This window comes from Nyctibius grandis, chromosome Z (assembly GCF_013368605.1).
Source record: "Nyctibius grandis isolate bNycGra1 chromosome Z, bNycGra1.pri, whole genome shotgun sequence".
In the NCBI taxonomy this organism is placed as follows: Eukaryota; Metazoa; Chordata; class Aves; order Nyctibiiformes; family Nyctibiidae; genus Nyctibius; species Nyctibius grandis.
Genome location: NC_090695.1, coordinates 10,546,024 through 10,834,381, shown reverse-complemented (window position 1 = coordinate 10,834,381; position 288,358 = coordinate 10,546,024). Strand labels below are relative to the sequence as shown.

The window sequence follows — 288,358 nt, the reverse complement described above, 5'->3', positions numbered from 1 at the left end:
GTCCATGTTTCCTTTCTCAGATTATCAAAGGCACACAAAATAAAAAACGTGAATTAGGTATGCCAGAGCTAAGGCACAAATAAATGGCTCATGGGCAAGGTGACAGAAACAGTTCATAAAAACAAAGGCTTATCAATCTGTTGTACTAGCAATGAAGGAGAAAATGTCTTCAATGAATGCAGTGGACAACACTATGCAGCAGGAATGGCTTGCTGGAAATAAGTTCGGTCAGGATCGCCAAGCAGTATTACGTCTGATGCCCAGCACAGAGCTGAAGCTCAGTATCTAGGCAAACAAAATCTGGGAATAACCCTGGTCTAGAGTTTCCAGTCCCTACAAGAGTGGTTAATAATAAACTTGCAGAAAAATATTTATTTTCTACTGATTAGCCAATATAAAGATTAGCTATATAAAGCTACTTGCCAGTCTCTTCACCTAAATCATGAAAGCACAGTAATACCATAAGCTATGACTCAAAGGAAATAAAAGATAAGTATTTTGTTTCAGGTACAAGGGTTAAGGTCCAAAGTACAGAAATCACGGTCACAGGCATCAGTAATTTGTTCTCCTACTTTAACAGAGTATCAGGGAGCAAATTTCTGACACTGTGAAAGTTAATGGCAAAGCTTGTTCACTGCAGCAAGGCCAGATCGTCACCCCAATGACTGACTGGAATAAACAATTCACAAACAGTTTTTCTAGGATATGTCAATCTTAATGAAGTAGCACAAGGCAGCTTATACAATTACTTTCTGTGGGTGAGACTGAGCTTTTGCTTCTAAGTCTATAATTCATAATCTCAGACAGACTGAGCCAGATTCTCAAGCAGCACAGATTCACAGCTACTTTAGAGGGATGTATCAATCTCGGCATAGATTCACTTTGGGGCTTTTTGGTGGTGTGTGGTGGGATGTACACTTAAGAGAGCGAGCAATACTGTGCGAATCCACACTCACACAGAAGCAGAGAAACACAGAAAGGCGAAGAGACGCTCCAAGCTGAAGAACCTATTGAAATTGCAGAGATTAAGGTGCTGCATTTGAGAAGTGCATTGTAGGAGGGACAGTGTGTCACAACAGCATGCAATATGAGGTCAGAAATGGCAAGGTATAAACACAGGCTTTGGGATAAAGCACCCATGCTTGAAAGCTTTGATAAACTTGGGAAACAAAAATAAATTTCATGAGAATCTTTAAAGTTCTTAATTTCAGATTAATGCATGTATGTTTGAATTGACTAGAGAAGTTTCACCCTAAGTAGTGACTTACTACTTGCATTTTTAGGCAATTATAATTACCAAGATTTGAAATACTATAACAGATGTGAGCAATTCTTGCTTTTTCATTTAATAAAACCAATCTGGTTTTGGTTTACTGGTGTTACTGACACCAGTATCTCTTTAACCATTTATTACGACAGACTAAATTGTAAACAATATACATGTGAAAAGGGAGAATGGAGGTTTTGTGTACAGCTGTAACTTTACATTCCTGCCTTGGTATTTTTCCAAAGGACTGGAAAGTAAGAGTAATTGTAAATAACAAATCTGATACAAACTGTGAAAGTCTGGCATGCAGTGTAGCCAGCCTGTATCACAGAAGTGCCTGTTCCTCTGCAAGAAATTATGATATAACACACAGTATATATAATTTAAATTTTTAACACTGACTGTGGAATACACTAATTTCAGTATAGAATTATGTACATTTCACAGGATGACACCGATAGCAACTCACTGACATAATTCAATAAATCTTACAAAAGCAGTCTGACAAGGTGTGAAACTTGTCCTGGCGTGTCCTGCCACCCACACTGGGGTTTTAATCTCAAAACAATATCCTTTCCTACGCCCATTGCCTCTGCAGTGCTGCATTCACACAGCCACCTACTTGCTGCTACATATCAATGATGCATATTAAATGGTATCGCATAGATAAGCACTGCACTGTTTTTACTGCAAGCCCATGTTAGGTGATGGCTCCTTGTTTTTAACACATATTTTCTGTTAGCCAAATTGATGCTTCAGAAGAGTTTGCTGGATTCAGATCATCAGCCTCATATCTTGGTTAATTAGAATATCTGTTTCTCTCTCATGCTTGTTTATTACTAAGTTTGTTAAATTTGTTAATGCTCATGAAATGATGCCCTCACCTCCCTGAAACAGAAATAATTTAATAAGGTCCTGACAGGAATATTTCTGGCACGGAGTACCCATTGTAATGGCGGATCACAACAAAAAAAGCAGGTGCAAAGGGCTGCTCAGTTAAACCGTAGCAAAATCCAGACATTAACCAATGTGTGATTGTGGTGTTATTTGGACGTGATAAACTAAAAAGCATCAGGTGAAATGAAAGAAGGTGACACAACAGAAATTGCTTGTTCTTAGTCAACACAAACTCCAAGACATGCAGGTGAGAGGGGACAAATGAAACTGAAAATAATTTAAAGAAATGCAGTGTCCCAGTAACATGATGACGGCTGTGGAAACAGAATCACAGAATCACACAGAATCAATCAGGTTGGAAGAGACCTCTGGGATCATCGAGTCCAACCATTGCCCTGACACCACCATGTCAACTAGATCATGGCACTAAGTGCCATGTCCAGTCTTTTCTTAAACACATCCAGAGATGGTGACTCCACCACCTCCCTGGGCAGCCCATTCCAATGTCTAATGACCCTTTCTGAGAAGAAATTCTTCCTGATGTCCAACCTGAACCTCCCCTGGCGAAGCTTGAGGCTATGTCCTCTTGTCCTATCCCTAGTTGCCTGGGAGAAGAGGCCGACTCCCACTTCACTACAACCTCCCTTCAGGTAGTTGTAGACTGCAATAAGGTCACCTCTGAGCCTCCTCTTCTCCAGGCTAAACAACCCCAGCTCCCTCAGCCTTTCCTCATAGGTCCTCCAGACCCTTCACCAGCTTGGTCGCCCTCCTCTGGACTCGCTCCAACACCTCAACATCTTTCTTGAAGTGTGGGACCCAGAACTGGACACAGTATTCAAGGTGCGGCCTCACCAGTGCCGAGTACAGAGGGACGATCACTTCCCTAGACCGGCTGGCAAACCTTTGTATGGTATAGTGTCTCTAAGGGAGATGGATAATAAACAAAACAAGCCAGCTTTATTTGAATGAAAATGCATGTATTTTTCTCTCTGCCATTTCTTGTGGATGGCAGCATAGCAGTGGATACAATCAGTGCCTGCATTACAGGACCAGGTGTCTACCTGGAAAATAAAGGGTATTCTGGCAATAGACTTCCTCTGTTTGTTATTGCAGAGTTAGAACAAATACTGCAATCATATCTGCAGCCTTTACACATTTTTGTAGTCCAACTAATTTAAAGAAATAAATAAAATTATCACGGAATTGATTTTAAGGGCCTCTTCACCCTGTCTTCTACCTGGTAACCTGAAATACTGGCAGCAGGACATAAGTTTGAAAAGTTGTGTTAATGCCATGCCTGTTTCATCACCTCTCCTGGCTGGATGTTCATGCCTGTGAGCAGCCTAAACAAAAACAAAAAAAACATGGCCTCCAGTCAAACGTGGCTGCTTTTCTGGCAGACTGCATTAAAAGAGCAACTGCATGAATGCGGTCTTTATTAAACCTGGTCTGATTTAACCAAACACCAGCTCCTGTGCTCTCTGCAGGGGAAACGGTGAAAGCGTCAAGAAGAGAGGAGACATTTCTGGCTGAAGCTCCATGAGGCTCCTGGCTGGCAGAAGGCTCCTAGGCTGATGGCCTCCATGGTGACAGTCTTCCCTTTGTGGCACGGCTGAGCTAATGGCTCCGCACTGGTGAACATCAAGGTTTTGATCAAAATTGGGTTATTTATTTAAAATCCCGGTGGTGTACTTTCCACAAGCAGCTGTGCCAGCCCTGTCCTGACCAGATGGAGCAGGGACCGCGTAAGATGTCACTACCCCAGCTGTGGGCTCTGCCCCTCTAGGAGAAGCTACAGCTGCTGTAGCAGAAGGACCACACAGCACAGTTTAAAGGCACATCTGGTAAAAAAAAAACACTTTTTATCAGCTCTTCCGCCAATATCCTGAAGTGTGACCCAGGGAGGCTGAGGTGTGTGTGGGTTCGGACCATCCACGGCAGGCCCAGGATGGGGTGGAGGACTGGCATCGCTGTTCGCTGCTCCGTGAAACACGACGAGGGTTTTCCAAACACCGGGTGTTGATTTTCACACTCTGCCCGGCCCCAGCAGCGAGGGAATGCCCAATGCCCGTCTCCTGACTAAAACCCAACTGCGGAGGGCAGACGGGGCGACCGTCGGTGTGACACGGGGAAGGTGGCTGCTCGGCACACACAGCCGCGGGGGATCGGGAGGAAACACAGGCCGTTTCCACCGGCGAGGGGCCACGCAAAGCAAAGCCAGGTGAAAGGAGCCAGGCGTGCGCGGCACAGCCCGCTCCTCCCGGGACACCTCCGGGAGCGGGGGGCGCTGAGCCCGCCACCGGAACGCGGGCGGCCGTGACCGCGGCAGCAGCGATCGATGTCTCGGCGCTCGGCAAGCGGCGACCGCCATGGCGCTGAGCGGGGTGCGGGTGCTGGAGCTGGCCGGCCTGGCGCCGGCGCCGCTCTGCGGCATGATCCTCGCCGACTTCGGGGCCCGCGTGGTGCGGGTGGACCGGACGCCCCGCTCCGCCGTGTCCACCGACGTGCAGGGCCGCGGCAAGCGCTCCTTGGCGCTTAACATCAAGCGACCCCCGGGCGCGGCGGCGCTGAAGCGGCTGTGCAGCGCGGCGGACGTGCTCATCGAGCCCTTCCGCCACGGTGAGGGGGGGGCGGCCGTGGGGAGCACCGAGGCGGGCTGGGGGAGCACCGGGGGCGGCCGTGGGGAGCGCCGGGGCGGGCTGGGGGGAGCACCGGGGGCGGGCTGGGGGAGCACCGGGGGCGGCCGTGGGGAGCGCCGGGGCGGGCTGGGGGAGCACCGGGGACGGCCGTGGGGAGCACCGGGGGCGGGATGGGGGAGCACCGGGGACGGCCGTGGGGAGCATCGGGGGCGGGATGGGGGAGCACCGGGGGCGGCGTAGGGAGCACCGGGAGCGGGCTGGGGGAGCACCGGGGGCGGCAGGGGGAGCACCGGGGGTGGCAGGGGGAGCACCGGGGCGGGCTGGGGGAGCGCCCGAGCGGGCTGGGGGAGCACCGGGGGCGGCCGTGGGGAGCACCGGGGGCGGGCTGGGGGAGCACCGGGGGCGGGCTGGGGGCGCCGTGCGGTCGGGCATGGGGCAGCCTCACGGAGGCAGTGTGTGTAAGCGGGAGGTCGGGTGCGTGGCTGGTAAGGGGCCGTGGGGCGCGGTGCTGAGGGGACTCCCGTCAGTCTGTGACCGCTTGAAATGCATAGCGGCAAGGGAGCAGCTTCTGGGGGTTATTTCGTGTGACTGGGTGGAAGAATGCTGTGGGACGGACGGGGATTTGTGAAGTGCCACAGCCCTGCGACAGCGCAGGGCAGAAGCTGTGGAAGGTGCTCAGCCAGGGCCTTGCCCCACTGACTGAGGCACCGAACAAATAGTTCTGGACAGCACCAGAGTGCATGAGCTTGGGCATCATGCACCCATGCATGAGCTTGGGCATCAGGCCTGCAGCGAGTTTCTGGCCTACTGATACAATTGAACTCACATTTGTAAGGTTAATCTGTGGGTAAGATGTAGGAGATCATAGAATCATAGAATGTTAGGGGTTGGAAGGGACCTCTGGAGATCATCGAGTCCAACCCCCTGCCAAAGCAGGACCAATCTAGGGCAGGTTACACAAGAACGCATCCAGACAGGTCTTGAAAGTCTCCAGGGAAGGAGACTCCACAACCTCTCTGGGGAGCCTGTTCCAGTGCTCTGTAACCCTTACAGTAGAGAAGTTCTTCCTCATGTTGAGATTGAACTTCCTGTGCTCTAGCTGGCATCCATTGCCCCTTGTCCTGTCGCAGGGCACAAGTGGAAAGAGGTTGCCCCTTTCCTCTTGACACCCAGCCCTCATATATTTATACACATTAATCAGATCCCCTCTCAGTCTTCTCTTCTCCAGACTAAAAAGCCCCAGGTCTCTCAACCTTTCCTTGTAAAGCAGGTGTTCCAGTCCCTTAATCATCCTCGTAGCCCTCCGTTGGACTCTCTCCAGTAGATCTCTGTCCCTCTTGAACTGGGGAGCCCAGAACTGAACACAATACTCCAGGTGAGGTCTCATCAGGGTAGAGTAGTAGATAGCAGTCTAAGTCTCAGAGCTTGTGATTCCTCTGAAGACAACAGATCTAACATGCTCTCTTCCTTCATAAACTATACACAGGCACTCATCTGATGCTCACGCATGGCTATTTTAGTATCCCTGCTGTTCCTTGAGGATGCTGTTCTGTTACGAAGGGTATCCTCAAGGTCAGGTTGGACAGGGCTTTGAGCAACCTGTTCTAGTTGAAGATGTCCCTGCTTGTTGCGGGCGGGGTTGGACTAGATGACCTTTAAAGGTCCCTTCCAACCCAAACCATTCTAGATTCTATGATCATGCTTCAGTGAGGAGGTAACTGAAGTAAACTGCAGTCAGTTTAGAAATAGAAGGCTGTATCAGTTGAACAGGCTTACGTATCCTGTGTCACGGATAATGCTTTTAATTCTGAAAACGAGTTTATGATTGTGATATTTTTTACCTTAAGAATTTTTTGTTTTGTTCCTGAGAAGCTGTGCAAACAAAAATTAAGACATTAAATTCTGTTTTTCATTGTAGCTAGTTTCCTATTTTCTAGTGGGGTATTTCTTTTTCTTGTCATGGAAATTTCTGTTTTCTTTGGTTTTATATGCACTTGCTTTTTTTTTTTTTTTTTTTTTTTAAATCTGGAAATGCAGGTAATTTTTTAACTAGGTTTTATGGGCCTGTAACTGAACTAGGCAAATGTGTGCACCAGCACGAAGCTGGTGTGAACCAATGAGAAGATGAGGGCCCAAGTGGCAGGAGAGTTTCTTTAAATGCGCATGTACCATTGAACTTCCGACACTGACTTTGTGACACCAGGGGTTATTTGGCACCTAGTTCCCACTTGTGCTTTTGAAAATCTTGCTCTTTACCAAATTTCACTGCTTTCTCCTTGGCATCAGTCACTTGCCACTGCCCAGAAGTAATACAATAGAAATAGATCTTAAGGAATTTTAAGATTTAGTACTATTATGGACTAGTCTGTGAAGCAAGTTGCAGTAATAGATTCTGGGGCAGAATAGGCATTGAAGTTATGTTATCACGTCCCCTCCAAAGTGTGTCTCCCTGCAGTGCCAGTATAGATTATAGGGCATAGTCTGACCAAACTGCACTGAGCCAATAAAAATCTGTCATTTATTTGCAACTTGAATTTACTTCTTTTAAAACCATTATTTTAGAAATGCAAGGTCAAAATTTTAGCCTTCATTACTGTAAACCCATGCTGACCAAACCTACACTTCATTGATTTTTAAAAGTTCCTTATTCTCTACAAAAGAACACATTTTCTTTTGTGCAGTTGTTGCAAATCATTTGTAGAATAGTGGCAAGGTCTATTCGCATCAGTGACTTAAAAGGTACAGGAACATGTGGAGTACTGAGAGGCTTCTACAGTGAGGAAAGCGTACTCCAGTGAAAGATGGAACCAATTTCAGGTCATTTTAATGTGGAAAACATAAGAGTTTGCTCTTTCTCTTTTTTTTTTTTTTTTTAAAGCAAGCCTTTGGTAGCTTTCTCTCTCATTCAACAGTGCATGGATTACAGCAAGCTGTCTGGCAATCTTTTGGGAAAATAAAACAGGAAAAAAAAAGCGGAAAAAAAAAGAAGGGATCCTAAAGCTTAATTTCCACTTAATTGCCTTGTATTCAAAATGTATGCAGTATGTTGGTGATTTATAGCATTCTGGCTGTTCACATTGTAATACAGATACTGAATTGGAATGTATTACTTCATAAATTGCAATTCAATTCTGTTGTATAGAGTAACTTTGAACCATATGTATTCTGAGTCTTATTAAAAATAAATGTGAATTAGCATTCCATGCCTTTGTCTTTTTAAGGTGTCATGGAAAAACTTGGGCTTGGTCCAGAGGTCCTTCTAAAGGAAAATCCCAGACTCATCTATGCCAGACTTAGTGGATATGGCCAGACAGGAAAATACGCCAAGTCTGCAGGTCATGACATCAATTTTTTGGCTTTATCAGGTAGGCTGTAAAATTTCCTGTCAAATAAGGCTTTTTCCCCCCTTAAATCAAGACCTGAGAATTTATTGAGAGATTATTTGCAGATAGCTCAAATTACCTGAGGTGCAGTCGGGTGAAACGGCTGAGCAGATCTGAAGCATGTCTGTCTGTGAAAGGAGGGTTTTCTTCTCTTCCCCTGTGCTTCTCCCTGTTCTTTTCTCTCCAGTTAAGCTCTGGTGCTTGCTTAACCCCTCTGTAAGCTCCCTCACAAGTCAAAAACTGGCCAGGAGAAATGAGGATGTTTTTCTGCCAGGTTATTGAGGTGAAGCAGTTCACTAGGGATCCAACAAACATAAAAAGTCAGCACAAGAAAGGAGGAAGCACGGGCTGGATGGGCTGTTCATTTTGGCAGTAGCAGTGAGCTGTTAGGCTGGATCAGTGTGTCTTCTCAGGCTGTACAGTATTTTCCTTCCTTTGTGCTATTTTATCTGAACAAAACTTTTCTCTTTGAAGAGAGGACTGAAGTTTTTATGCATTTTTGTCTTTCTTCAGGGCCTATCTCCTAAAAAATCTGTGTGTTTATAATCCCGAAAGGGCTGCAGATTATTTTGTGTCTTGGTGAGCAGCTTTTTTTGAGCAAAGGAAAACTAGGCAGGCTAAGCCATCTGAGCTCTTGTGCTTTTCTGCTCTAAGTATCTCTCCATTGATACCAACAGAAAGGAAAGGAGGTTTAAAATAAAGGGGCAATGCTATGTTTCCTTAAAGTGTTGTAGACAGTATGCTGTTTTTAAATGTCATGTTTCTACAGGTATGCAGTAACAAATGATAACAAAATTGCCCAACTGGTGGTAGCGGTGAGTGCCTCATGCATGGCCCCACCTACTGCTGTTCACACTGCTGCTCTCTGTGCTGCTTCTCCAAGCAGGGAGGGAGGGAGGAGGGAGAAAGTGGCTCACAACTTCTTGGCTTCCCACTGGATAAAGCATTTCTTTTAGCCCCAGCGAAGAGCCTGAGCAGAGGCAGTGCAAATGTGGTGATCCGGTATCACCTACTATGGGAAGTCATTGTGTCATGGAATTAAGTTTCTTCAGGGATGGGTTGAGTCTTCTCTCGTTATGTAAGATTGTCAGAGAATAAAAAAGAGTAAAGAAAGGATGCCTTGTTTGAAACACTTTTGACTTCATGTCAAAATGTCATGACTATGAGCCAGCAGTGTGCCCAGGTGGCCAAGAAGGCCAACAGCATCCTGGCTTGTATCAGAAACAGTGTGGCCAGCAGGACCAGGGAAGTGATGGTTCCCCTGTACTCGGCACTGGTGAGGCTGCACCTCAAATACTGTGTGCAGTTTTGGGCCCCTCACTACAAGAAGGACACCGAGGTGCTGGAGCAAGTCCAGAGAAGGGCAACAAAACTGGTGAAGGGTCTAGAGCACAAGTCTTATGAGGACCGGCTGAGGGAACTGGGGGTGTTTAGTTTGGAGAAAAGGAGGCTGAGGGGAAACCTTATTGCTCTCTACAGCTACCTGAAAGAAGGTTGTAGTGGGATGGGAGTCCGTCTCTTCTCCCAGGTAACAAGTGACAGGACAAGAGGAAACAGCCTCAAGTTATGCCAGGGGAGGTTTAGATTGGATATCAGGAAAAATTTGTTCACTGAAAAGGTTGTCAAGCATTGGAACAGGCTGCCCAGAGAAGTGGTGGAGTCACCATCCCTGGAGGGATTTAAAAGGCGAGTAGATGTGGTGCTTAGGGACGTGGTTTAGTGGTGGACATGGCAGTGTTAAGTGTTGGACTCGATGGTCTTAAAGGTCCGTTCCAACCAAAAGGATTCTATGATTCTATGATTCTCTGTCCAGATGATTTTGAAGTATTATGATATTTTTATTTGTTAGTAGCATAGGAAAAGAATCAGTACAGAAACAGTATAGTCCATTGCTCCCTTAGATTGCAGTACATTCTGTTTACAAAAGGAAGTGTTTTTGTCTCTGGGGCTGATTTAATCAGTAGTATTTTTATATTAGTGCTGTCTCCCTAAAATTAGGTAATTTTGCTTGAAATTTCACAGGTCAGGTTTTCCTGCCTATTTAAAGGAAATAGGACAAGGTGTTTGGGAGATGTAATTCCTCAAAAATTAGATCTCATATCCTGAGTATTTTCCTGATTTTGGTTTTCTTTAACTAAAAAATAGCTTGCATTAGAAGCTCCAGCTCTAAGCTAATATGTTAATCTGCTGTTGCCTGTGACAACCTTTAGACTGTTAGAAGTGAGGTTTTAGTCAGCGACAGGGCTTTATGCTTGCACGACAGACTTTGGAAACTTCATTAAACTGTCCACTCAGTTGCTTGCCCTTAGGAAGTGCATTAGATCATTAGCTAACTGAGGAGTGCACCAGAATCATGGCGTTCTCAGGGAATTTTGGCCATGAATGCTGCAAGTCTCAGACCTTAGGCTACAGGCATAGGGGAGACGTGATCATGCTGCAGATTTTCTTGCTTGCCCAAGGGGGATCGCTACGAGCGAACTACAAAGAGTAAGGTGACAGTAAAGAGGTTGTTCAGGATGGCAGAGAAGTGCCACCAGATTCAAAGTTCTGTCTGAAGTAAACTGGCTTAGCCTTTGCTCTATTCCCTTTCATTTCTGCATAATTTCTGGCATAAACATAGGTTCCCTGTGTCTATCTTGTGTGTGATCAGAGGTAACCTTTCTGTGTTATTCACCCTTTCCTCTTATACACAACCTTTTTTTTCCAGAAGTAGCTGAAGAGGGAGGATAGCACTGAAGTGCAGTTGTCAGTGTGAAATCCTTTTTTATGATTATTAATTCATGGCTTATGTGCACAGAAGACTGTACATTTGCCTTTACTTTAGAAGATTCAAAGAAGAACCAAAGCTGCTTTGAGACATGTTCATAATGCCTATTGAATTCTTATGGGGGAGGTTCTATTCATGTACAAAGTACTAATATAGAATTATTGCACACAAGTTTTTTTGGATGAAATTTTGTCCCTATATAGCCAAATTATCAATGGTTTATCTGTGAGACTTTTATTAATCTCTTTAATTAAATTCATCTTTACTAACATGATTTCATATATTCTATTCTTTTGTGAATTAAAGAGTAACTATTTGCTAAGACACAGACAAGTAGAGACAGAAAACTTGATAGAAGTTTGCTTTATCCCTTGTTTACTTGCATAGATTGAAAAGTTTGAAACTTTTGTTGTAGAAATTTAGAAATAAATGTTTATAATTAATTTTATATTTATATTTACTTTGTTTTACAATCAGGTGTGCTGTCAAAGCTGGGTAGAAAAGATGAAAATCCTTGTGCACCCATAAATCTTCTGGCTGATTTTGCTGGTGGAGGTGTCATGTGCGCACTGGGCATTGTTGTAGCCCTTTATGAACGTACCAAATCTGGCAAAGGGCAGGTCATTGATGCAAGTATGGTAAGTTTGGTCTCAAGGAAGGTGGGGTTTCTTAGGCTTACTCGTTTGTGTTTTTTCCTACTCTGAAGTCTGTAAAAGGGAGGAAATTTGAGCTATTCGTAAGGTTTAAAATTGAGAACTTGGGAAAGGGGAAGTAAGTAAGCTCATAAAATGGTTATTCCTTCACCTGCAAGCAGTTTTCACGTATCACTGTTGGCATAACATCCTTATGACATGGGACACATACTGTGGCTTTCCCCCGGTGCCGTTCCCTATCTTTCCTTTTACCAGGCTGCCTTCTTTACAAAATATTAGCTGTGTATGTTTGATGAGTAAGTTTGGTGTATGGAAATAGGGTGTATAATAAACAATTAACATTATGCGTAACAGCAAAAATGATGATCCTAATAAAGTAAAGAATTACATTAGGTTTATCCAAGATACATCTGCTTATGACTTTGTGACAGGTTATGTCTTATTAGAAGCACTGTTCCCTTGAGTAATTACATTGCCATGTGTTATTGCCAAGAAGCCAATTTCAAACACTTTGCATTAATGTGCCATAAAATACATGAGAGGCTAAATTAGCTTAATAGTGAATACTATGGATTTTTTCACTTCAAGGCCACCCACTTAGACACAGAGGAAAAATATGTATTTACGTTTATCCCTGAAACCTATATTATCTGCAAGTGATTTTTCTCTCTCGGTCTCTCTGGTTTTTTTGTTTTTCTTTTTAAAGAGCATTGCAATTAAAATTTGACCTCCCTTCAGGATATTGTGATACAGTGAAGGCTATGATTTGGACTTAAATATAAATCGAAATAAATTATATTAATTGAAAGAATCCCTTTGTTGAAGAGGTCTTGAAGGTAGGAGAATAGCAAGAGATGTTAGCTATCTTGACTTGAGTAAGTTTTTGACAAATTCACATGACATTCTCAGAAGCAGACCGTGGCATTATGGTCTAAATGAAAATTCTATGGGATCAATGCAAAACTGCTCTAATGTTTTTACCCCAACAATAGTTATTAGTAGTTGATTGTCAAGATGAAAAACTTACCAACTGGAGTTCTACAGATGTCTGTTGTTTTGTTTTTTTTTTTAATTGTTTTCTCCAATAAGCTGAATGCTGGATGAATGATTGCGTTTAGTAAATTTACAGATGATATGTATGTGGGAAGAACTACAAGTATGTTGGACGCTTGGATTAGAATTGAAAATGACCTTTTGAGATTGGAGAACTGACCTGAAAAAAATTGGCTGAAATTCATGGAGACCACTGCTCTGTAGTTCTCTTAGGCAGAAACAATTAGCTGCACAAATGCAGAATGAGAACAATTGGCTAAAGTACAATCCTGGGGGTTTGTAGTAGTCACAAGCTGAACATGAGTCAACAATATCATGCTGTTGTAAAACACACACACACTGTATTAGGATGTATAAACAGGAAATAGAGCCAGTAAAGATTCTGAAGTAATTCTTATCTATTTAACATTTAAAAGGCCTCAGGAAAATACTGTTTCTGATGCTGGCCATCACCTTTGCAAAAAAAAAATGACCTTTTTTCAGGTCAGTTTCTCAGACTTTTAGGAAGTCTGAGAAACACAACAAAAATGATCATGAGTCTAAAAACGACCTACAAAGGAAAATTGAAGGCGTTTATGTATTTGTGAAGCAAAAACTGTGGAGAATTGTTGCAAGTCTTCAAATATTTAAAAAGATATTACTTGTAGTTTGGAGTATTACCTTATTTTCACTATTGGTACTTTAAGTCATTAAAAGAATTTGTTAACAAGAAGAATCAATTTTTAAGTCTGCTAATGTCCTAATGAGATCTCTGGCTCACTGGGAATGGAATGTATAGTGGTTTTTTGTGGGGTTTTTTTAGGCACTCAAAAACTTCTCTCTTTCAATTTTTTCTTGTCTCATAGTTGTGGAATTTACAGTTCCCTACTGATGTTCCTGGTGTCCTGTGAAATGGATGGAATATTGTCCGGTATCACTGGATGTACTTTACCTGGCATTTTGTTATGTTTCTTTCACTCGAACAGACTTCCAGTGAGACAGATGACATACATACAAGCATCATCAACAGCAAAGACAGTTAAATAGACTGGGCTGATGAGCCTGTTTTTATATCTAAGTTTGTTTCATGGAAGTAGATATTTTTAAAATCACAATACCGTAGCATTGCAGCTGTCATTTCATTTTAACATTCTTTTTTATTTAATAGGCCCATTACTTAAGTTGCTGTACAGTTTAGGTAGTCTGAGTATGGTAATGACTCTGACACATGGTGGAATTTTCTACAGTAGAAGAGGGAAAATTAATTTCTTTTTTGGCAGCTTTGTGTCCTCAGGATTACTTTTATTAAGTTTTCATCGTACTTTATTGATTGTTTTCCTGATCCCTTGTTTTTTTTTTCTTTTTATTGCAATGTCTATTTTTCTGAAGTGATCTAAAAAAAAATAATTATTTCTTGTCTTTGAGGTTAGTGATTCTAGATTGACATCCAAATTTTCGTGGTAGAAGAATTTGTTACTTATCTTTTGTTTCTAGTTAGTATGCTGAAAGCTGAAAAATGGCTTGGGAGCATTCTTATGATCAGTAATATACACATGAAGAACTCTTCTGGTTAGTGAAACTAAACTGAAACAAAAAAAGGGTAGTGAGGATCAGGCCAAGGACTAGATTTGCATCACCTCTTCACAGCATCCAGTGATATTGTTGCTCTGCTTAAAAAGTAGACACTGGGTCCTGCGTTTCAGCTGCCTACCTCAGAAGAATTAAATGCCTGGTTTGAATTGATTCATGTTAGTTGCTGTCTTTTCTCATTGACTCTGTAGGGATCATAGGTATCTTATAGTGAGCCTGATAGTTCCCATGTGCTGAGTAGGATGTGGAGTGGACACTGCGATGTGATACGGTAGGCACAATTCTACATCTGCAGTCTTGCAGCACACTGCAATAGAGGCATGTGAGTCACTTTAAGTTCACTCCAAATTCAGACACAGAGCCTTCTGCTGATGGTAGGCATCTGACCAAGCGTGACTCACTCTTTGTGAAAAGACAGCCACAGGAGAGGATGGTGGTAATGATCAATTGCATAATAGTCTCATGGCATGAGCATATAGCTGTCCAACAGAAGACAGAGGTTCCAGGTTTTCCTCAGCCTGGAGGTATTCAAAACCAAAATTCCCACATCCTAGAGGCCTTCATCAGTCACGAGGATAAAGATTAGGTTGGTGGGGATTCATTCTCATTTTTGTTTGAACTGTTTCACTCTGGAGAAGGAACGGAAGACTTGTGGAGCAGACAGGTCACCCAGCGGGGTGGTGCCTCTGGATTCTTGTCCCTGCTTCAGAGACTGCTGATGCTTTTAGCATGAGGGAGCTGTTGAGTGAAACACATAACTGTTACTGTAATCATTCTGCAATTAGGCTTAAGTGAAGTCTCCCTTTGTTGTGCTTTTCATGTTTTAAAAGAAAGCGACCACATTAGCATGTGTGTGGTGTTATTTGAGCATGCCTTTGGAGGTTTGGTGCAGATGTTAGACACCTTTTTACTTGTGTCTGAATTGCAGTGGGCCTCAGGGAGAAGCTAGCTGTCCAGATGCCCAGCCAGGGATATTTCTAAAGTCCCTATACCAGTCCAAAACAGATGTGCTATTTTATTTTAAATGTTTCCAGCATATGTAGTACTGTACGTAGTAAGTATTGTAAGTAGTTCCGCCAGTACCAAAATCTCATTTGCAGTTAGAGCTTATTCTGATCTTATCCCCATCTATTATTATCCTTACTTCCTATGTTTTTTGTGTATTTTTTTGTTAATATGGGCAGTGCAAGATCAGATCATTAGTAAAGCAAACATTATTTTGATACCCTTGCAGTCATTTTGCAAACATGTAGATGAAGGTATACAGTATTTTCTCGTGTGAAAGTACTTTAATTGCCTTTAACATACGACAAGTAGGGCAGAAGTGTTCCTGTCGTTGTGGCAGGTACTTGAGAAAGAGGCCAAGTAATACACATTAAATGAAGAAGCCTTCATGACTGCATACTTCAAAGATTTGCATGTTTTAAATTCTTGCTTAGAAAGGCAGAAACTAGTAGATTTTCTACATGAAAATTCAGTAGCTTTTTATTTTGGTACAATCTCTGTTCTTTTCTCTATAGACAGGTTAATTTTACACAGCTGGAAATGCATGAATCAAAATGATACTCAAAACAATACAGCTCAGGTTTTCCTCTGTTCCACTGGGATGTGTCTGGCCATATACTGTTACTGCCTCATCTTCTCTTAGTTTCTTCTCTCTTAGTTTCTTCTCTCTAGAACACAGTCTCTTAGTTCTCTTAGAAGAACTTGTCATTAGTGTTTCTAATGCAGTTGGAAGAAAAGGGATCCTGCTGGTGAGCAAAACTGTAGGATGTGATTTTGTTTGGAAAGACTGGTACAACGTTGATGATTATTGAAAGGCTGAACAAACTGAATTTTCGTTTGTTTGTACTCCACATAGCCAAAAATTTCAGGAGCAAGTTGGAACAGGATTAATCATGTTTTCTAGTGCTGTATTCATCAGACACTTGTCTATTTAGAGATTACCTTGCTATGTCTATGTACCTGCCAGTGATGAGAGTGGGAGAACAATTTTTGTTTTAACTTAGTGATGAGCTCCCCAGTTCCAATGGTGTAAGAGAGCTTTAACCTTTGATTTCTTTCCAGTTTTCTTCTGAAAATACCAGTCCTATTATAATCAGTAAATTCAAAGAAGTTAATGTTGAGATAAAAATTTGATACTTACAGGACTGGTATAGATATCTTGATTTCCAGACAATTAGAAGGCTTGATGCTGTCAGATACTTAATGTTCTGTAGAGCCAAGAAGCCTGTCCCATGACCTAAAACTACTTACATTCTCGGTGTGAATTTCTTATTATTACAAACTTGCTAAACTAGGAGACTGTGTGTGTTGAAAGTGTGTTATCCATCTGAAGTTGCATTGTTACATTTATGCTCCTTCTTATTCTCTAATTCTAGATCATTTCACATATGCAATATAAACAGTAATTGAAAATTTTAAGAAATTAAAATGCTTACCAGAGATTTTGTTATTAAAAATCTTAACAAAGGACAGAACTGGTAATAGTTTTTCGCTGTTTTGTTTTACATAGAATTAAGGTAACATGCTAACTAATTTACTGAAGCTGTTACTTTTTCCCGTAAATCTTCAAGGTAGAAGGAGTAGCATATCTAAGTTCTTTCCTGTGGAAATCGCAAAATTTGGGACTTTGGAACAGACCTCGAGGTGAGAACCTGCTAGATAGTGGTGCACCTTTTTATGAAACCTACAAGACCTCCGATGGAAAATTCATGGCCGTTGGTGCCATTGAGCCTCAGTTCTATAGTCAGTTAATAAAGGGTAAGTAACTCGGAGCAGTTGTTTCACATCAGAAAAGCGTGGTTGAATGAATTCTTTGATACTTGATTTTGATTATTACATTGGTTATGTTGATTTCTTTGTAAAAGCCAAACACTTCTTGAAACTACTTGGGTAGTTTAGTTGACTTTCTTCTTCTAGCAATTGATTTCTTTCTTTTTCATCCCTTCTTCACCTTACCCTCAGAAACTGCACTTAAATGACAAGTTTTCTTCTGGAGTTATGGTAATAGTAGTCTGTGACGTGGCTGGACCACTAAACAACTAATTTTGGAAAACAGTTTTTTCAAGGGATTGTGAATATACTTGAAAAAGGAAACCTAATTCTTTGATATTGCAAATAACATTTCAAGAAATTTCAGTAATTTGTGCTATAATTTTTTTAAAATATAAACTATTTAAATCTTCGTTGGAAGTAGTTCGTAATACTTCTTGATAGAACGGAATTTTTCTAGAAGCAAAGTCAGCTTTATAAATTTATTTCCACCACACAATTTCAGAGTGCTTTTAGTGTCCAGCTATGGATATAATTTTTATATTTGACTGAAAACTCTTTAAATATGACTAGAAAATATGATTTATCTGTTTGAGAAATTAGAATGGGTCATGCAGAATAATTGTGTGAAGTTAAAACAGAAATTTGCAGGTGCCTTTTTACCTTTGAACTGTTTCTGTGCTTCAGGCTTTGGATCAGATGTGCTCTTAGCTTCTTACTGGTTATTTAATTTAGAAATACTTTCTTCTGTTGTGCTCCTTTGGTAGATTTCTATGCTTTCCGTACAGAATTTATGAAAATATAAAAAATTCACAAAAGAATTTGGTATTTATTCTCTTTGCATTATTCTGAACATGAAGGATATAAAAAGTTCTCAATGCAATTTTAGTTTTGCTTAATGAGTAGAAGGAATACCAACAAAGGATATACCTAAAGTAGATGTACCCAGTGTGATGTGAACCAGTTTTAGATGTGCATGACTTACATGTGATAAATCTTTGGTGAGTGAGGGTGGCAGTGGAGTATCTCCTTACTCTTGCTTGGTCTGTCCCTGCTGATTGTTCCTAGAATTGTAGCATGGATACCTGAACTGCTTTTGGCTCGGATAGAGTTACATTTCTTCATAGTAGCTTGTATGAGGTTGTGTTTTGGATTTGTACTGGAAATAGTGTTGATAACACACGGATGTTTTAGTTACTGATGAGCAGTGCGTACATAGCATCAAGGCCTTTTCTGCTCCTCACACTGCCCTGCCAGCGAGTAGGTTGGAGGTGCACAAGAAGCTGGGAGGCGACACAGCTGAGACAGCTGACCCCAGCTGACCAAAGGGATCTTCCATACCAAAGGACGTCATTCTCGGCAATAGAACTGGGGGGATGGGGGGATGGTTGGCAGGGGCCAACATCGGAATGGGCTGCCCAGGGATGTGGTGAAGTCACCATCTCTGGATGTGTTTGAAAAAAGACTGGACATGGCACTTAGTGCCATGGTCTAGTTGACAGGGTGGTGTCAGGGCCATAGTTGGACTCAATGATCCCACAGGTCTCTTCCAACCTGATCGATTCTGTGTGATTCTGTGGGCGCCACTGCTCAGGGACTGTTTGGTCAGTTGATGGTGAGCAATTGTTTTCATTTGCATCACTTGTCTGTCTTGGATTTTATTTTCCTCCCTCTGTTATTATTTTTTTCCCCTCTTCTCCTTACAATTTTTATTATTATTATTATTATTATTAGTTTGTAATTATTAAAATGTTTCTATCTCAAGACACAAGTTTCTTTCTCACTTTTACCCTTCCAGTTCTCCGCCCATCCCACCCAGGGGAAGGAGAGCGAGTAAGCAGCTGTGTGGTGCTTAGTTGCTGGCTGGTGTTAAACTGTGGCAGTTCCTCTCACAGGCATTTCCTCTCGCAGCTCAACCCCAATCAACTGCATTGCACTAAGTAGTCAGTGCCAGGGCCTGCACTTTCAGGAGTTTTTGAAGTTCAGGAGCATGGTAAGATGAAGTGAAGGTATGGGGTTGTAAGGTGGGGTATGCTTTTGGTGAGCAGGATCCCAAAGAGAGATCTTGTTCTGTACACTTTGGCTTTGTTTTCTTGCAACCTGTGATGCTCCCAAATAAAGTTCTTACACGTCTGTGGCTGTAAATGGCTGCTTCTCTGGGTAGCTTAAAAAGGGCTGTGCAATTGCTAGAATATCCAAATGGGTACATGCTGATACATGAAACACATAGGGCAGGCTCCTGGAGTGACTCAGGGACTTGTCCAGCTTTATGTACTGCCCCCAGATCAGATGTCAAGTTTGGAAGAGCCATGTTCTTGGCTGAAGAAGCTGGTACTTTGTCCCTTATTGTCCTGAGAATAACTTGTTTGCAAACTCCAGTTCTAAGCTACTTGATCTTGAAAAAGAAAGTATAGTTGATTATTCAACACTTTGCAGTTATTTGAAATGTTATTCTCATCCAGTCCCTCGAGATTTTTTTGCTTGCCAGAAATGGAGTTGGGGAACAAAAAGAAATATGAAAGTGTATCAAAGTAAAATGTAAGCCCTTGCTCTGAAAGTTAGGGAATTTGGAATTCCAGTGTATGTCTTCAGGGAGAATGCCTGTATTGAATACAAAGGAAGAAAGAAAAGAATAAAGCTGCTTACTCAAATACCCATATGTTTGGCTTAAAGTGATCAAACACTGGCCTGCAGTATTTGTGACTGCACTATTTTATTCTTCTCTAGAGAGTAAGTTGGATAGCACTTACTTTTAACATACAGGAGTGGGCTGGAATCTATATTTGTTCAAAACCAAAACAAATTCTATAATGGAGTCTGGTCTTGTTTGTCACCCTTCTTCTCAGGGAACCTTTGCTGGACACTCCAACCTTCTTCTGTTGATCTTTGCTACAGGGCAAGACTCAGGCTTTTCTCTCTCAACCAGCCAGACAGCTTATCTAGACAGAAGCCTGTGATGGATGAATCCAGTGGTCAGGCAATATAACATGCTCAGTGGCCAGTCTCTGTCTTATTTAGATAACTCTTTACTGAGGAAAATGCTAAAATTCTGTTTTCCTCTTAGTTGTTTCTCAGAAATGTAGGGCTTAAAGTTGGAGCAGCAACTATGAATTCATCTGCCTGCACTGGGGCACCCACATTGGACAACTTTATTTTCATGTTTGAAAGTATTCCTTATGCTTATAATACACAGAAATGGCTTGATTTTAACAGCTGAAGTTTCAAAAATAGTTGTCCCAGCAATAAAGAATTGGTGTATCTGTTTGTAAGCAGACAAGTGCAATCACAGCTGTGCCTGTGTTTCAGTCTGTTTCTGTTGTGTTTAAAAAATCCAACATAGAGACTATGGTCTTCTAAAGAAATTTTGCTTTTTGTCTTTAGTTGTATCACACTCTTTGCTTGTTCACAGTCAATAATTTTTCTTTGTTTATTTTGTAAAAGTATGTTGTTTAAAGTATCAGGCCAAACTCAAAATTTTTTCACAATATTGCTTTTAAAATAAGTGGTCTTTCTTCATTGTATTTTAGGTATGTATTATGAATTGTTCAGATTTTCACAGAGTAAATATTTATCACCTTCAGTAGTTATGGGTGCAAGCTTTCTGAAGCAACAGCATACTAAATTAGAACAGCAGATCCTTCTTGTGGCTTAGGGATTTTTTTCTTTCTGGGATATCTATTGCAGAAATTCAGTTCAGAATTTAAGCCTTTGAATGTTATGGAGAAGAAAAAGCTGCTTGTGAGAATTGTCTTGCTCTTTCCTTAACCCGAGGAGCTTTGACTTAGGCTGAATTGTCTGTTCAAGGCATTAATTCCCTACTTTGAAGTAGTGTTAAAATAGTATGTTCCAGTTGCAATTTCCATATTGTACGTATTCATATATTTCTGTATATACTAAAAAAGTATTTCATACTTTTTTCCCATAATTCTGGTCAGTTCTACTGATGAACAATTTGGTACTGTTCCAGATAAAATATATTCAAAAGCCACTTTATGTCTCTCTGTCCATATTCTGAGAGTAGGTTATTTTTGCCTCTCCTATATAATGAGAACACAAGGATATGGGTGTTGCAGATGTAAGAGTTGGAGATTTAAAGATGGTGGAATTGAGGACCGAACATGATTTCTGAACCATTTGTCACTGCTCACAGAGTTCTGGTTAGCAGAAGTGAAACTAATTTCCTTTTGGTTTTGGTTCACTTCAGTGTTTCCCTCCAGAATTAGGAACCCACTGCTGGGCCCGAGTGCAGTTAATGACATGGCGAGGAAAGTTCTTAAGGGGTCTGCAGAGGGAAACTAAGTAAGTTTAAGAAAATACAGCATCTTAGTTTGAGAAGATTGTTGGCTTTGTAGATCGTGCTTGGCAGGGAAAATTAAATTTCTGCTTACCACAGATTTATGAATTTAAAAAAAAAAAGGTTATATGAGAAACTGAAGCTATATAAAATAGATACGGTACATAATTGCTGTAGCAGCTGTAATATTAGGATTTGTATTCTGGGCTCACTGCAGACTACTTGCTGTTAACAAACATGCTGTAATCCTTTTGCTTATATTAATTTTATTACTACGAAAGTCAGCCAATAAGTAACTAAAATACCTTTGCATCTTACGAAAAATCTGATCTAAGAAACATGTGCTACTAAGGTTAGGTCTCAGTGTTTTGATAAAAAGAGACAGAATGTCTTCCAGCTGACCTCTAAATTGCTTCTGCAGGTTTCTCTTGATTTTTAGCAATATGTGCTTAGTGTTGCTGTAGCCAGGCTACAGTGGGCCTGCAGAACACAGTAAATTTTGTCTATCAGGTGAGAAGCAAAGGTTTGGTTCAGTGTTATGTGGTGTGAACTCGGTTACATAAGGTGACAGTTTCCTTGTTGCATTTTAGACACCCTCAGTTACACATAATGTTAAGTTTTATTTTAATTAATTTATCATGGTATTGTAGAGGGCCAGGTTCTTGTTGCACCAAAATGTTCGCAGTTGTGGTAATTAAATACATAAACTTGGGTACAGATATGGATACATTTGCAGCGATGCTCTGGTAGTACTCTGGGCCTGATCGACCCTGGGCCTGATCGACCTTTTGCTGAACTGTCACTTTCTAAAAAATGAATTAGGTTCAGCAACTTTGAGCAGAGAAAAAACTTTACATAGTTACTTTAATGAAAATTCACTACTACCTTGGAATATTCTAAAGTTCAATTCCCTCTCAGAGTGGGAATGACTTATATTTAGAGAGAGAGAGCAATAATGAATTATATTCAGAGAGAGAGAGCAATGACATACACCTTATGGCTGTGGTTTGGGCCAAAATTGAGGATTCCCATACTAGATGGTTCTATGCAGTCATGTTGTGGCAACATAATTTCAAAATTACTGCGCTATGAGCATACAATTTTGAAAAGAAAATGAGCAAGTTGAACCAAGAAAATCCAGAGCGAAGCTCTGCTAGGTATCCTAAATGATCTTTTAAAATAGTATGGCTGAAACACTGTAAGAAACTGTTTATTTCCAACATACCAAAACAACTTTGCTGATTTTCTAATGAATTTTACTGTTTTCTCTCTCTTAAAATAAGTGCCTAATTTTACTGCAGTTTGTCCAAGTACTATAGAAATAGAGATTTCAGTTTGTTGCATTAATAAATTAAGTGCAGATATATGTCAGTGAACCTATAGCATTTAAAGAAGACTTAAAGCTATAGCATTATAAGGAGACTTATTTTTTCATTTTTCAAAAATCATTATTTGAAAGCTGTTCTAGGGTAGGTTACTGGGCTTTTCTAAACAAAAATCCCCAGATGAAAATTTAAACAAAAAACTTTGGAGACAAGTTGTGATTGCTTTACCAGATATTCTGTGTAAAAGATACTTTGCTTTTGATTGTGTTGGGTGAAATCTGTCATCCTGTGGTATCCCAGACAATTCTGTCTGTGTAATTGTTTCCTTGTTGACTCAGTTGCTCCTGCTGTGATTCAGTTTGTCTGCACCACAAATGGTTAGCACAAGCTGGAAAATGAGAAGCTGTAGTGCTTAAACGCTGTTGGTTCATGCTGTTTAAATTTGAAGTCTTCAGTGGTCAACGGAAAGTGAGCATGTAATATTAAATTCCAGGTTCTGCATATTGTTCTGTTTTGCTAGAGCATATATGGTTAGGTTCAGCCAATTTTCCATCTGGCATGATCTTCAAATATAATTGTGTAATGGGATAATGGTAGAGCTCTGTTCATGTTGGACTGGCTGCTAGAACCCAAACCATAATTAATAAGCAAATAAATACTTATGAAGCAATGTTTCCAATTGACAAGATTTCATGCGTTGAGACAGAATCTCAGACAGTGTGTTGTTACTTAGATTTACTTATTGTGGAAGGTAAATTTGCCTCACCTCCTAGTTCTTAAGTAAACTTTATAGCATTGTTCATCTTTAGTATTGTAATTTGAAGATGAATAATCAAATTAATTTTGAAAGCATTGTTATCTTATATTTAATTATGAATGCTCAACCAGTATGAGTAATCTTCAGCAGATCTTTTTTTAGGATGATATGAATGGTTATGAACACTAGAGTGTAAGTTTAGTGATTTAAGGTGCATGTGACTTGGTAACTTGGTAGGGACTGATGTTTACCTTGTAGTAATACTTATCTTGATAACCGTAGGAATCTCTAATAAGATGTGAAAATACTTATTCTATCTTTTACTGTGTTGGTTTTCTTCTAAACATGAACAACCGCAAGGCTGTATTTCTGAGTCTGGAGACTGGCAGTCTCTGTGTTTTCCTTTGCAGTACCAAGTAAGATTTCAGAGCATGTATTCATTTTCAAAGCTACTATTTAAGATTCTTGTGATCAGCATTGAAATTCTTACACATTATCATAATTTGGGGGAGCCTATCACCCCAAGAAGTGCATGTAGTAGAGATTATGAGCAGAAAGAAAGAAATTAAAGAGCAGAAGAATGGATATTATCTTCCTTTCTTCTCCCTTGTATGTTTCAGTAGCTATATGTCTACCCCTCTCAGTGATAAGGAACCTGTAGAAATAGAAGATATGAAAAGTTTTTTCTGCCTGAAGTTTTATTATGCCTAAAGATTAGAGGAGCTCCCTGGAAATTCTACCTGCAAACAGGCATCTAGTAGCCAAGCCTGGTAACAGTTGCAAGTCAAATCATCAATCTGATACCAGATATCCAAAGATATAAGAAAGAACGCTCAAAATTAAATGTTTGCAGAACTCCACATCTTCTCTATCTTTTACACAGAGCTGCTGTTTTCTAAGCAGCTCCCTTTTTTGTTGTTTGTGAAGCACTATGATGATAGTTGTACTCTAGCCTTTCTGATTTCTCAAATTAACTTCTTTCTTATCCCTGCTTTTTCTGAGTTTTTCCTGCTATGTTCATGCTCCTGAATTTCAAGATGCCACTGCTTGGACAGCCTTCAATATACCACTTCTGATTTTTATTTGATATCGTAGACTCTGTACCTCTGTTTGTACTATCTCCATTTTGAAAGTGGGGTTTAATTGCCTTTTCTCTTGTTTCTTACCTCCTTTTTGAGATAAAGTCTACAAGAAGTAGTAACAATTCTTGGATCTCCTTGAAGTAGGAGAATCGAAGGGTAGAGAGTGCAGAGAGCAGAATCCATGAGAACAGAAACAGAGATGGGAAACTGGCTGCACAGGGGAGATGTAAACTCCCCAATGAGAGCGAAGGTGGTGCTTAGTTAAGAGAAGGACCTAGAACTTGCCTAGTTCAGGAAATTTTCAGTACAAAGCCTGTGTGTCCATCTTCTGCTCCTGTGTCTCAGAAGGGATGTTCGTATTGCATATCTAGGTGGTCCACGCGACTGATCTTCTGGGAAGCAGAGTTCTTAAGCAGTTAGTGCGTGTAAGGGCTATGGGTTTCAGTGTGCTGAAGAGGGGAGAGCAGCAAAGACTGCTGGAGTCCATTTGGACTGAGGGAGTCGAGAAGCAGGTGAGTTAGCCTGCAGGCACCTGCAGATGAGCTACCCTCATGCACATTGAGCCTGGGTATATCCATCCACACCATCTTCTCATCTCTGGCGTAGAAATAAGCCGATTGTGTTGGACACGCTGTAGGCTGCTGAATGTCCAGCTCTGGCAGATGTACTGGCTTCTGTGAGATAGGTATAGTGCTGCTGTAGTCCAAGAACCATTCAGCAGACTTCTGTGTTGCTCCTGCCACGTAAAGAATACAATACCTATTATAGAAAATGTTCTCAGAACAAAATGTTATCTCTAGGCAGCTACTGCTCTTATGAAGTGTTTATACAAATGAGTGTTTATTATATGTACTTAGTTAAAAGGCTGTAGCTGATGCGGTTTAGTCTAATTGCAAGTAATGGAACATTTTATTCTGCTGCTCTCTCCCCCTCAATCACAGATACCATAATAAAGTTTGAAGCGACTTTTAGTTAGTATGCTCTGCTTTGTTGGACTGCCTGCAAAATATTAGCTTCTTGAGTAACATACTTAGTTGTGGGCAGCACTTTAATTTATTTAAGCTATACTACAGTTAAACTTTGCTTTTCTCCTTTCAGGTCTTGGGCTGGATCCAGATAAACTTCCCAGTCAGTTGAGTTTCTCTGACTGGCCCAAAATGAAGAAAAAGTTTGCATCCATATTTGCACAGAAGACACAAGCTGAGTGGTGCAGCATATTTGATGGTACTGATGCCTGTGTGACCCCGGTTTTATCCTTTGATGATGTTGCCTCACATCAGCATAACAAAGAAAGACGTTCTTTCATCAAAAATGATCAGGAAGAGATAAGTCCTAGACCTGCTCCTCTTCTATCAAGGACCCCTTCTGTTTCATCATTTAAAAGAGATCCTTTTATAGGAGAACACACAGAAGAGATACTTCTAGAATATGGATTTAATAAGCAAGAGATTGCTAAACTTTATTCTGATAAAGTAATAGAATTCAGTAAACCAAAAGCTAATTTATAATCTCTAACTATGCAGATCAGACAAATTTCAGGCTGATACAGTGTGTTTCTATGCATTAAAACTGAATTATATGACAAATAAATGTTTGCATGGTATACCTTTTAAAAACATTTTTTTTACTATTAAAATTTTAAATTTAATTGAAAACAGTGGAAGTTATGTACTTGTGTACCTGGGTGGTCTGCAGTCTAGAATGATACCAAAATTGTGTCCTGAAGATCTACACAGTTTGCTTAGTAAGCAGCTGTAAATCCTCAAAATTTTTCTTTACATATCATATCCTGTGAAATGTTTGTTTCTTTTAATTCTTAGTTACACCGTTGCTTTGTAATGTATGTTGTAATTACATGAAGGCAATACTTTTCATAAAATATAGTTATATTCTCCGTAAACAAGTGATTGTGTTGTTTACTCATAGATCAGAAGGGATTTTTTTTTCTCTGGCTTATCATATTAATTCATTTGCCTTAACATGCCAAAGCAATGATAGAAATTATGCTGTTTTCTTATGTGCTGCTGTAGAGTTATTATCATAAAGTAATTCTATTTAATAGCCTGACTACATTTTCCTAATGCAGTCTTCTGATTATATTACATTTGGAATTTCAGTTTGCCTAGAAAATCACTTCAGAACAAAATTTGTTATTTTAAGATAGTTGCGAAGTATTAATCCTTTCCTCTCTTTTTGGAAAAATGGTAGGCAACTTAGCTGCACAGGTTTTAAACAATGGTTATTCCATAGTGGTTTTCATTTCCTTCAAAATTAAACCGACACTTGAAATAGTCTCCTTCAAGGCAAAAAAACCCCCTGCTTTTAAAAATAATTAATTATATGGCCTTAATACAGTTTTCTTTAGTCTGACGTGTCAGGAATTATGATACGAAGGGTTGTTTTTTTTGATAATTTTGTCAGAGTGTTTACCTTGAGGAAGATTAGTTTGTTGCTTAGAAAGACTTCCAAAGCTAAGATATACTTTAGCTCATTTTACATGTATCATGCCAAAATGTCACTGTTATTACTATAAAAAAACCTTTTACATTCTAATAAACACCTGCCTGGAAGGAAGAATTATCTAGTAAGTCCTGACAAATTAGATAAACAATCAGCAAAAGCATCTTAAGTTTCCAGCTGATAATCACTCTAATGTAAATTACTGAATATTATACACCTTTACAGTAAGATTTGACAGTTTGCTGTAGTCCCAGATGTATCTGATCGTGTCGGAGAACAATAAATGTTGTCACATGTAATCCCCAGTGCACCTAAGCTTTGACCCCAAAATTGCTGAAGTCAATTTGAAAACTCATGTTAACTTCCGGGGTTAACCTCAGGGGTCCCTATTGGGACCGGTTCTCTTTAATACCTTCATCAATGACATAGTAGGATCGAGTGCACCCTCAGCAAGTTTACAGACAACACCAAGCTGTGTGGTGCAGTCGACGTGCTGGAGGGAAGGGATGGCATCCAGAGGGACCTGGACAAACTCAAGAAGTGGGCCAGTGTGAACCTCATGAGGTTCAACAAGGCCAAGTGCAAGGTGCTGCACATGGGCTGGGGCAAACCCCAGTACCAATACAGGCTGGGGGATGAAAGGGTTGAGAGCAGCCCTGCCAAGAAGGACTTGGGGTACTGGTGGATGAAAAGCTGGACATGAGCCGGCAATGTGCACTCATAGCCCAGAAAGGCAACTGTATCCTGGGCTGCATCAAAAGCAGTGTGGCCAGCAGGTCGAGGCCCCTCTACTCCACTCTGGTGAGACCCCACCTGCAGTACTTCATCCAGCTCTGGGGGCCCCAACAGAAGAAGGACATGGACCTGTTGGAGCGGGTCCAGAGGAGGGCCACAAAGATGATCAGAGGGCTGGAGCACCTCTCCTGTGAAGACAGGCTGAGAGAATTGGGGCTCTTCAGCCTGGAGAAGAGAAGGCTCCAGAGAGACCTTCCAGCTGCCTTCCAGTACCTGAAGGGGCCTACAGGAAAGCGGGAGAGGGACTTTTCAAGGGCATGTAGTGATAGGACGAGGGGGAATGGTTTTAAACTGAAAGAGGGTAGATTCAGACTAGATGTAAGACATTTTTTACGATGAGTGTGGTGACACACTGGAACAGGTTTCCCAGAGAGGTGGTAGATGCCCCATCCCTGGATACATTCAAGGTCAGGTTGGATGGGGCTGTGAGAAACCTGATCTAGTTGAAGATGTCCGTGCCTGCAGCAGGGGGGTTGGAACTAGATGACCTTTAAAGGTTCCTTCCAACCCAAACCATTCTAGGATTCTGTGATTCGCAGCGTAGGTTGGATCAGCTGCGTCACTCAGGTGGCTAACCTCAAAGGTACGGTTTTGCTATGTCACTACAGATTTCTTCTAAGGCCGCCTTTTGGCAGATACGACTTTAAAAGAACCCCAAAGTGTTTTTTTTAAAGCCCTTTGCTTTTCAGAAACCAAGAAAATAATCAGTTGTATTGAGGGTGGCACACAGCAGATACAAAAAAATGTTCACCAGTTGCTGTTTGACAGACTTCTGTCAAGCTTTTTATCTGCCACTAACACTTTAGGGCAATAGGTAGGTTCACTTACTTGGGTTCATGAAGTGCATGGAAATCTTTTTCTGGTTATATATTACAGATTCTTTTCCCCTCGTTCAATCAACAAGAAATCAGCACTGTGGTGCTCACGTTGTTTGCTGAATGGGAAGATGAGGGCTCTAGTTTCTTGGTATCACTGCTGTCTTAACAGCAACAAGAGGAATAGCTTTGTGTCAGGCTAATCCTGCGCCTTGCCCATGTGATGTATGTTCCCGTTACGAGTGTTTCATGCTTAAACAGTAGTTCTTCAGTTGTGGATAGTTGGGAGCTTTGCAGACGCCCAAGAGCTCAGATCTGCTAATTTGAACACGGACTTCCCCGCCCCCTTCCTTTCATAACTTGTGATCGCAGAGCCATGAAAGTATGTGAGTCCCTCCCCCAGCACAGACCGATCCCACCCGGCATATGATCTGGGCTCCATGTCAGCCAGGGCAGGCAGCACTGACTTGCTGGAGCGCTGCGCGTAGCCAGAGTGATGACCTTAATGAAAGAGAGTTTCTACGGGGATCTTCCACCCCCTTCTGAGGTGGCCAAGACCAACATGGACAGCACCAGAGAGAAGCAGGAGGCTCTGCTGCAATCTGTGACGAGGACTGGAGCAGTGGTGCCAAGGAAGCGAGCGGTGGGAAGGCTGGTCATGCACAGCATGGCGATGTTCGGACGGGAGTTCTGCTATGCCGTGGAGGCCGCCTTTGTCACGCCGGTGCTGCTCAGTGTAGGGCTGCCCAAGAGCCTCTACAGCCTGGTGTGGCTCATCAGCCCCATCCTGGGCTTCGTGCTGCAGCCCGTGGTAGGTTCAGCCAGCGATCACTGCACCTGTAGCTGGGGCAGGAGGCGACCTTACATTCTGGGTCTGGGCATCATAATGCTGTTAGGCATGGCTTTGTACCTCAATGGGGACGTGATGATCTCAGGTGAGTGAGGGGCATACGCTGTGCTGACAAGACAAAACTCATCCTTGCCTTTTGAATCGGAAAGAAAAGAGGGGTTCCTTTGTTCCCTGATCAAATGGGGTGTTAAAATTGGGTATCATGTTGCTCAGCTGCGTTGAAGGAGCTGAGGAATGCTGCAGTCTTCATACAGGTTCAATCCTAACACTGCATGTTATGTACCCTGTACATAGTGTTCCGTAGTTCGTGCATGTGATTGCAGAATGTTGTATGTTGGTGTGGTTGCCTCAATCAGTTCATACAAGTAGAGCGCTGCTTAGAGCCAGAGAAGTTTTTAAGAACTAAAATCTAACTTGCTAAGTTAAAAGATAATATTGTGTGATGTAATATACATCCAAACTGAGTATTCATTAATCCCTATTTTAGATGGATTAGTGTTCAAAATACATATATTTAATTACTGCAGCACTGCCTTCTCTCAGGAATGTGTTATGCTGGTGAATAATAGAAATCAGCAAGTCCTTGGAAACGTGTTGCACCCAGAATGTCCAAAATCAGTTAGGAGTGACATCCTTAGATACTGTTATATTTCAGCTTGAGATGTAACTTCTCAAAGTCTTGATGGAGAGTTGCTGTCAGTATGACTTGGCAGAGGGGGGAGGCATGTGTTTTTATGGACTGATTTATTCATTCTTCCTGGATATCATTGGTGTTGAATATACTTGTATTCATTTGCCCAAAAAGATGTTACAGTCAACTGTTGATTATCTAAAACAATGGAAGGGTGGGACAAATAGAATAACACAAAGAAATACTACAAAATGCATGTGTGTTAGGCTACCAGAGCATGACATGGAGGTGGAATGGAGTAGATTAAGTGATGCTCTAGTGATGCTCTTGATTGTGGAGCTTGAAGTACCCTGAGCTTGTGCCGACTCAAGGCAGTCACTCAACCTGGCACGGCTCAGTGCTACACAGACTCAGTTATCCTACTTCTCTGATGGAACTCTGGTATCACTGCTCTCTCTTGCATAACTAAGCGTTGTTTAGATTTGGAGGTGTCAGGAAATATAAAATGTGGTTTTGCAGAACATGGCACTGTAGCTGTCAGAATGAGGGTGTTTTTCTTTTTGTAGCTTTCATCGATGAGACAGACGAGCAGCGGACGTGGGCAATAGTCATTACCATGCTGGGAGTAGTGCTTTTTGATTTTGCAGCTGATTTTATTGATGGCCCCATCAAAGCGTATTTATTTGATGTCTGCTCTCATCAGGATAAAGAGAAGGGTCTGCATTACCACGCCCTCTTTACAGGTACTCAGATCCCTTTTTTTCCTCCCTGCCTCTCGAAGGAGGGGAAGGTAATTGCATGGATTTTATTCTCACTGTGCTTCTAATCTTGAATGAACTGATCATCTGATCCTGCACTTCAGTCACGAGTCCTTTGTTGCTGGGTTTTCTCTGCTCCAGAGAACAGCAACTTGTGATTGCTGCTACAAGAATTCTGCTGCAGAAGGCTGCAGGCGTAAACATTTACAGCAACAAAGTCATGATTTAAGTAAGAGCAATTAATTATTTAAAAAAGTGAAGTAGTGTTCATTCAGCTTTTCTGATTTTTTTCAAGTTTTTTGTGAAGCAAAAATTAAGGGATGTAACTTGTTTCCTTGCCATGGCACATAAAAATAACATTTTTGAATCAGCATGTGACATAGAGCAAGAGCTGCACAAACCAGTATGTTGATTTTCATTCTTCAGCAGTGCTCCAATATGTGCTGCCTTCCTGTATGGAAATAGGAGTTCTGTGTAAAATTCAGAGCTTCACAACTTCCACAGAATAAGTCCAAGTGGTTCAGTCCAGGTTTTGCAAGTGAAGTAAGAGCTTCTTTGCCTTTATACACATTTGAAGTGTTGCTGAGTTACAGAAGGAAGCCTTCTGTACAGAAGGAAACCTGTACTACCTGAGCCCTGTGTTGAGAAAATGCACAGGAAAGACACATAAGGCTGTGTACCTGTAATGTGAATGGGGAGGAGCTTCCAGCCCGTGTCTGGGAGCAGTCACTGTGAAAGGATTAGACAAAAGGCAGACTAGATGGGAAGTCACGGAATCTGTGTGAATGCAGATTTGTGGTGGCTACTGAGCCATGCTAAGAGCAGACACATGTAGGTTCAGTGGCAGATACTCTAGTCGAGGAGGGGGGTGTAGCAGCTATCGACAACGGGTCGATTTTGGACATACGAAATAACTGTGTCCAGGAATACAGATGATAAGGGAAACTTAAAGCCACATGGGAATGAAATCAGTATTATCCATTAGAAACTGTCAGATAAAATTTTTAACAACCGCTTCTTTGGACAGAGAGGGGAGTGAGTCTCTATGTATTTTTTTGCCTTCAGCAGAACTCTGGCTGCAGTTTTTCCTTGGATGATACTAAAAAGGCTTGAGTTCCAAATTTGGAGCTACAGGTTTAGCTGATGCATTTGTGTACTGAGCTGTGAAAAGGAATGTGGGACAAATCACATCAAATAAGACTGGAACAGATTTCTCTGCATTATTTGGTGCAGCACCCTGTGCCCTCTATAGGAGATCATTGTTACCTTAACCCTTCCTGATGGCTAATTACCTAGCCTGTTCTTGAAATCCTCCCTTGATAGGGGTTCTGCAGCCCTCCCAAGGCAGTCTGTTCCAGCACTTCACTGGCCTTGTTAGGTGTTTTTCTGGAAAATCTGATCTTAATGTCCATTTCCTACAATTTACATTTATTGTTCCGTGTTCCATCCCTATTAGACACAGACAGCAATCTTCCAATTTCTTTTCTAGCTTCTGTTTTAGATATTGAGTTATTTTATTTCCCCCATTTAGTTCCTTCTTTTTAGTTCCTTCTTTTTGTACTAAATATCTCTGAGATTTTGCTCTCCAATTTGTCTTCAGTTTAAGGTTTGAACATGAATCTTGATAGCTTTGCAGTTATGAAACTTATGACCACTGAGACAAGTAGAAGGGAGAGTGCACATACCCAACACGCAACACTCAGCCTGCATTCCAATAGCATGATTACTTCTTGTCAAAACAGTGTGCAAAGACGACCTCAGACGTCAGACATTCACTCTGTGCAAACATTTAGTGTAGGTTTTCTTCAAAAAGTTATTAACAGCTTGTTTTTAATGAGAACAAGCAAGGATACAGTCCCCTGTAAAATGCAGCAGGACACAATGAAGAAGGGCTATAATCAGACCCAAGAGGAAAAAAAGCACAGAAAGCCCAGAATGAAATAAAATTCCTGTGTTTTGTAGGTGAAGCAAATGTAGGTCCTGTTGCCTCTGTTATTTTTTGTTAGACAGAATGGCTCTGCCATACATTGTCTTCAATTCTCCTAAGCAGAAGAGTAGAAACACTTCGAAGTCCTTCAAATGCCCTGTCCTGCTTGACTCCCACGTCCTGCAGAGCCACCTGATTAACAAGGTGGCAGGACTCTGCACAGCTGCTTCTTCTACCAGGTCCCTGTACTGTATGTAACAGCCTGCACTTTCTTGTGCTTCTGGAACTGTGTGCACTAATAACAAAAAGAAGAGATTGTAAAAAAGTCAGACTGAACGCTGGTTTTATGAACTTCAAGACACAAGGTAGCATTCTCATTTTACCTTTTATTCTAACTCTTCTGAGAAATCAGTAAATGGAATTACACATTTGTATTTGATCCTTTCTGTTTTCTTTTCCAAGTGGTGAGGTACTTGGATTTTTGATAACTACAAAACAATGCTTTTGGTTTTATTTCCTTTTTTTTAAAATTTCACATGGAGGCAGTATTTCTGTTTAGGTTCAGCTATATAAAATACATTTTACAAAGTGTAAACTATAGATTGTCTCAATATAATTTTAAAAATGTTTGTTTATTCTGTGAAGTTTTAAAAAAACCATAAATTTCAGTAGAATTTTTTTTGTATTACTCACTGTTTCAAAGAAAATAAAGCTTCAAAGAGTCAAGAAAAGCAGTTGAAGCCCATGTTGCTGTATGTTCAGGCATTTTTTGGAGAGCTCAGTCCACCAGAGCTCAGGATATTTTTCAAGAGATGTTTTGGTAACTGCTCATGTATGTGATTAGCTCAGTCTTCCTGTTTCTTGTGATTAAGATTTGCAGAGTGATTATTCAGTCATTTCTAGAGGGGATCACATGTTGAGGGTATTGTGTACTGTTTGTTTGTTTTATCAATGCCAGTAGATCTTTTTTCTCCTTTTTTCCCACCCTCGTAGGTTTGGGAGGAGCCCTGGGTTACCTGACAGGTGCTATGGACTGGGGTCAAACTGTACTAGGATATTCCTTGGCATCGGAATTCCAGGTGATTTTCTTCTTCGCAGCCTTGGTTTTCCTAATCTGCCTTACCGTACATCTGCACAGTATTCCTGAAGTCCCACTCAGTTACGGAAATGAAGAGACAAAGTTGTTGTTGGAAGTGACTGAATCCTATAGATATAGCTCCATAGAGGAGGAAATCAAGAATGGTTACTTAAAATCGACATGTACTGAAATAAAGGCTGCAGCTAAACCAGGGAAATGCGCCCTTACGTCATGTCCAGAGGTAAGTGCAGAGATGATTCTGTAACCCATATCGTTCCATCCTTGGAGACCCTTTGGCTAGCTAATGCTGACTGTTTGGAATGTAGCCCTTTCACATACACAGAGAAAGAATCCTCCACTGGGATACAGGGTCAGTAGAAAGCCTGCTTGCTTTTCTCTTTTTCTATTTATAAAGTATTTCCAGCAAGAGGGATGAGACGGACTAGTCCTGATGCTTTGAACAATTGGCAGGGATGAGGGAGAAACAGGTTCAGGTTTCTGCTCTGTGTCGGTCTCCTGATGTCCTCCTCATGTGGATTTTATCACGGGGATATACTTTGTCCTTTAGGCCTGACAGAATTAACATCACGTTGCAGACAAGGACTACAGACCATTGATCTTGGATATAAATCTGTAGCTCCCATTGACCTCCACACACTTACATACATATGAGGTGTTTGTTCCTGGTCTGGTAAACATTCCAGTTATGCTGCTGCTCAACATTTCATTGAAGATTTATTGACAGTACTGGTGTGTTTAAAATTGCTGCTTCTACAACAATGCTACCTTGCTTCTGGTGTTTAGTTTTATTTTGAAGTGATGTTGTAGCTGTGTCTGGCAGAACTTTTAAGTGGGAGAGAATAGCAAGTACTTTCAAATCATCGCTGTTATTTTGTTTCTGCTGCGTTTTTATGAGAGATTACTTCAACCTAAGGCAACTAGAAAAAGGTGAATCTACCTGAAAAATATCTGGAAAGCACATCTCTAGAATGGTCTTGGGAACACGTAATAGTTTTTACTGTTTTGTTGGTATCTTTTAGTGCTAGGAATCCTCACTGCACTCTCATGGTACCCTAGGTAAGCAACAGCTAATGTGTATGTTTGGCTCCTAGTATAACAATAAGTGATGAAACAGTTGCTTGTTGTTGCTTTTAATCTCACTTCTGATCTCATAGAGTTATATATATCTATCCCTGATACAGGTCTTGATAAATCAGGTAAAAAATACAGAGAATGTGCAGATGGTTATAGTTAGAAACCTAAACTCATGTTTAAACTACAAGTAAAAGGGATTTATTATCTTTCACTACTTTTCATTTGTATTATATTAGCACTTGGCATTCCTAACCCGAAGGAAAATATTATTATACCAGATACAGCACAAAGGTAGAATAAAAGATGAACACTACCTGAGGAGAATGCCAGGCAAACACAGAGGGACAGCAAGCAGTAGTTTGTCAGGAGAACATGACTGGCACACTGCGATGCTGTCCCTGTTTCCCAACCATAGGCCAACTTGAGCAGCCAGCATCCTTCACCAGCACTGTTCACCCTGAGCGTCCTCCAAATTGTCAGAGATGCTGAGTGTCATTGACTGCTTGGCCCATGTGGGCTCTAAAGAGAGGAAGGTAAATGAAGAAGAGAGAGCAGATGCAGTGAAAGCAAGGGGAGCAGCCTACAGATTGGGGTAACATCTACCTTGGCAAGAACTAATTCCACTGAATCAGTAATGTCTGACACCCGAAGTAAAGCTCTGGCATCCACTGCGGGCCAGCTTGTGCCATTGCTCTCCTCTCTGTATTTGTAGCTGGACAGCCTATCAGAGGCTCACAGTTCTTTGATCTGTCTCATGTTTCTTTAATATGCCCGGGGAATGTATAAATTCTAGACACTCACTGCCTTAATAGTCTGTCTCTTGTGGCACATGTTTTCTGAGTTCATTCATTACTGTAATTGCTTCCTTGAAGAAATGCTTTGGCTTCCTGTTTTTCTGTGTCTCTTTTTTTTGCTGCAGGCATGATGGCCCTGTATCTTCTAAATTAAGGGCTGTGCTCTTACATGCTAATAGCTACCATGATTATTAATGAGATTTGACCTGTTACAGTATGAACAAACATCCAAAGCAGTTCGTCTTTTGTTCTTTAGTTTGGTGCCAAATTACTCAGGACCTACTGCTGTAAAACCCAGGTCATATTGATTCCTCTGCAACCTTATGAATCATCTAAGGCCTTGTATTATAGTGATTTTATAGAGAAAATGATTGGGTATTGTGAGCTTTTGAAGGATAGGGCACTTAAACAGAGGCAAACTTCAGCACGTCGTTTAAATTAGTGTGGGGTTTGTGTGTTGGTATGTATTGAATGTGTGCATTAAACATTTCAGTTTCCATTACAACTCTCTAAAATATCTAAATAGAAAGCAAGCATTTCTGTCTAGCTGTCAAATTATTGTTTGTAATTACAGAAACGTCCTTTGTACTTCCCTGTCCTCATGTTAACACTGATTGGAAAGACTGTTTTAAAGAACTGTGTGGAACAAATTAAATACGCCAAGTCAAATGATAGTAATTATCCTTGAAATAACACTAATGAGACAATGTGGAATTTCTTTTGGTTGTGTTTTTTTATAACTGTAGAAAAATAGAAAGCTTACCCTGTTTAAAAGAGACAGTGATGCCAAGAGAAATTCCAAGGGATTTGGACAATATGCAGTTCAAGGTGAAAGTCAGCAACTTGAATTTTGGCATTCCTATGAGGATTAAAAACCTCCCACTAGAGCCAAGTATTTTTCAACTTTATATGTGGTGGTTATTCATAGAGTAGCTTGCAGCATAACCTAGTTCAAAGGAAAGCAGAGTTGTGAAAAGTAAGTAGAACATTGAAGGAAGTAAAAAATGCCATTGTCTTACAGCAAATTGAAGACAAAATTCAGCTTTCCAGTAATGAACATAACTTTTACAGTTCTTCCACATTTCATGACCATACAGCTTCCCTTACCATCTCTCCCAACACTGTTGCCTCCAAACATGACTAGAGAAAACTGGAAGTGTTCCATCATGCACAGATAAAATAGTAAGTTTTTTTCTTTAAAAGCAAAGAACCATGCAGGAGCTTTAAAGCAGTAAGAATTATGTGTTGCAAATGCCTGGCATCAAGCACACCTATAGTACTAAAACAAATTCAAGTGATACAAGTGATCTGATGAATGTGACTGGAAAAGAAACTGAGAGAGAGTTTTGGGGCACAGGGCTCAAGCAAGGAGGAGGGAGATAAGGTGGGGCATTGAAGGTGGTGAGAAATTTGGTTTTTCTCCATCAGTGAGATTTGTTAACCAGCACCAATAACGTTTTGATTTTGAAATCAGTTATTTCTCCCATGGGATGAGGTGTTCAGGTGCTGGAGCTCACGTTCTCTGGGTGCTAGGATTTTGAGTGGTGCTGCATCTCCTGTGATGTATCACAGTCTTTCCCTGCTTCATGGAGGAGAGGACAGTACGTAGTGGAAATCTTACGATACGACAGAAGAGGTGAAGTTTTCTAGGGAATTTAGCACACAGAAAGGAATGGCAATGAGGTCTCAGAAGTGCCATATTCCACAACACTTTTTAATTCTATGGAAGCATTTTGAGTTTCATTTTTTCCATGGCAGCTTTAAATTTTCAATGTAATGCTGATTGTCTCCATAAAGAAATTTTTTTTTTTTCTGTTTCGTGTTTTTTTGAAACTCCAGTGAATCTGTTTTGGCAGAAAATTTTCACTTGGTTCTACAAGTAAACAATAGTAATCCTACTGATTATAACAGCAAGAAATGTTACATCCTTGCTGATATACCCCAGCTCTCCCAGAGTCTCTGAATCTTTCAGGTGACTTTATTAGGCAGTGGCTCTACAAATCAAATATATATTGAAGGACATTCAGTACCCAAGCACTTGTAGAAAAAAATAAAAAACTTCGGAATTTTATCAATAAAAAGATGCTGAGGCCTTCTTAATTTGCTGTCACTTATTTTATTAGCCTTCAGGGCAATAATACAGTATTATTGTTAAATACTTTCATTTAGGATCAAAGGCAGATGACCCTTAAATCACTCTTGAAGACACTTGCAAGCATGCCGTCCCACTATCGCTGTCTGTGTGTGAGCCACCTCTTTGGATGGATGGCTTTCCTGTCCAACATGCTCTTCTTCACGGATTTCATGGGACAGGTAAAAGCGTAAAATCCTCTCACTTCTCCCTCCTTGTAGCCTCTCCTCCTCCACCAAAAATAAATGAGACAGTGTTATGATCCTGATGAAATGACAGTGGTGGCAGAGCCAGTTGTATCTGGATGGCTCAACGAGAGTTTTGTAAAACAGCTGACTGATCTCAGGCCCTTGGTCTGAGCCAGTCTGTTGGATCTTTGGGGAAAAGCTTTTAGTATTTTTAAGGCTATTTGTGCCTATTTAACTGTTCCAAATGAAGCTCTCAGAGCTGTTCCAAACACATCCATTCTGTGATTTGGCTTTGGAGCCACTCTGAGATGGGCAGGTTTCCTAACTGAAGTCACGCTGATGTTGCTTGGAGGCAGCTGCCCTTACCCTGGTGCGTGGGCAATGTCAGCACAGGGCTGTTTACCTCAGGCTCTGCAGCTCTTTGCGCACAGTGAACTACTTGGTACCTGAAAGCTCTTGTCTCCTTGAATTTGTCTGTCCCCGCCATACCTCTTTAAAACTTCCCCTCAGTCCCTTCTGCCAACCTTAGTTGCCTTTGTGATACCCAGTGCTCCGTTTTCCACACCATTCCCAGACAGTGAGACTATGTCCCTCACAGTGATTCTTGCCTATACAATCCTGTCTGCCTCCTTTCTTCCAGGGTACAAATATGCTCCTGGCACAGATCCTCTCATTGCCACTTCCTTTTTCCTGTAGTTTCCACGAAGTATTCCCATTTCCTTGCCTTTTTTTTTTTTTGTCTCTGTAGGCGAGAGGGAGGGGTTTTTCCCCACAGTGTATATGAACAACTGAAAGAAAAGTTTTGCTTGCTTAGATGAGGAACTGAATAAAACAATTCCTAGGTGGGAAAATGAGTGTGTTGGTGTAAGCCTGAAAGAGAAAACAAAAAAAATCAATTGTAGATAAATTAGAGAAAGAAAGGCTAAGGCAAGAAGGCAGAAGTGGAAAGAGGAGAGTGGGAAATGAGACACTCAAAGGAAAAACAGCAAACAAGTCAGTGTAGAGTGGACAGTCCAGGAAAAGGCAGAGGGTAATAAATGAGGAGGAGCCTGGGAGAATCTGGGAGAAATGAGTGTGAAACCTGGAGAAATGTGAAGGGACGATTAGGGCACTGCTTAACAGATTTCTTGGGTGCTAGTTAACTCCCCTACCAGGGACGAGGCCCTGTATTGGGTACCCTGTTCCTGTAAGAAGGAGGTGTTATATACATGCAGTCCATCCTTGCCTTGTGTCATCTTTGTGGTCTCTTTCAGGTTGTATACCAGGGTAGTCCTTATGCACCTCATAACTCCACGCTTTACCTTACCTACAAAACAGGAGTAGAGATGGGATGCTGGGGGCTGTGCATCAATGCAATTTCTTCATCAGCCTATTCTTGTAAGTACCCAGGAATGTACTCCAACATTGTGTTTTGAAACAGTGTTTAAACTGTTTGCTATTTGCCATTGTTTAAAAAAATAAAGCGATGCCAAATTAACTGGGTTTTTTTTTTCCACATTAAAACTTAAGAAATGTTACATTCTCAGAATTGTTAGAAACTCGTATCTTAACATGAACAGTTCCTGACCACATGATGAGAGGTCACTTTGGGACTGAGACATTGTTCTGGATGTGAACTGACTCTGAACACTGAAAATCATCCTGAAGTTAAATGCCAGACTAAAATGGATGCCGTGGGCATAGCTCTGAGATGCTTTTTCACGTAGCAGTGCTGCAGCTGTAGATTCTCGAAGGTCCCTCTGATGGTCTCTCCCCATCTGCATTCCTCATAAAATAACTCTTTCACAATGCAGTAGAAGTTCTTGCCAGAACCATGAACTTTGCTCTCTGAAATTACCTGTAAATATGCTAGCTCAGTTCCCCAGATAGATTTCACTGTAGCTCTTACCAAGGATTAAAAAAACTACTTGCGATCCGAAAACTCAAATGAGTAGCATTTTGGGGTCTGAATTGAGCATCTAAAAGAGACTTGAGGGAAATCTTTTCCCCTTTGGAGCTTAACTACAGGCATTTCTGTAGCGCCTTTCTCAGCTCAGACAGAGGTTGATGCCAAACCTTCGCATTATAATCAAACAACGGAAATGTCTGAGGTTGTCAATGAGAACAGTTCTTCCAGAATGGTTTTAACTACTTCTTCTCTGGAGCTGGCTATGCCAGGATAAGACTATCGCCAGAGAGAGCAAGTATTCTTTGGCAAGTTTATACCTACAATAATTTGAGGCAACTTCCAAAATCAGTAAGATTGTCTCCTTCATTGCATTTTACAAAATAAAACCCCTTAAAGGAACTCCCTGATGAAATATGACCTGTTTTCTTTTAGTCTTATCAGCATTTTCACTTTCTTTTCACAGACCTGCAGAAAATCCTTATGCCATACATAGGATTAAAGGGACTTTATTTCATTGGATACCTACTTTTTGGATTGGGTACTGGATTAATTGGCTTGTTTCCCAATGTCTATTCCACTCTGGCTCTGTGTTCCCTCTTTGGTGTCATGTCCAGCACACTGTACACAGTGCCATTCCACCTCATTGCAGAGTATCACAGGGAAGAAGAGGTGAGTTCAATGTCTAAGGAAGTGTAAGTTTATATATGTCTGGGTCTGTTTAGTCTGTTTTGTGAGAAAACTGGATAGAACTGTTGAGCAGCTTTTGATTTCAAACTATTTATGATGACACATGTTATGAATGGAAAGTTTCTGACAGAGAGAGTTAAGGTCCCAGCTCCAAACTCTCCAAACAGTCCTGCAGTGAGACGAATAATTCTTTATCATCACAACTGAAACAAAGCCAATCCCAGTACGTGTCCAGGCAGTAAGCAGATAACAGGGCTCCACTTTGTGTTGCCTTCAAGTGCTACCTTCCAGCTGTATTAGCTGAGGACTTGACTTCTGAGTTCCCAAGGTTAATAACCACACTGTAAAGGCTGGCAGAATTTTTAGTTAATTGCAAAGTGTTACAAAAACTGTTTGCTAATAAAGATATAAAATTCAGGTACAAACAGTTTTATGTAGTTCACTATTAAATTATATACCACGTTCTCATAATGTCTCTAAATGTCTGGGGTTGGTTTTTGGTCCTTCACAGCATGAAATCCTTTTTCCAAGGAAAATCTGGAAAAGCTTGCATTCCTTATATCATGTTACTGGATACAGCAGGATCATCCTGTCCAGTAAAGTGTTGAGCTCTTTAATGGAAGAGTTCTCTCAAGTCTCTTAAGTTAGTGAGAGAGCTGGAAACAATAAGGATTAAGGAGAGTTGGGAGGACTTAGGAAAAGTTCTCATTATATCTGCAGATATTTGAAAAAAATAATGAAGGAAATGTTGAACCATTGGAAAACAACATAGAAACATAGCTGGGACCAGCACAGGGCTAGATCAAGTGTTGAGAATATGTCCTACTGTTCTGAAAAACTTTTAAGCATCACCATCTGAATGATGAATACAAGAAAACTCTTAATTATTCTATTGAATCCTAGGAGGATGTCTCAATGTGGTTAAATATTTCATAGATCTGATTCCTAATTTTTCAGTTAATTTCTCTGTTCCTTCCAACAGAGAATGATCATGATGAAGAGTTTTAGAAAGATATAACAAAGGACAGGGAATGAACACAGTTTAGGGTGCGATCATGATCCTAACCTTAGGCCAGCCAACTCAGAGAAAGTGAGTAAAGGCAAAATTGTAGTCTAGCTCTGATTCAGAGCTGTTCCAAGAGAGAAGTGAAATAAAATATGCTGAAGTGTGCATGGACTTTGTATTTAATAGGCTAATATATTAAGATGTTACTGATTGATTGTTTCTTGTTTGGCGTATGGTACTTGCTATGCCAGATGTTAAATGATATATAATTCTATATTAGATCTGATATTAACAGAATTAAGTTTATCTCAAATCTTATCTCTACAAGATAGAAAAAATAAAGAGGAAACATCAAGTCTAAGATTGCATTCATTTGCACATTCCTATAATTGTGGTCAGAACACATAGGAACACTGGGCACAGCCCAGCAAGATAGATATAATTAAAAAAAAATTGTGTCTAAAATTGGAAATACTTCAGGCGAAAGGACTGTATCATTCCAGAAAAAAAGAGCAGACATTTTCCCTCACTATATTCTGCCAAAATAATGTGCTGGGTTTTAAAATGCTGCCATTTCAACTCCAGTTCTGTGCTGCTGTTCCCTAGGATCCAAATTCAATTTTGTCTACTGGATTAGGAAGAGACTGTTTGTCTCCAGTACTTTAGAGCTTTGTGTGGTAACAGTTCAAACGCAATGTAATAGGTCTTGCGAAAAGCAAAAAGCATCTTAATGGCCGAGAGTGTTTGGATACCAGAAGACAGCAGCACAGCTAGCCTACAGCATGGAAATCTCTTGTTTGTTACAATACAACCTTCTCCATTCAACAGCCTATGCAAGAAGAACAATAAATATGCAAACTATCATGTCATTTCACAACGAAACAAAATAGTTCCTTCCTGGAGGGAATCACAGAACAGCCAAAGTTAGAAAAAACCTCCAGCGATCATATAGTCCAACCCGCCTGCTCAAACAAGGCCACCTGGAGCAGGTTGCCCAGGGTCATGTCAAGTCTGGTTTGAATAATTCCAAGGATGGAGACTCCATGACACCTCTGGTCAACCTGTTCCAGCGATCAACCACCCTCACAGGGTGCTTATATATGAGATGCTTGTATATGAGGGGTGGCTGAGGCAACAGGGGTTGTTTAGCCTGGAGAAAAGGAGGCTCAGGGGAGACCTTATCGCTGTCTACAACTACCTGAAAGGAGGTTGTAGCAAGGAGGGTGTTAGTCTCTTCTCCCAGGTAACAAGTGATAGGATGAGAGGAAACGGCCTCAAGTTACGCCAGGGGAGGTTTAGATTGGGTATCAGGAAAAATTTCTTCACTGAAAGAGTTGTCAAGCATTGGAACAGGCTGCCCAGAGAAGTGGTGGAGTCACCATCCCTGGAGGGATTTAAAAGGCGAGTAGATGTGGTGCTTAGGGACGTGGTTTAGTGGTGGACATGGTAGCGTTAGGTTAATGGTTGGACTCGATGATCTTAAAGGTCCTTTCCAAGCAAAACGATTCTATGATGCCATGTAACAAATTAAGCCTTTTGTCCTGCTGTGTATATCATAGCAGATATACAAATAATCAGTAGTTAATAATGGTCATGTGTAATGTAGAAGAATCCTAGCCTGGACATCTGTTTTCAGATTCTTTTTTTTCCCCAGCAATAAAAACATTATATTTAGATTTTAGTACTGAACTCCTTTATGTGCTTTGAGGCATAACTTTAGAGCACAGTGCTCCATTATAACGAATTATGATCTGTGTGTGTGGGGGACATAGTATGACTCATCTTAGCGTCCCTTTGAGGTTCTCGTTCAACTGTGAGAGCTGGAGCTAAATTATCCATGACGGGTTGTCCTGTACTGTGAAATGTCATTTTCCCGGAGCTCAAATAGACCTGAACTTCAAGAAAATGGCTAATTTTTCTTATCAAGTTTCACTTCTTTCCTTGAGAGGAGGGATAGAGGGGAAAAATGCAGATGGGAGAAACAGGACAATTTGGGGGGAGCTTGGAAAACTCATTATCACTTGTAACATCTCTGAATTCCATAGCCTGTGTGGGACAAGCAGAAAAAACAGAAAGGAAGCAGAGAGCTATTGGTCTGTCTTGCTGTACCTGGGGGTCACGGTGGTGCATTGGCTGAGAGTTGCAAGTTATTGGCACTGCCTCAGTTCACTGGGTTTTGTTTTGTGCTTATCTGCAGAGCCTGAAGCCACAGGATGGGGAACAAGCTGGAGAGCACGGGCGAGGGAAGGGCATTGACTGTGCCGCTCTCACCTGCATGGTCCAGCTGGCCCAGATCATCCTTGGTGTGGGCCTGGGGCTCTTGGTTAGTGTTGCTGGCAGCGCAGTCACTGTGATTTCGGCATCTATGGTGGCACTGATCGGCTGCTGCTTTGTTGCTTTTTCTGTTCGATATGTGGAGTAGGACTGTGTGAAGCAATTGGAAGAAATCTCCCCAGGGGAGCATCTTCTTTCTGGGTCAGCAGCCCTGGTGCTGTTTTGCCATGCTGATACTGCTGGCTCGTCCTCCTCTCTTGCCTCCTTGGAGCGGTTGCGATTCCAGAGCTTTACAAAATGGGGATTTGATAAAACTGATTGCCTAATGCCTCACATTGAAAGCTTCTGTATTTTGACTGCTTTATTACTTCATTCCTGCTGACCTCAGTGCATTAACATGCTATTACACGTGACAGTGTGTATGCCCATGGTATCTCAATGCCTTACATGAGAAGTCATCACAAACCTCCTCATTACCGATTTGTAGAAGTTAATAGATGAAGTACGTGATAAATTGAAGAAGTAGTAAAAATGAAGAGAGTTAGGAAGAAAGTTGTTATTTATCTATCTTATTTTTCAAGTATCTTAACTTTGGGGATATTCCTTCTGGTAGTCAAAAGCTGCAGGGGGATCAAACAGGTGTCAGAGGCCACGCAGGGTGCAACTGTGTTATGGTTAGTAGTACTGTTAAATGGGATCAGTTAATTTCCAGCTACTGTCAAAAGCAGATTTAGGTGTGAAAGATGACTGGAATATATAAAAGATTGAAGCCTATTGTTTAAAAGCATAACTGTAAAGTAACTATGTTATACTGGATCCTGCTGCTTCCGTATAAATGAAATGAAAGTACTGACTGAGCTTGTCATGAAAGTCTGCCTAAGGCTGCTCTGCAAATCCATGTGTAGGCACTTAAACAATCCATCTATAAGAAAGAGCTGCTATTTTTTTCCTTCTTAAAAAACTGGCCTCTTGACTTTGATACCGTGATTGAAAAAATAAACTTGGCCAAAATAAGAATTTTATGAATGGTTGTAAGCCACTTAAATCTTGACATTGGATATGACAGTATTTACCTTAAAGTAGCATCTCTGTTTTCTCTGTTTTCCTTCATGCATCTAGCTTTGAGTGAAACGGTGTTTGCTCTTTACAGAATATTGTAAATAAATTCAGTTCTGCAAAGCACTATCAGGAATTATTGTACAGTAAATACTTAAGTCCAGTTATTTGTATTTAATTCCATATGAAGTTTCATTCTTAATTTTATAATGTTACCAGGGTTTTCAAAATCCTGTGTTTGTGAAAGCGATACTCTGTATCTATGCTGTGCTTCCTCTGTCCTAAAAACTGTCATCTTGATTTGCTATGTTATATGCTAAGCCACGTGAAGCCATCTGCTAATGCAATATTGTTAATGAACAGTGACACAGAGAGACTGTTGCCAGGGATGCTGTTTGTTTTTTTTTTTTTTTAAATGATGCACATGTCCAATCAACACTGTTCAGTCAAATGCACTGTTGAGCTGATCAGCTCTTAGAAGCTCTGCATGATACAGACTGACAACGCCACAAATAAATGGCTAGATTTGTGCATAAGATGCTTCTGCAGAGACGCACCAACTTAATCCTTTTGGATGTTTTCAAGAGTAGAGCGAGTCATCTATTCTTAGGAAAAAACATTTTCCCTTAGGCAAACGCTTATTAATTATAACAAGCCCATAGCAGCCTCAGCTACCTTTTCTTGATGGTGATTGTGCCTCCACTGTAGGCCCAAAATGGTGCTCAGTGCACGGCAAACCTTATGTTTCTTCACAGCTCCTTCATCCTGCCTTATGAAAAAGACACGTTCTATGGTTTCTTTCATTTTGTGGCTCTTCATGAATCCCCCTCATGTCACACCCATGGAAGAGAAAAGCTTGGAAGACTGACCCCTTGGACTGTGCTTGAGGTGCTTTGATGGCTGGAGCAGAAGGGTCTCACCCTTTGTAGGTGCTGAGATGGCTGGAGCAGAAGGGTCTCAACTGGGACAAACAGAAGGTCAAAAAATGAAGGATGGTTGTCTTCTCAGTTTGCCTTATGCCATCGTTAACTCACTAACTTTCATTAACTCAATGTCTTCTGGAAGGAGGAATTTTTAAGTGGAGTGAGGCTTCTGTGAGGCCATAAAAATAGAGAAAGGAGGAGGTGATCTGGTTTTGTAGGACTGCAGGACTTGAAGCACCAGGTAAACCTGTGCTCCAAGAGCTGAGAACGTAAAGCTCCCATTCCAGTGTGAGGCTGGGAAAGGAACTTTGCAATGTTTGCCTATGTCTTTGTCAATATTTTCTTTGAGGTTTAACGCCATCAGAACATTAAAATTTGAATGGTCAGTGCTATCTCTGCTCTCTTACATAAAAACAAAGCTGGCATTGATTCACACCCACAGAGTGTCTGTAGATCTGTAGCAACATAACAAGAATTGTGAACCTGCAGAGAGAAGAGAGATGTGACCATCATGTATATCAATGCTTTTATTTACAAATTTATTCAGAGAAAACTGTTTCAGAAACTCACATGATCTTTCTCATGATCTTTCCTTTTAAAATTCACTGCATGCTACAGAACACACAACAGATTACAGTCAGTTTTTCTTTGGAAATCTCTCCATAAAAACATCCTGTGCTTGTTTCCAAGACTTCAAAATAATATCTTTCTTAATGGGTCTTCGTCAAAAACAGCAAGCAGACAAAAAGCTATGTACAATTTGAAAAACAGTGTTTAAAACAGGAAAATTATGATGGTGCTCATTCTGAAGTCAAAAATATATTTCAGGTGTTACTGAAAACAATCTAAAATGTTACTAATTCATGAGAAGGGATAAAATAAGTATTTCTTTCAGCAATAGAAATGCTAAAATATTAAAAATCTTAAAGGCATTGAAGAACTGTACTGTGGTGCTACTAATTTAGGAAGTTCCACATTTTCTGTACTTTTACATTAGCTCAGGACTTGAGTTATCAATATGATCAGTTATTGTACTTAATATCAGCTTTTATTGCAATGATGTGAGTTTCAAAGTTAGAAGTACCCTGGGTCTGACCTTTCTCATCTGGTTTTATTTCCATATATAAAAAATCAAATAAATAAAGATCTTCTCTACATCATGTTTATGCAAATGTTACGTTTAGATGAAGACGAGATGTCTTGAGATAACCAACTCATCCTCCCTCCCACTTTAAGAGAACTAGTCATGGCTGAATGAAACAAAGCAGGAAACAAGTCTTCCATCTTATCTTCGTGACTCTTTCCTTTTTCTTTCTCTTAGGAATGTCCGCCACTTATTCCCACTTAAGAAGCAGCTATGTCATGCAAGCAAACCCTTCAAGGAAGTTTTGGTTCCCTTGTTTAGAGGACTTGCAGTATTAGTAACGTCACAACTGGTTTTTTTTCCAATATTCATTTTGTCTTTCACAGTGATCTCATTAAATTTCTTTGACATCCTTGAAAACAAGCAACTCAGGTGGTTTGTGGGAGACACTGTTCTTCCAGATAAACTACACAAGTCAGGATGAATCATAAATGTCTTTGCCTTGGCAGAACTCACAGCTTTAGCATTGGTGCCCGTGACTCAGTACTAGTCTCTGCAGCATGTCAAAAGATAGGGAGAATGGTGTAAGTAGGAGATGTGGCAATGATGACATTTGATGTTTCTGAACTGTAGAGGGATTGCTTCATGGAGAAAAAGGGTGGAAGTATCTGCTGTAAAATATCTTCAAATGATTTTTGGCATGATAAAGCTATAAAAAATTATCTATAAAACAAAACTTTTCCCTCTACGTTTCCAGCGTTCATTTCTCGTTCCCTAACTGCTCCTTCTTTTTTTTATTTCAGCAGTAAATGTTCAGGGCCACTTGTCCAAGACTGAGTTGTGAAAAGCACTTGTAATTCTGTTGCCTTCTACGGTGTATTCTGTTTTATACATTACTCCTTTAGGTATGCAAGGTGTCTTAATCAGTTGTATTTCCTAAAGTTTCTTCTTGGAAATTACCTTTTTACCACTCCATGTATTAATATTTTTCCTGTGTATTAAAGATAATGACTTCATATCATGCAGAGACATCAAACCAGAGAGTATTGCCTTGTGTTGCCCCAAGTAAGTACTTGCAGTAGTGGGGAAAAAAAAAAAACAACACAGTGCTTTCCACTCTGGATTGCACAGTTGACTGAGATAAGCAGATCCTGCCTGTTATTTTCAAGGAGAAAGATTTGTGACCTTTTCTAAAAAATGAACGGCTTTTTGAAAGAATAATTATCAAAGGCTATGTCTGCTCCAAGCAGGAGAGAGAATGGGGCTGCTGTCGTTCTAAGGATTGTTTTCCTCCGCGAAGGCTGGATGCTTGGTTGCCCCCCGGTGTTCAATGACATTATAGCACTTCTCCAGAGCGTAGGAGCTGCTTTTCCTTGCATCGCTTCATAACCCAGTCCCGACCCTCTCTGTTTCATCTTACTCTGAAGTTTCCTTATAGTGATGCACTGCTGCAGTCCAGTTCTCTTTCTTCGTGCATAGACAACAAAGGAAAGTTACCTGTTACTACGTGTAACCCAGCTGCGTAATGCCAATGAAGACACTGCCATATGGACGTCTGGTGGTAAGAGTCCACCAAGAACATGCTTAGCATCAGGCTCACGGCCTTCAAAACCTTCAGTGCTAATGCCAATAGTCAGTCCTGTAGTGCAGCCTTCCCCTGTTTGTTTGGCAGATGAATTTTTGTTGCATTGATTCCTAACAGGTAAGATGCATCAGGAGGCAGGGACAGTGGGCACAGCACATAGGTGCTTTGACACCTCTGTTTTCAGGGCCCCTCTGCTCATTAGGTGCTGAGAAGGAGAGGGAAAAAATAGCAGAATGGTAGGGTCTAAGGAGTAGCATGATGGAAAGGAAAAGGTTCTGGCAGAGGTGCCTTTTCTTAGAGGCTGGGAGCACTACCCTGGAGTTGCATGGCTGGCAGATCACCATATAACTGCAGATCTGTCTCACATGATTTGTTCTGCTTTTCAACATTCAGATCTGTTGGGGTTTATTTTTGGTAAAATAAATGCCATCTTGCAATACAATTTGCAAGTTATCAGATTCCAGGGATTTTAAGGGCTAAAGTACTTGCTTCTTCAATAAGTTCTGAAATTCCAATGTAACACCCAATCCCAGTAAGTAGACCTTCAAGAAATATATCCCAAATATTGTTAGATTGCCATAGCATTGCAAAACATGGCAATAAAGCAGTTGTTAAAACTATGGTTATCTCTGAGAGAGAGATGGAATCTTATTAAAGGGTGTTGTACTTTTCAGAACAGGAATTTTGGGTTTTGGAATGTTTTACTTGGAATGACTTTATATCAAGTATGCTCAAAAATTCAAGATTTCAGTCTATGTCTCTGAAAATGTAATCCCAAATGAAATTCAGACTAGATTCTTCTTTTTACTATTTATGATCGGCTGTACAGGTTGAGCAGTTATTTAATACAGTGCTGTAGGATTCCTGTTACCTTCAGTTCAGGAGCTCATAGGTAGCTCTCTACCTCTATATGCTTCACTGGATTTGCCTATGAATAAGGGACTGGAGTTCAGCAGAAAATGCCTTTTGATGGACAAAAAGAAGAGTATATTTCCTCTGAGCCCTCTCAGCTGTTTCAGCAGAAATAAAACACAGTAAAAACATTTTTGAAATCTGTTTATGACCTTAAACATATAATAGATGATTTGAAATATACAGTAGGAGACGATTTGAGGGCATAAAATTTTTAGAGGTTTTTCAGAATAAATGTCAAGCAAGACAGACATGTGCCAATTCTACTGTACTGGAACAAAGATGAATACATAACAATTTATTTGCCATCACAGAATCATACAGAAGCACAGAATAGCTGGGTTGCCACTGGAGATGACCTAGTCTAATCCCCCCACTCAGTGCAACTGAGTTGCTAAAGCAGGCTGGTCAGGATGTGTCTGCTCAAATTCTGAGTATCTCCAGAGATAGAGACTCCACAACCTGTTCCAGTGCTTGATCACACTTAACATAAAAAAAGTCTTTTTTTCTTCCATTTAAATGCAATTTATTGAATTTCAATTTGTGACTATTGCCTCTTGTCCATTCCTTGAACAACACTGAAAAGAGTCTGGTTCCATCTTCTTTAACCCCCACACCTATCAGGTTTTTACACACATTGATAAGATCCCCCTGAGCCTGTTCAGCTCCAGCTCTGTCAGCCTCTCCTCACATGGCAGATGCTCCAAGCCCTATATCATACTGCAGCCTCTCCAGTAAGTTCATCTCTCTCTTGTACTGGGGAGCCCAACGCTGGACCCAGCACTCCAGATGTGTCTCACCAGGCTGAGCAGAGGGGAAGGATCATCTCCCTCGATCTGCTAGCAATGCTCTGCCTGATGGAGCCCAGGATGCTGTTGGCCTTCTTTGCTGCCAGAGCATATTGCTGGCTCATGTGCACATTGTGCACCAGGATCCCCAGATCCTTCTCTGCAAAGCAGCTTTCCAGTCAATCAGCCCCCAGCCTGTACTGGTGCTGGGGGTTATCTGCCTCCAAGTACAGGACTTTGCATTTCCCTTTGTTGAACTGCCTGGGGTTCCTGTCAGCCCATTTCTCCAGCCCATTGAGGACCCCCTGAATGGTAGCACAACCCTCTGGTGTATCAGCCACTCCTCCCAGTGCAGATCTGCTGATGGTGCACCTGTCCCATCATCCAGATCATTAATGAAGATGTTGAACAGGACCGGCCTCAGTATTGATCTCTGGGGAACACTGCCAGTCACTGCCCTCCAGCCAGACTTTGTGCTGTTAATCACAAACCTTTAAGCCTGGCAGTTCAGCCAGTTTCAATCCAGCTCACTTTCCAGTTATCTAGTCCATTCTTTACTGGTTTGTCTAGGGGGGTGTCATGGGAAAGAGCATCGAAACCTTATTTAAGTCAAGATAAACAACATCCACTGCTCTCCCCTAACCCAGTAAGCCAGCTGTCTCATCATAGAAGGTTACCAGCTTGATCAGGCATGATTTCCCTGCCACCTTAACTCTGGGCTAATTGTTGGTAGCTATGAATTGATAACAACTTTATTATCTCAGATTTAGTATTTGGCCTGAAAAGGCAATTGAATGTATTTGTTTTTCAGATTTCTTGTCTAAGCTGATCAGAGACTTTTTAACAAATACAGAGACAAGTAATTTTCCCACAAGATTCTAGTTTTGTCTAGTATGAGATTAGATGTGACTTCTGATTGAAAGTGGAAAGGTTCATTGAACAATGATGGTAGAAGTCAGTGTTGAATAGTTAAGTTGATCATTGTGCCATGAGCATACTCATTCAGTTGGTCTGTGCAAGGAAAAGCACAGGTCCTTGGAGACTTAGTACCTTATTGTCCCAAGGAATGGACGAGTGAGGGAGAGAGTTGATATCTGAGTGAGCTCCCTTTATTTTGTTATTTCCCACACTGAATAGTCTGCAGTCCTCCACAAGCAGGTAGGTAAAGGTTTAAAACAACTTGCACAACTAAATAACTGTTTCTGTGTCCAGCTGTTTTTTTGCCCCAATTTGCTCAGCCATCCTGCGAGTTTTTATCACATAGTTAAGATTTTGGGAAGGACTCTGAGGCTATGCACAAACATAGGCTGAGAAACCTGCACATATGTGGAAATTCATATGGATTTGAAAGAGACACTTCTAAGGAAAACAACTCCCTTCAACTAGGGAACACATCTAAGGCATGTTACCAGCTACACGTTAACAAAGGAACGAGTTAACTGGGTGCCCAGCATTTTCTTGCACACTTTGTCTCAACCACCATTGCACTGACTGATGCTGAGAATGTACCCAGAGGAGATTCTTATAACTGCTTAATCATGATTAAAAGATATTTTCAGTAAACCCCTCTGAATGGATTAATCAGAATTCTCTTTTGAAGCAGGAGAGAAATAAGCCTCACCAAAAAACGGAGATCCAAGCTCCTGATCTAATATCCTTGAGCTGCACCGCACCCATACCTATGCTTGCTCAAGCTCAGGGATACCAATTAGATCAGAGCTGCTGCGCAAGCACTCAATTGAATAATCAAGTTTTAAAGCAGACAGTCATGAATGGGAATGAAGGGGACTGTGTTTTTTTTTACTGCTAACTTGAGTGCCAGAATAACTCAAAGAGAAAGTGAAGCAGTATTTCTACTGAAGAGGCATTTCAAAGGGAAACCTGGAAATGCAGTTGGAGGTTGTTATTACATTAAGAGCTTGGTTAGTTATTTAAGGAGAGGAGATATTTAAAAGTCCTTAGGCAATCAAAGTCAGTGCCTAATGAGAATATCTGGGCTTTAAAGGTTCTTTCAGTTTGTCACTAGATGTCAGCCTGCACCTTCGGGTCCCCATCATTCTGTAGCAATTCTACCAGCACCCGGCCAGGAATCTGTAACAGGAGGAGACGGGTCACAAAAATGTTTTAAAGAACTCTGTAAGTATTGTTTTGCATCCTTCAGCTGTGTTTATTTTAGACCATGAAAAGGTGATTGTTACAAACGAAGACATGAACATTTGGAGGAAACAGGAGTGTTTCTGAAGCATGTTGTACTGATCACTTAGGAAATCCCCAGATACCCACTAGGATTTGTTGCTAATGTGTAGCCTCAAAGCTGGAGCTGGAAAGACCCTCTACTCAGGCCACACACCTGACGCTGAGTGCACACTCAGAGCAACTGCCCCTTCCTTGCAACACCCAGGCTGGTGCTCCTGCCCATGCAACACAGAGCCCAGATTTCATGCACTGATAGCTGGGATTCGCAGCACATGTGAAGCAACATTTCTCTCTGCTCACACACAGCCAGAGCAGTGCTCTTTGGCCATGCTGGGCACACACTGACCCGCATGGCCTGAACCGCCGGTCTGGCCTAAACCAATATTTGGCCAGTTGTGGATGGGTTGTGCCTCTTGTGCCTCTTTCGAACAGCAGATGCATTACATACACCTGGTGGATCAGTGGCTGAAGAGAGAGCTGCCCTCTAAGTCCATAGTCCAATCCCTACACACTCAAGGTATTTTCCTATTTGGGTGATTTGCCAAATGTAAGGGGTTTATGTCCTCTGTGATGAGATAGATACCTGGTGCTTCCTCTGAGCACAGTATCTTGCTAGTATTCTGGGCTAACTACGGGTTGCTCTGAACATCATCTATTTTACTATGTTGTTTTGCTGGCATAAAGTTATGTCTACATTGACATCCACAAAAGCACATGGGTTTTGTCATGCTGAGCACTGCAGAGGATGTCTTTTAGGCAATCTGCTATCTACTGAAATTCACAGTTATGCTTTAACACCTGGATAGTTGTTTATGTAATGCACAAGAACTTTTAAGCATCAGGATAGGGATTAAAATTCCAGCAAGCCAAGCAAGAAACTACACTGTTCAAAAGCAAACACTAAGAAAAGAGTCTGTCTTTGAGATTCATCCCCTCTTCTTAATTTAGGTACTTTCTCCTGGGCTATAGAGACATGGTTAAATCTCTCTGAACTCTGGGGTTAAGTGTTTGTGGTGTCCTTTTCTCACACAACAATGTAGCTTTCTTCATCTGCTAGCACAAGCATTAGGGCTTTCTCCCAGAACATGTGAGACCGAAATGCATTTCTTCCAAATCCTTTGACACATTAGGCTGCTAGACTTACAGGTCTAGAAAGCTCTCAGGCTCTTGCATGGCATACTGAAACTTTAATTGAACTAGGACCTGGGAGCAAGTTAATAATTGTTCTTGGTAAAGGGAGACCTAGAATCCAGACCTGGATCCAATTTCTCTTCTGTGTTTACAAGGAAAAAAATCTTGGCACTTCCTCTTTGGGGCTCACGCCCTAACCACTATGCTGCAAAGTAGTGTTGAAGGGCTTGCTTTCCCTTTATGATCCAGCAGTTGCGAGCAACTCATGCAACAGGGAACTGTTTCAAGCCAGAGGGTTTCAGCACATTCACTGAGTAGCCCAGAGATTCAGTCATTCTCCAGGGATGTGGAAAGGGGGAAGCCAAGTCTCCTAGGCTGTGGGTGAAAGCTCTGCCCACTTATTTAGTGTTTCAAAAGGGAAGAGGAAGGAGCATAATCTGCACATGCATTGAAGGTGGGACAGGAGAAGCATATCTAGACATAGATGCAAAGGGATGGGGGAATGACTTAAGTTTACAGCCCCTGCTAACTTGGTGTGGCCTGGCCCAGGGTATTGTGTGTCGGGATGCAGAGCTGCCTCCCTCGCTTAGGATACACACCGCAGCCAGTCCTGACCGAGAGATCCCCATGAAGCAGAGATAAATGCTACAGACTTAAGCAGATTTAGGCATGCTCAGGAGCAGACTTGTAGGCACAAAAAAAATTTCTAGAAAAAAACTTTAAGTACCTACAGACTTCAACTGGCAGCCAAGTCAGGATTTAGGAACTTAGAGGGGCAGTTGTACAGTACTTTTAGATGCTCAAGTTCTTCTGTGGATATATCCGATTTCTTCAGAGTCTTTGCAGCTGCAGAAGTACGTCCATCAGCTGCCAGCTCACTTCTGCTGTTCTTCTCCAGGCAGCTGTTTCTCCCCAGCTAGCAAGCGCCCAAGGCTCTAGTAGAAGTCTCTTCTGCCTTGAAAAAACAGAACAACAGCTTCTCCTTGCAAGTAGCAGAACCAGCTGCTTCCAGACCAAACCCAAATGTTACAATAGGAGTTACAAACATTACAGTAAACCTAACAGAGTCTGCAAAGCATAATTGCCTCTAACGGCACTGCAATTTTCTCTGGACAGAAATAGCAAGTTTGCTCCACGTCAGTACTTACAAAACAACCCTCTGCAGAAATGCTTTTTTTAGAGGAGTCGGGCAGACGTTGGAGTTAGGCTGCAGGGGAAGGGGCTGGAAATAAGAGGCGTTTTGAATATTGTATTTATATATTCATCCCCTATGTAGTACTGGGGATTAATGAACTTGTGTTTCGACAACAAAACCAGAACTGTTCTATTTTTCCATCTTTTAAAATAAATATTTTGACCTTTCCATTTCAAATTATTTTTCACTCACAATTAAAAAAAAATTAAAAAGTAAATATCTAACCTTACCATAAAAAGTTTCACAGCTTAAAATTACACTTTTTTTATCCCCTTAGAAGTTCATTTCAGATCAACCTCAAATTATTTCCCAGATGTTTCTCTGGAACACAGGCTGGGACAGCCATTGTCCCTGCCCTTCTCCAGGGTGTGAGAGCACTGAACTGCAGGCTCTAGGGCTGCTCACACCAGAGGAATTGAGCTGGAGTTAATTGAAACACTGTCAAGTATCAGTGCAGACCCTTAAAAAACACTTTACCAGAATAAACCCCTTTGTGCCTGGTTTTAGCTGAACCCAGAAGTATCCCAGAGCAAGAAGCTTGAAGTGGCTATGATCTGTTTCCTTTTCCCTTTTTTTTATTTACAGTTGTGCTGATTTCCTGGAGTGAAATACAAACAGTCTAAAGTGCAGCAAGAACAAAGCCTGCAGCCTCAGTGCCCTGGGAGAGACACCTGCCTTGCCCACACATGGTTTGGGGCTTTGGGTTTCCCCCCCAGCAGCCTGGAGAGAGGCCAGGGAACATGATGTCAGGGTGTTCACACCCTCCCCTCCAAACCCAGGCAAAGCAACACCTCTCCATGAAGTTGCAAGTCCTATCCTTGGGTTTCTCCTTGGCTGTCTGGGTTTCTCTGTATCCTGTCAGCAGCAGAGGGTATGGGGGGAGCTGGAAAAGCAGATCCTGCACAGATCTGGAGGGCAGCACAGTGCTCCTTGTCCTCTCTCTTTCCCGAGTCCCTAAGAGAGGGGAAAGGGGCCAAGCCTGAAGAAACAAGAGCCTTGTACCCACTTGTCCTAGCTGTTTCCATCAGGGCAGGTATGAAATAGGACATAGGCTGCCTGATCCCTGTGCTCTCACTGGAGCCCAGGGAGCAGTGACCACAGCCAGGCTGGCATCATTTACAATGCCATGCAGCAGTGAGAAAGCAGCCCGGCTCCCGCCCCCGCCACAAACACACACGCAGGGGTGGGAGGGCTGCTGGCCCCTTGCTGCTTGCACCTCCAGGCTGGGGGGACACAGCTGAGGCCTCCCAGCCTCACTCCACTCCCTCCAGCCCCTCTCTTCCCTATGATGCCCTGAACATCCTGCATCCTCACTGGAGTCCTGTTACCCTCCCCAGTTTCTCTTCCCCAGAACAGGTACAGGCACTAAAAAACATCTCCTAGAGACACCCCAACTCACCACTGCCTCCTCCTACTCCTGTTCTCCAGTTTAGGTGACATTTTCAAGACAACAATTTCCATCAACAAGCTTCTGAGAGCAGACACAACCCCAAAAGAGCATCTCTCACACAGAAGCCCTCCTTTACCCATCCCTCCTACTCTTGTCCCTACCAGGCATTCAATATCCCAGGGCCACATCTTGCACAGACCCCACAGTCCCACCCCCCAGAGCCCCCTGCCCATCTCAGCAGCGCTGCTCCATGGAGCTAGCAGGCAGCAGGTCATAGCGGCTGCTGTACATCACCACCCCAGGGGGGTAGTAGGCCACCTCCGGCTGGACGGTTGCAGCAGGGGAAGAAGCAGTGACAGGGTGGAGAGGCACCAAAGCATGCAGGGCCTGCTCCTCCTGCTCAGGCTTGGTGGTGTCGGTGAAAGGGCGCATGGTGGTGAGGGAAGGTGAGGTGATCCTCCAGAGGAGGCTCTTCAGTGCCTTGCGAAACTCCCTGCGCATGAGGCAGTAGAGGATGGGATTGAGGCAGCTGTTGGAGTGTGCCAGGCACACACTGATGGGGAAGAGGTACACTTGGGAGAGGAAGTACGAAGTACTGAAGTGCACCACATTGAGTTTGATGAGGATGCCCCACGTTGTAAGTGCTTGGTTAGGCAGCCAGCACAAGAAGAAAGACAGCACCACGATGGACACTGACTTAGTCACTTTGGAGCGGCGCTTGGTGCTGGAGCTGCTGCAGGTGCTGCCAACATGCTTGTCACTGATGAAGCGTACCAGGAGCAAGTAGCAGAGGCTGATGATGGCCAGCGGCACCACAAAGCCCAGCAGCACCTTCTGGATGTGGTACAGACCCAGCCAGAACTGGGTGTTGCTGCCTCGGCCCTCGGGGAACTTGACAAGGCAGAGCACATCATCAAAGACCGTGGCAGTGGTTGAAAAAATGGCATGGGGCAGGGAAGCCACAATAGCCGACAGCCAGATGAGCGCACAAAGCCACTTGGCGGAGCAGCAGCCACCTAGTGGGTCACCTCGCTGCTGATTCTTCAAGGCTGAAGCCACAGAGCGGTATCGAGCCACACTCATGGCAGTGAGAAAGAAGACACTGGCATACATATTCATGGCTGTCACATAAGAGACAATCTTACACATTGCCTTGCCGAAAAGCCAGTTGAAGTCCAGTGCATTCTCCACTGCCCAGAACGGCAAGGTCAGCACAAACTGGAAGTCAGTCACTGCCAGGCTGGTCACAAAGATGTTGATGGAGGACTTTCTCCAGCCTTGTTTGCTTTTCATCAGGTAGAGCACCAGCAGGTTGCCCACCAGCCCCAGGGCGCACACCACAGAGTACACCAGCGAGATGACAATCCGCACCACGTCGGAGCTGTCCCCCTGCATCCCGTCGGCTCGTTCCAGGTTGATGTTTTTGAAGAGCTGCAGGAAGGACACGTTGCTCCTGTTGCCCATCTGGGCGCCCTCCAGGAAACTCAGCGGCGCGTCCCAGGACTCCCAGTCCTCTCCTTCCTTCATGCCGACGGCTGGCGAGCAGGCACCGCGCTCGCAGGGCTCGTCCATCCCATGCTAGGGAGGGCGACGGCTCCGCGGGCGCCTTTCCGCAGACCCCCGAGCCGGCGGCAGCGGCAGGCAGCCTCTTCAGCGGGCGGGCTGCCGGAGCGGCGACCGGGACAGCGTCTCTCCGCCGCGGCGGCTGGCGCCGAGCCCGCCCCGCGCCGCGGTTATATCCGCGCCGGTGGGGGGGCCGGGGCATGCGCGGCGCGGCGCGGCGGCGGAGCTCTCCCGGGTGCTGAGCGCGGGCGGCCGCGCCCCCGGCCTCCCCCGACCTCCCCCCGCCCGCCCCCCCGGCCCCGCGGAACGCGCTCACGGCAGCTTCATCCCTGCCGCTCGCCTCCACCCCGTTCCGCCGGCCCGGCTGGGAACCGGGCGTTAAACCAACCGGGCGGAGCGTTTGGCGCGTGCCCGACCCGAGGCGATGCGCTCTCCCAAACAGTCCGCCCCGAGGGCCAGCTCCTAGAGAAAACCCCCCGCCTGCCCTCCTGCGCTGGGGAATTGCCGGGGGCCTCTCGCCGCTGCTCAGCTGCAGGGCGAGCCCGAAACATCCTGCCTGAGAAACCGCGGCACCAGCCCTGGACGTGCTTCTCCGTCCCCAAAACGACCACACTCGGGACAGGGACCGGCAAACACCTTCCCCGCTTTCGGGACCTCGGAAAAGGGTGCCTGTCCGCGATGTTAACGTGAACGGCACGGACAAGGAAGCTGTGAAGTGCGGCTGCCGGTAGCACGCAGCGCTCGGGCGAAGGCAAAAGCGGGCAAGACCCGCTGTGGGCAGAAGCCACTTCCCCGGGAGGCAGCGGGGCGGCCGCGGGCTCCCGGCAGCCGCCCGCCCGCAGGGGGCCCCGGCGCGCCGGGAAGCAGCGGCGGCCGGCCCCGGCCCGGGGAGCTCGGCGGCTGCCGCCGGCCCCATCCCTGCCTCGCGCGGTGCCCGAAACTCGCTTTGCCACCAAGTTTACAGCAGAACAAGAAAGCAACCGATGGGAATAGGAACGCAGGCCTTCCTTCTCCCATCTGCTTTTAAATAAATCGAAATAAGTACACAGTTTGAAAACGAAATAGAGTCTAAATATACCTAAATAAAGCACCGTAAATCAGCCATCAGGGGGAGATTAAGAAAAGATTTAACAAGTAAATTACTTCTCCATAGTCTTTAAACTGATTTATCTTGTTGAAATCCCTGCAAAGACATCGCTGCGTGTGCCGTTTGTTGCCAGCAGCCCACTCATCACTCTGGTTTATATCTACAGTGACTCTGTAAAGCATCAGCCAGAGTGCTAAAGGGGGACAACAGTAATTAGGAAGTTCTATCCATTGTTTGTATTGCATATAACAAGGGTACAACTTACAGGAATTGGCAATGCAATGCTCTGGGAAGGCTGAGACTCCAGATTACTTGCTACACTAAATACATTGGTACTAGAACAAAACAAAAAAATTGAAATAACAGGCCTTCAAAAGGCTGACGGCAGCAGATCTTGAAAAATGGACTCCTGACATTTCTTGCCCACTTTCTCCAAATCATAGATTTTTTCTAGGCTTCCATACATCTTAATCACTGACTAGGGTTCCATTCAGGAGGCATTTTCAATAGCAGGGCATGAAGTTGCATCCCTTAGCCTGCTGAATGGAAAGTTTCTCAATTATCTCACCCAAAGTCAACCATTCTTGCAGTGAAACCTAACAACCCCATCAGCCCCATCAGTGTTGCACAGCCAACTGTAACATTGTACAGGCAGGAGAGAAAGCCAAGGATCCTTCAACACCAGTACTGCAACGACCATATAAACAAGCAAAGTGAAAATGCCAAGTTCTTATCAGAGCCGCACCACTGCAGAGGTTCTGCAAAAGGTACAGAGGTGATGTGCCCCCCACATCAGCGCTGGCTGCCTTAGCACTAGTTTCAGCGCTTATCCAAAATTAAGTTAGTAAAATATTTGAAATAAGCAAGTTCTTGTTCAATTTTCCCCCTCTACCGAGTCCTTCTGCTATTAGCTCACAAGGAAAAAATCATCTGTAATTGAGCCATTGAGAGACTGTGACACGTTCACTTGGTAAATCATTAACAGGATAGACAGCGCAGAAGTGGATTTTCTCCAGATTGAATTCTGCACCATTTTGATCGCATTGCTACCTCCACACCCTATTTTAAATATTTCACTGGAAAAATCGCAGAAACCATGTCTCACATGAAATAATTTCTTCTACCATTTGAGTATTTCCCTGCTTGGCACATCTTGTCGATATACTGCAGTGGACGAACAGTAATAAAGATTCAGAAAGGGGAGGAAAATCATGTCTGAAGATATATTTCTTTGTTAGCCACCCAGAGAAAGCAACAGAGCGTGAACTGAGGTACCTCACAGGAACAGTGGTAGTGGATTTTGAACTCAGGCATGCAAGTGTGAAATGCTTGTCCAGGTTTTTTGCTCATATTCTGACCACCAGACAAATTCCTTTTCAGTTCTGGGTGGTTTGCCTTTTTCTTTCATCATTCTTCACCTCAGAGAAGAAATTTTAGAGGCAGATAAGGGAACTTGCTACACCTAGATGAATAATAAAAGAAATATTCACTGAATAATTTATTTGTCACACCATCAGACCATTTCCATACCTGGAAAAATGTTAAAAAAGTCATCAGCTATTTTCAAAAAGTATTGCAAAATTAATTAGATACATTACCTAAGGATTATTATTCTGGAAAATATTGTCTTCTGTTTGTTCCTTATTTATTCCACCAAAGCTGCCAAAGGCTTGTTGCTAATATGTGACTTTCTGGAGTCTTCTCTTTATCAAAGTGTCAGTGTAATTGGTGTTACTGATTCAATGTTTTTGAAAACTGTAATAAACTTGACAGGCATAGGCTTTCGGGAAGAATTCTGGTGATAATGGGGAAATAATGGCTGATTTGGTTACTTTGGAAATCTCAACTGGATCCTGTAGAGTTTTGTAAGAGGCTTTTTTGAGGGTTTATATAGTGCTATGCTAAAATAATCCATGGGGCTAGGGTTGCTAGTTTGCCTTCAGATAGCATCAATCTGTACAGTAAACTTAAAAAGCTTGCACCAGTTCAGACCACCAACAGAAACTGCCCATTGATTTCGACTATATTGTATCAGAGAGAAAAGTGTCCCTGCAGGTATTTCTCAAACAGCCTTTAAAACTGTTTCAGATAAATATGCCAAATAAACATTTGCTGAAAATTGTAATTTTCTTACAATTTACCCTGAAGGATCCCTATCATTTTTCACTTCCTTTACAGACCTTGTACACAAACGGAAGATTGATTATGATTACAGCAGTGGCTGAACCAGCTGTACACTGTTCTGAAATGTTTTGGCAAGAGAGATGGGGTTCTGTTTTGAATATGAAAGTCATTTTGTAGCTTAAAGCAGATTTCTGAAATATTGAATGTATCACCATTTTAAATACAGAAACATGGGACTACTTCTCGAGGCATTTTTGTACCAGCAAATTTTTCTATTCAACATACTGAAGCAGTGAGCAGTAATAGTAAAGCTCTTGAACAGATTTCATGAAAAAGAATCATTAATATGTGTTACTTAAATGGGCTTTATGTAATTCTTAAACGTTGCATTCTTGCCACAGAATTCTGTTTTATTAATAATACTTTTTATGGCATTTTCTTCTCATTAAAACAAAATTTTGGAGCAGGAGAAGGAAAGGGAAATAGGAAAAAAGGGACATTTCATATTTGTTTATTTTCTCAGTTCTAATTTCTGGAACCCATATGGTCTCCTTTTGGCTTTTTGTGAGCTCAAGGCTACAATCTCATCCTTTTGACTAAACTCAGACAATAACTGTTAATAGTTACATTTTGAACTGTATTTTACAACTCTACTTTCTCCATCCTGAGAGTGAAGGTTTGGTGTGTATCCACCACAGGAAGATTTTCATGGCAATTCTTTTCTTAAAAGTGTAGAAGGAAATGTATACAGGTTTTCATTAGAAAATCTCAGTTAGATAACACAATCAACATATTCAGACAACACAATGATCATACCACCATAGGTACACTTCATGGACTACAGACATATTATCCCAAAAGTATTATTTGAATACAGATATAAATTTTAATTAAAAAAAATACTTTAATGATGTTCACATCCTGTCCTTATTTGCTTTCTAGGTAGACCACTGAGAACATATTTTCCTGGCGCTAATTTTCATAAAAAGTTAATTTCAAAGTGCCCTGTTGTTCCAGAAACATACTTTAAAACTGTTAATATGGATAGTAAGACCAAATGAGCTTTTAAACTCACATAGTCCAAGCATGAAATTATAATTTTGTGAATTAGCTCACCAATTACAGATAACAATTCATGTTTGAAGACTCATCAGGAATCTGAATGTGAGCATCCCAAAAAATTTCACGTAATAGAATCACTCACTACTGTAGAGTTTGCTTCATTTTGTTACTTGAATCTGCCCAGAGACATACCGTAAGTGGAATGTCAGCAAATATTTTTTGCATGAGTAACGCATGAAATTCCAAAAATCTTTAAAGACTATAATGAAAATGGAAGTTGAGAGATCCAGCAGTGTCTCTGATTCACTTACCAATAGTTAGCTGTGTTAAGAGGCTGCATCTTTAAATGAGAAAGAGGGAATAAGATTCTAAAAATGTACTTGCAAACTTACATCTGTCTCAGAAAAAAAAAATCAACGGATGCACAATAATTACCCAGCAAACTCCACAGACTCTTTGGAATTCAGAATCATTCCCTTTCAGTTCTCTCTGCTAATACTCAGTACCTTTTAACACGTCCCACCACATCATGTGTGATTCATCTTCTTAACATTTGTAGTCCTAGCAAATTGTTAAGCTGCCTGTATAGATAGTCAGGACAGTGTTTCACCTTGTATGTGACAGAAAGGGATGTGTTATCCTCCAAAGTTATCTTCTCTCCCTACTGACTGGAGGAGTAGACAAGCAAGCATGTATTAGATGCCTTTTAGATCTTTAAACTCTGCGCAGGAGAATCTCATTCCTATTAAAGCAAAATTTCATGACTGTCTTCAGCTGGGCTTCATTTTGGAGCAACTTTTCAACATCAAAACATAAAATTTATGTTGCAGTCCCTCACTGCTCATAACCTGCGCTTTTCTGTCTCTCTGTACACATTTACACAAGCATAGAAATTTCTACACACGTGTATCTTTCACTGTTGTCCTGGAAGTCTACATAAATTCAAAAGAATCCAGATATTGATCATGCCTGGAATCCAGGCTTGACTGTTTCTCTTGAACATGTACCTTGTTTTTTTCTGACCTCCTTTCAATAAATGTACAGGCTTTTCTTTGTTGAGCTGCAGTTACTGAACTGCAATACCTGTGTTGCCACAAGAACACATCTGATGTAGTATTGTATTCTTTTTATAATTTAGGTCATCAAAAAAAAAATGCCCTTGCATTCACAAAAGGCTCCAAAACCTCAGGTTGTACCTCTTTGGAAGAGGAAACCACAAATTCATTCCTTATCATTAGATTTTTACAATTCTTTGTGAATGACCAAATAGTTTAATATATAGCTATCTTATTTTAATAGCCCACAAATGCTCTTCTAAATCAGGTCTGTACTGGGAAGACACAGTGCCATAAATTCTGTTCACTTAAATAGCTGGCCTCAGTATGTCGTCACAGCAGGAAAGTGCTTTCTACTTGTGCCATTGCGTCACATCTTAACTGTACATGACTGTGTGTCAGCTACAGCCACAGCATCCCTTAAGCAGGAACCCTACTGTCCCCCAGGGTATTTTCTGACACTACACCCAGTGAATCATTTCTTCTGTGTATGTGCATACTGGCACAAAGCCCAGGGAGTTATAGATGTTTTGGATCAGATTCCCACAGTTCTCTTTCTCCGTTCTGTATGACTTTTACATCTACAATTTTGGTCATTTAAAAAAAAATCAAATCAAAACAAAACACACACATTCCCACAAACCCTCTTGAGTTCCTAAAGCTTTTATTTCTCCACCATTTCCTGACTTTTCTCTTTCTCTAATGTGACGCTGTCTGGAGAAGGGATAACAGGGAAGAAAACAGGCAGGAGTAACAGGTTGAAAGAGCCCAGAATGAGAAACTCTCTAGTCTGAGGAAAGGGCAGAAGGAAAAAAATCTCATGCTTAGGGAGAATTATAGGCAATGAGAATTAACTTTTCCTGCTGAGGAAGAAACTAAGATGGAATCCTGCACAAAATACTAGTTGCCTCATCAGCGACAGTGAACACCTACCAAAAAGGATGACTGGAAATTGAAGCAAATAGTTAAATACCTTTCACAGAACAGCTGTTTTTCTGATTGCCTTCAAGAAGTTTGTTAAACCAGTACTTTGTAAACATACACCCATCCCTTGAACTTTCACCCCTTCTTTCCAATGCTCCTAGCCTGTTCTGCTCATTTTACAGTCCTTTTCCTTTTTATTCCATTTACTTTAGGTACTTCCTTATTCTCCAATTTAATTATCCTGAAATAATTCACAGCAAATTGTGTAGCTTGTTCTATGCGACAATTGTCAAGAGTTTCTAAAATGTTAAGTATTATAGACATTATACCAATTTCAGGTCACGCTTAGCTTTAAATCAGTTTCAAGGAAGTACTGATAAAGAGCTAAGCAGGCCACAATATCCAATGCCCACTATGTGACTAGGCTACTCAAAGAGTTCTAATGGCAAACATACCAGGAAACATGTCTTTGTAACAAGAAAGATAACGGTATTGATCCGTAGAATACATGGACAGCTATAGTAAAATAAATACCTTGCAATGCACAAATCTTCTTTCAGCAAGTGTTGGATATCAAATATTACATAAATTCATCCTCTTTTGCATAGTCTGTGTCATTCCATTAGCTAGAAGAGAGCGCATTATGACTCATAAATCAAGTATCGCTCTTTTATAAATATGTTCTGTTTCCAGAACTATCATGTCTCAAGCCTGGGAGAAGCCACATTTCTAACTGATTTAGAAATCCTTGGAGTTTTAACTCTTTCTCGCACTTTCATTCTCGAGTTTGAGGTTCACAGTTCTCGCAGTTAAGGCAGCTGAATCGTGACAGCCCTTTGCATTTGGGAAAGTGAGCTGAGGAACCAGTGTAATTAGGCTAATAATTAAGCATAGATTGCCATGAAACTACCCAAGAAACACATGGTAGAGCCAATTTTAATCAGAAGGCTATTGAGGTGGATGAGGAACTCAGCACAGGTCTCAACGCCGGGACGGCCTTGAAGCAGTGCCCTGGGCACCGGCTGATGGTACCTGGGGAGCGGCGGCCAGGTGGTGACCTCGGCAGAGGCCGTGTGAGGGGATCCTTGGTGGTGAGTACACGGCACACACTGAAAAACACAGGCGGCAAGGCGATTAGAAACTTTCCCTACAAAGGGAGGTCGCTCAGAAGTAACCTCAACGTGGCAGCACACTGTTAAAACCCAGCAACGGCCTTAACCCGCCGGGGGTTGTCACCCCCTCTCTCCCGGGGTGGACAACCTGGAGGCTGGGTTCTAGCTGTGCCGGGGCCAGAGGCTCCGGCCGGGCCCTGAAGGGCCTTGGGCTCCCACCCGCCCTCCGGGCACCTCAGGCGGGACGAGGCCCGCTCCGTCCCTTGCCGCTGCGGCGGGACGTGGCGGAAAACGCGTTGAACACCCGCGTGCTTCGAGCACTGTCGCCACAAGCCATGGGGGAACCTCTGCCTGGGCAGGCGCGGGGCTGCGAGGCCGCAGCGGGCTCCTTACCCGGCCCCTCAGCGGAGACCTGCGGTGTGGGGCCGGTGAGGGGAGGCTGCCTTGTGCGGGACGGCCCTCCCCGCGGGCTGCCGGGGCTAACGCCCCACCTTTGCCGCTGAGGAGGGCAGAGTGGGGGGGCGGCAGCCCCCGCTGGCGGCCTCTACTGCCCTCCCCGCTGGCCCGGCCCGGATCGCTCCGTCGCCTTAACCCCGGCAGCTCCGAGGCGGGGGCTCCCGGGAGCGGCTCCCTCCCCACAGCCCTCCTTCCTCCGCCGGCAGAAACCAGACACCGGGACGGCCCCGCGCAGCCCTTGCGGGGAGCGGCGCCTGTGTCCGGGCGGCGCCGGGAGGCCGCTCCGCCGCTGCCCGGCCATGCCGCGGCTCGGCTAGGCGTCGGCGGTCGCGGCGCCCCGCTCGGAGCTCCCCGCCCGCACCATGCCATGTGTCCCGCGGAGCCGGGCGGCACACGTCTCCTTCTGGCTCCTCGTCCTTCACGTCCAAGCGCCCTGCCTGGGCAGAGCCCCGCCGCCCGGCAGCTCGCTCTTCCCCGACGGGAGCCAAGGTCAGTGGCGGCGGGCGGGTTGGGGTGCGGGCTGTTCCCGGGACATGGCGTGAGGGAGAGCGGGTTCCCGCCGCCGCCGCCTCCCCGCCGAGCAGCCGCGCCGCGGGCGTGCTCGCAGCCGCTCCAGTCCCTGCTTCTCGGCGGTGCTCGGGCAGGGGAGGTGGCGAGCCTCGCCGTTTGGGCCCCCCGCCGTCCCCGGTTCGGTGTGAGCCCGGGCTCCTGCAGGGTACGGGCTCGCCGCGCTGCCCTCAGTGCCGGCCGGGACTGGCTGCTCCGGCCTTCGAAGTTTTGCAGGGAAAGCACCCAGCTCTGGCCGTGCCTTCCTGCTGCTTTTTGGAAGTCGTTGAGTTGCGCTGTGTAGATGAAGGTGTTGCTAAATCCTGCTTTCTGCTCATCTTTCTTGTTAAGAGGCATCTCTCTAAATACCAGAATCGTTTTGAACTACCAAACTGAAAAAGTTTACTGTCCTGATTATTTTTTTTTTAAACAAATGATCACTTCTGTACGGTAGCAGCACAAACTACAGCAGGATTGGTGTTACCAGGGTATAAAACCCACTGTAAGTTGTTCATATTCAGTGAGGATGGTAAATTAAAAGCGAGAGTTCATGTGCAGGAGTGTCTTGAGGCCGCTCCCCCAGGTGCGTTACCTTCATTCTCCCAGTTGGTACTGGCTGCACACCCCCCAGGAGAGTGTAACTCAGGAATTTTATCGTGTTGCCTGTTTAAGGAAAATCAGAGAAGCAGCTCCCAAGAGAGAAACGTTATTATTAGCTGCAAGACTCTGCCTGGTGGTAGAAGACCCAAAGATGTAGGAGGAAATTTTGCTTCCTGAAAACCTTCCTGATGCAATCAACAGCTGTGGTGCTGTCAGTGGGAGAGCTTGAACACAGAGAAGAATATCTTTTGTGTCCCTCAGAAAGCATGGAAAGGAAAAGTGGTTAAGTAAACTGCCTGAAAAGCGAACAATTACCCTGAAGTTAGGTCCGGCTGGATTGATTTAAAGTGAATGTGAACAATCATTCCATTTCTGTGACACTACATGGGACAGAACAGGGATGACTGTGTTAGCATGTAGTAGCTGTTTAATTGTCAGGCATTTGGAAATGAATGTAGAATTAATTTTAACTTTCTAGGCATGAAAAACCTAGGCTTTTCCAAGAGTTTGTATTAGCTTTGTGTAAAGGGACAGTTCAAAATTTGGCCATTATTTTGCAAAGGCAGGTTGAATGCTAAGTGAATGCTAAGTGTGAAGAAATAAAGTTTGTATCTTGCATAGCTCAACTGACTGTTAAGTGTTGTGCTCCCTCCACATGCACAAGGAGTGGCAGATGGGACAGTTAAGGATGCCCTTGCTGAATGTTGAAGGCCTGCTCCCTGCCATGAAGCTTTGGAGCTCGGGGTGTTTCCTGATTACAGAGCCTTTCTTTGGCTCGGGAAGATGCTTCCTCCAGAGATGAGCAACACCATTTCCTATCCCAAGGAATTGTTTGAAAAGAAGCCAGAAGGTCTGAGGGGCAGATGCAGATGAATTACAAAGACGGAGATGAAACAATGGCAAATGATGATGTGTCACATTTTAAAGGAATTTTGTCAGAAAACACGTTATCTGTCTAAAAGATATTGTGCTTTTCCTGTCATGTGTGACAGACTGTGTATGTTTTTCTCTTTATCCTAGTTTATTCACTTTTTGTACAGCCATTCTTAATATAGGCAGCTCTCTGCCATGTGTGGTGAGTTTGAATCCACAGAGGAGCAGAACAGACAGCAGTGATGTTTTGAATATTATCAGGTGTTTTCAGTGATGCAGAATTGGAGGGTCTCTAAGGAAGGCTTCTCCAACAACTTAAACAATTCTTAGACTTGTCAGACAAGCATGAAGGGCCTGAACTTTGCTTGTCTCGTGTTCCCAGAAGGGCCTGTGTAAACATCGTGATTGCAAAGCAAAGTACTAACTTGAACGTGTCCTGCTTAGTGTGATGTTTTGGTCTTGCTTGTGGCACTAATGCAAGCCAGCGTGCTCAGGCTGCAGTTGTGGAAAGACAGAGTATTCTCTGGAGCTACACAAGCCGACCGGGGAAGTCTTCTCTTTCCTGGCCTATAAATCCTGAGCAGTGCCACTTGACAGGCAGGGCTTCCCTGGAGTGGAGAGTATTCTAGGTGGCCAAGGAGAAGGATGCTGTGATGTGCCAGCTCCAAGGCTTGTCAGTGGCACTGGGTTACATTCCCTCTGTTTAATGTTTGCTGGCACTAAGTTTTATGGGAGCCTGTGGTGTTTTAATATGAACTAATATTAGTTGAGGAAAATTGAGGTGGTCAGTGTTGAAGAATACAACCCTTGTGCATTGTGGGTTGCATGTGTTAAGTTATTCTGTTCGTTGCCTCTGCTTTCTAGTTGAGTGTCACTCTTTCTTAGAAGGGCAGAAAGGTATCACCAACATTTTACCGCCTGTCTTTGTTTTAGATTCTTCTCCAGCTAGAAAGGTCAAGTGGTATGTTAGGCTTAATGTGGAGCGCAGTGAATTGTTCTGTTATTGGTAGGATTGCCTTTGCTAACCTCTACCCAACAGCCTAGACAGAACTGATAATGATTACCTGCAGCAGTTATCTTTAGCCTCATCTTGTTAAACTTTATTGTGTTGTAATCTTATTCCCTCTGGTCTTTTGGAAACTTCTAAATAATTCATTTCTGCAGTTATGTTACAGTATATTATTATTGCAGCATAATTCCCCTCCTCAGTGACTATCATTCAGAAATGAGTATTTAAGGAGTGGATGGAAGAAGTTAAGACTTCTCTGCTTCAATTATCCTGTTGCCACTGGATGCTTAGGCATTATTTTCCCTTTTACTGATGATGATGTCTAATTTACCTTAACCTCTACACACTGTAGGGGTGAAATAAAAAACTTCCTTAAATAGTTTGAAGTCCAAAAATGCAAGTCTTTGGTCTTGCATGGAGCTTAACAGTTAAGCCACAACAAATTAAGTTCAAGACATCAAGCAGAGGCAAATTGCACAGTGACAGCAAACGAGTAAGTTTTCCTTTAGGCATTTAATTTGATTATTTCATGCGTTGTGCTCAAAACCAGAGAGCTGGGGGCCTGGTCTTGCAGCATTCTCTGGTAGCCTGTCTTTGCTAGCACAACATGGGATGTGGGACTTCCCGAAAGTGTTATAATTCAACTTCTGCAGGTAAGCCATATTTTTGGGTGTTTCTCCTCTCTCCCCCCTGCCCATTTTTTGCTTCACTCTCGAGTGTGAGGGAGGGGGGACATGGGTGTAGCTTCAGCTGCTAAATTGTCGGGCAGGTGGCACCTTTTGTGCTGTCTACAGGCTGTGTAAACTGCAGGCATGAAGGTGTGCACTGACTTTTCAGTGTCTCATCTCTGCTGTGCTTATGTGGACAAGGACAGGAGATGTCTCTCAGAACTCGTGGTAGGTGTTAGTCTCTGTGTTGTGAAGACCTGCTGCTGTGGAGGTTTAAAAGCCCACTGCTGTGGCTTGTCCTGCAAAGGCACGAAGTCATTTTAGGCTGGTAGGAAGGCTTGTATACAAAGAAATCTGTTGTGTATGAGAGTAAGCTTGCTACTGAAATAAAGATGCTACTAAGACAAGGCCAAATTTCTCATGTAGTTTTGTGTATGTGCTGGGAAGTGGGCTTTTTGCGTGTATTGTTTGGGTTTTTCTTTGAATTGGGATTATTTCAGTGCACGTGTCTCGGGGGTCCATGGCCCGAGGAAGCACAGGCAGCCACATCTCATACTGCAGCTAATGAGGACAAAGGAGATACGTTCCTTCCTGAAGGGGATGAATTCAGACAGCTGTCTGGGCATGGTTTATCCTGTGTGGCTTTGAAGGTGCAGGCAGTGGAGAGGGAAGTGTCTCTAGAAGGATTGTCTTCCCAGTCCTAGGGAGGAGTAAATTGCTCTGGAAGTATCTGGAGCAGGCTAATTGCTTTGTTAACCAGCTTAATTAATGAATGAGGTGTAACCGCTTTATGTATAAGTGGCTGGGGTTTTGGGAATGAAGAACAGCCCTGAGGAAAGAGAAACTGGAATGACATGTATCCTCACAATTTCTTTTCGATGAACTATGTTCAGACTGTGATTTCTTGGGCTGAAGTCAAGTATGCCAGCAGAAGATCTGGCCCTTAGGGTATGAGTTCTTAGGGACTGTGTTTTATGTGGATTTATGTTATTTGCTTGGGGCTTTTGAGTTTTACACTAATGTAAAAAAAAATTGGGAGCAGGTGTTGTTTGTTCTGTATCGTAGCAGGAGACAAGAATGCCAGTAACGCTTTCTTCCCCTGCTAGATCCTGACAAGTGATAAGGTGTCCAGTCTTACCCTGGTTTGAACCCCTAATACAAAAGGTCACAGTCACTTCATTACCCTTCAAACCCTTCTTTGAAATTCCCTCCTCGCTGCAACATCTGCTAAAGCTGATGCTACTGAGGTGCTGTTGCTACAGCCTGTCAAGCTAATTAGTAGTGTTCTCTTCACCCGTGTGTAGTTGTAAGGCTCTGTCTCCTACTTCAGGTAGTCAGCTTTCTGGATGTGTGAGGATGATCTTGGTCAGAGCATTGTGGGCTGGGGACCTAGGACAGAGAGGGTTCCCAGCTCTTGTGGGATTGGCAAGGTGTGTGTGTGTGACAGTCAATCCTTTATATGAACGGTGGCAAAATATTTGGAAAGAATGTTTAGCTTCTAAATTGAGTGTTATAATGGGAGAGTAGAAAGTGCAAATGAGGATTGTATTGCACAGTGATCTGTGCGCTGCCTGCCTTTGTGTCAGTAGGATGATGTGGTGAATTGCTGTCACTGTTGAATTTCCCTTTCAATGATGTGAGATCTGAAGAGGCTAGCACTCACCCTAGTTTTGCTTCTTTTTTTGTCCCCTTCCTCTCAGAGCAATTTATCAAGACATTGCCAGAATACCACGTGGTTGATCCAGCAAGAGTAGATGCAAGTGGGCATTTTCTTTCTTTTGATTTACACCATCACATCTCAAACACGAGGAAGAAGAGAGATCTCAGCAAAAAGGAAAATGGGGTATACTACAAAGTTAACCATGAGGAGAAAGATCTGTTTTTAACTTGACCGTCCATGTGGGATTTCTTTCCCATAACTATGTAGTAGAAAGGAGACGTGGCAACCACACTAGTGCGAAGATTGCAACTCACTCGGGAGTTCCTTGCCACTTCATTGGCACAGTGTTGCAGCCAGGTTCCGAAAGTGGGACAGCAGCGATCAGCACTTGCAATGGCCTGGTAAGTGATGTGACCTTTACTGGGGTTCTGGGCTAATTTTGGTCATTAGAACTGAGCTAGATCATTGATATATGAGTATGTCTGGTAAGAACCTGGATGAGCCAATCTGATACCTTACTGAAGGGAAGATACTCTGAAAGAATCAGTTTAATACTATGGGTGTTATTTGGATTTTTGGAAGAGAGAATCAGAAGGTCAAAATTTGATGCTGAGGCCGCTTGGGGTTTACTTTTTGCTAGATTTTTTTTTGGTGGTCTGGACTGCACATCTCTATCATTCATACGGCTTGAAGCCATCCAAGTATCCAGTCATTGCTTTGATTGCTTTTGAGTATCAAGTGATAGGATGAGAGGAAATGGCCTCAGGTTGCGCCAGGGGAGGTTTAGATTGGATATTAGGAAAATTTTCTTCACGGTAAGTGTTATTAAACATTGAAAGAGGCTGCCCAGGGAAGTGGTGGAGTCACCATCCCTGGAGGTATTTAAAATCTGTATAGATGTGGCACTTAGGGACATGGTTTAGTGGTGGACTTGGCAGCATTAGGTTTACAGTTGGACTTGATGATCTTGAGGGTCTTTTTCAACCTAAATGATTCTGTGATTCTATGATCTCATTAGTAGTTGGAGTGCCTTTGCTGTGTTTCTGGATGTGAGCTTCTGTTTTAGTTTCCTCTAAAAGGAATGTAGCTCAGGTGCATTGAAACTGCTCTGCAAATCAAACCAACCAATGGCAGGTTGGGAAAACTGGGAGGTTTGCTTCAGAACTGCACTGCAACTTAACCACCCCTAGGCATCCCTCACTCCAAAGAGCACTTCTAAGGCTGGAGCTTGAAGTCTTACATTTCTCAATAGCCTGTGGTTCAGATTGAGACAAGGACGTGGAACCCTCATTTTTGCTGTGCTTTGTTCTTTAGCACTACCATAGCTTAGGTTTCCAGTTCTAGAGGATAAGGCTGCATGTGAAGGGGATGCTGTAAGGAGCTGTGTAAAATGGCACATGTAATCGGTGAGAGGCAAAACGCAAAGTGTTTGTGGAGTGTGCAGGCAGAGTTGATGAAGTGTGTGCAGCGTGCATGTGCTCTAGCACCTTGATCCTTGAGTGACAAATTATAGTATTTGAAAGTGCGTAGAGCAGTGCACTGATGCCTTTTGGCCAACACATCTCAGTCTGCAGCAGACTAGGGACAGATGTTTCGCTCTTGAGCCTGAACTGAACACCAAAGTGGGTGTCTGTAAAGTACATCCTTTCTCTGCCAGCCTGTGCATATTGAAGTATGTTCCTTGCTATTGAGAAGTATGAAGGTTTCAGAAGCTTTGGAAAGTCAGTGGGTTACAGAAGTATTCTGGCAGTGTATGACTAGTAACATGAAGACAGCTCTGATGTAGATGAAATGGGAAACTTTGGAATCCTACACAAGTGCTGATAACACTTTTGGCACGTGGCCTAGAGAAACAGACCATTGCTTGAGGTCAGAAGCTTCAGTCCCATAGGCATGAAGATCAGGGATTTTCTAAGTAATTCTTCCAGTGGGGACCGACTTGTCAAAACTTCCCTGAAACACGTTATGGTCATACAGGGTCAGTGAGGAAAAGGGGATATGGTGATACAAGTAGTTCCTTTGGTTGGTTTGTCTTGTGCTTTACCGGAATGTCTTTGTTAGTTTTCATTAGGATGAGAACTTGAAAATGAGGTGCTAGGAGGTCTTCATTATGCCTTCTGAAGTAGTCTGCAACAAGGATAAAAAAAAAACCCTAAAATTATATTTTAAATTCAGCTTGGTAATATCCTTCAAAGTGATCCTTTCATTTGGATTACAGACCTTTTGAGATTTACTTTGATTTGGAGTTTTGTGAAACAATGTTTGCTAGAATACAAGCTTGGGGATTCTTTATTTTTGACAAAACACTTGTATCAGAAAAATACTGTTGTGGTTTGGTTTCGCCCCCTATCCCTAACTGAAACGTTGAAAATATAGAATCATAAATTAACTTAGGTTGGAAGTGTGTGTAAGAACATGGTGATTTTTGTGATGATTTTTGAAGTCCAGAAGTCATTGCTCTGCAGAGGTTGCAGTGAGAATTGGGTCTCAATCTCTTAATTCCTCTGAGTGCCACAAGCTGGGGAGAGGTGGTTTAGCATACCTTTCCCCTGAAAGTTTTCGAAAAGATTCAGTGTCATATGAAAACATTTATTAATGAATAGTTTTGCCAGCATTGAGAAATGAAGTCTTGTTTTCAGGTTTAAAACCTGACGTTTCTGAAACTGTTTGTGGTGGTCTGCTGCTTCCTGAGCCAATGGTAAATTATTTCCATCCTGGAGATCCCCAATTTTTTGCTATTCAGCGCCATGTCTATTACTGCCTTTTTTTTTTTAATTATTTTTTTTCCTTCCTGGGATATGTTGTGTTTCTCCATTGAAAAGAATTTTTCTGTTTATTCTTATGAGGGAGGGAAGGATAACTGAGAATAGGTAAACACGTGGAAGTAATTTGAGGTACTAAAAACCTATCCCACGAGGAGAAATTGTAAGCTTGTTTACTGTAGGAGTTTAATTCTAAACTACTTGATAAAAAGATTTATATGAAATAATGAATTGTACAGGGTGAGTTGATAAGGATCGCTGGGGCTAAGATGGGAAGAAGAGAAAGACAGCGGAACAGCAGTGTCTGCTGCATGGGCCCTCACCTGTGACAGTCTGGGTCAGGACCGTACTCTGAGTGTGTGCTTTGGCAAATGTATCCCAAAAAAACTGAGCTCCTCAGCCCACCACTGCGAGCTGGCAGAGTGCTGATGTGCTCAAGCCTTGTAACTGAAGAGCTGGTAAGAACCAGTATCTTAGCCTTCAAATACAGGGAACAGGAAGATCAGTGATTTTTCTTTCCTGATGCCGTTTTTGGCTTGACAGCTCGGGTACGTTATAAAATGATAAATATACTGTGCTCTTTTTGTTGAGATGGTCTTTAATAAGCTGAATGAGGCACCAGTTTACCATGGTAATGCGTGACCAAAAAGTGTGTGACCCCTAAACTGCTAATTTTTGGCTTTCTTAATTATAGGAGTTGGTAAAACAATGTATAATACTGGAAAATACTGATTTGGTTAAATAAATATGTTTTTCTGGAATATCCCTTTTTTGACGTTTAGACGAAATAGTTGAAATGTTATCTTGTAATTTTTGTCCAAGTCAATTGCTTAAGAATATGCCATGTTTTGCAGTACTGCCCACCCTCCCATCCCCCCTGCCCCCCCAAAAAAATTTGGCCTGAAGTGAGGCAAAGTCCTAAAGATGCCTGTGGAAGGGGAGTCCTAGTTTCAGTCCTCTGTCTGGAATGACTTCCTCTCATGTGAAGTCTGCTTCATATTTGAAAGTTCCTGAATTTCCAGAATAATAGCAGTGTATAAGAGCAAAACAAAGATGTGTGGTGTAGATTTGTGCTCTGTCGTAAAGATCACTCGCACAACACTGAAAGCTCAGAAAGCGTAGAAATGGATTTTTATCTCCCTTGTGTTTTTACTTTGAAATATGTTCCTGCTTCCACTGGCATTACACAGGCATCGCTCATATGGCAAAGATAGAACTGTTACTATTTGTTTTTGTTCGTGACACTCTTCAGAATCAAATTTCTTCTGCATAAATCAAGTGCATGGTGCTGAGAAGATGTGGTTTTCAGAGGGGCATCTGTTTGACTAAATCATATTGACAAATGATTGAAAAAGAAAAGTGACACTTTCAAAATGTGGGAAATAGCTTTTTGCCATCAGTGCTTCTCCAGGTTGACAGTATGTTGCTTTTTCAACTAGAATGTCATCATACTTAGGTATTGCAGCATTTCCTTAGTTGTTTTGAAAGCAAAAGTGTGTTGATGTCTTACAAAATTAATTTTCCTGTATATTTATATGTTCCCAAAAATGGCCTGAAAGGGAAATAACAGAGTGACAGATCTGAGATATAAGAATGGGGGGACAGTCATTGTATGACATTTGTTCTTTTTTAAAAATGTAAATATGTCTCATTTCAGAAATATATTTGGAAGCAAATGGCTAGGTTCATAAAGGTGTTTGGGCAGAACTGGACAAGACGATTAGGAGGACAAACTGGCAGAGATCTGGAGGAACTAAGTTGTAATTTCCAAATCCATTTTTTTTCTAACACCTTGTGATATCCTTGTTTCCCTTTCATGCTAAATAGGTTATGACCTTCTTAACAGGCTGAAGAATATGATGTCTGTTCTTGTCTGAGTTGGTTGTCTAGTTAAGTCTTTTGCACTTCTGGATCTTGTAGAATAATGTGTGAGACTGCGTTAATGTGGAAAGTGTGGGGCAGACCTCGCTGTTTATTTTGGGTCACAGTTGAAGGGGAGACCCCAGAGAGGAAGTCACTACTGGAACACCAGAAGTGGATCAAACTGTGGCACTTGGGAAGAGAGCAGACATGAAATCTCTTAGGTACAGGAAAGTTTCCAAGAGGAAGTAATGGGAGAAAAGAGTTTAGTTTTTGTCTCTTTCAGCAGAAATAATATTTGGATTTGTCTTGGCGGGATATTTAGGGTACACTTCTAATAATGCTTTGTAGTGCCTTTCCACAGAAGATTACAATGAACTTTTGCAAGTACTAATGCCTTAATTCTCAGTTGTGTGTTAGTCCTGAGATCCCTTATGTCACAACAGTAGTGTCAGATTGTCCCCTCAGTAGGGCTGGGAGGGAGCAAAGCTCGGTGAAGTTGAATGAATTTATGCACTGAGCCCTATAGAGCTGGGAAGTGAATTTTTCTCTGATAGTCTATCCTCTTCATTAGGAACAAGGTCCTCTTTTATTCATCAGTAACACAGACATTGTTTGTAGTGTTTTTAGATGACAGAGCATCGTTAAGGCTTTGTTTCCGTGACACTTGTTTACAGTGTAGAACTGTCAATGGACAGTTGCTTCTGGTAGTACTTTTATCTTCAAAGGCTATACCAGCATTAGCAGGGAAATGTCACAAGAATGAAAAAACACTAGTATGAAAATTGAGAACAATCTGTACACATAGTACCTGGTAAGCTCCTGGCCATACGTAGCACTGTGGACAGATCATGCTTTGGCTGTCTCCAGCTTGTCAGAGGGTTGCCTCTGTCCTGATGGGCATCAGCCTTTACAAGAAGTGCTGTCATCGTCTGCTGCCCTGGCAACAGCAGTGCAGTACAAAGTCACGAAGCACTGTTGTTTATTTGTTGCCCCTCCCAAAATCCGGCTGCTGCAGAACACTGATGTTTCTTAGCAGTGACAGACATACACACCAAACCTGGTGGCTTCTCCATATGCTGGTGATCTGCAGAAGACTGGGTCAAGTCTGCTGCCTGTGCCCAGGATTTTTGAAAGGTTTCCCTCGCCTCAGTTCTTCCCTCTGTGCCCAGCCACAGTCATGGCAGCCCTCTGTGAATGTTTAATTGGTGGCTGTATTTTTCTATATGGCAGCTGGTGGGAGATGCTCCAACTGGGACCTCTCTGGGTAGATCTGTGTCTGTCCTAACACATGTGGCAAGTTTGTCACCGAAAAGCAGAAGGGTGGCTGAATTTTGCTTGAACGTAACCATTCTCCTTATTGTGGGATATCAACCGTTATATGAAACCTAAGAATAAGCCTCTGGTACTTACACAGTGTCACCTATATTCTTAATCCAGTCCACTCAGTGTAGCGTAAAATCCACCAATGGCATTTTACCTGTTGCAGACTTGCTTCAGTTTTGGGGATTTCAGCGTGATGTCTGTTCTCCTGCTACATGCCAAGAAGCCTTTCTAGTTAGTGTGAGATGCCTTTTTCATGCTGACCCACGTGTTGCCATCTTATGATCTGTCCCAGGTTGAACAGTTCTATGCAGGTACCGTAACAGTACTTCAGTGGTAGTGTGCCCTATGCAAGTGGTCTAATACTGCTGTTTAGACTTTCCTGTCCTATGGATATGGACAGCCTACATCAGGATGTCGAACTACTTGGTGTTTTCCCTAGAGGAGGTTTAGGGATAAAGGAATCTTCACTTTAAAATAGTTTTGTACTTTTTTGTTCTAAAGTAATGGAAGAATAAAATGCATTGGGATTTTTATCTGATTCTGTATCTCCCAGTTTCTGAGGTTGATTGGTTATTAGCAATTTGTTTGTTAATCTGTTGTTGATATGTAGAACAGAGCTCTGCAAAGCTGCTGTTCTACACAATTCATTCCTATAGCCCAGAAAAATGACACGTCTTCCTATTTACTTGTGGTATACCTGCAACCAACAAAGTTTTTTCTATTCAAATGGAAGTGGTTTTCGATTATGGTAAGTAGGTAAGTATGTGGCAGTGCAGAAATACACTTAAGGGAAACATAGATACAACCTTTTCTTCAGTTGTACTTGTGACCACTCGAAACTGGATTCAGCATTGATCCCTGACACGAAGTTGTATAGCCCTAGAACATGCTTGGACACACATGCTGTTTTGGTGGCTGTTATCTTAAGAGATGAATTGGAGTGCATTCCTGTAGTGCTACCTCAAATAAATGAATTCCATTCTGGGAACAAGGGTACTGGGAGACAAATACACAAGTTCTTCTTCATGAGTCTCTTCCCCTTCACTCATCTCTCCTTGCTTCCTTTAAGAGAGTCTCTCACTTCTTTGTTTGCCATTCCCCTGCTGTATAGTACTTTGTGGCTTCTGCTTGTGGTTGGAAGTATGGCAGATGGCCCTATCTGATAGCTGTCTTTTATTTAGGTGTCAGTGACATCTCCACAGCAGCCTCTGGGTTTGTCCAGCTAGTGGTAATCTGCTGGAACCAAAGTGTAGGAATAAGGTGTTTGGAGGATGCCAGGCGTGAAAGCAAGCTGCCAGCATTTTCCTTGGGTATGGGAATTGCTCCATGGTTGGATATAATGAAGCTTCCAAAGTCTAAATGTTGTGATTTGGCTTGTTCTGGCACGTGTAAAGAAGGAAAGACTTGCTAAGTAACTCTGTTGTGTATCTGCTGTGCATTTATTCTCTTAGGCAGTAGTATGGAAAGTGCTCTAAGTAGAAGAATTTACACTGAAAGTAAATACAGTGTTCCCTGTGCATCTGTTCTATGTCATGCTTGGTGTGCCTGTTTTCTCCATACAGTAATAAATATCTGGATATTCTCCTTGCTTGACTAGTGTTGTGGCTGTGTTGTGTGGTTTTGGTTTTTTTTTTTAAGATTATCCAAAGATAGGGTGTGTGGTGGTGTTCTTTTGTTTGTTTGGTTGTTTGGATTTTTTTACCTCCCAACAGATTCATCATTCAAACTTTGACTAGTATGTGCTGCAGGACTTTAACATCCATCCCTTTTCTTTGTGTTTGAGCTTCAACTATCTTGTCTGCCAGCTCCCTTCCCCCAGTCTTTTGTCTGCAAAAACACTCTAATTGACAGGTCAAACGAATTTCATCAGTGATCTCAATACATGAGAATCTGGCTGTGTCTGTAGCTCCTGGTCTTAGCCTTGTCACCTTTAACCAATATGAAGTTGTTAGCCCAGAAGCTGGGTAAGGCAGTTTTTATAACGTAGTTGTTACGTTTCAGTGGAACAGTCATTGTTGCGGTAGGTTAAAAGAAGGATTGGTCAGTGTGAACTGATTCGAGTGGAGTACCCAGGATTAGAATGTCTGGCTCCTTTAAGGTAACTCTTTTTTGAGAGTATGAAAGACAGACTTTTTTTTGGTATAGTTTTAAGACTTATTCTCTTGTTTAAATCTGTACCTACTTATTTGCTAGTTACTTAGGAATATTGTTAGTATACAGAGCTGTTAATCACATTTCTGGTTTCCATGAGTCTTTTCTAACTATTTGTGTGTGGTGTGTTTTTTTTTTTTTCTTATTTTCTGAAAGTCTTCATTCATGATTTCATGAGTGTGGTGTTTTTTATAAAAAGTGTCTCGTTTACTGAGGGAAAATTGTGAGATTGTGACTTCAGTCTAAAAGTTCAGAACCCAGAAGTAACAAAAAATGTACATAAAATCTGTTTTGCCTTGATTCTTAATAATGTGAGTTTGTAAGATGGTCTGTTCTTTGCTTCTAGTATCTTTGGAAGCTGTTGGCCAAATTCAGCCCAAGGGGAATGAAGGTATCAAAGTCATTAAGTTCTTATGGATTTTGCAGGTAAAGGTGGGAACTTCTTATCAGTGAAATGACAGATGAACATATGCACGTTTACCAGTGGCTCAGCACAACTATAAGTTGTTACTGAGGAGGGTGCAGTGCTACCCCTGGCCCAGCTCATAGTGAGGAGTGCTGGAGGATTCAGGAGAGATTGGAGAAAATTAAGTGAGGAAATAGAGCATATGTGAGAAGCACATCTGTGAGGAAAAGAGGTTTTGACAGTTCTGCTGTTCATAGAACTCTTTTTTTTTTTTTTCTTTGATCTGTTTTCATGATGCTGAAAGGAAGGGTCCAGCTTGGAAGTAAACAGAATTGTTTGCACCGGTTTCCATATTAACAATGTGCTGTACCTGCTGCCCATCACAGCACATGCTTTGTATGTAATCATTAATAATGAGCAGAAGAGAGGGGAAAAACTGAAGCTTTCCTACATACCCAGTCAGTGATGCATATAATGTGACATTAATAGGGACAAATCTTGCCAATTGCATGCCTTATTTTCTAGCTGTTCAAAAAAACAGAATTACCAAGAAAAGCCTGTCTTGCTCCTGTTCTGAGCACATAAACATTGCCAGGATGTTATGTGGTGAACAGCAATGGTGATGTAAACAACAGACCAAATAGTCTGTGTCTACTGCTTGCACTTAGAGGATAGATGGACTAGTGGTACTTTTGCAGCATCTGTGTGAGCCTGGCTTCTGGCACCAGCTGAAAACCAGCAGCCTGAAGATCAGGTCCTGCCTCTTCAATTCGCTTTGTATGTCACAGAGGAGCAGCTGCAGCCCCTGAGTAGCATCAGCATCAGGGATGTTTATATATACATGTGTATTAGACACACACAAATTTATATAGATATATGTAGCTCTGTCATTGCAGAACAGTTATACTGCAGCTAAAGCTCTTGGATTAAGATCCATGCTGCGTGCTGAGAACGCTTCTGTGCTGTTGTATGTATTGGGTATTACCAAGCCATGGACAAATACATTGGGTTTATCCAGAAACTGGTGCTTAATGATGGGCTTTCCCAACCTGTTTGTAAATTGCAACAGAATTTAAGTATTTAGTTATTTAGACTGGCATATTTATGTGCTTTATATACACATTGGCTCCAGAGCATGCTCTGGAGAAAGACTCATCTGAAATTGCAAGCTTTAAAAATAAATAAGTAAATAAGTAGTAATAAAAAAAGCTGGTTGTCTTGACTAAACTTTGCTTATGTTTAAACACATTCATTGTGCGTTCCTATTATCATGGCAAACAACAAGTCCCTAATAAACTGCTTAGGCTTCTCGATGCATGGAAATCCCAAGAACAGATCTAAATTCATTGTAGTTGTAACTCACCCTAAAGGCTCATGCAGACACTGTTTTTGATTTGAAGTTTTCTTTTGTTCAAATTCCACTCTTTTTCCATTTTTAAATGTATGTATCTAAACTGAACAAGATTCTAAATGCTCAGTTCAAACTTTAGTTAATTTACATGCAATGTTAACTCTGTCTGTTTCCTTATCTAGAGCAGTCATGGACAAAATCCGGTCAAAATCATAAGAATGGAGAATGTGGACAGGGTAAATGTTTTATCCAGCACCCTCTGTCCCACAATGACTAAGTAAATTTATAGGGAAGAGCAAGAACAGGGCAGTAGGACATCTACCCTTTCTTCATCCTTGCTTCTGTTTTCAACTCAGATCATATATCTTGATATGGCTATGCTTTCTTTGTTGAGAATCTATTGATGCATTAGTCTTTCAGATACTTTCTTGATCTCCCCTGAGACACTTGGTTCTAGAAATCTGAATCTTTACTATGAATTATAACACTCAAAAATGAATTTAGATGTATCTTCTTTTGGTTTTCACTAGCTTTTTATCAGCTTCATTTGTTGTTTCCTGAAGCTATTGTCTTGGAGGAGACAATGAACTCTCAAACACTGAGCACAGTGTTTGAAAGGGTTTACTCAGTGGCATAGGGTATTCTTCATTATTTTTTTGTTTCTTGGTAGTTCTGAACACTTGACACAGACTTTTTGGACAGCTGTTAAGACGGGCTTGTTACATGCTTCCAGATTTCTTTTCCATGAAAATGGCAGCTCAGGTTCCTATTTCTGCACAGTAGCAGGTGGGTCAGAGCCCATCATTTTAATACACAAAGGTGGGGATTATTTCTCTGCTGCCTTTTCCCCTTCACCATAACATGCTTTATCAATTTTCGTTAATCTACAGTGAATTATGTCTTCCTCCTTCTTGTCCACCTGCTCAGGCTCAGGAGAGCTTTCTGAAGTTATCAATTGTCCTTTGTCCTACTTTTCTGAGTAACTTCTTTTAGCTGTGTTATATCCTGTATAACAGACTCTGAACTAATTTTTAATCCAAAATGTAAACACAAGAAAATTTGCCATGAAGAAAAAGTTCTTTATGTTCTTTTGCAACATTTTTAACATGGCCATAGCTCTGGAGCTTAATGGAAGTTAATAGTTTAAGCAAATGTTTTTCTTAATTTCTGGTACCTCTGTTTTTTACCTTCATTTTCTCTTCCCCCAAATTTTCTCCAAGTTTGAGTTTAATAAATGGATAAATCAAGATCTAGTCAGGTCCACTGTGTTTATGACTAGATGAGATCAAGAAAATAGTGGATTAGGTACTGGGGGACAAAGCATGTTTGTTTTTGGCAAAAAACAATTGCTAAGTAATCTGTTTTCTTTTTGCAGAAACTCCTCTGTTAAGAATTAACATGCTTCTGTGTTAGCAAGAGAAATATAAATAATGTGTATTACTGTAAATATCCTTGGTGGATACTTACAGAGCTGGAATGACATTGTAGGTAGTATTTCACCCTTGCTGAAGTCCATTACATTTTGGTTCATGTGTACCACTTGAGAAAAATATCTCTTCCAAAAAGTATACTATGAGTTATTACTTTTAGAAACTTCAGATCAACTGCATTTAATTTGGAGAGTTTTATCACTGAACAAAACCTTTCCTCCCACCCCCCTTTTCCTGACATGCCCGCATAGTATAATTTCAACTGGAACTTTAGTTGGATCCGAAACTAAATTTTTGTTTAGGACTTTGCCTCTCACTATGTAATTTTGGATAACGTCCTAAAATTAAAGCTAGCAAACCGTTTATGTTTTGGAATTACGGGAATTATTGGAAAAAATTCTCCCAGTTTATTCATTACATTGTTTTAGCTGATCTCAATCTGCAGGGTATTTTTTTGAGGAGAGGGTGGGAATTGACAGAAAAAATCCTCAGCTTTATATTACTGAATGCCAGGTAGTTTAACAACAAATCCCAAACAATTGTTCCCATCTCAAAAATTTTGTTTAGTTAGTCCCTGATTAGATGCCTGTTACTTTGGGGGTGGGCATGGGGGCAGCTGAACTAGCAGAATTTTCTTTTGAGCTGTATTTCCATCAGTGTTGAATGACAGACATGATATTGTAGTTCACCCATGCAAATATTTCTAGTCTCTTATTGTTTATGATTTGCACAGTGGTGGCAATCTATTAATTGCAAATAATTTTTGCATTCTACAATGGATCAAATTTGTACTTGCAAGACTGGCAGAGGAATATTGTTATCTGTGAATGTTTATAGTCAGAAGCATCATCTTAAATTGAAAACAAACAAGCCTGGCATGTAATTTCCTAAATTTCTGCTAATTTTTTTTTTCTTCAGGTCCTTTAAGTGGAAGAAAATTGTGTCTGCAGTTCTCTCTAGAACTGTTACTCTCTGGAAATAATGTATTTTGGTAAGCCAGAAATCATCAATCTTTCTAGGTCAAGTATACCACAGTTTGCCTCAGACAATCTAGAAACTAGTTTTGAAGGGCAGCATTTTCATTGTGCTGCCCGTACTGTCATGGACTTTGAGGAGCTCTGTCTTGAGATGTAAATAATAATTGCATATGGCGAAGTTGCAGACTTGAGTGCGTTTAGGTTAAAATTCAGTTTTGTGCTACAATAATCTCAGTACTGCGACTGCACTGACCCCTCACAGCTGTGCCCACTTGCAGGCAGTTAAATGAAGAGCGAGCCTGAGTGAGAGTACTTGGTGACTATAAGCTGTGACTGTCCTTCACTGCTCCTTTGTGTATCGTTTCACAGCATGGAGCACTTCTTGCTCAGGGCATGAATGCACTACTGGGCTGCAAGTTTTGAAATGATAATAAGTCGGGGGCTTGAAAGAGCAGGTGAGAAATTTGTATGAAGGCCAGAGGGTTGAGCAACCCTCTGCAGACATCGCACACCCGTTTCCTGTGGTGCACTGATGTATGAGAGGGCTGCATGAAGCCGGTTAAGTGTCTGGATCTGTTTGGGCAGCCACGTGGAGTAGCAAGGATCCATAATGTTCCCTCGGCCTCGCAGTGGTGCTCAGCGCTGCTGCTGCTGCTTCCCAGGTGTGGAGGCAGGTGAGGTTAGGCAGTGTGAAGGGGCCGCTATGGCTGGCTGGCCCTGCATGCCGGGAAACGTGACGTGTTCAGAACGTGCTTCAGCCAGAAGCGAGGAGGCCAAAACATGGGCTTGTTCTTTCGGTCTCCATCTGGAGGCAGTGTAATGTGTGCCACTTGCTCTGGACTGCATTGGAGATTGACAGTTCAGGTGTTATCAGTGTGAAAGTCCAGGGTTGTGATTCTGCTAGATACTCTGTTCCTGCCACATGAGATCCTGAACTCCACCATCTCATGGTCACTACAACCAAGGCTGCCCTCAACCTTCACCTCTTCAACCAGACCCTCCTTGTTAGTGAGGATAAGATCCAGCAGCGCTCCTCTCCTAGTTGGCTCATCCACCATTTGCATCAGAAAGTTATCATCAATGCAGTGGAGGCACCTCCTGGGCTGAGGATGGCTGGCTGAGTAGGCCTCCCAGCAAATATCAGGGTAGTTGAAATCCCCCACGACAACCAGGGCCTGTAATTGTGAGACTGCTCTCAGCTCTCTGTAGAAGGCCTCGTCAACCTCCTCATCCTGATCTGGTGGTCTGTAATAGACACACACAACAGTATCACCCCTGCCAGCCTGCCCCTTAATTCGCACCCACAAACTCTCAACTCGCTCCTGATCCGCCCCTGCACAGAACTCAATACATTCTAGCTGCTCACTCACATAAAGAGCAACTCCACCACCTCTCCTTAGTGGCCTGTCTTTCCTGAACAGGACATAGCCATCCATGACCACATTCCAGTCATGCGAGGCATCCCACCAAGTCTCTGTAATTGCCACTAGATCATAGCCCCCTGACCGAACACGGATTTCCAGCTCCTCCTGTTTATTCCCCATGCTGCGTGCATTGGTGTACAGGCATTTCAGGGAGCGAGCTGAGCACACCGATTTCACCCCAGGGGGATGGGAGGCCTCCTGGTCTACCTCAACACTAGAGCGTTGCTCCAGTGGTGCAAGCCCAGCTACAACCCCATCCCCCTTTGAAAACTAAAAATAAATATTGTTTAGTACAAATAGGGCTGAGTCTTGCATCTCATGTGGGTGGGAAAGAGTCTTTTCATAAGGTGGAATTTTTAGTATACCTTTTCTTTAGCAGAGTTGCCATATAAAGAAGCACTTCTTAGGGAGTGCAATGTGCTGGCAGATGGCTGACAAACTAGCTGGGGTGGTAGTATAATGCAAAGCAGTGTACAGAATAAAACTGGTGGACCCCAGCAGCCTGCCTCACAGGGGGCACGGGAGGCAAAAAGCATTTGGAGATCTCTCTGGGGTGAGTGTGTAGGTTTCCAATCTGCTGTTTCTTCAGGGAAGGGAAGGTTTAATGTCTTGGAAGAAAAGACTTCCAAACGTGATTAATGAATAATCATAGTGAGTCCAACCCACAGATAAATGGAGTGGATGTCGTATGTGTAGTCCCTGGTTTACCTTGGCAATTAAAGTTGGTGTACTAGCTTCACTTTTTAGTCAATGGCTGCGTTCTTAAGCATCTTAAATGGCGCAGGGCAATGTGAATGGAATAAGACTGTTCCTTGCAGCATCACTGATGTGGTGTTGTGTTTTTTCCCTTTGCATGCTGTGCATCATGGCATAATATACCAGCTGCCAAAGTATAACTGTGATTGCTGCATTTCATTTGCACGTTTCTCTAGCCAGGTTCCTTTAGCCAACTCGACTGTTATTACGATAGCTGGCAGCGAATACTTCTTTCATCTGTGGTCCTATTCTGACAAGGAAGTTTATTTATGTATTTAAGTGTTTGTACAAACAGGTATTAAATACGTAGTATTTGCCCTCCCAGACTTTCTGCTGTGTTAAGGTGTGCAAAACAAATAGGAAGAGGAAACTATGCTTGTTTTAATGAGGCATTGTATTTCATTATTTAAAAAAAAAAAAAAAAAAAAAAAGGAAATATAATAAGATACTGGATCTAAGGTTCTAAGATTTATTATAATTACAAGCAATAATTTGTAATTATTAACTTATGCTGGAGTTGCAGCTCTGATTTCTAATCCTGTAGATCTAGTGTGAGTCTGCTACGGATGTGTTTAACTTCTAAAAGGGAAACTGCTTTAAAATTGTGAAGGCTTAAAAAGAAACAGCTGGAGGGGTAAAATACTTAAGTTGTATGGGACTTGTTTAATCATGTCTTCTTGGAAGCTAAAGACAAGTGATAATTCATTATTATTGTCTTTATTATTTAAAAAAAAAAATTGAACATGAAAAGCTGATGGAAATAAATAGTAAGAAGTAAAAGCAAGTAAAAGGAAACCCAGAATTTAGTTCTTGCAAATGCAGTAATTATGTTTGGTGGGTGGGAGGTGTGTGTAAATTAACATACAAGCTGGTGAAATAACTGAAACACTTGGTTCATAAGTAAAAAATGTCTTGAAGAAAAGTCTGTTAAAGGTGCATGAATTGGGAACCTTTTCAAACACTTCAGAATCAGGAAGCCTTCTTGAGATTCTGTTAACAAGTATGTGACTGAGAATAAAAGAAGTGGTTGAAGGAGACAAGGCCATAGTGGAGAAGCTACATTATTTAATGAAAAGCTTTAAATAACAAATCACTAAGATAAGGTGCTATTCAAAAGGAATTAATATAAAAATGCTGGATTACTAACTGTGAGACATAATATATCATTTAAATGGAAGGTGAGTAAATATGCAGGCAATGAGATCTTGGATGGCAGAATAGTAAAAGGATCAAATGAGCAACTGATGGAGGAAAGCTCCAGCAAAGTGATGAGAAAGCAGCCTTTGACCCGAGAAGTCCCTAACAGGAAGATTGCCAGAACATCTGGAGGTCAGAGATTGTGTCCTTTCGTCCTTGTACTGTTCTTGCAGCCTTTCCATAAGAACCTGCTCATCTGCTGCCAGAGGAGGGCTACTGGGCTGAAGGGATCTTTATTTTAATCCAGTCTGACATTCTTGTGTTCTTATGCTGTAGTGTATGTAACAGGCTTTCACCAGCCCAGAGTATTTTTGCTGTATGTGGTGGTTAATATAGATGCCCTTCTCTTGCAAGTTGTGTTGTGCATGGTGGAGAAAACAAGAATTGGCTGCTATTGCTGTCATGAGATTTGAGGATTTCTTTTAAAAATGAGTTCTGTCTTTGTTTTCCATATGAAATCTGGATGTTCTTTGTTGTTCTCTTGTCCTCAGAGGGCCTCATTAGATCTTAATCTGCATTAAACAGTCTTGGCCATGTCTATAGTTGACACCAAAGCATTTGAACTGCATTGCCTACACGTTTTACAACAGCTGTTGTCTTTTTCCTCATAACTCATAACCAAAGGGAGAACCCGTATTTCTTCCCTTGACAAATTTTTACATCATGTCAGTCCAGAGTAGCTCAATACTTGCTGACAGCTTTTAATGTATCTTTATACAATCTAGTTAAATTACAGCTTGGTAGCAGATGCTTGTCAAAAAATGGCAGGTGCATTTAAACTTTTTTTTTTTCTTTGCATCAAAATGCATAGAGGATGTTACTGCCATTTTTTCAAAGTAAGACCCCAGTCCCAACAGCCAGAAAAAAAGGGATAAATTAGAATAGTACAAGTTTCTCCTTACCCAGAGAAGTGCATGTTTCTTATTTTGTTGCTAGCTAAGCTACGAGGACAACATGCCACTTGTTTATCCAGTTAAGTGTTCTCTTTCAAATGAGGAAATAGATTTCACTTGGCTTTGGAGAAGAGTTCAAAAATCTGAGAGTAGTAGCAATTCAAAAGAGAGATGCCAAGGAGAGTTATAAAGCTAAATGACCACTACTGTTCCCATGGGAGGCAATCCAGATCTAAGGAAGGAATGAAACTGGAGAGCATAAATTAGCTATGACTAACTGCAAAGTCCCTGTTTGCAGTAATGATCACTGTCTTCCAGGAAAAGAAGTAACTGTGTGTTGAAAGAGAGACTAAATATGTAATGCCAGATCATCAGCTACGCTGGTTTACCCAGGTGAGGTTTTAGGCCACCAAATTTGTTTTGTAGCAGTGCTCTGAACTGCTTTGCTGGTCATTAGAAGATAATACGATCTAGAAGCCACTTGTGTTATCTTTTTGGCCATTTTTTTTGTAATTAGGTCATGCCTTCTTCCAGCAAGATAGCAGAACAACTTTTGACATAGGTTCTTCATGTTATGGCTATGAATGTTGCTTTATATGGTACTTTTTCTAGTTAAGTTGATTATCATAACACTTACGAGAAATGCGTTCTGTAAAGAGCTTGAATGGCAATGAGATGTTTTAAAATATAAACCGGCCAAGTATGTTTATGTTGAGCTGCTTTATGGAGACTGAAGCTAGCCAAACTGAGTTGTGTTTTTCATCCTTTGACAAGTTTTCTGTGTTTCCCCATTGCTAAGAATTTCTGTTCTTTGAACTATGAAGAACTGTCTAACACTTGCATGGGAAGTCATTCTTCACCCAGACACGACAGTGTGAAGACTCAAGATGCGGAACCCAGAGATGCAGTGACATACAAAGCCTGTAAATGGATAAGTCTTGGGAGAGTTAAAAGTCCAAATTAGAAAAACACATGAAGCATAATAGCTCACACTCTCAAAGTGGATGGATTTCTGTGAAGTGTAGGAATTTGTGGATTGTCAGTCTGCCATTGGCATTCCTGACTCTTAGCCTTCATACAGGCTATTTTTGTGACTAAGTCACTTGGGTCCCATTTCTGTGCAAGTCAGGAGATCAGACTGATCTATTTAAAAACAAAACAAAACCAAAACAGCAAACCTGCCCCAAACAGACCAAAAACCCCACAACCCAACCCCAAACTAAAGCTTACGGCTTCTCATTTCTTTCTGTTTTATTTATTTTTTTTTTTAGCCTGTTCAGAAGACAAGGTCTCTTCAGGTGTTTAACCTGACCACAGCAGTAGATTGAGCTGTTTATTTGTGTTAGATTTGTCGCAGTGCCACAGAGAATTCAGTACTGCTCCTCACTGTCATTTGTCCACTGCAGAAATAAATTGGGGCTCTAATTTATGTACTCACATGGTATGCCTGCAGTCTGTGGAGCACCACTGTGTTACTGACTGAGAGGAATCATGTTAGGCAATTGGGAACTGCCTTTCATCCTTTCTACGCACCCAATTGCATCCAGCTAAGCAGGCTAATGATGTATATGTGGCAAGATGAGCATGTATGCATCTTTGTGTAGCTTTTACTCTCCAATATTTGGCACAGATCAAGTGTAATGATAGCTCTGCATTTCAGAGCACTGTGTTACTTGGGGTTACAGGGTGTAAGTGCAGGTCAGTGGTACCTTGCTGGTATCTCCTGTCTGATGTCAAGACATGAGCCATGCTCAGTTCTGCTTTAGGCACTGCAACCCTTCCTATCCATTGACTAGTACGGGAGCTGAGCTTGGCTGACTCAGCTTACCTGAGTTGCTCATTGCTCTCTTGGGTGTAATATCTGACTGATTGCAGAAGAGTTGGCCAGTTTGTCTAATTTGGCAGTGGTAAAGAGGAACCTGAACGCAACCCCTAGGGACAAGGGGATAGTAATTGGTGATTGCAGAGGTGTTCTGACTGCGACAGGGTGTGTAAGAGACTCCAGCATAGAACAGATAGCGGAAACCTTCTGGTGTGCATGAAACCTACTCGCAGGGCTAGTGGCAGTGTGGTGAGACAGATGTAACACAGGTAGAGACCGTGACTTCTATTCTGGAGTACTGGAGAAAGAAGCCAATAAAACTATAAATACCACAGCAAAAATTTTAAGTAAGTCTGCTGAATTGCATGGCTTCATAAGTCTAGAGAATATCAGGTGAGGGGAAATTATCGGGAGAAGTAAGGCTGTTCACATAGTCCCTTAAGTCTCTGTTTTGGTGCTGCTTTTATTAAAAATTTTCATTGGTACTCATGCGACAAGAATAAGGAATGTGTGAGATGAACTTTGCTTAAGATGCAAAACTGGAAAGTGTCATCAGTACAGAGAAGGACTGGGATGTTGTATCACTAAAATAAGTTATGTTAGACTTGAAGTTGCAACGGGGGGGAATTTAAGTGTCATAGTCTGGAGTGCAAAGACATACATTTAGCAAATAATAGGAATTTCTGCTTTTCAAAGCTAATCTGTTGGAAGTGTAAGACCAAAACTTGAATATACTTGCTTTGTAGTTTGAGTTTTTTACAGTTTACTACTAGAACGATATTACCTTGAAAAAAAATTACTAGGATTGAGCAGATATTAGAAAAATGTGGGAAAATATTGCTAAGGATTCACTTAGAATAGAGCAGGCATTTCTCATCACTCAGTTTAAAAAAGGCAGAGAAAGAATCATAGAATCACAGAATGGTTTGGGTTGGAAGGGACCTTAAAGCTCATCTAGTTCCAACCCCCCTGCCATGGGCAGGGACATCTTCCACTAGACCAGGTTGCTCAAAGCCCCCTCCAGCCTGGTCTTGAACACTGCCAGGGAGGGGCATCCACCATATCTCTGGGCAACCAGTTCCAGTGTCTGACCACCCTCACAGGAAAGAATTTCTTCCTAATATCTAATCTAAATCTACCCTCTTTCAGTTTAAAACCATTGCCTCTCATCCTGTCAGTACATGCACCTGTAAAAAGTCCCTCTCACGCTTTCCTGTAGGCCCCCTTCAGGTACTGGAAGGCTGCTAGAAGGTCTCCCTGGAGCCTTCTCTTCTCCAGGCTGAAGAACCCCAACTCTCTCAGCCTGTCTTCACAGGAGAGGTGCTCCAGCCCTCTGATATCTTCGTGACCCTCCTCTGAACTCGCTTCAACAGCTCCATGTCCTCCTTCTGTTGGGGGCCCCAGAGATTAACACAATATTCCAGGTGGGAAGAACTAGTGGGAAGCAGCATGTGCTATTTTACTGTTCTCCAAGTGTCTGCATTTGGTAGTTCAGGAAAACAGGGTAGGGGAGAGAGATGCTGATCTGAGCCAGTCCTGCTGTTGTTACGTGAAACAGTTTATGTGATGGAGAACTGGTAACTGGGTTTGTTGATTCCAGGTTTCCCTTCAAGTCTGGTTTCTAGCTGCCTGAGTGCTGTTTCGGTTGCTTAGACCAGAGTGGTTTGTGAGGGTTCACAGACTCTTCTTGGAACAAGCAGGCTGACATTCCTGGGAAGACCTGAAAAACTGAGAAAAAGTAAATAAACTTTGAAATTGGAGCACAAGAGATGAGGTAACTGTGGGAGATGATTTAGGCATACTTGGACCTATCTGAGGGTAGGATTCCAAGCAGTTAAGACATTCCCTTTTAGCACTGCTCTGAAATCTGATCAATAAACGTCTTACCTCCTTCACAAACGGCCTTTGTTCACTTCAACTTTATCTTTCTTTTAAGGATATAAAGGCTGAAGTGAAGGTAATTTTCCAGGGCACAATGTGTCACTATTTCGTATGAGTCCAAATAATGCAATTGATATAAATAATTTAAACCAGCACCTTTCCCAAGTATAACCCCCTCACATACCCAAAAGACTTCTGAACCAAGTGAGACACCTAACGTGAGCTAAATTAACCCACTCGGGTAAAACAGGGAGACAGAGAAGAAGTAAAGAAGAGACAGAACTTTAAGAAAAGAAAAAAAAAAGAAAAAGGAGAGGATGTTGTTCATGTAACTGATCACAGAGAAAATATCTTGGCAGCCATAAAGTTCAGTTGTCTGGGATCTATTATATACAGAAGCAGAGGCAGTGCAGTGTGTATACGTCTAAAGGGCAGTGAGCACAGCAATATTCCTGTAGGGCTTGTGTCAGGGAGCGCTTCGCAGCAGTGTGCATCAGGAACATCCACTCGCCAGTGGCTTTATTTGGGAACGCAGATATTTGGGGAGACTGCAGCAGAACTTCAGAAACTGCTGAAGACCTTTTAAAAGAACATCAAAATGCGTGAAATGTGGCCTGCTTTTCAGGGGTTCTATAGCATAATTCTCTTGTACTTTCAGTCACGGGCAGCAGGGCGTGAATGCCACAGCATTGCAGCTGTGGAGTCTAGTATTGCAGACCTCTTTTCTGCTGGTTGTGGCAGAAAATGTTGTTCTGGGCAAAAAGCATATTTGCAAATGGGTTCTTTCAGGCTGTCCCGTCTGCCTTCCCATTTGGGGCATTTCTGTTCCCTAGTATTGTTTCTCTGCTGGTCACTACTGGTACAAGCAAGAGAAAAAGAAATGGATCCTGAAAATGGGGTTTACATGAGGACTCTGCACTCTGGACCTGATCAAATATCATCCTGTCCTCATCAGACTTTTGCCAAACCTCGTTCCTTCAGGAGAACTAAGGATAAGTTACTGGAGTGTCTAGCTCAGAAAAGCAGGAGAGACCATCTCAGTACATTGGCATCTGAAGGGTGCAGTGCCCACAACAGCAAGTGCTTTGGTATGTGATGAAGCGAAAGCGGGAAGGTAAACATGAGTTCCAGACAGGGCTTAGGAGGTTTTTATAACCTCTTTCTTTGCCCTGTTGTGAGATGAACCTACCTGTGCAAATACATTTCATACCTATCCACTGTAGATGGTGAACCCTGGGGAGCAGTGATTGTGTGGGATGTTCTGCCATGGTTGGCCAAGCACAGCCTGATAAAAGCAATGTCTGTGAGCATCAGCGTTCTGGAGATGCTGAATGACGCAATCCTCAGAATGTTTTTTCCCCCCTCCTTACAATCGCATCTTCTTTGCTAATACTCATTCAAAAGAACAATTTCTGAACAAAGCGGTGTGAGGGTTGCTGTATCATTCAGGCAGGATGCCCTAAAGAGCATGAGCCCACCATAATTGTTTTTACAAATACCAAACAAGACAAAGGTCCTCTTAAAGTGTTCCCTTTGCTTTTGTCCTCCTGTACTTGCTACGATATTTTGTATCCATTAGTCGTACTTTAGAGTATATGATGTCTACAGCAAATTAACATCTCTGTCTTCACAGAACTTTGTCATAAGACCCTTTTGTCCGTTCGTGGATGACATACTGATGCCACGTTGCTCTGTGAGTGCAGTTCTGTAGTGTAATACCAGCTTTTAGGTGTGACTGTCATCTGCCATACACTGCTCTGTGTGGTGCGGCTTAGCCCTCTTCTGTTCATTGCTTGCTCTGGGTTTTGTTACTCCCTTTGACCCCTGCTTGCACCTGGGGCTGGCTGCTTGCATGAGCTGTTCAGTCCAAAAAAGGGAGGATGATGGATTTGGAGGTAGGCTGGGCACCCCCTTACCTCCCTGCAGTCAGTGGCATCCTTTTTTCTCTTCAGCAATGTGCTGTGGTGCCTTTGTGCGGTCTCAGAAATGTTTGGTTGTAGGAGAAGGCTGACTGAGGGCAGAGGTCATGTACATCGAGGGAGTGAAGGGATGACGGGGGGGATGAGTTACTCTAATACAGCCTCTGACTTTTGTAATTAGGTAGGCTCCAATTACTGCCTGCCATCGTTTGTTGGTGTCTCCCAGGGCCATATCCTTGCTTGTCAGCAAGAGCGGCATAACCTGGGAGTGACTATAGGTGCTGCCCAGAGTCCCCTGAAGCTCACTAACCCTTTGTCCAAAAGGCTTAATAGTACTACAGTTTCTGGTACTATCACGTGTCTTTTTGGTGTTGCTTTTATGAAGGATTCAAATTCACTGCTTTCTGTTGCTGAAGTAAGATAATGTCTCTTACATTGGTTTGTTACATGATCACAGTGCACTGGAGTTGCAGAGAGAGAAGCCTGGGCATCCTGTACTTGTATGCTAAATTCTGTAAGAGCCAGATTAACTCTTTAGATAGTTATTTTCTGAGGAGTTTGCCAGGGCTGGAAAGGCTTTTGGGGTCTTCTTTCACTTTAAGAAGTTATTGGGCAAGTATGTGAGGCAGCGAACTATTTACTTTCTGGCTTGGATTCTTTTGTGTATAGACTTGCATTGGTTTTAGTCAGACAGCAGACATGGTGCTTACTCTGTAGTCTCTGCTTTTTTTTACCTCTGAAAGGCTAATTTGTGCTCCAAGGACTGTGGTAAGAACAGAGAGAGGTGAACTTGGTGCTAACAATAAGAAATTCTAATTGTTTGGCTCTATGTAACTGTTGGACAACATCACAGAAAATACTCTGGTAGTGCTTCCAGATCTGTCTTGTACAGAGGCTGAGACAAAGACCATCTCTGGTTTTCTGTATTACTATAATGTCAAAGAATGAAACATGCTCTCTCTGTCTTTGGCAGCAGCGTAAACTTAATGGCTGACTTGTAAAGCAGTTCTTCATGTTGTATTATGTGTTATTAGAGCAAAGGTGTACACAGAGGGGCAGTTTCATGCTGTGGTTACAGTAGGAAAAGAGACAGTACTCCCAGATAATTTACTCCATTGTTTCTGACTCATTAACTGTGGCAGATTTTTTTAATCTGTAAAATGGGTAGAACTTGTCCCACTAGAGCCGAGGAGAGGTGCTAGGGTCAGGGCTGGGAATGGGAGTGATAGTTACAGCTGGGTAGCAGGGTGAGCCGGTGTAGTGGGTGCTTGTGGCTGCTGGGGACCTTGCTGTGTTTTCTTGGCTACCTCTGTGGGCAGAAGCGAGTGGTGACTCTTGTCAGTCGCTGGCAGGTTTCCTGGCTCCCACCAAGTGGCCAGCTGGCTCTTCTGCCCAGTCAGCCCAGTTGCTGCTTGCCCAGTCCAGTTGTGAAATACAAATTAAAGGCAGTATTGAAATGCAGAGTATTTGGTTTTGCACATGAATTTATCTGTACAAGGGCTGGTTAAGCAGTAGTACAGCAGCAGTTTGACATAGTATGTCCGGGGGTTTTGGAGTATGAGAAGAGCAAGGATTTTTGTCATAAGTGAAACAACATTTTTGGAGCCGTAAAACCTCATAAGAATATTTGCAAAAGTCAGTCACAGCTAAGGGCCAAATTCTGCTCTTGTTGCACAGCCAAGAAAAGGGTAAACACCAGAGTGTGATGTTGAGTGTTTTTGTATGCGCAGAGCAACTTTAGATCTTTGTCTGCATGTTGATACATATTTCCTTGTGTATAATGAAGCAAGAATGTAGTGCTTCTAAATAACTTTTCCATTTCTGTAGGATTATTAGACAACCCAGTTGTCACACAAGGGCAGCGTTTACAATCTGACTAAGCATTTTACTGGAGAGTATAACCAGTATTTTCAACGTAGCTCGGGTTACTTGTGTGATCTGGTCAAGAACAGTATGCAGAAGTAGTGTTGATATCTAGTTGGCTCTATTAAATATAGTTCAGTACCATTTGAAAACAGAGTTGATGCTTAGTAGAAAAATTTGAAGTTAACTACTTGTCTGTGTAACTACTAATGATAGAAGTAAGGGTAAAGGAAAGTTTTCAAACCCATGAGAGGAATCAGGAAGCGTGTCTGATTAAGCTCTCTAAGGAACTAGAAGAGGCAGTCCTGGTTAACTGGAGAAGTTCCAGCTGACTGGAAATCAGCAAATGTAACGCCCATCTACAAGAAGGGTCGGAAGGATGATCCAGGGAACTATAGGCCTGTCAGCCTGACCTCGGTGCCAGGCAAGGTGATGGAACAGATCATCCTGAGTGCCATTACACGGCACATGCAGGACAATCGAGGCATCGGGGCCAGCCAACATGGATTCATGAAAGGCAGGTCCTGCTCGACCAACCTGGTCTCCTTCTATGACAAAGTGACCCGCTTAGTAGATGAGGGCAGGGCTGTGGATGTAGTCTATCTAGACTTCAGTAAGGCATTCGACACTGTCTCCCACAGCATCCTCCTAGACAAACTGGCTGCCCGGGGCTTGGATGTGTGGACTCTTAAATGGGTTAAAAACTGGCTGGATGGCCGAGCCCAGAGAGTGGTGGTGAATGGGGCAAAGTCCACCTGGCGTCCGGTCACTAGCGGTGTTCCCCAGGGCTCGGTTCTGGGGCCGGTGCTGTTCAATATCTTTATAGATGATCTAGACGTAGGGATTGAGTGCACCCTCAGCAAATTTGCAGATGACACCAAGCTGGGTGGCAGTGTCGATCTGCTGGAGGGTAGGAAGGCCCTACAGAGGGACCTGGACAGGTTAGATAGATGGGCCGAGACCAACAGCATGAGGTTCAACAAGTACAAGTGCCGGGTCTTAGACTTCGGCCACAACAACCCCATGCAGCGCTACAGGCTGGGGGAAGAGTGGTTAGAAAGCAGCCCGGTGGAAAGAGACCTGGGGGTGCTGATCGACAGCCGGCTAAACATGAGCCAGCAGTGTGCCCAGGTGGCCAAGAAGGCCAATGGCATCCTGGCCTCTATTAGGAATAGTGTAGCCAGCCGGTCTAGGGAAGTGATCGTCCCTCTGTACTCGGCACTGGTGAGGCCGCACCTTGAATACTGTGTCCAGTTCTGGGTCCCACACTTCAAGAAAGATGTTGAGGTGTTGGAGCGAGTCCAGAGGAGGGCGACCAAGCTGGTGAAGGGTCTGGAGGGTCTGACCTACGAGGAACGGCTGAGGGATCTGGGGTTGTTTAGCCTGGAGAAGAGGAGGCTCAGAGGTGACCTTATTGCAGTCTGCAACTACCTGAAGGGAGGTTGTAGTGAAGTGGGAGTCGGCCTCTTCTCCCAGGCAACTAGCGATAGGACAAGAGGGCACAGCCTCAAGCTTCGCCAGGGGAGGTTCAGGTTGGACATCAGGAAGAATTTCTTTTCAGAAAGGGTTATTAGACATTGGAATGGGCTGCCCAGGGAGGTGGTGGAGTCACCATCTCTGGATGTGTTTAAGAAAAGACTGGACATGGCACTTAGCGCCATGATCTAGTTGACATGGTGGTGTCAGGGCAACGGTTGGACTCGATGCTCCCAGAGGTCTCTTCCAGCCTGGTTGATTCTGTGATTCTGTGACAGGCAGGAGAAGCCAGGGATGGATGGAGCAGAAAGTTGGACATTTGGGAATAGTGTTCTGATGCTCTAGCAGTAGTGGGGTGTGCAGATTACCAGTGATGGTGGTACCTGCGGGTGCTGGAAGTCTGCTTGCTGCAGTTCTGACTGTCTCGTATTGCTGTGGTTCACAAGACCTATGTAGCTGTGGAAATTGGATGTCTGACATGAGAAGGCACGACCAGCACACTCCCCACTTCTGTCATCAGAGCAGGCAGTTCGCTGTTTTAATTACTGCATCCTACCCAGAACATGGACTTCAGATCCACAGTGGTTGGGGGTTTTTTTGTTGTTGGGATTTTTTTTTAAAATCTAATATATGTTGTCCAGTTTAAGGTGGAAAACAGAATCTCTTTGCATAGAAAACCATAGCAGGCCACAGCTGATACTTATTGAAATAACAAGCCCATAAGAAAGGCAGCAGGCAGTTGGGAAGTATCCCCTGGGAATCTAATCAAAGTTAATTCTCAAGCAGTTTGTTTTATGTGTAGACTGTTCCTGCGAGCATGGTAATGCTTTTGAGGTTACTGGGAAAAATGACAAGTTCATGTCATTAAGACTGGGCTGACTTGAGCCTGATTTGAAGCTTGTTGGATATTCTCCTGAGCTGCCACACGTGCCTGCCTCTTCCTCTGCCCACTATACTCTGTCCTAAAATGCTACGTGCGTGTCACTTCAGAAACACACGTCAGTGAATAGTAATTGAACAGCTGGTAATGGGAACAGGTTTAAACAGTTTGGATCATTGATTTTCAGGAGGTGGTGTGTGTCTTTGCAAAGAAAGACAAATGCTGCATTGGATTTGCCAAAACACAAAGATTGGAGAGGAAGGTAAAGCAATGGTGGTTGCTGTGCCACAGAGAAATATGTGTTTTTCTTCGTTTCTGAGGTAACGTAAGCTACCCTGCTGATGTGAGCAAATCAGCACTGGAAGAAGGAAGAATAACAGGGCTGTGGTAAGTTTAGGTTGCGTAAGTAAAGGTCTGTACAGGCAGCCGAAGACAAAAAGACCATGGAGAAAAATATGAAATGTCATGCTGCTTACCATATGATGGTAGGTAGCAACATGTAATTTTGAAGCATATACTTTTTCTTGTCATTTGGTCTGGCAGCTCTGAAGAAAGAAAGTAATACTAGCGTCGTACCTGCTTTCTAGCAAAGCTTTTCTGTGCCAAGAGAAGGCTGGATATTGGTGAAAGTAGAGTAAACTTATCGCTGAGGCAAAGCAGAGTTGACAGAGACGTAAGCAGGCCCCTGTAGCCTTGAGAGATTCGGAGATCCTGTTGTGTGTCTCCCAGGATTGTGTTAACCCTTTTGACTGTAGAGGTCTGTTAAGAGCCAGTGTTCAGCCGTGCTAAGGTGACACCAAGAGTCTCAGAGTTGCTTCTCAGACTACAGCCTTGTTTCCTGAGGCTTTATTTCTCTGTTATGTGACTTTTTGTTTGAACATAAAGGAATTTGTGCTGTTCCCTGGAGCTCAGATTACAAATGGCTGTGGTGGTTGTGTGTCTGTCACCTGTCCTCCTGATTCTGGCAATCTTTGTATTATCTACAGATGGCACCGTGAAAGTTTTATGTCGTCTTTCAAATCTTTGTTAGAATGTTAAGTCCCGGAGGGGCAAAATTGATACCTCTGGAGGGTTTTGGTAGAAATGTGCCTGCTTGATAATGGCTCCTCATTTATAATTGTATCTTAAGCTCTCTAAGTTAGCCAGGTTTTGAATCAGGGGAGTGTGTATAACATTGATTTTTTCCTTTAAATCATTCTTCATCAAAATGCGCCAAGATAAATGCCTTACAAAGCTTAAATTTGTCATAAGCATACTGCATCTTTTACTGATCAAACTTGTAATCTCATTAGGAAATGTGATTAGAAAATGTAAAAATTGTAATGTCCTTAGATAAGATCTGTTGTTTATAAAGTTGGCTTTGGCCATATTTCCTGCTGTTAATTCTTTACTCGTCTGGTTAATGTCAGCTGTCCTTCCTTCTTTCCCTCCCTGCCCACCCTGAATGATGTCAAGCTGACATGACTGTCATGTCCTATGTTGTGCTGTGTGCCCTCAGTAGATACTACGCCAGCGTCGACTTCTGTCAGTTCCTGGGAAAATGTCTCTTGTTCTGAAATTTATTGAACAACACTGTGACATTCCCACACAGTTCTTGACCTTCATTTTACAACTCTTGAATACAAGTTACCAAAACTTGCTCGCCCTAAAAGTGTCAAGCTTTAGGAGTTGCTCTTTAACATCTTCCTTAGTTATTTTTGAAGTAGAAATAGTATGACTACATTGCAGGACTGTCTTCCCATAAACAGAACAAGAACATTTTGGTAAACAATTTTGGGGTTTTTTTGGTTTTTTTTTTTTTTTTTGTTTGTTTGTTTGTTTTTCTGTCTGTCTTCTATGTGTCAACAGTTTGATCATCTCCATTTAATAACAGGCTGCAAGTTATATTTGTAGTTTCATTTCCAGTTGGTATGTTCTATTTATGTTTCACTGGCTTTGTAATCACCGTCTGAGTAGTAGAAAGGATGTCAATAAGGTAGATGTCTACCGCAACTGAATTCTTTAATTCTTCCTCTCTGCTGACCTGTGCATCTGTTCATTTTGCTTGAGGATCCTTCTAGTGGAAACTTGTAAATCCCAGTCCTTGCTTTTGAGTCATGTGGCATGACTTGTTCACGAATGTTAGCAGACATATGGTAGTTCCAGGTTATTGAGATGAGAGTGCAAGGACAGTATGAGTTGAAATAACACAGCAGTATGTGGGCAGCGTTTCAGGCAGATAAACCATTGTGTTTGAACTCAGTTTGTACATGAGACAAGCCAAGTTCTAGTGGACAGATGCAGGACTGCGGCTCAGATTTACCAGCTTTTGGTTGCAATTTGAGCAGCATTAAAAGGAAATATACTCTTTTAAAAATATCCTTTCACAAGTGTAGTTCAGAGAAAAATCAGTTATTCAAACTGTGCCATCTGCATAAGGTTGATCCTTTAAAATAGCTAACAAGAAAGGTGAAGAAATGAAGACCTACACATCTGTCTCCCTGCAGGTTTTAGTCTATCAATTTCTCCCTTTCAAAGATTTTTTTTTCTTTATTAATGTGTGGCCGTGTCATGTTTTAGGATTACTTTGTTTATTTTGGCTTTTCACTTTTATTTTTAAAAAATAGTGTGAGATAAAAACGCAAAATAGATGAACTATATGGATACCAAACAATACTAAGACTTTTGTTTTTCATGAAAGCCAGAAATGCACTAGTAGCTGCATTATGGCTTACGTGTCAAATTCACCCATGTTGATGATAGCTTATGTTCACTCTCTTGGGTCTTTTATAAGTTTTGCTTCATTGTGCAGGCTTGTAAATCCCAATTATACTAATGGGTGTCATGCTTTCACATTATAGGAAAGAAGTGCCAAATACAGCCCACAGTGGGATGCCCTCATCTAGCAACTAGCTCTTACACTATGGAGCCTTTCTCTTAGCTATCAAAAACATTTAATACTGGGGAAAAGAACATTAATACAGCTTGTATTTTGAGTCCAAGGACAATGATCCGGAAAGCTGTTTGCAGTTGTGTTCTGTCAGGCTGTTGAATATTGGAACGAGGAATAAAGCAGTTATCATATGAAAGAAAGTAAGTGGTATTTGCAAAGTTGATGGTCAGTTAATTATTGCTGAAAAATACATAGCAACTTGCTCTTGTACTTTTTAGAAATGTTATTTGATATGCTACCCTTATTTACGGAAATGTCTTGTAAAATAATTCTTTGTTATGAATTAGAAGGCCAAACAGTTGTGCTTTCCTGTTTCTGAGAAACCGGTTCTCAGCAAGACATGAAGCATAGGTTGGCATCACCATATGGCATTTTGATGAGGTCTGACCTCCTGTCTTTGTTTTGAGAGAAACCAAGTCACAGATGTTAACTGTGTTTTCCTGTGGACTGTTTAGGTAGGATGTGTAGCTGTGTGATGGTTTCATATTGCTGATTTGGTTGGCAGCATTTTAAAGAGAGTCTGAATGAAAAACGATGCATTCGGAGAGACGTATGGACACCAATTTTAGTTTTGTTCATGCTTCAAACTGGTGCTTTTAGAACTGGATTCATATGGGTTTATTTTAGACACCCAAGGATCTACCAAGGACCCACAGGAGAGGGGGTGGTCCGGCCTGCTAAAGGTCAGAGTCATTCTTCTGAAGACCTCTAAAAGGGTCCTTTAGCAAGTGAGCTCTTAACCGCGGTTATTGGTGCTTCATAGCATTGTAGAGGCCTTGTCAGGCACAGGTCATGTTTATCTTTCATTAAGAACTTCAGTAGGTATTTTATTCGAGTTCCTGAAGTTGGGTGGAGGGAATGTATGGTGTTATCTCTGACTTAAGCAGGGGTTAAGTCTTCATGTTCAGAAAGGAATGAAGTTACTACAGCCAGATTTTTCCATCTGCTACTCTGCTCTTACTTCAGGTTTGTCATACCCAGAGGCTATAAAAAGAGTACTCTGAACTCTGAACAATGGGTAAGGACCCATTGACTGGTTTAATGAGGCATTTTGTCTAGGCTATGGCTCCATAATTCAACATCTTCTCTGGACAAAATGGTAGCTTTTTGCCTTTTTCATAATCCTGGTTATTTTCATTTCTTTTCTCCATCCCAACCAAAGCAAATTATCGTGACAAATATTTGACTTCATTGAGTATGCATGAGCTCACAGCACAGTTGATTGGGTTTTCAGCTCTGTGCTGCTGGTCCGTAAACAGGTTGACACTGAAGGGACCAGTATCCTGATTCTTAACATTTCCTGAAAGTCTCTGCTGCAAGTGATGGAGCAATTAGGTTTTCTTAGAATTTAAAAACATGTGCAAGCAACAGAGTAGTGGTACTTATTATGCGGAGTAATGATTTCATATTATAAAAGCTTATAACTCAGAGGGAAAACCGTCTGATTAAAAATATGTGCATTTCAGGTATAACCCCAGGGTTGTTTTTTCTCATTTTATTTCTGACTGCTTTTCATTTGGTCTAAAAACTTGTTAATGATCCAAAGCAATCAAAGTCAGCAAAAGCTAGCAGCAAAAATGAGAGTAATTTTGGAACACTGATGTCCCTCACTCCCCTCTGTTCTCCTGTAAAATGTTACATGAGCCTGTTGTGCCTTATCTTAAATTAAATTATTAGAGGTAGGCACCGTGTATTCTTTTTGGGGTTTTGATCTTTTCCAGCAATGTCTCCTACCAGGTTGTTTAATATGTATTGTGTGGAGATATCCATAGATTGAACAAATGGGTATAAAATGACTAGAAATATGACTTCCTGCTCTGTTTATAAATGCTTTTATTTTATAGAAACTATTTTTATTCCTGCTGTTATGTTATAATGTTACTTCTTTTTTTATAAAGAGTGAACTGCCTCTAAATGTATAGTAGAAGATGCTGAGTTTCATCATGGAGGGCCAGTTTTTGCTCTCCATATAAAAGGTGTAAGTCTGCTTTGCTCAAGGATTATTTCATGTGATGCAGCTGTAATGAAGGGAACAGACTCTGTAACGATATTCCAAGAATGAAGAGTTGGACAGGGACGGCAGGCAGATGGACTGTTTAGGTGCAACTCAGATGGACAAGAGGGCTGAGTGGCCTTCTGTTAAGTATGGGGTAATCAATGGAGAGTAGTAAAGAGATTGTATAGCAGCCCTGGGTATCCGTCTGTGTTTGCTTACATCTGCACTTTGTGATGTGGTGGAACATGAAGATGTGCAAGCAGGGATTAGACTAGCTGAGGTACCAGAAAGGTCCAGCTCTAGCAAACTCCACCTCCTGACAGCAGCCTAAACAGATCTGTCTTGTCCTGGACAAGGTGAATTCAGCACATACCGCGGTGTTTAACCCCATAGCTATCTCACGCAGTGCTGTTAACTAAATACAGGCCCCATTACATGTCTGAAGTGAGAAGGAACTTACTGAAATGTGAAAGTATATTAAATAACCAGGTATCAAGATTTATTCTTGTTACCAACAGCTGCTAAGTTGTCATCTGATGACTCTGGTTGCTTAAGTGCTACCACTTACCTGAATTTAAAGGCAGTGTGGACCTTTAGTTCTGCACGAGCCTGACTTAAATAAGCATTTCTATTTAAAAAATTAAATAAAGTCCAGAGCTCTCCCTCTGTATTGTTTACCTGTTTGGCAGCTCTGGTGTGTGAAAGTAATGAAATTGAAATTGCCTTTTCGGTGTTGCTCTGGACTATAGGGTTTTTCACACCTGGTGGTACACAGAAATTTGTTTGAAATCATCGCTCTTCTTTTTAGAGGAAGTGGAGGGACGTGTGTGACTGAACAGCTGGCCTTCGTGCATATGGTCTTCAGAGAAGCTCCTTTTTATTATTTTTCTTGTGGTAAAAGAAAAAGTAAAAATTAGTCTGGAGAAACCCTAGTCTCTCAAGCATTTTTATAGATTACATCTCATAGTTGTTTGTTTTTTTTTCTGCAGTCATAGTCCTCTTGTTGTATGTGCTGAGCTTAGGAAAACTGGTGAATGCTCTTTAACTTGCATGGAGATGGTATGTATGAGAAGAGTGGAGTTTTGAGCTGAAGCATGCTTGAAATTCATTATAGCTTGCTTTTTTTAAAAATACTGTCAGATCTGAGTTTTCAAGTCTCTTCTCCTTGCAGAATTTGCTTGCAGGACCATCGACTGTCCCTGCAGTTATCAGTGGTTGCATTTCCCTTTCTTTGGTGTGGTAGCTCCAAACCAGTCACTCCTCCTTTCTCCTGTGAAAGTAGGCATCTGAAAAATATGTTTGGTGGTGCCTGGTCACCTTTCCTTTGGTACGCTCTTATTCTATACAATACCTATTGCTGTTGTATTATGTACTTTAGACTACTGACTAATGCAGGGTTTTGGACAATACTTATGTCTCTGCATTGACAGTGTTACATTAATGACAGACAGAAGTAATGCATTTTATTTCAAAGGTGTCTGTAATGCACAGTGAAATGGATTTTAGTAGTTTGGTGGGTTCAAGACAATATCTACTTTTCAAAGTGGTGGCTGCTTAAAAACCCCTCATGTTCTGGCAAAAGTTACTACAACATATATTTCCATTCAGCTGTGCTGAAGGGAAAAGAGGGTGACCAGATATCTGAAGATAAGATCCTGTCTGAATCCTATTTAATTGTTAAGCCGGGTATGTAGTATCCTACCACAGTCCCACAAAAGGATTCAGTCTGCTTACTTCTGGATCTGTCTAACCCTGAAAGCTCCTACATGCTAACATCTCACCTGCAGCACAGCTGCAGAACTAGATTCTAGTGAAGGCAATGCAAAGTTTGTTGTGGTGGTGGCAATGATTTTGAGAAATAATATTAATCTTTTGTGTTATAGCCTACTTGTGAGAATATTTTGCTCAGTAAGTAGGTGACCCGTTTCAAGGCTCAACTCAAGAGGTTTTCATTTCTCCCTGGCAGGGAGAAATTTCTCCAGGAAATGCAGGGCTTACTTTAGCTTTGGATCTCTACCATCTAGAATTAAATGCTTAAATTTGTGGTGCATTTGCATAAACAGGTAGCTAAACTGGCTGTATGATTCCATCAGAAGTACTCAAAGCTGTTGAGCTGAGAGGAGGACTTCATTGTACAGCCCTCCTTTGCTTTTCAAAGAAAGATCTCCAAGCTTTCTGAATGTAAACATATTATTAACGTCCCAGAGGTAAAGAACTTGATCTTTCAGACTTCAGCTCCAGGTTTTTTCTGAACCTACAAAACCAGGAGCTGTACAGATGTAATCAAATTGGGAAATGAGACTGTTTCTCTAATATTGACTGTAGGTTCCTTAGCACTACACGGTGCCTGATTCTTAAAATGTGCAGAGATTGGGGAACCAGAGCAGGGGGAGGAACAGGAAAGTTTTGCTCCTTCCTTTATCTGCACTCATTGTAGACAAGATAGCATTGAGTCCCTGCTCTTTTTTTGGGGAAGGTGCCCACTCCCTCTAGGGAAATGAAGAGGGAGGCATATCACAGAATCACAGAATGTTAGGGATTGGAAGGGACCTCGAAAGATCATCTAGTCCAATCCCCCTGCCGGAGCAGGATTGCCTAGACCATATCACACAGGAACGCGTCCAGGCGGGTTTTGAATGTCTCCAGAGAAGGAGACTCCACAACCTCTCTGGGCAGCCTGTTCCAGTGTTTGGTCACCCTGACCGTAAAGAAGTTTTTCCTCATATTTATGTGGAACCTCCTGTGTTCCAGCTTGCACCCATTGCCCCTTGTCCTGTCAAGCGATGTCACTGAGAAGAGCCTGGCTCCATCCTCATGACACTTGCCCTTTACATATTTATAAACATTAATGAGGTCACCCCTCAGTCTCCTCTTCTCTAAGCTAAAGAGACCCAGCTCCCTCAGCCTCCCCTCATAAGGGAGATGTTCCACTCCCTTAATCATCTTTGTGGCTCTGCGCTGGACTCTCTCTAGCAGTTCCCTGTCCTTCTTGAACTGAGGGACCCAGAACTGGACACAATACTCCAGATGCGGCCTCACCAGGGCAGAGTAGAGGGGGAGGAGAACCTCTCTCGACCTGCTAACCACACCCCTTCTAATACACCCCAGGATGCCATTGGCCTTCTTGGCCACAAGGGCACACTGCTGGCTCATGGTCATCCTGCTGTCCACTAGGACCCCCAGGTCCCTTTCCCCTACGCTGGTCTCCAACAGCTCTGTCCCCAACTTGTACTGGTACATGGGGTTGTTCTTGCCCAGATGCAGGACTCTACACTTGCCCTTGTTATATTTCATTAAATTTCTCCCCGCCCAACTCTCCAGCCTGTCTAGGTCCCTCTGAATGGCTGCGCAGCCTTCCGTTGTGTCAGCCACTCCTCCCAGTTTTGTGTCATCAGTGAACTTGCTGACAGTGCACTCTATTCCCTCATCCAAGTCATTAATGAATATATTGAATAGAACTGGTCCCAGTACCAACCCTTGAGGGACTCCACTAGACACAGGCCTCCAACTGGACTCTGTCCCATTGACCACCACTCTCTGGTTTCTTTCCTTCAGCCAGTTCACAATCCACCTCACTACCCGATCATCCAGACCACACTTCCTCAGTTTAGCTGCGAGGATGCTGTGGGAGACCGTGTCAAACGCTTTACTGAAATCGAGATAGACCACATCCACAGCTTTACCACCATCTATCCACCGGGTTATGTCCCCATAAAAGGCTATCAAGTTGGTTAAGCATGACTTCCCCTTGGTGAAGCCATGCTGAGTGCCCCTAATGATCCCCCTGTCTTTGATGTGCCTAGAGACAGCACCAAGGACAAGTTGTTCCATCACCTTTCAGGGGATGGAGGTCAGACTGACTGGTCTATAGTTACCCGGGTCCTCCTTCTTGCCCTTTTTGAAGACTGGAGTGACATTCGCTTTCCTCCAGTCCTCAGGCACCTCTCCCGTTGCCCACGACTTAGCAAAGATGATGGAGAGTGGCCTAGCAATGACTTCCGCCAGCTCCCTCAGCACCTGCGGGTGCATCCCATCAGGGCCCATGGATTTATGGACGTCCAGATTGCTTAATTGGTCCCTGACCCAGCCCTCATCTACCAAGACAGATTCCTCCTCTATCCTGACTTCTTCTGGGGCCTCAGGGGTCCGGGGCTCCTCAGGACAGCCTCCAGCAGTATAGACAGAGGCAAAGAAGGCATTCAGTAATTCCGCCTTCTTTTTATCCTCTGTCTCCAGGGCCCCCACCTCATTCATCAGTGGGCCTACATTGCCTCTAGTGTTGGCTTTACCTGCAATGTATTTGAAGAAGCCCTTTCTGTTGTCCTTGACCTCTCTTGCAAGGTTTAATTCCAAGGAGGCCTTAGCTTTCCTAGTTGCCTCCCTACATCCTCTCCCAAGTGGCCAGCCCTTCCTTCCATGATCTGTACACCCTCTTCTTCCACTTGAGTTTGCCCAGCAGTTCCCTGCTTAACCATGCAGGTCTCCTGGTACCCTTCCTTGACTTCCTACCTGCTGGGATGCTCTGATCTTGAGCTCGGAAGAAGCAGTCCTTGAATGCTAACCAACTATCTTGGGCCCCCTTACCTTCTAGTACCCTGTCCCATGGGATTTCCCCTAGCAATTGCTTGAAAAGGCCAAAGTTGGCCCTACTGAAGTCCAGGGTTGTGATTCTGCTAGCTATTCTGTTCCTGCCACATGAGATCCTGAACTCTACCATCTCATGGTCACTACAACCAAGGCTGCCCTCAACCTTCACCTCTTCAACCAGACCCTCCTTGTTAGTGAGGATCAGATCCAGCAGCGCTCCTCTCCTAGTTGGCTCATCCACCATTTGCATCAGAAAGTTATCATCAATGCAGTGGAGGAACCTCCTGGACTGAGGATGGCTGGCTGAGTAGGCCTCCCAGCAAATATCAGGGTAGTTGAAATCCCCCACAACAACCAGGGCCTGTAATTGAGAGACTGCTGTCAGCTGCCTGTAGAAGGCACTGAGGATGAGGATCACCCTCCTCATCCTGATCCGGTGGCCTGTAATAGTCACCCACAACAGTATCACCCCTGCCAGCCTGCCCCTTAATTCGCACCCACAAACTCTCAACTCGCTCCTGATCCACCCCTGGACAGAACTCAATACATTCTAGCTGCTCACTCACATAAAGAGCAACTCCACCACCTCTCCTTAGTGGCCTGTCTTTCCTGAACAGGACATAGCCATCCATGACCACATTCCAGTCATGTGAGGCATCCCACCAAGTCTCTGTAATTGCCACTAGATCATAGCCCCCCGACCGAACACGGATTTCCAACTCCTCCTGTTTATTCCCCGTGCTGCGTGCATTGGTGTACAGGCATTTCAGGGAGTGAGCTGAGCACACCGATTTCACCCCAGGGGGATGGGAGGCCTCCTGGTCTACATCAATACTAGAGCGTTGCCCCAGTGGTGCAAGCCCAGCTACTACCCCATCCCCTTTCGAATCTAGTTTAAAGCTCTCCGAATGAGCCCTGCTAATTCCTGTCCCAGAACCCTTTTGCCCCTGCGACACAAACCTTTCCCATGTATTACGGTTATGGCTGTTGTCTTATAAAACCAGCCATTATCAAAGAACCCAAAGCCCTGCCTGTAGCACCAGTCTCGTAGCCAGGCATTTATAGAGAGAATCCTACTATTCCATCCCACGTCATCACCTGAAAACGGAAGGAGGGAGGAGAAAACAACTTGTGCCCCAGACTCTTTCACCAACCGTCCTAGGGCCTTGTAGTCTTTCTTCATCCCCCTCAGACTATGGGATGCAGCTTCTTCCCCACCTGTCTGGAAGATCAGCAGGGGGTAGTAGTCTGTGGCCTTCACCAGGTTGGGGAGTTTCCTGGTGATATCCCTGATTCGGGCTCCAGGCAGGCTGCAGACCTCCCTGTGATGGGGGTCAGCTCTGCATATTGGGCCCTCAGATCCCTTTAGGAAGGAGTCTCCAACCACTAAAACTCTTCTCTTCTTCCTTGTGGAGGAGGTAGCTATACGCCTGTCAGGTTTTTCTGACTGTGGTGGGACCTCTGATATAGGTTGCCCCTCCACCACATCCCCATTGGACCGGCTGTATTCCACCAGGGCTTCATATCTATTGCTCAGAGGCACCTGTGGAGGCAAGGTAGGCAAGGAGGGCACTCGCCTTTTGCCACGGCCATAGACTTGCCTCCACTCACTCCTCTCCTCTAGGTTATCGTTTTCCACCTGAGAGGGGCAGAGTACAGGGGTCCCTTGATCCTGGGAGCTCTCCGGCAGGTGCTCCCATTTTTGTTGCAGGGAGGGCAGAGCCTGGCTCCACCAGTCTATTTCCATTTCAGCCTCCCGAATGCTCCTAAGCCTTTCTACTTCTGCTTGAAGCCTTTCAACCTGGCTTTGCAGATGTGCCGCTCAGCCAAGCAGATCATCTACCTGCTCAGAGCGCACACAGCCCCCTGACACCACAGAGACGGTGTAGCATTCCCTGCAGCCGGCAACCTGCACCATCGCCTCCTTCCGTGGGAGCTCTGTCTGGGTTCCCACATCCATTTTGGTCTTCTTCCGCCGGGTAGGTACCATTGTTCTTTCACTGAGCTGGGAAATACCTGTTGGTGACACCCCTGGTTCACAGCTCCTTGGCACCTTCCTCGCCTTGTGCACTAGGAGGGAGTCAGCGCCTCCCCCGCCCTGGGACACACACAGTCACTGCTGACTCACCCAGTCACTGCTGACTCCCCCTCTCCCCTCTGGCCAGGGACTAGTCCCTGTCCTCCAGGAGGCTCTTTATCACCCGATCAACAGAGGGTGGTGCTATGCCCCCTCCTCTCCTGATTCGTTGCTGGGAACCTCCGGGTCCGGGGTGGGGGGGGGGAAGCAGCTCGGGGCCCGAGCAGTATGAAAACCGCCCGGTTACAGCCCGATGTCGCCCCCGCACTCACCTCAAGTCGCTGCCACCGCTGCCGCCGCTGCTGCCGCCGCTGTCAGTGTAGCCATGTAAACCCTGCTCCCTCCCCCCTGCCAAAAAAAACCCTAAACAACCCCATGACAAAAAATCCCAGACCGAAAGTAGGTGATGCTGTGCATGCTGAGGAAAAGCAGTGTGAGACAGTACAGTAATAAAACCAAGATGGGTGATGTGCAAGTTCTTGTGGTTTTTATTGTCTTAATGCGTTAAGTACCTACTCTGCTAAACCTGAGAAAGATTTTTGACATGGATGAATGGCAGCAAGAGATCACAATCCCATTTGAAAACAAACACCTTACAATCCTAGCTGGTGTTTCTGTCACTGAAAATCTGTCCAGGCTGTTCTGGGGACTTAATGTCATTTAATGCCATGCTGGTAAGTCTGGTATAGAATAGAATATTTGCCTTTTCTGGTATAGACAAAAGTGCTTTTGAACTATCTGGTTTCGAGTCAATGGAGACTTTTAATCAAGGTCTTACTTTTGTATCGCTTTGGAAAAGATAACATTGTTGGTGTTGGTATCGTACTCGGTAATTTATGTGTATGATTGAAACAAATCTTATTTGTGAGTATTTTTTCCCCTATCTGAAGCTTTTTAAGCAAACCAGCATAGGTACTAGCTTCATGTTTCATTTAAATTTCAGCTGTGTTATGTTTGAGTTGTGAATTATATTGTTAGGCAAGTTACATCTGATCAGTGCTTCTAAACGAACCCTAAAGTTCAGGTGTGGTAAGCAGACGGGCTTGACTATTTTTCTGAGTTCTTTTGTTAATTTGAGTGAAGTCTTCCTCTGTTTACAGGAAGACATATTATACCTTGTTAAATACATGGCTGTATAATTTATTGGATTTGCAAGCATGCACGTATACAGCTTGTATAGTCATGAAAACAGATAGTCCCTAGTGTGCCTCCGGCGAGGCAGCCTGCTTAAGCACCAGAAATGCAATTGAAGAGCTCGAACTGAGTTTAGGTCCTAAACGGATGAATCCAACCTGCTACTCCAGGTTTAGCAATTTCAGAATTATTATTTTCAAACCCATGCATGCAACATGCTGTCAAACTATTTATTGAAATGATGATAGTGAAACTGCAGTGGTGGAGAGATTTTTTTTTTTTTGGCTTAAAGTAATACCAATTAACTCACGTGTCCTAAAAAGATTACACAATATAAGACTTCTTATATATTTGAATTGAGATATCAAACTTTCACATTAAGTTTCACCCAGTTAGCCATGTTTTGACAGTGTTTAACATTAGGGAACTAAACTTTAGGGTGCTGCTAATGATGAAGGGAGACCAAGGGCACCTTAAATGCCTGAAGTCCCGTAAGTGGCAGGAAGTTGTTTGGTATATCCAGAGAATTCTGGTAAGTTGTGCTGTGTTGCAGAAGGTGGTGCTGGTTCCTTTCTGGTAGTTCCTGACCGTTTGAAGTGAGGAAGGTCTATCCTAATCTCACAGTTGGGGATTAGTTCAATCTTCACAGTTCTAGTCGGACATCTAAAGATAATGTTTACTGTCACAGATTATATTCCCGTTCTTTCATACTTTCTTCAGAACTGTGTTATTTCTAGATAGATACTCAGATTACAATCCCAAATATGTGCATGTTGTGCATTATAAACACATGTTGGATGCTGTTGGCTGTACAGCAGGACAGACCAAAGATGTGTCATTTTCCTGCTAGTTCTGGCAAACCTGGGGTTTCTGTGTGTGTGTGATTGGTGATAATGATCTGTTGGATGACTATGCTGCTGACTGAAATTTACTCTTCCCTTTCCCCTGGTTAGGATTGAGAAGGAATCTCCACTGATGCAAAACGTAACCATTTCTTCTTTAGAAAGACCATTAAAAAATTAGTAATGTGTCTTATTTTCAATGGGCTTTGCAACTTTCTTGTTGCTGTAAGTGCAAGGCAGCAGCTCTATGCAGATACTCCTGCTGCTTCTGCTGTGTTTAAATGAGTGACGCAGATGGGTTTTATCCTTCTGACCTTCTATTTTTCTTTGCCAAAGGCTAATTTTCATTGAAGGCAGTTTCTCTAGGCTTTTTCCATAACTATGTGTGGCTAAAAATTTGATTAGGCTGTTGCTGAAGGATGTTAACAGAAGCCTTTTTCCAGTCCTTAAGCCAGAGTTCATTTGCATCTGACTCATCCCCAGCGTCAGCAGACAGGCAGAAGAACCTGGTTTGAGTTTAGAATTGCATCTGAAATCTGAAGATACTTGGTCTGTTTCTTTCACTGAGGACACTTTATCCATCTCTGCTGTTTATTCCTCTCAATTTTCCTTTGCTGTGAGGTTCAGAAGAGCTGTCTTTCTTACAGGTAGTAAATTTATACAAAAGTGACTTGCCTGAGCCTCACAGCCAGTCATTAGCATTACTGGGAGAGGAGAAACCTGTCTTGGACCAAGACTTGCATGCTATGTATGGTTAGATGGTACAGTACATGCTCTGAGCACTGGAACGGTGTGCACAAAGAAGAAGTGTTAAAGAAAATTGGCAGAGTCTGGGTTTCTAGGTTTGCTGATTCTGTATTGAAGCAACTCAGAGTTGGACCACCACCACAGTGAATGGTACCTGACTCAAATTCATTATCAGTTTATGTAGAAACTAATAAGTAGTTACATCACAAACTTCTCACAAGCTTCTGTTAAAATTTCACTAACTATTTCAATTCCTTTTTCTTCATTTGTCAAGAGTCCACAAAAGTCCATTCTTTTCCATTGGTCAGCTGATCTTTATGTTCTGGTTCCACTTCGGCTTCGGTCAACACCCCGTACTTGATGTTCTTGCTGTGATCAGCGTCCCGTCTTGATCTGGGTTGACCAGAGTCTGGTTTCTGCTGCCAGCATCTCCTAAATATTAACCTAAAATAGCTAAAGTCTATTTAGAACCTTATTTCTATTAATTCTTATTTGTAAGTATTCTATATTTTTTTAAGGTAAAAAAAGGTTAACCATACATATTTTTTTTACTAGGATCATCAGAAATTAATACTTCTAGGCCTACTTCTGCTTAGCTACTCATTAAGTTTTGACTGATGATTTGTTCCGTCATAGGTCAGGATTATACAAAGAAGCTTTGAGAACCATATTCATGGATTGTAAAAACCCGCCTGTGTTTATTCAGATAGACTTATATTAATTATTCTATTCTTAATTCTCTTTCATCTCTATTGATTCTTATTTGCTTAATTCATGAGAACTTCTACAACAATTATGTGAAAATTTCTACAACAAAAGTGTAGGAAATGACGTGACCTGGAACAATATGACAGTTGATAAATGTTTCTTTTAGATCAGCTTTTCTTTGCTTGAAACTCTTATTTAGGACTATCCTGGTTCTGCTTGTTTCAAAGTAAACTGAATTAAAGAGCTGTAGGTGAATCTGAAGGGTACAAGAGAAATGCTTCATTTTTCTTCAAGAGAGACGTTTTACTGAGAGCTGTTAATTGCCCTAGAAAAATTTAAGAAAAAAACATCTTTTCAGGCTCCAGGAATAGATTGTTGATTACATGCAAATTAATTAAGGGAAAACAGATACAAAATAGCAATAAAAAATATTTTTTCTCCCAAATGATTATTGTATCTGGAAGTTTGCTAGTGACCATGTATGCCTGGATGTTTATTCAAAGTAAGGCTCTATCTCTAGGAAACAGACACAGTTTCTTGCATCCTTTTTAGCTTTTAAAAATAAGATTTTGCTGGTTTCGTGTGTGTGTCTCACTAGCAGATACTGGGAAGCCATATGTGCAGCCTTACTTCCCTACAATCCCTTAATTCTATTACTGAGAATTAGAAATAGTTGCATTAAAGCACTGTTGTTGGTGGGTTGTGTGTGTGGTTTCTTTTTTTTTTTTTTTTTTTTTCTTTTTAACAGGTGCCACTCCATGCCACCTGATACAATACATGCTGCTGTATGCTCTTTATTATTGATGGCTGTGCTGTGGGGAGATAACTTTTGAGCAGTAAACATAGTGCACTTGTTAAATATATCACTCCTGCAAAAGGTGGCCACGTGTGGGAAGAACCCACAGCAAAATGAGTTGTTACATGATTTTTATTAAAGAAATCTACTGTAACGGCATTAAGGTTGAGAAATGTCTGCTGCAGTGTTGCTTTTACAACCTCAAGTATGGGATCAAGGATGCATGTGGTATGATATCTCTAAAAGACTCGGCCATGAATGCTTTTTGTATTGATTCTTTTCAAGTGTTCCTAATGACACTTAATTGTTTCCATTTCAACTGTTTCTAATTGCTTGCTGTGTGGACCGGTGTTTTGTTTAATGAGAACATGGGTTTTTATTTTGAGAACAACCTTATGTAGTTCTTCCTGAGTTTTTCTGTGCTCATCAGTGTGACTTTCACAAAAATGCATGTTTTTTTTCAGAAAGCTAAAGTGGCTAAGGTGATGGTATTACCCTATTTTACATATTATAACTCTGAGTACAGAGAGATATTAAAATCAGATGTGTTCCCTGCTTTGAGTTATTCACTATAAAGTATCAAAAAGTTCATTTATACTTTCCCTGGGAACGTAAAATCACAAGTTTTTGTGTGTTCAGCTCCTGCCAGCTTTCATTGCAGGTTAGATATATAAAGAAAAAAGTAATATGTTATCAGGGGTCGCTTATGAGGTTTTGTGTTAATGATGTGCCCAACATCAAATAAGAATGCTACAACAGATGCAGTGGTAGAATTAAATTATCGAAAATTGCTTTAACAATAGATCCTTTATTCTCTTTCACCGTATGCTCACAGATATAAACAAATGGTAGTCTAATCACGCAACCTTTTTCTTTCCCTCTTTCTAAAATATGGTGAGTTGCTATAAAAGGGTAGAGTAGCAGAAGTGGACAGGAGAGTCTGGCTTTGTGTGTTGTCCTGTAGCTGCACCACTAGATGCAAGCAGGAGAATCAGACAGCAGTTACTTGTTGTTTGTGTTGAGAGTCCGCTTTGGGAGAGCCAAGTCAAAAAGTTGGCTTTTGCCAAGCCCTTAACAGCGAAGTCATTTGTTACCTATGAATTGTATACTGATATTTAAAAAATGTCAGTAAAATACTAGCACAGGGCTTGAGAAACTGTTGGTTGTGTTGGGGAAAAACAGAGTTATTGCATAAACTGAAGTGGAATGTGCCCCTGCTCTTTCTGTTGGTTTTATAACTTGGCTGATGAGACATATTTATTCAGAAATAGCCCATAGCATAGAGCCATGCTCCAGAATCTGGAACTCAGGGCCATATTAGGTATAGCTGCAATCCGTTGCAATTTTGTTGGAATGATTACGCATGGGGACTGGAATTTGGAATATGAACACAGTTATTAGCACATAACTGTCATTCTGATGGTTAGCTAGCATTTTATTGTTTCAGCAGACTACACTTAATTTTAACAGAGTTTCTAGCACTCTCCTAGTATCTTGCAGCACCAGCCTGCGAAGTTGTTGTACTGACTGAGCAAAGCTGATGTAATTTGGATTAAAACTAATGCTATTCTCAGATGAAGGTTTACTATTTTGACTAATAGAGCTAGTGGAATTAAGAGGAAGAATATAGGTAGTATTGTAAAAAGTCTGTTGCATGTGATTGGTAGTGAAGACCTTGTCACTATGTCTATGTACAGTTTTACCCATATTGCTGTTTTAAAACCAGTTAAGGATTCCTAAATAGCTAGCAAAGGTCCCATTTGTCTAATTAGCACCTCTGTTCCAGGAGCTGCTAGAAATTCAAGGCAAGCACAGCACTATACGAAGCACCAGGGTAATCTCAGTTTAGCTGCTGCTTGCTAATTCTAGTTTGCAATTACTGGAAACCAGGTATGGAGCATTAGCAAAGGGTGAGGAAGAGGGTTCCGAGGGGATAAATAAGCAGTTCTGGCTGCTGCTGTGGCTGTCTAGGAAGGGATTCTTGAGGACAGTAAGGACCTGCAAGCAAGGCTTCGGGGAAATGGTGCTGAGCTCCAAAATATCTTTTTATGGCACTGCAGAAGCAACTCAATTAGAGCAGAATTATTTTTATCTGCCACACGGTATGTAACAGCATTATTGGCATTATACTTTGGGGAAGAATGTGCTTGTCTTTTCCACCCACCTGAAATTAAGGATTGGCCCCTTTTTTTCATGCAACTGTCCTGGGCCCAATGGACAGGAATGGTACTCTTTAAACCCTGCTCTGAACACAGGCTACTCTTGCTTTGGAAAGCACTGGCAGAGTTCTTCATGACTGAATTCCTCTTCGTCTGTGTGTGCTTTGAAGAAGGACAGGCTTCACAACGCTATTGTATTCTTCTTGGTATCTGAGATAACACTGTTTGAAAACAAAATAGGATGTATCTCAGAGCTCTTGTTTCAGGCTTCCTGCAATCTCAAGCAAATGTAAAGGTTCATTAGTAGACTCTGGCTGCATTTTCACAAGTCTTTTACGTCTGTAATGGCAAGAATCTAGCATCTGAATGGTCTGAAATGGTAGTGTTGGCTGACTTTATTTGCTTTATGGGATCCTGATCCTTATGCTTTGGGAACTGATATAGTATACGTAGCACCCTGTGCTCTGAACTAGCTTTCCCATCACTGGGCAATATAGAGATCCAAGAGGGAATGTATAATAAGCATCATCTATGTGAATTAGTAAAAATAATACTGATTAAGTGACATTGTTTTAGGAGTAACATCTTTTAGTGTTTATGGAGTGTCATCTTTACAAACTGCTTTGTTTTTTTTTTTTATTTCATTATTGCTACAATTTGCTAATGATAATGAGCACTGTAATTCAGCTGGATTGGAATGGGATGAAAGAACTGAAACTTGGAGGTCTGCTTCATGAGGTGTAGGAGTAAAGACAGTGGAGGGAGGTACTGTTTTCTGAGTAATAGTGTTCATAACAGCAAAAATTTACACAGAATCATAAGGACCACACAGTGGGTCCACTGACTGGTCCAGTATTTTTTTTTACTGATATTGCCACTGTAACTTCAATATTATGAAATGGTTGTCAAAAAAGAAATAAATCAGAAGAATAACATCATAAAAGCCTAGATTAAAAAAGGAAAAAAAAAGATCAGAAAGCAGGGGAAAAAATTTTCCACAGCTGGAGAGAGAGATTCCATTCCGTAAATTAATATTTAGGCATGTGCTTCCAAGTGAAACGCTTGTTACATTTTGCTTCCAGTGCTTTATGATTTGAAGTGTTTTGTTAGTTGGACAGGTGAGGACTTACTGCAAATGGTCATCGTTCAGAAATTAAAAATATTCCAGAATCACTATCCTATCTTTATGTGGTGATTACAAACATCTCTGTGCAGTGAAGAATATCCTCAGTACTGCCTGTTGGGCTGCAGTGTTATGTATACATGCTGAATTTTACATGACTTAGATGAAGATGTTATGCCCCAGATGTCTGAACTTCCCTCAGCAGTACAGACTTAGCAGCAGTCAGTTTTTCACAACTCAGTATAGCAATTTGGTGTTCCCCAGTGTGACAGGGAGAAAACTGTTAAGTGGAACACAGAATAGTCTAATGGTATCCCAGGCCACTGTAAATGAGATGTATATGACCAAACATGAATGTCTTATGTATAGGTGTCCACTTTTCAGCTTGTCCAGATCTTCTCTAGGGCCAATGAAGAGGACGCTTCCAGGACACTTTCTCGGGTGCAGTTTAACTCGTCCCAAGATTGACAGTTCGTATCAGATGAACTTGCCAATTTTTCACTGATTATATAAGAGATCCTGAGGGCACAAGCCTTAGAGGTATATATTTACATTTGGTCAGATGAATGCCCTGTCTGGAGTTTGATTTTGGCCTTGAAAAATACTAAATTATGGGTGGAGCTCATTGGGTCCAGTCTGCCCAGCACTGGGAGGGTAATTCCTCCCTCACCCCAGCTTGTAAGAATAAGTTTAACATCTGGGATTCGTTTTTACCAGCTTTGCCAGTCACACAATGCCAGAGACAAGACACTGGGCATCACAGAGGGAATCTAAAGGGATAAGAACAACAATGAAAAGTCTCCCTAAAAAGTAAGTCAATATGTGGTGTGTCCCCTAATGTAGGACTAAAGTAAACAATGGTTTACATAAAGTAACGGTTTCATTGGCAGCAGTTCTGTAAGCAATTAGTATGTAGCCACAAAATCTGTAGATGCTCATTGGCCTTGCTGAATAGGATCTTCTGAGTTACTTCAGAGATGCTTCTGAAGGCTCTGCAGGCATTGTGCTGCAATAATGTGGGCTGATGGCAGCATTAGTTCCTCTCACACAGCAATCTGATTCCTCTCTTGCTTTTTCAACTTGTGCTTGTGTCTTTTGTTGCAGCTTGGGATCACTGACCCTCTCAGTCTTGTCAGGAGTCATAGTCACTGTTCCATTCACCACAGTCCAGTTCCCACTTATATGAATTTCTATACTCTACTAGATTTACATTAAACTCCCAGGAAGCATAGTTTAGACAAGAATGAGAGCATAAACAAGATCATTATTGTGCAGTAAGTGTGTTCGGTCAGGATTTCAACTGGTGGCCAGCTGGAACTGGGAAATACACTTGCTTCTCCTGCTGTAGTGCTACACATAGTGACTCTTCATGCTGTTATTGTTTTTTTGAATTCCCTTCTGTTTCAGGTCGTTGCTAGAAGCTTCGTAATGCAGCGTATGAGCAATCAATTTTATTTTACCTCTGTACTGTTATTCATTACTGCACATATTGCATCAAAATTCAAGTCAGCCTGACTTGCATAAGTCAGCATAAAAAAAGGCACTTCCAATGTTGCATTCTGTATGTTGCCACTGTCACGGTTTAAAGCTGGGCTGGCGATTAAACCTGCAGCAGACGCTCTCTGTTAACCCTCCCCCCCCCCACCCGAAGGGAAAGGGAAAGGGAAAAGGGAGAGAGACTTACGGGTTGGAAAGTTAAAACAGTTTTAATAAACCTATAATAATGAAAAAGAGTATAATAATAATATTGGAATAATCAAATATATACAAATATATATACAAAACCAAGATCGAGCTCCCCCGATGTCGGCAACGTCACCACCGGCACTGCAGGGCAGGCTCCGGGAAGGCCCAGGCTGGGCCTAGCGACGGTCGAGAGCTGGATTCAGGGATGCACAGATCGGGATCGGGGGCAGCAGGAAAACAGTCGGAGTCCTCCTTGGACACCGGCCATAGCAGAAAGAGCAAGAGGAAGCAAGAGCGAGACCCTTGTGATCCCCCCGCTTTATACCGAGAATGACGTGTATGGGATGGAATACCCTCGTCGGTCAATTTTGGGTCACCTGCCCTGTCTGCTTCCCCCTGCAGCTGCGACCCCCCTTCGGCTTTTCACTTGTAAGCAGTGAGGAATTCAGCAGTGACCTTGGTTTCTCTAAGAAAAAGTACAGCAAGAGCCTTACTGCACAACATCCCTACCGGTGCCTCAGCGATAACTACAAACTTCGAGCGTTATCAGTCCTGGAAGCAGACACTGTCTGCAAAACATGTAGTTAGTTTCAGAAAGTGCAGTTACTTAGAGGAGACTTAGCTGAAAGTAAAAATCACTGAAAGGAAAATCAGCCTGGTTTAGGCCAAACCAGGACAGCCACTTAAAAGAGAATAGTGTTTTTCCCTCTGACAGAGAGCAGATGCTTCTGATCACAATGGTAACAAATGATTTATCAGTGAAGAATAGGGATGGGGAAACATGGCTAGTCAATGCCAGGAGATTACAGATCTTTAATTAAACTGGCTTAGCTGTCATTGTCTTTGGAGGAAAGCTGCTACTTTCTACTTCAAGCAGACAAAGACAGTCCTTTTCTCCAACCTTCGTGATTTAGTACTCCATATAGCTGCGAGTGACTGGGTGCTGGTTTGTGGAGCTACTATGAAAGGGTTTGAAACTTTTTCCTCCTGGCTATTGGCTGAATCCAGTCTTGACAAAACAAACCAAAACAAACCTTTTCAGAGAAAATTTTCTAGCTAAATTGTTTTTGTCTTAAGTCATCATTGGATCTCAATGTGTCAAGTGTCTCTTAAATCATGCTCTCAAACTCAGAAGGCTTGAGAAAGTTATGCTTGTGAGGCACAATAGTTTCTCAAAAGGTCAGAGAAAAACCTGTGATCTTTACTGTCAAATCCTGCCTGCTTAAATCCCCTGCTTATGTTACCCGTTGTGCCTCTCCATATTCACAGGGGACCGCAGGACAGTAGTGCTACATGGGACTTGGTTATTCTAGTCTATTGGCCTTGCTGAAAGACTTCAGCTCAAGCTAGTTACAAATACAGAATAAATTAGGCAATGCTAACATTCAGTGTCAGTTTTGATTTCTGCTGCCTACCTGTGCTAATTCCTGTTCCTTTCACCACCCAGTGTTACCCTGAATACCAGGAGATTGTAGCCCGTGGCAAACAGAAGACCTTCCTATCAAAACATCCTGCTGCTCTCCAGTGGTACACAATGATACGTGAACTATGGGCTTGTCTATTCGTTCCAGCTTGCAAAACCCTTACTGGGTTTGCTTCTGGGAACAAGCAGCAGAACTTCACATGAGCTCGAGGACTCTGTGTAGCCCTTCCTGCTCCCCAGCCCTCTGTGTGGGCTTGACCATTCCCATCTCTTCAAATCTCCAAATCTTCAAAGACGCTTTGGAGTCTCACTGAGGAAAAGGCTGAGTTCTGCTAAAGCAGCTATATCATTCAGCGAAGTTCAGTTTTAGAAAGAGCAAGGTAAAAATGAAGAAAGGAAAGAGGAGGTTTACAGATATTTCTTGCACAAACATGGCTTAAGCACCAGCCTTGCACAAACCTTCTGGCTCCTGTCCAGCTCTACTCAACTTCTTCCATCCCACAGCAATTCAGTCTGGGATCCCAAGTACTGACTGGGTCCCCAAGCACTGACTCCAGTAGCATTTGGGGAGTTCACCTGAGATGTAAGGATGTCCAGAATATCTGCCTGAGCAGCACAGTAGGGCCTCTGCAGTGAAGTCTGTCCCACCAAAGAGTCCAGATCTGCCTCTCTGTCAGATCTTTGTTATCATGAGGTGACCTGCCTGAACAACACCTGAGATCACCCTGATGCCTACGCCCCTTCTGTGAAGGCTTTCACAGCCCCACCATGTCAGGCTGTCATCCCTCAGAATCAGTCCTTGTCCTTCCAAAATATTTTTACCTTGAGTGAGAATTGTCTCAGCAGATGTTTTAAGGTTGATTCTTGGGTGTTAAACTTGGAGGTAGAATTGTGCTACAGCGATCTTCAAAGCTAGTTGAGCAGAATCACAAACTTTGTTACTTAATTCCTGCCTATACCCTGTGGAAACACAACATGTAATGGCAATAGCATTGACTTCGTCTGCACCTTTTCACTTGTTTGGTCATGTCCAAATGGACAACTGAGACAGCCAATGCAGGTGGAAGGGCTGGCAGGAAGGTAATTGCACCATGAGGAATCCAATGTTTATCAAGAAGCAGTGAAAGCAGGACTCACCTGAATAGCAGGATGAAAATACTGTGGGGTTTTGTTGCAATGAGATCTTTGAACATCATAAAGTTTTCCATGGGCTCCTCCAAACATTTTAAAACATATGATGTTGTTCTTTGATGGCTAATTACATAAGGTACCATTTACTAAATACATGTTTTCTGAATTCCAGGTGTTAGCAGGAGCATACTGTGGTCTAAGTGGCCAGATTTGACAGAAATTAATCCAAATGCACTCCTCATGTGCATTTTGCACTTCTGCTTGCAGATTGCTGTTTCTGTTTGGGCTTTCCTGTTAGAAGTCAGTCCATGGCAGCAGGGGACTGTGATGAAATCTTTATTGTTTCACTCTTTGCAGAGATGCCTGATGTTAATTACCCAGGAAAAGATCATGCTTAACTTACAGCATAGCGATTATGAAGCTTTTCTGGGAATATGAAAACACTGTATTTGAAAAGCAGTAAATGTTGCAAAATAAAGCGATATAAATGAAAAAGTTTACCTCCCAGACCTTGTTACAGTTTGGAAGGAGATTAATATATTGATATTCTTGGAGGACCAGAAGTGTCCTGGGTTAGTGTGACTGTAGAAGTATAAATAGACAAACTTCAGACAGTTCTCTCCATTATAGATTGGCTTTCTGATATGCTTCTGATTCCTCTGTATTTAGTGTATGTTTAATGAATCTGGAGTCTGTCAGGCATTAAAAAATCACTTAATTGGTGACTAGTCATAGAGGTTCATAGGAAGCATACTTTTGTGATGAACGGCGTCTTGGCCACCACACAAAGGGTTTGCTGGGTACCTCAAGAGATAAAGTAGGGCCCATGACATCTTGCAGTTTTGGCTGTAACACAGATGTTTTGTGTTGCTGAGACTCAGAGGGAGGTCTGTAAAGACACAAATGAACCCCATTGCAGCAAATGGGTGTACATGGCATTGTTTGTCAGGTGCTTTTTCAAGCCATATCTGTATAGGGAGCCCAAGCGGTAAAATAAATTTTACTCCTGTTGGATATTACTCATTTTTATTGTTATTATTATCAAGAGTAATAATTCAAATGGCAGTAGTGCTGTGTGTCTGAGTCACAGGCATTGTGCTAGGTTCTGCATAAGCATGACCAAAAATTTCTTCATTGCTGTGAGACTGTGAGTGTAGAATAAAAGGCAGCAGGATGAGTGCAGGCTGGAAAGGGATGTTTTCCCTTGGGAAATGGTATGTTTGACATACATTCTGGTGTCCTACCTTTTCCTTTCAACAAAGGGAATGGAGTTTTCTGTTTGATTCTGAGGGGTTCTTCAGCCTTTTAGTTCTGAAACCCATTTGGCAAATCGCAATTCTGTGAGTAGTCCTGAAATGTGCAGACAGTGTGTGGCACCAGCGAGGCAGTGTTTGCCACTGTCTATTAGTGTCAGCAGGCCAGAATCTGCCATTTGTTGGCCGTTACTCCTATAGGTAATTCAGGATTGGAGCTTATGCTATATTGCCCAAAAATCTTTGTGGATCCCTTATGTCTGAAGGAACCATGGCGGATGATGAATAAAACGGGCTCATACGCTCTGAACTTCCCTCTCTGTCTCTCTTTCTCGTGTATAGGCACACATGCTTGCAGCAAGGTGGAGTATATTTCTAAAGGATTTATGGCTGTAGAGAAAAATTATTTATCTACAGTTTGAAAAAGGCTAATATTTTTTTTTTAAGAAATATCCCATCTGGAGGACTTCAAATTTAGTTAAACTCACTTATTTTTGTTTATGCATTGCCAATAGAATGAGACAAAGGTCAGCTGGCTTGTTACAAGTTGAGAATTAATTAAAAATTCCTGTGCTAAGAGTTCTCTTCTCCGTTCTAGCCTAGCTGTAGTGCACAATTGCTCAAACGTTCTCCTTTATAATTGCAGGGATCCAGCTGAGGTCTTTGTGACAATTCTTGTGTTTCATGTGTGCTTGATTTTACTCTGTGTGTCTGTAACTGCATCCTTTGCTTATCCTTCATTTGCTTGCTTTCTGCACTTTATACTGCTGTGGCTGAGAGCTGGACATGATTTCAAATGCTGGAGCTAGAGCTAATCTTTCATTTCTGCATCTGTGTTACGGTCTTCCTCAATTAGCAGAATTCTTGTTTAAGGACAGAAGACAAGAAAATCAAGACGGTTTCCCCAGAGCCTCACAAAATAATTGCTGAGACTTGAACTATGGAAAAAAACCTTCTGAAAAGACTGTCTGAAAGCTGAGGAGACTGAAGATACAAATAGAGCTTGTTCAGTAACTGCGCATAGCTCTTATATTTAACTACACTCAAATGCTTCTCAATGAGAGGTAATCAAAGGCTGTGCCCAATTAATCAGATTATGTTGGGAAAAACTAAACTCGGGGTTTTGGGCAGTTTGGGCAGTAGCTTCATAGGGAAGCGTAGAGCCTAAGGAGGAGGGTAGCTGGACACTGGATGGGCAGCCACAGTGAGAAGCAGCACTGGGCAGACCTGTTGAAGCTGTAACAAGGCTTGTGCGAGTCTTGACTTTTTGAAGAAAATCGGGCAGAATCCAGAGATGTGCTGCCAAACAGCAACCATTTTTGGGGGAAGGAGCTAGTCTGTGGAAGGAAAAGAGAATGTGCATCCTGGACTAGGAGTAGGTGGTGTAGCTTGTGGAAAACAACCAGCAGCACTGGGGAAAAAAAGCCTGAACGTGATTTTTAACGTCTGGTTCTGCTAATCCACCTCTGTCTTTCCAGCTCAGCTCTGGCAGAACCGGCCTTGAAAGTCTTTTCTTACAAAATGCCTGTTGGGGATCTGTAAGTGCCGCCATGTGTTGAGTACGGAGCATAGAGTAAGGTCAAGCGTATTTTAAAGTAGCGAAAGAAGAGATGGGAACAATGCTTGTGCTATTCATCTGAGCCTTGAGGGGATTGTTCATCGCCTTTGGAATCCGCACATAGTTTGTTGTGATGTACGCTGTCAGATCCATTCCTGCTGCAAATAAATCAGTGAGGTCGAGCCAGGAATGTATTTGGTTCAGTGTTTGTTTTCTGGTTTTTGTTGTTGGAGGGAAGGAGGAAAAAAGATGTAGCACTGATAAACATATCAACTTGAGGAAATCTCAATGGAATTGTTTTGGGGAGGAACAAAAGTAGCTTTTGCTTGGCTAGTGCAAAACCATTGTTTTTCAATGATAGCATTACCATTATTGATGCTTCAGTGCCTCTGTCATGGTATGGCATCATCCTGTACAAAAATCCTGGTTTTGAAAATGTCTCTCACAAAAAGTTAGTCTCACCTCTCAGTTGTAAAGACTTCTGCAGTAATATTCTGGTATTTAGCTGTGCAACTCTGGCTAATCGTGAGAGCAGAATGAATTGCTTATTATATGTACTATTTTTGTAAGCTCACCTTTGTGAGGGGTGAATTGTGAATTATCGATGATTCAGTCCCGACTTCCTTCCTAAATTTGTTTCTAAACAGTCCCCTGACCATACAAAAGCTTGCTAGAGGTTTATGGGTCAAATATACCTCTCTTTTAAAGAACTATCAAGTTCGCTGGAGTTCTCTCAGGACCATATATGATCTAGTCTTTATTATCTTCTATTTCTTTCCATTGTTACCAAGTTCTTGAATTTTCAGTATTCTTAGACTATCAAGAATCGCGCTGATTAGGAGCTGAAGATACTTAGTATCTTTTAGGTTTGAGTAAGCTTTTACTTTTTCAGTAAAACATTTTATTCTACAGAACTATGAGCTTGTCTTCAGGAAGATGTTTCATCTGCAGACAACATCCGTCTGATCTGTACAAAAAGTATTTTCTTTTTTTGCATATTTTTGTACATATCACTCTGTCAGTTTCGCAGAAAAAGTATTATACATTCTCAGGAAACATACTACTGAATTCTTAGAAATGCTGGACATCTGTGCCTTTTTTTAAGTTAAAAGAGGTTTTCATTGTTTCTGAATTCCTGAAAGGTACATTATGAGGATTTCAAACCATACCAATTTTAAAGACAAAGCTTTAACATCCTGTGAGCAAAAGAACAGGTGACAGCAGATCTTTAACAGAAAGAAAATGAGTCCTTTTACTATAGTAAAATACTTTTTCTCACCTGCCTGGTTCCAAATAATGTTTTCCTGTAAGTTTTTTTTCAGATAAATAGCCCAATTCTTCTCTATATTGCCTTTTTTTTGTGCTATGGGATAGCACATTCAAACCTAAAAGGCTGACTGCTGCTTTTAGGCAAGACAAAATGAAACGCTTTTATTACAAACAGTGTTGTATTTCCAAAATAGCAAAAGCAATCTCTTTGCAGTCAAACAAAGAATTATTTTGATGGAAAGTCCAATTCTTCTGCCAGTTTCAAATAAAAACAGTAGCTTTTTCGACAGGCAAAACCTAATTCCACAAAAGAAACACATGCATATCAAAACACTTAAAAATTTAAATCCTAAATTCACCATTTTAGACTGAAATCTATCCCTTTGATCTCCATGGGTGAGCTGCACCACTAAGACATTTTCTTTTTGCAAGCAGACAAATGTCTATCCCCAAGAACGGTTTGGAAAAGGGGTACTTTTTAAAGGAAGTGATTTTTGCTGCTTGCATGAAGAGTTAAGAACTGTGGCAGTACAAGGTTGGCCCAAAGTCCAGCCTACCCCGTAGTCAGTCTGGGGCAAGAACAGCTAGTCTAAAGAGAGAGAAAGGAGTGCACGTGCCCTACTGTGAAGTCCCAGAAGGGCATCTTGGGCTGATGTTATGGCTAAAAGAAAATAGAGGCCTGGGGTGTGAAAGGCACAACAGGAACAAGCCCCTAGGGCTGCAAAAGCAACCAAGGCAGCTAAGCACCCAACGGAAGAAAGCATCTTTTTCTACTGAAAAAGCTCTTAAAAAGGCAGCACCTGAGCAGCAGATTGTGATTTCCATGTTGGTGGAGGGTGTTAATTTGCCAGACCCTTGCTTTGTTGAGTATGCCGCTGACTTTCAGAAGGAAATAACGGTCAACAGCAGATTCCTGGGGAGAGGTGTAAGAACAGGATGGAAAATAGGGACGTCTGCTTGATATACTGTCTGTTTCTGAGCGGTAGGTGGTATTTTTCTATTTAAAAATGTGGGACTAATCTCCCCTACATGGATTTATCCAGCCATTTCTGGAACCTCTTTAAAACATTTTCGATTTGCAGTTTTCTGTGGCAAATGCTCCTTCAGCTTAAGTATGTCTTGGGTGAAAAAATCTTTTGTTGCCTGCCAGCTTCTTTTGAAGCTCTCTACCTCTTCTGCTAGGGCAGACAGCGAACAGCCAGAAACTCTCCAGCTTCTCTGTGCTCTTGCAGCTTCCCTGTGTTGTCTCTTTTCCAGTCTTTTCAGTTGCTTAATATACCTTGCTCTGGAGAGCATTGAACTTGCTGATTTCCCACCAGCTTCAGGAGGACCTTAAAGTATTTAGCACCTTAGAGAAGGTAGTTGTCATTTTATCAGATTTAGATCTTAGCAGGGGGGCACTTGGAATTAGCAGAGACGTTACGCTAGTCTTAGCATAAGTGGTTTACTCAGTTACTGGTTTTGTACCAAATTTAATTTGGTTCTTATTGAGTGTATGTCCTGCCAAGTCTTGAGTTGAAACTTGACTGTGAGTAGACTGAAGAGTGTTTGTTTGTCTTGCAGGCTTTTGTTCATATTGAGGGGTTTTGTTGCACAACTTGAATTTCAAAGTATAGATCATCTCTCTGCACCTCTGAGAGAGTTGTTAATTTTCTACCTGCAAGGTGTAGCGTCTCACACATGCAGGTAATTTCGACGATATATCAGTGTGTGCACTGTACCTCTCATATTAACAGAAATGGGTTTCAGTCAGTATTCAAGCTTCAAGGGGGCATTTAGATCAAGTTCAGAGCTAACTTAAGTGCTTTATGCTTTTAGACTAACCTGAACCCAATGCTGAATCTGATGAGCTGTCAGCTTTGGTATGCATGGGAGCTGGGGCTTGTACTAGATTAGTAAAAACATTTATGGTGGTGTGCCAGATGCAGTCATAAAATCGCTTCATTCTTCTTTCTCAGGCGGACAGAAATAACAGGGAAGGTCAAATGAGTGGCATGTGATTTGTTTCAGGCCAGCACAAGTTTCGCACTTCTGCTGTGATTGCCAGTTATCATCGTGCTGGTTCCCAGACTGCCATGTGCTAAGCATCAGCCGTCTACTAGAGATGGCACTTTGTCCTCCAAGTTCTGGGACTCAGTTTGAATCTTGTTATGGTTTCATTTCATTTCTTCTCCCCTCTCCTTCCACATCCCATTTTTTACTGTCAATCCTTTTTCAACACAGTCACTGGTTGTGATGCAAAACAACCTTTTTGGTGTTGTGTGTCACTCACTATCACACTGATATCTTAATATGCCACAGGTGCCCTCAACTGCGGACTGAATTTTCCTGTTTTGTAAGGTGTTTGGTTTTGATAAGCTCCCTCCCCCTTCATTCCTCCCCAGTGATAGTGCAGCAAGCTGTAGCTTGAGCATGTCTCACAGCCTGTTGCAAGGCTGTGCGGAGCAAATGGAGCAGCTGTTTTCTCATACCACCCACGAAAACAAGGGCAGTGTGTTTCAAGCTGCAGTTGTTGAACAGAAGCCATGATTCCTCCTGTAGGCACTGAGCTGAAACTCCGTGTCGCAGTGCTGTTCTGAGGTTATTCTTTGGTGTGGGGCAGTCACCTTTCAGAAGGCACTGGAAGCATAAATGGTAAGTGAAGAAGAGGCCGAGGGCTTCAGCAGAGAGTGCCTTTTAGGTCACCTTGATGTGACACTTTATGATAAGTGGTGGCATGACCCTTCCTAGACATGCTGAGATTCATTCTTAAGTCCCATCTGTGGTGCACAGCCAGAGGCTTTGTGAGTTTGGAGAAAAGAGAGGCACAAGCCTTCTCCCCCAACACACCTGTGATAACTGCAGACCTAAAATATGCCATCTGCTCTTGACATCTCTGCTTGCTTTTGGGCTGGACAGAATGAAGCTAGGAGAAGAGCGTCAGCAGATGGGTCAGTGTAGTCCAGTCTGATGTTGCTTTTCCCCACAGACTTCTGTTTCTTCTTCTTCTTCTGTGGAGTGGAAGAAGTTGGGCTGTGACTTTCCCTTGCTTTGGTCTTGAGGAGAGTAAAGCTTCTGCCAGGCTTTCATCCACTGGGAAATGGGATAATTGTGCTTTCTTCCATCTATCTGCACATGTTGTGGCAGCTGTCATCATTTGTATCTCTGCTTTTCTGACTGTTGACTAGGGTTCCTGTGGGTCACAGTAATACAAAAGATACTTGTCAATAGAAACAATGCCGCTTCTCATTTGATCAAATACTTGCATTTAGTTATTCTCTAATAAAGTTTGAGCTCTGCAGTATTAACATTGTTATGTTCACTAGCTTGGAGTTAGTTTTAGAATATAAGCGAGCAGGAAGCCAAAACAGCCATGGTGCTTTCTGTCTCCAGGATTAGAGATCATGTCCGCTCTGTTGATTCTCTTGCTTGTGTTTTTATTGTTAATAGAAAGCACAGTTTAGGCAAAGAACCTCTTACCAGTCTAGTGTTTAAATCTTTACTCTTCAGTGTTACATAGGCATTAAATGGTCAAACCTGATCTGCGTTGCGAACTGTAAAAGTTTACTGTCTTCCAGATGAAAGCTTTAGAACTTCTCACCCTGCTATCGAAAGTCTCAGAGGGGGTTTCAAATGCTGGGTAGTACAAACCATTTTTATAGTGTTTATTTTCATTTTCATGAGAGGCTGTTCTGGTATTAATGAGATGAAAAAAAAAACCCTATTTGTACAATGTAAGCCCCCTGGATACAGTGCTTTCTGAACAAGTTTAATTAGAAAGATATGAATTAGGTGTTCCAAGGGTATTTTCCAGGAATAAAACAGCTGTTGCTCTTTCCTACTCTTCCAAACTAAAGGTCTTTTTGTGGAGCAATTGGGCAAACTTTTTGTTTTGTCTCAGAACAGTGACACTTGCCAAGTTGTTTTTGGATCCGAAATGCAGTAAAAATTTGCAAGACTCTCACCCTCTGGTGACTGTAGTCAAAGTAAGCCCCTTGCACCTGGAGAAACAGGGTGTTTTTTTGTTGTTGTTTTTTTTTTTTTTGCAGCACACATTGCCATTAAAATTTGCAGCACAAAAGCAGGGGAAAAGAGGGAGGGGGAAAGTGTGGATAAGAGGAAAAATATTGTGTTATTGTTCCTCAGAAAAATATTGTTATTGTTCACCAGAGCATGTCCTTCAGGCTGGATAGCAAAGCTTATTGATTTTTAATTTAGATTTAACTTGCTGTTAGATTCACCCTGAGGTAGTGCTTGAGGCTATATTGATTACTCTTTCATATTTCTTGCTTGATGGATTGCCCCGTTTGACCTGGCTGATTTTTGCAGGAGGAAAAACTGAGTGTGCTTTGTCCTCAGGAGTGATGTAACTTGCTGTGTGGATGGGCTCAGGGCACAGACTAGGCACCATCCACTCAGTCTGTCCTGGTGGGGTGTCACCTCGCTGGCTTTGGGCAGACTAGGCAGCCCAAAGGACTGCGACATTGTCTTCTTGAAAGACATAACAGACTTGTCAGCAATTGAGCGACAAAGGAAATGTTGATAAAAGGTGCCTCAGATCTCAGGAGTGCTCTGGGCTTCAGAGAGCCCTTGGTAGTCCATCTCAGCTACAATGTGGAAGTCACACTGGTAAATAGAATAAGGGTTCAGACTGTGTTTGAGTTAATGAATTAGGCCAGCTGTGCCATGCAATCTCCATGCTGGATGCTCAGCCTGTGGCGAACACAGGCTTGCTTCAACTTAATATAACCAGCACTGGAAGTTGTGTAAAATTTATTAAATGTCATCTTTGCTGTATTTTAAGATTATAAAAATGGCTAGTTACTAAATCTCCTCTAATGGATTATAAATTTTTACCCTGTTGGAATTTAATGGTATGTCTGAGCTTTAGATGCAGCAAAGGAGGACAGTTTTGGCTTAAGGAAATTCAAAAAGTAGAGAACGAGAATGTGGAAGGAAGCTGAAAGGCTTTCTGGGAACTGGACAACATTAAGTGACTGCTGCTGGACACTGTGTTGCAGTTAGAGATGTAGAAGCTGTGGGAACATAGCTTCATGTTCCTCATGAACTGCTGGAGGTCTCAAAGCAGAAGCCTGTAGAGAGACTAATGAGGCTCTAAGCAGTTTCACAGGCACACATTTATCATCTTTTGTTTGTGGATCTTCTCTCGTAAGAAAAAAAAGTAAGGTGGGAGGTTTCTGTGATGGAAATTTAGCCACGGCCAAGAGGGCACCCACAAGTGAATGTATGAATGAGATACCTGGACTGTTTCTTATAAGGATAAGCAGAAAATAGTTGGAAGAAGTAGTAGATGTTTTTAGGATGGACAATAAAAATTGATAATGGAGGACGCCATGACCTGAAGTTTGAACAAAGATGTCTTTTAAAATTACATGTTCCAAGTATTTTTTTCATGTGAGCATGCTCAAATCCCCACAGAAGATTTATTTCACAGATAATTTCCTCAAGTATAAATGAATGTAGCCGAGGTACTTCAGATTCTGCAAGAGATGCAAAGCTTACAGTGAGTTGGGGATCCATATAAATTATTCCTGGCTATCAGTGTTGCTTAATGAACTGTTTCTGGGGCACAGCAGAGGAGCAAATGAACACAGGATTTGGAATATTTACTTCTCTTACCCTTTTTTATGAAGGGTGGATTTTTAATGCCTTAGCTTTTTAAAATGTATCTTTGATAACCTTCATCCAAGTCCCCATCTCCGCGAAACTGTGGGAAGAGGAATGAATCTGTCCTGCTCAAGTGCAGTGAAAAGAAGAAATGAAGTTGAGCGTGGCCACCAGCAAGCTGATGCCATAACCCAGAGTAATGATTCTCTGCCAAGTCTCTCAGCTGAGTGATCATGTTATTGCGACTGGTTGGATGGTAGCTGATCGACATAAAAGTAGAAACATGGCTTTTCTCCTTTGCTGAGGGTGTGTCCCCAGCCAGGAAGGCCCTTGTCTCAGAAGTATTCAGGGCTGAAGTCTCACCATTAAGAACCTGAGAACTGGAGGATATCAGACACTTACTTCACCTCTAATATCTTATTTCTGCCACAAAAAGTCCACCTTGCTGTAAATTTGGCTTTTTTTTTTTTCCTTTCTTTTCTGTCTGATGGAACTTTCAGAGCTCACAGTGTGCAGGGCCTAACTCTATACATTTCTGACACCTCTGAGCAGTTTTGTAGCTACTTCTAAAATATACAAGGTAGCAAATGTGACAAAAGAGGATATAATCTTATGATATGATAGTATCCTGTTCTTTCACTCACCTTGTCGTCTTAAAAATAAGCTGTTATCATTTTGGACCAAAGCTATGTTAAAACTAAAAGACTGTGTTCCAGTGTTGTAGCACGTTTTTCACGAAATGCTGCTGAAAGCATCGCTTTTTTCCTGTAGAACTCTATAATAAAGAGCTAGAATATTGTCCTTTTCTGTGGGTGATGTTCATAAAAGTCTCCTGTCAAATTTCTCAGTACCTAACAAATAATCAACCTCCTCTTTTCTGCCTGAGCAATGGCATATCAGGTCCAGTTTCTGTAGCTCTAGCTGAGGACAGAGGTGAAAATTTTACCTGGACCCTCATGTCACGGGGTTTGTGTTCTGGCTGAGATAGGAACAGATGACAAATCAAAGAGAAGGATTCTTGGGAAAAAAATAACACACAGAAAGCAATTAAGTCATAAGCTGAAAAAGGAAAATAATCTCAGCGTGTGTAATACTTACAGATGATTTACTTCACCAGTTGCAGTTTTGCTTATATGCGGCTGAAGTTCTCTGGTAATGCATGTTTGCTACGGCACAATTTTTACTTTAATTAGAAAATTATTTTCTTCAAACTGAATTTCTCTTACCATGCATTACAGTTGTAATAAGCATCTGGAGCAAAGTACTTAAAGGTAAACCAGAATCTTGTCATCTTATTTTTGTTTCACATTGCTTCTGAAAACTCGCCATGTTTTCAAGTCTGCCGCTGCCCTATTGTAAGAAATACTGCTGTCTGCTTTCAGTGAGTTACACACTGTTCTCACTACAGATGTTATTTTTTGGCATTATTGTCAACATAGTCAGTTATATAGCTTTAGACTGCAAATTGTTGGCTTTTTCCTTCCCTTTTTCTCCTGACATGCACCCATTAATTCCAGCCCCTCCTGTCTGGGATAACATTGCAATTGCAAAACATTAGCCAAGGCTAAAGCTGCTCTTTTCCCTTCCCACAGGACTCAGCTTCAGCTTCCCACATGGAAATGGTTGAAAAAATTCTGCCAGAAAATATATTTTGACAAAACCCCTGAACTTTTGACTGAAAGAAATATGTGAAGAATATCTGCTTTCCTCTGGAAAATGCAGATTTCTTCTGAAAATAAAAAAAGTTTGAAAACTTTGAAACAGAAGTGTCCCAGGATCACCATGTCCTCTTAGCGACATGCAGTGTGGGAGGTGTGATGTGTCCAGGGAGCTGTTTGTGTCAAAATAATGAGGTACTTGAACTAAAAATCCCATTGTTGCAGCACTTCCAAATACAGTCTGGGAAACATTTTCGGCCAAAAAATGTCAGAATTTGGGCATAAAGAGGGAGATTTGAAGGAGCGGAATACAACAATTTAGAAAAAAAAAGCTGTGGTAGATTTTTGGCTTTTCCCCTACAGGCATTGAGGGAAACAGACCAACACACACCCACCATCACATCACACCACACAGACACACACCCACCCACACGACACATCCCCCCGCTACTATTTTCTGGCCATTTCCATTACTATCTTACATGGTAGGTTTTCATAAATAATTTTAAATGAGGGAAACTTGGCTGCAGTCATTTTTTCTGTAGTGAAAACTAAACTCTGTAATGAGCATAAATAAGGCTGGCTTATTTCCGATGAGGCTTTCGTAACAGTGCTCCTTTGTGTATTCTGAGGCTGTGTGAATGCACTCAAAAGCGGATGATGCTACAAGCTGCTAAAAAAAAAAGAGCATATATTATATATATACATAGCTTGAAATCTGGTGGACTTTAAAACAAAAATTCTTGCTCTTATATTTGTGAGTCAGAAAAGAACAGATATAAAGAGCAAAACTAAAGAAGTACTTAATCAGCAAAGAGAATTTTGCTGGTTCTGTGTGCTTTGAAGTAAGTTTAATGTGAAGACTGGTGGTGGTTTCTTCCAGTTGTTCTGAGCATTTCATTTCTCGGAGTATAGCCTGTGCAGGATGAAAGTGAAAGTGCAAAGCATGAGTTCAGTAGGTGCTGAAAGTCTCTGGAAGCTGTTGGAAAGCGCATCTGCATGCTGGAAGCGGACTTTTACAGTCACTTCATCCCAAGCAGCACTGGTGGGCACAGTGCATTTCCCACTCTGATTTCCTTGATTGGCTTTACCCGTAAGTTTACATAGTTATCTCTATAACGCATTTCTCTATAAGACAGACAGCATAAAAAATATTTTTTCCCCCAGTAGGTTACCATTTGAAATATGAAAGCTTTCTTTTTTTACAGTAATAGACTATTTCTGAGAGAACCACGTTTCTCAGGGTTAAAACCATGATAATTTTATTCACTAGTGCTAATGTATAGATCATGTAACTGATGGATTGTTTTAATGTATAACTTAGAGTATAACTTGTGTGTGCTCTTCTTTATGATTCTGGACAGGAATGAAAATCATAGTTTCTACCTGACAGCCAATCAATTGAAAATGAAGTAGTTTCAGGATAAACAAAGCAAGGATAAAGGATTTTGATTGAGAAGATACACAAATGCCTAACTTATCTTCCAGTTACTTCTGGGAGTAGCCATGAGAAGAACTTTTCTCCTGGAGGGTATCAGCTCCTTTTCTTGTCGTAGTGCAAAAGTGGAACTGGCAGATGTTTTTAGACATTCAGAAAATTACATGGTACTAGAATTAGGGGAAAGATTTGAGCTAGGTTCCAGAACTGATCTTTTACGTGAGCTGAACACTGTGTCTTCTCATCTCTGTTAAGTTCAGGCACACAGTGCAGCATTTGCAGATAATAAAAATGGAGCATGTTGTAATGTTTTACAGATTTTTAGAGGATAAGGAGTGATGCACATTTTTTGTATCACTCTTCAGTTACTTTTCCAGTCATGAGCATACTATGTGCAGAAAGGTCTACAGTTCCTGAGCCTCCCTAAATTTGCTTTGGCTCATGGTACTTCAGGTAACACAGGATATAAAACATTTCTGTACCACATTTACAGAGCTGTACTTAAGACACTAGTCTCAAGAACCCTTATCTCCTTTTGGACTGGTGACTGGTAGTAGTAATACAGACCAGATAATGTATTCAGATTATTTTACTTTTTCTGTTTTCATTGTCTCTTCCAACTTACTTTCTCCACATGCTGTAGCACCGTGAGAATTGCAGTTGCAAGATAAATTAGGGCAACACATGCACTGATTTCAGGCTAGCAACATGAACAGAGAATACCCATATGTTTAAACTGTCAGGGAAGAGGGAGTACTCAGCGAGGTTCGGTAACACACTAACCGCTTTGGAGAGAGACGATCTGGCCTGGTTACAATATCCTGTCTCTGTCCTGTAACAGGGAGCACACTGAGGCAGCTCACTGGGGAGAGTGCACATAGCACTAATATGCATGTAGGATGTAATGGTGTTTCTCTTATTTTGTATTGTAGTGGTGATAGTTTCAAACTCTTTCAGAAACTCCCAGAGCACAAAGTTCAAGTGAAAGGAAAGATTGCTTATAAATGTCTTACTTTATTGCGGAATTTGTTGCAGACAGAGCAGGCAGTTTTGTTTAAATAACTTCTGTGGCTACTAGCATTTAGGATCCATGAGAACTTTTGGAACAAATTATTTTTTTGTTACAACTTGCAATTTGTCACCTTATCTAGAAGTGTAGTACTTGGGAAACTGTGTGTTCTACTGGAACTTTTGTATAAGAACATTAACACAGTGTCACCCCAGCCTTTTCTTTGCAGATTTTCTAGGTACTGCCGGTAGAGCCTGGCTTTAGTCTGTAGACCAACAGAAAACAGGAGAAAGTTTTACACAACAGTGATGATTTATAACTTCGTTTTTTAATGAGGATTCCCAAGTGCTGAATGTACATTCAGTCTCTTGGCAAATGTCAGGTATGTTCCATAAATTAAATCAAGATGCAGGGTTCATGTTACAATGAGTTTAGAGGCAATACAGGTGCAATGTATGCTTGCTCCTTCTTCTTCCCTCCTCAGACTGCACTATGGTGGGACTCATGGCCATAATTTGATGGCAGGAACAAGTAGGTGGGGATGGGAAAGAGGCAAGGATACCTTGTTCCCAAATGCTTTTTTGGGTTAAACCAAGAGTTTGATGCAGTAGCCTACTGACTTTTAGCCTTGAATTAAGGATATTGATACTTTTCAACCCTGCAAGAAGCAACAGGAGCGAAGGAAGCATCCTCCTGTCCCAAGAACCACTTTTTAGGCTGAGGTCAAAAGGAGTTTTCATTGGTCATTGCGAGGTCAGAGCTAAAACTGGAGAACCTGCAACAAGCCATGTCTGTGGTTCAGAAATGCTTGTTCGGTGGGCTGATGGGTACAGTTGCACTCCGGTGACAAAGCTGGTTTATATATTTCCATGCCATCCCATCAGTTTGTGGGGATGCACCGTTGCACTAACGCCTGAAATGGCTGTGTGGGTGTGCCCAGTGGTATTGCTAAGCCAACCGTGAAGAGCTGTGCATAACCTGAAAATATACCTAGGGTTCTTCTTGTTTTCTTCTGACCTGGCAGCAGTTCTAGCTCCAGCTTAGTTTTGCTACTCTATGGGCTTAGCTGCTTTTCAGCAAGTAGAGATTTTCTGATAGTCCCAAGGTGTCAGGGACTGTTACAGCAAGTTAAATGATGAGTTGATGACACTTTGCAAAGTCTGGAATGTCTCCTTGGTAAAACAGGTCCTCAGACTTCTTCATGCTCTACAGTAACTTCAGTCTGGATGTCGAGTGTGGGAGCAGCCTTTATCTTCCCAAGATTCAGCAATCTGGCTGTTATTAACCCCTTTTAAAGGACAAATATTAAAGCTATTGTGTAGAAGTTACACATGCCTGAGGTAGCTGTCGTCAGGGGAGATCTGACACAGACATGGCCACTTCCATGTGGGACATTAAAAAAATTAAAGGGACATTAAAAATTTCCGCTTTTTCTGTATGAAGTGCAGGAGGCTTCTCTTGGACCTTGCCTCATGTAACAAAGAGGAGACAAGCAAGAAGGTAGTAATTACAACACAGAGAAGGGTAGTGCTGCTGACTGTGTTTCTGTCCGTATTCCATTAGCTGTCAAGAAAAAGAAGGAAATGCAGTAGCTGTGAGTCAAGTAGCCACACATATTCCCGGAAAGTGCCACAATGACAGTGACAAGAACAATACACAAACTAGTGCAGACAAGCAGTTACTGCAGAGGGCAGGAGAGACAGCTCATAGTTTCATCCCAGATTTGGAGGAAGACTGGCAGGGTTTCTGCCGCAGGTGGGTGGGACAGTGCAGTTGTATTGCTGAACTTAACAAATGTTGTCCACAGAATGACATCTGGCTGGGAGTGTTGTGGCTGTATTGGAACAGGGATGGCTTGGGATAGGGTTGTTATAGCAAAAAGCTGTAAGACTGTGAAAATCAATATTCCATACTGAAAAACAATAATGTTAAGAAAACAATAAAAAAAAGTGGGAATGCCTGAAGCCAGGTTGTGTAGTAGCCAGTGTTTGCTGGCTCATTGAGCAACCTTTACTGCCATCTGTGTGTGTGTGTGCAATACAAAATATGATGAATTTTTGCTTTTTCTTCTGCTCCATTACCTCTTGGGCGGAGAGCTGAATTTTAACATGCAAACATTGCTGGGGGATCTTGGGAAATGGGGTCGCTACTAATATACTTCATTTTTTATGTGACTGCCTGGCCTTTCTTCTTAACAGATGCGACTTTGACAAAATAGCCCAGTGACTAATCAGCTTGCCCTATAAAATAAAGGTCTGCAGTAGAGATTATTAGTTCTTCCTGGTTCTAACTGGATTAAAAAACACAGCAGGAAAAGAAGGTCAAATAACTGAGACTTTCAGAATATCCAGGGAAGATTGAATCATGTGGTATGAAAAGGAATGGGCAAAGATTTGTGATGATGCTTTCATTCCTTGAGCAGCAGGAGGAAAGCCACATATACCGATTTCCTCGTCTAGCTTCTGTATAGGCATTCCTGCCCTATAGAGTCGTGCTTGCCTGACATCTTTGTCCAATCCAAACATGGGATTTACTGCTTTTGTAGTGTGTCTCAGGTCCTATATCAAAAGTAGCCTTGATTTATAATTTAAAAATAAAACTCAGCATTTTTGGATTTCATGTTTAAGAATAAGAAGTCTTGATTTTTTTCTTAAAAATGAAACAAAAACCATACAAGCAGTAACTGTAATCCCAGATGAGCAAACACATGTGACTTTGAGTCCTGAACCTGTGAAACTTTATGGGTGTAGCCAAGGCTTCAAATCAAGGCCAGTCTCTGGCTTTTAAACTTTGACTTGCACCGGAAAACGGGACGGAGTTTCTTCTCTTAAGAACTGTTGGGCAAACTCTGTGAAATGACAGTCACAGTTATTTATTTGTACAAGTTTGCTGTGGGATGTATTGGGCCTGTGGCAATCCGAGTGAAGGCAGAAGGTATCTGGTACAGGGGACTTTGAAGCACATTGTGTGGAGATCTCACTGAGCTGCCTTTGGGCTCCTAGTACCTGGAGCCCATGGTTGCTTATACTCTAAGAATACATTTTCTCCATTCATATGATATCCCACTTTTCCTTACCCTCATGTTGGCTTTCCCAACTCTCCAGGAAAACTGTAAGACCTTAGAGTGTTTCAAAAGGGCTTTTAAATTTGTCTGTCTTTGTAAGTTTGAGTACAGCAGCTGCGGGAACACAGTTTTGCTGTGTTTTTTCCTCCTCCAGAGCAAGTTAAGAAGGCTAGTCTAACCACAGCAGGAAAGTGAAGAGGAAACAGAGCCGTAAGAGTGGGATACCTCAATCTCCTGTCACATCCTCACTGTGGGCTGGGATGTCAGTAGATCCTTAGCTTTAGATTTGGTACTGGTCTGTGTATGTTGAAGTGAAAGGGCTATACAATGGTTTTGCAATATTAGCAATCCCTGCAAAAATGCTGAGACACAAGGAACCAAGGCTGTGCCCACTTCATGTGTCTCTTAGATCATGGCACAGGGGGATGTAACTAGTCCTGTGTAGTCCAGATGGATATCAAAGGCTCTGTAGGTCAGTGAAAGCTGGGAGATTGGTACAGAAGTTATAGCATGAGAAATGTTCCAGCCTTTGTTACGTGGGTCTATTGTATGGTCACAATAGCTTGCTGTGATTCATGAAAAGCTACTTATTTCTTCCATTGGAAGCCTGGGGGCCACGTGGGTTTGCAGTCTGAGTTGAGGGTGGACCAGATACTCCAGCCCATCTAATGGGTTGTGTAATCTGACTGTGGAATTGCAGCTAGGAGCAGAATTATGCTTTGCTCTCATGCAACAGCCTCTATTCAGGGCTTGTTCTCTGGGGAATGGATGCAAAATGCCAGAAGAGTGAGATGCAACTCTTTCTAGTGAATCATGTTTGACAAATTAACTTTTAACCTTTCAGTGGCTTTGTGCAAATATGGGAGCGTCTGCCTCCATAGACAGGATTCCAGGTTATTAGGAAGAAGGTATTTTTTCTGTTCCCCTTTGGACTGTTGCGCCTTTGTGAGGTACAAAGCAACCTTGATGTATGCAGCAAAATAAATGCTGAAAACCTGTTGGGTTTGTATTTCTGCAGTGTAATGACTGGCTTATAAGAAAAGCTCAGGGATGATGATAAGAAAAGAGTCTCGTTTATTTTTGAATTCCAGTCCTGGACAGTAGAGATTAACTCTCTTGTGCTTATTTTCAGACTGGGTATTTCCATCTGCCCCATGGAGACTACTTCATTGAGCCCATTAAAAAGCATCCACAGAAGGAGGGAACGCCCCATCCACATATTATCTATCGGGCCAATATCCTTCAAAATGCTTTAAGGAGAAGACGGGCAATCCCGATGGAAAAAGAACAAGCATGTGGACTGAATGGTACAAATATTGCTGGATTTCTGCCTATTTGCTTCCTGCATCTTTTTAAGCAGCTTTTATTTTCCAGTGGTGTGTGCCTTGCCTTCTGCCAGGCTTTTTTAAAATTCTGTAAAAAGAGATTATGCAAAATGAGAGCATCTCAGTGAAAACATCTCAGGAGCTACCCGTCTGGGTTCCTTTCCGAAAACTTAAATCCCCCTTATGACTGCTGGGATATTTTTTTCACACCATTGATCCTTGCTACCCTTCATTTTTTTCTCCAGCCAGAACTGTTCAGTGAGTTTGACTTGAATTCTTGAGTAGTTCTGGAATGATGAGAATTGCAGTCATTATTATTTTTAATAAAATATTCTCACTCCATGCAAGTGCTGTCCTCAACATAAAATATCCCCCCTCTAATCCATGGTTTAAATTTAGGATTTCTAGATTCTCTGTGATAGTTACCAAAATATTTAAAGACTTTTATTTGGTTGTTCTGAAAGTGGAGTGCAAGGCATCAACGGTAAGGTGTTTTGTTAGAAGCGTAAGTAAAAATAACTTAAATATTTGTGCAATAATACTCATCATCTTGTCTTTTGGGAAAAACTAATACACTATCCTGAAAAGGAAGAGTATAGCTCAAGGGTAGTTGTCATCTCCAAATTACAAAGTGACTTCCTTTACTTAGTGAAATCATTTACTTGATTGACTTTATATGAAAAATTTGCAGATCTTGCGTTGGTTCTCTGATGTTTGAGGCCTTCATGCTGACTCTGCACCAAACTTTAGAAAAGGTACAGTATTGGTAGGGAGAATGAATAATAACCTAAATGACATAAGGCCCAAGTTATGTACAAATAGAGCTGCAGAATACACAGGGGTGTGTTTCTGTCGGTTTTTCTCAGGTTAATGGTTAAAGAGTAGTTGGCTCTTTCCCAGGAGTGGAAAAAAAGGAGGAATGTAGGAATTTTTAATCCTTAGTCACAACTGCTGCTGAAGTTTTACTGCTGTTTAATATGAATTGATTCATTAAAGAAGCAAACAACAACTCAGCCCCACTATATTTCTGCTTTGCACTTCTTGTCTGCTGGCAAAGAGCAATATGAGCTGATAGCTGGGGGAAACTAGAAAGCTGATGGCTAGCGGGGAGCTATTCAATCTTCTGTGAAACTGGGTAGGCGAGGATAAGGGGAAGCTGTAAGAATTAATATGAACGCTGTTTCTTATTATTTTTCATCAAATAAAAATATATCTACTTGTTAGACAAATAAGCCTGCAGTTGAAAAGCCATGAACATCTAATGTTGATGTCTATTTTGGCCTAAATCTGGAATAGCTCCCAGATTTTCTGTTTCTTCTGATGACTGCTGGGATGAAGGAGAGGAATTAGTTTAGATTTGCCTGTGAAGAATGAGGAAGTGTTCTTGCCTACTGTCTTCCAGGTTTCTTTTATGCACGAAATGACATCTGTAAGGAAGAATTTTAAGTAAGGAGAGGAGATAGGAGATACCAGGGATCATGCTGTGTATTTGCTTTATGTAGCCTGCTTATTTTCTTTCTCTCTCACTTTTTACCTCTTGTATCTTCCTTCAAAGTCCTGCAGAATGAGACAGAAAAGGACTGGCTGTACCTGGATGCTGGAAAAATTGAGCATAGCTTCCTTGAGATTTCATCACTTAGACTACCTATGTTTGTTCTAATACACTTTTGAATTTAATCTGCCTGTCTGATGTTATTCATTCTAATTGGACAGAACTATTCCTGGTGGTGGTAATATGTTCATGATATTCCAGGCTAATAAAGGGAGTGTCTTATGAATTAACAAAGTAATATACTGTCATTTACGTTTCTATGTTTAACAGACTTGGTTAGCCTTTAGAGGTAATGACTGCTTTTGGTCAAGTCTGCTTGACTGTCACAAAAGTTAAGTAATCAGTGTGAAAAAGTGCATGGGGAAAAGAAAACATTTCCTTCATTACATTTTTGCCTTTTGTGTGACAGGGTATAACAATCATTGGTTCCTCTAAAGGCCTTAACTCTTAATTTGTGTGTTACGTTTTGTTCTCTCACTTCTGTTGTATTCAGCTCTTCAACAAGGGCAGAAAAAGAAAGAAGTCAGTGTCATCTCCTGTTTACATTATGCGTTGTCAGAGAGTAATTGCTCTTGTTAGAAGTGAAATGCAGAACAAAAAAGGAAAGTGAGTTAATTCTTGCTTTCTGTGCTAAGTATATTCACTACACAGGCTTTTGGGAGTACTTGGTGCATAAATAAATTTTAAAGGTGGTAAGTTGACTCTTCCCCCTTTTCAAGACCTCAAGCGCTTCATGCTGTTAAGTTTGATGCCAGAAGTCTGATACACCCCCATGATATCACAGATGGCCCAGCATGATGCCTTTTGAGATCACTTCAAAGCCAAACAATTTCAATTTGCGGTTCACATTTAATTGTAGAAACGAATTCTATTTTACATGTTGAACATCACGACCATTTTGTATTCTCAGCCCTAGCTTTATCCCCACTGGGCTAAAGCTTAACTGATGAAGTGTTGCCTGCCGTGGAACTGGTTTTCGGAATCAAATATTTTAACATTGTGGGCTGAGATTCATCATACAGGGTGTCTGCTTTTGTTTATTTGAGCTCTGATTCTGTTTGTTTTTAAACTTAATCTAAGACGATTGAGTCATTTCTAAGACTTGTGCTTGGGAAACCCTTTGTGTGCCCAGGCTAAAATGTAGTGGTGATTTTTGCTTGGAAAGGTTGAACCACCTGGATGCTTTCAAGTCAGCACACAAAGTTGGGTGGTGATAATAGTAACCTTTTAGTCAGAACTAACCTATCTGCCAGGCGAGGAATATGAAGGCTAGTTGTATAGGCAAAATTGAAAGACAGGAATTAGTGTGGAAGGGAATAGGTAGAGGTCTTATAGAGAATCTTATAACTGAGAATTCTACATTTGGAAGAATTTTGCATGGGAGCTGTGATGGGATAAGGCTGGGGTGGAATGGAGGAGACAGGCTGGGTGCTGTGTGAAATGAGTAGAGGGGTGAGGGGAGCTGAAGGAACAGAGCGACAGAGCGACATCATCTGTGCAAAACTGTTTTTTAAGTCTTTTTTGAGTGATGGCTTGGTGCCATAGTTCATTTAACAGGTGACTAGAATGCCATTAAGCTGTTCCAGACAATAGTTACCTGTTGTTCTTCGTAAGGGTTATGTCTGAGTGCAGGATTTTATTGAATCATGGTCTTGCTTTTTGATGATTAACTTGATACTGCCAGAGGATTCTCTTAAATTTTTCTGTCTGGAAGTGTACAGCATAAACTGTTAGTCTTGGCTTTTGACAGTGAAGTCCTTTGTTTAACCACTTGGAAGAGGGAGAGAAAAAAAGCCTAGGACACTGTTTTATTATCAAAGGATAGCCTATCTTTTTTTGGAAGTACATTGTGGCAAATGTAAGCAGCCTGGCTTGCTGGCAGAACCCCTCATACATACTGTGTAACTTCCATATCTTTTAAAGAGTGATGCTGACATTTTAACCAGTATTTTTTTAGCCTGTATTTAACCACATCAGTTACTATTCATCTTGATTTGCTTACTTTCTCCAAAACACAGACTATTATTCTTAGGAATAATAATATATTATAAGAATATTATTCTTAGGATGGTAAATTCACACATTGAATTGTACTAACTGAGATTCATTCAATGTAGAGGGAAGAGCATCTTTCTCCCTGCATCCCTCTGCTTTCTACGAACAGGCTCTACTAACCTATTTAAAAGATGCTTGCCATGAAAAAAGAGTGAATAGATACATTCAGTCAGAATGACCTCTATTTTAAAGCAGGAACCACAAAAGAAACAGCCTGCAGGAGTGCATGGATTATCTCTCATCTCTGGAAGAGTTTGCCTTGAGCTGAAAACACTGAGTGCCTGCTTGTGCAGACAGCAGGGGATTTAACATTTCAGGGGTGGCGTACCTGGGAAACCAAGACATGGTAGCTGGTGTGTTCTAGCAGTGGGTTAAACAATTGCTGCTAACTGGTATCAAGAGATTCCCCCCTGGCCCTCAAACAAGCTCATGAAATGAAAGCAGAAGATTCTAACTTTCAGGTTTCAGGAAGACTTTTTTTTTTTCAGTTGCTCTATGGAGTTTATTAGAACCTAATCAGAGATAAGATAGACTTTTTTTCATTGTCTTGTACTTTCCTTCTCCAGAAAAAGGAAGAGTCCTCTTCTGTTTCTAAAACCTCTGGATTCTGTGTCAGGGAGATAAGAATCCTTCAACTTTGAGTTTCTAACATCTGACATATGAATTTAAAAAGACTTCTTTGTTCATTTCACTTTGCTGTCAAAAATCCTATTACTTCTAACAAATGAGCAGATGCAAATGTGTAGCCTTGCTAAGCAATAAAAAGGATTCTAGGTTTCATTAGCATACAGATGTTTAATAGATATGTTTACTATTACTTGAACTTCAGGTTTTAAGTACCCAGGATAATGTTCTTATCTCTTAACTTGAGTAACCTAGCGGTTAAATACTTGAATTTAAGCTAGTGGTGTTACAAGTTGTCTCCTTTTATAGTTAATAGAGTAGAACAGTCATTGTCAAAGGCTGATTCATCCTATCCTAAGATGTTGTCATTGACTTTTGGGATGAATTGTCCTTGGGAGCTACCGAGGCTGCAGTTACAGGCAGTAAAAATATTGGTAGAGGAGAAAGGAACAAAATACTGTTTTTTGTGCAATTCTTCCTCTCTAGTTAAATGAGTGCAGAGTCAAAACTAGAACTTTCTCGAAGTGGATCCAAAGTCTGTGCTGAACAGGGGCCAGAGAAAGCTCAATGCTAGCAGAGTGCTAGCACCTGCTTTCCCAGTTCTTGGTTGTTTTCTCATCTTCTCTTTTCTACTGGAATCTAACCTTCAGTATTTCACTAGCTCCTACTAACTGAAACAAGGTGCTTTCCTTAAGTACTTGTGTTGTGCAGGAGGTAAGGGAGAAAAATGTGGAAACAGGAGATTGTTGTTACAATGTGATGATAGTCACTTGTTGCCACCAGAAGGCATCAGAAATGTGATGCACTTCCTCGCTCAATGACTGAATAAATTTTAAAGCTCTGTGAAAGGCCATTTTTCAAATAATATCAGTCAAAACTGTAAGGAGGGAAAAATTACTTCATTGTGTTTCAGTGGAGTGTTTCTGTTCGGTCCCTGTGCCACTGGAAAGAAACAGTGTTTGCTACACCATGCTTGCTTACTGCACTTGCTTTCCTGTAGTTTAAAGGGTAGATTGTGGTCTCTTCCATGTCTTCATTGAAACAGTTTGCTTAACCACTCATCAGATTGAGGAGTCTCAGTCTGGATCCAGACTGAATTTAGTTCAGCATTTCTAACCATGTACTGTTGCAGAGGAATATATTCTGCTCTTGCTCTGTGCCTACAGCTTTCCTTATCAAACTGTGTGTCATGCTACTGCACTTTTTGACTATTGCCATTGATTGGGTAAACAAATGCTTTGGTAATGTAAATGCTAAATTGCTGCAGTATTGATTCAGAGAGCAATAGCAAGCTTTAAAATTAAACTGTACATGTCACATGCCATCCCTTTTTCTTTTGTAGGATAACACTAGCCTTGAACAATTGTAAACCTTATTTCCACAGTCGAAATAGAAAACCCAGAAAGCTGCATTTAGGAAACATTTTTGTTGGAGGAGTTTGAAAATTTGTTCAGAACACTTGACCCATTAATGGAGTAGTATTGGCAAAGCTCATCAGCCTTCAGTCTGGTTAGTGCCAGATTTTTCAGTCATACTGAACTCTCTGTGAACTTTCTAAAAAGAAATTACAATGACCTTATTATTTCTGTGCAGATCACAGATTTATACTTCTTCTGAGAAGTGCTGGACTTGTGCTGTGGGGCTCATGCACTGATATGGGCTCAGTGTTCACAATTAGTTTCTCCGAAGGCTGCATGTCCCTGATGAGCCTCTGGCAGCCTCCCATCGTATGTGACCCACTTTAAACAGGTGTCTGAGCACAGTTTTTCTGCATGAAACACAGTGTCCTTGCAGGTTGTCCACTCCTTTCTTGGGGCTGGTGTTCTTCATTCCGTGCTTCCATCATCTGCTTGAACTTGGATGCATTTTCTGTACTTGGAGAGACTCCTCTGGATGAATTGTACTTAAAAGGAGATTGTAATACTCCTCTCAGCATAGATTTTAGCTTTATGATTAGTTGGGAATGAGGGGAACTGTGTAGCTTAGGAAGTTATAGGATTTTTTCTATCCACCACTGCTTCAGTCGTCTTGCAGAGAACTGTAAACTCTCTCCTTTTTAGGGAGAAGTGGGGCCATATCTGAACTTATCTCACTTTGCATGTAATTACTTGCTAACATGTTCTGGGGTGCACAGATCCTATTCTACATTCCTGATCATCTGCTGAGTGTAGGATGGAGTTCTCTGCTCCAGTGATGGGCGCTTGTGGGAACCATTCTCATAATGAATTTCTGACAATTTTGGGTAGTTTGGGATGTTGTATTTAGTAGATGGAATTTCACTAGACAGCAGTCTGCAAAGGGCATCTTTTGGAGTTCAGGCTGTAATTTCTGACACAGGTCTTTGTATCCAAACTGTTTTAACGTTCGGTTGCTGAAAACAAAGGTCTGCCTCAACACAGATTTAGTGAGCTACTGGACTTGATAGCTGGATGTGATTTGTTGTGAAAGATTTCTAGTAGGGTGAGGTTTGTTGCTTGGTTTCACGGTGCTTGTGTAAAGGTTACCTGTTACAGGGTATCTTTGCAAATAATACCTCATTACTGTGTGCTGTTTCTGAACTGTCCTGAAAAAACTGTATGTAAAGAACAGACTGGAGAGACACTATTCACTTAAAGATCACACGGAATTGCACACAGTTTTTTTCCTAGAAAAAGGAATTGTCCAACAGAAGTAGGCATCCACCCTGATGCACAAAAAAAAAGTGACCAGAAGATTGCTACGCTGAAAGGTACAGAGAATGTTTTTAGTTGACGCCCTTAAATACTGCACTTGTTTGAAGACCTTGTGGAACCGTTTGTTGCATATCCAGGTTTCTGTATGAAAAAGCATAAAAGAAAATACTGATTTTTTGCCGTGATCTCTTCTACACTTCCTGCTTTTCTTCCCTTGCAAATACTCAAACTTACTTCAGCAAACAACATGTAATCAGGTGGCTTAGCTGGAAAACCTACGTATTCCTGTCCTCTTTAAACAACTAATGACGTAGTCTTTGTGCACATAAATTAGACTGTTAAACTAGAGAAAGTCTTTTCTAAACCATTCTAACCAGTCTCAAGAAAAACTGCCCTAAAATGATTCTTTGTGCAAAATAGAAAGTAGAAAGCCTTGATGTTCTTTATTCATTTCTTTTAAAAAAAAAAGGTCTAATTCCATGCTGTCTCTGGTTTGTACTCATTTTAAAAAGGGTCTTGTCTAATATTTTGCTCAACTGCAAAATAGTGTTTGAGTTGAAGCTGCAGAGAGAGATATTTTTGTATTATAAATACTTCTTAAACACAATTTAAACACTCAGTCTGAGTCTTCTACTCTACCAAAGTTAGAATTAGCAGCAAGTTTCTTGACTGCCTGAGCTCTAAAACAAGCTGAATCAAGTTCCTTCCCCTCTGATCTGCACTATTGTCATTTGAGCCCCCAGTGTGGATTCTGCTCAGCTCTGTGGAGGTTTGGATTTGGATCAAAGTCTTTTTTCAGGTGCTGCAGTTCTAACAAGGGATCATTCCTGACATTTTCTGTGTTACTGGCCTGACATTCTCCAGGTAAAATATTCACTGAACCACTCTCTGTTTTATGGAATTTTCTTTTCTATGTCCCAGTTGCATCCATTGCCCATCATGAGGTACTTCTGTCAGTCAGGTCTTCCTCAGGGGAGGTGGAAGGAAATGAGAGGGATGAAATTTCATTTGCCAGGGAGGAAACAGGGAAGAGGGCAGTAAAAGAAGGGATTTTCTTGCAAAGCACAGACCCGTAAGATTGGCAGGCAGCTCAAAGTTGTCCAAACAGAGACAGCCTTAACATTGGGGAATGAATTACTGAACAGCCCTTTCCCCAGCTGATGGAATTAACCTGGTTTTATCCATCATTATCCATTTTTTGGATATTTTTCTCTCCTTAAGCTATAATGAATCATACTGGTTTAGGATGTGTGTGAACCGGATATTTCTTTCAGGCAAACCCACCTGCATTTTTCTCTCTTTCTGGTCCCGTGCGTTTACATACCTTTATAATTTCAAGGCTACCTGGAGAGAAGAGCAGCCAGGGACTTTCTGCAAATGAAAACGGAGATTGTCATTTAGAAAATAACAGAGGCAGAGTCTGTTGACAAGGCTTTGCTTGATTCTCTTTCCACAGGAGTGCAAATTTCAAAGCTCAAACCCAGTTCTAAGCAAATACTTTCACACTTCTTGGCATTTTCCCGTGGGAGCCTAAATAGCTCCTGTCTGTGAAGGATTCTGGCATAGTTTTCTGTAGGCAGTGAACCACAGGGAGTCCAGTTAATTATAGCTGGTGTTAATGGTGAACCTTCACCCTATGCATCACAAAAATGGAAGCAAATTAATAGGATCATGACATCCAACAGGTTATAATGCCTCTGACAACCAAATCTCTGATAGGAAATTGGAATCAAAGGAAAAAGTCACTCTCAAAAACCAGAAACATTCTTTAGCCTGTGCAGTGGTACTCATAAAGAGCTGAGAATGGCACCGGTCACCCCAAGGCAGTGTTATCCTAACAGGACTGCTCGTGTGAGGTGCCTGGTGGCAGCAGTCTTTAGCATCTCATGCGCAAAGATGCTGTCGGCTGCCTCCTCTGAGACGTCTGAATGTCATTTGTGCAGTTCCTCCCCTTGCTCCTTCTAGCAGTTTACAGATGCCTTTGTCAGCTCTCCCCAGTTGCAGGACAGAGTAGCTGGGTGATGGGCTGTCCCTGCTCTACTGTTTCAGTGGCTCGTGTCTGTGCATGGGTGCCTCTTCAAGGGCTTAATCAGGCAAAATGAAATCTTGCGTGCTGAGGTGGAGCAGGACAACCTCCACGGTCATCTTTCAAAATGTCGTGGAAGTTGGAAAATGCTGTTATCAGGACCTGCTTCTAAGAATAGAAAACATTAAAAGCCATATATGTGTCTGAGATTTTCAAGATGTCATATTAGCATAATTCATTTTGGTAACTCCCCTTCTCAGGCCTAGGTTCAGGGCCTCCTCATCTGTGAGAACTGCTCTTGCACTGCTCATGTTTGCTGCAGAAGCACAGCAGGTTTGGGGCTGAGGCTTTGGCAGCTGTATGGCTATAGTAACATCGTCTGAAGTATAAGACATCTGGCCTCAGCCAAGGACAAGGAGGCCCCTCAAAGTGCTAGCATGTGTTTTTTCCTTTGAGCACACTAGTGGGATTGGTATATTTTAAATACAGTGGAGAAATGGAATGGAAAAAACAACAGCTGGTCCAGAGAAAGGCCAAATAAACTCTGTTGTATAAGCCCAGAGATAAGAAGGTTATAGCATATGCAGCATTTCTTAAAGATATCGTATCAAACCTTGAAAGAATAGCATTTCATTTCAAGATTAGCTCCAGAATGTCTTTCTCTTCTCTTCCTTAGTAATCTTAATTTAAGCCAAACTAATTAAAAGGCATAGTTTAACTACCACTTCAAAGACTTATTCCGTGAGTAGCCATTTCTCTTTCACAACACAGACATTATACATTAATTTAGTTGATGTACTTTACGTTTCTTAAACTTCGTTTGGAACATTTAAAACTGAGATTTTTTTTTAAACAAGTCGAGTTTCTGTAATTATGGGTGAACTGTAATGGCTGTTTTCAATGTATAAGAAACTGCTGTGCCAGGAATGTTCACTTACTGATGGATGGTGCATTCATGAGAATTTGGTCTCTGTGTCCGTGGCATGCCTCCAGCGTGAAGGTCTTCAGACAGGGACGTGAAGACTGGGAGATGGGGAAAATGAGGCAAAGAATTTCACTGACTTGACACCTGCCACCCAGCACTGTGCACTCCCCCATCTTGCTTTCAAATTTCGTCTCATATGATGGTGCCAAAAAGATTGAATGGGCTACAGTATTTTAGGGATGTAGCTGTTTTGGATGTTTCTAAGGATGGCTGAAGAGCAAAGGAAAAGGATCCAGCCATTCTCTCCAGCTTTCACCCTTGATCCCCCATAATGACTCATGCTCGTCCTGCTCCTCACAGTCCTTTCATCATGAAAATAAGTCGTGATAGCTTTGAGTGATGCCTGGAAAAAGTACTATTTTCTCCATAATTCTAGAGGAAGTAAGGAAGGAAGGGAAAAAAAGCAGTTGAAATTTAAGTCCTGTACATGTAACATTAGAAAGCAAACATCAGGACTTATGCAGTGCCTTACAATAGCTAATTAGTTCTGGTATAAAAGTAATGGCATTACATATTTGTTTGCTCTGTTAGTTCAGATAAATGCTTTCTGAATATTACTAACTATTGCTGTCTTCAGACTGATTTGTTATTTCTAGGCTTTTATGTAGTAAAACTCAATGGTAGCAGGTGAAATGGTTGGAGGTGTTTCTGGATTTTCCCATAGGCTTGGGTTTTGCTATGGAAACCACTGTGGCACTGCCATATTTCCAAGAGATCTGGAGATCCCGAGATGACAACGGGACAGGCACAGTGGCAGGCTGGAAGAGGTGAAGCAGAACTGTTAGCTAAGACATGTTAGCCAGGGGGTGTTTGATCACACTTCATCTTGGCAGCACAAGTCAGCTTTATTCGCTCTCTAATCATGCTAGGTGATCCACACAGTATGTTTTATAGCCCCTTGCAGGGGAAAGCGTGGCTGCAGTTGTTCCTTCTAGATCTGCAGACCTGAGCTTACAATTAGTTACTAGCTCGCTGCTTGGTACCAGGAAACAGAGGGCAGAGCAGAGCATCGCGGCTGAGGAAGTGGTTGCATGGGGGTGCAAAAACTGCTGTGGGTGAAGAGCACTGGGAGCACTGCTAAGCTGGCTGTGCCAGTACGGGGCTCTCGGCGTAGGCTAATGTTCCTCGATCCTCAGGCGAGTCTGGCACCGTGACTTGAATTCTGTGGTGTCTCATCCTGTCTGCTGTGCCGCATCCAGTGTGCTGCAATAATTTCTGGTTTGTCCTGTGTAAACTTACTTTTAACAGAATTAATGAGCAGGTACAGTTTGTAGAGTGAGAGCACTGGAGAATTCCTGAGAATGGCAATAACACATGAAATAGCTAATATAAATACCAAACTGGGGTTTCATCTTTGCTTTACTAACAGCCAAGGACACTAGTTTTCCAACAGGGTCTTGGAGTATTTGGAAAGCGCTGATTACTGTCTTGCTTTTTAGCTTTTAAACCCCCTTTCCAGTCCTGTTAGTGCACACCATCTATTAATGGTGAGAAACTATTTTGGGGAAAGAACAGGTGAAAAGGAATGTGTTTATATCCATAAGCTAAATAAAATGTTGAAACGCAGTGCTAAAACAAAGCCTGGCAATTTATATAAGGAAGAATAGTGGACCTTCTGTTCAGCTGCTTGGGTGATTGAAAAAGGGTTGTTCAAAAGTTACGAGAGGTACTCCAAATACTTTATCTTGTGTTTTAGAGTATTTTTCTTCCACCTCCTTCTCCTTCTATGTGTTTTGCTAAAAAATAATATGATACTTTTTTTTGATGTGGCTACCATGTACAGTAGGTAGTTCTGTGGCTGACATAGAGGATACCTTCTGGTAAGTTTTGAAAAAAATGGGGTTCTGTCTTCTATGTTCATAGCCCTAAAATAAGATGTAGAAAAAAAAGGAAAGTGTAATCTATATTATTTTCTTAGTATCCGCCTGTCGTTTTGTGTTAAAAGTCAGGATTTCAAGGCAGTTAAGAGACTATTTTTAAACTATCAGTTATAAGACCAGGAAATTCTCAGTGTCAGCGCTCAGTGAAATAATCCTGTGTATATTTCAATGGATGCTTCATTAATTTATATAAGTAAATGCATCCTCATACATTTTTACTTAAATACGTGGGACCTGGGGTCAAATTATTTCTTAACCAGTCAATTCTGCAAATACTAAGACAAAGAACTGTCTAGAACCATTTTTAATTTTTTTTTAGTTTTACCTGTTTTATGTTTGGACATGAAATAATCTGTTTCTGTCTGGTGCTTTGTAATTGGACTCTCATGTTACAGCTGGAGAACTCTCTCAGATCCAGTCTTGAAAAGATACTTTTAACTGAATTCTTGACTTATTTTCACATCTGGAAAATTTAAAGTAGGTGAATCTGTCTTCTTGAAATCTACCCAGAGTTTTAGTGGTGGCATGGCCAAAGAATAAGGGGATGCCAGTTGGGGTGGTTTCAACTAAGTTCCACAATTTCTATGCATATGAGTGTTCAATAACCTCTCTGTTGACGTCTTGAAAGAGATTATTTGAAACGTGTCACAGTTTAACCTGTAGGTTTTGAAAGCTGAACTAGAAACTATTATTTCTTAGAAATGTGAACATATTTGAGTAACTGAACAATAAAAATACCCTGAAAATGCTAATCCAATGCCAGAATGTGTAGCAAAAACCTGACATTGTAAATATATAGAATAGCCACAAAGGCAGGCAGTTTATATGATGAATGTAAATAGACATCCTCTTTAATAACTTTGCTTGAGAAATTTTGTTTAAAAGTTGCCAGTGGTATTCCAAACACTATATATTCTGTTTTACAGTGTTACTTTTTGTCTGTAAGGTGAGTGCTGAGCTGGCATTTACTCTTATACTGTAGCACTGTAGATATTCATGGCAAACACTACTCCTACACCATGAGACAACGTTCGTGCTCATCAGTGAAGAACTCTGGTGTTCTTTGGCATTGCTGCCATGTGGCATGGAACAGTCTGTGTGCATACATTTAATTTTCTCAGCCTCCTGAACAGAGTAACCAGATCTTGGCTACTGAGAGGGATTCTCAGGCTGTGTCTGCTCCTGTGCTGTGCTCAGGAATTGACTGAGAGCATGCTCGTTGGCCCTTGCTGAGTCCATGCTGGGAACCATCCACTTTAATAAAGTAGACAAACAAGTTCCAGTGCCTGGGTGTGTTTGTTCCCTGACTATATTTAACTTACTGGAGTAGGTAAAGCCTGATGGGGCAAGTTCTTGTATTTTTTTGGTGAGAAGTAGAGTAGTTGAGACAATAGAGTGCCATTTTTCTTCATGAAGCTTCAGGAGTGGCATTATATATCCATGGTACACAAAGAGCATATCACCTGGAGATGAACCAAGTTAGTGGTAGGTTCTCTGTGCCCTGGCAGAGCATCTCTCTTGGGACAACGAGGCTGCTGAACTCTGCCAGCAAGAATGGCTTGGGACTATAAGGATGCCATTCACAGAAAGCCAAAGGTGTCAGTTTTTTATAGCTGAGGGTCAAGAAGGAATAAGCCAGTTATATTAGGGTAGCTGAGTTCCTAGTCACGCCAAAACATAAAAATCAAATAGGAGTGTATGAAGACTGCTAAACTTTGGGTGATCATTTACGGCTCTTATTTTGTTCGCTTGCTCATATGTCACAGAATCAACCAGGTTGGAAGAGACCTCTGGGATCATCAAGTCCAACCATTGCCCTGACACCACCATGTCAACTAGACCATGGCACTAACTGCCATGTCCAGTCTTTTTTTAAACACATCCAGAGATGGTGACTCCACCACCTCCCTGGGCAGCCCATTCCAATGTCTAATAACCCTTAATATGTGTAGAAATGTTAATTTTTTTGGATTGTCTTGTAGATTAGATCATTAGTGGTCAAAAACCCCTGCTACAGAAGACTTCAGACAGTCTTTTACTTAAGGTCAGCTTTAGTAGTAAAGACTAGTTAAATAAAAATATGAGCCATACTGGATGGCCCTGCTAAGTTTAACCTCTTGCCATACTTTTTGCCAGCCTGTTAGCACACAAATACCATCAGGTTTTGTTGTCTTTTTGTCTGGGAGTGAATGAAGCAAATACTAGAATGACAAAGAGAGGCGAAATGTAATATCTTTTAAGGTGCTATCGAAAATAAGCTGTATGTGTAGAAGACAATGAGATGAGTATCTACAAGGAGAAGGCCCAGTGTAATATTGGCAGTATTGTCCAAGTGAAAAAACTCTGCAAAATTACCATTTCCAGTAATAATAGCTGAGATGGAAAGAAATGCCATTGACTTCCAGCAGTCAGTGGAGATAACGAAGAGCAAATTTGGCCAATATTTTTAACACAATACGTTATTTGGAAGCTAGAGACAATTATTATGGCATACTGTTAAGTTTCTGTTTCTTTACAGAGCCTATTTAGACTGTGAGCCCTCCTCATGACAGCAAACTTTATACAGAGTACATGAAACTCCTTAGTTAAGTACAAGAAACTGCCCCAGAGCAGCTACTCAGTAACTGTTAGGTTTCCTACAGAGACTCAATATAAGTAGTGTTCATTCATGTTACCTAGTAGGATGTCTAGAGGGGGATCCACACGATGGGCTTGGGGACAGTTTGAGAAGGTGTAGACCTCATATGCACTGGTGACCTATGCGGTTTTGACACAACTTACAGGACCTGTATTGGTCCGTAAATATTTCTGGAGTCTGTTCTGTCCTCGGCCAGCCCATGTATAGGTAAGTGGGCCCTGTCCCAGTGTGTAATTTGATGTGATTCATTCCACAGCTAACCTGAGATGTGGCAGATTTCAACTCAAGTTTTTGACCTGGAGTCGTATCCTGTAGTCCTGTATTTTGTAACACTCATGTCACAAACACAGCTGACAGAATCTGCCACTTGCAAAGCAAAGTTAATGCGTCCCTCAGATGAAAATCTCTCCATGATTCAACTTTTTAGCCCAGAGAATATGGATTATTAATTCACAAAGTCAAAGAAGGTCTGACGGGCAACAACTGCCTGCTTTCTGGTTTTGTCTGTTTGGACTATTTGGAGCTTCCTGGGAGATGAGCTGAGCAGCACTTTATGAGCTGTCTTTGACCCAGAACAGATCCAGGCAGAATGGAGCAGAGTGTGGCAGCGTCAGAGAGAGGGAGAGAGAGAGAGAGTTGGCCCTAAAAATGTCATGAGGCGTTCAGGATGCCTGGGCTTGCTCATGGGAGTCACAGCTGAGCAGGAACCTTGCAGAGTATTCAGCGAGGGGTGTTGTTTTGTGTTTCAGGAGGAGAAGAGGTGCAGTTAGGGCAAGAGGTGCAGAAGAATGCAAAGAGGTCCGGACAAGCAGGAGGACAGGGGTGGGTGATGTGAAATAGCTGTAGTTCAGCAGCCATGCTTTTCACAGACAGTTGCAAACCAAACTACTGAGATTCAGTTCTTGTTAACTTGAAAGTTTCTTTGTGAGGATGAAACTATGAGCTGGAGCAGGGTCACAACCCGCAGGGAGGCTGCATCCTGTTTTGGGACCACCCAACAGTCTGGGTAAACACAGGAGTGGTGGCATCTCGCGGCTGCTCTGTGCTGCCTGTGCGTGTTTGCCTCTGACTTCCTGTCCCTCCATGAGAGGAGGCAGGAGCAGCTGGTCCCAGCTGGTTCTGTACTGATCATTTGCAAGCACAGAGAGGTGCAAGTGGCTGGTTTTGGAGTTCCTGTGGTGCACAGGTCGGCTCTTGGAGACCTAGAGAAGGGTCTTAAAGCCACCCAATGTTTGTGATTCTGCATGAAGGAGCATAAACAGGCAAAATGGTGCTGGGCATATTGGTTTTGTTGTGATGGTCTGATAGTACAGGGAGGATTTTGTGAAGGGTGTCTGTGTGGAGGGAGTCCTTCCTCAATTGTTGCAAGGCTGAAAAGGCCTACAAGGACATCTTGGGTGTATGGAGCAGCTGTCTGTCCTCTCCAGGGAGGTGCAGGGAAATCTCGAGTTGTTTGCAGAGAGTTGAGCAATACTCCAAGTGGGAAGAGAGGCCTCTTGTTTTCCCTCAAGGGAAATCCCAAACCCTCCCCTTCTGCTCTACAGCTGTTTATTCCTGGTCAAACCACAGGGAACTTATAACCCTGGCTGGAGGATGGACCGGTGTGGAAGGAAGCACATGTTATGGACCAGAGGAGAGCATTATGCTGACATACCTGCCTCCTTTGCTGTACTTCAGCTTTTGGTTCTGTTGGGGAACAGAACAAAATGTTTCTTCATTTTAGGACTTTGATAGGTATCTGTACCGTGCAGAATTCAGTGTCTGATAAAGGAGGAGCTGCACAACATTTCTGAAGTAAAATGCATGCACAAGGAAATGCACCAGTTTGCTTATAATCCCTGAATCAAATGCGATTATTCTCAGTCATTCTTTCTTGAAGAGAGGACTGCTAATGTTCACCAGTTTTAGATTCAGTTAGTATTGTGAATTTAAATATATAAGTGTGGATATATAAGCTGCCTTAATGGTTTTTGCCCAAGAGATGGCTCTCCCCTGTCCCTGTGGTACAGCACCCAGCGTGCCGCTGGGTACGCAAGCTTATTAAAGCCCAGGAGGTGGAGGCCCCTTTCAACTGCCTCTTGAGTCCCTGTAGTGGCTGGTTGCAATCTGCATAGCTTGAAAACCGCATTAGTCTCTTGTCCCGACCACATGCACAGAGCAAACCTTCCATCTAAATCACTCACACTGTCCAAATCCTTGGAATTACAACCCTTAGTAGTCCTTTACTGGCCTTTGCCTCTTCCAGCGTCGTTTTGCTTTTTTCTGTCACGTTTCCTTGCATTGATGCTCTCTGTCCACCATTCCTACGTTCTCACCAACTCTTGAAGCTTGGCGTTAGGGCAGCCTGCAATGAGTGCATGTTGTGGAAGTCACTTCTGTAACTTCAGATAAGTAATGGGCACTCCAGATACCTGTGCTGCCAATTTCTGTATCCCACTGGTTCATAACTGTCTTCCTGTCCATATGTCCAAGCAGCTCCACAAAATGTGTATACTTCCAGAGTTTAACACTTTCTTTCACTGATGAATTCTGTAGTGCCTGCACAAACTTACCTACAGCATGCAAGTTTAGGGAATAGAATCATAGAATCATTTAGGTAGGAAAAGACCCTTAAGATCACCGAGTCCAACCACTAACCTAAAACTGCCAAGTCCACCACTAAACCATGTCCCTAAGCGCCACATCTACACATCTTTTAAATACCTCCAGGGATGGTGACTCAACTACTTTCCTGGGCAGCCTGTTCCAATATTTGATAACCCTTTTGGTGAAGAAATTTTTCCTGATATACAATCTAAACCTCCCCTTCAACTTGTTACTTGGGAGAAGAGACCCACACCTATCTTGCTACAGCCTCCTTTCACGTAGTTGTAGAGTGTGGTAAGGTCTCCCCTGAGCTTCCTTTTCTCCAGACAAAACACCCCCAGTACCCTCAGCCGCTCCTCATAAGACTTGTTCTCCAGACCCTTCACCAGCTTCGTTGCCCTTCTTTGGACTCGCTCCAGCACCTTAATGTTTTTCTTGTAGTGAATAAGATCCTTGCAGCCTTTTAGCCTTACTCTTAATTCCTAACTTAAGCAGGTTGGTGATCTCTGATCACCAGCATATAACCAGTTTGGTTTTCTTCGTTATTATGCGCATGAAATTTATGGAACATTAATAGAAATTTTTGGAGTCTGATTCAAGAGCTTCTGGATACTATTCGGTTAACCTCCCTGGAAAGCAGATCAACCCTGACAATCCACAGACAACTACTTCAAGATGTCACTTTCAGTTATTTGCATTAATTTGTGCAAATGAATTTTCATATAGATACGTAATAAGAAGAAAAATTGTTAATAAAGCCCATATGTTTAAATTCTCATTTACGTCATAATGGCTCCCCAAATCTGTATTTTTCTGTCATTCTTAGGTCAACAGTTCTTAAATTATTTGGTAAGGGACGTTAAGACATATTTATGGGGAATTTTTAATCTGCAAATTTATTTTACAGTGAGATGTATTCTGTTTTAGAAGATACTCGTTTTTCATCAAATGAAAATAGAATTGTGCTGCAAACTAAGTTGTTTTCAGATGCCATTTTACCAAATGCTAGGTTAATTCGTAGAAAAGTCACCTTGTTCTTCTAATCTACCACATTAATGTTTTCACCAAAATAAGAAGAACCAGCCACTGAAATTAGCAAGTGAATGAGCATGGAAAGTTCAAATGACATTGACTAATGTACATCTAGAAAAGCATCTTATGCAACTGTAACTTTTTGTTGTCCCTTATTGATTTTGGTTTAATCCCTGTGAAAAAAAAAAAAAAAAGAACATTCAGGAAGAATGAGAATTGTCGTCGCAAAATGTAGGCAGCTCCCGGCATAGCTGTTTCCCACGGCATTGTTCCCTGTGTACCTCCTGATGCCAGTGGCCCAGAACGTTTATCATTACATCCTTCCAGCGTAAGTGGTAATGAGCAGCAGACACTCAGCAGCAGTATCTGATTAAGTGCATCAGTCAACACAGGTTCAGTTTTAGCTTCCTTCTGTGTTACGAGTGGTGTGACTCCACTGTTTGGTACGTCATGGTTTTGACAGCAGGAATGTTGAAGTTGCAAAGTTGTAAGCTTTCTTTCTCTGTGCTTGTTTTTACTGGGACTTGGGAGTTGTCAGCATGGGGAAGTATGTGACTAAATAGCTGTAATAGTTTCCTGTACGAAGACTGCTTCACACTTGGGAAGCATTTATATGATTTATCTTAGCCTGTTTCAGAAATGCTTATAAAAAGAGCTGGTTTGGTTACCTGCTGTGTTTTAAATTCACATTCTTTCTTCCTTGTTTTACAACAGTTTTTCCATATAGCATGTGAGCCCTTACTCTTGCATTGTCAGCATCCAGGCTTAGTTTTGTTATGGATATTTGTAACCACGATTGTATGTGTTAAGAAGATACTATGTGTACAAAATTTATAGTGTATTTGGTTTCACTGAGCTTTTCTAGATAGCTGCCTTATTTATTTCAGCAGAGATAGAATAGGGGAAGGGCTTCACTTACTCTATTTGAGTTTTGTAAATAATTAGTAAGTTCTTGCAGTAAATCAGCTATTAGTGTTGCTTTCATCCTTCATGAGTGAAAAAGGAGAAGATCCCACCTTCTTTATCCAGAAGTGTGGTGGCTAGAGCACTGTCCTGGGAAATCCCACGTCCTTTATTAGATCTAGTCCAAAGCTGGTCAGATAATAATCACTTTTCAGAAAACTGTGTTGATTTCTTTTGCCTTACTATCCTTTTAATTCTTATTGGCTGAGTCACTCCTCAGCCTTTCCTTTATTTAGTCTATGGTTAGACTTGTGTATACTTTTTAGTGCTAGGTTAATGTTATTAATGATGATTTCCTATGTTTATTTATCTTCTCTTGTACAATGACTGTTTCAACAGAGTTTAGTGACCCCTTGAAGAACTACCCCAAAACTGTAGTCTTTGTTAATAGTTAAACTAAAGGCACATCTTAGAATAAAGACAAAGTGAAGGTAATAGGAAAAATCGTAATGTAGCAAGTTCTGAACAGTGTGGGATTTATTAGTCTAGCGTATTTGTACCTCATGTCTGGAGATGCAGCATTTTGATTGTAAATAATACAGAATGGTAGAAATGAAAGAGGTCTTGCACAAAGAGAAAGGAGGTGAGGATAGAAAATGAAAACATAAATCAGTACCGCTATAATTTGTCTGATAGCCTTTAGTCGTAGGCTTCATTCTTCTCTTCTGGGAATTTCCAGACGTTTTCACCTTGCTTCTTCAAAGCTCTGTGTATCTCCAAAGATGTTGAAAGGTGGCTGTGTTCAGTTAGCACATTGAGGTCCCCTTGTGTTGCCCTGTATGCCTCACTCTTCCTTGAGCAACACCTGCAGGAAACAAAGGTGGGAAAAAGCCTTGATATGGAAATCTCACATAATGCCTTTAAGTGAGGTGAGTCATATCTGTTCTTTAAGGGAGTTTGGGGGGTAAAATAGCAGAAATTAACAATAACCATAATAAAGAAACATTTAGAGTGGATGAATTGTTCAAAGTGAAGAACTTAAATGTTTTTTACAGTGAGACTATTGATATTACTTCTTAAAGATTAGAAAGCTCTTTCTTAATAGGGATTGGCGAATTATGATATAGTTCTGTTGTCACCTAATGAAAAATGAAATTGATTTTCTAGAAGAATATAACTTTTCTTTCCTGCACAGAAGCCATGCAGCTTTAACCTGTGCTGGAGAAGTTTGTACAATACTGGTTTTTCATATATAGTTAAAACTTACAGTTAACTTAAAATCTTTCTTTGTACCTGAGAGTGAAGGGTCCTGTATGTTGTTGAATTAGTCAGGTAGGAATTGTAGGATAGTTTCAGGGGACATTTTTGTTTTTCACTACACATAATTTGGATTTTGATTTTAAAAACCAACCCTTTTGCTGAAATTCATCAGCCATTTCTAACTAGAAGTTGACGGAGTTTTGACATCTGCACCATTTCACAGAATCACAGAATGGTTGGGGTTGGAAGGGACATCTGGAGATCATCTAGTCCAACCCCCACCAAAGCAGGTTCACCCAGAGCACGTTGCACAGGGTCACATCCAGGCGGGTTTTGAATATCTCCAGAGAAGGAGACTCCACACCCTCCCTGGGCAGCCTGTTCCAGTGCTCTGTCACCTCAAAGTAAAGAAGGTTTTTCTCATATTCAGATCACAGAATCACAGAATCACAGAATGTTAGGGATTGGAAGGGACCTCGAAAGATCATCTAGTCCAATCCCCCTGCCGGGGCAGGATTGCCTAGACCATATCACACAGGAACGCGTCCAGGCGGGTTTTGAATGTCTCCAGAGAAGGAGACTCCACAACCTCTCTGGGCAGCCTGTTCCAGTGTTCAGTCACCCTCACCGTAAAGAAGTTTTTCCTCAAATTTAAGTGGAACCTCCTGTGTTCCAGCTTGCACCCATTGCCCCTTGTCCTGTCAAGCGATGTCACTGAGAAGAGCCTGGCTCCATCCTCTTGACACTTGCCCTTTACATATTTATAAACATTGATGAGGTCACCCCTCAGTCTCCTCTTCTCTAAGCTAAAGAGACCCAGCTCCCTCAGCCTCTCCTCATAAGGGAGATGTTCCACTCCCTTAATCATCTTCGTGGCTCTGCGCTGGACTCTCTCTAGCAGTTCCCTGTCCTTCTTGAACTGAGGGGCCCAGAACTGGACACAATACTCCAGGGCAGAGTAGAGGGGGAGGAGAACCTCTCTTGACCTGCTAACCACACCCCTTCTAATCCACCCCAGGATGCCATTTGCCTTCTTGGCCACAAGGGCACACTGCTGGCTCCTGGTCATCCTGCTGTCCACTAGGACCCCCAGGTCCCTTTCCCCTATGCTGCTCTCCAACAGCTCTGTCCCCAACTTGTACTGGTACATGGGGTTGTTCTTGCCCAGATGCAGGACTCTACACTTGCCCTTGTTATATTTCATTAAATTTCTCCCCGCCCAACTCTCCAGCCTGTCCAGGTCTCTCTGAATGGCTGCGCAGCCTTCCATTGTGTCAGCCACTCCTCCCAGTTTTGTGTCATCAGCGAACTTGCTGACAGTGCACTCTAATCCCTCATCCAAGTCATTAATGAATATATTGAATAGAACTGGTCCCAGTACCAACCCTTGCGGGACTCCGCTAGACACAGACCTCCAACTGGACTCTGTCCCACTGACCACTACTCTCTGGCTTCCTTCCTTCAGCCAGTTCACAATCCACCTCACTACCCGATCATCCAGACCACACTTCCTCAGTTTAGCTGCGAGGATGCTGTGGGAGACCGTGTCAAACGCTTTACTGAAATCGAGATAGACCACATCCACAGCTTTACCATCATCTATCCACCGGGTAACATCCTCATAAAAGGCTATCAAGTTGGTTGAGCATGACTTCCCCTTGGTGAAGCCATGCTGAGTGCCCCTAATGATCCCCCTATCCTTGATGTGCCTAGAGACAGCACCAAGAACAAGTTGCTCCATCACCTTTGCGGGGATGGAGGTGAGGCTGACCGGTCTATAGTTACCCGGGTCCTCCTTCTTGCCCTTTTTGAAGACTGGAGTGACATTCGCTTTCCTTCAGTCCTCAGGCACCTCTCCCGTTGCCCACGACTTAGCAGAGATGATGGAGAGTGGCCTAGCAATGACTTCCGCCAGCTCCCTCAGCACCCGCGGGTGCATCCCATCAGGGCCCATGGATTTATGGACGTCCAGGTTGCTTAATTGGTCCCTGACCCAGCCCTCATCAACCAAGACAGATTCCTCCTCTATCCTGACTTCTTCTGGGGCCTCAGGGGTCCGGGGCTCCTCAGTATAGCCTCCAACAGTATAGACAGAGGCAAAGAAGGCATTCAGTAACTCCGCCTTCTTTTTATCCTCTGTCTCCAGGGCCCCCACCTCATTCATCAGTGGGCCTGCATTGCCTCTAGTGTTGGCTTTACCTGCAATGTATTTGAAGAAGCCCTTTCTGTTGTCCATGACCTCTCTTGCAAGGTTTAATTCCAAGGAGGCCTTAGCTTTCCTAGTTGCCTCCCTACATCCTCTGACAACAGACTTATATTCCTCCCAAGTGGCCAGCCCCTCCTTCCACGATCTGTACACCCTCTTCTTCCACTTGAGTTTGCCCAGCAGTTCCCTGTTCAACCATGCAGGTCTCCTGGTACCCTTCCTTGACTTCCTACCTGCTGGGATGCTCTGATCTTGAGCACGGAAGAAGCAGTCCTTGAATGCTAACCAACTATCTTGGGCCCCCTTACCTTCTAGTACCCTGTCCCATGGGATTTCCCCTAGCAATTGCTTGAAAAGGCCAAAGTTAGCCCTCCTGAAGTTCAGGGTTGTGATTCTGCTAGCTATTCTGTTCCTGCCACATGAGATCCTGAACTCTACCATCTCATGGTCGCTACAACCAAGGCTGCCCTCAACCTTCACCTCTTCAACCAGACCCTCCTTGTTAGTGAGGATAAGATCCAGCAGCGCTCCTCTCCTAGTTGACTCATCCACCATTTGCATCAGAAAGTTATCATCAATGCAGTGGAGGAACCTCCTGGACTGGGGATGGCTGGCTGAGTAGGCCTCCCAGCAAATATCAGGGTAGTTGAAATCCCCCACAACAACCAGGCCCTGTAATTGAGAGACTGCTCTCAGCTGCCTGTAGAAGGCCTCATCACCCTCCTCATCCTGATCCGGTGGCCTGTAATAGACACCCACAACAGTATCACCCCTGCCAGCCTGCCCCTTAATTCGCACCCACAAACTCTCAACTCGCTCCTGATCCGCCCCTGGACAGAACTCAATACATTCTAGCTGCTCACTCACATAAAGAGCAACTCCACCACCTCTCCTTAGTGGCCTGTCTTTCCTGAACAGGACATAGCCATCCATGACCACATTCCAGTCATGCGAGGTGTCCCACCAAGTCTCTGTAATTGCCACTAGATCATAGCCCCCCGACCGAACACGGATTTCTAACTCCTCCTGTTTATTCCCCCATGCTGCGTGCATTGGTGTACAGGCATTTCAGGGAGCGAGCTGGGCGCACCGATTTCACCCCAGGGGGATGGGAGGCCTCCTGGTCTACCTCAACACTAGAGCGTTGCCCCAGTGGTGCAAGCCCAGCTACTACCCCATCCCCCTTCGAATCTAGTTTAAAGCTCTCCGAATGAGCCCTGCTAATTCCTGTCCCAGAACCCTTTTGCCCCTACGACATAAACCTTTCCCATGTATCACTGTCACACCTGTTGTCTTATAAAACCAGCCATTATCAAAGAACCCAAAGCCCTGCCTGTAGCACCAGTCTCGTAGCCAGGCGTTAATAGAGAGAATCCTACTGTTCCATCCCACGTCATCACCTGAAAATGGAAGGAGGGAGGAGAAAACAACTTGTGCCCCAGACTCTTTCACCAACCGTCCTAGGGCCTTGTAGTCTTTCTTCATCCCCCTCAGACTATGGGATGCAGCTTCTTCCCCACCTGTCTGGAAGATCAGCAGGGGGTAGTAGTCTGTGGCCTTCACCAGGTTGGGGAGTTTCCTGGTGATATCCCTGATTCGGGCTCCAGGCAGGCTGCAGACCTCCCTGTGATGGGGGTCAGCTCTGCATATTGGGCCCTCAGTTCCCTTTAGGAAGGAGTCTCCAACCACTAAAACTCTTCTCTTCTTCCTTGTGGAGGAGGTAGCTATACACCCGTCAGGTTTTTCTGACTGTGGTGGGACCTCTGATATAGGTTGCCTCTCCACCACATCCCCGTTGGACCGGCTGTATTCCACTAGGGCTTCATATCTATTGCTCAGAGGCACCTGTGGAGGCAAGGTAGGCAAGGAGGGCACTCGCCTTTTGCCACGGCCATAGACTTGCCTCCACTCACTCCTCTCCTCTAGGTTATCGTTTTCCACCTGAGAGGGGCAGAGTACAGGGGTCCCTCGATCCTGGGAGCTCTCCGGCAGGTGCTCCCATTTTTGTTGCAGGGAGGGCAGAGCCTGGCTCCACCAGTCTATCTCCATCTCAGCCTCCCGAATGCTCCTAAGCCTTTCTACTTCTGCTTGAAGCCTTTCAACCTGGCTTTGCAGCTGTGCTGCTCGGCCGAGCAGATCATCTGCTTGCTCACAGCGCACACAGCCCCCTGTCACCACAGAGACGGTGTAGCATTCCCTGCAGCCGGCAACCTGCACCATCGCCTCCTTCCGTGGGAGCTCTGTCTGGGTGAAGATGGAACTTCCTGTGTTTTAGTTTGTGCCCATTGCCCCTTGTCCTGTCGCTGGGCACAATACAGAATACATGACATTCTGCGTAGCATATTAATTCAGCTTCGTACAGTATACTCTAAATAGTGATCCAGGGAGGTACAGGTTTCCATCTAGTAGAATTAACCTTTCTGGGGTAGGTTTGTAGGTTTGTGTGCTTCTCGGTGGTATGTGCCTGGTGTTGGCTGAAATCCTGAACTGGTACTGCAATGCAGTGCTAACTGGTCACAGTGTGTGTCGGCTAATGGAGCTGCTGTGTACTGCACAGTTGTGCATTGCAGCTCAGTTCTGAATGTGTAATGTGGCTGCTGTAGTTTTGTTTATTAATATGATGTATTTCAATGTGTTACCAGTACCAGCATTTCTTTTTCTAGGCATCTTTCAAACTGACCTCAGAGAACCCATTGCTAAAAACCCATGCATCTTAAGTTGCACATACACAATAAGCCAAGATACCGATCATCTTTTATGCTGGGAGATGCATTATATGCATCATTAATAGTCCAGCGGCGCCACATTTTGTAGACACGCAAGACACCATGATACGTTCTGGCTGAACTTAGGTCTTCTAGAAGGCAAACAGTGTGCTTATGACAAAAGCATAACAGATCTTCTGCCGGTGTGAACACAAGATTTGGGACCTAGCTGCCAGGTCATCCATTCTTCAAGGGAAGAGTGGTCTGGGTAGCTGTCCCTCAGCACTTAATAGTGCTGGGAGGTGGAGATAATGCTGGGTAACTGTCACCTGCCACACAATAGTGGGGCTTATTGAGGCAGGAGCTGTCTTTCAGGCCTGTGAATTTGCCCCATCTGGAATAAGGACATCCTCTTCCATGAATGAGATGCCAAAGGACTATCTGTAATAGAAACAAGTTCTCCTGTTCCCCTTAGGACTTAGGGAATCCCAGCACCATAGAAGTATTTCTCTGGCTTCTAGGTTGGAAAAATGCCACCAGTTGCTGTCAAACTGCCATCTCTCACTTCTTTTTCAGTCCTAGGGGTATTTACATTCCTGGTATTTCCCTCATAAGGCAGTCAGCTGGCGTTCAAAGCTAGAATGAGTGGAGAGTGATTAGCCCCACTGAGCACAGTGCAAGGTTACTAGCAACTCTACAAACCAAGTACACCTTCCCAAAAGGATTTAAACGCACAGATACCAAAATTATAGTGGAGGTGCTAGGCATGTCTTTCCTGTCAGTCAAAGAAGGTGACAGCAGCTGAGAAGCCCGCAGCCATCTGCCTGGCCGATATTTAGATGACACCTGCTGCTGAAGCGTTCCCACTGTTTGGGAATATTTTCTGTGCACAGAACAAACGGTTCATGGATGTGCCAAAGCACTGGGCTGAACGTGCCATCCTGCTGAGAGTAAGAACTGCCTGTGGAGAAAGCATATCCTTTATCTTAAACTGTGAACTGGCATCATGAGAGAGTTCAGAGCCAAACCGCAGAAGAGAAATTCCTTGAAAATGGCATTCCCAATTCAATTTTTTTTAGCTTGGCTTTGTCTCGCACCTTAATCCCTGGTATTTGAGTAGGGATAACTTTCGGATGCTTGTTTAATCCATCTGGGGGGGTATTCAGAACTTTACTGGACAGGGCCCTCATCAGGCTGGTGTCCCTTTGGAGTTGGTCCTGCTTGGGGTCAGGTAGGTGGCAGCCAGAAGCCCCTTCCAACCTATATCATCCTGTGGCTACCATTCTGTCTGCAAGTGTTACAGCCATACGCTTCAAATCAAGCTTGAAAATATTTTCACGTCAGCGTCGCTTCTTACTCTCCAGATACCCTCAGCTTTTTCAAACAGCAGCAGCGTCGGAGGGAGAGATGGCAACAAAATCATATGGCTGTCAGAAAGGTTTCTCGGCGCTCTGTCAGCAAGGAGCGATGGGTGGAGACGCTTGTGGTTGCAGACAGTAAGATGGTTGAATATCATGGAAGTGACCATGTGGAATCATATATCCTCACTATAATGAATATGGTATGTACAATATTTCCTTTCTATAGGTAGATGAATGAAGCAAATTTTAACTTGATTATGTTACTGATCACCTTGAAACAAGCCTGTAACATTGTTCAGGGAAAGAAATGTAATATCATTCATATTTATTCATTGAAACTCTGTATTTTAAAGCATTTTTTTACCTTATAATTGCATAGGTTATTTTTTCTCTGAATTTTAATTGAGAGAAGTTTCATAGGTATAAATGCTAGCACTGATTTTCTTTCCACTGAAATTCACTGTCTCCCATGGAACGTGTTGCTCATTGGTGATTTTAGGTTGGTAGCTACAGCAACAGAGAGAAATTCTACAGTTTTAAGCATATGGATTCTTTCCCGTGTCTGTGGATGAGAAAGGCACATAGGAGCCCACTGGAAATTGGAGTAACTTAGCAAGAGCTAAAGTATCAGTGTGTTACTGTTTCAGTCACAAATCCAAACAGCACCGTATGAGCTGTTATGAAGAAAGTTAACTCTGTCCTCCATAAAACCAGTACAGCTGTTTTTCCTGTTAAGTATCCTGCCTGTAATACAAAGTCCACAATGAAAAAAAAAAAAAAAGAAAAATTTAACTTTCAATGTTTTCCTGTGCTGCAAGTTTCAAAATGGAAGTTGATCTGGGAAAAGCAATAGCTTTTCATGAGACTGCCTACAGATATGTCTCTGTTATTATCTGTATCATGATAGATACTGACCTTGGAGAGTCTATTGAGGATGTCTTCTATGTCGTTATCATGGTACGTGTGTAATATATGTGAAATTAATCACAATGTAATTCTAGCCATGGTAACCGATCTGTCCCTTATGTTTATACAGTATGTTCCTGACTGTGCCCCACGCATTCTGACTAGCTACAGTGAGCCTGATTAAACAGACACAAAGCTGATTTGAGCACGTGAGGTTTTGTCCACACAGGGAAAATATGTGGAATAAAACGCTATGGTGATCAGATTCAGGAACAAACAAGTCTTAACATTTTCTCCGCAGTCTGTACCTGAGATGTTAGGGTTACTCACAATGATTCTGTTTTCAGTCTAATACCTTGAAAAAGATCCATATTGAAGTCAGACATTTGTAAACACAGTTTTCACTTCATTTTGGTAATTTATCTTTTAACAGTCTTCTTCAAAACAGTTTCGACACAAACACAATCCATTTTGTTCATTCATATTTCATGTGATATAAGGCATAGTTGACATATAGATAGGTAATGCCTATCTACTGTTCTGATTCCCTTTCCTCCTGCCTAATTCAACATTGTGGTGATGTTTATGACATTTTATTGGGGTCATATTTTTACTGAGTTCGGTTCTTGCTCTTTTATGTGGATTTTTTTTTAATGGATTCATTATCTTTGCTTTTGTTCTTATCATTCTCTTCTCTTCTGGAAAACACAAGAGTATCCATCATGTAACTGGTTTCTCTTTGCCTAGTACTGACTAATTTTTTCTTTATTGTGGCAGAAGCTGATTCCTATCAAATCAAAACAGGACAATTAGATATACAGGGTTTTTTTTGGACACTAAGTGGACCTCTCTATCAGTGTTATGTGACTCTAGATGTTGTGTTCTTTTCTGCTAGTGTTTTTTAAGAACTCTGAAGTTCTTTAAAGGGAAATGGACATAAAATAATGTGTGTGCTTTTGCTCTTTAGCTTAGTAACTTTTGCCAAATCCTGTATCATTGCTTATTTGGCAGAGCTGCCCTTTGCAGCAGTTCTAACATTTGTTGCATTTCAGTAAACTTTCAATGACGTGCACTAAGGATTTAAAAACCAAAACAATATCCCCTCCCCAAGGCAAACAATGTGCTTGAAGTAAACGTCCTATTTTCTCTCTAAAGTCCTTTTCTCCTATAGAGGAATCAGTTAATCTCATACCTCCTGGCACAGGTCACAGGGTTGTTCCATGATCCAAGCATTGGCAATGCAATTCACATTGTGCTGGTCCGGCTCATCCTCTTTGAAGAAGAGGAGGTAAGGTTTTTATTTTCCTCATAATGTCACTTATAAAACTTGGGACTTCAATGCATTGAGCGATGGTTATGGAAAAGAGGGTTTATTTGCTTAAAATAATGTGTTCATTTTACTCTTCTATTAAACTTTGGCGTGTCCGTTTTTAGAATAAATTCTGCCCTGGATAGCAAAGTATTTAGCTGATGACTTCAACCATTTCTACATAAAATCTCCAAGGAAAATGCAATTAAAACAGTCAGATTACGAGTGGGAAAATGGAATCTCCCCAGTCTCAAAAGAACATGGGATGCCAGGAAGACTAGATGAGAAACAGAAATTAATGTGTGCACCATCACTCAGAAATAAGTACTAGCATTACCTGAAATGTATTAAAAAGTGCAGTGCGAGAGTATTCGCAGGTCTCTGAAGAAGTAAATCTGTTATTGTGTGGCTCTCACACAGATTTTTCTTTTTATCTCTCTTTCAAAACAAAGGAGTGAGGAATAAGTAGATGCTAATTGCTGTAAACTAGCTGTATATTGGTAGTTTCCAATGTCTCTCATTCGTGAATATGTTGCTACATGCTTAAATACATGCTGATTGTCATAATTTTATATTTATTTTTAAAACACTGTGCATGACATAGCTTGCTCTGACTGCAGGAACACATTAAGGGGATTTTCTCAGTGGCTTACGATTTATGATCACAAGGCAGATGGTCCAGTGCTATAGAAGGCAGTGAACCAAGCCATGGGGCCAGGCTATGTCTTCTGAAATAATTATTAGGATAGAGTCCATCCTTACAGTCCTCAGTTGTAAGAATATGCGGGCCAAAAACTAGTTCACATCTTAACAGGATAATTAGGACCTGAAGTCCATGGTGACCTCCAATTAAGTTTACTTGCTAAATTTCTGTGGCTGCTTTGATAACAAACCATGGATTCCTGTTCAGTTGAGCATGGCAATGTTGGAAGCAGCAGTGTTGGAGATCTTTCAAAATTTGGTTTTAAGTTACCCAGACATTGCTATCTGGTAACAGTGTTATTTAGATGCTTTGTAAAAAGTTTACTTTACTTAAATAGAGTAAAATGAGACAAGATACAGTGAGTGCCCAAGACCAGAAATGAGAAAGTATGTTTTTGAATTAATTTATTTCACATACTTTATATTTCAGAAGAAATTTCAGTAACTTGTATGTATACTATATAATATAAGATGAGGAAGAAACATCTATGACTGCATTGTTTCTCTTTGGAATTTAAAAATATTGTGAAACAGATACACCCTTAGAAGCAGGATTGTTCCCTAGGCATGACACTTACACATAACATTGAGTGACAAACTCGAGCGTGAAGTCCCACACTAATTAGTCTTTACCTTCTCTATAGAGGAAAACTTGCTTTGAAGAGAATATAAAATGTTTGTTTGAAAGTTTCAGTTCAGCGTTGGATCTTATGAAGCTCACTTACCAAAAAATATGTACATTTATGCATTTAATTTTTCCTTTAGCTGCGCCAATTACAAAAATGTCAACATTTTAACTTAATATTCAATATGTTAGATAAATAGATGTCATTGCTCCTAATGATGGCTGTAGCTTTAAGCAAAAGCATAATCAATTGCATTTCAAAGATTGCCCAGCTTCACAGCTAACATCACTGACATGTTACTGCAATGTGATCTTTACAATAATATTTTCCTTCATTTCCCATTAGCAAGGCTTGAAGATAGTTCACCATGCTGATAAGACACTAGCGAGCTTCTGCAAATGGCAGAAGAGTGTAAATCCCAAGAGTGACGTCAACCCTACGCACCATGATGTGGCCATCCTTCTAACCAGGTATGACAGCAGTTCAGCTGACTATTGTTTAGGTGTGTTTTTTTGGTGATGATATTTTTTTTTATAGGCTCATGCCATCATTTAGCTCATCCTGCGTAGAACCCAGTAAAGTGGTCTGATGAAGACATGCTGTTTCTGAAACACAGTTAACACAAAAATAACCTAGTGTGAGTGTGTCTGACACTCATACAAGCAGAGAATATGACGTATATTATAAAAACGAGTTAAAGTTAGACCTGCTTTACCTTTTTAAAGGGATTGTTTTTCATTTGTTTTCAAAGTACATATAACACTTTATGAATGCATGTGGGCGTTTTATCAGAGATGCATCTTAGTCAGGAAATTGAGATCTGTATGTCCTGAGAGATTAGCAATTTGCAGAGCTTAGGTCATTTTCCCCACTCGATCCTGTCTCATTTTGTGCTTAGTCACTTCTCTATTCTTCTTTGAGGCAATGTGTCAAAACAACATAGCATGTAGGTGAACAACTCCATACTGACAGATCCTAAAGTAACATACAGGTGCAGCTCAGAATGGAAGAGTATTTTGTGAACACAGTGCCATTTATTTTTAAGCTTTAAAGTGTATGATTTTTAAATATTATCGCCATATTTAAGGAGATACAAAATATATTTTTTATGTGCACGCAGGGGAGGCACAGAAAGCTTAAAGGTAATGCCTGAGGTTGCACAGGGAATTCGTGGCGGGGTGTGAAACAGAACTTCTGTAGGTCCATAAAAATGAACCCAGTCTGCACCCAAATGAGAGAAAAGATTGGGTCGAAGGTCTGCAAAAGAAAGTCCTAAGTTAAAGTCTGTCAGGCAAAAAAACCCACCAACACAAAAAAAAACCCTTCACGTGTCGCAGTAAAGAAGAAAGTCAACAAATCTTAAAGTAAGAATGAGAAAAAGAAGTCTCACAATGATTCGTGGTTTACCTCTTCAAATAAGGAGGCTTCAAACAGTTTGCTTGCATGAAGCTGAGTTATGGTGAGTTTAATAAACCACACCTCAACATGCTGTCAGAGGTGGAGGTTTTAAAACTTTTTTTTCTGTGAGTTGACAATAAGCATACGTATTTAGGCAATACAGCAACATAAATATTGGCTACAAGTTACAATAGTATAATAACAGCAGAACAAGTGCGTGCTGTTGGTGCTTATATGTTTGTAAAAATGTTAACGCTATGCTTTGCTTAAACTGCAAATTAGCACTGATACATTATAAGATGGAGACTTACCATCCAACGTAAGTAACACTCTGCAGTTGGTTTTAAGCTCTTTTAATGGCACATCTCTTTTGTGATTCTAGAAAGGACATTTGTGCTGGCATGAATCGTCCATGTGAAACCTTAGGTTTGTCTCATCTGTCAGGCATGTGTCAACCTCACAGAAGCTGTAACATCAACGAAGATTCTGGCCTTCCATTGGCTTTCACTATTGCTCATGAACTTGGACACAGGTACAGATGAAAGTGAAGGGGGGACCTAGCTGAATTTAATTTATTATTTGTATATTAATACTTAAATTGCTAGACAGAAACAAAACAAGGAATGAGTTAATGTCTCTATTATTAAAATCAAAACTGTGTTTTTTCTAAGCTAAGGAATAAGAAAGAGATTCTTAAGCCTTTGACCTTTGTGTTTATATTCACAACTATTCAGTCTGCCCCTTTTAACAGAGTCTGCTAGGGCAGTAGGTCAGGATGAAATAGTTAAGCTACAAAGAAGCATCACTTAATCATGCTAATTTTTCAAAACATATTATGAATTACTATGCAATTACTTCAGATGATCTCCAGATCAATCCAAATCATTTACGTAAAACATACCTATTTCATTAGATCAAGGTATTTCAATATTGCAGATTAGCTAGAAACCATTTTTAATTCAAGCAGTCAAACTTCACAGAAATATCAAATCTTTGTTCTCCTTTCTGATGAACAAATAAAGTCACTTGTGGGCATTTCTTACTAACTGGTATCTTCTGCATATGAATATTGCTATTGTGGATACACTTAGGTCAAGTCAACTAAAGTTCCTGGGTAGTTAGTTTTGGACACAGCTGAACTTTTTTCACGATTGGGTATTTTTGCTTGAAACTAGATTTCTCAGTATTTCTGATTTCTAAGGGTGTTCTGGCTGGTAAGTTAGTTTATTAAACTCACCTGAAAAAATTCTGGTTTTTGAATCTGTTTTGACACTGAGCTGGTTTCTCCAGGGTAGAGGCCTGTGTCATGAACACTCTGGATTGGCTGTAATGCCTGCACTTTTCAGCTGGACCATGTTGCTTGGCTAGGTGCCATTTTCACTGCTGTATCTACAGTCACACCACTTTCATTATGGACCCAACCACCAGTCAGGGTGAAGTCTGTATTCCCTGGTAGGATGTAATAATAATAATAATAATAATAATAATAATAATAATAATAGTCTTATGCAAAGGTTACTGAAGTATTGATCCTATTGCCCATTAATTGGCCTTTCTTTATTCAACCCCTCAATTGCCAGAAAGGAAATAGTATAAGTAAATAACGCCAAAATAATTACAATTGGATCTGGGTGCTTTGGGTTTAGTTACTTGGTACCCACAACTTCTTGCTGACAGGGAGCTTTTTTTCATTAACACTAGTTCTCAGAAGACACTTCTTCCTCACAGAGCTGTGTGTGACCTTCTGGTCTAGCCTGGGTGGGTGGTAACTCACTGTCCTTTGGGTGCTGTGAGACAGAGTACTGCTATTCTCGTCTTTGCAGGAGTGGTGCAAGGCCTTGCCTGTAAGAATTGTCTCCACGAAGAAAATTGAATACTGTAGGGTTTGTTGTTAACATTAAACGATCCTTCCTTCAAGCCAGGTTAGGGTATGTATGTTAAAAAGTTCAAATATGGACAATAAAATTCTGTAAGAACAAGTGAACAAAAAATGAGAAGAAATCCGTGCACCCGTTCCTTAAATGAATGCCAAAAGTCAACTCTTCCCCATACTGTCCCTCTAGATGTTCGCTGTCTCCTGTGTCAACAGACCCTGTTCGTGGAAAAGAGCCTGTCAATAAGGGGACTTACTTGCTTTTATACCTCAGACCCCTTACTGAAGTTGATTGAGACTGAAGTTGTGCCCTGCTTTTGGAACATTTGGCTCATGGTACAATTACATTTTCCAGAAACAAAGTCTTAAGTGGTTTGAACTCACTTTGTCTGATCCGTGACTGAATCACAGCCTGAGCCAGTTTTCACTGCTTTCTCATACAAGGGCTTACACACCTTCAGATGTTAACAGTGTAGGTGTCAACATCTTCATATATCAATATCTTTGTATATTATTATTTCAGATAATCTACATCATGATGAGATGATGTGGAGGAATGTATATTTAATCAGCTGAATCCCACCCAAAGTTTTTAATGTTTATAACATGTTATTGAATAAAGAAATCCCTTAATAAGTCAGAGAAGCTGGAGAGAACCATGTTGGGAAGACCTGCAGTGGAGGTCTGTTTATAATGCACAGTTTGAGAAAGCTAAATAGGAAGAAGGACTGGAGGTTGGGGGCTAAATCACTGAATGCTCAGTAGTTTGAAAAACCATATCTCTGTCTCAAAAGAGATTTAAAAAGAAACAAGCAATAGAGACATGATTATAAGACAGTGTAAGACAGAGTGTAACAAACCCTGATCTTAGTTAAAGTGGTACAAGTCTGAAATAATTGGGATCCAAGAGCTAGGAAGCTCTTAGCTTTAGCAGCTTTAACATAACTGAGGTTTAAACTGTGACTCCTGGCTCAACAGTGCAGCAGTGTTTTGGCTCCCTTAAAAATACCCCAGAATATAGTCTCTGGCAGTCTGTTCTTTATTTTGTGCCGAACAATATTGCTGTACATAACGGACATGTTTGAAAGCCCGTTGGAGTGTATATTTTTTTTGTTGGCTTTGGGTCAGATCTTCTATATTTTTTTTTTAGCAAAAGGTGTCTACAGCCCAGCAGGGGAAGAAGCAACCTTACTGTCTTTTTAAGCACACTGTGGAACCCATAGGTAGGTGTTACAGTACAGCCAATCATCTGGAATTATTAGATTTTTTTTTTTATCTCCAGTTTTGGTATCCAGCACGATGGAAAAGAGAATGACTGTGAGCCTGTTGGAAAGCGCCCATATATTATGTCCCGACAGTTGCAGTATGATCCTACACCACTCACCTGGTCGCAGTGCAGCAAGGAATACATCACACGTTTCCTAGAGTGAGTGATCAGGTTGTAGCATTTCCCTGCAAAGAGTACAACTGTGTATTCGATGTTTATGTGGAGTTTAAAGCAAATCTTGTGTTATTACATTACTAGATGTAGTTTTTTGTAGTGTGCTTGAGTTAATTCCCATGGAGGTCATACCTGAAGCTTATTGCTCACTTAGTCTTTAGGAAAAGCTCCGTTGTATTCTTGCTTTCTGAACATGAACTCAAGTCTTGTCGTATCATCTCAGGTTTGGTGCAACCTGCAGCTTTTTGCAGTTATCGGGAAGAAAGAAGTGTTTCCATCAAGGACACTGGTGGAACATCATAAACCTTGCCTTTGGCCACAATGACATGTGCTTGACTTCAATGACTTGTTCAAATTCATTGTGTTCTTTTTAAGAGCAGCAATGTGGTATTACTTTAAGCAGAGACTGGGGTGTGCTCTGAAGCCACTCTGCAAATCATAATGACCTCATAATATTTTGGCTTTGACAAGCTATATTTTGCCTTTGTAACGCTCCCTAACTAGATGGAGTGCTGTTTGTTAGCAGCACTTCAGCATATCTTAGCTGGAATTACTATTTCTAAAGGCCATATAAAAAATTGCCATTAAGAATTAGATGTTGAAAGTCTTGTATAGAAGTGTCAAAAAAAGTGTGGTTGTGGGTTTTTTTTTTAATATGCAATTTTTGTCTTTTAGTCGTGGCTGGGGATTCTGTCTGGATGATATCCCCCAAAAGGAAGTTTTAAAGTCCCCAATCATTGCTCCTGGAGTGATTTATGATGTGCATCACCAGTGCCAGCTTCAGTATGGTTCCAATGCTACTTTCTGTGAAGATGTGGACGTAAGTGCTGTATGTTTTTCTTCATTCTCCTAACAAGAACTTAAGCTTCTTCAATGGTGTGGAAGTGCAGTCAGTGAACCTCAGTTGCTAACTACAAATGCAGCATGTTCAGAGTCTCATAGGCTAGACGTGCAATGCAAGCATTGCCCAATACCGTTTTAACTCCACTCTGCGGATTCTGGCATTGAGTTGTGGCACTGTTTGCCTTGTATTTTGCAAGACATTTACTGGATTTGGCCCCATATCTATTGTGAAATGCCTGTCCTTCCGCAGTGGAGTAAATTTGGTTTTAAACTTATAATACTTATCTTAGGTAAATTATCAATGCAGCTTAGATCCCATTTTAAAAATCAAGATACTTCAAGCTTATACCTTTCAACTGACCAAATCATTCTGGGAACAAATCTTCAGTTCCAGGAAGAGTTTTCTGAAGAAATCAGGTGTACTGTTTTCTCATATGTCCCAATTTTTCACACTCTTGATGGTCAAACTAATTAAAGGAATTTTCAGTCCAGGTACCTTGAAGAATCTTTATTTTCCCATCAAACATGAGATTTTTATGTGGAAGTACATAATTTACAAGGTACCCTGGGGTTTGTCTCACAGCACAGCAAAACAGTGTTGTGTGTGGAGATGGAAGGGAGCAGTGTAGTCACGGGAGCACAACTCTCTACAAGAGCTAGGAGCCACTGCAGAGTAACAGGTTATATTAGCTAAGGTGCAGTGGTATGGTATTTTAACTGTACCTAGCATGTTCAGAGCTATTTGTCTCCGGGTAGCGTTTTTCTATGTAGAACAGTTCAGAAACAGTGGTTTCAAGTGCTAGTCTAGCTAAGTGATCACTAATTTTTGCTGTGTTTTTGGCAGCAATATGCACCAAATATTGCAGACAGCATCCAGAGCTGCGACAGAAGTGGCACTGTGGGTTTCAGCAGTGCTGGAGTATTTTCTAGGCAAGATATTGTGCACAGCTGTGGATGGGGGACTGCTGATGTTGACTGTTTATTCCATATCGTCATTTACCCTTCCATTAGGGAGATTATTTCTGATTAATCTTCTCAGCTTTGATAGATAACATGATTACAAATGCTGAACTGCAACTACGGAATCTGAAGCAGGTATTGAGAGATCCCTTTCATTACCTGCTCTTCCAGTTTCCTCAGTTACTGTAATTTGTCTGTTAGTACAGATAGAAAATTAAAGTTTAATTTTGCAGTATTGGTTCATTCTGTCTCTCATTGGGTTTGAACCTAGTAGGCCTTCACATTCGGCGTCTCCTAATCAACCAATTTTACAGCTAGATATATATGTCAGAGAATTAATTGGCATCATCTCATTTTGCATTTCACTGGAAGGTCTGTATTTTGCAGGTAGCTGCCCGGTCAAGGAAAGGAATCGTGAATAGTATAGTCTGCCTGGCATGTTGAATGATCAGTGTAGTCATTTTGTCTAGAAGTCTGACTGTTCTTTGCCTTTCCACTATTTACTTAACACTTGCTCACACACTGGGCTACATTTGTTCTGTAACTTTTAATATCTGACTGAATTTGATCCATGGATTCTTTTTGAGAGAAGAATCTGCATTTAGCTGAAGATGCCCAGGGCTTCAGTGATTACAATTAGAAAAGACTGAGGTTTAGAATTCAGATAGTGGTTGCCACAAACCATTTAGGTAGCAAGTCCTCTAAGCATCTTGTGAAGTACTTAAATATTGTCCCTCTAATAAGGAAAAGAAAAGTAAAATACCGATTAGGGGGAGGAATTTTCCGGGTGTTAGGTAGATCCATAGCTTCCTTTAGGGACCGGCTGTAGGAGCTCAGAATCCTTATCTTATTGGCTTCTCTTTATCTCCAAAACTACCACTGACTGCAGTGAAACTGGGTTTTTTTGGACTCTACTTTCTTTAAGGCACAGACCCTGAGCTTATAGATTGGGTGGAAAGTGTATACTGTATTGCTGATGATAAAAATCACTTGCCTTGCAGTGAGTCCATGGTAGAGTCCTGAATTTCTGGCTGTTACCTCCAAAAGCACACAGTAAACAGTGCTTTTTCTTGTACTATTGTTATTCCAGTATTTCTAAAGATGGAAAAAAGTTCTGGTACATGGAGATCAATATGAGAAAATTCTTGCAAGGCTAAAGAATTTCCTTCGTGAACTCTTGACTTTGAAATCTCTGAGTACATCTCATAAAAATGTAACTGTCAGTGGAAAGCTGAGTTCGGTTTCTGTGCCTTTCTCTGGTATCTGAAGCACAGTACAGGAGTGCACTTTATACACTGAAAAGCACAGAACATACTCTGTGTACAAGCATTAAAAAAAAAAGAATTAATTTAATAATGAAAGAAAATTAATCAGCCAGAACACTTGGGTAGCTCTGCCTTAAGAACCTGACAAAGGTTCTTCACAAAGAGTTGCTCAGTAATGCTACTCTTGAACTATAAATAGGGAACTGCAAAACAACCTTTGACTTGTATACATTGCCCAAAAGCAGCTAAATGAGCTGAGATGAAATGCCCCAGACATTGTATTCCAACTGGAGATTTGGAGTGCTTTGAGCTGTTCTGTACTATCAGCTTCCAGTGTTCTACATGAAAACCAAGGTGAACACACAATGCAGAAGGTAAATAAAAGGCAACTTTCTCAAAACAGACTGTGCCCAAGCTTAGCTATTTTAAATAGAAGCAGGTCAGAAACCAGCAGCCAAGTTTTGCATTTCATACTAATGTTGCTGCTAGCTCATTGGGGTTGGATTTTCACAAGTGCCCAGGTTCTGTGTTGGCTCCCAAACCTGGCATGTTTGGTCTGAGAATCCCAGTGGGAGCTGCTAGTGGAATCCTTCTTGTTGGCTTCTTTCTCTGATGACACAGCTGTCCCTGCTTCACAGGTAGATGCTGGCAGCTGTGTTCCTTCTCCTGGTGCTGAACTCTGCATTTCAAACACTCACAGCCAAGACCTGGCCCAGAGCCCCTGGGCTTTTACTTCTGCTGTTTCAGTTGGGAGTGCACAGTCTGACACCTCTGGTTTCTCCAACTTGGAAGTGGTCTTCCACACAAAGCCCTGCTCGTTCAGGAGTTCCCAAGCGTGCAGGGCTCCTGTGTGTCAACCAAAGGAGAAGCTGGTGTGCATGTGAACAGAGGAGGGGGGAATAGCGCTCGACGTCTGTCCTCATGCTTTAGAGAATAGTTCTGATTGCGTGAAGATGACTTGTTGTGAAGTAGCTATAATGTTTCTTGCCCCGCTAGTTTTGTTGACTCTCAGGAGTTCCTGTCCCTTCTGTGGAGCTGGCCACTGCATGTGGAGCAGCAGCTGAAATGCTGTGCTTTACTGGCAATGTACTGCATTAAACTGGTACCAGTTTCTGAGTAACTTAATATGCAACATTTCACTAACCAGAGCCGTTACCCTACCCAGCCCACTAGGCTTTTTTCCCTGCCAGCTAGCCTGGACTGCTTCTTTTGGATCATTCTTTTGCCATCTGCTTGGCTGGTGTTTTAAGATAGCTGTATTTTGATCTCTTACTCCTCATGCAGTTTTGGGACCTCCATGAATATTAACCTGGCTGTTGTACTTGGAGACATGACATTGTTTTTACTGACCTGGCTAGCTTCTCTAACCTTTGATTTCACTGTATGTTTCCAGGCAGACAGCAATGCAAAACTGAACATTGTATTCATTAGTACTTATCAAATGAAAATAATACAAACTCTGTTCACCTTTGCTATAAACTGTAATACCCAAACTTTATAAAACCATTTTTCCTTTGGGTAGCCAGGAGCTGAGCAGTGAGGAGAATACATAAACTCACATAGTTCAGGTAATTCTCTTGATAGAAAGTATTCACCATTTTATATTTCTCAAATAGTCCCTCCTTGTACACTAATAAGGAGTGCCTTGGTGGGTCCTAACTTGTGGAAAACCTGGAACATCTGTCTCTGGAAATGCAGCCCTTATGAGGCTTTGTAAATGGATGTACAAAACAATGGGAGACTTTTCAAAATCTTGGCCATAGGAGTTCAGCTCTGCTTCAGACTGCTGCAGTTTTCTTTCTTTTCCAGAACCTTTGCCAAACGCTCTGGTGCTCGGTGAAAGGCTCCTGCCGCTCCAAACTGGATGCAGCTGCGGATGGAACTCGGTGCGGAGAAAACAAGGTGACTGTGAGCCACACTGCCTGCAAGCTGCACTGCCTGCAAAATGGCAGTGGAGGAACTATGAGTAGCTCTGCCATTGTTTAGCATGAAGGAGGGTCATCCTGTGACATCTCCATTTACATTTCCACTTAAGTTTTTGACCTTCGGGGACTGGAATGACAAACAATTCACAACAACATTTTCCTGCAATGATGATCTTAAGCTGTTTGTCCTTTTTCTTCTCTCTTCAGTGGTGCTTCTCTGGTGAGTGCATTACAGTAGGCAAGACTCCTGAAGCAATCCATGGCGGATGGGGCGTTTGGTCATCCTGGTCCCATTGCACAAGGACATGTGGGGCAGGAGTTCAGAGCGCAGAGAGACCATGTGATAACCCAGAGTAAGCTGAGTGCACAATCCTTTCTAACCTTTTGTTCAAGATCTTTGGGGTACTTATGACATTGGAAACTCTTTTGTATGGGACTGTTACAAGCAGGCGCCGCAGTAAGACAGACACTGAACACCTCTCCTTCCCAAGTTAAGCGTACATGTGTGAAATTCAGTTGGCTCACATTTTACAATCATCATCTGGTTCTTGAATCCTGACCCTCCATGGAGCTTATTTCTACACAAAATGAAAAAAAAATCCTGTTATTTAGCATTCAGGCTTTGCAGAAATAATAGAAATGTTGCTTTAATAATACTACCATGAATAAATAAATGTCCTCAAAACACCAGGTGAGAACAATAGCTAGCAGTCTGTTCCTGAGGGAAATCAAGGACTGCCTTTCATCTTTTGTTATAGTCATCAGCTTTGTTTGAGCTGTAGACACGAGTTGATAGGTACAGAACATGAAAGGCAGGATTTTCTAATACATATCTGAGTTCATGAAGACCCTGCGTCTCATTTTCAGAAATCACTAAGAGGGTGCCTAACAGCAGAAATTTTTTGGCTTTTCTGGAAGAACTGTTAAACATTCTGGAAAATATGGTACTTTGTGGGAGTTCATTTGATAGGGTAATTTTTTGTGAGCCCAGCCGGGCAATATACCAAACACTTCTTTGGGTTTATATAGATCTCTGTGCTCCATACTGACGTGTTTGGGTACTTGAATATGTGAACAGTATCTCTACCCTGTCAAGGATTCAGATTCACCTTGTTATCCTATTGGAACCTGAAAGACATTGCTCTGTTAAAACTGCTTTTTACCCAGAATCTCACATCCCGACCTCAATATTCCTTTACTAGACCACAGTTTGGAGGAGACTACTGCACTGGAGAAAGGAAACGCTATCGCATGTGTAACATTAGCCCCTGTCGCAAAGGCTTGCCAACCTTTCGTCAGATGCAGTGCAGTGAATTTGACACAGTTCCCTACCAGAACGAATTCTACCACTGGGTTCCCGTTTATAACTCAGGTATGAAGCTGCAAATTTTTTAACATCTTGTATAAAAAGTCAAATTTACAGACCTATGAGAAACCTCTGTGAGGGCAAGAACTTACTGAATTATAAGTCTTTTAATTAATTAGAGAGAAAAATCTGGTGTGCCTCCATATGCAGGTGTGCCTTTTGTGTATACACAAAAGCAGAGGTTCTCCTCTACACATAGACGTTTTTGCAAAGCTGTAGTGATAATGGATGTGTGTGTAACTAGCCCAGTTCCTGGAAAGATACTGCACTAAGAAAAGCTGTTGAAGTCACACCTATGCTAATGGGGATAGACCTAAACCATCTTTTCCAGTGTCAACAGCAGAACAAGAATTACAGTAGTGTAGTGTAGAGCTGCATATTTGGGCCTGCAGGCATCACTGCACCCAATAAACAGAGCTCTTCTACTGCACAAACGTGGCTTTACTACTTCCAAACTCAGGTCTGCATGGTAACTGTACCGGGCACCACACTGAGGAAGTAATACCTCAGCAGGTTCAGTATTGTACTGCCCTGTATTGTGGAGATAGAATCAATGCCTCTGCTTTATAACTTGCTTTGTAACAGCTGGTTACTAAATGTAGGGGTAATAGTTATTACCATGCAGTTTGATTCTTGGTGTATGCATAAATTTAAGGAGTAGATTATGCAGTAGAGGCTAGTAATATATTTTTTTTAATGAAAAAATAAACCAGTTAGGGAAGTGAAGCTCAAAATTCAAATTTCAGTTTTGTTTGCCAGTAGTATTTTTCAGCATGTTTGTTGCATTTTCACAGTTATTGGCTGTTCTGAATAGGTTTCCTAAATTTCAGCTACTGTTTCAATTTCATCTAACAAACATGCCATTGAAGATGAACCTGGAGCAGACAGACTTCTAGGAAAATTTCTGATGAAAGAAAATATGGTTGATTGATAGAAAAAAGACTTTTTCAGAAGAACTCCCAGTAAAACAAACCATGGTAGATGCTAGCAGCCTAAGGCTTAGTCCAAAGCCAAACTCATAAACCGCTTTCTGCAGTCACCGGTCACTGAAATTGGGATTCTGGTCCTCTCTGTTACTCACGTGTACCACTGCAGGGTACAGCCTTGGTTCTGTTCGTGTCCTCTCTAGGGCAGTGCTACAGAACTGGTAGTTCTGCGTGTCCATTTGTTGCAGAAGGTCTGCTTTTAAAGGACATTAAGAATCGTGTGTCCATGTGTTGCCGTTTAAGGCTGGGTGGGCTGTTAAGCGTAGGACAGATGCTCTCTATTAACTCTTTCCTTTCCCAGGGGGTGAAAGGAAAAAACAAAAGGGAGAGAGACTCATAGGTTGGAAAGTTAAAACAGTTTTAACAAAAAATAACAGTGAAAAGAAAGAGTATAACAAATAATGAACTATATCCAAAACCATTACTGAGCTCCCCCAGATGACGATCACATCACCGCTGACTCTGCGGGGCAGGTGCTGGGGAGTCCCGAACAAGACACGGCAGCAGGCGGGAACTGGACTCAGGGGCGAAGGCAGGAGCGTGGGCAGGGTCCTCCCAGGATGCCGGCCACAGGGGAAGAGAGCACGACCCTCGTGGTCCCTCAGCTTTATACTGAGGATGACATGGGTGGGATGTAATACACTGTTGGTGAGGTTTGGGTCCCCTGTCCTGTCTGCCCCTCCCCACAGGTGCGACACTTTTAGGGTCCTTTCCTTTGTGGAACAAAGAGACCCAACAGGGACCCTCATTCCCATGGTAACAAGCGCATGTAGTCAACTTCAGAAAGTGCAGTCACTTAAAAGATCTTAACTGAAAGTCTGACCTAGTCCAAACCAAGACATTGGCCATATATCAAATAGAGCTGATTGGAGCTTTACAGACAAACCACTTCTCTTTAAAATCCTGTGTTGTTGAGCCTAATATATTTCATCTGGAACATCCTGGGTTTCAGTGACCTTTTGCAAAATCCTTCAAATACCAAGCAAATAGTTTTTCTGTGGCTTAAAAAGCTTTTTGATTATTTTCACCTGTTTTCTCAGCAGCCAGAATTTCAGTCTGGAGTTACACATTTCCTCCGTGATCTGTGAGGTCCTTAATGTTTGCAACTTCATTCTTACTTTCTGTTAACAGCATTTGAAGTGTTTTCTTGCTGCTGAACTCTAACTTACAAATTTTCCTGGCTTCCTCAGATAAGCAGGCTCTCCTGGGAACACTCATCTAGGCAGGGAGTTGGCCAAATCCTGTGCTGATCCTTCATCTGAAATCATCATTGTATGATTGAGAGTGGGTGGCTATCATGGGCACACTGCTTCCAGTTTTGTCCAGCCAGCGTTACCTACTGCACTGAAATATATCCGAGTTTTCCTCCCATCTCAGTTTCAAATTTTCTTTCACCTTCCATTGGTTGCTAAAGGTATCCTGGGCAAAATAACTTCAAATAGACTCATGAAACAGTGCTCTCTCTATGTGATGGAGCAGTTTGAGCCTTTCTTGTGAGTGTTTGTCCTAAACAAAACAAGATTTTAAACCAAAATTAACCTACAGCCTCTTGTAAACCCTCCACAAAAAAAAAGAGCTGATGTTTCGGGGCTGTGGAGACTTAATCACCATGTCCACTATATGTACACCAACCTTTGTCTGTGTACACCAGCTTCCCTTACTTTTCACCTTAACTGGTGCAATCTAATTTCAAAGACTTTTCACAGCACTCTGTTACTACTTTAGCTTGATGCCAAGAAGGTTTTGGCTTGTGTTTTGTTATTGGGCATTTTAAATCCTCTCATGCTGCACATGGGATACAAGGGGAAAAGAAAATAATCATGAAGCTTCCCCAAACTGTAAGTGCACATAACAGTTTTTCTGTGAAAGTGCCTAGTTGAGGAGATGAAACCCTGAGCTAGACATTTGTTGACATTTTAGACATTCTGTGTTCCTTATCCTGCTGGTAAAACAGTAAATGATCTCAGTCGTCACAGTTCTCTCTCCTGGCTTTAATTTCATAGCTTACATAAGCCAGTTCTAATGAATGTCACATAATTAAACACTGTCATAATGTCCTTTTCTGTTGTGTAAATTGTACCTTCACAAGAGGACAAAGACTCTTTTTTAAAATAGCTTATGATTTAATATAAGGTGAGATGCAAAAGCAACTTTAACAAGCAACCTGGCAGAAAAGCAGTGAATGACATCTCACTGTTACCTGGGCTAACTATATTTAAGGTTTCAACTGAGATTTTTCCCTTTTGTTTTAAATGAGTTTAGGCCTGTTGGGGAACTTGCATAGTCCTATTGCAAATTTGCCCTGGAACACAGAAACCCATGTGCTCAAGCTGGAGCACCTGAGTATCCCTGGGAGTCTCAACATGAAGGGGACTTCCAGCCTTCATGAAGGGGACTTCTGCTCCGCTCTCATGAGACCCCACCTGCAGTACTGTGTCCAGCTCTGGGGCCCCCAACATAAGAAGGACATGGACCTCTCGCAGTGAGTCTAGAGGAGGGCCACGAAGGTGATCAGAGGGCTGGAGCACCTCTCCTATGAAGACAGGCTGAGAGAGTTGGGGCTGTTCAGCCTGGAGAAGAGAAGGCTCCAGGGAGACCTTCTAGCAGCCTTCCAGTATCTGAACGGGCCCTACAGGAAAGTGGGAGAGGGACTTTTTACAAGGCCATGTAGAGATAGGACGAGGGGTAATGGTTTTGAACATTGGACCATATAAATACCTTTTTGTTCTCAGTCAGTGCCCAGGATCATCTCATGTACTGGCAGATAGGAGTTATGTGGCTAAAGTGTTCTAAATTTCATATTTCTTCCAAAACATGCCTGTGTATCAAGTAAGATCTGTAGTGATACAGTTGCAGGGGCTGAGGTAACAGCAGGAGATAACGTTCCTGCTGCCACTGCTTTGAAACCAAACTTTCTTTTGGAGTTCCAAGCCTGGTTAAAGTGATAAAGTAGCTTCACTTAAATCTTTTTTCCCCCCATTTTGTCTGTGTTTGGTAATTGTCTTTTCTAGTTTTCTTTGTTTTGGATTTCCTCATCCAATTCTGAGTTCTTACAGAGGTGAGGGTTTGAAGAAGCCCACCTCTTTTCTTCCTTGTGAAGTAGGAAAAAATATTGAAGCCTTATCTTCTGCTGGCAGACACATTAATCATGTCCTTCTCAGTCAGGTTAAGCTAGATCCTTCCTGCATGTGAACTCATGGGAGTCAGCTGTGAGGCAACAAATTTAAATTAGGAATGTGTTTCTTTCTAGTTATCTTCATGTTGTTCTGTTTACACTTGGTGAATCTGAACTCCATTATAATATACACAGGGGAAAATAAATCACATGCCTGAACTTTTGGATTTTTACTCAGCTTTGCTGGCTTGCTTCCTTGGTCCCATTCTGATTACAAATAAGTCACTGGGCGCTTATGGGTGCTCTGTGGCTTGGGATTCCATCTGGGTTTCTTCTGTGTATTAGAGGATTGATCTTGCCCCCATTCAAATCAGCAGCATAATCTTGGTGTGGGATATGGGCACTACAGATTAAAAACAGGATTTAATTCTTCTAGACTGCTGAGTGTTGGTGACATCTCAGCTAAAATCTTATGTTCAGCTAGAAGCAGCACGCTGCCAGAAGGATGCAGCCAAACTGGAGGAGGTTTACAGGAGAGCAACATGGAAGTCAAATGATGTGAAAAACATAGTTTATGGGAAAGGTTGGGAAAAGCAAGTTTTACTCTAGAAAAGAGAAGGTGGAGCAAGTTAAATGCCAACTACTTAAAGTGAGTTTCTAAGTGTATATAGCATTCATATCCCTGAGCTAGTAGAGATACAGGTTAGCAAAGACTGCATGGCTCCATGCAGTGTTGTGCTCGGGTCTGGAAGAAGCTGCCAAGATCCAAGCAGTTCTGTGCCCTTGTTAACTGACTTTGAAAAGCAGGACCCCATGGTCTTACCAGCTCAGTTTGAATGTAGCTCTTCTGCTTTCAACCTTGGATTTGGCATCATTTTTTCTGTCACTGTACTTCGTACTGCAACTTCCCATCCCGTCCACTCAAGCAGTACAGGAATCCCCAGGGAGCGCCAAATCCAGCAGTTCTTCATGTCCATAAAAGGGAGGACAAGCAGAAACAGCCTATACAGCACGAGGGAACTTTAGGTTACACATTAAGAAATCTTCATTGCCGTATGGGTGGTTAATATCAGAGCAGGTTACCTAGAGGGTTTGAGGAATGAATGTTATCATTGTAGATATACGTGCAATCTAAGCAGGAGCAGTTTAAGTGGCTTTGATCCTACTTTGGTGTGGAAGGATGGGTAAAACCCCATAGGCTTTACCCAGACAGAAATCATCTCTGTTTCAACGGGAATTCAGTGTGCTTTTTCTGAACAAGGATAGTGTGAGCATGGTTGTTACCAAGTGTTCACAGATTGGATCTAATATTTCATGCATATGCTGGATTGCAAGAATTTCTATATATTTTGACCTAAAAGTTACTAAGATGAGAGCCATTTTGTTAAAGTCTCATAATGAATTAATCAAAGTTGATGAGTTAACTGAAACTAAACCAGCTGCTTTAAGGAGTTCCTTCTGAGCATCCCTAGTGCTTGTATTGATCTCAGTTTAGTCTATTTAGATTTTCAGGACTGAAATAATTGATTTAGAAAAATCTGAATTCAATGACAGTCTTTGCTTCCAAATTCTTCCATCATTTCGGGAAATGTATTTATTTTCCTTGTGTGTCAGTTTTCTATCTGCAAATAGGAGATAAGGGTACTTCCTACATCTGTATCTGTTTTATGTTTAAAATGTTAGACTTTTTGAGAACAGTGGCTGATTCTGGAACGGTTTATTTACAGTCCTAGAATAATGGAGCCCTGATCTTTTGTCAGGTCCCTGAGCCTGAGCTGTAAAAAAATAATGATAGATAAGTAAATAATTTTAGAAAATGAATGGCTAATACAGTGCTAGGATAATTATCTTAGCGGTGCCCTAACCAGCCTTCTGTGCTGATGAAATATGAAAATAACTTGAAGAATGATGGCAGGAGTATAAATATAGGATAGGACTGAGTTTGTGGGGAGGGAGCAATATCCTCTCATTTCCAGTGAGGCTCAGTAGAAAACTGATAGGAAGAAAAGCAATACAAAATATGTGGGTACAGGTGGGATCTAATTTTAGATCAGTTACTACAGCTAGGAAGCCCAGAAAAGCTTTCATACCTAGAAAGCCTTTCTTTGAATCATGAACCTTTGCAAGTCTGAAAGTTTGCTTGTTATTTATTTTTACTTTTTATTTTGTCTTAGTAATGGAGTTATCTTTCTCTACAAACTTTTTGTGAGTTATATACTTAGAGCATCATAGTTATGACAGGAATGTGTCAGCAATCAGCACTGCCTGCTTGCTCTTGCTCATTGATGTCTGAAATGAGATTGGATACCATCGTGCTCGTTATGTCAACAGACAGCTAGGGACGAGGTACAGCTATTAAACTGCTGCTCTACCTATTTCATTATGAACAATGTAAAAGCTGAAATGGCTTTATGCAAAGTCTATGTCCATCAGGATTGATTCTGAGCAGGTAACAGACTAGCTGGAATTCTGGGATTCTCCTTTCCATAAGAGTATTGTGCTTTGTGTTTAAAAAATGGTGCATTGAGAAGGTAAGCAAGGTGAAACAAAATTTAGAGCACTAAAGTAAACAAATCAGCCACATGGCAAGAAAAAGATTTCTGCAGATAGAAGTAATATTACTTGTATCACTTATCATGACAGCTCTTATAAGAACAACTGATGGATGGTACGGCTGGCAGTTTTCACAAAGGGGCTCAGGGCTGATAAGGATTTCAAACTTTATGTACTTGCCTGAGACTGTTTTGTAGCTCCATCTCTGTCGATATTCTTCAACATGACTCACATCACCTTGAATTCCACCAGTTTTATAACCTTGGTCCGTGTGTGTCCTGTGCCTCTAATCACTCTTACGCTTTACGAAGGCACTTTTGTTTGAGAAGCCACAAGTACAACATTGTTGTCAGTCCTAAGATGCCATTTTAGCTCTACAGACAACAGGAAAAACACAAAACTCTTCATTAAGGTTTTGGATTTCCTTTAGTGTTCTTTTTTTTACTTTTTGGATCCCGGTTCTGCAGACATCCTGTTCACATAAATGAGATTCGTAGTTTTAAAGCTCAGGCTGTGTAGGATTCAGTCCTTGAGCTGCAGGCACTTTGGGGGCAGGAGCTGCTGTCACTTTTGTGCACTGCATGGTGCTGTGTGTATGTTGATGCTGCACAAACCAGAGCAATGAGAGCTAATTTCCCCCTTCAAAAGAATAAACCCTTTTGTAGGAAATTGTTTAGTTTGTTTGCATTACCAGAAGTTTGAATTTTTCTCATTACTAGAAATTCCTCTAATTTTAAACACAGTTCTTTGTATGACACAAGCCAGGTCAACAAAGGAGGAAAGGGAGAAAGAGGGAGAAAGAAATTTGTTAGCCAGGAAGTAGATGTATAGTTACCCTCCATCCCCCTGAGACCGAGGGTACGGCTTTTGTTGGCTCTGTCAGGCACAGGATGAAACTGTCACTGAGCAGAGGCACGTCTGCAGCACACAGGGAGGTTGTGTTAAAATGGCTCACTAACGGTGCCTTGAAGTCCCTACTGACTGGCGGTTTTAAGGCCCACTGCCAGCAACAAATTGCTTTAGCACCTGCCTAGACTGGGGTCTTGGAATAGACCAAAACCAGAAGACAGGTCCTCTGTTGCTGTCCCTCATCGATATGACAGTGGATGACTTTTTTTTCTGTCAGATAGCTCTGGCTCTGCTGGAAGGTTTCCAGGGAATGACATATGGACAAGGATTATTGTATCTGTCTTTGCTTTGACCCTGGTTTCTGTTCTAACTCATCTTCCACGTACACAACTTATTTATTGAACTTGTGTCCTTTGACTCGCTGAAGCCTGAGTTTCAAAATTTCCCATTCCCAAGTGCCAGTGTCTGTGAGGCAGGGCAGTGTGTGTTTGGCTCTTCTTACTCCATGGGTGGAATAGACCAGGCTGGTCCATTGCAGAAAATCTTGTTTCAGAGACCCGCAGATTGCTTTTGCTGTTTTTTCTCTTCCCTGTTGCTTCTGTGCACATCTATCCAAGAAGTGCCCAGGCCTGTCAGACCCACCAATATAATCCCCATTTCATAAGTTGCCAAGCAGGAAAAAAAGTCCAGTGTTTGAAATAATTTATTAAGTGCCAGCAGACAGCTGAAAATAAGCAGTGATGTGACACTGTACTGACATGCAGAAGATCAGAAGCAGCCCTTTGCTCTCTGAGAGAGGCTGGCAGCAGTGATGAACAGTTACAAATCATCTCTGAAATCACTGAGTCATCAGCTGGTAGAAAACTGTTGCTTGTCAGTGTCCTTGGCAATCTCACCCCCAGATTCCTCTTTTCCCCCTGCTAATAACAGTGGGTTTTGCTGGTCTCCCATTCCTTTCTCCATCACAGCTGACGGCCTCATTACTGCTCCACTCAGACAGCTGGCTGTTAATGTAGCAGCAATGGAGAGCGTGGAGGCATGAGGGCACTGTTCTCCAGCTGCTTCCTAGAAGTCCTCAAGTGGCATTTGTCAGGCCTGTGTCACTCTGTTAGCAATATGACCCTGGCTCTGCTAACTGCTTCTAAGTAGGCCATTTCTGTCAGCAAACACCAGGGAAAGTGGGTGAATGGTGCAGTAAAGACATACTGTCGTTCCCTGTGCATTGCAGTTCAGTGTCCCACTGAAGTATTTTCTGAGAAAGTATCTTTGTTTTCCTTTCAGCAAACCCCTGTGAGCTCCACTGTCGCCCAATAGACGGCCATTTTTCAGAGAAGATGCTTGATGCAGTCACTGATGGTACTCCTTGCTTTGAAGGAAGGCACAGCCGAGATATCTGTATTAATGGCATGTGTAAGGTATTGGGTATGTTTGCATGTTTCTTTCTCTACAATTTTATTTTCTAAAGTTATGGGAAAATGTTTAACAAATTTTTGGAAGGTTGAGGCCAAGTACTCCATTTTATCACATTTTTAATGATCATGGAAACAAATTTATAGAAACAGCTTTTCTAAGTAGACATAAGAGTCGTTTTCATCCTTTTTAATGAATCCATTAGACCGTGACAGAGTGCTAATTAATTTTGGTACCTTTTAACTCCTCTCCTTCCATTATTTTAAAACCACAATTTAAGAAAATCTGTTTGTTCCTGATGAGATGTTTTCACAAAGGATTGTGGCTTTAGAGTTGTAATCGGTGTCACCACTCTCTGTGTTTTTTTTATGAAAATGCAGTTTAACATTACTGATTATGTAGCAGTTCTGAACTGACTTGTAATAGGATCAGACGTTTGCACTTGAAGGCAGTAAAAATTGTTTTAGTTTACAATAGTAAATTGAATAACTATGTACAATGAGATAATGGGCAAACAGAGTATATGGTTCAATAATGTTCTGTTTATTGAAGAATAAGTATAAAGTTCTCTGCATATTCTGCATGTTGATAGTAGGTTTCCAGGATGATGTGTGCGTTTGTGGCATTTGAAGACGTGTTCTGTAAATGCTGTAACGCCCACAATCTTAACATTGGTTTTAGTGAATTTCTCATAAATAAAATGAGTACTTCACTTGTAGGGGATGTATTTACAACTACGGTTTATTTCTTCAAACTGGGGATTTGAATCCTTGAAGCCTGATATCTTTTTTGCTTTTAACATCTTTGGAAACAAAAGCAGGAATTGGTGTCTTGTGGAAACTACATTAGGTTACCATAGGGAGCTTGGGATTGTATGTCCTAAGTCATTGAATCATATAAAAATGCAACTAGAAGGGACTTCAAGAAGTCACCTCTTTCATCCCTTTACAGAATCGTGTTCCTTTTTTGACATTTTTCACATTCTTTTCTTAAAGACTTCTAGTGATGGAAACTCCACATTTTTAATTGGTCATTGGTATACCCTCTCCAAAGACTTTCCATTTTAGTAAAATGCCAGTGCCTCAAGAGAGCAGCAATAAAAGTTTTGGTTTAAGCTTACCTTGCAGGGCATGCATTTGTGAAAGGGGGTTACCGAGACCCTGCTTAAATTCACAATGAAAAGATTCTGCTTGACTTTGATGAAAGCCAGGATGGGCCTTTTAACTATGACAGTGACAGACCTGATGTGACCTTGAGCAATTCAAGCCAGATGGAAACACATTTTCAGGGTCTTGAAACATAGTAAATGTTGCATACTGTATCAGTGCTTTTGACCTTCACTTGGAAGAGGCCAAGTGCTAAACTTGGAAGGCTGTCTTTGTGATGTTACACTTTCATTTTCTGACTTTCATCACAAATGGACTGGGATCACTATGATTAATTTTAGTTTCCATATACTTTCTGTATTGAACCTTGCCTGTAACAGTTCAAATTTATACCTATTTTAGAAATAACAAAATGTAATTAATCAGAAGTGATAGATCAGAGGTGAAAGGAAAGCTAATTCTAATTGCAGTTTGTAGATACTAGATATACTTCAGCATTAATAGTTCTGGAGACTCAAAGCCTTTCTAAAAAATTTCCCCCAGGGTACTGGTGCTATCATAAATACAGATTTGTCAGCATTTCACATGTTGACTACTGCTTCACATCATCTCACAAGCAGATTTAATTGGATTCAGAATCATGGAGTAAGCAATATAATCATGCAGCTGCCACAAATGAGACCAAATGATGACTAGGTAACCCAAATAGCTCACATTTCTGAAAGACAGTGTGCTTTTATCTGGAATAGGTACCCAGCATAAAACTTGAGGAGGAGCTTTTTCAAGTATCTCCATATAATTCACTAGTATTTTAGTCCAGCTAGTTGAACACAACACATACATTGCAGGTTACAGTGAATGAATCTGGAAATGCATTTAATATAATTAGTCTGGTACATCATTCGTGTACTCTGATAGCAATGTGTTGCTAATGATGTGAAAAAGGAGTTCTAAAACATTAATGGCAATGTCTATTAAAGCCCTCTTCTGATTTTCAGTACTATATCTCACAAAAGCACTTAACATTTGTTCTGAGTGCTAAAGTAACACTTCACTTAGGTCTGAAATTGAGCAAAAAATTAAAATTGTGAGATGTTGTACATTAGATCCACTGTCCATATCGCTCATGTTTGGTGTGCAGAGTAGCTCTTTTTTAACAACTGAGGTCAGAGTTTTCCTAGTGGATATGTCAGAACAAGATAGATAGACTCAGATTCAATCAAGAATTAATCTCCTAAATTCAGCTGATTTCAATCTGATTTTGCAGTTTGCCATGGTTTTGTTCAGAGCAATCAGAGAAATTGGTCTTACCTTGATGGCTAAATGTGGGTTGAGATGCTTCATTTTAGCTACCGTGAGGTATACTGCATGCTTTCCTAGCTACCTTGGCAAAGCCATAATGTGACTTTTCAAGTGGGAAGTTAGTATGGACAGACAGTAGCGCTGATTCACTTGGCCCTTGCAATTTGTCCCGTATATGGGTCCTAATTTTTTAGAAGTGCTGCCTCTACCTCCGTGCAGAATGAAGCCTTACCGGTGAGGTGTTGGTATGGTGTTCCTTTAGAACTTGCCTCGTCAATTCAAAGACAAGCTGGAATTGTTAACTCATTTGAGGGCCTGGCATACAAAATAGCTGGGTCTTCTCTCAGCTTTGTCCTTACACAGAAGAGGAGTTCCGTAAACACATGTAATGCTGTTAAATCACTCAGTGTCGGAACCAGTGGCTGCAAAGGGGGATCTTAAAGCTACGTGCCTGCAGTTGCAACCATGTTTTGTTCCAGGTAGTGCTAATAAGGAGATAAGAGATGTGGTCCCCTTAATCCTTTTATTGTATTTGCAACTAGCTTGGCCTTCCTTCAGATACTGTCTTAGACCCTCTCCTGTCATGATGTCTGATTTATAAACAGCTTAGAGTGGAGGGAGTCAATAAGATGTCAGTAATTTCATCTCAAATCATCATGGTATACCATGACTAGTTTGCTATTTAACCATATTCATCCACACTCATCCTTTGGCTGTCACTTTTTTCCCTTTATTTAGAAGATCTTTAAAGCACATATCCTGTTTTCCTGTGTTTTAAATTATACATCAGAAGTGCACTCTTAATTCTTACTGGAGCAGTCAGTTGCTCTCCCAGAGCTGCTAAGCAAAGATACTGCCACCAGAGTATGTTTATTGAGTAGTGATACGTACATGACTGAGGAGTTTGGTCAAGTACAAGCCATGGCATCATCTAAAAGTGAAGGCTTACAAGGTGTACGTACTGAGAGTGTGCAGACAGGGAGGGTGGAGGACCTGGCATCTCTACTGTTTCTAACAGGCATTCACCTCCTGCACAGAATTTTAGTAGGCTTAAATGACCTTCAGTCATGAAAATCTGTGAGCTGTTCGCTATGGTAATTCATGATTGTTATGTTGAGAGACTAACATTGTATTGGAGAATAGCTGTGTAGTTCTAGAGAAGAAATTGTTTTCTTCTCTTGCTGAAAAACAGATTACACATCTCAGATTTTTCGTAGTAGCTTTACTACCTCTCACTATGGTTCGATCTCCTCCTCCCACTGCTAGCCTGACAGGACATTGATTCAGACTCATCTCAACAAATTATAAGAGAAGCAGGCACATCAGGACACATTTCTCCCTGTTCAAGGCAACATCATGGCCAACACGACATGCACATGATTTCTTTATTTGGAGACCAGTGGGGGAGACAAACAGAAGGAAGAGCTTAATAGCGCGATGTAGCATCCACGTAACTTTGATATTCAGGCAGTACATCCAGGCTGTACCCTTCAGTGACAGCAAGGACTTTTTGTATCTGCCCCCCGCTGCCAATCTGACAGAAAAGTGTCTCCCTCTGGAAGTGGCAAAAGGGTAATATCTCTAGCCGTTTTCCCTTTAGTCACTGAGCAGCAAGCAGGAAAGAAATTGTTTCTCCTTCCTGTAACGCAGCCAGGCAATTCAGGTCATTATTTCTGCCTCCGCACTGTGTGCTGGGACCAGAAATAAAGCTAGTCTCAGGTGCGTCAAAAATGCTGTTGATGAATGGGGCAATGGCAGAGGGCTGCATGGAGGGATGCTAATTTGCACTGCACATGCTATGGCACACAGTGGTTGCTGTAGCACAGCATGTTTCACTGGCAGAGGGTGCAGAAGGACATATGTGTGCAAAAGAATCAGAGTCTAATTGCTGCTGATGTTTTTTCTTGTTTTGTAACCTGCATTTGGTCTCCAGATCCCTTTTAACAGGCAATTTGGCAGAAATTTGAGGCACATTATTTAAGGCAGTTTTAGAAAATATGGCTACTGCATATCTAGAAGAATCAGAAGAATGAGGAAAGCAAGTAAAAGGGAGGAGGAAGCATCTAGAAATGAGTCTAATGGATGATAAAAATAATGTGATATTCACTGGAGCGGGAAAGTAAAACATGTCCTGGAAATTAAAGTTCATGTAAATGTACTCAGAAGGAATGACTGCTGGAGGTGCTTATTCTGACACATGAGAATATTCACTTTGTGATGGTCATTAATGGCCTTGTAAGATGAGGCCCTGTTGCTAGATATGAAGGTCATTGCACACCAGCAGCACCCCAGAGCTATATAATAATAAAATGAAGGCTTTATTTACTGTGACACAATACATTGCCTGCTCTGCCACAGTTGTCTGCAGTGCCTCATTCTTGGGGATCCCTGCACCCCACCTTGCTGTGTGTGTAGGTAAGACTGTGATGCCTGATCAGATACAAACTGTGTTTAAAATATGAGAGGAAAAACAAAATACAAGCTTCTGTGCTTGTAATTGGAAGGGTCAAAGTGATGCCCTTCATGTCATAGCGGTGTCATATTTTGATGCCATGGATGTGTTGCTAAAGGAAGTGTATGGCCAAGTGAGAAAGATCTGAGCAGATTCTGACTGAGCTTATACAGAGTATGGGCCATGCAGAGACACTAATTGGCACCCCAAAAGCAGGAAAGTGATGATATGGTGGTGCTGCTGCTGGACTCAGTTGCTGGTGCCAGTGCAGGAGTTCAGGACTAATTTGTTCAGCGTTTGGGGGTTTTTACACTACACATTACTCACAAGGGAAACATGCTCAGTGATCTTAATTTCAAAATGTCTGATTGACAGCCTGAACTAGATAAATTATTTCTGGGTGCAAGCACTCAGACAAGCATGAACAATAAATAAAGATGAACAGAAAACTTTTCAAGAACATGCATTTTCTACCAGAAAGTGCTACTTTGGCAAAAATGATACAATTTGAAGATGGCTTTTTTTTTTAAGTAGTTCAAAAGAGAAGCTCCAAAACACTTGTTAACAATATTTTTTAATAACAGAACATGAACTGCAAGGGTTCTATTTCCAGATTTTCCCTAACTTTCTGTTTAATAGTGAATCTATGCAAATAACAGAAAGTAAACTTCAAGACTCCCCAGAGAGGCTGGTTACTCCTCTGGTCTAGTAATAAACCTGATAACAATGACTTTACTAACTGTGTGTATATGATTAAGAAATGTACTTATAGTACAGTAAGTATAGTGCAGAATTCATCTCTATAAGAAAATAGCTACACACCTACCTCTTTAAATTCTTAGGAAGTGTTAAATGTAAACTGCAGTGTGTCTGTACATAGCAGGTGAAGAGTCAGATCTGAACTCTTGGCAAGATAAAGAAACATCCTGCACTTATCGCACTGGCGTCTGTGTACTTTGAATACTTCATTAAATCCATCTTGGTCCAATAGCTACATGCTTTGAGGCAAAAATGTAGGCACCTTCTTAACGTGTGCTTATCTCTGTAACATTCTGTACTGCTTATAAACGTGGTCCTTGGTGCCGAGATGTGTCTGTGTGAAAGACATCACAAAACCTTCCCTTTTTTAAAGTAGCCTTCACTGAAAGGAGAGAGAAGCTGGCACTGCTGCAGAACCTTTTGGCATGGGCATTGTTTTTCAGAGCAGGTGTCAAAGATGCTGGCTAAGTGTTGGCATTAAGTGATGGATGAGTCCTTTTTGAATCCTCTGTAAAAATGCAAGTGACATGGTTTAACACCATTTGTCACTTGAGGCCTTTCCTTGCTTCTGTTTTTGCAGCTTCTCTGTAGCTGTTCATTAAATCACTGGCAGATAGAGGAAAAGTTCAGGTGTTTCTTGAGCTGAAAATGATGGAAGAATATTACAGAATGCAGGAGCCTTCATACCTAGATTAGTCTAATAGATGGATTTTCCTGTCAGAAGCTTACAGAACTGTAATCTTCTGATGTACTGAAGGTAAAATAAGATCAGAAACAAAAGAGGGCATACCTAGATTTTCATACATCAAGATGGTGTTAGAGAAGTTGGCAGGTATCGCACCTGAAAGCTTATTTTGAGAAAAATCAGCTGAGAAAAACTTCACATGCCACCAGACTTATGGCTATTCATCTAAATAACAGGCTGCCAGATGTCTTAGATACTATTAACAATGAATCCTAGATGTTGAGGCCATTTGGGTGGCACATTTCCATCTCAAGTAACTGGTCATTACAGTATGTTTAATGACATGGTGATGGTTTGTTGCTTGCTTGTTTGTTTTTCACCTTCATATAATACATGAGTTTGACCTCAATGTGACAATGTTTACTATTATTCTGCTAATATAGGATATATAATCTCCCACAAAATTGATTCTCCCCCTTCTCAGAAGAGCAGAGTACAGTGAAGGCAGCGATACATGAGCTCTGAGTATTTCAGTGTGGAGGCCACATTTATTCTGAAACTGTTTTTCCTTCTAGACTGTTGGCTGTGATTATGAGATAAATTCCAACGCAACTGAAGACCAGTGTGGAGTTTGCCTGGGAGATGGCTCTGCTTGTCGTACTGTGAAGATGATGTTTAACCAAAGTGAAGGATTTGGTAAAATGGATTATTTTTTTAAAAACTCTTCAGTTGGTGAAGTCATTTATCTAGATAAAAAGGATGAAGCACTTCTTATTGCAAACTGAGTGATCGATCTGCGTAGGAAATTGTAAATGGATTTTTCAGTGAATCATGCTTCTGCCAGAAAACTTCTGTGGTCTGTGCTTTTTAAGTTCACCTTGTCTAACAAAAATTATGTCAGAGGCCATCAGGCCTACGCAAGTTACGTAGATAATAATAGAACCCAAAATAACAAGCACATTTACAAAATCAGTGTAATTTACCACCTTGGAAAATCTGGACCGAGTCTCTGGACGGTGTAAAGAACCAAGAAAATGCTGGAGTGAGTGGTTTGGGGATTCATTTCTAAGTGTCATAAATCTGATACCATTACCTCTGGTGATTAGGTGCCACCTCTTCGCCATGCAGAACTTTGCACTTCTGGTTGCTCTAAAATTTTCTGTGGGATGCCTTTGGCTTGAAAGGGGAGAAAAGTAACTCCCTGCAGGGTTAAGGTCATTCGAATCAGCACTCAGAGGACTGAGCCTTTCTTCACAGATGGCAGTGAGACATTTAGGATTTAAGTTGCCTTGTATGGGATGAATGGGAGCCAGAGAGTCTAGAGGGAATGGGAGACTAAAACTGAATGAGAACCATGGCGGTGAGCTGGAGATGGAAGAGACAGCCAGGATGAACAGCTTTGAATGGCAAACCAGGACAGGAGGGGGCGAGCTAAGAAGACAGGGACTGGAGGGTGTGCTTAGAACTAGGTCTGTGGCTGAAGAAGGAGGCTGGTGCAGATACGAGAAATCTCCAAAGCAATACTGTGCTAGTGAGGAGAGAGAAACTGCGGTGAGGGTGTGGCTTTGGCTGGCTTTTGGGTTTGTGGTTTTTTTTTTTAATAAAATAATTCTGATTTGCACAAATATGATTTGTGCTAATAATTTAGAGCTGGTTTGGTAAGATTTTCCAAAGCTTGGGGGAAAAGCAATTTTAATATTTCAGGTTCTTTACTGTGTACTTGGCTTTGCTTTCCTCTGCTCTGTGTCCCACAGGTGAACTGTGAAGATGCCTGCAGTCATGCAGCAGTGCAGGTTGTATATGTGTGCGAGACTTAAAAAGGAAAATCTAGAGCTCCTTCTCCTCCAATACTACAGTAACCCTTCAGCCTCTGATCTTTTGCTTCTGCTACTCTAAAATTCACTCTGACTGTGTTTGGATTTTCCAAGGCTGCAGTTGACGTGAATTTTATTTTCAAATAACAATTTTACTGAGCAAGTCCAGTACTGTAACACATGGGAGGTTAAGTGCCTCTTATTATATTTAAATTCATTTTGTGATTTATCTTCACTTAGTTTTTCCTTGCCCCAAGATTCAATAAGCCTCACTGACAGATACTGCTGAGGGATACTGGTGTTAAGTAAAATTATTTCATTGCTTTCTTTAGATTCGGTAAAAAATTGACTGATTCTGCAGATTGTTTCCCTTCTATGGACACTGACTCCATTGCAGACAAAATAAGGAAAAATGTCAGGAAAGGCAGAGGTTGGTGGGTTCTTCAGATTTTAAGACAATGCGTGGTTCTCGCTGATGTTCACAGGTGTTAAACTGAGAATAGGAAAATAGTTTTGTTCACAGTATCTGGCTTCTTTTTGTCTCTGACAGTTACTGTGGTGTTCTGTCTTGCCGTACAGATTTATGGCAGAGTTTATGTAAACATAAAGACTTCAGGCTCATAAATTCAGTATAGATAACAAAACTGGACCAAAGCATGCTGCCAGTTGCTGGCAAGGAAGAAGATTTGAAGAGTTTTTCCTATGTTTAATGGCACAGAGAAATACAAAATCTAAGCTAATATATTTTGATTTAAAGCTTTATTCAGAACCTACGTCCAGCAGGGTCTTTCTTGGGTCTGGTGTTGCAGCAGTGTGTATTCTGTCTGCAAGTTGACTAAGTTGCCAGGTCAGGCTAATGAAATGCTAGGAAAGAGTTTTAATTATTCAGCCTTTCACTGCAGGGCAGGGTGATCAGTTTTACCTGAAGTCCTACCACCTCATGTTCAGAAAAAAGTTTTAAAATCTGTATTATTTACTTGGATTTTCTTTAAAATTCTTTGCCTTTCCTGTGTGTACAAAATGGGAGTAGCGGTCCAGAGGCTCCCAGCACAGGGGCAGGGATGGCAGCATCATCTGTGTAATGGATTCCATTAGAGTTTCATGATGGAAAAAAAATCAGAGGTCTGATGTGCACAAATGGTCTCAGCCATTGACACTAATATTAGCAAGTGCCTGACCTGCACCTTCTTTTCAGGAGGTTCATTTGAAAATCATTGAAGTTGCTTCAGTGGAACTCTTATGGCAGAAAGGTTGCAACATGAGCAGGGCATTGAAAAGCAAGGTCTAGGCCTGGGCAAAGAAGTCACAAGCTCTCCTGTTGTTAAGGTAGAAGGAGTCTGCTTTTATTTTGACGTGGAGTATTTAAAAGTGGAAATCCCTGTTCTTGTTCATGTTATTATGATGACTGCAAAGGAGCGTTACTGTGTACTGCAAAGGAGCGTTACTGTGTACAGCAGAATGTTTGCAAGGTGTGCAAACTCTTTTGGAAGGAGAACAAATTGAGCTGCTGGATGAGGAGAAGCGTTGGGGTAGGAGAAAGACTGAGGCACAAGGAACAGGGGATTAGGACTGTGGCATGTGCAGGGAGAGTGGAGTAAATGGACAACAAAAAGGGGAAATGAGGTTGTGAGGATCATACAAAGGGATCTGCCTGGGAAGGAGGAGTGGCTAGGAAACAAGTGGTGGTCAGAAGGATGGGTAATTGTCCTGTCTTCACCTTTTTGTGTGTGAAGGAGGAAATGAGTTTTCCAACTTTCAGTAGCAAGGGGATAATGCATTTAAATTTATGAAAATTATGAAATGAGGGATTGTACAATAGGGGTGGAGATGTCTTACTCTGCCAGTCAGAAGGCAAGATCAGGTGCTGAATTTTAGCAAAGTGATGGACAAACAAGGAAACTATGGCTGTACTCACCCTAACCTGGAGGTTTATCCTGGTCCCATTATCTCCTGACCAACTTCGCTGGGACTGAATCGACATGTGCCATGGTCTCCCTGCTACCTCTGTTTCTTTTTCATGTAACCAAAGTGCAGATGGAGATCTGGTACGTGTCTGAACCTAGCCCTGAGATGGAGTCTGGACATAGCCATGATGCAAATATTGATCTGAGAGACTGGAAGGTCTCCTGGATCCTCACTTAGGAGACTGTCTCTGGGCTATAATTTTTTTCCCATTACCATAACACACTGCAGTGCTCCCTCTATTCCATGGGAAGGCTGTATGCCACTACACCTTGACTGGCAAACCCAATATGCCACCGGGAGCCTGTGCTGTTTTCCACATAATATTCTTGTGGTAGTGCCTAGAGCCTGGCTTAGAGGAAAATCGTGCCTCAGTAACGTGTATTTTTAAGAGAGAGAAGCTCTCAGATACAGCAAACTGGAGAGCAGGATGGGAGCTGTTGTGGTAAGGAGAAATAGCCGGATCTGATTATCATCTGATCTTCAATACTGTGCTAACCACCTGAGTGAAATTACTCCTCTCTCACAGTAATGGGAAAAGAGAAACAGGCTCTTCAGTCTTGGTAGAGCTACACCTATAACAACGTGTATAGCTCGTTGCTATACACGTGCTACCTATAACAATGGTAGCATTAATTTATTCATGTTGTACTCTCATCCATGTTAGGAGCATATAGATTTAATTTTAATTAAAAAAGGAAAGATTAATAGCATCTGAGAGTTGCCATTTCATGGGTGTGTGGTAGCACCCACAATATGGATGCTCCAGGATTTAATGAGCACAGCATGTAGGCAGATGACATTTTGACTGTTATTGAATCTCAGATCTCTAGATCCTTATTATATGAAACCATATAACCAGGAACAATTATATAAACACCATCCACATAATTTTTAAACAAAAATTTATTATGTTGAGTGACATACTCAAAAGCTTGTTGCTGATTAGCTTTGCTTACAAAAGCAGATAACATTCACTGGGAATTAGTGTGAGGTTCTGGGAAATCAGAAGGTAATTTATCTCGTCAGAAAAAAGGAGGGCCAGGGAGAAGAAAGTGTGACCAAATGGTAACATCTATCACCAGACAGTTACAATACATTTAAAATCAGGTTTATGAGTGACAGAATGTGATTCAGACAAAAATAATTATGCAAAACTTGAGAGGATACAGACTTTTATGTGACAACAGAAAGAAAATTATGTTTTATTGTTTTTATACTTTGTGTTTTGAACAAATGTTATTCTAATTACATCCTGTCACAGTTTAAAGCTGGGCTAGCTATTAACCAGGTGGCAGATGCTCTCTGTTAACCCTCTCCCCCCCCCACTAAGGGAAAGGGAAAGGGAAAAGGGAGAGAGACTTATGGGTTGAAAAGTTAAAACAGTTTTAATAAACTATAATAATGAAAAAGAGTATAATAACAATAATAATAGAAATAATCAAATATATACAAATATATACAAATATATACAAAGCCAAGACTGAGAGCTTGGAAATCCTCCTCAGGCAGAGTTGCTCCCCCAGCACAGGCAGAGGGGAAAATGCAGTACCTCCCCCCAGCACAGGCAGAGGGGAAAATGCAATAGCTCCCACTGCCATCACACCTGCAGGCTTTTAACTGGAAACTGGCAAAGCTGGTACCAATCAGTGGGAGACAGGAGGGCCCCTCCCTCCTGGGCCCCACCTCCAGGAGGCAGTGGGTTAGTGATAAATAGGAAAGTGAGAATGACGTGTGTGGGATGGAATACCTCTTTGGTCAATCTTGGGTCACCTGCCCTGTCTGCTCCCCCCTGCAGCTGCGACCCCCCTTTGGCTCTTCACTCATAAGCAGTGAGGAATTTAGCAGTGACCTTGGTTTCTCTAAGACTAATTGGCCTGGTTTGGGCCAAACCAGGACACATCCAAAAAAAACCTACTGAAAAAGGGACACCAGTGTTGCAAAGCCAAGCTGTCAGGACATGACACAATTAAGATTTTCTATGCTGTGTTAATTTGGCCCACTTGTGACCGTGCCTTCTAATCAAGCCTTTAGTTACATGATCACACACTGTGTTCATAACATGTCTCCTCTGCATTGAATGAATAGAACATTTGGGAGAATCATTAGACCTTGTTTACTTAGAATAGACCTAGACCACTGGTTTCCTATAATAGAGTTGTTCATTAATCCTCCAGATTTTGTTGTTCTCTTCACTTATGAAAGACTGAAAAGTTTGGATTTCTGCAGTCAGTCTAGGAAACTTGCAAAAGGTGACATCCAGAAAACTCCCTTTTCAATGTTAATGACTGGAAAAACATGTATATAATTATATACTATTAATATAATTAGGAAGGGCCTGAAGTAGACAGGTCTTTTTTTGTACCATAAGCAACCTATGACATTAGAACCAATACTTATCACCCCACAAAAGAGCTGCAAAGAAAATTCAGATGTTAAAGACTTTGGGGCACTTACTTATGACAGGAGGTTGTTGCACAGCACATAAGTACTTCTGGTAGTTGGAGAGTGTTCATACTGAAGATCACTTAGTACTCCCAGTGTGGTTTTTCTCACTCACGTGAGTGAGTAATCAAAGGTGATAAGGTTATTTCACAAGAAAGGTGAACAGGATCTGAGTGTCAGAATTAATTCATGACCTCAGCAGTGTGTGATGAGAACTGTGAAACCGCATATCTTCCAGTCTTGAAGTAAACCAGCACAAATTGCAGCTCACGCTCCCAGGGCACCTGCTGTAGAGCTGTCATTCATTCAGTTTCTAAAGCCCAGCCAGGAGCGATAGCAAGGAAGCCATCTGAGTTTGTGTTCAAATTTCTGTGTGAACTTCCTGTTTTTACAGTTCAGTAGCAATAGCAGGTCCCTGTAGGGTGAGAAGCACATAGCCTGATGTCATATATTGCCTGTGGTGCAAACAAAATTCTGTAATAGATGCTCTGGGTTCATTCTTAACACACATGCCAAAAATCTCTTTTTACAGATAACTTTATACATGAAGAACTGTTGAACTTCCTTATGAAAATCAGTAGTTTATAAAAATGTGTTCAACTGATCATAGTAATTTGAGGTATTTGAATAACATTCAGTTTTTTGTAGCACGTTTATCTATGGGAAACAGTCATGGAGAAGTAGAACGACTTAACAGAAGGTACATGGAATTATGTACATATGTGTACGTTGGTGACAGATGAAAACATTCCTTACAAATTGAAAAGACCTTTCCCACAACAGACTGTTAACTTGCTGGGACTCCCTGGCATTTTTCCAGATTACTCACATTGCAGTATGCCAGAGCCCTTGTGTATGGTTGTGGAGATGTTCATGCTCATCTGTGGAGTAGATTTCCCCTGGTGCAGCTTGGAAAAACATTCACCTCCATATCCCTTCTAATGCCGCTGTCATTGCCTAAACACAATGCGTATTCGTGTTCCCCAGTCGATACTGGAAAACCTGGCTTGGAAAATCATGCTATTATCTGATTGAAATGCAAGCTCTGTGATAGCATATTTGTATATGTTTTCAAGCAAAGCTAATATTTTAGTAATCTTATACGTAAGTAAAATGCAATGACATTTTTGTTGTTTACCTACATAAACCTTTCTTGTCTCTTAGGATACGTTGATATTGGGCTAATTCCGAAAGGTGCAAGGGGAATCAAAGTCATGGAAGTTGCAGAAGCAGGAAATTTCCTTGCTGTGCGAGGCAAAGATCCAGAAAAGTATTACCTGAATGGGGGCTTTATCATCCAGTGGAATGGTGAATACAAAGTGGCAGGCACGATATTTCAGTATGACAGAACGGGGGATCTAGAAAATCTGACTGCTGCAGGACCCACCAATGAATCAATATGGATTCAGGTAAATAGGAGATCACTAGCAGAACCTGTTGGGTTTGGATGGCAGCAGAATGTGCCGAGTCTCTGAAACTGAGGCTGGAAAAATACATATATTTTTATATAAACTACTCTTATTAGCATACTGTCTTGCAAAAATCACTTGAGCTGTTTTGGAGAGGAATAAACACCTTACTTGAGAGGGTTGTTCATCCAGCCTGAAAATAGATGTCCAGTGTCATAGTCTGATGATTATTAGAGGCTGGTATAATCCAGTGTGGCCACTAGGATAGGGATCCTGCCACCTGTAGTTGGTCAGTCCTTTGCCCAAACATCCTTGTCTCTTGTGCCAGCTTAGACCAGCATGTGGCTGTGATGTGAACCAGACCCAGATGAAAAGTATCTTATTTATCACAAAAAGGGAGCTGATGTCATGCTGTGAACAAACAGTGAGAGCTAGGGAAGGCTGACAGCAGTGACAGCTTACACTGAGCGAGAAAATACAGCATTAGATAGATGGATTAATAGTTTATGGTAAGTGAAATGGATCCATTTAGCATCCACTGAGTTGCTCCCTTTTTTATAGATTCTAACTTAAATGTAACCAGCTTCTGTTAATTCTGCAAAAATAGTTTTAAATTGTGCCTCTGTTCTCTGAATGTATATTTCCTGGCTTGTTTGTCTGTGTATCCACCATGCAATTAAAAGAAGTATTAGGGGTGTGATGGGAGCCACTTTCACACTTTGAACGTCTGGTGACAAGGCACATCTAATGGGTGCTCAGTCTTCACTGTCAGTGACAAGGTCAAGGAAACAATTAAGAGGAAGAGTAGAAGTTCATTGCTGAAGTCTTTTATCCCTTGATGATGTTTTTCATTTCTCCCTATCATCAGCCAAATGGTAAATTTCTTGAGTGGCTCTTCTCAATTGGAATTTTCCTTCTAATTCCAGAAACACTGAAAAATATTATTAAAGCAGTGTCTGAATAAAGTCTGTAATTTTCTGACCAAGTGGTTGTTTTGTAACAGCTATTTCAGAAGGGCAGGGAAATTATAATTTATAATGGTGATAGGCAATAGCTCTTAATCAGCAGCACATTTGGCAGTGCCTTGGATGGACTTTGCATTATCTTTTCTTGCAGTCAATAGGATACCAATTACACTGACCCACTTACTCCCAACTGTGCTTGCAAAAGTGCATTGCAAACAACGGTGTCTTAGAAAGATACACGTATGCCACTGTGGGCACACAAATGGAAGTTTTGCCAGTCTACTTTTCTGAACTGGTAGTAGACTCCAAAATGTGCTGCTTTAAACCTTGCTGATTCTTCTGTTTTCATGCTTTGAAAGCTTTGGGCTAGTACATTATTAAAATCATAAGTAATTAAATAAACCACACTCTTTTTCCAGCTACTTTTTCAAGAAACTAACCCTGGAATCAAGTATGAATATACTGTACGTAAAGAAGAAAGTAATGAGAATGAGATTGGAGAGCCAGAGTATTTTTGGCAGTATGGAGATTGGACAGCCTGCAGTGTTACCTGTGGAAGAGGTAATTCCTCACTTGCTTTTTCGGTTACTGTTTGTCTTCATTGCTGGCAAATCTCATCTTTACTTTAAGTTATCCAGACAGTGTTTTCAAAGAGGTAAGGTTCTTTTATTTGCATTTGGTGGGAAATCAGATCACATGGTTACAATAATGTATTTTGGCTTTAAAATAAAATGTTATTCAATCGTTTACGGCAAATAGGTTTCTGTAACACCTGCCCTGAAATTCTCAACCTCTGTGAACCAAAATGAAAAGCTACAGTTTTCTTTTCCTCATGATTTGTTGTCAACATTATTCACAATGACCCTGTGTCCCAGCAATACTAATTTATGACCTACTCATGTTTCCCTATTGGGTCTTTCCAATATGTTAACTACAAAAAATACAGGATCATAGAATCACTTTGGTTAGAAAGGACCTCTAAGATCATCAAGTCCAACCGTTACCCAGGCACTGCCAAGTCCACCACTAAACCATGTCCCTAAGCACCACGTCTACACGTCTTTTAAATACCTTCACAGATGGTGACTCCACCATTTCCCTGGGCAGCCTGTTCCAATGCTTGATAACACTTTTGGTGAAGAAATTTTTCCTAATATTCGATCTAAACCTCCCGTGGCACAACTTGAGGCAGTCTGCTCTCATCCTGTCACTTGTTACCTGGGAGAAGAGACAGACACCCACCTTGCTACAACCTCCTTTCAGGTAGTTGTAGAGAGTGATAAGGCCTCCCCTGAGCCTCCTTTTCTCCAGACTAAACAAGCCCAGTTCCTTCAGCTGCTTCTCAGAAGACTTGCGCTCTAGACCCTTCACCAGCTTCAGTGCCCTTCTTTGGACTCGCCCAGCACCTCGATGTCTTTCTTGTAGTGAGGGGCCCAAAACAGAACTCAGTATTCGAGGTGCGGCCTCACCAGTGCCAAGTACAGGGGGATGATCACTTCCCCCTGATATTCTTCATTTCTGTCCTGCCTTGATAAGCAACAATGCTTTTTGTGCATTTCTCAATGATTATTTAAGTCAGTCTTGAGAACTTACATGTCTTTGTCACTCTTAGTACAATGACTTGGGAACAGCTGCAGTTACATTGTAGTTCTGTGCAGCATGTTAAACCAGCCAAGCAGAATGACGACCATGAAGTAGGATTTTACAACAGGTCTAGAAGTTTTCCTTTGGTAACACACAGAAAATTCTAGCAGGAAAACTTTCTTTGAAATAGTTAACAGATCAATGAGATGAAATTCATGCTTGCAGTAAACCAACGATAAGGATAAAAAGAGTGAAGGTTTCTTTACAAAAGTAAAGGTTTCTGTCCATCCTTTGTGGGAATAATTTTTAAAAGATGAGAAAAATATTTTGTGTGAAAGGAAGTGTGCACTTGGGGGAAAGAGATTGCAGCCTTCTGTCTGAATTAGTTCCTCAGTTTCACTGGACGGAAGAATCATAGAATGTTTTGGGTTGGAAGGGACCTTAAAGATCATCCAGCTCCAACCCCCCTGCCATGGGCAGGGACACCTTTCCACTAGACCAGGTTGCTCAAAGCCCCATCCAACCTGGCCTTGAGCACTTCCAGCACTTCCACCACTTCTCTAGGCAACCTGTTCCAGTGTCTCACCACCCTCACAGGAAAGAATTTCTTCCTAATATCTAATCTAAATCTCCCCTCTTTCAGTTTAAAACCGTTACCCCTCGTCATGTCACTACACGCCCTTGTAGAAAGTCCATCTCCAGGGTCGAGTCCTGGAGATAGGATGGGAACCTTGTTCTTTGACCATCTGTGTGAAAACTGTACAGAACAGTAGAAGATCAATGTTACAGCCACTGGAAAAACAATATGAAATAAGCCTTTTCTTTTTCTATTGCTAGGTTATTGTCGGTGTTTTTTGATAATTATTGCTTGCTTTAAGTACTTTCCAGAAGGAAAGAAAAAGACAAACACATGTTGTAACAAATCCAGTTGGGAGTCTAGACGCAGTGACGATTACAGGAGTAACATTTTTTTAATCTTTCCTGTCAGGGAAGACACTAAAATAATGCTTTTTCAGTGATATGAACAAAGGACATTCTATGGCCTTAATTTTAGAAGATTAAAAGAAGAATTTTAGAAGAATACAGTAAATTATCCCATCCCAGTAACATTTCTATATTATAAAAAAAAATTTTGATATAGATATATAGTGGACATATTATAGAGATGTTTATACATCCATATATATATGTTTGTGCAAATATTTATGTGGTTTGTTTTTTATTTTTTTCTTTTTGAGAAGGGTCTCTCAGCACAAAACACACCGTGTGCTTTCTGGTTAGCAGAAAAAAAAAAAAATTTCTTTAGGTAGATACCCAAAACAAGTGTTTTACTTAATTGCATGCTGTGTGTTTTAGTTCTGATATCTAGCTGTGAATAGTGTTTAATGTAACAATTGGCATGGTAACAAAAAGAGGAGGGAAAAAAGTGTTATCAGGCCGTTTATTATGTTGTCTTGGTTTTTTTTACATAATCTGCACTTTTCCCAGAACTGTTTCTCACTAAGTAAATTATAACCCTGTGTACTACCTTCTGGCTAAAGAACTGTGTGACTCGGCTTTGATTTCTAACTGCCACATGGATTACTTAAATAGAGGACTGCAGGATACAGGGTTTTTTCAGTTTTTATTTAATAAGTGGCTTCCCCTGTTTACTGTCTTTGAGCTCTTAATAAATGTTTCTTGAGTTCATTGACTTTTTCTTTGCATAAGTAGAAATTATATGTTTCAGGCAAGATTGTAGACTTATTGACATGAGTTTGCGGGGGAATCAAGAGGTGCATCACCGTTCAAAAAGGGCACAGAAGCCTTCCCAGTTATCTGCATTCCTTCATGGACAGGAGAAAATAAATTAATAGACCCTGTGCTCTCTTTCCTCTTAGATACATACATTTATAAAAGTAACTGAACAGGTCTAAAGGAGGATGTAATCTGCTAATATGTGATGCAGTCAGGGTATTGTCGCTTACTCCCTGCCCAGAAAAAAGGGAAACCCTGGCACAGTGCTTCAGTCCATCACTTGAACCAGGGGAGCTCTGATACTACAGTCTGTCTGTAGTTTTCTGCAGGTACCTGATGCTTAATCTGGTTGTGCTCTGTGCTGTCTCAATGTGGACCAGCTGTGCTGTTGACATATTAGCTTGGTGCTGAATCTGAGCTAGCTGGCCCTCCTAAGCCCCCGCTGGTGCAGTAATATAGCAGGTTTATGCCCAGATGATCAGAGCACAAACACACCAGCAAAAATACCTGGAGCTTTACTGCATAAAAAAAAGGGCATAGCAGCAGGGAAGGTGTATTTGGAAAATGTTAGCTCTCCTTCATTATGGAAATTTGGAAACTCTTAAAGTCTTGCTACATTTAGCAGGGAATATGGGCATGGTTGCAATTGTTGACTTAGAAACAGAAAGTCTCACACGGTTATGCATTATTGTGGTTTGATCCCCACGAGTTCAGTTCAGGACCAGGAGGTAAATAAAGGCAGAACTGAATGTTCCCAATGTTGCCGGATTAAGCAATACCCTTCTCTGACTTCCACAGAAGAGACTTATGGCTTTGAATGATGAGATTGATTTTATCTGAATGTACACTCTGTTTAGATTCAGAATTTATTGCTGTTGGCAGTAACAGACCTGTTGTGCCCAATATCAGGCATTTGAAGTGTTTTTGAAAAGTGTGGAAGAGAACGTGCATTGAAGTAGGCAAGATCATGTTCTGCTGTCGGTGTGCTGCATGGCAAGTCTTGCTGAAGACAAGCCTACAGTGGGGGTCAAGGAGATATGAGAAGTTGCATTTAGTTAGACTAAAAGTAGTAGTAAAATAATCTTAAAGGAATTCTGCAGTTATCATTTGGTACATAATAAACCAATAGTTTTTCAGGATAAAAGGGAGGGCCAAGAAAGGTGAACTATTGAACTGACTTTGAGGCCACAGCCAGTGGGAGAAATTGATCCTTACCTACAATTTTGTTCTCCTGGCAAAGCTGGACCTGCCTCAAGATTCAGTATAGGGCCTCTTATCACGACTGGTCAATTTGGTAACAGTAAATCCGAGGGCACTTTGGCCTTTTGTAGCCCCAGAGATCAGGACAACGCAAACAAATGCTTTCTGGAGCCAAGAGAGTGAAGCTGAGTTAGGCAGTGACAAATGGGGCTACGGGCACAGGAATGGGCTGATGCAGGCAAGCCTTATCTGTCCTAAGAGAAAAAATACAGTTTTAGCCCTATGATACAGCTCCTTATCCAAGGGAAATGTACCTGGAAAAAGTCCCAGTGATTAATAATGTCTTTATAGAGTGAAGCTATCCCTTCTCAGAATTAACCCAGGGCAGCTCCCTAAAAATATTTTCCAAAAGATTCCTGGCCTCAAGGTAGCACCACACCGTGCCCTGACCCATATCCTTCCCCAACTCCATTGCAAGTGAGAAAGAGAAGATGCAAATGTGCTCATGTTTTCTTTCATTTCCTTCAGGTGCCCCTGTCTTTTGTAGTCTCAAAGAGTGGGTCTGGCCAGTCTGCAATAACACCATCGAACAGTGAAAAAATATTGTCTGAAAAATAAATGTTTTCTATAGCAAACATACCTAGTACTGCGTGCAGGGAACAGGAGAACACATTGCAATACCTGATATCATTTGCAATGTAGAAAATAGTTCAGTAATTACATCGCAATCCATTTCATGGCAAAGAAATGAAGGGGATAATTTATAGTAAAAATCATAAGCCTTGCTCTGTCCTCACTGCAGGGCAGTTTGACTCTCTGCCTGCCATTTGCTTTATGCAGAAAGGAATTGCTTAGCAGTCAGAATGTGAGCACACCAGACAGTGTCCTCCAGACTGCTGCACCCTCTGGCCAAGAGCCTGTTGCTCCAGAGGCTGCTGTCAAGACAGCGTGTAAAGCCTTTAAGGTTTTTTATAGGAAGATTAATCTAAATGCCTCACTGAGTTTTTTTTCTAGACCAACTACCTATTATTCTTTCTTTAAATAATGGTCAATTAGAAATTACAAGTATAAATCCTTCATTCTTGTCTAAAGGCTTTAATCGTGTTTCTTAGAACTAGCTTTGACTGGCATTGAGTGTAATGAGAAGCAAAACGCGTCACAGCTGCAACTAAGGGAGAATATTAGGCAACCTCAACTATTTACTTCTCCATAGATAACATCAGTAATTGGCAAATTTTCAAAGCTTTGCAAAAGGAATTAACTGTAAGATTTGTTTGGGGGTTAATTGTTATGTGCCCTGTAAATCCTTCACAACTGTTTTCAGGGCTACTTTGCAAAATTACCTCCAGATGTGCCTGAACTGAAACGTAGTGCTAAACTTGTAGCATTGATTTTAGTAAACAAAGGTCACTCTATTTTCATTCACTGTTATGGGTCTAAGTTTTATAACACCAAGTATGTAAAGGTTGGCTCTTGTGTACATAACTTGTGCATGCACTGAATATAACTTGTTCATTCAAATACCAAAGTGAACTCCTTGCAGAGTATCTGATTTGATGCGCAACTGTGACAATTACGTGTTCAAATTAGTTTTGCAATCAAATACGCTCTTTTGCATACACATTTTGTGTGTTTACTTCTGGTCCTTCAATTCTGTTGTTCTCAGCCTTAATTTTGCCCAAACTGAGGGCTATGCAGTGAACAGATTTCTAATTTCTGTTTCAAAAACCTTCCACACCCAAACGATTTTAAACTGGCAGCTTATTTTGCAAACTAAGTGAGAAATCAGGAGCTGAGTAGGTCAGCCTCCCATCTAAAATGTCCTGCATTAGGGATGAAGTGACACAGAGAGGCAGAAGCAATCTCTGAGCAGATTTAGTAAAATCAAGACCATTCTTCGGTCTGACTGTTGTCAGTCTTGGTTTATCTTTTTTTTTCCAGAAATATTTGTAGGATTTTTTTCACAGAGCTGAGATGGTACCCTTCTGTGTAAACAAACATGGTGTGGGAAGGGCCATAGTGCAATGAGTGCTGAGGTGAGCAGAAAGGAATGGGATGTTTCCACTCCAGAGGAAAAAGCAATATCTTTGCAGTGGGATTATGGACACAAGACAGTGTCCTGATGAATACAGCCAGCATATTTGTGCCTGCAAAACAGTTGTCAGCATGGACTAGTTAGCACTGAGGTCAGAGAGAAGTAAAAGAGGTGAAGGGAGGAAAACTGCTACCCTCTCAGAGCCCTATAGAAATAGTGTTTCCAATTTTACTGAGTTTTTAACTATATTTACAATTTTTAATCTGTGATTTAAAGTAGATATTACACATTTAAGTTATGTAACTGTGTAAACGTTTGGTAGGGCAGGGTTGGTGTGAGGTGACTAGTTTTCTACTTTTGCAATGTTTTCTAGTTCAACTTGCTCAAGCTGAAAAAAACCCCTGTATTTCATTATGTCATTACATGCATACCTACATATGGATGTGTGTATCAATATATGCATATAAGATTCCTTCCAACTTTGGAACTGAACTATACACAGTCACGATGAAAAAACTGTGCATTTATGGCTTCTTTAAACATATACATCCATCCAGAACTTTTCAGATTTTTAAACTACAGTGGGAGTTCACACAACTTCCATAAAAAAATTGTTTGTGTGAATAAATTAGTTTATTGATGCCAGTGATCAGAAAATGTTTTATGAGAATGTACAGCGTCAAAACGTAACTTTTGCAAAGGTTTATAGTGGTTTTAAAGTGAATTACAGCAGCTGAAATGACACTAAAAAATTTACCAAAGCAAAAGAGTTCTCTTATTTGCATTTGTAACAGCAACATATCATGATTTTGAAAGGGACAGAAACATATTTCTGTGAACTGCTTTGTTTACAACAAGCAGGAAGGTTGTAACTATTCCAGTTACATTTTTCATAGCATAAAACAGAGAACTGCTCACTGGGAGTCCTGCACTGGACCAAAAAGCTTTCTGCTGCTTGAAGTGCCCTAGGGACAGGAGAGAGCCACATCCAGCCATGCTGCAGAGACATGCAGCAACCTCCATGTCATGTACACGGGAGCTTGAATGCCTCAGTGAAGGGTATTAATGGGAGCACAGGGCTGCAGTCCCTTAATCCTCCCTTCCAGGTGAAACTAATCCTTGTTTTAGCAAAAAAACCTTCATGTATGACTGGAGGAGACTCAGTCATCAAATCCTGTGCTGTTGTCAGTAATTGTCTTGTCTGTCTCTGTCGCAAGTCTGAAAGTACTCCAAAAGCTATAGCGTTTCCTTACAGTGTCACAGACCTGATGTCTTAATGTGCTATAAAATGAGATATAGGTTTCCATCTGCTTCTATGGAATGACCCAAATATGCATAGAATGTTTTTAATTTCCTTGTGTTGTGGAGGCCTTTTTCAGTAATATCTGACTACAGCCTCCCTTTCACACATGCAGCCCATGCTCAGTTCTCCCACCAAAAGTTACCTCTGTTGCTAGCTTTGGATTTCTTAGTATTAGAGTTGGTATTCTGGTTTTTCTGTATTTATTTTTATAAGTAGATTGTTGAATTTTGGAAAGGAAAAAAATTTGAATGCTGTGAAATTATGTAAAGCGAGATAACCATAATGCTAGCATGAAATTTTAGGAAATATGTTTCAGTTGCCATATATACGGACATTGCTGCATAGAGGAACATAAGTATATGTTGTATAGAGGAATATTTTCATATTTCCCAAGTATTACTGTCTATTGATTACTGTTCTGATCTTCCAGATAGTTTCCCACAGTAGTTATTAGGAGGTGTGAGGCAAGGAAAAGCTTGATTCCTAAATCTTCTGCAGAACAGCCTAACACTTATTCCTGACACCATAGTAACAGTGCTGCTAGGCCCTTCGCTTCCCAGGAGAAGGATAAAAGTCACAGAGATACAGTGATCTACCGCCTGCGTATTAATTGCTGTGAATTAATAGCACAGTTGATTTAATGAGAGTTAATAAACCAGGTTTCTTCAGTCGTCTTAGTCCCTGGGATTTGTTTGGGCCTAATGCCACTATTTTAATGCCTCTGTATCAGTCTAGCTACAGCCTTTCAAACTGTAATATCACAATACTTTTTTTACACTGAGATTGCAGCACAGGACCTACCCCAAATTATTGCAGAACTATGTGGAAGGCAGACCTCTGGAAACTGACTTTCTTTAGATTCGCACTAGGGCAATGCAGTATTTTTGTTCATGTTTCTTTCTGCTAAACGCATGGGAGTCTTTGTAAGTGGAACTGTTAGGAAATAACCCAGATTGTATGTATGGGAAGTCTCTGTGTCTGTCATAATTACTGTGCTTTGCCTTTTGTGATGAGTGCTGTGTATTAGTTATTTAGAAAACAGAAGATTTTCTCCCTCCTATTATGGCATCATCATTTTCGGTCAAGTTTCGTACCAAAACCTCTTAAAAATGGAATTCAGCATTAAGAGTCACAGAGTTACAGTTTTACTGATACACTCCAGTTTGTATTCTGCTTAAACAGTCTTCCCAGAAGTACAAAGAAAAGATCAGCAAAAATACCCTTGCCATGAACAGCCTGATGCTGCTGTGCTGCCTCTTACTGTGAGTTATCCAAGAACCATTCATAGCCCTTTAAATGTGCTTCAGGGCCTGCAGGAGCCTTTCTGAGGCTGACAACTAAATAGAGGTTAAGGAAAGTGCTTTCTAATGTATTGCTTGAGCTATCTGATCCAAAAGAGCTCTGCTTAACGCCTTTTCAGCTTGATTAAAGGATGCTTATACCTGACTTAGCCCAGACATTCAGCAGAACTGACTTTCACAGCTGTTAACTGTGTTCTGGGATGTGGAGTACGACCAGCATGTACTACTCATGCTAGAGGATTTCTGCACCTTATCCCCAGCCTACATGGATTACTGTTAATTTTTTTGGTGTCTTTGGCAGGGGTGCGGCGCCAGATTGCCCACTGCGTGTGGAAGGGAAGCGGAGCAATCAAAAACTCCTTCTGTGACCCAGCAACACAGCCAAACGGGCGACAAAAGAAATGCTACGAAAAGGACTGTCCACCCAGGTAACGGGTACTGGGAGGGCTCTGGTAATGCTAAAAAGCAGCCTTATTCAAAGGAAAATGTTGGTTCTAATACAGATTAGTGTGGCATCAATGACCTGCTATGGTGAGAGCTCCCAAGCATTTCAGAGCAAGGTGGCAGAAACCCAGAAATTAACAGATTAGGAGTGAGCTGCCCTAAGAAGCTTCCAATGCAAGTTACTGAGCAGTGTGTGCTGTGAATGGCAGATATTGCTCTCTCATCTGTATAGATACTCTTTTTGTTCAATTTAGGTGCAGGTGTGTCTGAAAACGGTATAAATTCTTATTTATTTTAAAAATCCTATTCCTGTCTTAGCTAGAGTGATAATGTATTACCGTGTGTTCCAAAAACTAACTTGCAGAGAGGTTTTTTTAAGCCTTTTGATGCTGTTTTTCAGTATATTTTTATACTCCTTTGTCCTTTTTGTGAGGGAGGAGGGGTGGGAATGCCCACTTCTTTATTATTATACCTTCTTTATAACACATTATTTGAAATTTTTTATTACGTCCCTTCTTATTTTTTCCTTTCAGCAAAGTGCAACTTTCTTCTATCTGTGATCACATGGGAATAATTTTTGCCATTCCCATAACATTATTTTACTTTATTTTCATCTCTGTTTTTTCTGTTGTCCCATTTTAGTGAGTAGGGTAAGGAAGACTAACCGTAGCAGACATTCCAGGTGACAGCAGAATTGTGGGCTTGTAAAATGGGCACAGATTTGCTGGAAGGGATCAATATTGGTTTTAGTATCATGCTTTAGGTACTGGAACATCTTGCTTTTGTCTTTCATTGCCTTTGGAAATTGTTTATCATGCTGTTCACAATGGTATATCAGTCTTTCTGTAGTAATTCTACTTAAATCAGAATCAAATCAAAGTCATTACAGTGATTCCCTTAAAGTGTATCACATTACTTTTGCCAGCAGTGAATTTCATGAAGCTTTAACGTAAAAAATTCTACATGGCTATTGATTTTATTAGTTATTTCCAAGTATCTTCACAACAGTATCTGATGCCTCCTCTGAGAATTACAGCTTTGCGCTTGCAGCCTCTATAAATGACTGTTAAAAAGCGTTGTGGTGGGTTGACTGTGGCTGGACGCCAGGTGCCCACTAAAGCTGCTCTGTCACTCCCCTCCTCAGCTGGACAGGGGAGAGAAAATATAATGAAAAGCTTGTGCGTTGAGATAGGGACAGGGAGAGATCATTCACCAATTACCGTCACGGGCAAAACAGACTTGACTGGGGAAAAATGATTTTAATTTGTTACCAATCAAATCAGAGTAGGATAATGAGAAATAAACCCAAATCTTAAAACACCTTCCTACCACCACTCCCTTCTTCCCAGGCTCAACTTCACTCTTGATTTTCTCTACCTCCTCCCCTCCCGGTGGCGCAGGGGGACAGGGAATGGGGGTTGCAGTCAGTTCATCACACGTTGTCTCTGCCGCTTCTTCCTCCTCAGGGAGAGGACTCCTCACACTCTTCCGTGGCTCCAGTGTGGGGTCCCTCCCACAGGAGACAGTTCTCCATGAACTTCTCCAACATGAGTCCTTTTCATGGGCTGCATGGGTCCCTTCCATGGGGTGCCGTCCTTCGGGAAGAGGCTGCTCTAGCGTGGGCCCCATGGTGTGACAGGTCCTGCCAGCAAACCTGCTCTAGCATGGGCTCCTCTCTCCACGGGTCCACAGGTCCTCCAGGAGTCTGCTCCAGTGCAGGCTTCCCACAGGGTCACAGCCTTCTTCGGGCATCCACCTACTCTGGCATGGGGTCCTCCATGGACTGCAAGTAGATATCTGCTCCACCGTGGACCTCCACAGGCTGCAGGAGGACAGCCTACCTCACCAGGGTCTTCACCCCAGGCTGCAGGGGAAATCAATCAACAGTAGATCAAACTTACTAACTATTTGACTAGTCAAGAGCTGAGCCTACCCACATATGTGGGGGTGTTTTTTATTTATAGCGCATATAAACTGTGCTATGTATTCCAGAGTTCCAAATGAGCTCAGTTTAGCCCATTTGTTCGAAGTAACTACATTATTCAGGCCTGCTCTTGAGGGAGCAGAATTTGTCCCTTGTTGGGCAGATTGTAGAATTATGTGACGTGTGAACCAAGCTCTTCTGCAGGCCAGGCAGAAAAGCTCTCATGCTGCCAGCCTGAGTGATGCTTCTCAAGCTCATTCTGCACTGCAGAGGAAAGCACTAGTTATCCTTCTGAGGAGAGCAAAATACTGACAAAATGCAGTGCAGGAAACTCATATGTATTTAGTTCTAGAGTCACGATGTGTATTTATTTTTCTCTTAATAACAGAAAACTGACTGTAGTAGTGTGACCAAGGGTCTAAGTCCCTGTTCTGCCTCCCAGCAGGGCCTACGTGCCTAAGGAAGAGTAAAGACAAGGCAGGCCTAAATTATATATCTTTCTAATACTCTTCCAGCTTCCAACTGGTTTTATTTCAAAGCATTTCCAGAGGCTTTTATGGCTTGTCTAATCAGTAACCTCCAATGGGCCTCTCTTCCAAGTACTTGTCCAGCCTCCCTCTGCAACCTAGTAAAACTTCTACCATATACAACTTCCCCTGCAAGATGTTCCACAGCTTTAACGCCTGCTGTGTGAAGCACCACCTCATTTTAATTATTTTGAACCTGGCTCTCACTAGTTTCTGTTGGTGGCTCTCCGTTTTTCTGTTGGAAGAGATGGCAGTGAAGAATGAATTCCTATCCACCCTTCCCAAGCCCTTCATTTTGTAGATCTGGTCTCTGTTCCAAGCTGTAGTCCTAGCATGGGATTTTGTTGTCATTTACTTTCCATGGCATATGTGTCACCTCTAATCCAGAAAGATGGTTACACATCTTCATCTGAAATGCAAGACAGCACTTAGTGCAGTTTGTTCATTTGTTGGTTCTAAAGAAAATCTGAATGTTGGAGGAAGGTGTGACTGTCCCATATGGCATGATAGAGGATAACTGAGAGTTGATGTGAAGCTGCTGAAGACCAAGTGTTCTGTAGAGAGGTGGATAAATTCTGTGCTAGAGTTAAGGACAGTGTTAAACATGACACTGGTGGGAGGATCTTTGGTTAGTGCTGCAGCCACGGGACAGAAACTGTTAGATGATCTTGCACTTCCCAACAGTTAACCAGTTTCTTTATAGGAACATCCTATCTAAAACAAGAAGCATGTTCTCTTGCGAAACCCTCCCTCCTACGATCTGCTAAATCCCACTGATGGAAAACATGCTACCGTGAAACTAGCTGCTAGACCACTAAATTAGCATTAGATAATCTCTCAAACAGTAGCTACAGGCAAAGAATAACATTGCTATAATGTTTGTGACTCTTGCAAACCAGATCGTATCTCATTAATCTGTTTCAGGAAGTTAATTGTAAACTGTTTAAATGACAGGCTTCTGAGAAGTCCGAGTCTTAACATTCTTGGTTTTTAGCTGATTTGGTCTACATTTATTTTTCCCACACTTTCTACTAAAAGAATCTGGAGCAAAACAAATAAAATATTTAAAATGTCGCAATACCTGTATGCCACATATTGACGCAGCACAAAATAAAGATGGCTGAACAGTTGGGATTTAAAATGACATACAACCACTCATGTAAAACTTGAGTGACGTTGCTTAGCAGTGCAACGAGACTGTAGCATAAATGTATGCTTTTTTCCATATTATGCTCTTACATATGGTTTCCAGTTCCATGTTTCTTTGGTAGGCAGGTATTTGGCTCCATAGGTGTTAATGATAAAAATCCACAGATACTACTTGAAGAAAAAGAGTGAGATTTTAACTATTTGTGAATAAAAGTTTTGCTCTTCCATGTAAAGAAAATTGCCTGGAGCCTTTTTAACCTGACTACCTATTTGAATAGAGTAACCATAAGTAGATTATTTTACAAGTACTTGGTATCTCCTGCTTTTTATCTGCTGTTATTGTATTGTCCTGCTTCCAGAGTGCTTAGTAGACTCCAACAGTATAATAATAATAGGAAATCTTGTTTCTGTTATAATACACAGAGTGAAAATCAGTGCCCTGTTTGTATCTGCTGTGCCTGATACAAATACATAGTGAAAGAATGTACAATCTTTCTTTAGGTGTGACACAGTATGGTGTGAGGGAGGGAACATTCAGCCCCATAGGCATGAATATAGTAGACTTTGGTTCCAAAATCCTGTGCTACTACTTTTTCAATAGGATCCACACCTCATTCAGCACACATCATCTAGGTATAGATGAGGATTGTATAACGGACAAGGCTGTTGGGCCCTGCCTTAATTGTTACAGACCTTGGAAACTCAGTGTGGGAGGAAAAGATATAGGTCTCATTTAAGGCAGCTGAATGCCATCTGAGAGAATCAGACTGTCTCCCTACCTCTGTCCCAGGCTGGATTGCAGAAGAGCCTAGCACTCACAGCTGCAGCTGAAAACTACCTGAGGTTATGCTTTCACCATACAGACTGCTCTCTGTTTTGATAGCATCAGGAAAATTAGTGCTCACACAAATTAATTACACAAATTATGCATTTTGCTTGTGTGTTACCACAATCGTTCCATCCCATGCCTGCCTGTGGAGATAAGAAAGTCCTGTCACTTTGCAGAGACCAGGTGATGCATTCATATTTAAGAAGTCCTCAGTCCTGTAGTGGTAAATGCCATCAGAAACCAAAGGTAGGAACAAGTATTGGATGGCAACTCCCATCAGGCTTCAGTTTCCACCAACTTGTCTCGGTCTCTCACCACAGTCAGCGCAGCTACCTACTAGTTTCTTCCCCCTATCCTTTTCTTTGCCGAGTATCTCTCTGTATGTGTGATCTAAAGAAAGCCGTGTTTATAACCTGCCCAAACTAAGTCTGTCTGGCAGTGCCCTCCACTCTTTAGCATACAGCTGGGAGGTCCGACAGCTTGGTCATTTCAGCTTAGAAGTTGCATGTTTGGATCTCAGATTGCCATGTCAGTTCTGGATGTGTGCTCAGCAGTCACCTCCAGTTTTGGTGAGGAGACAGCAGAAGTTCCAAGATAAATCACTCTGGTGCTGCTCCCTTCTCTGTGGTCCATGACCTGCTTTGGGTCGTCTTGTAGCAGAACAGACAAATGGATGGTAAATGTTCTGCCATCCTTGCTTTGCCTTCTTCCCCTTCAGCTAGGATGCTGCAGTTCAGAAGTCCTCAGTGGGGACCATGAAGAGACAAGAGTGCATGTGCTTCCATGTTAAGTTTCTCATGCTTCAGTGTTTAAGGCACGTGCACGTACCCTAGAATGGAAATAGGAAAATGAAGCATCAAAAACTCCAGTTACTGATAAGAATAAACTTTCAGTCAGAGAAAGTTTTTTGAGATGCGTGTGGTAAACATGGTGCCGGGCAATTAACTACTTGGCTCACCAGTACCGTCATTTACCGGCACTGAATGAGGAAGAACTCTATAGAAAAAGCTACATGACTAAACATACCTTGAGACTGACCATGAACATGGAATAGGATAAAATCTTAATTCTGGGATTGCCTAACTTTGGAGCACCTTATTTTCTTCCATGACTTTTAAAAGTTGTTTTGCGTGCAATAGGTAATCACGCACCATTACTGCTGATCAAGATAGGTTCTGTGGTAAGCTCTGATAATTTATTGCTAGGAGTTCAGTATTTAAACCTGCAAACTGCTGAACCCTCACTCAGAGCCATTTGAAAACGGTGAGGGAGGGTGTGTCAGCTTAGCTTGTCTGTAGCTTGAAATACGTGATCTAGTCCCATTAAAATTAATAGGGCAATTCACGTACTTCTAGTTGCATTTGTGCCAAAGTGTCAGCAATTTACAAGATACTTGAGATTATAAAATTGGAAAGAAGATGCAAGAGATAAAAGCAACCCTGAAATGGCTGGATTCAGGTTGCGATAATAGATTTTTCTCTTTTTTTATTGCTGTGTTCTGCTGAGGTGCACTCGCTTTTTCTCTTTAACCACTTGTTAGTTTTCCTTTGTTATTTGAAGAAGCCTGGAAGAGCAAGAAACAATCCAAGGAATGGCAGGAGAAGGAGTAAAATCATTTGTTCTTTTATTACATCAATGTCTAGAGGCCTTGCACAGTGTTGTGGTGGCAATAGGCTGCGTTCTAGAGCGTGTAGCAAAACAGTCTGTGCCCCAAAGGACTTCTAGGGTAATTTAAAAGGAAATGCGGTATGTGTACATAACTAAAGAGAAGGAAGGTAGGCGTAGGTAACCCAGAGAAGACCAGATGGTTGCACAAATGAGCTGTGTGCATAGCTTGATTGCTCTGAGTCTTTTTTTTTAAAATGATTAGGAATAGATATCAGTGCCTTCCACATCAGTGACAGCTCATTTGCAACTGAAAAAATAAATTAATCAGGAAACAGAGAAGGAACATGGAAACTACGGAGGAAAGGGGAGGGGGATTGTCAGCAAACTGAAGAAGCCAGAAATGCAGTACGATGGGAGACAAAGCAAGGAGCAAAAACTGTTATAAAATGGGATGTTGAACTTTGATGTACTTTTCAGAATGGGATTATTTTGCTCTAAGTTCATTGACCTTAAAAAGAAAAAAATACAGTAGAATGGTGTTGGTTGTAAGCCAAAACCAGGTTTTTTCCACCTTTCTGTCTAGAAAGGTGTTTTCTAAACATATTCCTGTTTCGTTTTCAGCATAAGGCTTTGTCATGACGTCCTTCAAAACTCAAGAACCAGTAATATTGTCTAGGATCTTTTGTGGCTTAGAGTTCACAGCTGGACCAGATTTTTTATACAGTATCTTGGAGCTATGTTCTTGCCTAGGCCACTCTAAACAGGAAGGAAAAAGACTTTTTTTTTTTAAAAAAAAAAAAGTGTAAAGGTAAATCTTTAGGCAAATGTCACAGTTGATGCCAATGCTTCTCAAATAGTAGAAACACAGAAGTTTTTGCCTTCCTTTCTTATCATGGAAGGCAGGTATGCAGATATTTGATCCAGTCTGGATCAGCATGAGAATAAATAGGTGGATGAAGCTGGAGAAAGGCTGAAGTAAACTGAATACAAAGGGGATGGCTCTTGTTGCTAAGATGTTTTGCATTGGGAAATACTGCACTAGAGGAAACATTTATCTTTCATTCGGTGGAACATTGCATAGCATGCTATGGAAGACCATCTTTAATCAGGGTAGAGACACTTAAGGGGCTCGTTTTTACTTTGTGAAGTAACAAAGTACAGAAAAGTCCAGGCTAGTGCAGACCCAGAGACTAGACCAAGGGGTACAGCACTGCAGGGCGCTGATGGCCACATGGGCGCATGCAGCATAGCTCTGACTAGCCTGGTTTCTGGGGTTCTGTGCCTCGCTGCTTCCCCTTCTGGAGGTAACGCAGGGCCAGTTTCAGCATTTGTGCAGTACTGGCTGCATAGACATGTGTGAGGGGACCTTCTCCACCTCTATGCTGTCATTACAGACTCTCTGGTGATTCTCATTTGTTAACTGTTTCTGTACTGAGGTAGCAGTAAGCAGATAAACAATAGGATAGAGCAAATAGATTACTAAACTTGCTAGCAGTTCCTCAAATTTGGATTTCAAAGACCATCTCTACTCAGTGGATTCTTACGCATTGTAGAAACATCAGTGCCTGCTGCTGTCTGGGAATCAGCATCTTTCAGTGACTGGCTGGTACTGGAGCACAGGGCAGATGGGAAACCTTGAATATCTGGACTGAATACGAAAAGCATATATCTGAATGCAGAACTGAAGTTGCTGGTTCTTTTCTTTGTAGTCTCTGGCTTCTTCCTTAATGTGTTTGTGATGGATTGTTTTCTGATGTTTCTTACCCCCCTGGTTTTCAGATGGTGGGCAGGAGAATGGCAGAAATGTTCAACCACGTGTGGCCCAACAGGCCAGAAGAAGCGAACTGTCCTTTGCATCCAGACAGTGGGATCTGATGAGCAGGCGCTGGCTGTCACAGAGTGCCAGCACCTGTTTAAACCAAAGACCCATCTGTCATGCAACAGAGATGTCTTGTGCCCGTCTGACTGGACAGTGAGCAACTGGACTGAGGTAGATTCATGTTAACTGTAATATTAAACATTTTTTTCAAAATGACCTGTTATAGTCAGCAGAGAGGACCAATGACCTGCTTTTTTGCCTTTTTTTTTTTTTTTTTTTTTGTCAATATATTTTCACAGATCCTTTGTGCAGAATCAAAAACGCTGTGCTGCTTGCTGAAGACCTCAGCAAGTCTCGCATGTTATCTCTTTCTAGGGGTTTGGCTTCCTGAGCTTTTGGGACTGTAGAACAGACCATGCTTGCGTGCTAAAAATCTGTGTAATACTCATACTGCTGTGGACCAGATGGAGGGAGCCTCTGTGTCATGTCTGTAGGCCTCCAGAGAAGCATTTTTACATTCTTTACATTCATATCTCTTGCATTCATAACTCTGCTGGTTTTGGCACAGCATGCAAGCTTTTTACTTCTAGTATTAATCTGAAGGCCTAACAAACACTAGAATACCTGCGTATCCTTCAACAGTTAGTTAACTATTGTGCAGTTATTTCACTGGCAGCTGATGAACTGCAGAATGTGCGGTCATCAAAATGATGACTGCAGTATACTAGATTTGTTTAAATATACTGCAACATATTCTGCAATGTTTGTTACTATTAGTAGGGAGCACTCATTTGGTGTGCTTTGTCATAGGTTTTAATCTGTGGAAGGACCTCACACTTTTTGGCTTTCTTTAGATTAGGATACTGGTATCTACAGGTCTTCAACAACTTCACTTTCCGTTGAAGGCAAGGAAAGTTCAGGGTCCCGAACATGTGGAGCAGTCTGCTTCTCCATGAAAACTAAAAATGCACTAAGGTTTTCCTTCTGGAGCGGGGAGAAGTAGGTTTTGAGTCATATGAAATTTTAAAATTATTTTATTCTGATTCTGTTGTAGTACAACTTGCTCATGTTCACCTCTCAAATAGGCAGTTTAGCTATCAGTGTAGCTGACAATTGAGAAAACAAATGCACAACAAATATTTTCCATTTCAGATGTCAATAAAAATGAAGTTTACTAAGTTTTTCAAAACTTCCAAGATCAATGATCTGGATGCAGGATTTGAATGCACCATTAGCAAGTTTGCTGATGATACCAAACTGGGACATGCTGTTGACTCTGTTGAGGGACAAGAGGCCTTGCAGAGGGATCTGGATAGATTGGAGCAGTGGGCAATGATTAATGGGATGAAATTTAACAAGAACAAACACCGGATTCTGCACCTAGCACAGGGTAGCACTGGGCACAAGCATAAATTAGGAGAGGAGTGGCTGGAGAGCAGCCCTGCAGAAAGGGATCTGGGGGTGCTGGTCGACAGCAGGCTCAGCAGCAGCCAGCACTGTGCCCTGGCAGCCCAGGGGGCAAACCGCATCCTGGGGCGCATCAAGCACGGCATAACGAGCCGGTCCAAAGAGGTGATCGTCCCGCTGTATTCAGCGTTGGTGTGGCCTCACCTTCAGTGCTGTGTGCGGTTCTGGGCCCCGCCGTTTAGGAAGGGTGTGAAGGTCCTTGAATGAGTCCAGAGGAGGGCAACAAAGCTGGTGACAGGGCTGGAAGAAATGTCCTGTGAGGAGCAGCTGAGGACTTTGGGCATGTCTTGTTTGGAGAAAAGGAGGCTGAGGGTCACCTCATGGCTCCCTACAGCTTCCTGAGGAGGGGAGGTGGAGAGGGAGGTGCTGATCTCTTTTCCCTGGTGTCCAGTGATAGGACATGTGGGAATGGTTCAAAGCTGCACATTTCTTTATTGAGAGGGTGGTCTAACACTGGAACAGGCTTCCTAGAGAGGTGGTCGATGCCCCAAGCCTGTCAGTGTTTGAGAGACATTTGGACAATGCCCTTGATAACGTGCTTTAACTTTTGGTCAGCCCTGCATTGGTCAGGCAGTGGGACTAGATGTTCATTGTAGGTCCCTTCCAACCGAAATACTTCTGTTCTGTTCTGTTCTGTTCTGTTCTGTTCTATTCTATTCTATTCTATTCTATTCTATTCTAATTTCCTTTTTGAAAACGCCTCTCCCCTCCTTCTCCTCTTTTTTTTAACCAAACTCACTGTTGTGTTTGAAAGAGATACAGGTAATGAACAATAGAATTTTGTGACAGTATGAATTCAGTTTATGCTGCTTACAAACCATAATCACTGGATGTTGATTATTTTGTGAATTGAGTAGCCACCATGTTTTAACTGCCTGTGAAAAAATAGACTGGGATTACATGGCTAGCAGTACAATTATATAGAAATGGCATACTGTTACAGAATACAGACGGTGCTTGTGTGTCATTGGATTGTATTTGCAAACTACTGACAAAAACAAATTTATACACCTGTAGAAATTGGGGTGGGAGCATAGGACAGACTATTTTTCGTGCACAAATGACAGGATTGTCAGGAGACTTGTAACTGCAGAATGTTCTTTATTGGTGAGTATGAGAGAGATTTTACACAGGCAAAATTTCTTTTTGCTCTGAACTTAGTGAGAAAATCATTCTGTATCTTATAAACTGAATGTACTTAATTAGGCAGATAATGAGGATAGAGTGTTGTAGCCATTCTGAAATCTCTTTTTAGTACATGGCCATAATCTAAAGCAGAGATTTTGAAAGTTTAATTCCAGGAGACAGCCATTACCCCAAAAAGTTAATGAGGTTGGGTGTTCCTTTAAACTCACACAAATGCTAATCTAAATCATCAAGTGGCAAAGTCTGACAAAATAAGTGTGTTTTATTTTTGTGTAAGCAACAACATAGTGTTAGTAGTTGCTATGTTCCTCAATAAGCAAAATACTGAATAATTTGAGAGGTCAAATTGCAGCTGATGTAAACTTGCATAGCTCTGAGTACTTCAAATGTGCTATACAGCTGGAAGTGCAAGGAGGACAGACAGAATAGCTAATGAACCTACTCTTGAGGTTACTCTGCTTTTCTCCCTGCTCCTGTTGCTGCAAAGCTGATGGTATCGATGATTTGGACTCGATGATCCCTGAGGTCTCTTCCAACCTGGTTGATTCTGTGATTCTGTGATTCTGTATTTTACAGCTGTTAACAACAGAGAGACCCCCAGTAACACAAGGTCACTGGTGATTCTACTGCCCCGTGACCTAGGGAGGTTGATATTCCAGGGGTTTTAAAGTGCTGGCAGTAGGAGTGTTCATCACTTCATGTTGAGCACCAGATTTAAGCCAGCTGAATTAGCTGGTCAGGCTCCCTTGCATCCTAAGACGACTTCTTCCAGTAGGTTGTCTGTAACATCTCCCCCTTCATACCCAACCAGTCATCCAGCCTTAGTACCTCAAACCAGAGTAGTGTATTGAAACTTCTCAAAGTCTTCAGTGGAGGGACAGCTGCTGAAGGCATGGCTGTACCTGTGGGGCTGACAACGAAAAACATTACAGAAAAACTGTGTCTCCTTAGCTTCCAGCACCCTTTATACCCTCTATACACAACAGTGCTTTCATTGAAATAGAAGCCAGATAGGTTAATTACTTTCCGTAGCCTGTAATTTCGGAGAGACATGCTAGCAGCCCTGGCAGCATGTGGTGGTTGCACTAAGACTGAATGAAAAATCAATTTCATAAAGTCAACAAGGATCTGTGAGATGCATGGATGATCACAGCGGGTTTGTGGCACTGTAAGTAGCCAGCACTGAGCCAGTGAGATATGTTTTTGATGACAGGTTTTTAGTCTGTTTTTTATGACCCTGGTGGAAAAGGTATTGGCTAAACAGCTTTTATGATTCCCTGAAGAAATCAAATTCTAGCATATTACTTTCATATTTTTTCTTTATCATGTAGTCTTTTTTTCACTGCTCTTTCCCCAAGGTGACATTTACTGTTCTAAAAACTTGGAAAGAGCTCCATGATAGCAGAACATCACTAGAATGAAGGGCTTGTTCCTCAGGAAGAGCTGTGTTATTGATTATTTATAATGATGCTTCTTTATTATAAACAGATGCCATTTGATACTTACTTTTATTGATATGTGGAGCAGAATGAAAAGGGGAGATATATTAATTCTGTTTATTTTGCAGTGCACAGTTACTTGTGGTGGTGGCGTAAGGACTCGTAATGTCACTTGTGCCAAAAATAATGATGAGCCATGTGATACTTCCAAGAGACCAAACTCTAAGGCCCTGTGTGGTCTCCAGCAATGTCCTTCTGCTGGAAGATTTCTGATACCCCCACTGGCACCCAGAAGAGGAAGGATCATAATCAGGAAAACAAGTACTAATCCCAAACAGAGTCCTCCTCACAGAATACCCATACCAAGCCCGAGGTCCCATACAACAACAAAACTACCCAAGCCTGAAAGTGTAACTCCCTGTTTGCCTACATCCTCTGGTTTGGGCAGTGTCTCAGAAAAGGAAGAAACAGACAACAAAACGTTACAAAATAATTTGGCTGGAACAAGTGGTGTTTACAATTATCCGGTTGTTTCTACTGAAAATAGTTCACACCAAAATGCTACTTCATGGCCTTTTCATAATAGCTTAAGTACTGAAATTATAAGGCATGCTGAAAATGGGTCTGAAAGGGAGCCAATTTCTACTGTAGAAAGCGAGGTGCAAAGAAGTGAGGACACTCCTGTCTCTTCTTTTACCAGTAGCCCAGAAATAACTTCTAGCTATGATTACTTAACCGAAGAATCTGACGACATTGATGGTTCAGTTGGAGGCAGCGAGCAACCGATTGATCTCCTTTACAGCACAGAACTCCATCCTGAAATCACAACTAGGAGCACAACCCTAGATACTGGCTCTCCTGTCTTTCAAAACGAGAGAGTGACTTCTCAGCCCACCCCTGCATCTCATCACCAAGAACCTTCTACGCTCCTTCCTGTTAGCAGATCGGCACAAGGACTGGCATTTCCAACAACAGCAAACTATATCAGTCTGCAAGTTGATGTTCCTGTTGTAGAAGTAACTACCCAAGAAGCATCTGTTACAGTAATGCCCACAGTGTTTGGTCATGTACTGAGAGACCAGACTGACGACAGAATAGAAATGAAGCTACTTGACACCATAACCTCCAGCACACAATCGTCAGCTCTCAAGCATGTTCTCAGGAACCAAAGTGCAACATCTGAGGGGGTTTTAATGAATGTCACACCAAATAGCCACCTGAAAACATCCAGTGATTTGCCTGGTGATGCCTACTGGATAGTAGGCAACTGGACTGAGGTAAGTTATTTTTAACTCAAGAAATAGAGAGTGTGTGAACAGCTGTCTGAACCACTGCTAAGCAAATAAAGCTTCTTCGTTTGTCACAATTATCTGAAATGAGTATCATACATTCAGATAAAATACACAAAAAATTGTGCCATACAAATGGATTGCTTACATAGAATGTGTCTGTATTTAGCGATTCTGCAAAACTATGCATAATTCTTCGAGGAACATGACATTCAGCTCTGACTATAACCAGAAATACCTCAAGAGTTTTGTTTTAGGGCACAGGAAAACATTAAGCTATTAGATGAATTCTGGAGATACCAAATGAATATGCTTGTATTTCCAAATAAGTACATAATGCAAGTTAGCTGTAGATGTGCTATTATGTTCTTTCACTTACATATCATTTCTTTCTAAGCTATGTGTGTTTTCTAACTTAGTATGTGACCAGCGTCATGTAGGTAAGCTAGCTTTATTTCTGTGTAAAGCACATTAATAACGTAGATAGTTAAACATATTTTTAGTTGGCTATTAACATCACAGGTTTTGTGGTGCATTTCTGTTTCATCCCACTGTCAGCGTTTGTATCCAGCATTAAGCAAATACCTCCGAACTCGGAGCAGCATTCTGCTGTGTAAAACCAGTTTGAACCTACAAAGCAAAGCAAAGCAAAGAATATTAGTCCAAAGTTAAACTGGTGTCGTGGTTTAGGCCCAGACGGAGACTAAGCACCATGCGGCTGCTTGCTCCCTCCTTCCCCCTCAGTGGGATGGGGAGGAGAATCAGAAGAAAAAGTCTTCTTTTCTTAAAAAATAAAACTCATGGGTTGAGATATGGACAGTTTAATAGGACAACACAAGGAGGGGGAAGGGTTTTAAACTGAAAGAGGGTAGATTTAGATTAGATTAGGAAGAAATTTCCTGTGAGGGTGGTGAGACACTGGCCCAGGTTGCCCAGAGAAGTTGTGGCTTCCCCCTCCCTGGCAGTGTTCAAGGCCGGGTTAGATGAGGCTTTTAGCAACCTGGTCTAGAGGAAAGGTGTCCCTGCCTGTGGCAGGGGGGTTGGAACTAGATGATCTTTAAGGTCCCTTCCAACCCAAACCATTCTATGATTCTATGAAGATACTTGTCTGAAAGATGATAACTTGTCCCAGTTTCCCCTGATTCCTGGTCTTTACTGAATGGTCTTAATACTTGGGTAACAACTTCTGTGCAGCAGCAGTAGAGGTTGCAGAGTTTTCTATGGCCTCAGAAAAGTGTTTACTACTTTTTGTATATCGCTATTGACTTTCCTTTACCTATACCCAGCACCAGGCTTTTTGACAGTTAGGTTTCTGTACTGTTACAGTGCTGTGTCCTGAGATAGTAATTTCTGTGGGGTCAGGGCCACTGAGGGGGCAACCACCTAATTCTAGCAACTATAATAAGAGTACTCTGTGATTCTGTAATATAGAATAAACTTCTATTTATTATCCTTCCCACTGTAAAATTCTATTTTTATGTAAACAGAGTTCTTTTTATGACAATGGATTTTATATTCTTCAAATCGTGATAACTGAAGTGAGAGACGTTGGTATCTGAACAAGTTACCTCATTTTTCTGATGGCTTTTTTTAACCAAGCTAATCAGTACAGCCAAGGGTCCAGATGTGGAAACCCCCTTGTGCTGATCTGCCTCTGTGTCTCAGTATTGATGGAGAAGGCTATCAAAGGTCTGTTTCTCTTTACCTCTTTGCTCTTGGGTCTGCCTGGAATGATGCAAATTAATGGAAATGCAGAAATGCAGGGCTAAAATGGACAGCAAAAGATGACTTAGTGTATCCTATGGCAGTGGAGGCACAGCTAGACCACGGAGATCCTGTTGGTGCCCTCTGTCTGGATGCAGCCAGTGGGTAACACCTGTGCTCTGTCACCACCACATCAGCGGTTGTTCAGGATGTGCATTCCTGATGGCAGTCTTAAGTTTCATCTTTTTCCTTCCTATGGCCAGGTGAGAATGGCTTTAGCTTCCCATGTTCAAATAGGGCAAGTGAAGCATTTCCTTCTGCACATGCCCAAAGACCTGCATTTAGATCTGCTTGGGTGAAAGATCCTGCAAGAGAAAGTCAGGCAAAGTTTGTGCTCCCAAGCCCAGCACATCCCAAACACAAGTCTGTAATACAGAGAGGCTACAGTCTGTCCTAGTCATTCATTACCTGCATTAGAAATATTTTCCTTATACATAACCACCATTTTCTGTACTGAAAATGAAGATTCTATTTTTCGTATGCAGACCATGGAAGATAATTGTCTTTTTAATAACTGTTTTTGGATCTGTTTTCTAAACAAAAAAATCTGGTTCTTTTAATATTTTCCATGTGTTTTCTAAGTATCTGGTGACCTTGTTCTCCTATGGTCTTGCTCAGTTTCATCATATATTTCTTCATCAGTTATGTTCATTATGGCCCCAGCTGACACCTGGCAAATAAAACAGAATAATTGCTATCTATGACCCTCTTTGTGAATGCTGGGATGAGATTTGTCTTGTTTTGTAACCATCCCACTTTCATTTATTCAATTTGTGGTTCATTGTAAACCCTGGCTCCCTTAATACAGTATTTCTAGTTCCGCAGATCTCAGTTTTGTTTGGGGGGTGTGTGTATACGTATATACACACACACACGTGTGCATTTGTGTATATATATATGTATATTTATATGTATAAAAAGTTCTCCTTAAATGTAGGATTTTGCATAGTTTTTGAATTTCAGGTTACTGTTTTCTTACAATTTTTCAACTTCGCAAGATGTTTTTCAATTCAGATTGTGTCCTCCAGCATTCCTGCCAACTCTCCCAACTTGCTATCATCTGCAAATGTTATAAATGCATGCTGTTTTTCATCATTCAGTTAGTTAATGAAAATACTGCAGAGAGCTTGGCTCTGGACAGAGTCCTGCAGGACCATATTTGAAATGTCTTTCCATTTTGACACTGAATCACTGAGGACCACTTTATTACAGTTTTTCAGTTAGCTGTGCACCAATCTTGTCGTTATTTCACCTAGACCATATTTCTATCAGTTGCTAAAAGAATGCTCTATGAGATCATGTCAAAAGCCATCACATCGGCTGGGTCTCTATTTTCATTAAGGCAGGTACTCCTGTCAGAGAAGGATCATAGAATGGTTTGCGTTGGAAGGAACGTTTAAAGGTCGTCTGGTCTGAACCCCCTGCAGTGAGCAGGGACATCTTCAGCTAGATCAGGTTGCTCAGAAACCTGATATTAGATTGACTTGAATAATTTGTTCTAGATAGGTCCATGTGGGCTGTTTTATTGCTTTATAATCTTTGTTAGTATTTACCATTTTGATCTTGATTGTTTAATAATTTGCTTTTGTGAAGTAAAGTTAGGTGAAGTGTTCCATTAGTCCACAGATCTACCTTTTTCTTTTCCTAAAGATAACTTGAAAGATGTTCTATTCTAATCCTCTGGGACTTGCCCAGTCTGTTTTTAAAAATTATTTTCAACTGTTCAAATATTATTCAAGAACACTTGAATGAATACTGAGGTAAGGTCAATACATTTGGTTTTCACAGAGCCGATGAAATCAATTCACGAATACTTAATGCGTCTAACTTACTTTACTATTCTTTAGCGTTTTAGTAATCTTTTGCTATTCTTGTTCAAGCTATTGTTTCTTGTTAAAATTAACTTTATGCGAAGCCTGGCACATTTAGCTTTTTTTTTTCCCCAAGTTTGAAGAAGAAAAAGTGGTGAAAAAGAGAGTTTGTGGAATCTCTGTCCTTGGAGATATTCTGAAGCCATCTGGACATGGTCCTGTGCAACTGGCTCTAGGTGGCCCTGCTTGAGCAGGGGCATTGGACAAGTTGACATCCAGAGGTCGTTTCCAACCATTCTGTGATTCTGTAAATAAATCAGCTGTTATCTTTCTCATAAGTTTTGTATTTCCTCCCCAAACCTTGATTCCAATATTCACAGAACCTTTTCTTATTGTTCATTACTTTTAATTCATTTTGAGTCTACAGTTTTCTAACTTTATTTTTTCTCTTTCTATTTACTTGTCCTTAATAAAACTTTGTGCCTGTTTTTAGATGACATCTCCCCAGGGCATTGATACTTCAAGACCATTGCATCTACTGAGTTGAACCTCTTGTTATGCTCTCTATCTTTCTTTTTTAATGACTGCCAATATTCTGACATTTCTTTGCTCCTTAGGGTATGTCTATACTAGTAAATAAATAGTGCCCAAGAATAGTGATAGTCACTGAGAGGGATTGCTGTGACATGTTGCCTAACACTCTTGACACTTACCTCCCAAGGGAGAGCACTAATAAGAGTAGGGCAAAACAATGCCCAAAGACAACCGTGCCTCTATCTTTAACTATTAACTTCTTTCCTACCTGCTTTCCCTTCTGGGCTGTCACTTTTCCCTTTCTAAGAGCTTTCTCGGTACCAAAGATATCCCATTACCACTGGATCTGCTCATTCTGCACCTCTGGTTTTGGTCATAAAAAGTTACCTGCTCTTCCTCCCTCTGCAATAGACATCTAGTGTGACAAGAGGAAGTCTTGGTTCCTGAATTACAAAAGGGAAAAGCAGTAAGTCTTCCTGAACTTCACAGCAGTCAGTCTCCTTTACGTAAGATGAAACAATGGTCAAAAAAGCTAAAGCTTTACCCCAGTACTATTTGCAGCATCGTGCCTTTTCTCTCTTCGCTCTGTACCTGCACACGAATTTTTGAAAGAATCCTGCTGTGTTTCACCTCCCTCAGACAAGAACATAAAGCTTTGTAAGAAAGATCTGCCCTGCATCATCCCTGGAGCTATCTTTGGTCTTCTCATGAATGCTCAGAATAGGGCTTTGTTCAAAGAATAAGCAGCCCTTCAGTAAAGTCTTGGTGTTGTCAGACTGGTATAGCAGGGCTGAGGGGAGCCATCAAACAGTCAGCAAGCAAGACGAGGACAGTCCATCCTCCTGAACAGACAAGTTGCCTTGGATAGATATGTGACTATGCAGAACTGAACAGTGGTACACAGTACCCTTTCACAGGATCTTTGTGGCCTCTTGGGTAGATGTCCCAGGAATCTCGGAAGCTGAAGAGGCCTTGCAGATTCACACTCTTCATAATGTGCAATTTTGTAAAAATTCTTTGTTGTCACCATTAACTATTTTTCTATTTCTCTCATTGAATCTGGTAACAGCTTCATGTCTTCAATGTGTTTTTTTTCCCCTGCCTTAGCTTCAGCTTAGCTTTCCTTATCTTTCCAAGGACACTTACTCAGCTTTCCCTCTTTAACTCTCCCACTTCCATGCAGGGAGTTCAAACCACACGATAGTAGTTGCTCTCTTCATCATTTTGCTGGTTTAATCCAAGATTATTTATGCTGTTTCTCATGCCAGCTACAGGCTGCTTGGTGTGTGCTGGATTTGACTCTATGCGTATAGTTCACTGTCCCTCCCTTTTTAAGGGAGAAAAAGGTAAATGGGTGTCTCCAGCCACTTTTCACCTCTTCCTGCTTCCTGCTTCGGAATTTTTATGGTGAAGAGTATGCACTCTTGGGATCTGGACTGGCATGATCAATATTCTCTTACCTCAGACACTAACACCCTCCCAAATGCTGGAAACACTTAGCCACACTCTGAATTCATAATTTCAAAAATCCTTTTCCTGCACAGTTTTCCCATGAGTCTCACACAGTTTATTTCAGCTCTTCAGCATCATGCACTCAATTTGCTGAATATATCATCAGCAGTATCAGGGATAGAGAGGGAACAGTGCTGAACACTGGATGCAATGACATGTTGCATTGGATCCCCAAAGACCACAGAAAGAAACAGTGGAACAGCTGGTACAGATTTAGAATGTCTCAGTAAGCAGGAGTTTGCCAAAGAAGAGCAGTGTGTGGTATAAATCAGAATTGTTATTTTCTTAACAAAGCAACAAAAAGACCTCCTTCAGAACCTTAAGTAAGACTCAGGTGAATTTGAAATCTTCTTTTGAGTATCTCAGGTAAACTAGGTCACCTTAAATGGCTCTAGATATGTATATTTAGGTTCCTGGATTGTTTCCAGAATTATTTACTAATGTTGAGTTTGCCTCTGGGTTTTCCTTTCACCCTTTTGCAGTGCTCTACCACCTGTGGAATGGGGGCTTTCTGGAGACACGTGGAGTGCAGCAGCAGGAACACATCTCACTGTCAGCACATGAAAAAGCCTGATCCTGCAAGAAAATGCTATCTCCGCCCATGTGCTAGCTGGAAAACAGGAAATTGGAGCAAGGTAACTTCATTGAGAGCTGTGTGTGAACAGTAAGTTTGCTAACTTCAAAGAGTAGGGAGTTCTAAATACTTCATTTAAAAAATAAGTATTTACCCGGTGAATGCATACATGATTCCCAGTTGGCCATTCATCACTAATTTACTCATTTCCTGACTAAGTTATTTATGGAAACGCATCTGCTGTGAATTCTGTTCTTCCTGTGTGGGGGTCATGCTCATTAACTCTTGCATCTAGAGCTAAAGCAGGGCTCACCATCTATGTTCTTTGGAGATCCTAGGGCAAAGCTGTACGTATTTGCATGTGGCGTCTCTTTGATCTCTGCCTCCAGAGGCATACCGTGATTTTAAGAAGCATGTGGGAATTTGGCAGAGGGAGTTGGAATGTTCCTATTCACCCTTGCCACCTGTGTTGTCTCTTATCTGACATGGTCTCTTCCCCATTCATGTAACCCGTAAGTTTTACATAACAAAAACAAAAGAAAAATATATGGGGGGGAATGCCTACTATGGCTAGCATTGTATTTGGTCCTAGTTATGTACACAAGCCTGGTCAAGAGACTGAGACAAAAGCGTATCCAAGGTGGTAAGTGGAACCCAAGGAATTGAGTTTGAATTCTTTTTTGGTATTGTAAGATGTGTAGTGAACACCTGGAAGGACTTTGGGGACTTATTGCAGCTTGTTACATTTTGTCTTCATGTTGTCTAAAACTGGGGCTTCAAACAGTGGGTTATTTTTCAGGACTCAGAAGAGAAAAACACAAAATTCTATTTGAAATAATGTTTATCTTTTAATACATAAAAAGATAAATCTCTCAAACTTTCTCATTACATATCATTTTTGTGGACAGAGTTGCCATTGGACTAGAGGGCGGATTCATACAAAGAAAAGGTTATAGTTACAAAACCTGTGTTATATTATTGAGCTCTCTGACATAGAATTGATTGTATGTGAAATACATGACTCTTTAGAAAGCCCATGGAAAGGCCAAGGCATTACATAACCACATTTAAGGCTTCGAAATTAGTTTTAAATGCAACATTGACATTCTGCAGTCCCAGTTGCAGTAGAGCATATTTCACCTTCACTTTTTCTTCATAAATGTTATTATTCTTGCAACAAGTGGTTGATAGTTATGTTACAGAAAGTAGCTAGAAATCAGGTTTAATGATAAAATGTTACAGGAAAGAAATCTTTTAAAGTGTCAGTCCAATTATGAGGCAAATTTGAGACAAAAGGCTTTTCCTAGCAGATTTCTCTTGTGTTAGCCACCCTTATTTTCTAGCGATTGAACTATACAAACCTAATCACAATTTCATATATAAACATGGCTATTTTTTGTTTGCTTTTGCAAGTGGCAATTGTTTCTCCTCATTACTCCTTTCAAACATTTTTAATGTCACCTTATCCCAGCAAGATGGCTGTACTCCCCTGCTAGTGTAGTAAAGCTTTCTCTGTGCCTTTTATCTAATTGTTCCCCTCCCTGAAAAGAAAGGTGCTTCAGACTACATCTTCCAGTCTAAGTTTAATACCAAATATAATTTGCACATATTTTGGGGCTGTGTGTACTCAGTTTCTTGCACAGTTGCTTCTGTCGATTGTTTCTATCCAGAGGGGCAGAAGCTTCTGTGAACAAGAGCATGGACTCCCCTTCCATCCATCCTTCAGCTCCCTGGGGAAGTAGTATATTCAGTTTCCTTATTCAACTGAAGCATGCTTATTTATGCAAAGGAGAACAGCATCAGTAGTTATATTGCATCATGGCGGTAAAGATGAAAGCTGATCTGAGGTTATTCAGTGGTGTTGGTAGAATTTGCTTTAGTTCTGGATGAAGGCAAAATAATTGGATGTTTATTTGTCCTTATCCTCAGGGTAGCAAATTCAGTTCTTCCTCAGCAGCAGGAGAGGTCCTGGGCTTTGGTAGGTGGGGACACAACGTGGTGCTGCTGCATAAGGCCTTGGAGCAAGGTCTGGGGAGAAACAGGAGACTGCAAGGGCTCACTTGGCTCGCCAGTAGTGCTCCAAGCTAAGAAGCAATTTCGCAGGCTGTGAGTGAGGCTCAGGGTGTCTCTGTCTTCTGTCCCATTCTGTCATGCCCAGTCTGCTCTTGGGGTATGGATCCTTCTAGTGCCACGGAGGAGCAAGGAAGGTGAGGGTGGGAAATGCTTCTGAGAGATGAGTCCACCATCTCCCAGTGGTAGCAGCCACAGCTCAAGTCTATGGGTGTCTTGGTTTCATTGGGATTTTGTTTCAGTGTGGCCAGCCACGGTGATCCAGGTCCATTAGCAGTTAAATCCAGGGCAGCTGACCCTGGCTGGCCCACAGGTATATTCTATATTACTAACATCAAGTTCACTACAAAAGGGAGGGCTTGGTGGGGAGAGGTGGGGCCGTATTTGCTTTCCTTTCTGCTGGCCTCCCTTTTTTCTTATTGCTGATAGTTGGTATTCCTGGACAACCTGCTGCAACCCTGTAGCTAAGTATACTTTTGTGTTAGCATTTATATTGGTTTCTTCATTTTATTAAATCTGTTTAATCTTAACCCATGAGTCTCCCTCTTTTTCCCAATTTCCTTCCCCGGTGGGGGAAGGGACATTGGGTGAGAGAAAAACTGCTATTGTTTAGCCCTGGGTGTGGGCTAAGGGAAGACGATGGGCTAAGGAGCGGTTTTGCCAGCCTGAGCAATCTGCTGCCATGGGCACTGGCTCTCCAACGCCTGAATGAGAAATCAACTTATGCAGCTGGGCCTCTTTTGTCCCTCAAGAAACAACTACTGACAATTCCCCTGCATACAGGATTTTTTTATTGTATTTATTGCATTATGACTCTTTCACTGTAACATCTTTGGAAATAGCTGGCAAGATTTCCTAATTAAATATGCATTCATGTTATTAACAGATGTTCCAGTGAAGAAAGGGAAATATTTGTATGGTGTGTTCTGATTTGCTATGATGAAACCCACAGTTTTTAAGACTAACAATAGATTGTTGTTGTAGTAAAATGGAAATTCCCTCTGAGTCAGGGTGCTCAAAGCTCCTGCTGTCCTCCTCTGTGACTAGGGAAGGCACAGCTGCTCAGCAGAGCACCGTTTGGAGTTGTGCCCCTTCTTATTGTCTGTACAGTGCTCTGCTAACTGCAACGGCGGTTTCAAGACCCGAGATGTTCACTGCATTGATGTTCGTGAAAAGCGAATTCTGAGGCCTTTTCATTGCCAATTACTCGGATATAAACCACAACTCAACGCTAGTTGTAACATGGAGCCTTGCTTGCAGTGGCGCGTGGAGCCCTGGAATGAGGTATTGTTCTTTAAAAGAAGCTTTGGGAATGAGCCATTAGCTATCAATTAACAGGTCTCATGCTGTTAGGTAAACTTTCACTGAAAGGAAGACAGACAGTACCACTCAGAGGCTCTGCAGTCCTTGTGTATGGTTGGTTACAGCAAAACTTATCATAGAATTCATAAGACTTCCCAGAATCATTCTTAGGATTGCATGTGATACACAGCTAGAGCTGTAAACTACCATACCTGAAAGAGAGAAGAAAATGGCCTGCAAGAAAATTTTTTAGTTATCCTACTGGATCAGGAAATGTGAATCTTTCAGACTGATCCTTTTTGCTGCCTTTTTAATGTTGCTTATGATTAATTTAGAATTTTCCTTTACACTTTTGGGCTGGAATTTTATGGGGCCAGAGACTGAGGACGGACATAAGAGAAATCTGACTTTTGGGTCACTTTGTAATACAAATCTGTGCCAACAAACTCATAGGCAGCCAGGCACATACTTACGTCAGCTAAAGCACGTGGTCTGCTTACATATTAGTGTTTGCTCCCACTAAAAGCAGCCACAATGTTTGCAGCGTGTGGACCCTGACACTTTTGGATTTCAAGGGAGGTGATCACATTGCTTCCTTACAGACCACTGAGAAATCACACCTGCAATAAGGAGGAGACCAGGATGTGGGTTTCCAGTCAGGTCAGTCAGCAAGGGTTGAAAAAAACAAAAGTAGCCAAATGATTGCACCTGTTTCCTACTTAAAATATTTTATAAAAACACTTGTCCAACCCTGGCAGTCATCTTCATGCTAAGGATGCTGGATAGAATTGGATAGATAGGAAGAGACAAAATGGCCTCAAGTTGCTCCAGGGGAGGTTTGGAATGGATATGAGAAAAATTTCTTCACTGCAAGGGTTGTCAGACATTGGAACAGGCTGCCCAGGGAAGTGGAGGAGTCACCATCCCTGGAGGTATTTAAAAGACGAGTAGATGTCATGCTTAGGGACATGGTTTAGTGGTGGACATGGTAGTGTTAGATTAATGGTTGGACTTGATGATTTTAAAAGTCCTTTCCAACCAAAATAATTCTACGATTCTATGAAAAGTTTTATTTATCAAATGTCATCTCTAGCCCTATGTCCATAGGGGTGCAATTCCTTGTAGGACAGTGAATTACTCAAACATAACAATGCATTACTCAAAGTAAATCAAAGCCTTATTTCATGTCAGAGTACAAAGTCTTTTGTGTATTTCAAGCAGGCTCTACTGCAGACCAAGAGAGTAATAGTAAAAAATCAGTTGGTAAGTAATACTATATTGTGGACAAAAGAATGTTTAAAAAATAACCTGAGTCACTGTCTTTATATGATGCTTTTATTGCCAAACAGTTAATTTATTGTATGGATTGGGTGAATTTCAATGTCCCCAACCGCCTCATAAAATGAGATGTTGCATCTCATGAACTTTTACTGTCTTCAGTAAATATTATAGATTAATCCTGCAGACGTGTAACTTCCAATCTCATTCTTGTTAGAGAAGTTACTTTTGCGGTGGTGCTGCATGAGCAGTCCTGTGTTGCCTGTTTTATGTTGCCACTTCCACGCTGTCCTGTATTCCTTGCATTAATATGTGTCAGGAACAGCTTTCCCCCAAGTATTTTGGACAAATAATGGCTTCTTCCCTGTCTCTTTCCAAGCGTATGATGAAATAAATGTCTCAGTGCAGAGCTTTTCTTCATATCTGGACAGTAGGATTTGATATGCAGGCTAACCTGTACATCTTTCTAAATCATATGGGTCAGTGACATGCTGCTTGTTACCTGTGGCTCCACATTTCTAAATGAAGAATGTTTCCTACTGTCTTTATGGTCTGTTTCTGGGTTGTCCTCCATTTCCACCTCTTTCCTCATGGGTTTGTGCACCTCTTTTGTTAGTGTTCAAGAACATGTGGTGGTGGCCAGCAAAAGCGACACATCTACTGCCCAGAAGAAGGCTACTGTGACTGGACAAAAAGACCTAATGCTATTACATCATGTAACAGGCAACCTTGTACACAGTGGGTTAACCAGGCATGGGGCCAGGTAGGATTCAGTTCTTTTTTGTTTTATTTGCTGTCCTGAGTTGGCCACATTTGGTCATATTATCCATTTGTCCATGAACCTCAGTGCCTATGACAAGTATTGTTTCTTACGTACAGCTGGAGCTACAAAGGAAGATCTTTTGAAAATATTAGTAAACATTTCAGAGCCAGCCCATCTCGGTTCCTTCAGGTGATAGACATTGTAGCTTTTACTTTTTGCTGCTGCATTAGATGGTGTTGGATGGAGGGCTGGTGTTTTTTTTTCCTTTTCTAATAAAAAAGGAGTTACCATTGACATTCTTCCATTACTCATTTGAAATTTTCCACTGAAAGAGGCTTATGGGTAGTAAATTCAACCATGTTACGTTAGATATAGAATAAGGTAACATTTCAAGAGAATGACAGGACAAGAGCATCTTTAGAGAGGGAGGAAAAAGCTTGAATTGCTAGTAAAAGTCCTTGATACATGCCTAGCTGAATCCTTCTAGGTACAACCAGGCTGTTTGATCTGTCTGTGCTTCCAGAGCCTTTCCAGTCATTGTAATGTTTTACTGTTCTAGGCTTTTTGGGGGCGGGGGATTGGGGAGTGACCCTTAAAGGAACTTTGTGGAATATTGGACTTGCCTACACAAACAGAAATTCTGAATTTTGACCAATAGCCCTCTACTTTGGCTTCTGGAAATCTAACTGACAAATGTGGGGTGTATCTTTGGGGAACCTTCCAGTATCTGCAATACAGGTTTAGTTATAAAGAAACTGGCATATCTAATAAACCTGTCCCTCCCATTTTCTTAATAAACCTATTCATACATTACAAACAGTCCTCACAGCAAAAGAGAACATTGAAAGAACACCAAAAGCCAGGAGACACAAATAAGGAAATAATGGAGAGTCATTTAACACAGAAAATTTAATGAGTTGTTTTTGACACAAAGCCATTAGATGGGATATGAGTATAATGTAATGTAGAGTTAGTATAACTCTTAACACTTAAACATGGAAGTGAAAATGTTGGGACATGCATAAAATAAGCAACTGAATACCAAAATATATAGCAGCTATTTTACTGATTTATTAATTCCATTTATTTTACTTCATAAAAAAACAATTTTAAACATTAATCTAAAGTTGCCAGAGGAGTACCTAAGAATCTTTTAATGTACTTCACACCAGTAATACTATGTCTTATGCACAGAGATATACATTGGAGAGAGGATAATTTGCAGAAAAATTAAAAAGATACCAGTCCTATCTTCATCTTCTGTGCTTCATTAGCTGGCATTTTCTATCTGTTGAAGTATTTATGTTGCTGGCCAGTATTTATCTGAAGAGAAAAAGAATTTAAAATTAACTGGAGTTCTCAGGCACACAGGGATGTCAGAATAATTAAGTAAATTTACAGAATAGTACAGGAACATGTTTTTAAAATGTTCTTTTTTTATGGCCATGTGTGTGCAGCCAGAACAGGCAGCTGGCAGTTGTTTTGTGGTTGTAAAGGGTAACCATAGAGTAAATGTCACCAAAGAAAAAACATCTCGCTGAGCTTTTCTGAAATCTTCAGCTCGGTCATTTCTAGACCTAACATTGCAATCGATTATTCATGTTTAATTTAGGTGGTGAGAAAACACAGGAAACAAAAAAATGTCAATGTGCAGCACTAATTTGGATTACTACTCTCTTACTTTGTAGAACTGGCATTTCAGATCATCCTCCTCCTCCTCTGCAGAAAAGAGTCCTCTTACCCTGGTTACCGATTCAAAGATGCTGTATTTGTACTATTTACCGCTCCACCATATCCTGCCAAAACTGGCCACGATTGCAGGTGTCTGGATGGAGAATGCAGTACACAAAGTACTTTAGTGTCATTGGTTCTGGATTGTATGGCATTTTTAGCTTTCCCTCACATTACAGCTCAAATGTTGGCATATTATACAATTTCCATGTAAAAGACTTTTATATATGTTGAAATTACTCTCTTTCAGTGCACTGTTTCTTGTGGAGGGGGCATTCAGCAAAGGACTGTGAAGTGCATGAATATAGGAACTAATGAAACTGAAGATGACAGTATGTGTGTGGATAAACCCAAGCCAACAGAGTATCAGAAATGCAGTCTGCAAGAGTGCAGGAAAAGTACAGGTATGATAATACACCTGCATCAGACAGTATCCAAAAGCTCTCCATTTGTGCTGAGATTCTGCAAAAAATGGGAGCTGACCCAATTCATCAGCTTGTTGTGAATACTGCAGGCTCAGTAATTATAGGTCAGCCTAACCTGCTACTGCTCAGCTGTACGGTTGGCAGGGTCACGTCGTCGTGTTCTCCAGCCCTTCTGGCCTTGTGTTGCCATGATGGGGAATGCAGTTCTCTGAGCATGCATCCCTAATTTATGATGCCACAACTAAATGAATAGGTCTGCTTGTATTGACCTGTTTTTGGTATCTCACAGGCTGCTCTGAGGGCTGTGGAAGGACATGCTGTGAGTCCAAACAGATGCCATTTCTTAAGACAGATACCCCTATGGGAACTACAAATTCTGGACTGGGAGTGCAAGCAAGCAAAGTGAGACAGACACTGTAAGAAAAATCTGACTGGCAGCGAACCCAGATACAGTCTTGGCACTATGAATTCAGTGTCCCAGAGGGTGAGACTGTCTCCAGAATGAAAAGGTGGAGAGAAGTCCTCTTGTGACTCAGGGTGTCCTGTAGCTCTGTCCTTTGAGGGCTCAGGAGCCCAGTTGTGTAGATTGTAATAGCCTGAAAAAGAAGTGGCAGGAAAGGGAGGAAGCTTACAGAAGGGTATCTTTATCTGTAGTCTGTGTACTGCAGTGTCCAACAGGTACCCTCAGGTGAGAACAGCAACAGCTCGGAGTCCTTCTGGAAGAGCCTTCAAAGGCCTTTTGGAATAGGATTCTTCACAAGTCAGCAGTAAGGGTCCAATCTGGCAGTGAGTCAAGAGGTTGACCCCTGAGGGCAGTGCAGATCTGGCATACACTTGAGAGTGACACATCACTACTACTGCTGTTCAGAGATCTTTAGCACACGTTTTGCGCTAGGCTTGAATTGGTCTACTGATCTCCTGTCCTTCTCATGTTCAGAAAGGCAGACTCAAGATAAATCCTACCTATGCAGATTAGTAATACTTACTTCTGTGAATAAAAGGTCAAGGGGCCAGTAAAATGTAAGAAATGCCCTACTGGGTGAACCAGTGGTTCACGCAGCCCAATATTGTGTCTCCAGCAATGGCATTAGAAGATGCTACTTAGGGAGAATACTGAAGCTTAGTCCTTTCCTGTGATTCATTTCCATGGTATTCCTCCAGCATTCCCAAATGACATATTAGGACTATTAAAGGCACCTCTTTTAGTGCCTTTTAGTCTAAATTTATGGAACTTTTCCCATGAATATATTGCATCCTTTTTTCACCCTGCGATGCTGTCTGCTTCCACCCTCTTCCACCCTCTTCTGTGGCACCAAGTTCCAGAGGTTCACAGCCTTCTGTGAAAATAAGTGCTTTTATCTGTTTTACATTACCTTTATATTAGTTTCATTGAGTTTCCCTGGTTCTAGTGTTGAGGGATTTGCTGAACAACAGCCTTGCATTCAGCTAATCCACCACCTTCCTGCTTTTGCAAACCTTGACTCTTCCCCCAGCCATCTCTTCTCGTGGCTGAGGACCACCATTTTGCAATATATAACTAAATCTGACACATCTCAGTTTATTAGAGCTACCACAGACCTATCAGCACCATAATACAGATGGTGCCAATCCCTGGCTTATTCTGGTGCTACAGAAACTGAAAGGTAGTCAAGCTGAACATGTAGTTGCACCTGCCTTGCCTATGCTCTTCTGCCTGCACTGTATGCCTCTGCAGCACTTTGCCAGCCTATTGAGCTTGTCTTAAATGCACTATTACAAGAATGCAAATGTACCAGACTCACAAGTCATTGCTGCTACAATTTCTCTGGCAGTTCTTAAAAGTAGACACATTAAAGTGAAGAACATAGATCAGATCATATGTCTGCTGCAAAAGTAAAGCCTCACTGAACATCAATAAGAGTGCTGTGTTTTCTAAGACAGAAGGTCCTGGGAAGTTTAATAGGACCTGTTCACTTAAAAGTCCTAAAATTGCAGGGGGATCATAACACAAAGGAAGAGAAAGCCGTCATAACAGTCGAGCCTTAACAGACACGACTGTCTGGCATAAAGGAGTTTAAAATTCTAGAAATACAGATAATTTTTCAGCAAAATATAGCTAATTCTTCTCATCTTCTCCACCACAGGGCTACCCTGCAGCAAAGACCAGCTGTCAGTTCACTTCTGCCAGAGGCTGAAAGGCATTGGCAAGTGCTTGCTGCCGTCAATACAGACTCAGTGCTGCTTCACGTGTAGTCAGCCCCGAATTCGTAACAAAGCAAGATACTGGGATCAGCGAGGCCTCAAACAACAAAATTACACTAAATCTAGAAGAAAATCACCTCAAAACCAAGAAAACAACAACCAAGCTGCTCAGCACTAGCTGTTTTTTATCTAGTTGCTTTGACTAGGGCTTCTGTTTACAGGTTTTACTTTCCTTCTTTTTTTTCTGAACCATCCAACATAAGTGGAAATCTGTGATCAAAACTGGGAAAACATATCCCTTAGGGTTAATAGTCCTAATTTACTGCTTCAAATTTTTCTCTGTAATAGTCCAAAATTTGTAACATAATTTGCAATGTACCAGCAGCTAGTACTTCTTAGGCATGCATAGAGGCTAGAAACAAGCTTGCAGGATTTTTTTTTTATTTTTTAAAAAGAATGTTTTACTTGTTCTTTCTTCCATCTCTTTTCTGAAACCCACTTGAAACAGCAGCACCACTTACCCAAGAGTGCTTGAGTGAAGGTGGCCGACAGGGCAGCAGAGACAGACTTGCACTGTGGGCCAGATCCCTCTATGCTCACTTTTCTGTTTTTAGGAATTGAGGTGAAGTGACAGCATTTCTCAAAATTGTTTGCTCACTTTATACATTTAAAAGCAGAATTTTGTAATAACTGATTATGATATGCAGACCAAATTGAAACATTGGGTTTTTCAAAAGGAAAAATGTTCATTTAGTACTTGATTGAACCTCTAAAGGATACCTCAGCAATAGCCTGTCCTGGACAGTTTTTCCTGCTGCAAATGTCTTGCTCTAACTTAAAAACCCCACCAAATCTGGAATGTTAAGTCCCAAATAAGTTTTAAGCAACATTTCTTGGTACCATGAAAGCAAAGCTATTTGCATCTACTACCTTCAGTGATAGAGCTATCATTTAATCCAGTATCTCTTAGTAGAGTGTAAGCCCACATACGCAAGAGTGCTTTATCACCTCACTCAGCAAACGTTTCATCCAGTTCAAATCCTTGTTCGTGGTGAGAGTGAGGGCACCTGGGAGTAGCTCTGGGCCTCAGGCACTAGGAGGCCACTAGCCAAATAGCATCTCTGTTTTGCTATTGAAGAAAATGGCAGAACAAACTTTAGGGAGACCAGACTGGACCCTTTGAAGCAAAGCTGGGCATTTTCAAAAGAGCTGGACAGAGTCGTGACATTTACTTTCCTTTGAAATTCAGTAGGATTTGGACACCTTGGTTCTTCAGTTCTTAATGCTCTTTTGAAAATCTCAGATGTAGTCCCTAGCTACCTGACAATTTGAGATTGTAATACAGGGAAATGTCACATCTTATGCAATGTAGAGCAAGACACATAACCATGAATCAAGTGTCACTATGGTTACAGAGCTATGACTAGCAATAGCCCTATTTCTAGACAGATCTTTATGGAAGTTAATAGAAATATTTGGGCCTGGCTATGTATTAACCTAATGAAGGCCACAAGTATAATTGTCCTTTTTCATAGGTTTATGACCTTTGGCTAAGGGGTCACTTCTTCACTTGAAGTCTCTGGGAGTTCAGGATATGCAGCATGGTAAGGTTAGATTTATTAACCTCTGTGATGGCAGTATCACCCCAGTTATAGGTGCTGATAAAACTTAAAATCCACTGTTAAAAATATGGTGCTAGTATAACAGATATGGGGGATGACTTACAATGGTGCATGTGCATGCGTGTACATAGCATACATGCACATACTCTTAAAATAATACATGTCTGTGGTGTTGCTGGCCAATGCCAGACATAAAGCTTTTTAAGTTTCACAGTGTGCTTATGTCCTTCTGAGGTCATGAATGGCTACTGACCCTTTGAGCAACAGAAATCTGGGCAGTTCTGTTCCACTGGATACAGAAATATTGAATCATGTGAAGGAGTGGAGATGTCCCATCTGATTCAGGAAGCATTTGGCCAGGGCTTGACCTCAGGCTGCCTTGTGTAGAGCACTGTACTGCTACGTCCGAGGCAGTTCTCTGATGGCCAGACAACCTACAGTGGTGGACAGTGCGGATGCTTCTGATGTTCCCAGAAGCATCTTCTAGGATTTGGGCAGGACAAAGTTAGATTCACTTCAGAGTCAGATTCTTCTGTGCTCAGAGGTACCTGCAACGTTTTATCCACAGAGGTCAGCAGAAGTGGGCCATTAGGTATGTAGGCTAATGAGAAGGGAGCTGACTGAGTGCATATAGTGCAGGTGGGAGGAAAAGTGCCTGGGGGGTTGTCCCTTCCAGTGCTCCTTATAGCTAATGTGGAGTAAAACCTTTTCCGGCTTCATTGTTTTCTTCAGGGAGCTGTAATTTCATTTGGAATGGATAAAAGTGAATAAATTATATTATGGACATTAATCAAACTAATCTTTCTACCCAGGGAAGCACAGTCATCACTGTTGCTCAGCTTAACACTTTAGGGAAAAGACTGTGACAACAACATGAACTGTTTTAATAGAGCAGTGCCACTGCTGTATTTTACATAGGTTCTTACATCGCAGTCATCAGCATAGTATCTCTGTGCTAATAATATGTGCAGTCATCTCTCCCATCCATTTAGCAAGACTCCTTTCTTATGACATAATTCTTTTCAGGTAAAGGTGGATTTATGATCCTAACCCAGATGGTCACTATTCTCAAAACTGAATAAAGTATTAAGTGCAGAGGCAAAATATTATTATATTCTCATATTAGCCTGAGACACATCAGCTTCAACAGGTTGCTCAGGAAAAAATGTGGTTTTGGCACATTCACTGCTTCTTCTAACATTTCAAGGTTTAAAAAGCAAACTATGATGACATATTTGTTTCAAGCTTCAATAAATGGCATTGCTTATGTCTGATGTCTCTGATATTTTATGTTTCCAGTGCAAGAAGATTCATAAGATGGGATTCCAAGGAAAAAAACCTTAGAGAGTATCTTTTCTATTCCAGGGGAATCCTCGTGGTTGAGGTATATTGATGCTTGATATTCCAACATAAAAGAGATCATTGAAAAGGGTGAGGGGAGAAAAAGTAGCAGAGTAAAGCATGGTGCTAAGTAAAAATGTACATTAATAGGCTTAGTTATTTCCTATGAAATAGATGACATCTTACCGCTTCTAGTCCAAGCAGATGTGCCTTAGGTCTTTGGCAGCAACGTGTGCATATCTGTTGTGGGATGTATTTGTTTTCCTGAGGTTACGACCTGGTCACAACTAGTTCATAAATCCTTTGGAGTAAATTAAGGTGAAACGACACTGAATAACTGGTATGAAATTAAGAACAATTTATTAATACAGGGAAAGTAGCACGGTCATAAGTGTCTTGGGTTTCTAAAGGCACTGAGAAAAGAGAGAAAAGGAAAAGGAAAAAGAGAAGGAGGATAGAGAATATGAGAGAGAAAAAGAGATATCAAAGAGGTATTACCACCCTTGGATCCAGCGATGTAAGTTGTTTGTAGAGTTGGTAAATCGCTTGCAGAGTCGCTCCTCCAATAAATCGCTCGCAGGATTGGTCCTCAGGAGGTGGCGGGATCGCTCCAGCATCCCAAGGGAGAAGTTCTGAATACTTGAGGTCATTTACGTGGGAGATGGGAGAGGGTGGTAACATCCCTCTTGTCTACCCCCTCCTCTCGCTTCTCGTGCTAATTGGGACGCCTGCACATTTGTAGTCTTAGATTGTTCTCGAAATGGGTTGGTGGTCCCCCAAGGGGTGTCTGGTGGTCATGATCCCCCCTAGTTGTGGTGTCCGCTGTATGATCCTGCTTCTGTGCAAGTGGGGTTGATGCCTTCATGTTACAAAGATGTTGTACGTGTAGGCTGGCCCCAAGGAAAAGATACCATCCTACCTCCAAAGGACTTACCTCTTCCTCCAGGCAAGAGTTTTAAATCACATCAGTTAAGGCACAGCAAAGGTATTGTTCTCCCCACAAGGCCCTTATCTCTTGCCAGACTTGCAGGCTTCTGCAGCACCCATCCCCTCCTCCAGCCAGAGTTGTCAAACAACTTGTTTAAGGCATACAAACTTTGTCTGTCACACCTGAACAATTGTGTACACTATGATCGTGCCCACTCCCTGACACACCCATACACACTCCCCACCCCTGCCTCCCCGCCCCAGTTCTTTTCAGGACTCAAGTTTTGCAGGTATTGCCAGTGCTGATGCCTGGAAATTTAAATCACAGTAACCCTGTTCCTTGACACGCAGCCAGGAGTATGGGCATCACAGTTAGGCATATATGCTTGGGCAGAGAGCACCATCAGTTTGCACTCGGTTGCCAAACTCCACCCATGCATCCATCCATCGGTTCAACCTCGTAACACCCTATGGAAGTTGCAGGAAGTTGCTCCTTCTTGTTTCACAAAGTAAGTGTGGATCTGCAGGCCACAGGGGCAACATCTTGCATAGGTGCTCTAAGGAAGAGGAATGAATTGAATCAAGAAGTGAGTTGAAGCTCCCCCCACTTTGCAAAGACTTATTAAGCGTTCCCTGGATGACCTGCTGCACAACACACAGCCTGACGAGCAGTTTCTGCTGTCTGCTGCACTGTGTGGCATGGCACGCTGCACTTCTTTGGCCTGGCCAAGCACGCAGCACCTACCAAAGGAACTGCCTTTTGGCTGCCTAGCATCAGCTCAAAATGAAATCAACATGCAGGGAAAACATTGTGCTTGTGGCTCTAGTAATTCCCTCCATGATTTTAGTAGAAATAGGGGTCCTAGAGTGTGGATTTGAGCAATCAGTTGTCTATTTTCCTCCATGACTTCTGTAGAAAAGCAGCTGTCCATCAGTGGCTGTGCCAGTTTTATGGAAATACATGAGAACTGCTTGATATTACTCATGCTTAAGCAGAATTAAGTGTATGTAATGTAGATGTGGGCATCCAGGAATAGCTACAGGGAGAAGTTACTTACTACATTTCATAAGTAATTACTGACTGTCTGCTAATTGTTATATATGCACCCTCCATCCATCCATTCTAGAATTTGTTTTAGAGCACTTTGAGATCTAGGACACTGCTCATGAAGACCCTAAATGTCACACATAGTGACAGCAAACTCTACATTGTATGTGCCTCAAACTGTCAGGTACCATCTTGCAACTCACTGATAGGGGGATGTTGGACGTGTTCCTTCTCTAAGTCTGTCTAAGGCTGCTGGCTGCAAGGGTGAGTGTCATTTGTGGCACCTAGTGGCAGCAGCCCTGCTGTGAACCAGCTCTGGGTAAGCCAAAGGCCAGATGAGCACCCTCACCATCGACCTGGAATAACTTATTTCTCCAGTTGGGTTTCACAATAGGGTCTGATCTCGTGCTCTGCAATCCTAGCGGGCTAGGCAGTGAGGTAGGTGTGCATAGGTCTCAATAAATGAAAGAAGGGGCCTGGATTTTAATCCCTTAAGGGTTGTCTTGGATTTGAGAAAATACTATCTGCTAGCAAAACGAGAACGTGCTCTGTAGAGGCTGGGGGAAGCTGGAAGCAAGAAAACCCTGTGTGTAGGGTCAAGCTAGTTCCGTGCAAACAAGAAGGGGAGTCCCAGGCAGCTGAAGGTCACTGTACATGCAAGCATTTCAAGGCAGTGCGTGGCTTTACTGTTCCATCCTTGGGATGTGAACAGGCGCCCAGTGGTGCCCTCTCGTAATGCCACATCTGCGGTCCTCCATGCGGGACTGCCTGGGCAAGGGCAAAGGGCACTGCTGTTTGCTGTAGTGCTGGTGTAAGGGGAAATTCCCACTGGGAACGCTGGCGTGCTGGAGTGGTGGCAAATGTGTCATTCATGGGAAACTGCCATAAGGAAAGCTCCAGTGTGAGGGAAGCTGGTTAATGAACTAGCAGAGAGGAATGCTTCGTTACAAACCCATGAGGACTCTCCATGAACGGGAGTGCAGTGAATTTTGAAGCTACCCACATGCTTATTTACACAGATAGCAGGCATGGAGAGGCTGTTTTCTATCATTTACTCTCCTGCATCTCTTAACTGTTTCATACAATATCTGAACTAATGAAGCTTGAGATTAAATGACCTCTTATCCACTGGAAGTAAAAATATACTGTCATATTATAATGTATGGGAGCCTGAATCAGACTCATAACAAACAATGCTGGCTTATAAAATTACTGTCCTTTGCTGCAACGCCTACTATCTGAAAGTTAATTGAATGGTGTTTTTCTCCAGAGGAAGACCACAAATTCTTTTCTGTGTCCCCATCCCTAGCTGTAGCCTTCATGGGATGCAGCCCTGGCCCTGGTAGTCAAAGCAAGAATGGAATAACTAATGCACTGAAGGGCCAGCGAGATTCTGCCCCCAGTTAAATGCAGGCTCTGCCAGACCCTGCGCCCAGCAGCTGTGAACCTGGATGAACAGGGACTGGCTTTACTCCTCCTGCCCATCTGATGAGATGTTGACCCCAGCTGGTCTTGGCTTCACAGGCATGCAAAATCAAAGTGATTGCATCTGAGCTGAGGGGAGGCCATGAGCATCCTCAGGCGCCAGCATGAAGCAGGGGTTTGCTTACAGCAGATGTCTGCCTATCTAACAAGTGCTCCCTGCATGTGACCTGGAAGCTGACAGTTCCCTGTTGCTCCCAAGTCACTTCCTTTCTAATCATGCCTGTCTTCCAACTGTGTGCTTGTGCAAGGAGGCAGAGGGGATGTTGCAGCAGCCAGACCCTGCTGGAGTTAATGGGAGCAGAAATGGGTCTTGGTAATTATTGTAGTTACACGTTCAGCTAACTTGACTTTGGCTGAAGCTTCCTACTGGCACCCGCTCCGCTCCCCTCCCACAAGGGACACATGGTCTGATTGATGAAGTACCCTCCTTTATATGGGGAGCCTGCTGGGAGCAGGCAGCACTGGTGTAAAACCCGTGCGAGGATGCTGGGGCTTTTGATCTGCTGCTCATTTGCCTCTTCAACACCCACTCAGGGTCAGCTTCAGTCTGCTTGACCTGCATTCACCTTCCGACTGGGAAATGTGTCTTTCACCCCTTGTTGGACTCACGGTATCCAAAAGAGTGGTGAGATGGGGAACACAAAAAGATTCTCTGCCAAGCTCAGCAAATCCTTTGAGCAACCCATGTCTCGGATTCACTGACTGCTGTTGTTACAAGCATGTGAGGAGGCAAAAAGTGTCCACTAATACAAAGGAAGGTTTGTCCAGGGAGCTTTTATCCTGCTGCTGTGACTGCCATGGCCATGACCCTTATTGGGTCTGAAACTGCAGAAAGGTAATAAAGACTGGAATTGAAATTTTCCATCCGCTACAGCCAGTCACCCTTGCCCTAGGTGCAGACTGAGTTTGTCTGTGTAAATGTGAAGTTTTTGTTAAGCAGCAATGGGGACAAACTATGCTAGGAAGTTTAGTTGCTGAAAAGTGGGGTATTTAAGTGTTTGAAACCTTCTGCACATTAAGTCAGGCTCTGTGATAAATCATGAGTGATATCACAACTGATAATTTCTGTATTTTTGAAATGAAATATTTCTGTTGGGGAAAGTAGGTGGGTGCTGTTCAGAGGACAGAAACTGCATTGGGTGGTTCGTCCATCGGCTGCTACTTCCTTGGAGTTCGCATTTGGATCAGGTACCTCGCTGCAACTTGTTGTGAGTGCTCTAATTGCAGGTTTGTGCAGGATGCCGGAGTGCTTCCTTTCCTCTTGACAGAGTTTTCCACTATATAGTGACAATTACGGCAGCACAGACAGTATAATGTGATATTTAGGGCTGTCAGTTGAGAGCAAGGAGCAGTCCCCTCTCTAGTGCACAGAGAAACATCTCAGCTTCATCTGGACCCTAGATGATATTTTTTTTTTAATAAATAATCAGTCAGCTAAGGAAGAAACAGTTAGTCAGAAAAGCTATTTATCTTCTGGTGGCCAGACACATTGTGCTGGTTTTATACAGGAAATCTGCTGAGCACAAAGCTGAAAGTTGTTGGTTTCACCAGGTGTGTTTTACTAGCCGACAGCCAAGGCAAGTTGATGCTGAATTGGCCCAGCAAGCAATTACCAAAAGTCCCCAAACAGATTTATAGCCTATGTCTGACTGACTCCTATTGTTTCTGCACACACAGGGCTGTCATGTGCTTGAGCCTGAAGAACTTTTATAGGGGAAACGATAAAATAGGTCTCTGAGGAAAGAACATTGCATATCCTCTGCAATAGCTGGTGCCACCTCTCTCTCTCGGGTGGGAGTTGCTTGCTGAGATGAAAATACGCCATATATGGAGTGCAAAATCCCCTGTAGATTAGAGCTACATGGTCAATGGGTTTCTTTCTCCTCTTTCATCATCTTTATTTATCAATTTCCTTTACATTTGGTGAATGACTGTAAATATTTAGCCCTAGATTAGTGAATTAAGGTTGCTAGTAAGATGACTGTTGCCTCCTGAACAGTACTTGTTCTGATCAAAGGCAAAGCATGCCTTTGCAGAGGTTGTGTCCCAGTGAAATCAGGAGATGTTCTTGTTTGCTCATGAGCTGGGCTGCTAGGATGGCTGAAACTCCTGATTAACCTCATGTTTCATTACTACACATTGTCAAGCCTTTTGCTAGCTGCAATTTTTGTACCTTCTGCTTCCAGCCTCAGGACTGTGCTCTTTCAATGCCAGGAATAGGTGCAGCCTCCGTTAGAAATCTGTTCCACAGAGAGGTTCTTGCAAACCTTGGTCAAATCACCTCTGTGTCTTCCTTTAAATGAAATAAGTACACTGAGTTTCTTCAGTTATTCCAAGGCATATTTCACGTACTTCAATTTTTTCTGTTCTGTTTTTGAACCCTTAAAAATTTGACTTTGAAGTGCAGAAACATAAACTTGCTACAGTATTGCAAATCTGGTCTTGTCACTGCACACAGCATTGGTATTCTATTACTTTTTCAGGGTCAAATTTTACTTATTACAGTTCTAGCATTATGTTATAAACATAAACTCAGTTGGTAGTTTGCCATTACTATGCTGCTATTTTCCAATGTCATGAACTTCAGCATCCAGCCCCCCTCTTATAAATGACATCTCATCTTTGCTTTTAGTTTTTCTTCATTTATGAAAGCAGATCTTTAAATTCCACTGACTTTAGCAAGTGACCCAGTTCACCCTAACCAATCTCCCTCATTTACTGTCTCGCCAATTTTTGTGTCATCTGCAAATATTCTCAGCACTGATTTTCTGTTTTCTTCCAGATCACCAATAAGGATATTTAATATCTCTCTACAGGAATGAAAGTGTTTGGTTGATGTTTCCCTTGTATATTATTTTTGTGATGAATTCTGAATGTTGTTGTGTTTAAGATAGCGGTAGTTTATACAATCAAAGTATTGCATGGCACAGAATGAAACTTTTCACAGATGTCTTTTGTCCAGTCCAACCAAGCTCGTTGTCTGTTGGAGGGAAGCTGTGTTAGGGTTCTTGTCAAACCAACCTAGTAAAAGCCACAGCCCTAACCTTTGTCTTACTGAAGTTTCAACCTCAAGGCATGCTCAAAACATGCTCAACAACAGCTTTGAAAAGTCATTGGTCTCAGCTTTCTGTTAGCATAACCACTGAGACATCTTTGGGTCAGCTGGACAGCTGCTGTCTTAAACATCCAAAATGGGAAGAAAGCAAAATAAGAGACTTGTAGAAGAGATCTATTGCATGACGTGCTTCGCTGTTGCCTTTTGACACTTCTAATTACGCATTTGAAATCAAAGGGATTTTTGAAAACTTAAGCAGCTGCTGTTCCAAGCAGCTGCAGACCAGTGCATGGGAACAGTGAGACTCCAGGAATTTGTTACAGCAGAGGAAAAAGTTCATCAGCTTTATAGAGCGAGGATGGTACTGATGTGTCTCCAGAGGCTACACATGTTGTTTCTGTAGACTGTGCGCTGAGACACAGCAGCAAAAAAACCTATTGCTTCTAATGTGTGGCAGCAGCAACAGGAACCACCAGGGAGTTGTGTGCGCTTGCAGCTTGTCTGTATCCAGGCAGGAGCACTGTCTCCTTGCAGACCCCAGGCTGAGCAACCTTTTAGCATGTCTGAGGGGGTTATGATGTGGGAGAACCTGGCTTTTAAAGTCTTCTTGAGCCAATACTTCTATATGCCTGAAGATGTGATCAGCAGGGGAGCCTGCAATGGGAGATGCTATGCTCCAGGCTCGTGTTGGAAAAGGTGCATCCCAACCCCAGGCTGCCACCTTGGTGCACACAGGTATTGATCCAGAGCCTTCCTGCCATTAGTTGGAATTGCCCCCCCTTCCAGGGGCCATTAGTTGGCCACAGCTCCTACAGAGTAAAACCAAACTGAGGAAGGAAAGCTGACAAGGGAGCTGGCTGTCCTTATCACTACCTTAATTGAGCAAATAATCCTAAAGATCTCTCTAGCTGAAGACAGGAACAGAGCTGTGTTTGATCTAGGGAGACTAGTCTAGCTCAGTAGCAGCTTAGAAAGGAAAGTATAATGTTTTATAAGCAGATCCAGCTACTGCTAGTTTGGAGGGGAAAGAAGAAGGCAACTTGGAGTGCTGGAAATTTGTGTGAGGAGGCAGCTGACAGTGACCTTGTTACAAATCCAGGTGCTCTTTGGACCTGCTTGCTTGTGTAGTGCTGAGCTGTGATCCCTCCAGATGGATCCCAAAAGCGCAACCATAGTCTCATGGTCAGGCAAAACATCCATGGACAACTCCAAAGCAGTGGTAGTTATTGGTGACTGATAAAATGAAGTAAAAACGTGTGCAGTTTTCACAAGAGAGGAATTTTTTTGCCTCAGTGAAGGACTTGCCACTTTCCCCTTGTGCCACCATGGTATAAGCTTGTGAACAAGGAATAATTTGCCTCTGAACTGACAATTTTGTGAATGTTTGTCTTCCATGATCTGAGCTCACTCTCTGTTTAGCCATTTTATGACTGAAAATGCCACCTTCTATATGAAATAATATCAGATATTATTTCAAATGTCAACAGTGTCTACCTTATAAAATAACAGCTGGACTCTGAATCTCTAGGCAGTTCAGAACTGGAGCTGGGCAGGAGTTTTTTAATGGATAAAAAGAGACTTCACTGAAGATATGTTGTTCAACTGTGGGAAGCTCAGAATTAATTTCTTTAAATACATATTTTAGAATAAATGACATCTTAGCAGGCAAAGTGTTTTTTTTTCCATGGGGAAAAAAAGAATATTGACATGGCTAACATCTTCCTTTCAAAGTAAAGTCTTGGCAAAGTTGTAGTTCTTAGTGGAAAGCTGACAAGCAATCAAAACCTTGACCTGTGTCTATTTGTTTGACCCTGTGTGCAGTCCCAGCAACTACTGAAAAATAACACTTAACATGGTTTTTAAATTATGGTGTTAATTCCGATGTCTGTCTAATTTCCTTTCTGTGCCTACATTTCCCCCCATAAAGATTGGAGGAATACTGCATGGTAACTGATGAGCTGTGCTATCATTCATTATTGTTGTTCACTGTTAAATATCCTTTATATGGTATATGTTATATGGCACTGGATGTTATTTATTAACATCTGCAACTTCAAATCATGCTTCATATGAAATTGCTATATCTGAGATCTGAAGAGAGTCCTAAAATGATGCGTTGAACATGATTTCTACCTCAAATATCAAGTCATGCAACTTTGAAGAGGCAGCTGGATAAAACTGCACAGCAATTCACAAGATTTTCATCAGCAGAAGCTTGCCTTTTCCCCATTTTTTAAATGAGAAACAAAACCATAATTGCTTTACAATGTATTTTTTTCTTGAAATTCAATCCATGTTCACAAAAAAAGCTTTGGATAATTTTGAATGAAGCTTCAGGTGTTCAGATAAGTATCCCTTGGATGAGATTTGCATGACTGTATGTTCCCAATTTGAAAACTGTTCTGATAACTGCAGTTTTTTTTTTCTGACAAATGTCTGTGTGTGCATACTTTTACAATATCCTTTTCAGTGTCCAGCTCGACTCTTCTAGCCACCTGCTGCTGATTCTATTTCCATCACATCTGAAGCAATGTGTGTGATTTCTCCCTAACAGACTTCCTTCATCATCTTTGTGGCCCTTCGCAGGACTCCCTCCAGTACGTCTGTGTCTCTTCTACTGGGGAGCCCAACGCTGGACCCAGCACTCCAGATGTTTCTCACCCGGCTGAGCAGAGGGGAAGGATCACCTCCCTTGACCTGCTAGCAATTCTCTGCCTGATGGAGCCCAGGGCACCTTGCTGGCTCTTGTTCACCTTGTCCACCAGGATCCCCAGATCCTTCTCTGCAAAGCAGCTTTCCAGTCGATCAGCCCCCAGCCTGTACTGGTGCTGGGGGTTATCTGCCCCCAAGTGCAGGACTTTGCATTTCCCTTTGTTGAACTGCCTGGGGTTCCTGTCAGCCCATTTCTCCAGCCCATTGAGGACCCGCTGAATGGTAGCACAACCCTCTGGTGTATCAGCCACTCCTCCCCGTGCAAATCTGCTGATGGTGCACCTGTCCCATCATCCAGATCATTAATGAAGATGTTGAACAGGACTGGCCGCAGTATCAGCCTCGGGTACAGTACTAGTCACTGCCCTCCATCTGGACTTTGCGCTGCTAATCACAACCCTTTTAGCTTGGCAGTTAAACCACTTTTCAGTCTACCTTGCGCCCACTGATCTAGTTCATACTTCATCAGTTTGTCAATAAGGATGTTACAGAAGACAGTAGCAAAAGCCCTACAAAGCTGAGATGATAGACAGCAGATAGGTGTTCAGGTAGGTGAATTCAAAACACTGATTTGCTTTACTGATGGTAGCCCAGCAGACTTTGCCTGGGGCAGTTAAAGATGTGCTCACAAAAATCTCTGCTGACGGGGCCCACAGTTACAACCCGAAGCAAAAAGGTTGTCGGAAGCAAGTATGGACTAGAAACATACTCAGCAAGCTCAGCCCTTTACAGAGTGTAGGTAACTGAAACAAATAATGTCTTGTCTTTCTTGAGGAAATTCAGTCCTCAATCATCTTCTCACTCCACGTTTACAAAAGGATAACTGAGAGACAAATGTTTGCAGCTAAAATGGAGAAAAGAAAACCAGCCTGTCTTGCACTGAGTTGTATCTGAGGATGAAAACAATTGGGCTGCAGTTCTTTAATGAGATTTGGTTTTATGAAATTATCGTGTGCTGCTATTAGAGCAGGTAATCCTTGCCGAGGGTTGTGGTGATGCCCTTCCCACCCAGCGCCTCCCCTCCACCAGCTTTTCCCGTTTCCTGAGCAGCAATCGTTCTTGTCAAGTATAAATGCCTTTTTAATGATGCTGCAGAAATCCAACAATTAATAAAGAGCTGTGGAGAGAAAAATCTCTCCACCTCCACCATGAAGACTGAAAACTATTTAAGGGAGGGAGTGAAAAAGTAAATTGCTAGCTGTCAGGCTTTTGATGCTTTTGCCTTTTCAAGTGGATAATACAGATCTACCAGAGCTGTGTAGCAACATCTTCATTGCTCACCCAACTTCTGAAGTTGTTCTTATGGAACAGAACAGAAAGGAGAAAAAGATCTGCTGATAAATTACTGGGGAAAGGGATCAAGCCTTTGTGAGTGGCTCAGAGAGGTCTTCCAGCCACCAAAGCTGGTGCCTAAACACTGCACATGGTTATCTACAGTAAATAACCCCAAACCAGGCTTCAAAGCCTCAGCACACATTCATCTCCCTCTAGAATTATGCTTGATCATGATGTGTGACGAAAACTGCCAGCTTGGTGGGTGTACCAGGTCTGAAGGCTCTGCTGATGAACTGCGGGGCAGAAGTAAGCAGCAGGTTAGGTATTTTTTGTCTGTTTTTTTCCAGACTTTGTTATCCATGATCGTCTATGAAGACACTTGTCTTCTGAATAACTGAAGACCTTTTACACGTAATAACCATTTAAAGGCACTGGTGATATTTTGAGCACTGAATCAATACTGGGCCTGAAATACCATAAGCCAAGGTAGGCCAGAGAAGGACTTGACTGATTGATTTTTCCTTTTGCATCTTTTGAAGCAGCACGTCTCTGGGCTCCTGGGGCTCCTCTTGCCATCCGGGCAGTACAGCCCTTGCGAGATTGGTCTTTGGTGCAGACCCTGAGACAGAGCCAGTACGGTCCAGAGGAGCAGGTCATGCAGAGCTGTACGCAGTGAGTGACACAGACGAGGCTGGGTGGCAAATGCCTGGTCAGCAAGTGTTCCGCAGAGGCAAAGGCTTGATCCTGCTGTCAGCATTGGCAGAAGTAACACTACCTCTCTGCAGGGCCCCAAAGCTTTGCTGAATTGGGCCTCAAAGGGTTGCTGTGAATATCTACAAATGCTGCTGGGCCAAACTAGCACTTCAGGGCTGGGGAAAAAGGCATTAAAGATTTGAGGTGAAGGTGGTCCCACTGAGAACAGGGAGTCACTGTCTCGATGCTCAAACTAAAAGCTACAGCACAGACGATTGCTGCAGTGACTCAGAGCAGGGCTGTTCACGGCTGCAATTTGAACAGCAGAGAAGCTCCATCCTTTTCAAGATAAAGTTTCAGCCACATCTCTTTTCTCTTTCTGTGGCTGATAGCGTGGTTCACGTCTTGCTCTGACACGAAACACTGGGTTGGTGAGTACTGGCGGCTGCTACAAGTGGTGCAAGAAGCAGCGATCCCCTTGTGCCATGCCTGTTTGCAGTGGTGCAGACTCTGCACACGTGTGTATACACACACACACACATATATGTGTGGTTGCTCCTTCTTCTGACAAATGCAATCTGATTAAAAATGCTACTTGGCAAAACAAATGGAAGAGGCGGTGTGGTGTGGGGAGCCGAGCTCTGTTTTCCAAGCCTGAAGGTCCAATTCTTGCAGGGGTTTGCAGGGTGACACTGGGTCAGTCAGTGCAGCGCTCTGCACTCCTGGTGCCCCCTGTAATTAAATCGCCAGCTTCTCAGAGCAGAGGCTGCCTGTGTACAGCTTTGAACAATGAGGTTTTGATCTTGTTTGAGGTCCCTTGGCACTGGATTAATACTATTACATTAATCTTATTATATGATTTACTGCCACATCACCAGGACAGTTTTTAAGAAAAAAATGAGCCTGCAATGGACAGACAGAGCTGAGGTTGGGAAGTTAAAACTTCTAGTCCGGATTTCTGTTATAATTTTGAGCTTAGCATTTATTCCTTCAGCTGGCATAAAACCCTGGCTGGCACTGGTTAGTCATCAGTGAACTACGATTTGTAGAAATTCTCTTCAGATTGCTCTGTTGGTTGCTGTTGTTATTTATTTTGTCTCTGTCTGTCACACAGATAATCCATTTAAGCTCATGTTATCATGTTCAAAAAGAGGCTACATAATGAAGGCATTATAAATTACTGTTCATAAGCAAATCGTATTCTCCCAGGGGTTTGAAGCTGAGAATGAACAGGCTGCTCAGCTGCAGCAGGGAAGGCAGGGGAGTCGCTGAGAGGACCCACTTGGCAGCTCTTGGCACATACGAGAACAGAGGTATCACTGTCCCTGTTTTGGGTTGACACGTGCAGCTGAACTTCAAATTGTCATTTCCTTTGTCATCTAACATGGCATGTGTGCTAGGAGAGCGGGGACAGCAACTACCCGCCACCCCATGAGCCCTCACACAGGCACCTGTGCTTTCTGAGCACCCCCTCGTACCGCAAGCCCAGGAGTACTTGTCTGAACAAGCATGACTGATTAGCTCTGGGTGTGTGGTAACTAAACTGTGCTCAGCCCGTTGGCTGAGGCTCTGGTCCGTAGCTCTCTACAATGTCTGCAGGTTGGCACATTCTTCGGCACAGCCCGGTGTTAGCCCTCTGCTCAGAGCACGGCTGGGCACGGCCAGGGGAGGCAGCTGGAGGACGCTGCTGTCAGGAGGCAGCACGGACACGGCGTCTTCGGTTGCAGGAGGGAAAAGAGTTTTGGCTTAGGAGCCAGACAACAAATCCTGAAACATTTTATTTGGTACTGTAGGTGAAGCAGTTGTGGAGGAGGTTCTCCTTTAGCCAGGGACTCCGGGTGAAGGCTGGAAGGGAAAATTGCAACTGGGATGATTTTCAGAAGTTGCTCAGTAGACTCTGGGTTGGGGTATTGGAAAAGCCTTCCTGGCTCATCCTCACATGGGCCTTGGTTGCTCCAGGTATAATTGCTGCAGCAGTTTGACAAAGGCCATTCGTGGAAGTGAAAGCAAAGAGGAAAGCAAACCATGCAAATAAATGGCTTCTGAGAGCTTGGCCTCGCCTTGTGCGTGGAGCCCTTGTCTTGTGCTGACAGCAAAATGGCACGTGAATGTAAACGGGCAGGTAACAGCTCTCCTTCCCCATGCCAGGTCTGAGTCGAAAAGCATTCCCTCATTTGCTGTACCCTGTTGTCTCCTCCATTCCTTGTCCTTCTCTCATACAACTCCTGCAGCCTTTTCCTTTTCTCGCTTCAAGCCATGATTTAGATACTGCACGATTGCCTCCTGTTTGCTGCTTGGGAAAAAGCTGAAATGCGCTTTGTTGCAGTTTTCCAGCAGTGGCAGCACTTTACCCTGGTTACAGCAGGGTGGGATAAGAATGGTGTCAGTGTTTTGACCTTTAGCAGGTTCTTCATTTACTGTGATGGGACTAGTGCTCCATATCAGATACGTGCTGATACCTCTCTCCATCTTAAGTTTTAATGAATAGTGCAAGACAGATGTTTCTAAGCAATGCAATACTTGCTTTTCTTCATTAACATGGAAGGAAAATTGCATTATTTGGTGTATCTTAATTCATGTGCAGACTGATGTCACAAACTATAGCTGCTACTTTCTTCCGTTCTCTTGGAAACACTGCTAGACAAAGCGTGACAGCTTGCCATAGTCTCCCTGCACTATCTTCCATACATAGGGATGATTGAAATGACCTTACCAGTGGTTTATGATACTTGTTCTGATGAGTTTGTTAATTGGAAGATACAGATTATCCTGTAAACAAAGTACTGCTTTGCAAAGTATTCTTTTGTTGAAAACACAAAGCCATACACCACATCACTGCACCTTGTGCTCCACCAGCTCTACGTGCAGCATCTTGAAAACTCAGGAGTTAATGGCTGGGAATTCAAGATTCATTAAAGCAGAAATAGTAGAGAAAGATCCTAACTTTGTATGCTGGTGGTGAGAAGAGAGTAGCTCCTTCCTATAAAGTAGAAATATGTTTGAAACCCCCAATAAGACTCCCAGATCTACTAGACAGCACAGCCAGGCCTTGTTTTCTGTATTTCCTTACTCTCTTCCCTTTCCTTGTGTCTTTTTCTATATAGGAGAGACCCCAACCTCACAATGTGCTCTTCTTTGGATGTTGGAGATTTGGGTTTGAATCCGCTCAGGCAGAGGAGGGAACTAAATGGGGGATGCCACCTCTGGGACAGGGACTCAGTGCATGGCGAGTGGGGAGTTTTGAGTAAGACCTTCCTCTATGGTTTAGGTAGGTACTTCAGGGCCAGACAGCAGCTCGTTGCAGAATCACTTATGGACTGAGACTGGGCTCTAGTTTCCACCTGAGTCCCACTCCAGATGCTGAGAGCTTTCTTGAATTCAGTTGCAAGAGCTGAGTGTTTTTAAACAGCTCTTTTTGTCAGCTTTCCAGACCAGTGGGTTGTTGTCCTTTCCAAACCAGCCAGGCTAAATGTTGCATTCCTCTGATAGTCTGTACCTGAAATCTGAAAGAATTATTGAGCTCTAGCTGGAGGGAGCTGAGCCCTGAAAAAAACAGCTCTGAATTTCTTTAAAAAAAAATGTGCTCTTTGCTCCTCCTTAAGTCTTAAGTTCTGCACCTGCAAATCCAGAATGATACAACTTTATATATCATATGACGAAATGGAGATTTTTTTGTTTGATGGTCATTTCTAGTCAGATCTTGAAAGTCTTATTCTGTGGAAAAAGTCTTATACTGAAAAAAAACCAAAACAAACTTGTCATTGGAAACTAAAACCCAAACATTCTGAAATTATTTTCATTTCCACACTGAACAATCTCAGAAAAAACTCCGGGAATAAAAGATATGAATAGCTCAGCCTCCTGATGTTGAGGAGTGTAGGGATATCTGCCTTTCAGTGTGAGGAAAGAGAACCTTGGTAGTAAAGTGGATGTACAATCTGTCCAGGGATGATCAGCTGAAAGACTTACAGTGGTTTAAAAATCCTAGAGAAAGAAAGTTACTCTAAAGAAAGTCTCTATTTGATCCCTTTGTCCTATTAGTATGGTCTGAAGGTATTTGGACTCTACCTGATCCTTCTGCTGACACTATCAGTCTTGATGTGGAGGCCAGAACTCGGAGTACAGATGCGTGATTTGATTTCCCATAGCTAAGTGGAGTATTTATGAATTAATGTCATTGTATGATTATTAACGCTCAGCTGGCAATGGCTGCTTGGAAAGGTATGCTTAGTGATTCATCCCATTTTGACATTTCTGTGGCTGCACCATTAAAAATGTCTTTCCATATTCAAAGCTAGGAAGTCCATTGCTCAGTTCATTGAAAGCTGTTCCAGTGTACAGCCCAACATCCTTGCAGATGCGCAGGGGTAGAGATTTCACATCCTTATGGGCCTTTATCCCATTCAACAAAAATACGGATAAATTTTCCTTTTTTGCTAATGTGCTGTAGACAGGTTACAGTTTGTCCCTGAAGTGTGCAATTGACAAATCACACATTAAACGTGATTAGATTAGTGTCATTGTGGATTTAAGTTAACTTGTGCTGATGTTGCCATACGTACTCAGTGTACACGGGTTAGTTTTGAGTATTCCCAAAATGAAGAGTCATGTTTCAGGAATGTAATAAATCAATGAATGTCTGGTTTATAAGCCTGTTTCTTCTTGTGATGGATAGCAAAAGGTGCTTTAAGTGTCAGCCCCAAACTGGCATGCAGTGAACATGCTCTGTTCTAATCTAGTGAGATAAACCATTGCAGGGTGGGATGCTTGAAACTCCAAGGAGCTTAATTGTGCTTTGCATCTGGATGTCGGCAGGGAGCACTGCCTGCCTTTGTTACATGCTTTCTTGCCTGATCTCTGCTCCTCTCTGCCAGCCCGCTTGCCCCTGTTTCTGCTTCTATCTCTCGGGATCCCAGAGAGGCAATTCCAAAGGCTTTGGGGAAGACAAGGCTGTCTTACACAGAATCACAGAATGTTAGGGATTGGAAGGGACCTTGAAAGATCATCTAGTCCAATCCCCCTGCCGGAGCAGGATTGCCTAGACCATATCACACAGGAACGCGTCCAGGCGGGTTTTGAATGTCTCCAGAGAAGGAGACTCCACAACCTCTCTAGGCAGCCTGTTCCAGTGTTCGGTCACCCTCACCGTAAAGAAGTTTTTCCTCATATTTATGTGGAACCTCCCGTGTTTCAGCTTGCACCCATTGCCCCTTGTCCTGTCAAGGGATGTCACTGAGAAGAGCCTGGCTCCATCCTCATGACACTTGCCCTTTACATATTTATAAACATTAATGAGGTCACCCCTCAGTCTCCTCTTCTCTAAGCTAAAGAGACCCAGCTCCCTCAGCCTCTCCTCATAAGGGAGATGTTCCACTCCCTTAATCATCTTCGTGGCTCTGCGCTGGACTCTCTCTAGCAGTTCCCTGTCCTTCTTGAACTGAGGGGCCCAGAACTGGACACAATATTCCAGATGCGGCCTCACCAGGGCAGAGTAGAGGGGGAGGAGAACCTCTTGACCTGCTAACCACACCCCTTCTAATACACTCCAGGATGCCATTGGCCTTCTTGGCCACAAGGGCACACTGCTGGCTCATGGTCATCCTGTTGTCCACTAGGACCCCCACGTCCCTTTCCCCTACGCTGCTCTCCAACAGGTTTGCCCCCAACTTGTACTGGTACATGGGGTTGTTCTTGCCCAGATGCAGGACTCTACACTTGCCCTTGTTATATTTCATTAAGTTTCTCCCCGCCCAACTCTCCAGCCTGGCCAGGTCTCTCTGAATGGCTGCGCAGCCTTCCGGTGCGTCAGCCACTCCTCCCAGTTTTGTGTCATCAGCGAACTTGCTGACAGTGCACTCTATTCCCTCATCCAAGTCATTAATGAATATATTGAATAGTACTGGTCCCAGAACCGACCCTTGAGGGACTCCGCTAGACACAGGCCTCCAACTGGACTCAGTCCCATTGACCACCACTCTCTGGCTTCTTTCCTTCAGCCAGTTCACAATCCACCTCACTACCAGATCATCCAGACCACACTTCCTCAGTTTAGCTGCGAGGATGCTGTGGGAGACCGTGTCAAACGCTTTACTGAAATCGAGATAGACCACGTCCACGATGTGGTCTTACGATGCATTATGGATCCAGCTGTTGTGCCTCCGTTCTAGTTGTCCCTACTACCTTATATTTTAATACAGATAGATACAAACAGTTGATTTATGGAAGCTCTGTCATGTTTAATTGGCATAACTGGTTTTTTTTCCTGGATGCTGAACACTTTGGGTTTGGTTGGTGGGGTTTTTTTTTCAGTTTTCACTCTGTGCATCTCAGAATGTTTTCCTGTTTGCAGAAGAGTTTTGTGATCCAGTGGAAGGATGGTGTTTTGAGAGGGATACAGATATCTTATGTATTGACACTAATTGTGTAGCCCAGATGATTTACCTTTAATGTCTGAGAACACTACAAAATGTCCCTGACTGCCCCAGTTTATCTGAGTGCATCTTCTTTGTAGTAATTTATCGGAAGATGTTATTGCATGCCTTGCTTCAGAGGCTCTCCTGTGTGACAAAACCTAACTTTGATACCAGTCCAACTGTAGCTCATTCTGTGTGAGCATACTCCATCACAGAGGCTAACAAGGCATCAACCACAATCAGACAACTGTGAAGGAATATTTCTGTCCAAGGCAGATGGAAAACACTAGTGTGCAGAAAGGCTGAGTGGTTCTGGAAATACTTTTTAAGCACCAAGCGGTATGTGCTTTTTTTTTAATAAGCATAGCCTCCAGCAATACTTACTTTCCATAGCATTGGTTTACCATTATGAGATTTGAAGGCCAATTGCTTAGATCTTTGCCAGAAGTGACTGTGCAATTAAGAAATGGTGGAGGAGGCTGAAGCAGTCATGAAATTACACAGGGCACAAGCTGAAGGCTTGAACTGACTTTTCAAAGACCCCTTAATTTTGGTCTACTCTAACAAAGGAAAATTCAGACTTGGCAAACCAATTTTCTTTTACCAGAGGATTTGCATGGACTGGGTTTGGTTGCAATGGAAAAAAATGTAGTCAGGGCAAGACTGGCTGTGCAAAGATGCCTACACCAGTTAACAATGTATATTACAGCTGGGTGCTCCCTAGTGATGATGCTTCACTGCTTTTAGGAGTTGACAAAACATTACTGAATCTGAATATTGAAACTGCATCAGATTGTCCCAGTGGTGTAATTGAGGAAGTAGTATCAGCCACTGTGGGAATTTCATCCCAAGATGTGACAGGAAGAGCCTTAGTGGAATTACCCTTGGTCACAGCAGCTTCCAGATGGCTCTGGGCCAGGGGAAACTCCTTCAGGGGAGTTTGCGGAACTGAGGAGTTTCACAGAAGACTGAAGGCTGGCACAGTGATTCCTCCTAGGTACAGAAATTCCTGCCAGATCTTATTTGTGTATACTTGGATGATCTATCAGGTTAGCTATCTTCCTTCCCTGTCATTCTGTGTGCCTCCTTCAGTGATTTGGTTTGAAATCTGCTTTAAGGTATGAGCAAGCACAGCTTGCTGTGAAGTAAAGCAGAGTTGGAGCTGTACCTTATCAGCTCCTCCACAGGAAAAGCCCCTGGCATGGAGGAGTCTGTGGTACACATGGGGTGATTTACATTCCCATGAGAACCTCCCTGGGGATGTACAGGCTAAAAACCAAACGGCAAACATATTGCTCTTGCCTAATGCTGTTAATCAGAGCACGCTCTGCAGAACTGGAGAGGTTGCTTTCAGCTGTCAGACCCTGGAAAAAATGACACAAAGGCTTCTCTCCTGCTTGACAAGTGGTCCCACCATTAAGCTATGACACCAAAGTTGCATCCTCCTGCCTCATGAGACATTACACAGTACTTTGTCAGGAGTTTAGTCCTACCAAAGGTGATAAGCAGTGACCAAAGCCTGCTCTTCAGAGGGCTTCTGGTTGAACCAAGAGAGAGGATGTGCTGCTCAGGCCAGGCCAGTTCTGCTTCTGCGCACGTCCACAGCTCTTAGCAGCTAGAGGACTTAGAACAGCTGAGCATGAGTTCAGATGGCACCGGAGCGCAGCATTGCACTGATCACATATTTGGAGGAAGACACCTCGGTTCTGTCCACACCCTGCTGGAGGTACATGTTATTGGATTGTACCCTTAGGTGTTGTTTCTAGTAACGTATTCCTATGTGTACGCATATATTGTTATGTAGGTATTTAAAAGCATGATCTAAGTAAGTGAGGTTTCTGTAGAAGGATTACCGGTCCAAGACTGACACCTGCTGAGCCATACACAGTAGTGGCTAGCGTTTTACAGCACCAGTATCTCATTACATGACTATGGCAGTTTAATGCTGGCATGCCCAGGGATCCCTGCAAAACAAAAGGCAGAGCTCTCTGAAAAATCAACAAATACTCCAGCCTAGTGGAAAGGTGGTTTGAGGCGTGGTTCCTAGCAAGAAACAGAGCTAGTGGCTACTTCTCCCTGGGAGACCAGTATCTACTCTGGTTTTGCTTTACCATTTGATGAAGTCCTTCTGCCCCAGGGACAGCTGACACCTGATTCTGCTGGTTTGCGCCAGCAACAGTCACTTCACAGCAAAGCAAAGCAGGTGCAAAATACAGAAAATAACCCACTTAACCCTCACTGAAATAATTTTGAAAGCAGCAAGGCACTGGAAAGTCAATTTCCTCCCTTTTTTTTTTTTCTGCACAGCAGTTAGATGGGACATTTAGTCTCAAGGAAACCACAGGAGGAAATAGATTGTGCTACAAGTTGCTGGGGTTGTGGTCTGGTGAGACTGAATTCAGGATGGGTTCAAGTGCTGATATAACGTTACCATCACCCCTGAGACAGATGAGGGAGAAAAGGCTAGATGAAACACCTGCCTAGGTAATAAAGGAAATGGTGAGACCCTGAGGTTTTCAAAAGACAGGATGGTTCAAACCTGTCCTCAGATTTGTCTGATCTTTGCTAAGGCTGTAGCAGTAGCTTTCTTTTTAAAAGAACAGTTATCAACCACCTTTGGAAGCTGTTCCCATCTGTTAAGATTAACAAAAAAAAAAAAGCAAACCCAAAAAACCTCAGACCATGACTTTATTTTTTGTCATTGATAGACATTTGCCTCATCAGCCAGATGTGCAAATAAAACCCCAAAAAAACCAAAACCAAAACCAATTGATGAGATCCCTCAACTATAAGATCGCAGGGCCTGCTAATTGAGTATGTGACACCCTGGACTAAAGGCTTGGGAAGGAAGTGTTCCACTGAAGGGGACTGTACCTATTAAATTGAAAAATAGCATTTGTTATAAAAAAATAATCATTATCCTTTTTAGTTCAGTACATTCTTGTTTCGCTTTGACATATACAGCCTTACTGCAAGGACAGCTCAGGGGTAAGAATAGAAACACTCTCTATTCCCAAGAATCCTGGTTCTCTTAGCTGCTTCTTTGGCCCTGCTATGCCCTACCTCTTCCAGTCTCATCCCCTTCTACAGCTACAATGACCTTACCCTCAGAGCCAGCACATTTCAGATACTGCCTTCGGAAAAGGGTATACTGGGCTGTGGTTAGCAGCTCAGTGCTCTGTGGCAGACGGCCCCACGTCAGGAGCATCATGCAGTGAGAGCTGAGATACTCCCAGAGGCACCAGCTGCAATGGAAGTGGGAGACCTCTGTTCATTTCCCCGTTCACATGATGGGGAACTGTTCAGAGTCAGTATATTTAATTGGTGTAAGACCAAGCAGACAAGAAGACTGCAAGGTACCAGCTTCCTTGCTAAAGGAGACACTCCAAAAGCTGCTGCAGCGGAGGGTTACTATGTGGTTTCTTAAGCCTGAGGTCTTTTGTTTAAATTTCATGAAAAAACATTTGTTATCAAAATGTATTTTATTCTTAACAGGGTAGTTAGAATGCTATGGGTATCCCTGATTCACATTTCCATTTTCCCTTGCAGTCACAGAAAGTAATTTCATCTTGCTTCATCTGTTATTGGTCAAAGGCCAGGAAATTTTACTTCATTGTGAGAAACTGGTTTTTACAAAAAGAGACATTTCTGACTAAAGCAAAATCTCTGCTAAAATGAGCAAGATGTCCGATGTGAAATATATTTCAAATCTGGTTCAGCACAAAAACTCTGTGGTTAACTGAATTAGGAAAACCAGAATCTTATTTTATGCCAGGTAGAACAGATGGTGTTAAAACTCCTCTTCAGCTTGTCTGGAGCGAGAGCATTTCAGTTCCAGCAGTCTCTCCACAGTGTCTGCAATTGTACGCTCACCGTGCACCTTGTTATCTCGGGTGCGGATGTTCACTGTTCCACTTGCCTTCTCCTTTTCACCAACAACTAGAAACAACCAAGATGCAAAGGAATGAACTTAAAACACTTAGCAAGCTCTTTTCTTCCCCTATTACCTTAAAACTTAGGCATACTAAACAAAAATTCTAAAAAGCTTACCAACCAACACATCAAATCCTTCTTTGCCCTCCTCCCTGCTCCCCCCACTTAGGTCTGTAACAGCCAACAGCCTTATTTAATCTCATATCATTTAACAGGTCTTAGAACAGCAACTTAGCAAAATATGAGTAAAAAGAAAAGTAAACTTAGTAAGTCCAGGTTCACTTACTTATTAGAAAGAACCACAAAGTCAGAATGAGAAATAAACAAGGAGTACTCCAAGGGCAAAGATTAGAAAGACAACTCGATTGTAAATAACCAATAGCTATTTGATTCCTTTACAGAGACAGCAAGACAGTTTCCTGGAAATCCCAAAGCTATTTTACTTAAACATTAAGACACACATACCAAGATAATATATGTATGTCTCATTACTGATATAAATTTTATATAATATACTCGGAGGTTGCTACTGGAGATTGCATTTCTCTGGTACCCAATCTACATTCAGTGTGACAACTCTTTGAAACAACCTCTGAACATAAATTAGGTGAGATTTTTTCCCTGATAGGCTGATCATTTGTGTGGGGTCGTGAAGGCAAAATGTGGTTGTGTCGTATCTGTATCATATGCTTACAGTTTTAAAGAACAAAAGAACTGATCTATGATGCTATCAATTATTCTGAGGGTAGCGTTTCTCTGTCAAAGGCTCCTTCTACTCTAACAGATCCCAGGTAGCTTTAGGGTCAATGCTAGATCCTCAATTTATATATGACTAACATGGTGCTTCAAATCACATACTTCAGGGTCAGTTTCTAATTGTCCCTCTCGTGGAAGACTCTTCTCCTATGCATGCATGTATAGCTCAGAAGTGCACCACCACAGCTGAATGCAGTGAAAATATGGTACTTCTTTTGCTACACTTGAAACAAGAGCATAAATTATGGGCGGGGCGGGATCACTTAACAATCCGAGTGAGAAAGGGCGAGAGATTTCACATACGTCTCCACATTGTTGACCGGAAGACAGCAAAGACCTTTTTCTAAAGCAGCAGCAATGCTTTGGTCCACAGTGATCTCCTTTCAGTGACAGCTATACAAGCCAGGAACGCCTGTCAGGCAGGCAGGAGAAGCTCTCTGGAATGGAGACTTAGGAGCAAAGTGACCTAAACCACTGACTACCACTCTCTGCCTTGCTCACAGAAGAAAGACCAAATCCTATAACCTGTACAAGAAAGTCAGCCACAATAAGGTAACAAATGCACTGTACGTTACCCAGGATAAAGTTATATTGTGCAAGCTGAGCGTTTCTGATCTTCTTGTTCAGCGTGCACCCAGGATCTACATCAACATCTGCCATTAATCCAGCGTCATGGAAGCACTGCCTGACCTAGGAGAAAAAGTTATTTAGACTGTCACTATAGGATATTCATGACACTGAACTATTTATGACTTGTAGACTTAATCCAGTCAAGCTTATCTGACCCTTAAAACAAAGGCACAGTCATTGGTTCAGGCGTTGGAGATGAGCCCAGTTCAAGAAATGAAAGCAGGTCAGCTATCATGCAAGTACACACACACCAAATAAGTAAGCAGTGATGTGAATATGTAATGTTTTGGGCTGAATAGTGATTTCAGTTTGATGTTGTGAAAGGCAGCAGGATGGTGGAGCTTTCTGATTAGAATTTATTTTTTTTTTTCCAGATTATTTATGTATAATCTGCTTGAAAAAAATACAGGAGAAGGTCTTGTGGATGCTAAATATGCAAAGACCCATCTTCATCGTTCTTAGTGCTTTTGCAAGACGCACATGGCCATGGGAGACTAGAACTTGAAGGATAAGACAGCCTTTGAGCTAGAGAGAAAAACTAAGTTTTCCAAAAATAAAAGCCTCACAAAGATTAGCATTTGTTGTTTAGATATCCAAAATCTATTTCAGGTCCCCTCTAAGATACATTTACAACTTCAGCAGCTAATTGTCATTGCAATATAAAAATGATACAATGTAATATGCAAAGACTTACAACATTTATCTGGGATAAATACTGTTAATCATTAATAACCAAGTATCTCAACTAAATACAATATACCGAAAAAAAGCTCCCAAGCCATATACGTCACCTTTTGAGCATAGTCATCACACGTCGGTCCCACTGGTACCACCATTACTTGCTGTGGGGACAGCCAGAGCGGCCTTCAAGAAACAAACAAAACAAGTTTATAGAGCTTTCAGTACTTTTTTAGTGTGAAAAACCCTCTTAACAGATAGGACTAAAATCTACACGAGAGATTCATAAAGCCAGCTGCTTAGATTGGGTTCAGAAGCGATGACAGCCCCATACTCATCATTACAATTTATCTTCCAAGAAGAACTGAGCGTCTAAAAGAATTGCAGCGTGGACAAAAGTACTTTTTGACCTGAAGATTCAAGTTGTGTTTTACAACAGACAACAAATCATAATCAAGTTTTTGAGCTTATTACTAACTAATCATGGGAAGACATTTACTTTTGAGTCTTGTTATCCTCAGTGGGGTCATCCCCACTGGGATGGGGATAATAATCTCCTTAATTATTATTAAGGAAATGACCTACATAAATGACTTGTTGCAAGGCAGCCCAGCTGCAAAAGCAAATTTGAGAGATATACACGTTGGGCAGACAAGCTATATGCTAAACCTGCATGAGTGGTATCATGTAGAGGTTACCATAGATAGAATTATTTAATACCTAAGGAAGGTGGTTCAGAAGGAATTGCCCTGTGGTACACCTAGGGCATGTCTCTGTAGCATGCAAGTAGAAAAAACCCTACTGATTCTTGCATGCTTGGGGCTAATTTCTCTTCTACATAAAGTGTTTACTCAAACTGGAATAATAAATCTACTTTTCAACATTACCATTTGCCTCCATAGTTTTCAGTTAGAATGGCAATCATTCTCTCCACAGATCCCAGGATAGCCCGGTGAATGATAACTGGTCTTGTCTTGTCATTGCCATCATGGCTGTGAAGAAAGGTTGTTTTTTTTTTTTTAAATGTAAGGTTTTTTTCTTGATGTAAACTTATGCCTGTAGGTTTACAGGAAAGTTTGATTGTATAGCAATTAAAACCACCAGCCTCTGTGCTTACCTGACAAAGGTGAGGTTAAATCTGACTGGCAGCTGGAAGTCGAGCTGGATTGTAGCACATTGGTGGTAGCGGCCAATGGCATCTTTAATCTGAATGTCAATCTTAGAAACAAAAACACACAAACTTTTACTACAGTTCAAGATACAAGCATATCCCTCTGAAAGCAAACTCATTAAGATGGAAGGTTTCAAGCAACGCAGAGGAACTACATGTGGTTTTATACAACATACTTTTATTTCAGCCTACATTAGGACTTAAGTGATTTGCAGGTTCTAATGCAAAAAATGTTAGAGCTAAAAACAGGGTGAGCAAGTAGAGAGACATTACTTCAGGGGGGAACTACATTTAATACCTCAGACTTTTTTGCGAGTGTCAATCTGGGACTTTCATGGGCCTTTTCACTCAGTGAATTCAGCAGCACATAAGTGCAACTGCAAGATCAGAACTGAACATGCCTCACTAAAAATTAGATTTCTTCAACCTCAAAATGGCAAATTTACACTATTTTATTATGCAGTATTTGAATACTTTGTAGCTTATGTTACAAATTCAGGGCATGAACATGGGATGAGAATGCTACTGTTAAATAGTTCACTTACCAGTACGAATCATATTAATGAATAACACTTATTCTGACAATGAGTGTCTACAGTCAAGCCTATTCTTTCTATTGCACTTTACATTTTAGTCCTGAGTACACTTATCATACAAGTTAGACAGAAAGACGGATAGAAAACAATAGATTTATAGTGTCCTGACCTTATTTATTTATCACATTGCTCTCTTATTCATCATTTTACCAGTATGGCTATACGTTGGGACTGTGTGCCTTATTTTAATTTATGTATCAAATAAACAGATCAGCGTTTTATTAACTGAAGTTCTAAACATCTTTCAATTTTGCATTCAGAAGCCAGAGTTTATCAGAGTTCAGCTACTCATCAAAGAGCTTCTATCAAAATAAATTATTTACAACCTTCTTTAATTTCAAATCACACAGTTACCAAGTAGGAAAAAAAACAGGTAGTTTAAAGGTACCCTAGATGTACAGCTTAACTTAAAAATCCAACTTTAACTAGCTTCCATTAAAACCAGTGCAAAATGCTACGTTTGCTCACATTACTTTGGCTAGAGTGCATTAGGAGCAAGTATGAGGTTAATTAAGGTTAACAAACGTTTCTGGAGATATTTGCCTTCTTTCAAATCAACTGAGGAAATTACTAAATCTTGTTTGCATTTCACATTGTGAATGATTAGCTGCTATAACACATTTCAGCTACAACCCATAAAATGAAATTGATTCAATTAGCATACAAAGAGAGAAATCAGAACCAGTTTACTAAATGACTGAATGTACACATATATGTAGCATAGGTTTATTAGGGAAAGATTTAGAAGTAATTTTGTAAGGCGCTCTGTCCTTATGCTCAAAGATATCAGGAAGTTTCTAGAAAGCCCTACTTAATCTGTGCAAACTGAAGAGGCAGCTTTAAAAAAAACGAACAAAACTACAAAAACAATGCAAGGAGCTTTCTAAAATACCAAAACCCACCAGCAACTCAGTGCAGCTACAAAACTGTGCCAGTAAAAGCAACATTTTTCAGAAATTTGTTTTACCAGTAAGTTTATTTTTGTTTTTTTCTCATGACTTAGGATTCACTTATCACCCAAAGGATTATTTCTAATGCAGCAGTTGCTGTGGTAATAGATCATACAGTGCCATCGTCTGTTCATGTCTCCCACTAAACCAATCAGCTCTGTTTAAGCAGCAAATAGTTTATACATGTAAACTGGGTTTAATGAATGAAATGAGTGTTAAAGCTATGTGAAAACCAGGATCATAGAGTATTCTTTCTCTCTCAAGTATGTCAGAGTTTGTGTCTGGAAAAACACAAAATTTCAGCCATATAGCATCTTAAAAATGGTATTGGATAACTATTAAAAAAATCCCCTCTTCCTAATGCTTTAGAAATGCATCCTGACATTGAAAAATTTAGTTATAATGTTACACTGGAAAGGAATGTGCAGGACAAGTGAAAAATAAAACTTGTCTTTACCAAGAAGATCATGACTAAAACCTAAGACAATCGCCATACTACTTCCTCTCCCTCATTCATAATAAGATATGAAAAACATTCTTTATATATTACAGCATTTAGTGTCCATCTGTATTTGTTTAATTAACTTAGAACAGATGTTAACTAGATGGAGACTTTGTCTTCGTCAGGTATCTATTTGAAGTCATCTGGCAAACATTCTGCACAAATAGATGCCCAACGCTTGTCTTTCTGGGGAAAGTGACATTTAGCATCATTTTGTAAACACATGACAACTTTGTTTTTTTTCCTGCTCATCCACTATACTGCAAAGAACACTATTTGCATGCTACCCCTATTGCCAAGATTATGGTAGTATCAACAGAACAGAAGGAACTGTCTAACTTTCGTTTGCCTCATCCAAACAGAATTAACAGCCTAACCCAGCCAACCCAACATACTAACCTTAGGTCCATAGAAAGCTCCATCGCCAGGATTTAACTCCCACTTCTCGCCAAAGTCATTGAGGCTGTTTTCAAGTTGCTAGAGATAAAGGGCACATACACTCAGTGTTTCTCAATCATTTGCTGCCTTTCCATGCTACAGCATCAGGACAGCCTTCTGCTACAGATATGTGACACTACCAGTTCTCAGTACTTCCCAGTTACTACTGAAACTCATTTATTTTCTGAAAAAGGAAAGTTTTGTAAGAGCCTCAGCTAAAAAAAAATTTAGTCCAAATTTAAACAAACCAAAATGAATGCATTAATTTTGAAGAGGCCAAACAAACAGCATTAGCTAAAATGCAAGAAATTTTTATGCTAGATTCAAAGTAGATAATATTGGGAGGGGATCCACCCTAATACACCTAATGTCTATTCCTGCCTTATCTTCTCCCCAGCACTGCATCTGCAAGGGCTAACCCCATCCCTTTAATCATGAAAGCAACCTGGCTTTTGGGAGATGGCTCTAAGTCTTATTACAGGGGCTGGCAGAATTGGTTGTCTTCCTCTTTTTTTTTTTAAATTATAAAAAAAAATACAAAGTGAGAGAGAAGGACAGGGAGGTAATTCGATTCTGACATGCAGATTGCTTCTGTATGGAAAGTAAGCAATTTACAGCAACCAGACTGAAAACAGTTATTAAAGTTATATTGCTCATGTCCAGCTGTCACTGTACCTCCCAGAAGGCAGTATGTTCTTACAGGACTTACAGCTGCAGGCTTGCTTTCATACAAAAAGTTAATAAAACTACTGCTTACCTTTTCAGCTTGATTCCACACTTCAATATCTCCCAGATACTTTTCAGGACGAGTGGAGAGATTCAGTTTAAAGGAAAATCCAAAGACATCATACACCGTACGCAAGAACTGCAGACAGCTCTTAATCTCCTCTTCAATCTTTATAAGGATAGAAATAAAGTCTCAAATATGGAAAAATCAGTTAATCTGATTTTAATACCCAATTTCATTTAACAGCAGCCCATACCTGCTCCATAGCACAGAATATGTGAGCATCATCCTGCTGGAACCGACGTACTCGAGTGAGTCCTGTAAGAGCTCCTGACAGTTCATTGCGATGTAGAACACCAAAATCAGCCAACCGTAACGGCAGCTCACGCCATGATCTTGGACGATGATCAAACATAAGGCTGAAGGAAAAGTTTATTACTTAATCTCATCCAAAATCAAACTTCTGCAAAGAACAGCCAATGAGAAGCAGCCAGTACCTCAGCAGATGCCCATAATGCCAGTGATGTAATCTGAATATAACCATCATTCACATCTAGTTTTGTCAGGAAAACAAATGCAGATATCCTTTTATAGCTGGTAGGCTTCCCCCATCTCACAGAGAGAACATAAAACAGCTCCTAAAACTGAGCATTTAAAGCTGAATGCCTAAATTGCCACAAAATTGTCAATGCCTCAGTATCTATTTTGGATATCCAGGTTTTGTAGCACCAAGGTAAGCTTCAGGTCTAAAACACAGTCATTGTAATGATGGAAAAATGGCACTTTTCAGTGTCTGAAGTAAAAAGAGCACGTAGACAACAAGACTCATAATTACATCACTCCTGACAGCATGTCACATCCAGATGCCTGAAGATAGACATCTTTACAATTAAGCAGGCAAAAGAAACAGGATTAGGGTTTTTTTTTGAATCAGCATCATCTTTGGCAAACTGGATTTGCTATGTATTTACCAGTGTCCTGGACAGTTCATAGGCTTCAGAGCAAAGACTTCTTTCTCCACTTCAAATGAAAACATGTTGTCACTGTAATGCTGCCAGTGCCCTGAAGTCATCCATAGTTTGCTGTTGAAAACGTTTGGAGTGACAACCTCCTGGAATCCACGTTTTCGATACTCACTCTAAAACAACAGACCCAGTATATAAAATAACTAACAAAGCAAACAAAAGTTATGGTACTCAGCGTTCAATCTGCAGCCATAAAAATATACAAATGCCGTCCTACAAAAGTCCATGACTCAAGAAGAGAAGAGGAAGAGGAGAAAAGAGGAAGAGGAGAGAAAAATTCAAGCTGAACATGCCAGGATACATCCCTTCCACAAGCACCACCCTTCCCCCAAACAATTCTTCTGTAGTAAGCAAGAAGAACAAGTTTCCTCCCTGTGCAAAGCAGCAGTCTCTAATTATTCAATGACACTTGATAGTACATTGCAGCCCAAATATACAGTAATAAGACAGACTTTAAATATTACAACAGGAAGATCAAGGGTTTTTTTCTATGCATAATTTCATAACAAATAGTTCTACAAAGACAAATTTAATAAGTTTATTAAAACAAATCAATATGCATCAGTGGAACAGCTGTAGTGTCAGCTTAGCTGTACTATTAGATGTCAAAGAATTCATATTATAAAGCAACATTATCACTGCTTTAACTGCAGGTATAAAGTATTGACAAAAACGTAACTTAGCAGACACTGTGACACGATCAATTGAAAGAAACCAGGTTTCTTTAGTTTCGTGGCTTACAGAACTAAGAGATTAAACTAACTTGAAATGAAGGGCTGTTAATACTGTTATATGTAGCATGCTGTTACGTATTTTTCTAAAATTAAGCAATTTCTTCTATAAGGAGATTTCCAAAAGACATTACTTACCCGGATGAATTCAATTAATGTGTTATAAATGTAAGCTCCTTTTGGCAAGAAAAAACAGCTACCAGGACTGAGCTCATGAAAGAAAAACAGTTCTTGGTCCTGCAGAAAAATAATATTTGAAAAACTTAGTTATTATACACCACCTTTTTCACTTAACATTCACAAATGAATTACTACTGACTGGGCATCACTAATCAAACTTTTTTTAAAAAAAAAACTAAAAAAAAAAGCAATACCAATAGATCAGATGCATTTTCACTAGTATTTATATCTCCATCAGTACTTATAGGGGAAGGAGATTGTTGTTTCCTGTTTCATTACTGATGCTCCGAAACTTCACATTTATGTGTAACTCCTAACTGTGCTCCACAGCTCCCTTTGTACACAGACAAGTAATGTTTAGTTCTGCTTCTGCAACTCTTGAATTATTTGCACATGAACTGAATATGTGAACTGTACTTGGCTAATGTTGTGACAAACTGTGCACATGCTTGAGGACTGCATATTGTGAATTCTTCTGGATATTGTCCTGATGTCCTATCAGCAGGCCTTGTAGCAGTGTTCAGGACTATTAATTATCTGACAGGGGTTTCCATCTAAAAAACAAAACCAAAAACCAACCAACAAAAAAAAACCATAGAAATGTATTATGGATTCTGAAATCACATAGAAGAAAAGAACTGTGAGTGAACAGGCTGCAGCAAACTGTGCAGGAATGAGCACTGCCTGCAGACTTAAATTTTAATGTTTTGCAGACAGAAGAGTTTATGTTCTGTTCTTACTGATCTGTGGAATAGGGATGTCATTATGTTTAAAACAGTGAAAAGTCCAAAGAGAAGTTATTTGCTTTAGGACTTTTGATGCTCTTCAAGAGAAAAATACCTGACTTTGCAACTTGACAGAAAATACAATCGTGTCACATCTTGGTTGTGGCAGCAAGTATACTGTGTCTTCAAGATACTTCTAGTTAAGGGGTTACATCCACACACTGTTTGTGAAATACATTACCAGAAAAACTGTCTCACCCGCCCAATTTTTCTGTGATCTCTACTTTTAGCCTCCTCCTGGAATTTCTCCCATTCCTTCAGCATTTTTGCATCTGGGAATGAAATTCCGTAGATCCGCTGGAGGGATTCCATATCAGCCTTGCCTTCCCAATACGTAGAAGAATTCTGCATGCAAAAAATAAATGAAACATTGAAGAAAAGGAGGAGCCTCCACATTGTACTACTACTGCCTGCTATGAAAAGGCATGCAATTATTAAAAAAATCACTATATGTAATGTAGAACAAGTAAGGCATAAGGAGAGTTTTAATCTTAAATTCAGAGCACTGATTAGAAAAATCCAGATAAGAACAGGTGAACAGAATATGTATAAATAGCTACAAGCTCTCTCGTCTTTTTTTTAAGCCATTTGCTCTCTCTGTAGCCATCCTGTTCCAACTGTTTATTCACACTCAGCTATAACCATCAGCTGAGCAAAAACTATAAACTAATTGTTACAGTGCGACCAAGCCTTAAGCCACACTCACGTTCCTATCTGTGCTGAAAGTGCAGGCCCTGGACACCTAGTCTGGCTCCACACCATTTGAATATCATTCTAGCACACAACCCCTTCCCAATGTGTTACACTGAGGTTTTGGCCAGGTTACCCATTTTGCGATGCATTCTTGGATAAGCCACCATCGTATTGCCCAAAGACAGCAACACATTTTCAGTGAAAACATTTGTCTAAGGCACTTACCTTATGAATTTTTATGGTCTTTATCTTGCCAGTATGTCTGACATGAGGCCCTCTGCATAAATCTATCAAGGGACCACACCTAAGAATAGGAAAACATTCATTTGGTATATTTCATCTTATAAAGTTATATCCAGTAATATTATGATACATGCATAATTACCTGTATACTGTTGTAGTTGGAGTATTGACCTTCTCATTCAGGATGCGACACTTGAATTTATTATACTGAAAAGAAAAGCAGCACACATATTCGTTAACTCCTTGTTAAGCAAGAGAACTGGCCAGCAGTTTAAATTATTTGTAAACCTGATGCAATGCTGCATCAAAAGAGGATTATAAAAGACAGTCAAGTAGTAGAGCAAGCTACCCAGAGAGCAGGTTGTGCAGTCTCCGTCCCTAGACATTTTGAAGGCCCGACTGGACAAGCCCTCAGAAACCTGATCTGACTTCAGTGTTGACCCCATGCCCTCTACGTGAGATTGGACTGGAGACCTACGGAGGTACGTTCCAACCTGAACGACACTATGATTCCCTTGATGTCCTAACAGTGAAAACTGAGTAACGTCGATCTCAGGAATACTAGAAAGTTATTTGCAGCTAGGTATTGAAGAGAAAGGATCAGCTTTTAGTGTTGCTTGGACTTTCTCCGAAGTCCTCATTCTAAAAAATGGTTTATGAAGCTTTCTGAATGCATCAGCACATGCAGTTACAGTATCACCACAGCATTTTCCTAACAGCCAATATAATATAGGCATACAACATAACTGCACATAATATATTGCAAATTTACATCTGTGGGAAATAAATGAAGAATGTAGCTTCAAAGATTTTGCCAGGGTCACCCAGGGGAAGAATGAGAATTCTTACAGTTGCACAAAATCTAATGCACACTCCTGAGAATCTGAGAATTACACCTTCACTCATTTTTTTGGTTAAATATCACAAACGAGACTATAAGAACATACCACCTTAAAAAGCTAATTTTATAGACCTTCCTCTACCACTAACAGAACATGTGGCTAAAGTTACAAATACTTAAAAGAATAAGTCCATGATGCTAGAAAAAACCTTCTAAAACAGCCTACCTTAAACATTTCAATTAGTGTTTCCTTCTTAACTTCCAGTCTTTCAAAGACCTGTTTTTCCTTCATTATCTTTTTGCACAATGTTTCCAGAGCAGAGAAGTCGTTACTTGATACACCCCTAAAATAAACACACACAGAAAAGTGAATCATTCTTGCTTTCACTTGCAATTTCTGATCCAGTTGCAATGCTTGTGGATGGGACACACTGCAAAGGACAAAGCAATCTGCAGTAGTTCCAGGAACAAGCAGATAACAGAAATTTTGCCGTGACTGCCATCCCCCCACTCCTAAAAAGAAAAATACAAAACCTACCCTTCCTCAAGGAACATGTCATAATAAAATCCATTTTCTATTGGTGGGCCATAGCACAAACAGCCACCATAGATTCGCTCCATAGCTTCACCCATTATATGAGCACTTGAGTGCCAGTATACCTAATGGAAGTAAAAAAAGAGGGGATCAGTCTGAATATGCACAATAGATTTCTGAGTATTTCATTTAAAACCTTTTCTGAAACCCTTGCTTTTAAGGATACTCGATGAAGATCCCACATTAGAGCTGTCTGCAGAACAGAAGTGACCGCCCCAGCAACACTCTCATCCCAAGCACCAGTATTTCCAAAAGGTAACACTGGAAAATAGTTTAAAGCCTGGAAGCACATAATTCTTATTTTCGACTACTGTTGAAATGATTCAATTATTATCAAGAAGTCAGAAAACTAATTCAGCAGCTTTTTTTTAATGAACTTCAATCAACCAGCTCTGCATAAAGACCAAAAGGTGCACTTTCAACATAAGGCTGTAGTCCCAATCTGAAGGTTTTAAGCATGGGAAATCCTGCACTGAAGTAGAACAGCTCATAGATTTAAAAATTACACTCCATCTTGTAGCACACCTGAAGATTTGACAAATTAAAACCAAATCTATAAGACTTCAGACTACTTTTATTTGCACAGACATGAGAACATAAATCTCAGAGGAACCATCATTTAGCCAATATGAAAACCCTGAGTTTGAACACAAGACCTCTGTGATGAGTTTGACTGACAGCTACTTGTACCAAATGATTTTTTCTAAAGAGAATATTTACAAGTTTACTGGATATCCACATTTATCTTAATAAGTACCCAAAATAAAGTAAGTACCTTTGCATGTACAAAGTAAAAGAACAGCCTACTCAGTACTTTTATGATTGTACACAGACAGTACTTTTGTATTCAGTATTGTTTTCAAAGTCAGTGCTGAAGAGGTTAGTTCAAAAGACCTACTATACATTAACATGAAGGTTGTAAATATAAAATTCCCATGAGAACAGACTTGACATAAACTACAGCAACGGCTAGCAGACTTGGGTACAAATACACAGCTGAATGTGCATTATCTGCAGCACCACAACTCCCTTGTAAGGAACTATTAGAAAATGCAGATGTACCTGCACGGTAAACCTGTTCCCATCTCCTCATTGTCTGAACACAGTAAAGATGTAAATAACTACTTGAGGCTGAGTTTAATGCAAATCCAAGGGCAAACAAATTTTGGTAGAAGATACTCACTGCTTGAGCCTCTTCATCTTCAAACTTAAGCAGCTCCAGGGTACAATCCTCCTCCAAAGGACGGTCTAGGTCCCAAACCATCTTGTTCACTTTAGCAATAACAGTGTTGTCAGCTAAACCCTGACTACAGAATAAATACATGGTATATAATCTGAAATCGGCAAGTCGAAGTTCCCCAAATTTGCCCTCCATGTTGAATATAATTTTCAGGAGTGCTCAAAGTGGGTACAATATAATAAATAAATTCCAAATAAATGAGCAGTTTAGCCAGTCTTGAATATCTATGAAAATCCTACTCACATCTCAGGGATGAGGAAAGAAAACTGTGCTGCATACTTGACATCCATACATTCATTAACGTACTTGGCTTAGAAGCAGCCACCTCAAAGTACTAACCTGACTTCAAAATCATATTGCAATAAAAGATAAAGCTTCTCTTAAAAATTATCAAATACAATTTCTAATGTAGTAACTTTACAGTTTTGTTTCCACTATGCAAAAAATCCTTTCCTTGATCCCAAACCACAAAAACAAAGAAGGTTCCAATGACAAGGCAACTAAGCATGAAAAAAAAAAAGCATTTCATAGGAATCACCCTGTTTTTGTGATTTTAACTGTTAGGGTGTTCAGTGTGCATTGTTCAAATCTACTCCACAGCAAGTTTGAGTAACCCGGAGATGTGCAATGCTGTTTTTGATGGGTATCTCCCATGCAAGTAAAAATGCAGTTAAGTGAAAGGCACTCATACTGTTAACACTCTCTGAAATCAACTGAAACATCACCCAGCAGTCATCTTCCCCAGGTTGATGTGAACTAGTTTGCATGTGCTAACATTCAATCCAACAGAGTAAATTTATTAGCAAATTAGTTCTTTGTGGAACAACAGTACTTGCAGGGAAAAATATGCAAGTAATGTGTGTCTAAAAGATCTCTATTATATTCTTATTTAATTTTAGAAACTGTATCTTCATAAGGCAAAAAAATTACACTGCAAAACTAAAACCCTATTGGTTATCTCCAGTTTGTTATATACAAGATGCCTTTAGAAGAGTTGAGATAAATGACTGACAGAAATTACAGATTGCTGATACCCTCACAGCCACAACCTGCAGACATAGAGCTGTCTGAAAACGATTGAGTGTAGCACAGAATAGAATCATACCTAATTCCACAAGCAATTTGATAAGGAGTAGTCTTCCAGGATTCAGCATCAACCTGCTTGCCATCGGGCAATGTGACTTTAATGGGTTTACTGTCATTTGCAGCTTTTTCCGCAAGCAGTGCATCATGTTCAGCTTTAAGTTTATTGTACATCTCTAAACGCTCATTGATAAATGCAGGCCAGGGATTCAGCTATACATAATGAATAAAGAGAAAGAAAAAAATTGATAGATTATTAGAGTAATCTAATATCACATTATGTCAAGAATGCAAACAGAATGGATATACTTTTCACAAGCAGCTATGTGACCATATCTATATATGTGCTATATTTAAAAAATAATCATTATTATTACAGATTAACTATATGGTATTAATTACACAGTAATGTTATAAGACTTAAGTTTAATGAAAATCATTACTTTGAAATGTAGCAGTGTACACCTGTTTAATAAACTACACATATGTTAATAAACTAGTACATAGTTTATTAAACACCTGTTTAATAAGCAAACAAGGACAAAAATCCATTTGAAAATACTGTAGAAGTTCAACATAAAAATAGATTTTTCTTATTAGGTCAAAAAACTGAGGGAACACCTCTACTCTGAGCCACCTGGAGAGGAACTGACTCCAACCTACATGTCATATAACATCAGGGCTATCAGCTTGGGCATAACCAACGTTATACAGCTATGGAGTCAGCTCGGGATTAGTGCCAGCTAGCCTGTGGCCCTCTCTGTGCCCAGTCAGAGGGATCTGTCTTTACCCACCACGAAGACAGAAAAGGCAGAGTACCTTTGTCAGGCTTTCTTCACCCCACAGATCTGCTGCCTACCTCCTGGTGCAAAGAGAGGCACAGTGAAAAGAGCAACCATGGAAACCAGAGCTGCTCTCCCATTGCACCAGTATAACTTGGTGTAAAAAGCAATGAAGTCACTTCATGGTAAACTTTAATAAAATAAGAAATAGTAGGAAAAGGAGTAACTATAACACCAGATAAAATACTTCAGAGGGATGGACTGCAGCAGCGCACAAGACAGCAACCAGGACACCACATCTTTCAACCCCCCATGGCCCAAGGGCTGCTCACCTCCGTTCGCCCTCCATCGCCGACCCCTTCCTTCATTTTCTTCTTTTCGCAGTCTGCCTTTTTTTCTTCCCCAGCATTTACCTGAGGAGGGCGAGCACCATTCCCTCATTCTCCAGCAGTCGCTCACACCTGTGGCGCTTTAACCCCTCTCAGCCCCACACACCTGGGAAACAGACCCGAACCCTTCGCCCTGGGAAACTCCAGCCCAGCTCCCTGCTCTTTTACCTTCAGGTAAATCCCACCGCCTTTCGACCCTGCTCCCCCGGAGCCGGGGAAACCCTCGGCGACCCGCTATAAGGCTGAGGGGGAAGAGGCCTAGCTCCCTCCTGCCGCCAGCACCCATCCTCCTGACAGGGCCGCCCCCCCTCCAGCCCTGACGCGGGAAAGAAGGGGACGCTCCGCCACAGGACACTTCCCCCGGCCCACGGTGAGGGGGAGCCGCGCTGAGGAGCGAGCCGGTGCCCCAGCGCGGCCCGCCGCGGTGCCCGGCCCACCTGGCTGTCAGCGCCCGCCATGACCGCACGCGGAGCCGCCCGGCGCAGCGGCGAAGGGGCGGGAACGGCCCTGCGCAGGCGCCTCCCGGGCGCCGCAGCTGATGCAACCGGGGGGGCCGTACCGGACCGACCTGTGCCACCGCGGCCGGGCCAATGGGGCTGCAGGGCTGCGCCGGGCCGGGCCGGGCCGCGCCGGGCCGGGCCGGGCCGGGCCGCGCCGCCCTGGCGTGTGTGGCCGGGGCAGCGGCGCGGTGGGAGCGGAGGCGGCCTGTGAGAGGCCCCGGCAGCTCAAGATGGCGAAGCCCCCGCCAGCACCCGTGAGGGCGGGAAGCGTGGCCGCGGGGCCCGTGTCCCCACACCCCTGCTCCCCTCTCTCCTCTGGGGAGAAACATAACGAGCCTTCCCCCGCCAGCAGGGCCGTTGGGCTCCACGGGGGTGGCAAGGGGCTGAGGGACAGAGTGGCACTCAGGCAGACCTAGCTACCATTCCTCACAGGCAGAGATTCAGGCAACGATGGATCAACTAATGGGAATACTCTTTGCAAAGGAGACCAGGAAAAAAAATATAACGGATTGACCAACGCCTGAGTTTCCAGGGGAAAAAAGGTGGAAGAGATTCTGAGGAGATTCTGTCAGACCTGGACCACAGGAGTGTGGCTGTTTTGCTCAGCCCTGAGCTGAGGGGAGGCTCAGTGCTGGAGGCGGTTGGAGGCTACCAGCATCTTTAAGAAAAGGGTGTGATATTCAGGCACAGCTTTTTGCTTTGTAACCTTCTTCCCCTTCTCTCCTCGCTGTTGTTTTTATATAATAATAAATAATACTCTCATTTAGGAAGGCTACTTTCTCTCAGCACGTTCTCATGGTGGCCCTGGGCTCCTAGAGTGGTCTGTCCCGAGGCCCTTGGTGTGTTTGGTGAACTTGTAGTTTAAGAAAAGTGTTTATTACAAGATTCATGTTCTCAAGAAATCCTGGCAGACCGTCCTTGCTTTGAAGAGTCTAAATGAGGGGTCAGGGTTACAGCTTGGCTTGGGCCTCTGTGGCCTGCAGAGCACCTGACACCACTGCATCCCGTAACAGCTGCTTCATCTGCAGCAATGATTTGGGATTTTAGAGTGTTCCAGTCAGCTGAAATGTGCTTAGATGCACATCACAGCACCTCAGACTCCACGAACTTAAGTGCTGTAAGAAAAAAGTTCAGGAAAAGTAGGCAGTTTTGTATAGTTTTCAGATACTGGTTATGTAGTGGTGAAGGATGGTTGAGAGAACTTGACCACAAGTGTAGGAGCTTAAAAAATAATGTAAATGTTGTTATATTTTTTCTAATATTAAAATTGGAAGGTGTGGTAAATATGACCTTAAAGACAGAATCAAGTCTAAACACATATAATTCATTTGCTGTCTAAAAGTAAAATATAAGCAGCACAAATATTGGCAAAAACATTTCTTAAACAGCTACATTGAATAATGTATGTAAAATGTTGTGGAGCAACACAGTATGTTTTAATACAAAGGATATTTGGTTTTAAATACTAATTTTTACATTTGCAATATCTTCTAAAATCTTTTTGTGTGAACGAATTGCAACTGGCTAAGAGACAGCACATTGCAAAACTTATATATCTAACCCCAAAATGAACAAAACCCTGTACTGATACTACTAAAGAGAATATTTCAAAAGCAATCGGGAGAACTGCAGGAGAACTGTCCCGTTTGCCAGAAGATGGCAGCAGCGAAACACGCTGTGCTGATGAGAAACTAATTCTGCAGGACGCCCTGCTCACAGCGCTTGGCTTTAAATTGTGGCGTAAAATACAAAACTAAATTACTGTTTTACTGGCTCCGCTCTTAAGCAGCGTGAAAGATGTGTGACTGCACTCAACCGGACTCTAAGCCAGTGTAAATTGATTTCAGTATGCTTTAATGATTATCACCAAGTGAATGAATGGATGTTCCTGCTTCATTTGAAGTTTGTTGGAAAAAATGTGGTCGGAAAGTTAGATTGGAATTGCAGTGTTACTTGACTTATATTTCGTTTAGGAAAACTAAAAGTCAAAATGAAATCAAAATGAAAATCAAAGTTTTAAAAAATGAATCAAAATTTAAGAAAACTTTAAAAAATCTAATCAGAATTTTAAAAAGGAGAAGAGTGTAAAAAGTGATAAAAGGTAAACAGACATACAAGGAGTTGAGGAAGAGGAAAGACATGATATTTTAAGAAAAATATTTCACAACCTATAACACATCTACACCATTTCCTTGCAAACCCATCCAACTTGTGATACAGCACTGGCCTTTCTGTAAAATGTCTGGGTTTGTTTATATTTGGTGTACATCAAATCAACTCTATTCACTGTAGAGTATTTCCTAATTTTGCAAACTCCCAACTAATTTGAAAATAAAACTGTATGATAGCCACCTATGTACATCCAGTGTTCAAAATATATAATTTGAATTCAAGGCCTAGTGGATTTCCGTAAGCCCACATCAAGCAAAGAGCTATCAGCTCTCACTACAAAATCATGCAAATATGGGAATCTCAGCTTTAAGAATTGAAATATTTTTGTGCAGTTCTCTGCTGTATTAATTTCACCTGACTTAATACGACAAAGGAGTGGACTTCTTAGAAGTTCAGTACAGCAAGCTTAGAAATGTAGATTCAGAAATCTAACAAAAAGTGAAGTTAGATGAAAAAATAAAGAAAGTTGACATTAAATTAAAATACCTGTGAAAATAACTGAAGTCCTGATACAAACTTGAACATGCTAGGAGAACTGTATCAAAGCCCTGGCGTTTGATATTTTTTCCAATTTTTTGGCCTTATTAAAAGAAAACAGTTATCTTTTTAGGAGGATAACAAAAATAACCGATATTTCATGCAAAGAAGGAGACCAGTTTTATAGGATAAAACAGTGAGGCAGCAGTCATTTAAAAAGGCAAGTAAAATGTTAGCAATTTCATATACTGAGGAGGAGGGGTGTTAAACTGAAAAAAATAAAATCTTATGTTCTTAACTGTCCTTAATCACAACTTTATTACAACGAACTAATATTAAAAATCCAATTGATAGAACATTTTTCGTAAACTTCTGGCTCTTGGACATACCCTGGGGTTTTGTAGCTAAATTTAAAATAGCTTTTACTATAACTGAGCATCACCAAGCTACTCTGCTACATAAAGCTTTTTTGCCCGTATATAGAATTTTCCAGAATCCAAAATACTTTTGTGGTAACCTTTTTTCCCTGACAGAAAATTATTATCGTTCATTTAAGTGTGTATTTCAGAATTTAAAGTCTGAGAGTGTGGTTTATTTCAGTTATTTTTGTAATAATGGAATTGCAATTTCTGAAGAGCTTTTTTCCCCTATAGATACCACTGGTAGTTTTTCCTTGAGAATAGTCTTTTCTGTGCCTGTAACAGCAGACCATGGATATATTTACATAATACCAAGAGAATGAAAAGCTAAATTTCATAATTTATGAAATTTAAAAAATAATTAGCACAAAAAATTATTAGCATGAAAAATGATTAGCCTGAGCAGACATCCTTCCTGATACTGTTACCAGAAAAAGTAGTGATTTGCACGTTACGGAGAACAAACTTCTTCTTTCATCTTCTCTGTGAGCAGAGTTCTCCACGCAATGGCAGGACGTGGCACATGGGGGAATTTCCTACATAACGCAATTAGAAGCAAGAAATGCATTTCTGAGTCATTCGTCTGGTACAGTCCATAACCACCAATTTTCCAAATTTAATTTCTTACTCCAAGCGATCTCCATCATAGTCCACAGCACTGGAAATTATCTCCAAATACGAAAGGACAAAAAATTATTGCATTTGGTTCTCCTGCAAGTGCTCCATCAGACAGTTTTGGGGGAAATGGCAGACAGTACAGGGAAAGCAGATGTTGCATTCTAGGATTTTGTTTCCTTTGACCATATTTTTCATTGCAGTTATAACTTAATTTCACACATTTCCAGTGAAATTTATTTTATTTGCAAAGTATGTTCTCGGTTTCTCTTTTTAGCCATGACTCAAATGTCCTGGTGATCTTCCCATTAACATCAATTTTTGATTATGTTCCATGAACACAATCCAATAACATTGCTTCAAATGAAGAAACACATGAAAGCTGATGAAAACAGGGACATCTTAACTGTGAATTTTGTCAAAACGCTTGTGACAAGTTATATAAAGTCTTTTTTCTTTGTGTCCTTTTCACTTCGAAGTATTTGGAGTCTTACTAAAAATAATACTAAACTGGTAAATCATTTCAAGGCTTTATAACTACAGGGACAGAGAACTCTCCTGAGTTAGCAGTAGCTGCCAGAAGATGGATTCCTGAGGGACTCCATTGTTAGATGCTGATGAGAGGAAAAAGATATTCCGAGGGGAGATACAAAGTTTTATTTATTCACAGTTTACCTGGAAGAATGCTATGGGACGTCATGGCAATAGCATGGAACAGAAAAAAAAACACTGATCATTATCTTTAAAACATCTGCTCCATATGGAGGGACCACAACATCTCTTTTCAGTCTTCTCTTTTCTAGACTAAGCAAACTTAACTTTTGAACCTGTCTCAGAGGGACACGCTTCCAGACTCTGGTTCTTCCCTTCTGAACCCTCCAGTTTGTCTGTGTTTCTCTCAAAACAATAATGCTCAATGCAAACGTAGTACTCCTGCAGAGCAGAGAGGACTGTTCCTCAAACCTGACATACAGCACTTCAGCTAATACAACAGCATTGTTTTGCTCGCTTGCATTCAGTTTGTGGCTCTTTAGGATGAGCAGAATCTTTTCTGCAGTGCTTTTCTGTACTGTATTCTGCTTTTCTGTACACTTCCCTGAAGGGCACAGCACTGGACATTATTGAATTGATTGCTTGACTTCAAACGACCTCTACAGTTTGTTATGATCATCAAAATTTGAAAGTATTTGTCAGCCCTCTTTCATCTTGACATGTTCACAGATTTTTGACATGTACTCTTTCCTCCTTCGTACACCTAATGCCTTTTGGAAAAGAACCAAACACAGGATAGAATCAGCTTGAAATATCCTTCTGGTTTAACATAGATTAACTCATAGCTGCTCTCTAAGTATATTTTTTTCAAAAATTTATGCCAGTTTCATCTAATCACACAAGTGTTCAGTAAACTAACGCAGCTTATACTAATACAGACCTTTTTGTTTCAATAAAGTGTTTGTTGTCATGGCTAGCACTTCTTACTGCTCTCATGTCTCTTTCTCTGATGCCTCCCCATTTGTTTGTCATGATTCTTGCCTGTCTTCATGTGATTCTCCCATACCTGGAAAGCACTGCATCATACGTAGCATATACTTACATGGCCTGAGCTGCTAGGCTCTGTACGTAAAGCTTTCCTTTCATAAACATCATAGGGTCAATCACCCTTTGAAACAAGGGTACTGTTTAATGTTGGCACTAAGGGTGAACCACAGGGGAAGGAAAGATGGTAGAAAAAGACATTGTCTACATTACATTTGTTTTGTTTTCTAGATCACCTGAGCCCAATATGCCATCTTCATTGCAGCTGCCTTGGGATAAGAAATTTGTTATTGCAGCTCACCTGGAGCTGTTTTCTCCACTACACCAGAAATTATTACCACTCTCAGTCTCTTGGCATTTCTTCACGTGGAGCCGCTCCCTAGCCTGGTTCTGTCAAATTACCTAGTTTAGCAGAAACACCTTTTACACTCAAATCATACTGATGGAATGGGGGTAAGTACAATTACACGTGCAGTTGTCCTGGAGTATCTGGAAGGGCAGTAAAGTCTGGCAGCAGGACCCATCCATCCATCCATCCAGGGGCTGGAGACCAGTCCCCAAAGCCCCTTCTTTCTAATCAGCTACTGCCAGAATGGGTGTGACCTCAAGCCATTTTTTTGCCCTTTTTTTTTTTGATTCACAGCAATACATTTGATTTCGTCAAGAACAGTTGTACACAAAAGCCGGAACAGTTCCACTTCAGCTACAAA

The 288,358-nt window shown here is 41.8% G+C and overlaps 5 protein-coding genes across 6 annotated transcripts; 3 read left to right on the top strand and 2 right to left on the bottom strand.

Annotated features, from left to right (window-relative positions):
* The first annotated feature begins 4,533 nt into the window (after positions 1 to 4,533).
* Positions 4,534 to 27,187, top strand: AMACR (alpha-methylacyl-CoA racemase). The gene is made up of 5 exons (XM_068423276.1): positions 4,534 to 4,783; positions 8,025 to 8,168; positions 11,431 to 11,591; positions 16,805 to 16,991; positions 25,560 to 27,187. Exons 1-5 carry the CDS (start codon positions 4,534 to 4,536, stop codon positions 25,967 to 25,969), a joined length of 1,152 nt encoding a protein of 383 aa, XP_068279377.1. The 3' UTR covers positions 25,970 to 27,187.
* Positions 27,188 to 29,027: 1,840 nt separating this feature from the next.
* On the top strand, positions 29,028 to 43,986 carry SLC45A2 (solute carrier family 45 member 2). The gene is made up of 7 exons (XM_068423624.1): positions 29,028 to 29,466; positions 30,579 to 30,755; positions 33,691 to 34,016; positions 37,834 to 37,977; positions 39,237 to 39,360; positions 40,335 to 40,540; positions 43,762 to 43,986. Exons 1-7 carry the CDS (start codon positions 29,028 to 29,030, stop codon positions 43,984 to 43,986), a joined length of 1,641 nt encoding a protein of 546 aa, XP_068279725.1.
* A 12,346-nt stretch (positions 43,987 to 56,332) lies between these two features.
* RXFP3 (relaxin family peptide receptor 3) lies at positions 56,333 to 57,670 on the bottom strand. The gene has a single exon (XM_068423871.1). The coding sequence runs from the start codon at positions 57,668 to 57,670 to the stop codon at positions 56,333 to 56,335; it is 1,338 nt and encodes a 445-aa protein (XP_068279972.1).
* Positions 57,671 to 65,843: 8,173 nt separating this feature from the next.
* ADAMTS12 (ADAM metallopeptidase with thrombospondin type 1 motif 12) lies at positions 65,844 to 242,568 on the top strand. The gene is given in 25 exon segments (XM_068422777.1): positions 65,844 to 65,970; positions 70,878 to 71,054; positions 71,057 to 71,238; positions 138,541 to 138,715; positions 165,222 to 165,418; positions 167,329 to 167,412; positions 169,107 to 169,231; positions 170,542 to 170,691; positions 173,315 to 173,458; positions 174,149 to 174,293; positions 178,351 to 178,443; positions 178,674 to 178,819; positions 179,669 to 179,838; positions 188,617 to 188,750; positions 195,625 to 195,745; positions 202,435 to 202,679; positions 204,064 to 204,205; positions 213,106 to 213,232; positions 221,065 to 221,275; positions 225,285 to 226,433; positions 232,549 to 232,701; positions 235,821 to 235,994; positions 237,907 to 238,053; positions 240,035 to 240,188; positions 242,333 to 242,568. Coding segments are annotated over 25 exon segments (4,908 nt in total).
* Positions 242,569 to 266,424: 23,856 nt separating this feature from the next.
* TARS1 (threonyl-tRNA synthetase 1) lies at positions 266,425 to 282,441 on the bottom strand. Of its 2 annotated transcripts, none has more exons than XM_068422051.1 (19): positions 282,367 to 282,441; positions 281,873 to 281,953; positions 280,781 to 280,971; positions 279,619 to 279,742; positions 278,379 to 278,500; positions 278,067 to 278,184; positions 277,142 to 277,206; positions 276,982 to 277,060; positions 276,262 to 276,408; positions 275,237 to 275,335; positions 274,314 to 274,480; positions 273,599 to 273,761; positions 273,373 to 273,510; positions 272,577 to 272,654; positions 270,076 to 270,176; positions 269,846 to 269,950; positions 269,072 to 269,144; positions 268,226 to 268,340; positions 266,425 to 266,900 (listed from the first exon to the last, which is right to left on the bottom strand). In XM_068422051.1, exons 1-19 carry the CDS (start codon positions 282,385 to 282,387, stop codon positions 266,752 to 266,754), a joined length of 2,136 nt encoding a protein of 711 aa, XP_068278152.1. In that variant the 5' UTR covers positions 282,388 to 282,441; the 3' UTR covers positions 266,425 to 266,751. The 2 variants fall into 2 exon arrangements, with proteins under 2 accessions (XP_068278152.1, XP_068278151.1); XM_068422050.1 differs by having other exon boundaries at positions 281,873 to 282,035; positions 282,367 to 282,395.
* Positions 282,442 to 288,358: the final 5,917 nt, after the last annotated feature.

Bases quoted from the DNA above. Each gene is read 5' to 3' on its own strand.
- TARS1 (XM_068422051.1), bottom strand. From the start codon at position 282,387: ATGGCGGGCGCTGACAGCCAG. The intron at 268,341-269,071 runs GTGACGTATATG...TTTTTCTCCTAG, and splicing joins GTGATGACTATGCTCAAAAG to GTCAGGCAGTGCTTCCATGA. The intron at 266,901-268,225 runs GTAACGTACAGT...GGTTGTTTCTAG, and splicing joins ACAATATAACTTTATCCTGG to TTGTTGGTGAAAAGGAGAAG.
- SLC45A2 (XM_068423624.1), top strand. From the start codon at position 29,028: ATGACCTTAATGAAAGAGAGTTTCTACGGGGATCTTCCACCCCCTTCT. The intron at 30,756-33,690 runs GTACTCAGATCC...CCACCCTCGTAG, and splicing joins TTACCACGCCCTCTTTACAG to GTTTGGGAGGAGCCCTGGGT. The intron at 34,017-37,833 runs GTAAGTGCAGAG...ACTTTCATTTAG, and splicing joins CCCTTACGTCATGTCCAGAG to GATCAAAGGCAGATGACCCT.
- AMACR (XM_068423276.1), top strand. From the start codon at position 4,534: ATGGCGCTGAGCGGGGTGCGGGTGCTGGAGCTGGCCGGCCTGGCGCCG. The intron at 4,784-8,024 runs GTGAGGGGGGGG...TGTCTTTTTAAG, and splicing joins CATCGAGCCCTTCCGCCACG to GTGTCATGGAAAAACTTGGG. The intron at 11,592-16,804 runs GTAAGTTTGGTC...TAAATCTTCAAG, and splicing joins AGGTCATTGATGCAAGTATG to GTAGAAGGAGTAGCATATCT.
- RXFP3 (XM_068423871.1), bottom strand. From the start codon at position 57,670: ATGGACGAGCCCTGCGAGCGCGGTGCCTGCTCGCCAGCCGTCGGCATG.